Source organism: Pinus tabuliformis, chromosome 4_1 (assembly GCF_031772625.1).
Source record: "Pinus tabuliformis cultivar Carrire ecotype Pingquan chromosome 4_1, CPIR1, whole genome shotgun sequence".
Lineage (NCBI taxonomy): Eukaryota > Viridiplantae > Streptophyta > Pinopsida > Pinales > Pinaceae > Pinus > Pinus tabuliformis.
Window position 1 is genome coordinate 531799384 of NC_142303.1, and position 288358 is coordinate 532087741.

Genomic DNA, 288358 nt, shown 5'->3' on the forward strand with positions numbered 1-288358 from the left:
GAGTTCCTATGTTGATCCCCCAGCAGCTTACTGTTCCAGTTGGGGCTCCTCGGGAGCCTAAGTTGACGAGATGGGTTGCGGTAATGGCCCGGCATCCTGATGAGGGCGCGACAGTTGTTCGATTTCCTGATGGTTACTTTCACTGGCTAGAGGGCCAGGTCTTTGCGATTCAGGATTTTCCTTATGCCGGAATGGATTTTCGGAATGATCCGGACATGGTTCTTCCACAGGGAGAACAATGGGATGACAGAGGTACTTCATTTTTCACAAGTTTTTAAATTATCTATTTTTTGTTTTTTATATATATCGTCTCAAACTGACAGTAAAAATGTTCAAATTGCAGATGTAGGCCCACGGTGTCCAGCCAATCTCCGGGCTTTTGAGAGGAGACATCCAGCTGCACCGGCACCGGCCCCACAGGACGCGGCCGCAGAGACACTAGCTGAGTTGGAGCAGGATCTAGAGCGTCTGACGGCAGATATACCGGAGACAACTATAGATGATATTCCTATCAGACTACAATGCTATGTAGTCGCAGTCCCGGGACCTTTTAGGAGATTTCTGTGTAGAGTAGCCCACGCAGTGGTGTCGTATAGAGAGCACCACCAGTGATCGGATGGTCATTTTTGTAGACACATGTGACATTTTGACTTTTTGTACTTATCATTTTTGCCGATCATAAGGTGTTTTAAACCTATGATCGAAGACGATGTATATTTTTTTGACACACTCCTATCTATATATATCATTATTACCGGCTTATTTTGTTTAACATGTGTGATGAAATGTTTATAAATTTACATTTATGATTGTTACAAATGTCTATTTAACATTCGAGACGCCATTGCATCTGCTAATGTGTTTAAAGACCTTGGAATATGTTGATATTCAATGTAATCAAATTCACGTTCCAAGAGATGCACCCTCAAAAACAATCTCAACAACATTGGATTCCTAATGGCATAGACTCTATTAAGCTGTAATACAACGAGTTCAGAATCTAACCTCACTATCAAACTCCGAATCCCAAATGAAATAGATTCAGATAATAATTCAATCACTGCACTGTATTCTGCAATGTTGTTTGTTGTTTGACCGAGGCTCACCCCATGCATAGAAACTAACTCGTCAGAGGGCGAATAGATAACCCAAGCTGCGGAAGAGATATTTCGTGTACTACGACAAGCACCATCAGCAAATCCAATGTACGTTTGGAGAGGCGTCGACATCTGCAATATCAAGAGAAAAACCAAGATAAGCCAGAATAACGACGAAAACACACTCTTTAAATTAAAGCACACTGTCTAAACTAAGCACACAGTCTAAACTAAGCACACATACTAGCTAGAAAGAGAAAACTAACCTAACTAAAATCTCCATACCCATCGTTTAAGCATAATACCTCTTTAGGTAAAGTCCATTTCTGGGTTTACCCAAAGAGTCCCCGTTAAAGTCTACCAGCTCATAGGCCCCTTTTGCTAGCTTTCGCTTGACAATATAGGGCCCATGCCACATGGGAACAAATTTTCCAGCGCCTAACTTATCATTAGCTTGATCATATAACAACACTAGGTCTCCTTCCGAAAAATTTGGAGGGGTCACATTTCGGTCATACTGGGCTTTCATTCGTTTTGCGTGAGTCTCGATTGCTAAAGCAGCTTCACGTCGAGTCTCATCTAATTTAGCTAAGTATAATAGACGCTTCTCCTCTTCGGAAGTAGCTGGGAGTAATTCGATGGCCATTTGCAGTGACGGGATTTCGCATTCAATGGGTAGCACGGCTTCCAAACCATAAACTAGTTGGAAAGGAGTGAACCCTGTTGATGTTTTCACTGAGGTTCGGTATGCCCATAGTGCCGAAAATAACATGTTATACCAATTCGACCGATGAATACCAATGATTCGTTGGATCATGATGACTAGGACTTTGTTGATAGACTCAACCAGACCGTTTGCTTGGGGATAATAAGGAGTAGAACTATCATGACGTAAACCAAGCTGGCCTGTGTTGGCTAGTTGAATTGTTTATGAATTAAACATTCAAGTACCACATTAATTGTCAACCAGGGAAAGTATTTTTATTTCAAAGGCTACTGCGTACTGTATGTACTCAAAATCTAAAAGCATCGAAAAGCTATGTCATTACAGTACTTGTTAAGATGAAAGCAATTAATTAAAACTACGAATCTGGAAAGCGGAGTAATGGACACTCTGTTGGCAGAGGATCAGGACCCTATCCTCCAGATGGGGACATTCAGCACCTGCCCCTGTAATCAGATTTACTAATGCACACTGCACTCTCATTCACCGGTGAGAAACAAACTCAAGTGATTAATGAAACAGAGTACTAGCAAAACAAAGAATACCAGAGGTAATGCTATCAAATCCAAACAGAGTACCAGAAAGAAACTACTGCACACTTACACACTTGACAAGAAAGTAAATGGGTGAATCTTGTGAGGAAGGTGGGCCCAGTCCCTCTCACAAGATTCCCCAGGAAAACGAAGACGGGATTAAGTGCTCAAAACAGTTTTATATTCATCTGCCAAAAAGATTAAATACAATAGAGTTCAGACTTGCTGATGTTCTCAGAATCTCGCTTACAGACTGACCATAGACACCGACTAATCCCTTTTTCATGTAGATGTCTCCTCTTTATAGAGGAGACATCTATTACAATAAAGTATTACAGCCTATTCAGTTAACCCATCTTGTCAAAAATAAGCAATTCAGAGTGCTGTTACAACAGTATGATAATACATTCTTTTCTTGAGCTTTAGCTGTTACACAGCGGGTAACTGACTTTGACCGTCTTCTCGGGATCTTCATATTCCTTCGCCATTTCCCCATGCTGTTCATGCTGACTGTGTTCTTCTTTCTTTAGACTTCCGCTTGATTATGCCACGTCAAGATTCTTTAGATAGCTGCCATCTGTTGTTCGTGGCTGTTACAAAATAGCTTGCTTTAGGTAATTGCTGTTGCTGACTGTAGCAACTACGGAGTTGCTGCTTCTGGTGTTGCAGCAACTGCGTAGTTGCTGTTTTTGGTGTTACAACAACTATACATTATAACTCCTGCAAGCTTAAGACAATTATTTGACAATTTAGTCAGCGTTTCCAAGGATAAGTATAAAGATATTCACGAATATGAAATAAACAATTAAACATAGATATGCGGAAGGTTACTTCATACCTTGGGGTCAATATGTCATTATAAAATAAAAGCTTTCAACTTATGACTGCAAAAGGGTAATAATACGGCAAAAGATAAGGTCAAAAATAGGTCAATTGTGAGTCCCAACAGTCTGTAAGTTCTGTCATCATAATGTTTCGAAAATGGCACCCATGGTCAGTGATTATTGCTTGTGGGACACCAAACCTAGCTATAATGTGATTGAATACGAAAATTGTTGCTGTCTTGCCGTCTACCTCGAATGTAGGCATCGCCTCGGCCCACTTAGTAAAATAATCAACCGCAAGGATGATATACGCATGCCCCCCGGCCGAGTGAGGGTTGCAAGTAATAAAGTCGATACCCCATTTGGCGAAAGGACCAACGGAAATTATAGGGTGGAGAGGAGCAGGTGGCGCGCGCATCTTTCGATCAAAAACCTGACAGTTGTGGCATTTTCAGACCGTAATAATACAGTCTTTAAATAAGGACGGCCAAAAATAACCAGCGCGCAATATCTTTTGGGCAGTGGCATACCCAGACATATGACCGCCACACGCTCCAGAGTGAAAGTCATTCAAAACCCTCTCAGCTTCCTCATGAGTTAAGCAACGTCAAAAAATCAAGTCTGCCCCACGACGATAAAGAGTATCTCCAATGATTTTGTATTGTTGGGACTGGAACCGAATTTTCCGACGCTCCGACTTTGAGATTTCGGGCCGAAAGGATTGGGTCTGGAGATAGACGATTATATCCCCATACCACGGATCTAAAGAACTGATAAGAAACAAAGATTCGTCCACAATGGGCTCCTCTGCCACAGTCTCTGCATCAGCACGTGGGAAATCACACATCAACTCGGCAAAAACTAAGGATTTCTTAGACTTGGACTTCTCGAACTCCAAATCGAACTCCTGCAGGATAATGATCCATTTGGAGTACTTGCCCCCTAGCAATTCTTTAGTCAAAATATAGATCATAGGGTTGCAATCCAAAATCACTGTAGTTTTGTGGAGAAGAATGTAGTGACGAAAACGCTGGACAACTTGAACGGCTGCTAGTGCCAACTTTTCCACATGTGAGTATTTTAACTCGGTTGGATTTAAGGTCCGACTAAGATAATATATCATGTGTTCCGTTCCGAATTCATCTTCCTGAACTAAGACCATTCCAATGGTGGAGTGGGAGGCGGCGAGATACAAGAAGTAATCCTGGTTGTAGTTGGGAGGATGCAGCAACGGTGCATGGGTCAATGCGTGCTTAAGTGCATCAAAAGATTTCTGAGCTATCTCATCCCAAGAGAATTGAGCATTTTGTTTTAACAACCAGGTGAAACCCTTTGTAACCTCGGCATAGTTAGGAATGAATCGACGTAAAAAGTTCGCTTTCCCTTGCAAACTTTGGAGTTGGCGCAAACTCGAAGGAGGAGGCAATTTGATGATAGCTTCTACCTTCGAGGGATCGACGCGGATACCGGCTTTTGAAACGACAAATCCTAGCAATCGTCCCACTTCTATGCAGAAGACACATTTGTGTGGGTTCAACCGAATTCGATAATGCCGACACCTCATAAAAATTGCTCGTAAGTGAACAAGGTGATCAGCTCGACGTAAAGAGTGAGCAGGCAAATCATCGAGGTACGGTTGTACAATGTGCTTGATGTCGTGAAACGCGTAAGACATTTCCCGTTGGAAAGTGGCTCCGGCATTCTTAAGTCCAAAAGGTAATTTGCAATAAGCAAACGTCCCCCAAGGACAAATGAAAGCCGTTTTTGGTTGATCGGCAGGTAGAATATTGATTTGGTTGTAACCGGAAAAACCGTCCATAAAGGAAAATATTTCACTGCCGGCACAATCATCAATTATTTGATCGATATAGGGCGTAGGATAGTTGTCTTTTGGACAAGCACGATTTATATCCCTATAGTCGATGCATATTCTTATTGTTCCTTGTTTCTTGTTAACCGAAACAATATTCGAAACCCAATCCGTTAATGGGATCGGATAAATGAAACCTGCTTTCAACAGCTTCTCGACTTCTGCTTTAATCGCCGCCGCTTTCCTAGGGTGTATCTGACGCAGACGTTGCCGAACGGGTTTAGCGTCTGGGTAAGTCTTAATCTCATGAACAACAATGGAGGGATCAATTCCTGGCATCTCCTCATAAGACCAGGCAAACACGTCGTGGAACTCTTGGAATAGGGCCTTGTAGTTTTGAATTTTGTCATCTGTACACGAGGCACCTATATGAATGTTCTCAATAGTTCCGGTTTTGACTGAAATGTCAATGGCAATAGTTTGAGAAATGTTTGCCAAATTCAACTCTGAATCAGGATGTTTCATGGGATTCTGAGCGTCCTTGACATATTCAGCGGTAAAAATGGATGAAAAATCATTTTCAAAGTCATCGCCCTCAGGTAAAAACGAAGATCTGTGATGGAGATCTTCCCATGGTAGATCGTCTACACTTAGGATTTCGCGAAGTTTTTCGTCAGATGACACAACTTCAGGAAACGCTATCCGTTCCGAGGTTGATGTGAAAAGTGATTCTTCACCGACCACATTCATTTGGTCAATTTGGGTTGAACTCGAGTCGGAAAAAGACTGCACGGCTTCATAAGCAATTTCATATGGACTCAAAGGCATAGCATCACCGAATGAGTCTATCTCAGATTCAGATGGGACAATCCAAGGATCATCGTAAATAATAGTGTCTAAAGTAATCATATGAATGAAAGCAAATGAAGGGTCTGCGTTGAGTGGAGGAAAGGGAAAAGTTCCCAGTAAACCGGAATCTTTAACTAATCCTACACCAACATCCTTGTAAGGGATAGTCGTTTTACCGACATGCTGGATACTCTCTGAAGAGGCTGGGTCGGATGAAAAGTAAGCCAGCTGGTCTATGGTCACGATCTTGCCATTGTGTGGAAACTTTATAACTCTGAAGACCGATGACACGACCGCTGTCATAGCGTAAGACCAACTGCGACCCAAAAGAAGGTTGTAGTCTAGAGGGGCATCAACCACTTCCACATCTAGACTAACGGTTTTTCCTTCAACCCGTATAGGAAAATCCTGTAGAATGCCAAATGGATGGAACCCACGGCCATCAAAGGCCTTAAGAATCGTCGGGGATTGGTTCAATGCAGGAGAACCAAGCGATCTACAACACTGAATTGACATAATACACGTAGAAGCTCCTTCATCAATTACAGTCCAATGAATAGGCCTGTTTTTGACTATCACTGGTATCTGGAAAGCCATTTGATGAGGGAGACGTGGTGTACTATTTTCTAGATTAAAGATTATCAGGTTCGGGTCCTGAATATCAACAGCTCCTATAGCTGACAAAAGTAATTTTCGTTGTGCTGGACATGATTGCAGCACTTCCAAAGCCGACATTGCTGAGGGTGAAACAGCTAAGTCCTAAACAATGTTATAATTCTGAGTTGCTCTCGCATGTGGATTGAAAGCAGACTTTCGAAGTATACCCTTGGCAGGCGGTTTGATTACTAAGTCCGGGTTAGGTTTCTCGATCTGTAGTGGATCGGAACCGGGAGCTGAGGTTGATGGATTAGAATGAGAAGATTCTGCTTCTTTACCATCAACAGGACTCTTACTACCATAATCTTGTGATCGAGTCGCAATCCGTACATGAGACATCATCAATATGGGTTCTTCACTGGCACTCGAGGAAGAACCTATCATTTTACTCTCCTGCTTTGGAAATGGATCTTTCAAAACAGTAGGAGTTGGGGAACCTTTGACGATTTTCACAACCTCCGCCCGATGGGGGCAATCTCTTGTGAAATGATCTTCTTCACAAATTAAACAAGGATATCGAGGTTTGCGCTTCTCGTCGTTAGATTCCGACTTCTCTTTTTTCTCCTTTGGAGCCTTATCTTCTTTCTCTTTCTTCTTACCTTTCTTCTTACCACCGTTTTTTGATTTAGCCGTAGATGACTCTACAGCGTGAACGTCGGCGGTGATTTCAGGAGAAGATTCTCCTATCGGGGAGTTTGGTAAAGTTATTATTGGAGAAGAATTCTTTGAGGATTTCTTCTTACTTTTAGTATTTACCGTACCAATCATGCCATCAGCAGCATGAGACCCCGAAGGAGCAGCAGCGATTTGATTCGACTTAGGAAGATCTGGGATCTTCTCGTGCAACGTACCCGACTGAGTGTAAACTAAGTCAAGGTACTGGGCTTGAGCAATGACTTTCTCCTTAGTAACTACTCCAGCCTTAGCTACGTCTTCAGTAATCTTCGGTAACAATGATTTTACAAACCATTCAGCTAAGATTTGGTCCGGGATAAAAACTTTCACTAAACGTCTTCGACGTCGCCATTCATGAATATGATCGGAAATATAAGTGGACGTCGATTGTTTTAATGAAGTTAATAGCTCAGTACCGTTATCGTATCTGACCAGCAACTGAAAATGAGTAAGGAACGAGGTAGCTAACTGGCTGAAATTATAAAAAGAGGACCGTGGCAACTCAATGTACCACTTGGCCGCGAGACCAATGAGCGTACGCTGGAAAAGACGTAAATGGATCGAATCATCCGAGATAGAATTTGAAGCACACCAGAGGTGGTAAGTCATCACATGATTTGATGGATCCTCGCCAGACTTACCTTCAAACTTAGGTATATCACTGGGCAACTTATTTGGCATTGGCGGCCAGAACGGAAGATAATTGATCGGATCGTTCGTTAGGCGCGTCAAGTCTGGTAAATCCAAAGTTGCGATAAACGGCAATTGCCGGTTAGGATCTCTAAAACTCTGGGTCACAATACCAGTTCCAGGAGGAGGATATCCGGGATAACTAGGAATAGGAATCGCATTCGGGATATTATATCCTCCTGGAAAACCAGGATTAACCGGACCGTACTGGGGCTGTTGAGGTTGTTGATAAGTATACCCAGGATACGGTTGATACTGGTAAACCAGTTGTTGGACAGCGGGGCCGAGTTGATATTGTCCCTGGTACTGTTGGTACGTAAATTGAGGTTGACTTGTTACAACAGTACTTAAACCAGGCTGCCCTACAGGCATCTGAACTGTGGTTTGAATCATAGATCCAGACAACGGTAAAGATGTTTGAGGGGTGGTTGCAGAGACAGTAGAAACCGGAGCTGTCGATACTCCAGAAGTAAGTGCGGTAGACTGGACATATGGTGTGGTAGTTGCAGCAGTCGTTTGAGATGGAGTACTAGGTGCAATTGGCGACTGAGTAACTACCGAAGTTACAGAAGTTTGAATAGATGACTGGACAGGTTGTGGTTGCTGGGGTGTACCAGAAACTACAGGTTGTCCAGTTTGAGATAACAACTGTATACTTGGCTGCATCACCTGCTGACCTTGTGATGGATCCCACACTATCATTCCGGGGTATTGACCCGTAATAGGTTGAGGATACTGAGATCCGTAACCAGGTTGAGGGTAGGATTGATAATTGACAGGCACATTTCCTATACTTTGAACGTAAGTTTGACCTTGAGGTGGTAGAAAACCTTGAGTCGAGTACTGACCCTGGGGTTGATACCCTTGAGGTAAGTACTGATACTGGGGTTGACCTTGACTCGAGTACTGACCTTGGGGTTGATACCCTTGAGGTAAGTACTGATACTGGGGTTGACCTTGGGGTACATATTGAGGTTGGGGTTGACCTTGAGGAATGTATTGTATTACAGGTATATACTGTCCTTGAGGTTGCCCCCCAGACACAATTTGTGTACCCTGAGGTTGCCCCCCAGGCGTTACTTGAGGTTGCCCCCCAGGTGGTAACTGCCCACCTTGAGGTTGAGAACTAGGAGTTGAACCTGACATCATGTAGATGTCTCCTACACCCAACGGCTTATTACCATTGTTTCCAGCTAATAACCCATGTTCAATGGGTTGAGGAGATGCTCCTGCAAAAGTACCAGCAAGTGACTGATACCCAGTAGGAACAGAAGGACCGCCATACAAAAATGATTCAGGTGATTGAGAGAACATGGACGACTGACCAGACATATTTACAGGAGTATATATACCTCTAGGTGGAAAAGGAGTACGAGGTGGAGAAAAACCTGTACCTGAGTTGTCTAAATAATTAGTTAATGAAAGATACCAAGTAGTACTTCTAGGAGGACTGTAAAAGATAGATTCACGCTCTCTTAGATCAATGGTAGGTTGATCTTCAAGAACAGGGCCTACTTCTTCTTCTGGAGCAAGTTCTTCAATAGCTATCAAACCAGAAGGAAGATTTTCGGTTATGACTCTTTCTACCCTAGGTGAATCAGGAACACTAGAAGTTGGAGTAACAGGTTCAGATATTTCAGGTTCTTCGCCTACGTCACTAGTAGATGAAAAACTACCAGCAAGCTCAGAAACTGCAACAGCTTCAGGATTATAACTTGTCTCTAGACTTTGGTAATCTTGATGGACTACCAAGGAAGACTCTCCTTCTTCAGGTGAACCTACTCTACTGCCACTAGGAGGAGTTACAAGGACTTTCAAACCTTCGTAATGACTCAGAACCTCTTCGGGAGGTTCACCCCGAATTCTACGGGATGTCCTCAACAATTCGGCTATGGAAACAATCTCAGGAGACTGGCCCCGAAGTCTACAGGACTGTCTCGGTAATTCTGCCACAGTTAAAGATTTTTAACTACTTCACACGCAAACAAAGTAAAATCTCAAAGCAAACTGCCTAAAGTCTCTAAAGAACCAAACAAATTTGAAGCACACACCTAAAGAATCTATGGCGTCAAACCAAGCACAAACAGTAGCCTTCCGGACCGAAAGCGCTAGTTGGAGATGAAACCCAACATCACCGGATTCAGTACAGAAGTTGCGGGTGGAACAGTTACCCCGGCAACCTGCTTAATGAATAGACCGGCACAAGTTCCTCCACTTTAACCGTCTCGAGTGAAGTGAACCCCCCGGAAAATCCAAGTGAGTCTAGCCGACGTCTGCTCCAGGTACAGTGGGATCTTCCCTCCACCGTCACCTCGGTAGAATCCTAAAGATTATGGTCACTAAGGTTACCAACAGCAACAAGTACACCTGGGGGAACAGTCTACACTCCGACAGCACGCAAGGGCAGAGTATCAAGCTCAATCCCCTTACCGACTCCTTGACAATAATCCAAGGTTTACCGACAAGTGACCCCTGGCTCCTCGACAATGGTTAATCTGAGGTTTACCGTTTGTAATACGTGCATGTCTGGCGTCGTTCCCAACGAGGGAGATCCCCTCACTGGTTCGGACACGAGCTCGTGCTTCTCCTTTAAGAGGAGCTTTCCTAGAGTATAAATGAAACAGCTGGATTTAATCTATCACAAGATAAGCTACCTATTTGGTTTTGTTGTCTTGGAGAGTTTATTACTCTCCTACTCCAAGACACTAGCCTGATCTATATTGGTGTTTCAGAGCCCTAGTAAATAAAAAGTTACTAAGTTGATTTTACTTTAAGCGTTAATTTTATGGCTTCCTTAAGACAAAAGGTAGTGGAGATGAAACTGGTGGTGTGTAGACTCGACTCGCAACCACTACAAAGATGCACCTAAGATGATTTACACTACTTTTCTTTTTCAATGAATCTCTTAGCTAAGAGAGTTGAGAGAATGCAAATTTTATAGAAAACAACTTCCTTAACAAAGACAATCAAAGAAACAATTCTCTTTTATCTTTTCAAAACATGCAGTCATGACCACTAATTATTCAAGAAATTTCCTTTTCTTCAAAAGACAACAAATGCTACCAAAGCAAACTTGATTCCAAAAGAATTTTGTATTTTTTCCTATATTAATCAAGCATATAAAACTATTTACCAAAAATCAAATTTAACAAATCTAAGGCAATCAACTCAAAATCACTAATAAGCAAATTAAAGGCAAATTTACCTAAAAGTAAAAAATAATGAGGACAAAAGCCTACAAGGATAATTCCCGGATGTTTTACTTAGTCAAAATGCAACTAAGGATCAGTCCATGCAGAATCATAAACTGATCGAAAAACAAAATCGAAATCTTTTTGTTCTTTTTCACAAAAATGAAATTCAAAGCTTTAATTAACAAACTTTTCGAGATTTTCAAAGAGAAGATACAAAGGTAGATCTCTCACAAGGGTGATCTCTACGATAGGTCCGACTCCTAAGAGGGATGAACAAAACCAGGGAGATCCAAAGTTTGACAACCTCTAATGCCAAAGTCACTACAGGACCAGTTAAAAATCAAACCCTAAGGCAAAAACTCTATGAATTCCACCAAAAACTCTCGACACTAACGGAACAAGTTCAGGTGAAGATCTCTGACAGTAAACCAATGGATCTGGGTAGGAAAAACAAATTTAAAGCAAAATCTAAAGAGCAAAAAAGCAAAAATTTGAAATTTTCTCAATCTTGACAGGGTACGCAGGCAACCTGTTAAGACAGGTGCGGGTACGCTCTGTGCACATAGTAACAGTGCGTACAAGTACGCACTGTGCTGAACTCAGAGTCTGCATACTTCAAGCAAAACTAAGAAAAATGGAAATCTAAATCAACCCTAAGCTAACCTACCCAAACACACAGTTAAACAACCAAAAATCAGAAAACAAGCAATGTTTCTCAGATCAAAATATGAAATCAAAAAGAACTCAAACAAATCCATGGTGTCCCCAGTGGAGTCGCCATTTTATCACACGGAATCAGTCGACGGTGCGGACACAACTGACCTTCCTAGAAGTCTAAGACTTTCTAATGACAAACAAGACAAACGAGAGCAATCCTTCTTTAAATATACATTACAATATGAGAAATCAAGTGTTTAGCTCTTACCTCTAACCCAACGCTGTTGTCGTAGCCCAGCTTCGTTGATCCGGATGAGCTCCTCCTTCTCTTTGAAACCTGCATTCACCAATAGTCAAACAATTAAATAGCACCTGATTATGACATAAAATAAATCATATTTAACATATAGACCAAGGAGTATATGAAACAACTCATAAATGACAAATTGTTGAGAAGAATGGACTAATTTGTATTAAAGGTAACAAAAGGAACCATTACAACCTGAGCCTTGGTGTTGTGCAAGCTCCTCCCAGGGTCCACAAGAGTCCTCCTTTACTCTGATCAGCTCACCCACCTCCCAATGGAAACAAGTAAAGATGGTAATCTCTCCTCACAAGCTCTCACAAGGAAGTCCTAATTCCAGCAGCATCTACCCTTAGGAATGTTCAGCTTTCAACCTCCCTCCCTCTGGCCCAATGCCTGTATTTATAGTGCTCTAAAGGAAGTTAATTAGCTCCACCATGGATGGGATAAGCCCCTATTTCAATGGGATAGGCTCCCCTCTTCATGGGATAAGTTCCTCTTTCTTTGGGTACATGAACCATCTGGAGGCGCTTCATACACGTCAAACAAGCTTCTAGAATGCTCTAGAAATGACCACAAGTAACTTTTTTAAGATGAAACTCGCGCCTTTTGAACTTTACAGGGGTACGCACCCACCCCTTTACATACAGAGCGTACAAGTACGCAGGTATTGTGAACTTGGGTTGCGTACACGCAGGTAAGGCTAAGAGAAATTGCGTACCAGAGATAATTGTCTTTAAATGACTTTTCTCTTCTTTTTGGAGTTTGACATGCAGAGCAGAGGCATGAGACTTGCCAAGGAGGATAGTATGACAGTGGATGGAGCCATACTAACTGCAAATAGTCATGGTGACATTTTTTAGTGTAACACTTCCTCTATCCTTCTATTCCATCATTATTCCTTCGAATTCTATTACATTATGATCTCTCAACTACTTAGAGCCTTGTTCTATTTATACAATCCCATGGTCCTCGGACCATGGGTAAATCTCTAAAGTTGACATTACATTACAAAATTGAGGGCAGAAAACCCTATGACTCATTTTCAACTTCATGCTCCGTGCCCAAAAAATGCAGATTCTTTACATCAGATTTACACCTTTTAGCCAAAATCTAGGCTTTTAGCCCCAAAACTTCCCTTGGGGGATCCCGCACCCAACAAACCCCCAATACAAACATCGTGACTTGCCCTCGATTCACTCTATTGGTGCGGAGATCTTCATGCAGAGACCTACCAGCTCTGCCTGGACTACTGCAAGATTGGCAACGCACTGAGTAGTTGCCTGTTGTACTTCTTGGAAGCGTTGTTCAAAGACTGTTGTAGCTGAACTGCTGCCCTGCACCTATTCCTGCGTTCCCTGCATCTGCGTGAGCTTGAATTCAATCGAGGCTATAATGGCGAACACCTCATCGATCCATGGTTGTACAAATTCCTTCAATATAACTTCCTTATGTCAGGTAGCGTATATCTGCTCCTTGAGCGCTTTTGCCTACTACGTCTGTGCGAGCCTTTGTGTAAGGGCCACCATCTGCGTAGTCCCTTTTATTTCATCGTACTATTGCTGCAGCTCGCACACCTCTGTTTCTAAGTGCTGTATGTTCGGGTCCTCCTACAGAGTGGTGAGGACCTCGAACGACTCTTCAAACAGTTTGGTGTAGTCCTTCACTGCACTGCTGATCTCCACTATTCCTGTTGTAATGGCACTGGCATGCTGTTCCTTCACCTCAGGCAGAGTTGAAGGCTGTACCTTCAATTTCAACTCAGCTATTTGAAGGTTCAGCTCTAGCTGAACCTTAGCCATTTCTTCCTTCGCCTCACACACCCTTGCTGCTAGTCTCCGGATGCACATCTCCGCTGGTTCCTCGGCTAGGATGGCAAACTCAGGGACCATCTGGCATGCTTCCTCAACCACCTGAACTAGCTATCTACTTTGCGTCATGACATCATCATGCTGCAGGCTCAATTGTTCAATATTAATCCTTTTCTCACTCATCACCTCGAGCGCGCGTCCCTCCCTGGCCCACAGTTCTGTAGTCACTCCATCCTGTAGAACATAGAGCATCTTCCAAGGGAGTGCAACCATGTTTTTTCCATCTCCATTCAACGCATTGACCATAGGCCTGTCAGCCTTTTTTCTATAACCAATGCTTCCTCTGGCAGCACTATAGTGTTGGTCATGTGGGCACACAACATTTCCTCGTCCACGACCGTGCCTATTGCGAGGCTGGTCAATAGGGTACTAGCCTGAGGAGTGGGCACCTGAAACTCCTATATATGTGTCCAGAGGGCCCCCAACACTATCTGGTTTTCCTCCATGAACTGCTGGAGGGCCTCCACGGGGACTTCCTGCGCTGTCTCCCTTATTTCATGGAGATCCCCCTTAGTGAGGGTGATCGGGTCGAAAGAAGTCTTAGAGGCTTTCGACTTCTTCCGTGGCCCCACCTGCTCTCTCGAGCATTATGGCTTTAGCTGTGTGGATGTTATCTGTGGGTCTGCACCACCTTCCTCTGTGTCTGTCTCCTATTCAGGCGAAGGTGACTTCTGGGCCTCGCGCTCCTTCTCTGCTTCCTTTTGTTGTTCTTCTGCTGCCTTCACAACATCCCACGCCTCCTACATCTTTGTTGTTGCTGCTTCATTCCTTCTATTCTCTGCCAATTGTGCCATCCACAGTTTTTCCTCCTCCTTCCTCTGTGTAACAGACTTCTTTGATTCCACCACAGAGCTGGCGGGAGTGTGGCACTCCAACGACCAGGATTCAAGCACGGTGAATATGAAATCGTCTGTGGCTAGGTAAGGTAGTTCATTCCATTTCTTTGCAGGGTCCTTGCGCACCCTGATGTACACGTGATGAAAGTTTGCCTTGAACTTTGCGAAGCTTTGCAGACTGTTATAGACGGTGGGCGATAACCGTGGCTTGTGGTTAATCCCCATTTTGATGTTCATCTCCATGAACACCCAGAATATCTTGCTATCTCGAATCCTCTGCACATCTTTAGTTTCCCACAACGAAGCCTACTTTCCTTCCTCTAGATGATCCTTCGAAATCGTGGGGAACTGGCTATCCTTAGGCAATTCCCAAGCCACTAGCACTATGGACATAAAAAGGCATGCATAGTGGAAAGTCTTCCCTTGTTCTTGTGCCTCGCGACAATTTTCTAGGAATTCTTGGCACAAGTAATCCTCTCAGATAATCTGGACCCCCTCTGTGCACTACGTGGCAAGTGTAACCACTAGCGTAGGTACCTCATCCACGTGGCACTTCTGCATAACTTTCCTAGCTAATATCTGCATCGCGACTTTGACCGCAGTGTTATTGATACTGGAGATCACGTACCCTCTCTTTTTCTTCTCCAGCTTGAACTTTCTCTTCATGGCCTCCACGATGGCCAAATCATCACTTTTACCCGTGGATATGTTCACTGGATCCTCCCCTTTGCAAGCGAGCCGGGTAATTCTGTGAATTAGGTGGTCCATGATGGGGATGGGCTCCTCCAGCCACAAACACCCATCATGCACTAGACAGAGTAGCTGCTTGATGACAAAGATAGTCACTGGGGCACAATGGTAATGCGGCACCCAGAGTAGGTTTAACAACCCTGCTTTCTCTACTCCTCGCAACCACTTGTGCGGCTCCAATTCTATGACTCCCACCGCTGTATTTTTCTTTGGCCACATTAGCTGCACGGTTTCCAAATGTGGGAATTTATTGTGGTCTCCGAGATCCAAATCTTCAAATTTTAGAACCGGCACCCGTCCCAGGTGCACTCCATCAAAAATGGTATCATCGGGTAGCAGCGGAGTTTGCAGAGAGCTCTTGCTCTAATCTAGGTCCTTGGGCACCCTTGCTTTCCCCTTCTATGGAGGAACATATGCGCGCAACCTAGTTAGAGGGTCCTCACCCTGGGTTTCTTCCTCCATTTCTTCGTCCTCCTCCTCTTCCACCAGGATTTCTTCGAAGTCTTCTTCCTCCTCATCAGCTTACAAATTGATCGCCTTCCCTTTTTCTTCCATGGTAAGTTTAGTTCTCAGCGGGTTTCTAGGGACACGTGCATCGGTACCATAGGCTTCTTATCTTTCTTGGGTCTCAGTGTGCACTGTGATTTAGGGATTTCTGCAACTATCCCTATGCTTTCTGGGGCTTCTCCTACTATCCTCTTCAGCGGTCATCTCTCTGATATCCATGACTTCTTCAAATGCTGCCATATTGTTGTTCCACAAATCTCTCAATGGCTCAGGTAAGTGCTTAAATAATGCCTTTGACTTCAAAAGATCGAACAAATTGGGGTTCATGAATCTCTTGGTGCACAATAGCTCAATTCTCAGATGGCCAAGTCTTGTTTGCTGGGAAGCCCTTTGCAATCTATAGCACCTTTTGAATTTGAATTCGACTGTTCCCCCCAAATCTGGTCCATTAATGCTACCTTGGCAGCAAATTTTCCCAAATCTAGCCCATAAAGTTCACCTTAAATGCCTATTGCCCGCTCCATTTGGTCTCAAACCAAACATCACATCATGAATAGTGACTATAATAGTCACTTTCCAGCCAACCCGTGCGGCAACGCAACTACCCTTGCGCTATCGCGGACCCTGTGATATCTCGCTACTGCATACACTCTTGACATCGTGCATCTCTCAGGCATAGTAGTTTATAGTACCACGCCTCCTTTCAGCTGCCTGGAGCACTAAGACTATGCTTCCTATGGCTAGTCAGATGGTCAGGCCACCTGTATACAGCTTCATCCGACTACCGTTTACTTTTCCTGGGAAGATTTCGCCACTTAACTTCACCAACTGCACTGCACCACCATCTGTGATTTCCTTAATAACATATGGTCCCATCCCATGCAACAAACTGAGAAACTCTCGGTGGCGGTCCCTAAGTCTGTCAATGTAATCGATCTCATCCTGTTCTATTACTACGGTCTTTCTATCAGGAAAGTCCTTCTTTATTCCTTCCTCAAGATTCTTGACTTCCACTTCCGCCATGGTGTTTTTCTCCCTCAACCGAACTTTTTCATTCATGAGTTCTTGGAGCCTAAGATCACCCTACTGGATCTTTTCATCGAGTCCCAACCATTTTTCTTCAAGCTCTTCCAATGGGGTGAGCCTTTCTTCCAAGGCTCTGCGGTTTGTTACCCCTATGAGAGCCACTATGCATGGACTAGACATGATAGACTCCATAGGTATTACGGCTTCTACTCCATTGACCAACTGAAAAGGCGGTTGTCTGGGTACGTGCAGGACCCAACCACTTTATTGCGCATTGCATACCTTGTTCAATGTGTTTCACACCTTATCAAATGCTTCCACGTGGATAACCTTCTGTGCGGTTGTTATTCCCACACACCGTCTATCCAACCTTAAGAGCCAACTACACATTTGTCCCCCCAACACATGCTTATTGACCATACCTCTCAGTGCGGAGTTCATGCGCATCCGCATAGGTTGTTTTCCATATGCCTGTATCCACTTGGCTAGATGTGCATGCGAATCACCGCGTCCATCATACTTCTCTGTTAGTCACATCTTAGGCTTCCCAAAATGTGTGCGCATCATTCTCCTGCATTCGCGCCAATCATCAAAGCTCCCTTTGTGCATACCCCACCACCTCGCGGGCGTAGCGCGTAGTACCCAATTCAAAGCCTGGAAGCGTTGCTTTTCTGACACTTCTCTTTCAAATATATCCAAGAAGGTATCTACCTCACTTATCGAGGTCATAAGTAGGCAGGTCTCTTACTTCTATCGATACACAACACAACCACCTTGTCATCATATTACAATTCAGTGTAGTCACCTCATGTAACCGATTCTGCCATCGCTCCGTTTCCTCATCCGAATCTGAAGTATAGGAGCTCTTGCTCTCCCATGCAAGTCGCCCATCCGTAGTGGGATTCACTCAGTCCTGGTTTCTCGCTATTATCTTATAGATGCAATCAAAATCATCATTTCTTTCATAGTCATGTACCAACTCTGTATAGCGCGATTCTTCAGTAGGGTCCAGAGGTATAACTACTTTTAGTGACTTCTTCTCAAAAATCATCTTGCGCTTATTCAGATTAATCACCCCGTCCATGTCAGTGGCCCAATCAATTCCTAAGAGTGTGGGGTAGGGATTGTTGTCATCAACAATCTCTATTACTTCAAAGTTTTCTAGTGCACTCGCTCCCTCAATAACCACAGTGATTCCCTGCAATCGCTCCATGGGTATTATTTTCTGCTGGTTCGCCATTTGCAACTGAATAAGAGACCACTACAACATAGGCCTCTCCATGCAGCATTGATTTTCGGGAACTGCTCTTTCAAATCTACCTAAGAAGGTATCTACCTCACTTATCCCATGATAAGTAGGTAGGTCTCTTACTTCCATCGATACGCAATGCAACGACCTTATCATCATAATACAATTCAGTGTAGTCACCTCATGTAACCGATTTTTCCATCGCTCCATTTCCTCATCAGAATCTGAAGTATAGGAGCTCTCGCGCTCCCATGCAAGACTCCCATCTGTAGTGGGATTCACCTAGTCCTCATTTCATGCTGTTATCTTATAGATGCAATCCAAATCATCATCACTTTCATAGTCACGTACCAGCTCTATATAGCGCGATCCTTCAGCAGGGTCCAGAGGTATAACTATGTGTAGTGACTTCTTCTAAAAAATCATCTTGCGCTTATTCAGATTAATCACACTGTTCATGTCAGTGGCCCAATTAATTCCTAAGAGCGTGGGGTAGGGATTGTTGTCATCAACAATCTCTGTTACTTCAAAGTCTGCTAGCGCGCTCGCTCCGTCAATATCCACAGTTGATTCCTAGCAATCACCCCATGGGTATTATTTTCTGCTAGTTCGCCATTCGCAGCTGAATAGGAGACCATTGTAGCATAGGCCTCCCCATGTGCTCCCATGTCTGCTTCGGTAGAACATTCATGTCCAATCCTAGATCCAGAATTACTTGGTCCATCTCATATTCTCCAATCTGCGCGGTTAACCTCATTTCTCTTCCTGTCCTTGTATTATGCTTTCCAATCTTCTGAACTATGCACAGTTCTCTTGGCGCGGTCCCAGCGCATTTGTTAATGAGTTCTTGTAATCATTTTATAGCCTTACTGTCGCGCAGTAACTTCATGCATGTTTCCAAGAACATCGTAAGCATAGATGGGTCCATCTCCGACTCCGGTCTATCTTTGCTTCCTGAAGTGGAGGCATCAGCGAAGCTCTTCTTAGCTTCCATGAAAGTTTCCCAAGTGCGCTCCAAATCAAACTCCGCTTCTTTCGCCGGAGCTTCGCGAAGCCAAGTACTATATTTGGGTTGTTTTCTTTGTCATCTCTCATTGTGATTCCACTTCAGAGCATAATTTTCACATTTGGATCTTCCTAGCGCGGCTCAGACCTCATCATCTGCAGGTTCTAAGTTGGGGGAGGTGGTAGCACTCCTTTGTCACGTATCCTAGCTATCAGTGTAGGACAATCTTGTGTCTCATGATCAAACAAGGTGCAATATAAACACGATAGCCACATCGGATTCCTACAATCGCGGGCATAATTTCCTATCCCTCTACAATTGTAGCATATCAACTAACCGTGACCTCTTCCAGGTCCTCCTCCACCTCGGCCTCGTCCGCGTCCCTGAAACCCAGTTCACACCACTCCTGCGTTCTAGTCTAGGGGTCGCGATTCGGCCTGAACTCTGTTGGTGGGAGTTTTATCCATCATCAACTCATATCTCCGACAAGTGTGCTCATTGTGTCCCACTGACCTACAAAAGTTATAGAACAATTGCTGTGAATTTTGTGTATACTTTTGTAACAAATGACAGTTGTCTGTAGCGTGTTTTCCACCTATTTAGCAAATCGCGCACCTCAAGGCAAGTGCCATGCTAGGTCCTGCTTGTGCTTCCAACATTAACGGAATCGGTCCTCCTCCCACGAGGTAATTTTTGAACACCGGGCAGTGCCTTATCATGACCCTGACCCTTGCATTTTATGCACCACACCTCTTCGCGCACTTCAAGTCGAGCTGTTCTATCTTGTTTCAGACTCTACATCTCCAGGCATAAATTTTTCCACTGCGCATGGATATGTTGAACTCATAAGTTAGGATCCTGCATTAGGGTCTCATGAAGCCTCATCGTGATCTCTAAGGCCTCTGCTTGAGTCGTTAACTTCTGTTGTGATAGCGTGCTCCTTAAATGTGGCGTTAGCGATGCTACAAACCATTCGCGATGTTGTCCATCCATCAGATTCATATTAGCTTCGCGAATCGTACACTTCAACCTTTGATCCAACTCCCAAGGAGTCTCGCCTGGTAGCATCGTGATTTCTTTGAATCCAATGATCGATTGTGCTTCAGACTTTGGCCTGCTAAATTCTCTGTTTAGCACTGCTTGGATATCCGTGATTCCTGCATTTGGATTATCATTGGAGTGCTTAATATACCAAGTTAGCGCGTGGTCCTGTAGGGTGCTAACCAATGTCACTTTCTTTATATTTTCATTTGTAACTCCCTGTGCTTCCCATATGGCTCTTACCACGAACCAAAATTGGTCTGGATCCTCATTTCCCAATCCCTTGAACATAGGCAACTTTATCGTGCTTGCCATATTGACTCGCGGTGGTGGCAAAGGTGGTACGAGTGAAGATGGAGGTGAAGGCGATGAAGCTAGTGGTGGTGTGGGTGGGGGTGGTATTCGCGGAATTCTTTGCCTTATTAGATGGATCACACTTCGTGGTGAGACCTTCGTGAGTTCTTCCTCATCCCCTCGCGGAGGTGAAATCAAGGGGCTAGTTTCTGGTCCCTTATTTCCTTTGTTCTTGTAATTTTTTCCACTTCGCGTAGCCCCGAACATCAAGGTAATTGCATAACCCTCTTTTCACACAATAACATTTTAATCCAAGTATTCAGAGACTTTACGTACTTACCTCGCGGTCCCTTGAGAAAGTGTCGCTCTGCCTCGCTGTAGCTAATTGAAGTGTCAACTGCGAACTCAGTAATGAATCCTCCTATAATTTGATCGAGCCAGTGATCAACAGTGCACGCGATCTTATCCTCTGATGCTTCCAACCTTCACACTAACTCTGGGGTCCACACAATAGGATTGTCAAGTTTCCACCTTCCTTGGCTATCTGCTAGCTTCATGATCCACTCATACAGCTCAGTAGGAAAATATGCGAAGAAGATTTCACAGATCTATGTGTACAGGTAGCAGTCCAACCACTCTTCTTTTGTCAGTCATGGGTTCATGTTCTCCTGCATCGCAAACTCGTAAACCCTCCTATCCAACCAACCTTCAATTTCCTTCTTAGTTGGATTCCAATGATACGACATTAGACATCTCTATGTAGATTCCGGTCCCGACAACGGAACCATTTGTTGGCTTGAGGGAGCCTGACCCAGGTTCAAAGTTAATTAGCCAAAAAAATCCCAACACTACTGGCCCTTTTTGCATCAGCCTGTGGTGTGCGGACTGAAGTCTCACCTGAAGGAATATGGGGGGATGCTGGAACCAAGTTTCCACACCATGGAGATGTCTGAGGGGTCAATTTAATCCAACTGTGCCTACCTTCGCACAGGTCGCTTCGCGCACTGTCCTGACCTTTGAGACCTTCGCGATCTGTTAGGATCGCCTCTCATGCAGCCCTAACCAGTGGCTGAGATGCTTTTGCGCTGCTAGGGCAGTGATCTGTGTTATTTCCCCAAGTTTCACCATGTATCTTACTTATCTTCTTACAATTTTTAGTTAACTTCGCGTAAATAGATACCTTATCTCACATTTACTTAATCGACACAATCAGATATGTTCGCACACCATATAGAAAATAGAAATGCAATTTATAACCAATATATTCAATACAAAAAGTAGGAAATAAATACACATAATTTATGTAAAACTTCTCTTTATTAATTCTTCAACAGTTACAGACTCGACTCGCCATACGCACTCAGCTGCAGGGGTCAGTTGTGGACTACTAGGCCTTTGTGCACTTAGCTGCAGAGCCTTCTCCTACTCTATGACCCAAAGACTTGACTCTCTGCTTAGATCTTCCACTATCCTTCTGTTCCATCATCATTCCTTCTAATTCTATTATATTATGATCTCTCAACTATTTAGAACCTCGCTCTATTTATACAATCCCATGGTCTGCGGACCATGGGTAGATGTCTAAAGCCAACATTACATTACAAAATTGAGGGCGGACAACCCTATGACTCATTTACAACTTCATGCTCCATGCCCACAAAATGTGGAGTCTTTACATCGGATTTACACTTTTTAGCCAAAATCTGGGCTTTTAGCCCCAAAACTTCCCTTCGGGGATCCTGCATCTAACACTTGCAGTGTTTGACTTTTGGCAAGGATCATTACAGGAGAGATTGTCCATAGCATCAGGGTGGAAGACCTCAAACATATAGTTCTCAAGAGGCACAAATAGTTGCAGATGTTGGATAGAGCATTCCTTAGACTTATGAGAAATTGGATAATAGGAAATCTGATCATTAAACATCTATTATCAAGATGAAGGTAAGATTTGTGATCAAGTTGTTTTTATTTTTATTGATCCTAGATCAAATTATAGTTATGTTAGCCCTAACCTGGTGGATAAGTGTGGCTTGAATAAATAAGTGCATGAAAAATATAGGTTGTGGCACTTGGTTATAGGGACCAAGAAGAGAGTTCATTATTGGGTGAGAACTTGTGTATTTGAGTTGAATGGTATGCCTACATCAACACATCTGAGTGCACTTCCCTTGGGATCAGACAACATGCTTTTGGGCATGGATTGATTGTACCTTCATAGGTCTAAAGTGGACCGATATGATAAGGCTATTGAGTGCTTAGACGATGATGGAGAGAGGAGAATAATATAGGGAAAGAAGAAGCCTACATCAGTGAGAATGGTTAAAACTATGAAGGAAAATCACATTAGTAGGAATGATGTGTATTCTTTGCAGTTCATATTTCTAGTGAAAAAGGAAAGGATGTTGAGAATGATGAAGTTCTGAAGAGGCATCTGGTTTTGCAGCAGTTTCAGGATGTGTTTCCTACATAGATTTCAGAGTTGTCTCCTCATTGGGAAGTGGAATTTTCTATTGAGTTGATTCTGGGAGCAGCACCAGCATCAAAGACGCTATACAGGATGATCACTCCAATGTTTGTGGAATTGAAGTTGCAGCTTAAGAAAATACCTGATAAAGGATACATAATTCTAATTGTGTTTCCTTGGGGTGCACCAATGTTGTTTGTAAAAAGGAAGGATGGTACTTTTAGGTTGTAAATTTATTATAGGTAGTTGAACAAGGTGACGATCAAGAATAGATATCCTTTGTCATGGATTCATGATTATTTTTTTTATCTGTTGAAGGGAGTAGCAGTGTTCTCGCCGATTGAATTGAGATAAAGATATCATCATGTATGATTCAAATAAGAGGACATCTACAAAACCACATTGTGTACGAAGTATGGGCATTATGAGTTTATAGTAGTTCCTTTTGGTCTTCCTAATGCTCTAGCTACTTTCATGTGTTTTATGAATAATGTGTTGTGTCCTTATCTAGATAAGTTTGTGATAGTATTCAGTGATGACATATTGACATATTCTAAGAATGAGGAAGAGCATGCAGAACACCTAGCAACATTGTTAAAATTGTTGAGAGAGAATCAGTTGTATGCCAAGCTTAGTTAGTGTAGTTTCTTTCAGAAAAAAGTTCATTACTTACGACATGTTGTTTCTAAGGAAGGTATAACAGTCAACCAGGAAATTATTAGAGCTATCATTGAGTGGAAAACTCCTAGGAATGTGGATAAGGTCAAATCATTCATGGGACTAGCAGGGTATTACAGGCAGATCATTAGGAATGTCTCATGAACTTCCTATCCCATTACATCCTGGTAGAGAAAGGGAAAGAATTTTGAATGGACTGAAGAGTGTGAAACTAGTTTTGAGCAGTTGAAGAATTTGCTTACAAATGATCTGGTCTTGAAGATTGTAGATCCAGATAAAGAGTTTGTGGTATGTATAGATGCTTGTAAGAGAGGACTTGTTGGAGTCTAATACATGAAGGACACATAGTATGTTATGAGTCAAGGAAGTTGAATGAGCACGACTGGAACTATGTGACTCATGATCTTGAGCTGGCAGCTATCATTCATGCATTGAAGATGTGGAGACACTATCTTCTTGGAAGGAGGTTTATATTTATGAGTGATCATAGTGGATTGAGGTACTTGTTTAACCAACCTAATCTAAATTCCATAGAATCTAGATGGTTGGATACTCTCAATGAGTTTAATTTCGAGATCAGATATATCAAGGGAAAGGAGAAGGTTGCAAATGCTCTTAGTAGAAGAGTGTCGATGAATCACATTGTAGTAGTGAGTTCTTATGGGACATATTTACAGGAACGGATCTTGCATACATGACAACATGATGATAGGTATCAGCAATTGAGGCACAATTTACAACAGTAGGGTATGGGTGATCAGGATGTGGATTATAATCTCAAGAAAAATGTCTTGGTTAGATTTAGTAATAGGATCTATGTACCAGATGATAATGAGGTCAAGAAGCTTACCTTGAGGGAGTTTCATGTCAAACCATATTTAGGTCACCAAGGATATCAGAAGACTCTGACAGTAGTTAAGAATTTCTATCATTGGCTGAACTTGAAGAAGAGGTGGTTAAGTTTGTTGAAAAATGATTAAACTGAAAGCAAGAAAATGCAGTGTAAGCATCCAGTTGGTTTATTGTAGTTAATTTTGAGTCCAGAGTGGAAATGAGATGTCATATCCATGGATTTAATTACTGGTTTTCCAAGGACATCTAAACAACATGATTCCATCATGGTTGTGGCTGATAGGGTAAGTGAGGTAGATCATTTCATTGCAATTAAGTCTATGAATTCAGCTATTGATGTAGCTTAGATTTGCATCAGGGAGATAGTGAGATTACATGGTGTTCCTAAGAATATTATATTAGATAAAGATGCCAAGTTCAATTCCATATTTTGGAAGGAGATGTTTTCAAGTTTGGGGAGAAATTTTCCTTTTATTACAACTTATCATCTGCAGACAAATGGACAGATAGAGAGGCATAACATGATTCTTGAGGATGTACGTTATGCATCAGCAAAGGAAGTGGGAAGAGTATCTCCCACTAGTATATTTTGCATATAAGTACAAGTATCAGGAGTCCTTGAAGATGAGTCCATTTAAGGATCTTTACGGGCAGAGCTATAATAATCCTATTAGTTGGAGTGATCTAGTGAATAGAGTATTGATTAGACCAAATATGTTGGCAGAGATGGAACATGAAATGTAAGTTATCAAAAGGAACCTAAAGGTAGCACAGGACATGAAGAACATATATGAAGATCAACGCAAGGTATTTAAGGAGTTTCAGGTAGGGGAAAAAGCATACTTGCTCATCAAGCCCAAGAAGAGATCCTTGAGGGTTAGGTCATGTGCCAAGATGACACCTTAGTATTGCGGGCATTTTGAGATCCTTGAGAGGATTGGACTAGTGACCTATAGACTAGCACCATATCCGACAATGAAAGTACATGATGTTTTCCATGTTTCACTACTTAAGAAGTATGTCCAGGATGTTGATCATGTGATTCAATGGTCTATATTATAGGTGGAACCAGAGGTAGAATTTGAGCTAGAACTACAATGCATATTACAGCGGAAACAACTCATGCTCTAGAACAAAGAAATCGAGCAAGTTAAAGTGAAGCAGAAGAACTTTGGGCTCAATGAAGCTACATGGGATATGGTTGATCAAATGAGGGCTTTATATCATTCATTATTTTTTGGTTCAAGCAAATCAGGTTTTTGTATATATATGGATGTTGTTGTAGATTCCGCAATGAGCTATGTTATAAAGCTCCAATAAGCAGTATGATTTTCATGTCTGATATGTCAGTCATTGTTTACAATTGTTGTTCATTGTAAAAACAACATCAAGCTGTGTTATAAAGCTCCATGGGTAGTATGTTTTATTTCCAATGGTTTTCTAGTCATAGGTTTCATTGAATACCAAGGATGGTATTCCCCGGGGGGGGGGTTGTAACAACCTCTAGTTGATTTTACATGTTAATAAAATAAGACCAAGGTCATGGGACACGTATTCCAAGATGAATGTTGGGAAACACATAGTGATGCATATTGCTAGTGATTAATAATGGCTATGGAAATTGGCAAAGGCAGTGGAAAAAGAAAAGTAGCAATAATTGGAATTTTATTTATGAAATAAAGGAAAATAGGAGAGAATGAAGGTGAAGAGACACAAATTTTCATGAGAGGGAAATTGGACGAAAAATGAAGGAAAATGAAGAAAATAGAGGCCTCAATGATAAAAAGGCTTATGAGGATTAGTTCACAACTTTTATTGGTTTACCCTTTGTCAGTTAAGTTATGGAGCTCTCGGTCTGCAGGGGTTTGGTCTCGTGGTCAGCAAACGGTCTACTAAGTCGTTCGTGCCGCTGTGTAGGTCACGGGTTCAAGTCTCATCTTACCCTAAGGGGCCGTTCCTTGCAGGCTGGGTGGTTCCTCCTAGCTTTTATAGTGGCAGCCGGTGGGATTCGACCCCGTGTAACGTGAGTACGATACCACCGCCGTTGTCGATTCAGCTAGATATATATAAAAAAAAAAAGTTATGGAGCTCTCTTATATTCTTGCATTCTCTCATACTCTTGCACACTTAGAGAATTCTTGGAGCACTCTAGCATTCACTTGGATTTTGAGAAAGAAGACAAAGGAAAGCAGGAAAGAGAAAAGGAACACGTGGTTCAACAACTACAACTAGATTACTTTGTAGGTAACAGGTTGCATGTGTCATTTCCTTACTAATATATGAATGCATGATATATGCATGTGATTTTCTGGTTATGTTTTGTCATTGGCATGGGGATTTTCCTGGATTAACAGTGGTTTTAGCCTTGCCTTTCCATTTCCTAGATATCCATGATGTTGTGGGTTTTTTCCACTTGATTGTTTTCTAGTTGGTGCTCATGTTCCTTATGGTTGTGGATTGGATCAAATGCTATAAAACCCCTGGAACAACTTGGTTTGTGTTACCAGTACTAGATCTTAGGTTGGGACAAACGCTCTAGAGCCCTTAGTGGGTTGAGTTACTAATCCCTGGAGCTAGGTTGGACAAATTCTCTGGAGCCCTGGAAGGCTATGGGTTTAATTATTGCTTCCTGCATCCCTAGGCAATGTGGGTAGAGACCGATCTAGTTGGTGTTAATGATGTCTGATCGTAGAGGTGAAATCACTATGGTTGAGGGTTGAGGTGGTTTGGCCTCTACAAGCTCTGGTTTGGTCGTGTATTCTTTTATTCCATGAGATCACACATTCATGCTTGAAATATGGTATGAGGATGATTGGCTGAAAGAAATATTTGGTTCAACACAATCTATGGTCGGGTGGTACTTGGAAATCCCTGACTTGGTTGGTATTTTCATATATTGATAAGATTTATTCTCCTACTCTGATTCATGTACACTTGCAATGATTGTATTTTTTATATTATAGCTGAGTTTCCATGATTCCTATGTTGGTTCTATGATGTGTAACATCTGTGGCTCTTGTCGTGAATTATTTAGTTATTAATTGGTTGATGAATGCATGGACTAATAACTGTTGTTGCAACTATGTGGAGAGGGAATAGAGCCTTCTTGATGATTCTTTAGTGATCTTGTTAAATTTGTGAAAAGAAATGTATTTATAACCTACAGGTAATATGTACACAAAGTGTTTGTATAAATGAGTAATTTGGACCTCCAACTTCCTAGGGTCGTAACTTTGGCATACTATCTCGGTTTGACTATAATAATACCTTGTTTCAAATATCTCCACAAGTAGGTTGAGAAAAAAATATGTGAAACAGATTTTGACACTTTTCTAGTCTCTCCATTTTCCTTGAAAATGTTTTTAGGCCCTTAAAACGACCTCGAAAGTTTAGAACCTGAAAATTTTCCAAAAATATAAAGTTTTGTTAAATTTAAGGAAACAAAACTGAAAATAAATAGTGTTGGGTCAAGTTAGATTGATAACCATGTGATCATGTGTCTCTGGGTGTTTGCAGTCAGTTTTGGACATGTGGATGTCGTTTTCCATAAGTGCATCTTGGAAATCGGGTCTCACATAGTAACTCTCATCCCATGTTTACCTTGGTGAGTAGGTTAAAGTGGGTAAATATGGGGTGACGAGGTTACATCAACCTTTCATTATCTAATTTGAACCTTGAAATATTAACCTTCAATCTTCTCATAGTATCCATCCAATCAGGAGAGTTTTGCCTTCCCCCTTGGCCAACTGATATCTCTTCTTTATTTACACTTACTTCTTCATGCCCATGCTATGATTGATTGGAATTGTACCATTCTTGTCCTCATTTATTTATCTTTTGTTGCTTGTGACGTGTTTTCATTCACATGCAATTATTATATAAATGATAAAATAATTAAATCACAATAAATCGTGCCATAAACTTTCTTTGACATAGCTATTATAGTAAGGTCAGTTGTAACAAACCACCCTGTTAGCACCAATACACATGCATGCATCCTTAGAAAAATATATCTGTCAACACAAATTGTTAATTTCACAATTATTAAAACATGTCAATCACCAATGCAACCAAACAATTATAGACTCACTTTTAAAACCTAAATATTTGTCTTATTACTCTCCTAAAAATAAATCATGAGCTCATCCAGTCCAAGTGCTAAACCTTGATGCTTTGATACCACTTCTAAACACACCCCTCCTAACACCAATACCCAACCAAGGTTAGAAGGAGGTGGATATTTTGTTGATCTATCTCCCAAGGTATAGTCATGGGAATGAAATTTAAAATGTTCAACTTTTCAACTTTTATGAAACTTCAAATGGACAAAATCGTTGCATTCATCTCATCAAGATGATTCCAATGGTATAAATTTCATCTCAATATGACTTATGGATCAAAACTTACAACCCTTTCAAGATGGACCAATTCCACCACACCACATCATCATGATCTCCATGTGGCAACCCCACCGAGACCTATGTGGTAGGTGATGAGTATATGTTAGAAATTGTAGCAATAAAGGCTAAATTTGACTTGTGCCTTAATCAAATCCAGTAATTCGATTTTCCACATCAGCAGGATGAATTGGATGGCAATTAGCTAGAGTGACATGGTCTTATCTACTAGTTAACTTAGTAAATTCAAGTTATGGGCTTGGAGTAGATTTGTGCATGTAGTGATTGCTAAAATTTAGCAATCTAGTTCAATTAGTTTTAGTTGAACTGATTTAACTAAGCTCAAGCCTTTAGTTGATTTAGTTGAGTAGTATAATTTTTGTTAACTCAGTGATCTCTCAGTTAAACTAGTCAATCAACTAAAAATAACCCAGAAATGCATGGAATTAGAATTGTCTCACTCAAGTGGAGTAAAATGAAAATTGTGATTGTCAATTGTATATTAGTTGAGTGTATAGGATCAGGAGTTAAGCAGGTGAATCATTCCTTGGGAATTTCGCAATAAAATAGGAGGATATTCCTATCTTTTAGGAGATAATTTCCTAAAGAATTGCATAAGGAAAAAAGAGGATGTTTGGGCCTTGAATTGTCTAAGTGTTGGCCAGAGAAGGAAAGTCAGCAGGAGAATACGTTTACAGTGCAGGATGTGCTTCAAGATCGAAGCAAGATATTGTAATAGTTTCTCATTGTCATCTGATTAATGAAAAGTAGTGGAGGGGATCTTCCCAATTACATTCCCCTATAAAACCCTTGTTTTGTTTTGGTTTTGATGGTTGCATGTCATTGAATGTGTTTCTAAGTTATGATTTCCATTATGAATAATTGTAGAGGAAATTTGTAATCTCTTTTTTTTAGTTTGAATTCATCAGTAGTAGAAAATTTCTATTAATTTCTACATGGGATCAAAGAAAAAATCACACTAGAAACTAATCAATAGATCTCCTTCAAAGATTTTGATTTGTAGATTCAGTGAAGCAGATTTTCTTCTGTGAATGAAAATGTCTTTCAACAGGTTGAGATTGGAGTATGCCTTGGAGGGAACCTCGAATTCAATAGCTTGGAATGTGTTGTGCTATTCAACAACCCCCCCATTTGATTGGTTTAATAATTAACATTCTATTAACAAATGGGGACCCTTTATAAAAACCCTCCAAGAAAAAAATTATCACTTAGAAACTTTCTTTTAAACTTTTAGGAATAAATCAAGATATCAAGTCGAAACCCTTTAAGACTAGAAATTCTCACCTTTTCCTATACCGCTGGAATGAGTGTGTTAGAAAGATAATTAAAAAACAAAATCCGAAAATTGCGATAGAATGAATCACCACATTTAACTTAGACATCATTATACTTTTCATTCAAAACTAAGACTTAAGGCATTTCCTATAAAATGAAGCGCTTATTGCAATCGCATATCGACGTTCACAAAGGATGCAACTCACAAAAGCATGTCGAAATATGCGAAAAGTGATACTGCGATAGAAAGAGTCAAACTTATCGCATCGCGTCAATTTACTTAAAAGCCCAATCTATGAACTACACAAGCTTCTGAAGTGTGGTAAAGCCTGGACCCGATAAAAGCAAATGTTATAAATTGTAAGTTAAATCCGCCACAAAGTGAAAAACACTTTATGAAGTAATTACTCCTTCAGGCAAACTACGCTCTAAATGATAAGGAATATGTTGCTTATCTCGCATCTCGCATCCCGCAAAATATTAAAATTTTTTAGGAAAGCGCACAACCAAAATTTGTGATAGTGCGATTTGTGATATTGCGATAATCTTATCGCAACTGCAAAATCAGCATTCTCACGGTTCAAGCTTTCCACCTTAAAGTTTTTCCTTTCCGTTTGTGATGCATTAGTTTAATGAGTAATAAAGGCAATGATAAGAAGCCTTAGTGGCTATTTAATAATGTTAATGGCATTTATGTTAAAGATTGGCTTGACGTGATATGATATCTTTTCATCTACGTTTTGAATAAAAGCTCCTATCTTGTCACCTTTTTGAGGTTAACTGTATCATTTATTCTCACTGTCATTCTCACTTGTGTTTATCCGATAACTTTTGTTTTGCTCCATTTCAGGAAACTTCCACAGATAACATCGTTAGAAACAATGGGAAAGAAGGGAAAGACTACTGCATCTGAGAAATCAGAAATGGTGCCTCTTTTCTATGATACCACATGCAGCAAGGACGAAGGAACTTCAATGTGAGAGGCCATGTATAACTTGTTAGAAGAAGAACAACCCAGGCCACTGGTAACGAAGGCCACGACAGATGCTTAGGGGTCATTTGACACCTCCTATTTCCAAACAACGTGTTCGTTCCTACACTGCATAGATGCGAGATGAAAGATAATCACATACACAGATATGGTCAAAGGGGTAACTGACGAGGTAGACATCACAGACAGGAACCTTCAATAATCACAGAGGTCTTTCTCAGCAGATAGCCTACGACTAATGTACCAGTTACCAGAGCTGCAAAAGCTCTACAACAAACAGTTCCTTGATCAATTCGCCACAGAAAATGTGGACCCGTCAGACGTCACTCAAACTTGGAAATCAAGCGAAGGTAAGCTCAAATGGGATAAAACTAGTATGTACTCAATGATATCCATTTCTTCCACTCATAGTTTCGCAGCAACAATGATATATAGGTTATTTGGTAGACCCGATAGCACCAAGTTTTCCATGGAATGGCTCCCGTTAATAGATGCAGCAGTGAATGCAACAATAATGAACTGGGCTGGAATTTTATCAGACAATTTGGCTAAGGCCATTATAGATAATAGAAGAAAATAAGTTATTATTTAATGATTTTCCCCCCTTTTCTCATGAGTGCTTTTTTTATGGATGCAATCTATTTTTGTTCTCAATTTCCCAATATGGGATGGAAGTGGACTGTACAGAACCCGCTTCCCATCCATATATACCATAAAATTTTGTGGGAATCTCAATTCCACCCCCATTTTTATAAAATATGTCAAGGGGTTATGCTACCCATTCATAGAGAAGTGTACGACAGAACCGCCCCTAGGTTTTCTAAAGAGGCCGAAGTAGATATCTTTCCAGTAGCCAGATGGTTTGGGGAAGAAACATTCACCTACATCAGAGTTTTTGGGAGCATTTCTTCACCACATGTCCTCCCATATTATGTCCCTGAAAAACTAATGGCCAGAGAAATAACCTATCAAATAGCAGGGGAAGGCGGATTAAGAAAAGGACTGAAAGAGCAGAAGAAGGCCAGTTGAGCTACATTCCCATTACAATGTGGTCCTTTTTCACTACACGATTATGGACATGCATTAAAAGAAGAAAAGATTATTAAGTCTCTGAAATTAGCTACAGTTTCGAGAAGGCAGTATGACCGAAATGGAATTGTTAAGGAATTTACTACTATGGTAAAAGTAAAATAGTTCACCCATGAAGAGGATGCCTTTTATGACCTCTTCATATAGGCAGAAACATTTTCAAAATTTTTTCATATGGCATCACTACTTTTGACCTTGGAAGATGCTAAGTATTTTCATGTATATAGCAAAAGGAGATTATTAAAGGTCCCATTGGACCTATTGCAGATTGAACCAATAAGGGAGCCAACTCCCAGCGTAAGCTTGGAGGGTAGCTCCAAAGAAAACTCTGAAGAAGAAACCCAAGAGAGATCTACTCATGAGTCAGAGCACTCAGAGCAAAATTTTAAAAATGGGGGAGGAAACAAAAATAAAGAGTCTGAAAAAGACACAGCTGGAACTACAGAGCAGACGGGCGAGCAAGCCTTAGCAAAGAAACAAGCAGAAGTTGCCTCTACTTCAACTCAGTTAGGAAAAACTTCAATTATTGACCTAGTAAAATAATGGGAATAGTTCAAGAAAAAGCTCCACACAGATACAAACCCTAAGCAAACATTTGGAATGCAAACTCCCAAGCAAACCCAGCAAAAGTCAAATCCAAAAACAATAGGGAAGGAGCTACAAGCACTCAGGATGTTGAGATCATTCCTGCTACTCCTACTTCAAAAATTGTTTTAAGAATTGAGGAAATACCTCCATTAGATGTATTTTATAGTCCTACACACAAAGTTGTATTCAAAGGAAGAAAATAAAACTGGATGCTGTGGCTGTTATGAATCCAGAAAATGAACCGATGGAAATCTTACGGAAGGACTCACCTATCGAACCATCTGAGAATCTCACAAAGATGTCGCAATTCATAGGAGCCTATGCCACAACAACTATTGATAAGGAGACAGAGGTATAAATGATGCTCAAGGAAAAGGAATAGAGATTTATGTTGCTAGAATAACAATTAGCCCAAGAAAAATCTAATAAGCAAGCATAATTACAAGTAGCCCAGCTCCAAAAGGAATTCGAACAGATGAGAATACAACACCAAGCCAGCTTAGCAGAAAAGGATTCACATATACAAGCCATGATAGATAAATTTAAATATAATCCACAAATCGATGAATTCATCAAGGAAGCACTCAGCCTTAATTCCCTACTAATGCAGCAAAAGGAAGTATTTTGCCAAAAAATCTCACAAATAAATCCTTATTGCAAGACCAATGATAAATTAACAAACCAAGTTATTGATATGAGCTTTGAGTACGACAAAATCCACAAAAGGATTTCTGAATTTATCACCTGGAAAGAATCAGAGGATGGAAGAAAGGATGATCTACCAAAGCTAGAAGAGTCTCATAAAGATATTATGTTCACAGATTGGGATTCTCGGTTGAAATAGGTGGAAAGGGAAACAACGATAGCAGGGAAAACATCAAACAACATAATAGAAGCCATTATTGAAAATATTCATGGTGCCAATCTTGTCAAGGAATGTGTACCAAGATTTCTTCCGAATGTCAAACAGCTACAGCAGTAGTGGAAACATGCAGTGAAGGAAAAGGAGGAGGCAATCAAACAGTTAAATAGGTTGAATTGGGAATCATACTGGAAGTTTTTAGTGAAACCACACAGCCAGTGGATGACTTCGAGGTGTTTAACCACCTCTACACAAAAGATGGTGACAACACTGATAGATGCCATATTTGTTGGGCAGTTAAAATCTGCAATCAGCCAACTGCTTCAGCTCAAGCCCATGACTAATATTTTCGACCTTAGAGATCAAGTTTAAAAGAGTTAATCATTAATTTATTTTTCTTTAGTTTTATTTTTGCATATTCTAAGGAAGTTTGTTTGAAACCTCCTTAGCTATTTTTGTAATAATCTATTTTAAGACATATAGTTTAGTATTTAAACCCTTCTCATGCATTTAGAGAGGGGTCCAATTTTTTTTATCAAAAATACTTTTCAAAACATTGCACTTTTGTACTTTTGAGGAGGTTTTGATGAAATTAATGGAACAGGATCTTAAATATCTAGCACACTCTAGTGAAATGCACTTTTGTACTCTTAGAATGTGTTGGATTAATTGAAATTGGGTCAATATTTCTGAAGCACATGAGCATGACTTATCATATATGGTACTTTTATCTTATGATCATGTTTTATTTATGTATTAAGTTATACTTCTTGTTTTAGTTGTTTTATGTATGAAAGTCCGAATTATAGTTTTAGCATTATTGCACTTCTATATAATGTTAGCTCTGATTTAGTTTTGAATACGTGAACGATTTTATATGCGATATATTTTCTCAATCATTTTGTCTAACTATTTATCCAAAATGATTATTTTTAAACGATTTAATTTCTTGTTGCAGTTGAATGATCTTTATTACCAATTGTTGTAAGACATCATTGTAGATCTCATATTGTATTTGATTCCCAGGTATACTTATAGTTAAATAGTGTTAAATTAGGATATATGCATGTGTTTAGTATTTATAATAGATTACACTTAGCTTAATCATCTCCTGTTACATCATATATCATCCCACCGACACTATCAAATCTTTTCTAGGAAACTAGCCCCATTATCCCCAGCCGGAGCCACTATACCAAATAGAAAAGGAGTTGCTTTCAAGGTTCGGACCAGGTGGTTTTCCCCCATGTTTTCACAATGATTTTGAAGGCTTAAATAGAATGACATGATGGAATTTGTACTTGATGATAATAGATTGTTGGAGTATACCAAAACTGACATTCCAAAACCAACAGAATTGGATGCACCACAATTACCCTAGTGGAAGAAGGATACCGCAAAATCTAGCAGGATCATCCTGGAGGGTGTGAGTGACCACATTGTCTCGAATTTACATGGCAATGAAACTCCATTTTCTATGTGGAATACCCTCATTGATCTATTCAAAAATAACAGTGATGCCAAGAAATTGGCGTTGAGGGACAAACTCAGAAACATTCAATTGCAGAAAAATGAAACCATTCCACATTAACTCTCCATATTTACTTAGGTTTGAGATGAACTTGAAGAAGTAGGAGAAAATGTTTCTTCAAAACTTGTTAGCCTAACTCTCCTAGGCCTTCTAAAGTCTTGGCACAATTACTAGGACATTGTAAATGGAAGGGAAATTACAAAATTGGGAGAGACTTTGGTCCGATTTGGTGCAAAAATAAATTCAGAGAAACACTAGAGATGGAGTAAGATCCAAAGCGAAGGAGGAATAAAATTTTTCCTTGCTTGGGAAGGGCAAGAAAGCTAAGGTAAGGAAGGCCCAAATAAAGATAGATCTCAGCCATAACAATGGCAATATGAAGGACCTAAGCAAGATAAAATGTTTTCACTACCACAAATATGGGTACTATGAAACAAAGTGTCCACAAAAGAAGTATAACAAGAAGCCTACAGGAGGAGCATAAGGTGAAGCACTTTCCTCACAATTCGAATTAGACTTCACCCTAATTGCATGCATGACCAACATTGTAATGGGGAGTGTGTGGTATCAAGATTCAGGTGCCTCGTTCCATATGACATGATGCAAATAATTATTCAGTAGCCTAGAGGAGAAGAATCTCCAAATGCAAATAGAACTTGGGGATGTTGGGAGGTATAGTACCAAAGGAATAAGAACTATAACCTTTAAGATGGATTCTGGCTCCCATATTCATCTAAAAGATGTTATGTATGTACCTGCACTGAAGAAGAACTTGATCTTTGTAGTTGTATTGGAGGATATATACTATGATGTTGTTTTCAGTAAGGGGAAAGCCTTTCTGAGACATGTAGCTACTGGGCATGTGAAATAGATTGGAGTTAGAGTGAAAAATATATACAAAATTGAGGTGGAAGCTTGTGTTGCACTAATTATCAAGGTAGAGAAGGTGTGGAGTCGATATGTTGGAGAACTCGAGCATAGATGCACAAGAGACTTACATGATGGGGCCTTAAAAATCCCGCAACAGATTACCACCGGTGTCCCGAAATGTACCCTTGACCAAGATGATGTCTGGAAGGGATGCACATGTGGGAAATATGTTAAATCCACCTTCCAGGGACAAGATATCAAAACAAGAGACATCTTGGAGTGAGTCCACTATGATGTATGTGGACCATTTTCTACAACCTCTATAGAAAAACACACATATTATGTGATTTTTGTTGATGACTTTTCTAGAAAATTTTGGATCTTCTTCATGCGAAAGAAGGACGAAGTTTTCTCAAAATTTGTTGAATTCAAAACATTGATTGAAAAGGAGACTAGTCGAAAATTGAAACCTAAGAAGTGACAACGGAGGAGAATTTGTTTCTAACATCTTTAAAGAATTTTGTGCCAAGGAGGGTATTAGAAGAGAACTGATAGCACCACATAATCGACAACAAAATGGGGTGGCTGAAAGAAAGAAAATAAGCATAGAGGGAGAAGCGAGAGCCAAGTTTCATGATCAAGGGCTTCCATTACATCTATGGGGAGAGGCATGAAACACTGCAGTTTATTTGTATAATACAAGCCCTCACAAAATACTTGGCATGATCACACCCAAAGAATATTTCTTTGGGAGGAAGCTAGATGTATCTCGTTTTTGAATTTTTTGAGCTACTATGTATTGTCATGTCTCCAAGGATAGTAGTAAGAAACATGAGCCTATAGCTGAGGTGGGATTTTTTGCAGGATACACAAAGACACTACATAATTACTGGGTGTATTTTCCCTCACTCAAGGTGACAATAGTGAAGGAGAGATGTTAAATTAGATGGGGAGAAGGCTATGATATGCTCTCTAGAGTGAGAGATGAGTATCCCATTGGAGGAGGGTATTCTAGTTCCAAAGAAGGAGCCTCAGACAAAGCTTCAGGATGTTGTGGATTAGCCACAAATGCAGGATAAAATAGGAAGTCGAGTGGAGGCACCAGAATATTCCAGAGAGGGGAGGAAGAGAACCAAAGAAGCTAACATATCGGTGTAAGATGCATGGGAACATGTGGGAGCTCCTTCATCTCAACACAGGAAGAGGAGGTCACCAAACATGTACACTGGGTATATGGCTCTCGTGATATAACTAAGTGAATCAAAGCCTTCTTCATTTGAGGAAGAAGTTTCTCAACTAGTGTGGGTTGACGCCATGGCAGCCGATGGGAGAATCGAGAAGTACAAGGCCAAATTTGTGGACAAAGGCTTCTCACTAGTAGAGGGAGTGGACTATGAAGAAACATTTTTCCCCAATGGCAATATATTCCTCAATAAGATCCATTATAGAATTAGTTGTACAAATGGGGTGGAAGACACAACAGATGGATGTGAAAATCGCCTTCCTCAATGGTGTTGTTGAGGAAAGATTTTACATAGATCATCCAGAGGGATTCGAGACATATGACAGGGAGACACATGTGTGAAGACTCAGGAGAGAGTTGTATGGTATCAAAGAGGCACCCCGAGCATGGTAAACTCAGATCGACACATATCTAAGTGGATTGGGCTTCACAAAAAGTGAAGCAGAGACCAATCTCTATCACATCATGGTATATGGAAAGTTTCGTGTCTTGGTATTATATGTTGATGACTTAATACTTACAGGCGATGAGCAATTTATCCACTCTTGCAAAGAGGACCTTGCAAGATAATTTGAGATGAAAGACATGGACCTGATGCATTACTTCCTTGGGATGAAAGTATGGTAAGGTGATGATGAGATGTTTGTGAGTCAAGGGAAGTATTTCTCTGAAATACTTCTAAGTTTTCACATGGAGAACTGTAAGCCTATGGACACAACTCTAGCTAAAAAATGGAGGAAGGAGAGTGTTTCTTTAGGAAAGGAAGTATATGCTACCATCTACAGACAACTTGTGGGATCCTTGATGTATCTAGTGAACACAAGGCCCAACATATGCTATGCAGTTAATCAGTTGAGTCAAGCCATGGTGAAGCCTACCAAGTTGTATTGGAAGGCCAAAAAACATATGTTGAGGTACCTTAGAGGCACAAACGATTATGGGTTATGGTACAGGAGGACAGAGGGAGTGAAGCTCCAAGGCTTCACTGATGTAGATTGGGTAGGGAGTCCATCAGACAAAAAAAGTACTCCATGTGCTATGTTCAGGGTTGGGTTTGTAGTTATTTCCTAGTATAGAAGGAAACATAGGTTTGTGGCACTCAACTTAGCAGAGGTTGAATACATGGTTACAATTCAAGCAGCATGTGAGGCCATATGGATGAGGAAAATACTTGTGGGTTTTTTCAGTCAGGAAATGGATCCGACAATGATTTATTATGATAATCAGAGTTGTATTAAACTCTCTGAGAATCTATTATTTCTTGATAGGTCCAAGCACATTGATATCAGGTACCATCACTTGTGGGATTATCTACAGAGGAGAATTGTGATGTTATAGTACATTCCAACATGGTTGCAATATGAATATATATTGAAAAATGCATTGTTATGAGGTAAAATCGAATTCCACAGGTGAAATATAGGGGTGGTGCAAAATCCCTTTCTTGCTAAGAGGGAGTGTTAGAAATTTTGTATCAAGAAAGGCTAGATTTTAGTTGTGCATTAGTCAAATTTAGTAATTTGATTTTTCACATAAGTAGGATGACTTGGATGGAAGTTAGATAGAGTGACATGGCCTTCTCTACTAGTTAACTCAGTAAATTTAAGTTATATGATTGGAGTAGATTTGTGCATGTAGTGATTGTTAAAATTTAGAAATCTAGTTCAGTTACTTTAGGTGAATCCAGTTAACCGAGCTCAAGTCTTTAGTTGAGTTGATTGAACCCAGTTAATTGAGCTCAAGTCTTTAATTAAGTCATTTGAAGGTCAGTTGAGCAGTAGAACAGTTTTTAATTCAATGATCTCTTAGTTAAACTAGTCAGACAATTAAAAACAATTGTGACATGCATGGAATTCAAATTGCCTAGCTAGAGTGGAGGAAAAGGTACATTGTAATTATCAATTGTATACTAGTTGTGTGTATAGGCCTGGTAGTTAAGCAGGTGAATCATTCCTTGGGAATTGTGAAAGAAAATAGGATGAAATTCATATCTTTTAGGAGCTTATTTCCTAAAGGATTGTGCAAGGAAATAGGAGGAAGTTGGGGCCTTGAATTGGCTAAGTGTTGGTCAAAGTAGGAAAGTCAGTAGGAGAACAGGTTTATAGTGCAAGTTGTGCTTCAAGATTGAAACAGGAAAATGTATTAGTTTCTCATTCTCATCTAATTAATGAAAAGCAGCGGAGGGGTTTTTTCCAATTGTGTTCCCCTGCAAAATCATTGTGTTCTTATGGTTTTGATGGTTGCATGTCATTGCATGTGTTTCTAAATTGTGATTTCCATTCCACAGAATCGTAGAGGAAATTTGTAATCTCTTGTTTTTAGTTCAAATTCATAAGTTGTAGCAAATTTCTATTAATTCTTATAGTTTGTACCCCAACGTGACAGACCCATGTGGCACCTAGTGCATGACCATCGTGGACAGGTCCACATGGCAGACACATATGCCAAGGGAAGTCACGGTCGACCCCCCTTCCCTGGAGACTCATTTTAATTTTAAATAGTCAGGCCCAACCCGTGACCTCTGACCTAGGTTAGGTTCGACTTGACTTCACCTGACTCTATAACATAATGGGTCCAGGTTTGTTTGACCCTCGACCTGGACAACCTCTCGACCTTGGTCGACCTCCCAACCTTGGTTTACCTCTGACATCCAGGTCGTAGAGAGATAATTCAGCCCTCAATAGGTCGAGGAAATTTTCGTAGGAGGTTCGACCATTTTATCCAACTAACCAACCCCCAACCTAGATGATTTGCTAAGAAATGTTTTAAATTTAACTTGTTTTTTCAACAATTTCGAGTGCTTTAACAAAGTGGTAACTTTTCTAAATTTACAAGCTTCTTACACACCACTTCCAACACGTAATAACAAACATTTTCATAAGAAATTTATGACTCAACTTGAAGAAAATCAATCATAAGCATAATAACAATTCAACAACACTTTCAAGTTCATTTTCTTCACAAAACTAAAGAGAGTTGTAGCAACTCATTAACGAAGTAGAAAATTTTCTCTCTTTGGTTCATCAGCCTTAGTAGATGAGTAAATAAGTAACCAAGGCTCAACTTCTCATTCTTGCTTAATTAAAATACAAAATGAAACTACAAGGTATGGCCTCAAGGCTCCTTCCCTTCAATCATGAATGCACTAATTAGCATGCAACAAGTTTGCTAAAACTTATATAATAATTTAAACATGCAATCAACATAGGATTACCAATCATTCCACACTATCAATTAACATTGTTGAGTCTTCACTTCAACTAGTGAATTTCAACACCATCATAATGAAATAATCCCTACATCCAAGATGTTAGTGTAAGACCATGCATCTCATGCAATCATGCTTTCACATCTTCATGTAGCTTGTAATCAGCAATTCACACATAGTAAACATGCACAGTGTTGGTAAGATCTTGTAATAAACAAAATCATGTCACTTCAATATGAAAAAAAATACATGTTAGTTATTACTTAAACATATCCATTACAACCACATGTTTTTCTAGTACCTTTAAAATAGTGACAAACAACACATTGGTCAATCATATAGACATTGAAATCATAAGCCATGACATCAATAACAACAGTTCAGACCAACAATGGAAATTGAGATATATATATATATATTCCTTATTTCATGAGAACATGAGAAATAATTATCTCAAAAGCTAATGGAAAACTGAGTCCGGGACTATGACTATCCACCTAACCATAGACAAATGTAGCTAAGTCTCAATTGTAACTATCACCCTCGAGCCAGATTCCAGAGGTTGATCAATATTTTGCTTCAGGGATTAAACACAACCATTAGTTGAACTAGGGACTCTATAGATTCATCCACCTCCACCCACCAACTCAATTGGAATAAAAAAAATACATAGGGAATTTAGAGACTAGTTGTCTCCACCCTTCAGAACTCACACTGTGGTACCACCCAAAACAGGGATTCCATAATGCACAATAAAATCAAGATACAACAAGGAAACATCCAGAAATTCTCCAGGAATTTTCCAAGACTAATTCCTCCACCCAATCCCTCAAGGATTTTCTTAGAAACACCATCTCGAGTCTTCTGGCTAATGGGGACTCAAGAGGCAATTGATTCCTCACTTGGTGAGATCTTCCTTCTCCCTTGTCAACCAAAAACATCATCCCTTTTGTTATTCAATCTTCTTCCTGACATTCAATTTTATCTTATCCATTGTTTCTCGTGCTCTCCTCCCCCCTCCCCCTCTTCTCTTTCCTTTGCGTTTTTTCTCTCTCTTTTGCCCAAATCCTCCCAACAATTCGACTTCCTCTTCTTCTGGTGCATTATCCCTTAGTTGTTCAAAATCTCAATTATGTTACCTTCTTTCCAGCAATTCAATTTCTCTTTCTCTTGCCTCCTCTTAGCAATAACTCCTACCAGCAATATCTTGTCAAACAATGCAAAATGTGCCACTTGTCCAATTATTCCCTAGGTTGTTTAAATGTGTGTGTGTGTGTGTTTCTTTAACAGTAGTGACTAGCCAACATTTCTTTCTAGATGGCAACTTGTCATTCTTCATTTTAAATTTCCCATACCATTAGTATTATCTCTATCAAGCAATCAACCCATCCCTCTCGAATCCTCGTCCCATTACTCAACCCATTATATTGTTTTATCAAAATATTTACATTTCTTACATAAATGTAACTACTTGGGGTTGTCACATATACAAGCCTCACATTTCTTTGAATTCTTTGGAATGGTGGGTAGACCAAAAACTCTAGTTTTCTTCAAATGCAAAGATTATTATAATTAATGCATCTAAATCTATCATTCCACAAAACATTGGAAGATATTATACCTTCATCATGGTTAGAGAATATGAAAAATTATATCCACATGTTGATGTCCCCTTTATCTTCAATAGTTTCTCATATTCCCATCCTATCATAATGACCTTGTTGATGGAATATCTCCTATTTTTACTTTTCGATAAAAATAAGTGAATTGAATGGCCTTGTTTTCAAATATGCACAAAAGATATCAAGTTTATTCACAACTCAAGAAGATACAGAACATCATGTAGAAGAAAATCCAAGAATCCAAGAAATTAAATCTTGATTGTGCTAGTTCCCAAAGGGTTGAGACTGGAATCATATACAATTATTTCTATACCATCTACATTTCCATTCAATTATTCAAAGAAATCTTTTCAAAATTTCACTTGTTGAATTGCACTAGTTTCAAACAACCATTTATCTCTCTTGAAAGAAAATGTAGTATTAGATCAATCATTATTTACTCCAATATTGCAATCTGCAACAATAGACTAAGAAAAATTAAGAGCTTTGCCTTCTATTTTGTTTTTTCTTGCCCTTGATATTTTCCAAGTGATATTTCATATCTTTGCCTCATGTCCATTCTTCCAACAATGGACATAGTAAAGATGATTGTGACTAGCAAGCCCCCCCATGGCACCCCTAAAATTATGCCTCCATGTCCTCTTTTATTGTCTTCTCTTATAAAAGAATCATGTGAATGATCCTTCCCTTTCTAAGCAAGGAAAATGGTCTATCCAATTGGTTGAGTTGTATTCTTCTTTCTAGAAGATTTCTCTTGTCCTGAGTAGTGGCACCTTCCAATGTTTCCAATTTTATTATTCCCATCACCATTACTAGAACATTTGCTCCTAGAAGTGGCACTAGAAATGTGTTCTTGGATTTGTAGAAATTGACTAATGCTACAACAATTTTTGATCCATGCCTAAGGATGACTTGAATGAATTTATAGAAGAAAGTGTTGGTGTGCAACTCATCGAGTTGTCTAATTTCATGTAGCCATTTCTAAACATGTCATCTACTTGTGGACTAAGATGTTGAAGCTGTAATGGTGGATAGTGAATTTTTTGATGTAACTACTAGTGCCAGTTAGTGTCACAAATTGAACAAGAAAATTTCAATTAATCATTGGAGCCCCATCAGTTAATCCAATGAGATGTGTATTCCATTGAGAGTAATAATGTGACTAAGTCTCAAATTCTCTACTTCTATCCATAAGATTTGAATCCTATCAACAGTCATGGGTTTGAATTACCTTCTCAGTTTCTTCATAACCACAGGTGCAAGACATGAGTTTCAAAACCCATAATAAGCTAAATTCAAACACTATCCTAAACAAAAATCCAATGAATCATTATATTGTATGTATAAATTTTAGGTTCTCAAATCCACGAGTTGATACTCAGTGGTGATACCTTATCATCGGTTTATTTGGAGTCCAAACATTCAACATTGATAACCAAAATGGAGGAGTTGATAGAGATGGTTGTTTGGTCAATTTAGTGTGTTCTAAATTGCTGATTAAAATGTCAATCTGGGATTCGTAAACTGACGAAGTGAAGTGTACTATATGTACAAGATAACCATTTTCTTAGTCTTTTGTCGTTTTTGAGTTTTTTAGTTTGTTTTTGGATTTATCTTTTAAGGATTCCCTAGTGTGTGATGGCGAAAATGAAAGTTAAGTATGGATGGTAATGGTGATTTCTACAGTGATTTTCCAAACTTAAAAGTGTTCAAAAAGAAAGCTCTAAACTAACTGTAATGAAATCAATTCTTAAGAGGAAGTAAATGTATCAAACAGTGAACTAATGACAATGGCCCAGTATCCTTACTGCTGTATGAAAAAGAAAGTAAAAACTGAATTTAAAGCAACTCAAAGACTGAAAGCAAAGCAACTAAATCGCACTACTTCAACCCCTGTTCTGATCCTTTACCCTTCAACTCAATCTGCCTTATGGGAAGCAATCATGAACAAGTTGAGCAATATGATATCTAAATTGCAGGAAATTAAATTGCATAAAGGAAACTAATCACACTACTTCAACCCCTGTTCTGATCCTTTACCCTTCAACTCAATCTGCCTTATGGGAAGCAATCATGAACAAGCTGAGCAATATGATATTTAAATTGCAGGAAAGCAAACTAAATCATACTACAATAAGTAATATTCTGATTCCTTACTAATAGAGTCACTTTGACTATAGAAAGGAAACCATAAACAAATGAGTAATATGATGTCTAAGTAGTAGAAAAATAAATAAGCAAAACACAATTTGAAAAATGATAGTGCTGGAATTAAACTTCAGAAAATGAAAATCAGCAGGAAGGACAAGATGATCTCATGTCAGTAGTTATCAAAAAAAATATGTAAATCTGCTTGGGCTACCTACAACAAAACCTGTAAAAGAAGCACTGATCAGCTAACAGTTAGAAAAGAAACATAAAGGAAATATAGACAGCAATGATCATCAGAACAGCACACTATATATACAAGCAATGATTAAAAAAAATAGTAAATGAAAGCAAGTAAGAAACTATACAAAGCTCTGGTGTATAGGGGCCCTCTGCAACCTCGGTCAGTCAATCACTTAGTCACAAATCCGATTCAGAAAAACTGTCTTCTCATGTATTTAAAGCAAAGTGAAATGCAGTACAGTGGGTGACAACAGTCAAAATTACAATACAAAAGCTAATCCCTTCAGCGTATATCAATGCGTTATTTATAAGAAAAAGATGCTGCAACTAATTCCTAGATTTATGCTGCTAAGAGACACGTAAATCTCCTTGAGCCGAGATCTAGTGTGATGGTCATGAATTCATGGAGTGGTGGCTGCTTGGTTCAGTTCACGGGCTGCTCTCCAGGTGTGCCAATACCTCCGAAAACTAAGGATCGTGCCACGCAAACCTTCACGTGGGCAAAACAGAGCCGTGCCACCGCGAAATTCTTCATTTGGCCCTTCCTTTGACCATCATTGACCGCGACTGTTTATGAATGATTTGGCTGATCTGAGGGGACACACCCCATGTACACGTCACGTGCAGCTTACCCATGTGGCTGGTTTCTCCATTAGACACCTGTAGCATAGCCTTTAACAAAATGGCTGCGGAAACTTGGGCTGGCTGCGGAAAGTGACAAGTTTCCGCAGCTGCTTGAACAAAAATATAAATCAAACAACAGTCATAAACATAGTTAGGAAACCATTCCATAAGCTCTTTTTAAACTATTATGCAACGATTTGACAGCTTGGTGGACGAAGTAAATGGAAAAAGAAGGCTGAAAGGGTATATAGGGAAGTGCAGGTTTGGGACTCAACATACCCCCACTGTGAAGGTGTTGCATGTCCTCATGCAACCAAAATTTAGTCACCCCTTTCTAATCCATATGTTTTGATGCTTCTGCTAGGACATCTAGCCCTCTTTTCTTCTTCTTTGGTGCTACCACCATTCTTGGTTTCCTTATTAGACACCTGAACTTGAGATTAATCAATGCTCTTCTCAACTTTTTGCACTTTTTCTTCACCTTCTTGTTTTTCTTTTGCCATAGCCCTAAATGGAGCATAGTGTTATCATGAATAATCTTATCTACCTTTCTCTGCTCTTTGAGTGCTTCATTTTCCTGCTTGATATGCCTATTTAGGACTTCTAATTCAAATACCTCCTATTTCAAGGACTGAACTTGTGCATCTAGTGGCAGAGTGGTACTTGGACCTGCAGCTGATTTTTCTAATGATTCCAGGTAGTCATATACTTCCTGTTGATTGGGGTCTACTTCAGGTGTTTTTCTTGGACTGAGTTCAAAATCTGGTGGAGGAGGAGGACTGCTCTCCAACTCTAGCCGTGAAGGGCTTTCATCATGTGTAGGACTGATTTCAATGCTTGGTTAAGGATGAGGTGGACTACGACCAGATGGTGTTTTATCAGGTGTCTCTCCACCTAAGTCAATGAAGTGGGGCCGTTTTATTTGTATTTTACTCCCTTTTCCTCTTAACCTTGTGCTTCTCCTTAAGTATGGTGGACTAGTACTCTTTTCTTGTATTCTCTGTTTTCCTTTTGCCTTTTTCTTTGCTATAGCAGCAGCCTGAAGATGTACTAATGTTTCTGACAGTGGTTGATAATCCTCCTCTATGGATTGCTCAAGGGATGGGTAGACTTCTTGGATGGTTCTTTTGCCTTTTTCTTTCTTCTGTTTCTTGTCTTTAGCTCTATCTTCTTCTTCTTTTTGGCCAGTTTCTTGAGTCTCTATAGTAGGGGAGTCTTGGACTGTAGTGCTCTTTTCTCTCCTCCTACTTTTTCTTGGTGTCCTCGGTGTGCTACTTTCAGAGGCCTCAGATGGCTCTTGGAAGTAGTTTCTTATCAAGAATTTCTCCCATGTATCTTTGTTTTTCCTTAAGTGGTCTTCAATAAGAATTTTTATAAGTCCATGATGGTATAGATGAGGGTCTATATTGCCTATGTGTTTTTGGACTGTAATGATCATCTTCTTCAAACTCAAGAGCAAGAAATAAGGAAAATTAAGAGTCTCATTTTCTAAGAAATTCATCACCAGTCTAGCATGGTACATATACATCGAACCGAAGCGTCCTTCACAGGTGACAAATTTTTGGATAACTAATAGTAGGCTAGCCCATTCTTCCTTTAATGCATGAACAGGGATTCCTTTAGTAAACACGGTGGTGTCCATACCTGGGTTTCTTAGCATGATTCTCCATGCCTTTTCATCCACACTTTTATTTTTGAACCATCTCTCACCCTCCTGAGGTAAGCCTGTAGCAGCTGCTACCGTTGTTTCGGTCACTGTAAGCTTCAAATCTCCAATCTCCACTTTCTGACCATCAAATGACCGTGCAAAAGCCTTGGTTACTTCTTTGTTATAGCCTTTAAACCTTTGAATGAACCGTAACCACTTAGCTTTCTTCAGTAAATCCTTGGCCTGAGGGTAACCTTCTAGATATTTTGGTCCTTCTGGCTCTGCCTTGAGTAGTTTTCCCATTTCTTTCCCTGTTTCAAATTTCAGCTGAGGATACAATTGCTTATGAGGATTTTAACAGAGGACAGTAGCTCGGTTGCAGGGTTTATGGTAAAAGGTAATGGCTACAATCGATAGCAGGGGACGGGAATGCTTCGGATTACAGGCGGAACAGAGGATAGACAGTGGTGAACGGGTTTACAAACTGAAGTGCGTGTATATGAAAGGAAGGTCTTAAATCAAATGGTAAGTGACCGGTAGTGGAGGCGAGATGTTTTTGAATTAACGGCTGCATACGGGAGATCACATGTTTTTAATAGATAGCTGCGGAAAATACGGTGAAGAAGAGTCGTAAGGAGATTGGTCACATCTCATGAGCGCAGGTGGCAAATGAAAGTGCAGTTAACTTGAGTTTAAACCCGAAAAACCCATCATGAGACCGTTAAGAAATGAATGCTTGGTGTATGGAGTAATGTCGTGGGATAGGAGTGGTAATGGAGCTATCATATCGAATCATTTCACATAGTAGAACTTTTCATGGTTTGATAACTATGCATAATCATGACTTTAATTGCTATTTGATAAAAAAAATTGCTCGTACCTTTGGAAACTTTGTCATTTCTTGCCCGAAGCTTTTAACCAACTGTTCTTTCTTGATGTCTTGGAGATGCTCCATGTCTTCATGGTATTTGCTCACTTACACCTGCATTTTCATGATTTTTGTACTAACATTTTGACTCTGTATTTGAAAAACAGAGTGGTGGTGGCTGCGGAAATCGTTTCTGGCTGCGGAAACTGTTTCTGGCTGCGGAAACTGCTTCCAGCTGCTAAAACTGGGACAACACCCACTTAGCTGAACAAATGTGGTTAGAAAAGAACTAACTGAGTGAAAGTAGTTCTGAAAGGAACTTTTATTGATGAAATGAGTGGAATGGAATGAAAATGAAGCGGAGTGAAGTGAAGAGAAAATGTGAATGAGATGGAGGTGAAGTGAAATGGCAAATGAGGTGGAGTGAAGATGGAAAGAGAAGGAGAGGAGATTTTTTCTTTTTTGGAAAATATAGAGTGTCAAGTGTCCTTGATTTTCACTCCATATTTTCTGTATAAGACTGCCAATCTATGATTGGTTTTCAGGCTTATACAATTTTTTATTATTATTATTTTTAACTGAAAGAATAAAAGGCTAGGTTGGTGGGGAAGAAGGATTCTTCTCCACCAGCCTTATTGCAGAATTATCTTGGAACATCTTGACAAATTCTTCTTTTGAGAGTGGCTTATGATAAATTTTCAATCGGTGGCCATTCACAAGAAAAGAAATCTGAAATTCATCAATTGTCTTGACTCTTACTGCTCCATTATTAAAGACTTTGTCAATTTCATATGGCCCAAGCCAATGGGTCTGAAATTTACCTTTAAAGTCTTTGAACTTGGAATCAAACAGTAATGCCCAATCGCCCTCTTGAAACTTTCTCTCTTTGATGTATCTGTCATGCCATTTAGCTCTTTGATGTTGAACTAGATCAGTCTTTAAAATTTCTTCTTGTCTGATCTCATCTAGCTCATTCAGCTGCTCCATTCTGTGTTTTTGGGCTTCTGATAGATTCATCCCCAACTGGACTGCCATCTTGAAAGTCTTGACTTGAAACTCAATGGGGAGCAGGACTTCTTTCCCATAAACAAGTTCATAGGGAGAATGTCCTGTTGTATTCCTCCATGTAGTTCTGTAGGCCCATAAGGCTTCAGGAAGCCTTTCTGCCCAGTCTTTTCTGTGTAGATGAACAGTTTTGGTGATGATGCTTTCAAGAACTTTGTTTGTAGACTCCACCTGGCCATTTGCTTGCGGATGGTAAGGAGTAGATTTTTTGTGCTTGATTTTGTATTCTTCCATCAGCTTCTCCATCAAGTTAGATGTGAATTGACTTCCCTGATCTGTCACAATTTCTCTTGGGACACCAAAACGAGCAAAAATATCCTCAAAAAGAAATTGAACAACTGAATTTTCAGTGGCAAAAGGCAATGCTTTAGCTTCTACCCATTTAGTGACATAATCAGTGCATACCAATATATACTTTTTCTATTTAGATGGTGGATTAATAGGTCCAATTAAATCTAAAGCCCATTTTTCAAAGGGTTCAATGAGTACCTGTGGTTGTAATGGCATTTCATTTGAAAGAGTCGGTCTCCCAACTCTTTGGCAGTAGTCACACCTTCTGACATATTGGTTTGCATCTTTGAAAAGGGAAGGCCAATAATATCCTAAAGAAAGGATTTTATAGGCCGTCCTTTTGTCAGCAAAGTGTCCACCGCATGGTTCATCATGACATGCCTTGAGGATGTCAGGCATTTCATCTTCCCGAACACATCTTCTGATCACACAATCTAGCCCCGTTTTAAACAATTCATTAGAAATCCATGAATAACTTGAACTCTCCTGAATAATTTTTCTTTTTTCACCAGGAAATAGATGTGGAGGTAGCTTTCCTATAGCCAAATAGTTAGCAATATCTGCATACCAAGGAGTCTTAGTAGTTATTGCAAATAAATACTCATCTGGAAACTTATCCTCTACAGGAGAATCTTCATTAGTATTTTGGATTCTAGACAAGAAATCAGCTACTGTATTTTGTTTCCTTGGTCTATCCAACACAATAATATTGAATTCTTGTAAAAGTAAGAGCCATCTTGTAACTCTGCCATTAGTAACAGGTTTATTCATGAGATATCTAATTGCAGAATGATCAGTATGGACAAAAGTTTCATAGCCAGTTATATAGTGTCTAAACTTATTGATTGCATGAACAACAGCTAAGAACTCTTTCTCAGTCACAGTATAGTTTAACTCAGTGGGAGTCAAATTTTTACTGGTGTAGTAAATGGCATAAGGAACTAAATCCTTTTGTCCCAACACAGCTCCTAGAGTTGTATCTGAAGCATCTGTGGAAATATGGAAAGGAAGTTTCCAATTTGGCCCTCTCAAAATGGGTGCTTCAGATATTCTTGTTTTCAAAGTTTCAAATGCAGATTGACAATCAGGATCCCATTTGAATTCACAGTCTTTTGTAAGTAATTTGAAGAGTGGAGATGCTATTTTGGTGAAGTTTTCAATAAATCTTCTATAGTATCCACTAAATCCAAGAAAAATTCTAACATCTTTTTGACAATTTGGAATAGGAAACTTGGAGATGACTTCAACTTTTGATCTATCAACTTTAATCCCATCCCCTGAAATATGATGTCCTAAAACAATCCCTTCAGTAAACATCATAAAGCATTTTTCATGACTTAATGATAGGTTTGTTTCTTTACATCTTATAAGGACTTTTTCCAAATTCTCTAATGCCTCTTCAAACGAATTACCATAAACTGTAAAATCATCCATATAAACCTCTACACAATCATGGATTAGATCGGAAAAGATTCCTAGTACTGCCCTTTGAAATGTTGTGGGTGCATTACATAATCCAAAAGGAAGTACTCGGTAAGCAAAAGTTCCCCATGGACAGGTAAATGTGGTCTTGTCCTGATCTTCAGGTGCTACCTTAATCTGATTATAGCCACTAAAACCATCCAAAAATGAAAATACTTTTTGCCTGCTAAAGTATCTAATACCTGATCGATAAAGGGTAAAGGAAAGTGATCCTTCAAAGTTGCTTTGTTCAATTCCTTGTAATCAATGCATACCCTCCATTTACCATTCTTTTTAGGTACTATAACCAAAGGAGAAACCCATCGGCTATCTGAAATTGGATAAATGAAGTTTACATTAAGTAGCTTTTGGAGCTCTTCTTTCACTATCTCCCTAAGGTTTGGATTCATCCTTCTCTGAGGTTGTCTGATCGATCTACTGTTTTCCTCAATGTAGATGTGATGAATGCAAGTCTTAGGGTCAATACCTTTCATATCAGTATATTCTCATGCAAATGCAGTAGAATGTTTTTGCAAGATTTTGGTTAGTTCTTCCTGTTGTGATCTTTCCAAATTTTTGTTGATATTCAATGTTTTTCCTGGAAAGATCTCAATGGCGGAAGTACCAAACTCTTCCATAGAGAAAAGAGACATTTGTCTAGATGATAAATACTCAATGTCAGAATCTAACTGAAATTGTGTGTGGTCATATTCTGAAGATGTTTCAAAGTTTTCTAATGTGTTCAGAATTTGACTATCTTCACTAACTTCAGAAATGGTAAAGACAGGTTGTATAGTATCTTCATCATCAATCCACTCATTATCTCCTATTTCTGTAATTGCTTTTGCTGGAGGATACAAATTGAATTTCTTTTTCGAATTACCATTAGAAATATACATATCCCCAGACCTACAACTGATGAAAGCATCGGCTGTGGCTAGCTAAGGTCTTCCTAAGATGAGAGGGTGTCCTCCTAAATTACTCTTGGGGGTTAAAATCATAAAATCTACTGGATATTCCCAAGATTATAAGGAGACTGAAATGTCTTCTAATACACTATCTGGTTTAATAGTTGATCGATCTGCAAGTTGCAGTAAAGTAGGTGTAAAGAGAAGATTAGGAAGTTTCAGTTGTTCCATAGTCTGTCTACTCATAATGTTGATAGCAACCCCTAAATCAATCAAAGTATTTGGAATTTCTACCCCATTGATATGTGTTTTGACAATTGGACTACTGGGATCTACATACTTCTGCATAGTAATTTTTCCCATCACGATGTCTACAATTTTCCCTACCAGGTGGATTCTTCTTGTGTCTCTAGGTTTCCTTCCTGGTCTTTTAAGACTCAACTCCTTTATTTTTTTTGCTAGAATAGGAATCTCTCTAATGGCTTGTAACAAGGGAATCTTGATACAGACATTCTTCAATTCATCTAGAAAATCATAGTCAGGCAACAAGAATTTTTTTTCCACCCCTTTGTCAATTTGTAATCTTTCAGGAAAAGGAGGTGTGGATGAAGATGTAGGTTGCTCAACTATAGGAGTTGTGGGGGTTAGCTCTTTTTCTTTGTGAGTGTTTGGGTTTTGAAGAGATGCTTCAGAACCCTTATTGGCTTCAAGAGAATCTTCCTCAGAAATGCTTTGATTTTGGGCATCTATAGAAGGTTTATCTAAAACTCTACCAGATCTGAGTTGTACATCATTGAGAGGAACAATCATATAGGTAGGAAATTGTTAACCTTCTACCATGTAAGCATTTTGAGGGTTTTTATTATTGGGGTTTGGCAATGGCTGAGAAGGAAGTTGATTTGACTTCTGTTGGAATGGAAGCAAGAGTTGAGAATTTGGGTTCTGTTGAGACAGTTGTTGTTGTTGAAATGGCAATGATAGTTGTGGGTTTTGATTTGGAAGTTGTGGAGCTTGTTGGTTTTGAAAAGATGGAGGATATTGATAAAATTGAGCAAATCTCCCATAAGGATTTTGCATGCCTTGTACCCATGATTGAAAAGGATTTTGAGGTTGGGACCAAGGTTGTTGCCAAGGATTCCAATTTGGTGGGGTTTGAAAGTTCATAAAGTTATTAAACCCTTGGTTTTGTTGCCCCTGCCAAGGTCTCCTTGCAACAAAACAGAGAGACTCAATTGTATTTGGATCTTCTTGGAAGGCAGCTTTGAGCCCAGGAATTGAAGGACAATCCTTGGTCTCATGATTCTCTGAACAAATCGCACATGTTTCTACAACTTTTGCATCCAAGGGACATTCCCTGAGAGCATGTTTTTTTCTACATTTTGGGCAAAAGATGGCTAAAGCTTCAGCTTCTACTTTCTGCTTATTGTGGATCTTAAGGGTATCTAGTTGCTCACTAAGACTCCCTAAGATATCAGTTTTGAATTCATCAAGCATATTGCCAATCTCAGCCCTACTTACTGATCCAGTTGCAGATTTGTTTGCTCTGATGAGAGAAGGATCTCTAGGCCCTTTTCCAGTTTTAGATTTTCCTCTTGAGAGATGGACACACAGCTCTGCTATATCATGAAGTGGAAGTTGAGATATGTCTCCTTTTCCCATCATGTTCAAAATATCTATCCATTCATCTCTAATGGCTTTTAATAGAAGGGCTTTCAAGGTTTCCTCATCTAAGTTACTCATTTTTGCTCTTTTCAGATTGTATTGGAATCTTTCAAGTAAATCCTCCAAGTTTTCATCTTCTCTTTGTACCATTTTAAATACTTCATCCTTGTGGTTGGTAAGCATACAATAGTCCATGTATCTATCCAAAAATGTTTGTTTCATATCATTCCAAGTCCTAATGGATTGAGTGAGTAATCCCATAAACCATTTCAAAGCAGCTCCTTTCAATGTTGAAGGAAACAGTTTGAGTTTTTGAGAGTCTTCCAGATAATCATAGGTTCGACACACGACCTCAAACTCAAATAGAAATGTTTCAGGATCTTCATTTCTTAACCCATGAAAGTTTGGGAGGACAGATGGTGAAATATTTTTCATTGTTGCTCGAGAATCCTCATCGACTATAGGAAATCCAAATGAGTTATCTCCATCCCTATTTCCCCCATTGTTATCTCTACCTCCTCCATTATTTCCTCCTCCCCCTCCTCTACCTCTACCTCTACCAAATCCGTCAACTCCCTCTTCTGTCATGGTAGTTTTCTCAGAGATTTCAGAGTCCTTTGGTTCCTCTACTAATGGCGAATGAGGAGGAATTTATCCCTCTTCTTCCTCAGTTGATTCTACTTCTTCAATTACAATGTGTCTCCCTGTAGAAGGAAAGAAAGGATCTTTTCCTAATTCAGATTCGATGAATGGTGAGGAAGAGTCTCCTAACTCAACTACTGCCTCTTGAATTCCAGGAATCCTAGGGCTAGGAGTGTAGGTTGGAGATGATGGAGGTGTCTCTTGTCTATTCCTTGAAGTAGATGGAGTTGTGAAAATCGAACTCTTGGCTCTAGCTAAAAACCTTCCCCTAGAATCTCTTTCTCTATGCATATCATTTTTATTTTTCTTCAAGTTAGGCTAATAATTCTCTTTCTGATCTTCCAGGTCACTCTAGGTGAAAGAAGAGAGCATACTCAAGAAACTATTAAACCAATAACTTTCTCTTTTTTGATCCTCCAGATCACGCTAAGTGCAAGAGGAGAGCATACTTTGAGAGGTTATCAATTTTCCTTGAATTTTTTTTTTTTTGAAGAAATTGGCTACCTAGTTTCACTTCCCCGGCAACGGCGCCAAAATGTTTGGTCAATTTAGTGTGTTCTAAATTGCTGATTAAAATGTCAATCCGGGATTCGTAAACTGACGAAGTGAAGTGTACTATATGTACAAGATAACCATTTTCTTAGTCTTTTGTCGTTTTTGAGTTTTTTAGTTTGTTTTTGGATTTATCTTTTATGGATTCCCTAGTGTGTGATGGCAAAAATGAAAGTTAAGTATGGATGGTAATGGTGATTTATACAGTGATTTTCAAAACTTAAAAGTGTTCAAAAAGAAAGCTCTAAACTAACTGTAATGAAATCAATTCTTAAGAGGAAGTAAATGTATCAAACAGTGAACTAATGACAATGGCCCAGTATCCTTACTGCTGTATGAAAAAGAAAGTAAAAACTGAACTTAAAGCAACTCAAAGACTGAAAGCAAAGCAACTAAATCACACTACTTCAACCCCTGTTCTGATCCTTTACCCTTCAACTCAATCTGCCTTATGGGAAGCAATCATGAACAAGTTGAGAAATATGATATCTAAATTGCAGGAAATTAAATTGCATAAAGGAAACTAATCACACTACTTCAACCTCTGTTCTGATCCTTTACCCTTCAACTCAATCTGCCTTATGGGAAGCAATCATGAACAAGCTGAGCAATATGATATTTACATTGCAGGAAAGCAAACTAAATCATACTACAATAAGTAATATTCTGATTCCTTACTAATAGAGTCACTTTGACTATAGAAAGGAAACCATAAACAAATGAGTAATATGATGTCTAAGTAGCAGAAAAATAAATAAGCAAAACACAATTTGAAAAATGACAGTGTTGGAATTAAACTTCAGAAAATGAAAATCAGCAGGAAGGACAAGATGATCTCATGTCATTAGTTATCAAAAAAAATATGTAAATCTACCCGGGCTACCTACAAAAAAACCTGTAAAAGAAGCACTGATCAGCTAACAGTTAGAAAAGAAACATAAAGGAAATATAGACAACAATGATCATCAGAACAGCACACTATATATACAAGCAATGATTAAAAAAAAACAGTAAATGAAAGCAAGTAAGAAACTATACAAAGCTCTGGTGTATAGGGGCCCTCTGCAACCTCGGTCAGTCAATCACTTAGTCACAAATCCGATTCAGAAAAATTGTCTTCTCATGTATTTAAAGCAAAGTGAAATGCAGTAAAGTGGGTGACAACAGTCAAAATTACAATACAAAAGCTAATCCCTTCAGCGTATATCAACGCGTTATTTATAAGAAAAAGATGCTGCAACTAATTCCTAGATTTATGCTGCTAAGAGACACGTAAATCTCCTTGAGCTGAGATCTAGCGTGATGGTCATGAATTCATGGAGTGGTGGTTGCTTGGTTCAGTGCACGGGCTGCTCTCCAGGTGTGCCAATACCTCCAAAAACTAAGGATCGTGCCACGCAAACCTTCACGTGGGCAAAACAAAGCTGTGCCACCGCAAAATTCTTCATTTGGCCCTTCCTTTGACCATTGTTGACCGCGACTGTTTATGAATGATTTGGCTGATCTGAGGGGACACACCCCATGTACACGTCACGTGCAACTTACCCATGTGGCTGGTTTCTCCATTGGACACCTGTAGCATAGCCTCTAACAAAATGGCTGTGGAAACTTGGGCTGGCTGCGGAAAGTGACAAGTTTTCGCAGCTGCTTGAACAAAAATCTAAATCAAACAACAGTCATAAACATAGTTAGGAAACCATTCTATAAGCTCTTTTTAAACTATTATGCAACGATTTGACAGCTTGGTGGATGAAGTAAATGGAAAAAGAAGGCTGAAAGGGTATATAGGGAAGTGCAGATTTGGGACTCAACAATGGTGTAGGCCATGGACACCAAGGAGTGTATGGATGATGTGGAGGAGAAGCCATGTAGGGCTGCAAATGAAAAATAATAATCAAGATTCTTGGGAGCTCAAGCACACAACTTTCGAGGTCAATGTCCCAAGGTCTCTTGGATGGAGAGAATGGAAAAAATTTACAATGAGAGAAGAGTAAGTGTAAGAGAATAAATACAAGAGAGACATAGGAGTGTTTCTACACATGGGATTGACACCAAACACTAGAGATACAAAAAGAAATTTCTATACATATACTGGCACTGAATCATGAAGTTAGAATAATGAGTAGAGCTATCATACCATTAATAGGAATAGGAACAATCTAATAGTGAGATATTTTTAGTTAACTCAAAACATGCATATATACAAGAGAAATAAACTACTTACTTCACATTCTATGAGAAACTATCGATCTACCAAAAAAAATTCATTTCACGTACCTCTCAATTATATATAATAATAATAACCCTAAAAATTTGTGTTTAACCGAAGCATTGGGAATGACTTACAAATCCTTTACTAAATTCTTATTACTAATTTATTTTGTATTTAAAATCATTTAAAAGATATTGAACATTCCTTCCCCTTATATATTTCCACTGCCACATTTTAATTGATTAAAACATTAAATATGAATTATATAATTAATCAAACTAACAACCATTGAATTGGATCCCATTTAATAATGACTCATTATTCAAGTTAAAATGAACTGAACAATGAGCATGCTGGTGAATTCCACTTAGTAGTGACTCAGCTAAGTTGAGATTAAAACCTCAAAACGTGGAATATAAGTTATTGGAGTGCTTATGCCATTTTTAAGAAAGAGTATTTAGACTATTCAACCCCTTTTTACATTTTAAACAAGATTACATAGACCATGCACCTGTTAACACCTCAATCCATTCATGGCCTAATTCTTCAGGACTAGACCTTCTACACATGTGTGAATGACTTGATTGAACCCTAAAGATTGAATGTAAGGTTGTTTGGGGTTCAACCATTCATTCGAGTAGAAACAACACGACTGACTCTAAACAATGAGGAGTCAATAGAATCCTCACCAAAAATTTTAATTAACATTGACCCTGACTAGTAAGGAATTAGAGGACTCCTTGCCAAAAATTTTAATTTTTCATTTAACCTGTCACAGCTAAGAATCCCTACACACAAATTACAATACATTCATATACATAAATTAATCTCCCATTTAAAAACAATAAAGTAACTGAGTCATATTCTACTCATTGTTGTAGATGGTATTGGAAGGCCCCTAAACTCCAATCTCTAGCTATAGGCCCATGAATAATCACATTCTTCTGCTATATCTGGGTATACAAGATCCTTGCGGAAGATTCTCGCTGCTCTTCAAACTCTTTCCTAAATCATATTTCCTAAGTCCTTCGAATTTTAATGAACTCAACCTCATGAAAGACTTCAACAACTAGTCATTTGGATCTTGTACATTCGCTTATGAATGTTGGGTGTGTGTTATATTCTTTCCATGACTAGTCGCACACACATGGTTTTGGGCATACCTACCTATGGTTTTGTGCATGTGCTTTTCACATGGTTTTGGGCATGATGGTTTTTTTCCCATGGTATTTTGTAGATCCAGTCCAGGGAACTATAGTTATGTTCTAATTCAGGCTTAATGGATTGGGGTTCATGAATTCTTCAACATGTATATATATGTATTATAACATTGAAAGGAACATAATGAAAAATCTATCTGGTAGTCCCGGTTTCAAGATCCAGGGGAAAATCTCTATGTATTTTCTTTATATTCTCGTCATTGTTTATTTTATGTTTTTAGAATTCTTCTATAGGTAATTTATGTACATGGTTAAAACCTACATTTGGTATCAGATTTGTTTCAGCTTCAAGGGGACGCCTTTGTTGATGAGGGGCTTTTCTTGGGCCTATGGTAGACCCTGTTCAATGGGAGATCCATGGGATTGATTCTTGTGGTGAAAGAAGATGGCTAGTGGAAATATAGAGATCGGGAAATTTAATGATCTGAGTTTTTATTTTTGGAAACTCAAGATGGAGGATTTTCTAGTGGATAAAGATTAGTGGATTTCGGTAGATCCAGGTACTAAACCAACGACAATGTCAGATGAAGACTAGGTGAAGTTGGATTAGAAAGAAAAGATCACAATATGGTTGTGTTATCTCAGATTCAATATTGTTGAATGTATCAGGGGAAGCTACGACGAATGCTTTTTGGGACAAGTCAGGGACTTTGTACCAATCTAAGTATCTTCTGAACAAATTGTTCCTATGGAAAAAGTTGTATAGCCTGAGAATGGAGTATGGAGACTTAGTGCTAGAGCATGTGAACGCCTTTAATACTGTGGTAAGCTAGTTTTTATCCGTTGATATTAAAATTTTAGATAAAGATAAGTGCATCATTTTTTGTGTTCTCTACCCGATTCGTGGGATATTATTACAACTACCTTGAAGTTGATGAAATAGTCTCATCCTTGTTATTAGAGGAGATGAGATGGAAAAATATCGAGGGCCAAAATGAAGATAACCTGTCTATATGAGGATGGTCCTAGAACAAAAACAAAAATAATTCCTTGAGTGGGACATCTAAATCAAGAGGGAGATCTAAATCTCTAGGAAAAACTATAAAGGAGTGATGGAAATGAAGAAAGGAAGGGTGCTTTAAAAAGGACTGTAGATTTAAAGCTCTTGAGAAAGGAAAGGGATTTGATGATGCTCCTTCTACAGAGGCAAAAACCACCTCAGATGAAGGTGGGGATGTATAATTGACTTCTTCTTCAACAACACATGTAGACCATGAGGCATGGTTGATTGAATTAGCTGCATCCTTTCACTTTACTCCTCATAGGGAGTGGTTATGTGAGTATGTGAAATATGATGTTGGTGATGTCTTCTTAGGGGATGAAAGGAAGGCTATAATCATCGGACGCATAAAAGTCACACCGAAGTTGCAAGGTGGAAGGATTAGAACAACTCTGGGTATTCTGCATATTATTGCATTGGTTAGAAATCTAACATCTGTAAGAAAGATTGATGATATAGGTGTAAAAATAGTGTTTGAGAAAGATACCTGCAATACGGTTTGAGGAGAACTGGTATTGATGTGGGGAGTTTAGAGTGAAATTTTGTAAAAGCTTCTAGGTAGTATTGTTATTGATGGATGCAACATTTTTGTAGTTCCTGAAAGAGGAGCAAAAAATCTAGTGGTCTCTGGAGAAAAGACAATGCTATGGCATCAAAGGCTTGGACATATTGCAAAGAAGGGCCTTTGAATACTTCATGGTAATGGTATGGTAGAAGGTATGACTAACTTCTCTTTGGATTTTGATTTTTGTGAACATTGTGTATATGGGAAGCAGAATCGGGTGAGTTTCCCCTCTGGTGCTAAGAGGGCGAAAGGGATATTAGAGCTTGTACATAGTGATGTGTTGGGACCTATGTCGGTTCCATCACTGGGTAGTTTTGTGTACTATGTATAATTTATGTATGACTTCTCAAGGAATACATGTATATATTTCCTTAGGAAGAAATATGAAGTCTTTAACAGGTTTAAAGAATTTAAGGCTGTGGTGGAAAACCAGACAAAGAAAAAGATAAAGGTGTTGAAGACAAATAATGGTGGAGAGTTCTGCAAGAAGGAATTTGAAGAGTTCTATAAGAAGTGTGTTATAGCATGGAAGAAGACTACTCCATACACACCTCATAAAAATGAAGTTTCCGAAAGAATGAACAAGATGTTGGGGGAAAAGACAAGATGCATGCTCAATGGTGTCGGGTTAGGTCAGGAATTCTAGGCAGACATGGTGGAGACTGCATGTTATCTAGTTAATAGATCACCTTCATCAACATTGGAGGATAAGACTCCACATGAGGTATGTACTGGTGAGAAACCCTCTCTTTCACATCTGAGGGTATTTAGTTGTGATGCATATGTACATGTTCCAAAGGAGAATAGAATCAAGTAGGATAGTAAATATCAAAGGTGCATCTTTATTTTGTATAAGGATGATTTAAAAGGTTTAATCTTTGGAACCCAGAAATAAGGAAGGTTGTGTACAACCGAGATGTGGGGTTTAGAGAGGTGAAAGATGTTATTAAACATGAAGTCCTACCAAAGGAACATGAGAAGATAGAGTTTGAGCTAAAGGAGGAAGAATCAAACTCTACAGTAGAACAAGAATCAGAAGATGAAGAGCCACAAACTCTAGTCGTGAGAAGATCAGTTCGAGAAAGAAGGAAGCTAGAAAGGTATATTCCATCTTATTTCTATTCAAATTTTTCTTTATCTATTACTGATGATGATCCTAGAACTATTAGGGAGGTAGTAGATTCAGAAGATGGAAAACTTTGGAAATAGGCCATGGGTGATGAAATGGCATCTTTGGACTAAAATGAGGCTTGGTATCTGGTGGGGTTGTCAGTTGGAAGGAAAACCATTGGAAGAAAATGGGTGTTTAAGAAGAAGATGAATGCAGAAGGAAAGGTGGAGAAATATAAAGTTCGATTGGTAGCAAAAGGTTATTCCCATGTGTTGGGAATTGATTTTGATGATATTGTTTCTCCTTTTTCCAAGGTAGCTTCTATTAGATTACTTTTATCTGTTGTTGTTGATTTTGATTTTGAGGTAGAATATATGGATGTGAAGACAAAATTTCTTCATGGGGATCTAGAAGAAGAGATATACATGAAGCAACTTGAAGGCTTTATGGTGAAGGGAAAGAAATAACTGGTATGTAGGTTAAAAAAGTCTTTGTATGGGTTAAAACAAACACCAAGGATGTGGTATCAGAAATTTGATACATATATATAGGGACTTGGCTTAACCAAAAGAAAAGAGGATTACTGTGTATTTTAAATTAATTCATAACCATGTAAAATATTTGGTCTTGTATGTGGATGATATGTTGCTGATTGGAAATGAAAAAGAAATTATCCAAGATTTGAAGACCCAATTGTCCTCCAAATTTGACATGAAGGATCCTAGTGCTGCAAACTATATTTTGGGCATGAAAATTAAATGAGATTGGGCAAAGAGGAGGCTCTAGTTAAACCAGAGGAAGTATGTCGATACTATAATACAGAGGTTTAATATGCAAGACAGTAAACTGATGAAGGTTCATCTTCCTGTACCTATAAATTTATTTGTTGAACAATGTCCTAAGACACAAGAATAGGAAGAGTATATGTCCCATGTTCCATGCGTAAATTTAGTTGGTAGCCTAATGTATGAAGTGGTATGTACTAGACCATACATTGCACATTCAGTGGGAGTATTGAGCAGGTTTCTGTCAAAATGAGAGAAGGAGCATTGGACAATAGTGAAGCAGGTTTTCAAGTATTTGTGTGGCACTGGTGATTATGGTTTGTGCTACCAAGAAAGACCAGGATTGGATAGAGTTTTGGACATCTGTGGCTTTGTTGATGCAGATTGGGCTGGAGATCTGGATCGGAGAAGATCTACAAGTGGGTATGTGTTTAACCTATTTGGAGGTGTAGTTAGTTGGATGAGAAAGAGATAGTCTGTCATGGCACTTTCAACTACAGAGGCATAATACATGACAACTACTCATGAAAGAAAGGAAGTAGTTTGGTTGTATAGATTGTGTTCAAGTATGGGGTTAGTACAACGAGCTATAAGGATAGAATGTGATAGCCAAAGTGAAATTTTCTTGGCAAAGAACCCTGCTTATCATTCAAAGACAAAGCACATTGATGTTCAATATCACTTTGTGAGGGATATGCTAGAGGGAAAATAGGTGTTGCTGGTAAAGGTGGACACTTTGAAGAATGTTGCAGTTGCATTAACAGAGTATGTGAGCACTGAGAAGTTTTCTTGGTGTAGAGAAAAACGAGTGTTGCAGGAATGGAATAATGACTAAGATCTCATGTGACACCTTGCGTGGAAAATAAAATAACAAGTGGGAGAATGTTGGGTGTGTGTTATATCATTTCCATGAATAATCGTATGAACATTGTTTTGGGTAGACCTACCTATAGTTTTGTGCATGGGTTTTGCACATGGTCTTGGGCATGATGGTTTTTTGCCCATGGTATTTTATAGATCCAGTCAAGGGAACTACGGTTATGTTCTAATCCAGGGTTAATGGATTGAGGTTTGTGAATGCTTTGACACACACACACACACACACACACATTGTAACATTGAAAGGAACATAATGAAAAATTAATCTGGTAGTGCCAGTTTTGGGATCTAGGGGAAAATCTTTGTGTATTTGTTTTATATTCTCGTCATTGTTTATTTTCTATTTTTAGAATTCATCTGCAGGTAATTTACATACAAGGTTAAAACCTACAATGAATCTCCATGAAAGTTTAGAAGGGCTCCTTCTCCTGCATCATTCATGCACCTTTACATTCAATGGAGCAATTAACTCAGAAATTGACAAAAATATATGTATATTTTTATTAATTATTGAATGATGATTACAAATGTGGGAGGCACTTGGCTTAAATATTGCCTTGGGTGCCTCTTGGTGAATGGGTATGATCTTTGGTCATGCACTCTTTCTAATTAATTAATAATTATAGAATTGATTAGTTTTTATATAACATTTCCTTCCTCTTGAAAATATGTTTTGTCGTCAAAGCATACATAACGATGGGTGTTGTTGACAAAACACTTTTGTCCCCAAGAAGCTTCTTCTTCTGGTAAGTCCTTCCACTTGATTAGGTATTCTTTGATTACTCATGATCACAGCTCTTTCTCCCTGGTGGAGATAATATCTTCTAGTTCTAGAATGACCCTTCGTCATCTAAAGTCGGAAGTGTTGTTTTGGTTGATTGATATTTTCCAAGTGCCTTTTTAAGGCAGGATACATGCAAAACGTTGTGAACATGGATTTTATCAGGAAGGCTTAAACTGTATGCTACTTGGCTGATCTTTTTGTTGATATGGTACGTCCATAAAACCTTGGTGCTAATTTGTTTTTTCCCTTTTATTTTAAGGAAAACTGCTTGTAAGGCCGAAGTTTAACAAATACCCATTCTCCAAATTCAAATTGTCTCTCTGTTCTGTTTCAGTCATCTTGCTCCTTCATATGGTTTCTAGCATTATTTAGATTTTCTTTTAGAGTTTGGAGGACTTTTTTGGTTTCTTCTAACTGGTCGTTAACAACTAGAAGTTTCGTTTTGATGATAGAAAATTCCTTCCATTTCGGAGGTTCGTAACTGTACAGAGCTTGAAATGGATTCATTGTCGCTGAAGTGTGGCAAATATAATTGTACCACCATTCATCGAGATGTAACCACTGAGCCCACTTATTTTGTTTGTCTGTGGCATAACAAAGCAGGTATGTTTCTAAACACTTATTGACAACCTTTGTTTGGCCATCTGTTTCAGGATGGTTGGCTGAACTCATGTTGAGGTAGGTTCCGATATGTTTGAAAAATTCCTTCCAAAAATTACCCTTGAATTTGGCATCTCTATCGCTCATAATGACCTTGGGAAATCCATGTAATTTGTAAACATTTTTGCAAAATATCTCAGCGATTCGCTTTGTTGAGTTTGATTTCCTCATTCCAATAAAGTGAGCATACTTGGTGAGACTGTCAACTACTACAAGAATTTTATCCTTACCATTAGAGATAGGTAAACCTTTGATAAAGTTCATTGATATTTCCTCCCATTTTTGATTCAGGATATTTAAAGGATGAAGTAATCCATGTGTTATAATATTTTCATTTTTATTCCTTTGTCATTTATCACATTTTGCTACATATTTTTTAATATCATTATTCATTCCCTTCCAAAAAAATGACTGGCGTGCATTATAGTACGTTTTAAAGAATCCTACATGTCCGCCTGGTAGTGAATCGTGCAACTATTTGAGAATCTTGGCTTTAAATTATCAATTTTAACTCAAATAAATTCTTCCCTTGTACCATACAATATCGTTTTTCCATTCAAATTTTGAGCTCTGAGGAAGGTTATTGATTATATCACTTTTTTATGGATATTTTTTCATATTCACTTCAAATCTCATTCATCTATTCAGGAACAACAACTTAAATTGCAAGTAATGACTGTTCTTCATCTTTCCTAGACAAAGCATCCAATACTATGTTATATTTCCCTGTCTTATGCAATATATTAATGTCAAAGGTAGCGATTTTTCCAATCCATTTTTGTTGTTTTGTAGATAACATTTTCTACTGAAGGATATGTTGAATACTATTATGATCTGTTCGTATTAAGAACTACTTCCCAAGAGATATTGTCTCCACTTTGCTAACGCGTGCATAATAGCAAGCGTTTCCTTGTGGTGTGTAGACTTTAGACGTTCTTGCTTATTGAGCTTCCTAATTTCAAACGTGATTGGGTGACCCTCCTGCATTAGTATTGCTGCTATGACAAAACCTAAAGCATCACACTCAATTACAATTGAAGTTTGGAATTCCTTCAAGTCTTCAAAACACTTTTCTTCTTCATCATTCCATCGAAATGAGTTATTCTTTAGAAAGTCTGTTAGGCGTGCAGTTATATGGGCATAGTTTTTAATAAATCTTCGATAATACCTGGTCAATCCTAAGAATCCTCTTAGCTTGGAGATATAATTGGTTTGGGTCATTCCTTTAGAGTCTTGATTTTATTAGGATCTACTTTTACTCCTTCCTTCGATATTATATGTCCGAGATACTCTACTTCTTCTTTACCAAAAGTGCATTTGGACTTCTTGGCATAGAAATGATGCTCTTCTAATACAGTAAGAACTTGCTCCAAATGTTGTAGGTGCTCCTCCCATGTTTTACTATAAATTAGAATGTCATCAAAGAACACTAACACAAAGATCCTTAGATATGGATAGAACTCGTTCATAGTAGCTTGAAATGTTGTTGGTGCATTGGTTAAACCAAAAGGCATTACTTTAAACTTGTAATGACCTTCACATGTTCGAAACATATTTTTCGCTATGTCTTCCAACCTTCTTCTGATTTGGTAATACCTTGACCTTAAGTCTAGTTTTGAGAAGTATTTAGCTCCATGTAGTTCATCTAACATTTCATTGATAAAAGGGATTGGAAACTTGTTTTTAATTTTTATTTTGTTTAGTCCTCGATAATCGATGCATAATATGAACAATCCATCTTTATTTTGAACTAATATAACTGGATTAGCATATAGACTTCTACTTTTTGTGATAATGCTACATTTTAAAAGATCCTGGACTAATCTTTCAATTTCAATTTTTTGATGATGTGGATATTGATACAGTTTGATGTTGATGGGATTTTCTCTTGATTTGACTTCAATTGTATGCTCCATTTCTCTTTTAGGAAGCACCTTCATTGGCAGGACTTGAAACACATTTTCTTGCTTTTAAATTAGTTCTTGAACTTCAGGTGAATTTTCGTTAATCATATTTGAAGTTAGCATTTACAATCAATGACACTGCACTAAATAAGTTGATTCTCCCTTCCGAATCATTTTCATCATCTAGGATGATGATACAATTTTATTCTCATGGGCCTGGAACCCATATAACTTGAATTTTTGCCCTTCCCATTTAGATTTTTATAAATTAATTTTGATGCTTGGCATAGTAGGTTCCTAGGGTTTGTAGCCATTGGATACCTAGGACCACATCAACTCCTCCTAATGGTACAAAGTAGAATGGAGACTCTAGATTATACTCCTGAATATGTAATTTGACTTTATGGCATTTCCCTACCTTTTCAATTTTCTTACCGTCAGCTACCATAACATTCATGTTGGGCATACAAAACTTGAAAATGTTGAGCCTTTTTGCCATTGTTGAGTCTAAAAAGTTGTGGGTACTATCAGTATCAATTAGAATAATTACATTTCTTTTTCTCTTATATGACCTTTTAACTTTAGTGTGTGGAGCTGCGATATACCTGCCATTGCCGATAATGACACTTGCATAATATTCTCGTTATCTGTTTCTGGTGAAAAATGTGGAGAATCTTCGATATGTTCTGAGTCTTGCCTATCTTAATCATTAGTTTCTTCAAACTTATATAGGTTCTTAGTTTATTTTCCCTTAGAACATCTATATTTAGGGTCCCATTTTTTGCCACAATGTTTGCACTTTCCTTCTTTCATTCTTTGCATTTCCAAGTTAGTTTTTTCTCCTTCACAAAGATGTGGTGGAACATATTTTGTATTATCCATGTCCACAGTTTGGGGAAATATTTGTCTCGAACATACTCTTTCAACTTTTGGCCACTGCATATTTTCATGCTTATTTTCAACAACTTATGCCTTTTGACTTGCTGCTTCTATAGAAGTGATGTCATGAAGCTCAAGCTCAGCTTAGAGATGGGGTTTAATTCTTGTGATGTATGACTGAAGGAGATGATTTTATGATAGTCCTGGTACTTGTGTACCTAAAGTTTCCCATTCTTGAGTATATTCGTCCACATGTCCTTTTTGTTGCAGTCTGGTGATTGTTGAGAATAACTCTTCTTCCTTGACACCTTGGAACCTCTTAAAGAATGCATTTTTTACTTTTTCCCAACTGATAGAAAGTGTCATATTTTTACACCACATATACCAATTATATGCTTCACCTTCCATTTGCATGGATGCATGCCTGATCTTTTCATCATCATTGTCAATATTGTAAATCTCAAAATATTCTTCCACTTTATTGAACCATGCAACACTGTGCTTCTCATTACCGTCAAATTTGGGAGCTCAAGTTTTTCTCTTCATTGATATGTAGAAACTGACCAAGTGAAGAAGGGGCACTGATTCACAAGCTACATATTTGAGTATTGATTCCAAAGCTGCATATTTTGAAAATTCGTTTTACTATTTTGTTGATGGGGATGTATGATGCTTTTGGAGACTTAGGGTTCTCATGTGATTCTGATGAGTTTGATTTATCCGAAGAATTGAGATGTTGAGTAGCTTCATTATTCTAGGGTATTTGATCTGGTGTAATATTCAACTTGTCACAAATACATGTCAACATCACCATTGCTTGATTATGATTTAGATCCACCTTATTTGAAAGGATTGCATGATCCTTTTTAAATTTGTTATGGTTCTGCTCGAGTTGACTCTCTATTCTCTTTGTTGTATCTTGGAGCTCCTTGATTTCATTGGAATGTCTAGTAACCTTATTCTCAAGATCAATCAATTTTTTACTAAAATCAGCCATTGACATTGACGAAGACATTGATCGGGTATATAATTTCTTCACCTAAACTCTTTTTTTTATTAACTATGTAGTAATGTTTTTTAATATATATATATATATATATAGATATATATATATATATATATATATATATATATATATATATATATATATATATATATATATATATATATATATATATATAGTTATTAAATATTAATAAATTATATAGTTATAAATAATATAATTAATATTAAAACGATATAACATTAATATAACTATAGTGTACCTTGTTATTTTTTTTTTAAATTTTGAATCGGCCAAAATAGTTATAGTCGGGCAAGCGGTTGAGCCATGAGAGGGCAGTTTTTGGTGTGTACGAGGGTGGGTCACAACAATTGAACTGGACACGGAAGACAATGAATGAGACAACACGGCTAGAATGGTTGATGTTCAACTGGACAAAGAATGTATGAGCAATGGATGGAAGCGGCAGATTGGAAATGGTGTGTGCAGAAATGATGGCTTCGAGGGTAGAAGGAAACAAGGGTGTGTTTAGTCAAGATCGAATAGGGAACTGGTAGTGGTGGATGTGGACTTGCAGTGAATGCATAAGGTGGTGAAACACGACAGGCGGAAGGTGGGTAGTTGGAGAACCGTGAGCTGTGCAACAATGCGCCTAGGAGTGACTCGCTCTGATCCCAAATGGAGAAAAAACTCAAAATTTGACATAAATATATGTATATTTTTATTAATTATTGAATGATGATTACAAATGTGGGAGGCCCTAGCTTAAACACTGCCTTGGGTGCCTCTTGGTGAATGGATATGATCTTTTATCATGCCCTCTATCTAATTAATTAATAATTACAGACTTGATTAGTTTTTATATAACATTCAAAATTCAAAATAAATTAGAATATTCTCAATTAATTAGAGCGTCAAATTTTTGTTGCTTGTCAAATTGAAGACCTTAAATTCTCCAAATTGAAAGGCTTCACGATGAACTTGGCCTGCTTGTTGGGCATGATAAGATGGGATGTTGCCAGTAGGGGCCTCCCAACTCCTAACAAGTTAGCCTCATTAAATACACCTCTTGATGTGAAGAGCTCTCCATTTGAAATAATTGGGTGCCCACTTTAAGAGTAGGTTTCTTTCGATTTTGTGATCTTCACAAGATAACAAAAAACAAACACAATACAATTGTTGTAACTGCAACAACATTCATGCTGACTCTTTCTTGAAATGAATAAATTTTATGTTTGTTACCATAGCATGGTGGAAAACTTACTGACCTGCCACACAACCCAATATTTTCTATGAATGCAGTGGAATGAATATTTTTGAAAACTCTGTCATTAGGAACTTCTCCTGAAAGCTTGTTGAAGGACAAATTCAAGTGGCAGAGCATTTTGAGCTTTTCTAATGATATGGGTATTCCACCTGAAAAATTCTTGAAGGAGAAATACACATCTTCAAGATTTTGAAGTTCACTTAGTGATACTGGCATGGGACCTTCAAGAGTGTTGCAGGAGAGATTCAAGTAATGTAACATTTTGCATCTTCCTAGTGAAATTGGAATTTCACTAGTTAAAATATTGGCATAAATATATATAGCTTTCACCATAGTCATCTTACATAGTATAGAAGGCAGAGGCCCCTATAATAAATTGTTTGAAAGGTTCATATACAAAGATAAATTTTCAAAACTTGCAACCTCTGAAGGTATGGCCCACTGAGATTGTTTTACGACAGGTATAACTATGCTAAGTTCACACAATTACCTAGGCTTGCAGGTATATTACCTAATAGATGGTTGTGATTGAGATTTAAATATCTTAGTTGTTGAAGGCTGCCAAGAGAACTAGGGATTCTTCTGGAGAGATTATTTCCTTGAAGATCTAGGAGGCCTAAACTTTGGATTTTCCCAATTTCTTTGGGGATGCCTCCTTGTAAATGGTTGGATCCAAGATATAACCCCTCCATCTTTTGAAGCCTACCAAGTGATGGAGGGATTATGCTTGTAAAATAATTCTCATTTAAATGCAGAAATGTTAAACTAGTTAGGTTTCCAATCTATGGAGGTATTTATCCTGCCAATTCATTTCGACCCAAGTATATGACATCCATTTTATTAGAGAGGTGGCCGATAGAAAGGGGAAAATTTCCCATGAGATGATTATAGAATAAAGTTATTGTTTGCAGTGTTGAATAATTGGTCAAAGCAGTAAGAATGGGAAATCTCATGGTGCTGCCACTAACCAAAATTTGATTTTTGTGTAAGTAAAGGTACTGGAGCTATGTCAACTTACAAAAATCCATTGGCACTACTCCGTTGAGTTGTTTTCTCCCAAGTTCGATCACTCGAAGCTTGTGCATTTGGTGAGGGAAGTGAGAATGATTCCTCTTAATTGATTACCAAACGGATATAGTTTTGTCAATTGGGTTTTCTTGCTACATAAATTATTTGGAATGTGCCCAGTTAATTGGTTGTCAGCTAATGTCAATTTTTGAGGGCTTGTACAGTTTGAGAAGGAAGAAAGAATCTTCCTTGTGAGAAGGTTATTCCAAGATTGATGACTCCGACTAGACTTCGCATACCTAATTCACAAGGAAAGAGACTGTGAAGATTGTTAGAACGTAATATTCAAATTGAAGTAGTACAAGGAGGATATGTTTCCTAGGAAGGCAGGAATTGTACCCATCAAATGGTTAGATCCTAAGTGAATGTATTGTAATTTGGGGAGAACACAGAGTTGGGATCGAATGATTCCTCTCAAATTATTGGAGGGCATCGACAAGTTTTGTAAACTTCGGAAGCCACCAAGGGTGGGAGGAATAGAACCTTCAAGGTGATTCCAAGACAGGAGAAGCATCTTTAAGCGAAACAAACTTCCCAATTGATAGGGGATGTGACCATAAAAACTGATATTGCGAAGGTTGAGTATTCTAAGAAATGAGAGATTGGTAAGAATAGGAGAGACTTACACACCTTGTAAGCCCATGCTCCACATGTTGAGGGAAGCCAATCATTGTGTGCGAGGATTGCATATGACATCTTTCCACTCGCAGAATGAAGAATTTAGTTTCCAACTAGTGCGAAGTGACTGGGAGGGAAAATAGGTAGTGATTGTAGAGGCGAATCCGAGCAAAGCTTCTTGATTAGGATGCCCATGATGAGATACTTTGGGTGTCAAACACCCAAAAGGATGACTAAGAGGATAAAATAGTAGAAGAGTAGAGGATGTAGTCTGATAATACACATGTAACGAGAAGGAACAAAACACTTATCCATCAACAGTTGTGATAGAATGGTTCATGCAAAAACAACAATGATTGTAGGTTAGAAAATCATAAGCATTGGGTGGAGTTTCTTAAAGTTTCTTCATCTATTTATCGGTGAAACAGAATAAAATTATGTTGCTCGCCTACTCCCCTACTTCTGCACTTTTCGATGAGTATTGACCAAGGTCAGTGAGTCAGGTAGAGGATAGAAGAGAGAGGTGTAGGTTGAGCTCAAGCTTGAGTAGAGCCTAGTGTATTCATCCAGATTCTTTGATTAATGCAATATAGATAGTAAGGGGTTTTGAGCAGTTGTTTTCCCCTAGATAAATCTTTATTTATGTGTGATGAATCTTGATGCATGTTAATGATTTGTGTTCTCGATTGTGAATTTACTTCCGCATATTACTAGAGTAGCTTCTAGTCTTGTGATTTAGAAAAAATCATGAGTAGTTTAGAATCTACATATTAATTTATACATTCCACACAAAGCTCTTAGCACAAGATTCAACAATAGTTTAATTTGACATGAAATGTTCTATGTAATTTTAAAGAAGGGGTGTGATTTTGGAAATTGTGATAGTCTTAAAGATATTGTTTGTAGTATTAGTGTGGAGAAGTTGATTGTGCAAAGAAATGTATTTTCTCCTCACTCCCACACAACCATTCACTCATGTTGTGCATTCAGATTTTAATAATTTGAATATATAGTTTAAAGTTGGATTGAGTTACAATTACGTTTTTTAATAATTCGAATACATAGTTTTCTATTACTATTGTGTTGTTATCATTTATATCTTCATAATTAACTCCATACAACTAATTAATTAATAGATATTAGTTGTTCTTTATGCTTTCATTTATATTTTTATGGTTAATGCTTTGTTTAGATATTTTTTCTTTCATTTTCATTGTGCGGAGACACTACTAAAATGGTTGAAATCGAAATAACCAATTTAAAAAGTCGAATGGATGAAGAGTGTGCATTGGGACTAAAAAGGGGCGTAGCATTAGAAGTGTGCAAAGCATTGTTTGTGCAAAGTTTTCCGCACGTGGAAAGATCCCCACAAGCAAAGCTCCACACAAGAGGGAGTTTATCGATCACTTTATGAAAAGAAGAAAGCATTATAGCAATAGAATTAATAGTTAAAATTAAATGCACAATAGTCTATTAATAGTTAAATGTAATAGCTATTGTAGTGCAAAGTTTAACTCATTAATTATTAACTACTAGAGAAAGTGTGAACATTTTTATTTAATAATAATGTTTGTGCTTTTTTGTACATAAAAGTTTTCCATATAAAATTACTATGAGAAGTAGAAAGAATTAATTTAATAACTATAATCAAATGCACAATAGTCTATTAATAGTCAAGTTAATAATATTAAATCTAATAGTTATTGCAGTGTGGAGTTTAACTCAATAATTGTTAATTATTAACAATAAAAAATTTAATAATTATCTTTTTTTGTTTCATTTTCATTGTGTGGAGGCACTGCTAAAACGGTTGAAATCGAAATAACAAATTTAAAAAGCCAAACAAGTCAAGCATAGGGATCTCTCTATATAGTGAAAGCTTTCAGCACAAAGCTCTTTACACAAGCTTCAAAAATAGTTTAATTGAACATGAAATGTTCTATGAAATTTTGGAGGGGTTTGCTTTTGGCAATTGTGATAGTCTTAGAGATATTATTTGCACTAATAGTGCACTAAAGTTGAAGTTGATTGTGTGAAGAAATGTGTTTTCTCCTCACTCCTGCACAACCATTCACTCATATTGTGCAATTAAGTTTTTAATAATTTGAATATATAGTTTAAAGCTAGATTGAGTTACAATTACTTATTTTAATAATTTGAATATATAGTTTTATTTATATTTTCAAAATTTAAAAATAATTACATTCTTAATAATTTGAATATATAGCTTTATTCATGTTTTCGAAATTAAAATCCATCATAAAGGAATTATTTTTAACATAAGCATAGGCATAATAAAGGATAAAATATTGGGGGAAAGGTTTATTAAGTTATAATTACATTTTTAATAATTTGTATATATAACTTTATTTTTGTTTTCGAAATTAAAAAATAATTACCTTTTTAATAATTTGAACATATCGTTTTATTTATGTTTTCGAAATTAAAAACCATAAAATAAGATTAATAATTTAAATATATAGTTTAAAGCTCGATTGAGTTGCAATTAAGTTTTTAATAATTTGATTATATAGTTTTATTTATCTTTTTGAAATTAAAAAATAACTATGTTTTTTATAGTTTGAATATATAGATTTATTCATGTTTTCGAAATTAAAAAATATCATAAAGTTTCTCGCTTGCACACAATAGCCGAAGTTTTTTGCACAAAAGTATTAGTAGTTTTCTTGGTAATGATATATTCATTTTCCAATAATAAAATAAAACAAAAACAAAATTAATAAAATAATATTACAGCTTATTGTGTGGAACTTAGCTCATTTTGCAGAGCTCTCCTATTGAAATGTGTGGGGTAGTGGGCTATAAGTCTCACATTTATGAGTATAATGTTATCAATAATCACATATATGTTTTCCAATAATAAAATAAAATAAAAAGCTCCACATAGTACAACTAATGGTTTATATGAATAGGACATTTTGTGCGAAGTGTGAATGTTTTTGTTAATAGTAGTAATATTTGTGTTTTCGTTGTGCAAAAATGTGAACATTTTAGTAAAATAATTATTGAAAGCAAAAAACATTAATGCGAGAGAATTACTAGCTATAATTAAATGCACAATAGTATATTAATAGTCAAGTTAATAATAGTTAAATGTAATAGCTATTGCAATGCAGAGTTTAACTCATTCATTATTAACTATTAATAAAAAAGTTAATAACTATACTATTATAATAGTTGTCCATGCAAAAACATTAATGTGAGAGAATTCCTAGCTACAAGTAAATGCACAATAGTCTATTAATAGTCAGGTTAGTTTAACTCATTAATTATTAACTATTAATTAAAAAGTTAATAACTATACTATTATAATGGTTAAGAGCATGTGTTTCCTCCTAAGAGGTCACAAGCTCAAAACCAGAGGGGGGTAGAGTATGTATGCCTTCATAGACTTAGTAGTCAAATGGCTACGCGGAGGTGGGTCCCTTGTCCCGCAAACAAGGTCATACACCAATTTGGTGTCTGGCTTGGCTGTGACCTTAAAATTGGATAATAACAATAATAATAATAGTTGTCCATGCAAAATAATTATCAAAAGAAAGCATTAATGACACATAATTAATAGCTATAATCAAATGTACAATAGTTTAATTGCACTGCGGAGTTTAACTCGTTAATTATTAACTATTAAGGAAAATAGTTAATCACTATAGTATTATAAGTTATTAGGTTTCCTTGTAATAACTATAATATTATAAAAATGTGATAATTTAAGGAAACTATTGTTGTTTCATTATTACAATTATTAATAGTTATAGTTCATTTTGCTATTACTATTGTGCTACTATCATTCACAAATTCATAATTAACTCTAAACAACTAATTAATTAATAACTATTAATTATTATTTATGCTTTCATTTATATTTTTATTATTAATGCTTTTGTAGAGATTTTTATTTTCATTTTCATTGTGTTACACGCTGCAAGAATGGTGGAGATCGAAATAATCAATTTAAGAATCCGAATGGCTAGAGAGTGTGTGTTGGCATTGAAAAGGTGCATAAAATTAACAATGTGTGGAACATTTCTTATGCAAATCTTTTCCGACACGAAAAGCTCTGCAGAAGAGTCACAATTTTAGCAAAAGAAAAATCATTAATATAGGAGAATTAATAGTTATAATTAAATGGAAAATAGTTGATTAATAATCAAGTTAATAATAGTTAAATGTAATAGCTATTGTAGTGAGGAGTTTAACTTATTAATTAATAACTATTAATGAAAATGTGAATATTTTGTGTTTTTGTTGTGCAAAAAAGTTATCCATGTAAAATAATTATTAAAAGCAGAAAGAATTAATACGATAGAATTAATATCTATAATTAAATGCAAAATAATCTCTTAATAGTCAAGTTAATAATTTCAAATGTAATAGCCATTGCAGTCTGAAGTTTAATAGCTATAATTAATTTCACAATATTTCATTAATAGTCAAGTTAATAATTCGCCGATAGACCTATATATATGAACTTTAGATGGAAAGAGGTTTGTTGACTTCTTTTTTTTTTAAATTGAGGGCCTAGATTGATTTTTAAGGGAATATGCTCTGTTATCACTCAGATTTTCCTAGAAGTTGTAAAAAGAGGAAAGGGGTCCGAGGTAACCACAAACCAACTTTTAGATACAGAATCTAGCCAATCTGTATCCAGAGAGGGCTCTCTCTTTAAGGTTTAGCTTTGTTTTGAAAAGGTTTTAGGCTAGTTATGAAAGCTTTGGGATTTTGGTTGAATTTGGTGGTGAAATTCAATAGCAGAGGGGTACAACTGAGTATTTTAGGCCATTGGGCTAATGGAGTCAACAGAGAATGGCTAAACTGGATTTGGTTTCACAGTAAAGGATGGTTTCACAAGGCAAGATAGCTAAAATAGGGAGCAAATGATAACTTGATAGGATGGAATGGGCTCAAAGGGGGAAGAAGGGCAATTAAGAATCCTTCCACATGTTTTGAGAAGAGGGAACTTGGATGATCACTAATAAAAGCAATTAAGGATTTTTACCAAATGATCAATAATGAGTAAACTAGGAAATAGGAGCAATTAAGAATTCACTGTTCATGCTAGTTTAGAAGAAAACATCAAGAATACTAACGATTGAAAACAGATTGCACTGAAGCACTTTCTAAATTAAGCATTTTCATTTGATATTCAGACATGAAACATAATTGAAATATATAAACAAGAGAACAATAAAACATGAGTTATAAATACTTATTTGTCTGATGTATTGCACATGAATCCTGAGAAAAGTCCTTTGTATTAATTCTTCATCCAGCCAGCCATGCAAAATTTGTCCAACAACACTTTATTCCAAAATAATCAACTTTACAGCAATGTCTAAGAATCCACCCCCAATACTCCGAATGAGGGTGTATTTATACAAAAACTTTACAATAAAATATCTCATAACAAAGTGAGATATAATCTGAGATGACTAACTAGAAGTTAGATGAATATAGGGCCAGATGGTCTCGTAGGTAGTAGATAGAAGCAAACTGATGGTTTGTTGTCCCTACTCTTGAGAATGTGCTAGAGTCAGGTCCTATAATTTGGCATCTCGCTGTCTTTGATGTAATTCTATGTTGGTTGCCCTATTTTTCATCTTCTTACTGATACACTTTACCTGCATCTGATACTCTTTTCCTGTTTGATCTATGTTTATCCTCTTTCACCACCATTGACTATAGTAAATAACCAAAATTTACCTTTTACTAAGGATAAATTACAAAATTTCTAGCATTAGTTCCCACCATTTTGGCTGTGGTATTTTGGTTTTGTGAAGTTTTGTGAGAGTCTCATCAGTCTCGGTATACCTGAAAAAGGTAGGCTATATTGGAAACAAGTGCTTTATTTCATGTTCTACATAGAACAGGTTCTCTAGGCTGTCATAGAGAACTCTGCCTGTAGGGAGTGCTTTTATTCCTGATGCACTTGTTGATGAACTTGCTTGATTTCCTGCATATTGATTCAATTTATCCACATAGTCTATATGCCTCATTAATTTGTCATTAATCACTAAAGGACTAGGTAGCCCCTTGCTCTGCAAAATGGAAAATTTCTCCATAAAAGCATTAATCTCTGCCTGCATGTCATGGCATCTTCTTTCTAAATTTTGCATCAAAGTTCTTTTGGTTAATACCCTTTTGATTTCTAAAATGGTCCCTGTTCTGTCTTCAATGCCAAGTTCTTCAAGCTGGTACTTATTCTTACTATTCAAAAAATTTATGAGCCTGTTGGCTTCCTCAGGCATTCTTCCTAATTCTTCTCTTGTCCTTTGAATTTCCTCTTGGGCTGCCTTTACCAAATCAATCTGCTAAAAAATTATTTGGATTGATGGCCAAACATCATTTATTGACTGAGTGATGTTGGCCCAAAGAATTTTCTTAATATCTGCCAGAGGCTTGTCAAATGTAAGGTCTTTTTCTAATGATTTTACCTTATTCTCTAACCCTTTAATTTCCCTTGTCTTTTCTACAACATTTATCTTTGAAAGATCATAGCTTCGTTCCAAGTTGGCATACCATTCTTTTACCTTTTTTAGCTCTAAAACTTGCAGTTTCATGTCCTCCATTAATTTTATCAGTGCCTCTGTGCTCAAACTTGTAGTACTTTCCTGTGTTGTTCCTATTGTTGTTGTACCTATGACCACCTCAGCTGTAACTGCTGGAATGTTTGGTGCCAGAGCCGTTCCAAGGGTTGAAGGAACTGCAGTTGAGACTACTCGTATCACATTAGGAGGCTGAGACGTTGACTCTCCCTGATTGTCCTTTAATGAATTTTCTAGTTCTTTCTCTGTCTCATTCAGTCATTGATTAAGTTTTAAGAGTAAATCCATCAGCTCTTCTTCAAATTTTTGCTTTATAACCTCAGCAGTCTGTGGATGCCTTGAAGGAGGTAGCTTTAACTGCTTCCTCAAAGCAGCAATATCTTCATCTTTCTTTTTTATTAAAGCTTCAGTAGCCTTCACATATTTTCGAACATGGCCCAATCCAATCACTAACTATTCCAAAGATTTAATCCTGTTATCTTTAGCCTACGAGGAGGCTCTCTCCAACTATAATTAGGTTGCTGTATTATCCAAAGAATTTTGTAGTCTGTGGGCCATCATAGCCTTACTAGTCAATGTAGAATAGATCATTTCTCCTATTTGTTTGTGCAGCTCAATTTGGTCCAAAGGATGAATGTCCTTTGCCATGACCTCAAAATTGGTCCTGAGATAGTCTGATTCTGATTGAGGTTGTTGCACTTCAGGTTTGAAATAACTCATTATCATTTTACCTTCTTTGATGTCATAGGCTGACATCAATCTGTTTTGATTAGAGGGAGCCATTTTCAAATATTGATTGTAAACTTGAAGTCTCAATGGATCATTTCTAGCTTTTATTTCTATAAATGTTTTCTTGATATCTGAAGTATCCTTTCCTGGTGGTTTGAAAGATGATACCTCTGCACTTTGTTGCCTCTCTAGCTCCTGTCTCTGTGAGCTAGTGGATGTTCCTCCCACTGGAAAAGTTTGCTGGCTATCTACTCCTTCTCTCCTCTGACTATCAGTAGTCTCTTCAACAAATTCTTCTTCTGAAAGGGGATTTAGCCTTTGCCTTTTGGCACCTAGCTGTCTTGAAGGTCCACTGGCAGGGGTAGTTGTTTCCCTGTCTCTCTTTTTGTTTCTTTCTTCATTTAGAGGAGTTTACAAAATTGGAGGTTCTCCCACATTGCCTTGAGTGGGGGGAGTGTGCATTTGGGCCTGTTGCTTGGAAGTTTCATGTTGTTTTGACATTGTAGATTGCTCTGTGGCTTGAATGCTGGTCTCTAGTTCCTTGCCTTTGGATGTTCCTGTGGCTGGTGTGCTAGTTTCCTATGAATGTTGCTGAGAGGTTCCAGCTGTAGAGGCACCAATTCTTGACCTTTGAACCTGCCCAAAAGAATCCAGGTTAAGTTTTTTCTCAAGATCTCTCATAACATTCTCAATATTGACCTGTTCACTATCATTTTCTACTAGGGTCCCTTCCCTCCATTCATCCATATTTGCAAATTGTTCAATCTCTGGGATCCTATGGTGAATGTATGGTGACAATCTGTTCTTCATTCTTCTATCATAGATGAAGCTGTTAGGGTCATATGGTATCCACCCAAAGCTCTTGTGTAACTTAAGATGATCTTCTAGAATTCTCTCTGCTTCTCTCCATGCTTCCCTATCGTTGCAGACAAAAGGGCCTAACTGATTTTTGATTCTGAGTTGAGATTTCTTTTTGGCTTTATGAAAATGGACCAAGTCTGAATGTATCATTTTTCTAAAATATTCCAATGCAAACAGTCTCATTGGAATGTATTTTGGTAACTTGAAAGGGCAGAGCTCACACCCATATATCCTGATTTCTGTATGGTTCTTATATAGGTACCAATCACCTATTTTGTACTGCTTGGAGAGCTGTAAGATTCTCTTAATGTCACCACTGATCCTAGGAGGGGAAATTCCTGTCAATAAAGTGGTTGCTGGATGAACAAATAGATCAATGAACTCATTGTAGGAGTAAGGGGAATCAGAGGAATAATGGAAGATGGGACTCCAAAAGATAACAGATTGTAGAAATTTTGAATAATTTAACACATATTCACAGAGATTATCCTGATCATATAATTATAAGCGGAACATGTATAATACATAATCTCCTCTACGTTGATTATCAATTTACAGAAGCAGAAACATTCACAGGCACACATAGAAGCATCAATCAAACTCATTAACACAGTATGTATCCCAGGGAAAGCATCTCGCTAAAAACCCCACACTATCTGTATATTATATTGATTGAATCATGTAACATTACAAAGTACAATGCTTATCACAAGCAATCCAGTACCAGCTCCACCTGTTACACACAATACAGCTCAGATCTGATCTCCAAATCTATTCCACTGCTTGTCTGCCTCTCCAGCTCAATACCTGCTCAAGAACTTGATGAGAATGGATTACCAAACTCATATTTGACCTGCAAATAATCACTCACACTCTGTTGGACGTGAGCACAGGCTACAATTCTTGATATTGGCCAATTCATTGGCATACTCAATCCCTCTGATTGTGCAAATCATCATGCACAGCTATAGTCACAACTGATAGCAATCTGATCCTTTAACACCTGTCCCTGCTAAACTGAACATGCACTGACATGCAACTGAGTTAACTGATGTATTCTATAGTTGCATTATGAGTTAAAAACTTGTGACTTAATTAATAACTAATTCACCCAACTCATCTCTAGTCTATTGATCAGTTAGACTAAATACAACTAGTTTAACAAGGCTAAACTGAACACAACTCCATCAACTGCACCTCCAGTCCACTAAACTCAACTCACTTGAGTTCTAACTGAAGTCCTGCATGCAAATATTAGTCATCCCATAGGTAACCACGTATTTCCCTCTAGGATCTGCATGTACCACATCCGTAGCTCATCCTGAAGTGCTCTAAGAGAATAAGATCAAGTTTATAGTCCAAATATTATTATGAGACAATAATATTTGACTTTTCTATTTTTGACAGCCAGTTTAAAAATAGACTTTGATCACTCACACTGTGATCACTCACACTGTGGTCACCCACACTGTGGTCACCCACACTTTGATCACTCATACTGTGATCACCCACACTGTGACCATCCACACTGTGATCAAAAATAGAACTTGCGCCATAATTTGCCTGCGGGCCCACTTAGTGAAGGCGACTCTTTTCACTAAGCTCCATCATCTTGTTGCATTATCAACAAGCATTTCTTGTTGCACACTTTTCAACACAGATCTTGGATTTCCTTTGGTGTCAATTTTCTTGACAGGGAAAGGAAAGTTCTCTGACTGATAATACAACATAAGATGATAGATGAAGGTGGTATACTTGAAGACTCCCTCATTGTCCCGTCTTAGGAATTGGTCATGAATCTTATTGGCAATATAGGAGGCATAATCATACTTGATAGTAGGGGGCTGTCCAGGAGTAAAAATTGATAATAACACTAGGGTTACCTCATCAACATATTCACTAGTGTTGAATCCCATAACTAAAGATATCATATCCACTATAATTCTTCCCATATCTGTAATGAAGGTCTACCCATAAGGAGGTGGGCCCTTGGGCTGATGTTTCTGTAACATGAAAGTCTTACAAATGCAATTCAGTTCTGTTTGAGACAATTGAGTGGATTTTTCAAGTAAATATCCCATTGAAATGGGAGTGAGAGCTTGATTGGAGTGAAACTGCAACATTTCATTGATGGATTGAGCAGTTACTGGGAAGAGGATTGTTTGGCTTGGGGACATAACTGCTCTGCGGTTAGGGTCATAATTGGCTTGACATTGATGAATTATATCAGGGAAAAAATGGATTGAGGGGAGAAAATACATGGGAAGGTTGGATTCCCATAGTCCTAGGATGTCAGAGCCATTCAAGTAATTATCTCTACTTTGGCAAAAGACTTTAAGGTGGTTTTTATCAGTAGCTAGGTCTTTTAATTGAAAGTCTTTATCTGCAAGAGGCAGTTAATCTAAATCTTTATGAGGGGCATTCATTGGTGCTACATTCAAAGCCACAGGGGTTTCCATTTCTGGTTCTTGTGAATTCAAAAAAGGAATTTGGGTTTTCTGTGGAAAATAGGCAAAATAACAGGTCTGGAAATTTATATGGTGAAACAAAGACTGAACTTGTAATGAATTTTAGTCTTTCTTCTGTGGAATTATAGTGTAAAACGTGAACTTGCAGGGTTTCGGCGAAATTGGATAAATACCTGTGTTCTGGGAGTGAACAGTGAAATAATAGGTACAGGTAGTAGCTAACAGGTTCTGGGCTGCGTCGAATGCAATTTTCTTAGCCAGGTAGCAGTCGGAAACCTTGGACAATTGACTTCGACGTTCTTTGCATGGGAGCACAGGTTTGCAGTACAGAACAATGAAAATGACGTTCGTTTATTTTATTAGCAAAGTCAAGGGTTGGCAGGGGTTTTTGTTTTCGGGCAGATGACATGCGCGGGAAAATATGTTTTGTCGTATGCGGGATAGCGGTAAGTGGTTTGATATCACACTGCTTTTGGGCATGGGCAGTAATTAGCCTCGGACCAGCGATTCCACAGGTTGCTTGACGCGTGGCGGAGGTACTGTGCGGAAACCGCTTAGTGATCATGCGTTAATGCGTGGTCACCAAGGGTCGCGCGATCTTGTTAATAGCTGTTAGATGTGGGAGGTGCAATGGGACAGCTGACAGGAGGCGTGCTGCGGTGAGGTTTAACAGTAGCGGGCCCAACACAATTAAGAATTAATTAATCGTATCAGGGTTGTTGTGAATGGACGGGGAGGTTATTAATTAACCGTGAGGGTTAATTAATCCCTTTTCACACAGTGGGAGGATTAGGCTATTAACTAGTTACGGGTTAACTAGTTAATCCTGGTTAACCTGCGTTTATGATTATAATTAACCAAAGGGGTGGGATATATAGTAATTTGGGGATTTTAATATATTTAAATAATATAGGAAAAGGGTAATATTGTGGGGGAGTTATATATTAAATAGGTTAATAGTTAATATGACTATGAGGTGTAAAAGAGCCAAGTAAAAAACATTAAAGTTGTGCATTTAACTTAGGCTTAAGTGGAAAGAAGGGATTTTTATGTGATATTGTGCATTTTTCCTAAATAAAATAAGATTTTACTTAGGAGAAGACTTATGAAAATGAATGAATGATTTATGAATGGTTTTCAGCACTTAGTCTTAGAAATTATTGGGCCGAGGGTCCGGTCCCTCCAGAAGTCAGAGAAATGCTCTGAGCCCCTCCAATTTAGCAAATTCCTTAGTTCTTAGGGGAAATTAGTGAATAATTAGGGAAAATGAGAAGGGGAGTTAATTATTCTGACTTTTCTTTGCTTGAGATACTTTCAATGTAGTGTATGCCTTGGCCTTGTGATGAAAGTGAAAGATTAACACATTTAGAGACATTATTCATCACATGTGATTCTGCAACATCAATTTCCTACCCTACCTACTTTAACCTAGCATTTTTTCTTCTTTATTGGGGTGCACTTAAACTGGAAAACCCTCTTCAACTTTTCTTTTAAATAATGATATCTATCTAAATCTACACTTATTACATCCAAGGGCTCAGATTAAATTGTTGAGCTCCTTTTATTCACTCTACCTATCTACTTATCTGCCAAGATTACATTGTTTGGTCAGATATTTATTCTCTATTTCTACAACATCAAATTGAAAAATGGACCAGTCAAGTTTAAACAGTTTGACTATTCATGAATTGTGGCATAAATGACAAGCTGCACACAATTATTTATTACATAAATGAAAAAGTAGTGGCATTTAGACTTGCACACTTTCTTGGTCTATTTTTGTTTGGGCTTCATTTTCTTTCATTTTTTGACCATCTTTTATTATTTTTACCCTTTGATTTTTCTTTTAGGGTATACCCTCTTTACATTTTTTAAATTTTTTGATTTTTTTTGAAAATATGGAAAACCTTTACAACAAGAAAAGGTATGAACATATTACACAGTTCATCAAGTCAATCATGACATATGACACCTATTGGTATAGGGGCCTAACAGTGGCTCCACTTGGGGATGGCTTTCCCTGGTGGAAAGTCAAGAACAGTAGATCAGATGGCCTCTGAATGATTGTATTCTGCAATCTTCTTTTTCCTGCTGCTTTATTATATGTATGACAATGGTACTTCTGAAGCTTAGGGCCTTCTCTTCGAGCTTCAACTCCAAAAGTCACTGTCCAATCAAAATTGTGACATTACAAAGGATATAGTATGTACATGTTAATCATCATGAAAAATCCTAATAAGTAGGATCAAAGCAGTGTTTTAACATTCGACCATTGACTGATCCTTCTTCTGCTTCAGTGCCATCCAAGTTTTTTATAAAATATGTGTTGTTTCCTTGTCCAATGAAAAGGCTAACTTGCCTTCTTGATAGTGTCCAACATAGGTGCGTAGATTTCACTAAAATTTCTTATAAATTTTCGGTAAAAACTCGCTAGCCCGTGAAAACTACGTACCTCAAACAGGCTTTTCAGGGATGGATAGTTGACTATTGGTACAATCTTCTCTAGGTCCATCTTCAACTCGTTTTCTGCAATCACGAAACCCAGATAAACCAATTCTTTTTGCAGAAAAGTACACTTTTTTAGATTTATCAGCAGCTTATTCTGCTGCAATTTTTCCAGCACTTTTTAAACATGTCAAAAGTGTTCCTCCTTCGTCTTGCTGAAAATTAATATGTCGTTCAAGTACACTATTACAAACTTCCCAATGTATTCTTTCATCATTTCATTCATTAATCGCATAAAGGTACTGGGTGCATTGCTTAGTCTGAATGGCATTACCAGCCACTCATATAGTCCCTCATTAGTCTTGAAGGTTGTCTTCCACTCATCCCCTTCTCGAATTCGAATCTGATGATACCCACTCTTTAAATCAATCTTTGAAAAATATGTTGCCCCGCTCAGTCAATCCATCATGTCGTCCATCTGTGGCAGTGGAAATTTGTACCAGATGGTAATCTTGTTGATGACCCTCGAATCTGTTCACATTCACCATTCTCCTCCTTTCTTGGGAGCGAGAACTGTTGGAACTGCACAAGGGCTCAAACTTTCCCTTATCAGCCCTTTGTCTAGCAATTCCTACACCTGCTTTTTGATCTCCTGATTGTCTTTAGGGCTCATCTGATATGCTGCCTTATTCAGAAAACTTGCTCCGGGTATAAATTCAATATGATGACTTATACTTCTTTTAGGGGGCAGTTTATCTGGAAAGTCATCCACCACTATATCGCTAAACTCTTGCAACATCTGTTGAATTTCTGTGGGAAAATATGACACCTCTATGTGTAGCAGCACCGTCTTTTCTCTTCTTACAACAGCATAGCTCACTTCATTGTCTTCAATCTATTTCAAAAACTGCTTTCCGCCCATTAACAACACTCTTGTCTCACTTGTTTCTGCTGTCTCTTCCTCCTTGATGGGCACAAGTGTGTGCTTGATCCCATCTTTGACAAACTTATAATAGTTTGTCTTCCCGTCATGTACCACCTTCCTGTCATACTACCATGGCTTGCCTAGCAGTATGTGACATACATCCATCAGCATTATGTCACAAATGACTTTATCCTTATATCTGCCGATATGAAACTCCACTTCGCATTGCTCATCTACCAACAACTGATGGCCTTTTTGTAGCCATGATACCTTGTAAGGAGTGGGGTGCTTCAACTGCTTCAACCCCAACTTTTCCACCATCTCCGTGGCTACCAGGTTGTTTGTACTCCCACTATCGATAATCAGCTTACAGCACTTACTGTGTGACTTACAAACTGTCCGAAACAAAGCTTTCCGCTGAGTTTGTTCAGCTGTTTCTTTGGCTGGTTTCAGCAACACCTTGTTCAAAACTAAGGCTTCCCCTATTTCCGACACATTTTCTGCTTCTTGGGGAGGTGCCTCTACTTCTTCTGGCTATGTGACATACGCACCCCTTTGTCCAGCTTGTTCCACCTCAGGACACTCAAAAGATCTGTGCCCCCACTTGTGGCACCTGTAACATTGATAACTAGCTCCTCTGCCTTGGCCATTTCCCCTGCCTCGCTGATATGGCCTACCACCTCTCATGCTGTCACCTCTTTCTACTGTTCCAGAAGCTTTGGAACTGCTGCCTTCTTCATTACTGCTAGTAGTCCATCCCCTCCCATAAGACTATCCTCTTCCCCTGCTGGTTCCCTATCCTCTCTTGGCATTTTTTTTTCTGGTGATCTTCTCCTCTGCTTTCATAGCACTCTGATATGCTTCTTCGATGTTTTTCGGGGAAAGAATGCTGGTTTCATCTAATATTTCTAACCTTAAGCCATTTACATACCTAGCTGTTTTCTTCGGGGTGTCCTCTGTATAACCTGCTCTTAAATTTACCCGGTAGAATTATTCAGTGTACTCCCTTACTGTCATCCCTTTCTGCTTCAGATTCTGCACTTGCTGATGTAGTGCAATTTGGTAATCCTTAGGCAGAAATCTGCCTTTCAACTTGGCCACCATTCTTGACAATTTCTTGATTGGCAACTTGTTCAATCTCCTTCTCTCTGTTTGGACACTGTCCCACCACAGGGCTGCATGTCCCTTCAACTTTGTCGCAACGAACTTGACTCTATTGTCTTCACTGACCTCTTCACACTCAAAATATTTATCTAGTTCGCTAATCCAGTCCAATAGAACCTCTGTGGACAAGCTACTATCATAATTTGGGATTTCTGGTTTACGCTTATTGCTCGCCAATGGGACCGACCTCAACAGTCTCATTTCTAGCCCTTCTTCATCCAATCCATCTGTTGTTACTATGGATTCTTCTTCACTGTCATCTCCTACCTCTGGATCCCTTCTCCTTCCTGCTTCAACTGCCTCCAAACGGGCAGTAAGGATCCTGATCTCCTTTCTCAATCCTTCCTCTGCTATCCTCCGAGCACCTCTTCCACGACCTCGTCTTCCTACCTCCATTTCTCTAGCCAATTCTAAGTCCTTCTCCGATACCACTATGATGGGACCAGCCCACAATTTCCACACGCTGAGAATTAACAATAATGTGATTGCTTAATCCACAAACATATAATTAAACAATGATTAGGATCTAACTCTGGTGATTAGAGGTTAATCGTTGTTAGGGTCCCACCTTAACCCCCTTATTTATGTAGTAGGATCGAATCATAGTTATAGTTAAGTAAAGAGTCAATAAAGCCCATAATAATAATTGTAAGTGGTTAACCCACATTTAATGACAGGACCATAGTTAGTTGCAAATGGGCCATGGTATTAGATAGATGGTATTAATAAGAACCATGGTATTGCTCCATGGTATTGCATGTATGAGTCATATATAAAGGATAGAGACTCCCTGCGAGGAGCATCGTGTCTTATTTTGTAATCGAGCTCTGCTCTATTGGAGGTTGCCCCCTTGAAGAGGCAAGTGAACATTGCTTTCTGACTAATAAAATACTCGCTGTTGTTTCTCACTATTCTATGTTTTGGGTATATTTCTTCGCATATTCGATATTCTGGTATCGTCTTGCAGGTTAAGAGCATAACAAGTGGTATCAGAGCACTTTCCAGGGTCGGTGGGATCTCCATTTCTTAGCAAAATTTTTTTTTGGCTAGAGATGTGTTCCGGCGTCTTTAAACCACGGGATCTGTCGTTGAGCACATAAACCTGCGGATTTGGGGAGGCATGCATGCAGGAAATACAAGTGGTGGTCACACTTGTTGGACTCCCTTGTAACCCCTGTGGGTACCCCTTCAAGTAGTAGCGCATTAGACAGAACCGCGCACGGACTGTCTTCCAAGTACCCTCTGGGTATATCGGAAGCCCCCTAGCTCCTTTGAAACCTTGCCATAGATAAACTGTCGGCCATCTTGCTGCTACAGTACACCAAGAACAGCACTCGAAGAGATTACTCGCCCGTACAATAGGGTAGTCGGGTTGTACGACTAAGGGTATGATTGATCCTCCTTAGTTAGAGCCCTGAAACATTGGGCCGAGTACTACTGTCAGACCCTTATGTATATTGCGATCTATAGCACCTGACACTCCTCGAGACCATAGTTCCCTTTTCTATCTCTGGATCATGCATAATCTTTGCCAGATCAGATCTCGCAAGTGGGGTTTGCAACAGCAGCAGAAATCAGTCCCGTAGTTTAGATTTAACAGAACAACCATTCAGATCTATTAGATCCATCAGATCCGCAGCAGCAATCTGTTCCGCCACTCACAGCTTTGCGATCAGCCATTCAAATCTCTCAGATCCACTAGATCAGCCATCCAGATCTGAGTAGTTGTGTGGGGTTCCTATACGGGGGCGTGATTTTCGCAGGACTTTTGGAAGCATTGACATTTTGGGGATTCGGCTACTGCAGTATTCTAAGCAAGGAGTAAAACTCCGGTAGGAGTTTTCAAAAAAAAAAAGAAGTCAGTTTGAGACCCCCCAGGGTGCTTATTGGTGATCTAGCCCATAAGAATTAGGACGACAAGCTGAGCAAGGTGGTACCATTCAATTGTTTGTGCCAAAAAAATTCGCGCAGTCCCAAATTTCAAGTACATCGAATCGATGCATGGTAGAAATTAGAGCTCAAGCTATGGCCAATGAGAAGATCGAAAAACTTGAACAATCCTTGAAAGACCTCCAAGATCAGCTGACGACACTAACTAACACACTCTCTAAGGGCAAGGCGGAAGCCTGCGAGGAGGCGTATATTGGCAATGAACACAGTGAGGGTGAGTCTAGCCACTCTCTTCACCTTTGGGGCACCCACCAATAATCCCATCTACGACCTCCCAAGCTGGATATACATAAATTTGAGGGTTCTCACTCGACATCATGGGTAGCACAAATGGAACAATATTTCAATCTGAATTACATCTTAGATAATGAGACTCACCTTATGGTGGGGAGCATGTACTTGGACAATGAAAGATGGCAATGGTGGCAATGGCATCAACGTTGCAATGGAAGGTTTTTGACTTGGGATGCCTTCAAAAAAGCTCTTATAGAGCGCTTTGACCATGAATCTACTTTTTTGGGTCGTCTCACTAAGCTCCGACAGACTGGCACAGTGGATGAATATATTACATCCTTTGAAGCTTTAGCTTTCTGCACTACGGGTCTCCAAGATATGTTCTACACGGAATGTTTTATCAGCGGTCTTAAAGAGGCCATACAAGCCCACATCCGACTGCACCACCCTCCCACATGGTCGGAGGCTTGCAAGGTAGCTCGTAACGTGGAATGTGCGTTAGCGGCCAAGTCCACTTGCCCAAATTTCACCGCCAAGGGTCACCCCCCACAGGCTCACAGCACAACTCAAACACTTAAGGTTCAAAAGGTGTCACCTGCAGAAATGGCGGAAAGAAGAAAGCAGGAATTATGTTACTACTGTGATGAAAAATACTCCCCAGGTTATAAATGCAAGGAGACCAAATTCTTTCAAATTGATGCCATTGATTATAGCTCATCAGAGGAAGCCCCACCACTTGAGGAACCTAAGGAGGAAGAAGAGGAAAACCAGAAGGACAATGTCCCTGATGAACCAGTTATTTCGTTGCATGCTTTGGTAGGGATTTCTTCACCTCAAACTCTCAAAATCAGAGGTTTTATTAAGCATCACCCAGTAGTAGTCTTGATTGATAGTGGAAGTACACATAATTTTATCCATCAAAGAGTCGCGGAAGCAGTGCATTGTTTTGTACGAGCAGTTTCTAACTTCCAAGTCCAAATTGCGGATGGGGGAACAATGAAATGTGAAGGCCACTGTGAAAATGTCAAACTTCAAATGGGGGATTATCAGTTGAAGACCCACATGTTTGCCATACACATGGGAGGGTGCGACATTGTCCTCGGTGCTGAATGGCTTCGCACACTTGGGCCAATCACAATGGATTTCTAGGAGTTATATATGAGCTTTAAGCAGAACAACTCCACACATACCCTCTGCGAACTCCAGGCGGGAGCTCCCTCTATCATCAGCTCACATAAGATGGAAAAATTGTTAAAAAAGGGCCATCATGGAGTTATAGCTCAATTTAATGCCATCTAGGCCGTCGAACCCAATTCTCTGCTGATTCATCCGAAGATGCAATAGATTTTAAATAACCATCTGCCAGTCTTTGACAAGCCTCATGAGCTTCCACCCTCGAGAGGGGAACATGATCATAGCATCACCTTGGTCCCAGGGGCCCAACCACCAAATGTTCGCCCATACAGATATCCATTCACCCAAAAGAATGAAATAGAAAAAATAATCAAGGAACTTTTGGAAGCAGGCGTCATTCGTCCCAGCATTAATCCTTATTCATCACCGGTGGTCATGGTGCTCAATAAAGATGGGGAATGGCGTATGTGTCCAAACTTCAGGGCCCTCAATAAGTTGACAGTAAAAGATAAATTTCCCATCCCAGTTGTTGATTATTTGCTGGATGAACTCAATGGGGCTTAATTCTTCACTAAGCTAGATCTTCGCTCAGGCTACCACCAAATTCGCATGAAATAAGTCGACATTCCAAAGACTGCCTTCAAAACTCATGAAGGCCATTATGAGTTCCTGGTCATGCCATTCGGTCTTTGTAATGCCCCATCTACTTTTCAGAGCCTTATGAACCACCTCCTCAAACCATATCTCAGAAAATTTGTCCTTGTTTTCTTCGATGACATCCTCATCTTCAGTTGCACTTGGGCTGCACATCTTCAGCATGTAGATCTGCTCTTGCAACTGCTCCACAAGCATAAATTATTTGTTAAGATGTCTAAGTGTTCTTTTGGCATGGAAGAAGTTGAGTATTTGGGCCACATTGTGGGGCGTGAAGGTGTCAATGTGGACCCCAAAAAATCCAGGCAATGCAGGATTGGCCTCAACCTAAGACCTTAAAGAGCCTGAGAGGATTTTTGGGTCTCACAGGCTACTATCGCAAATTTTTCCGCAATTATGGTCGCATTGCACAGCCCCTCACTCAACTCCTCAAGAAAAATTCATTCTTCTGGAATGATGAAGCACAACAGGCCTTTACAGCTCTCAAAAATGCCATGTGTTCCACTCCAGTCTTAGCACTACCCGACTTCACCAAATCTTTTGTCATTGAATGTGATGCTTCGGGTACGGGTATTGGGGCGGTCTTAATGCAGGAAGGTCGACCCTTGGCCTTCACAAGCCAACAACTAAGTGGGAAGAATCTGGGAAAATCTACCTATGAGAAGGAAATGATGGCCATCTTACATGCAGTAGATACCTGGCGACCTTACTTATTGGGGCGACGTTTCCAAATCCGCACAGACCATCACAGTCTTAAATATTTTTTGGAGCAATGCCTATCCTCCCCACAACAAAATAAATGGCTCGCCAAAATGCTGGGATATGATTATGAGATCATTTACAAGAAAGGGCACGAAAATATTGTAGCAGATGCATTATCTCGCCAATTTGAGGAGGAAAGTACCCTGCTCGCAATTTCCCTTCCCATTCCAGAATGGATTGAAGAGGCTCGCAGGGAATGGTTTTCACATCCCTGGCTCTCCCAACTCATTACTCAATTGTAGGCGGATCCAAATTCCACCAAGGGCTACTCGTGGCAGGATGAGATTCTTCGCTACAAGGACAGAGTCGTAATATCACCAACATCCACCCTCAAAAGCCGCATTTTGGCAGAGTTGCACTCATCCCCCACTGCAGGACATTCAGGCTTTTAGAAGACGTATGCTCGCACTAGAAGATCATTTTTTAGATAGGCATGAAAAAGGACATCCTTACGTTTGTAGCGGAATGCGATGTCTGTTAGCGCCACAAAGGGGAGATAGTCAAAGCACCAGGCACATTACAACCATTGCCCATCCCAGCATCAATATGGACGGAGGTTTCTATGGATTTCATTACAGGTCTTCCAAAGTCAGGAAACAAGTCAGTCATCATGGTGGTTGTGGACCGACTTTCTAAGTATGCTCATTTTTGTGCCCTACCCCACTCTTTTACACCGACTTTGGTTGCTCAATCTTTCATGGATCAGATCTTCAAATTGCATGGCATGCCCACTTCTATTGTGTCTGATCGTGACCCGATCTTCACCAGTAATTTTTGGCAGGAACTCTTTAGGCTACAAGGTACCCAACTAAAACTCAGTACTTCCTATCATCCATAAACGGATGGTCAAACTGAAGCAGTCAACAAATGTCTAGAAACCTACCTTAGGTGTTTCACTTCAGAAAAGCAACATCTTTGGGTACAGTGGTTACCTCTAACTGAATGGTGGTATAACACCAACTATCATGCCACCACCAAAGTGACTCCCTATGAAGCAGTTTATGGTCAACTCCCTCCTTCCCCTACTTCTTATATCAAGGGGTGCTCAAAGGTACAAGCAGTGGATCAACTCCTACAAAACCGCACAACCATGCTCGCCCATCTTAGAGAGAATCTTCATCAAGCTCAAAACTGCATGAAGCAACAGGCAGATTAGCATTGCTCAGAGCGCCAATTTCAAGAAGGGGATCAGGCATTTTTGAGGTTGCAACCATATAAGCAAACATCACTCAAAGACAAGGGTTGTCAGAAACTATCTCCAAAATTCTACGAACCGTATCGAGTACTTCAGCGCATTAGAGAAGTGGCCTACAAGCTAGCTTTGCCACCCACTGCAAAAATCCATCCAGTTTTCCATGTCTCATGCCTCAAGAAAGTGATTGGGAACAATCGCAGAATTCAAAGCAGTCTACCTAAATTGGATGAAGAAGGGTCAATCTGGCTCCAACCTGAACAAGTCCTAGACACACGAGAATGGCACCTGCGTGGCCGCATGATCAAGGAAGTCCTCGTCAAGTGGAAAGACACCTCTCCGGAAGATGCAACCTGGGAACCAGCCACTATTCTTCAGCAGTTTCCGCAGCTTCAGCCTTGAGGACAAGGCTATTCTTAAGGGGGAGGGCATGTTAGGGTCCCACCCTAACCCCCTTATTTATGTAGTAGGATCGAGTCATAGTTATAGTTAAGTAAAGAGTCAATAAATCCCATATTAATAATTGTAATTGGTTAACCTGCATTTAATTATGGGACCACAGTTAGTTGCAAATGGGCCATGGTATTAGATAGATGGTATTAATAAGAACCATGGTATTTCTCCATTGTATTGCATGTATGAGTCATATATAAAGGATAGAGACTCCCTGCGAGGAGCATCGTGTCTTATTTTGTAATCGAGCTCTGCTCTATTGGAGGTTGCCCCCTCGAAGAGGTAAGTGAACATTGCTTTCTGACTAATAAAATACTTGTTGTTGTTTCTCACTATTCTATGTTCTGGGTATATTTCTTCGCATATTCGGTATTATGGTATCATCTTGCAGGTTAAGAGCATAACAATCATGAGATGGTTTTGGATTTATGTTGGTTGTCATTTATGTTAGAATTTATTACTGTAGAGCTGGTAGTACGCACCTCGGTTACCATTTCCCTCTCTTTGCTCTATGCCAAAACCTTGGTTACCATGTCATTTTTCATTTTTACACTTGCAATTCTACTGCGCTGAGGGTTTGGTCTGGAAGTGGTTTTCTGTGTTGTATATGGACAGAAATGAGCCACAAGCTTTGCCTGCGCCGGCTATGGGTTGTGATACTTGCTGGTGTGGCTTTGTCACTCATTCTAGTGACTTGTTTTCTCGGTTCTTTGGCACAGAGTGACGGTTTGCTCGTTCGTGTAAGAAAATGACCACTGTATTTGTCTTGTTTGGTCTCTCAACTGGTATTTGTTCTACTGTTCTCTTGTTTTATTATGGTTCTGTTTGCTAAATTTGGTTAATGGCTTCGCATGCTTCAGGTTGCAGTCACGGTGGCCTCCTTCTGCTCACAATGTCTCTTCAAGTAAGCTTTCTATCCATGTTTTATTTCTTCCCTTGTCTTTTTCCAGTTCTAACAATGATTGCTCCTCGGTCTCAAGTTGTCATCGTGGACTGTGGCTCATTGGCTTGCATTCTTTCCGCGCGGATAAACCTCCAGGTAAATGCTTTTCTCACTGTGTATAAAGTTCATTACCCTTCGTTTGTTTTCCTCTGCTTACAGTTGGCCTGACAGGATTGCCCTGTTTTGGTCTCGCAGGTCGGGGGTTTGCTCCTGGATGTGGTTGGTGTGAGTGCCTCGGCTCTTACCCGGTAGGCTCTGCCACTGTCATCAACTCGTGTCTAAGATTAGGGTCTGTCAGTTTTTGTTGGACTGAGTTCCCAATACTTGTTCGTTTATGCCCCTCTGTCATCGCTATGTGACCTGGGTTAACTTGATACAACCCTTGTTTATATTTCGCTCTTTTGTAACTGTAAATTTGTATTGAAGGGTGGCCGTCCCAAAACCCTCGTCTAGGGTTTTGCTGGTTCGTTGGTTTTGTTTTCTTTTCACTCTGTCTGGTGGGTTAACCCTGGACTGTTATATGTAAACAAATGTATGCCTTTTTCATTGGAATGAAAAGAAAATTACGATGGATTGAGTTTATACTTGTTACCTCTGTCTAGGTTTGATTACTTAGCATTCAGGTTCTCATTCTTGCTTGGACTGTTTGTAATGCACTTGACTCTTCCAGCTGTGGGCTTTATTTGTTGATTGCCAACCTTCGTGTTGGAAACTCACGTGCAATTCTTGTTGTCTACGTTCTATTCTTTAGGAGAGAAAGAAAATGAAAGTATACGCATGCACCATATCTGCTATTCTGGTTTATTTAATGATTAGGGAAGAAAAATATAGATAAATGTTACAAGACTGTTACAGATGGATGGATTCAAAAATGAAAGAAAATTTCTCTATCTTCTATTATTGTACTCGTATGCTGAACCCTCAGAATGATTTACAATTTTTGTATTTGTACTTGTTTTTCCACAGTTATCTGAACTGTGCGTAGTTACTTTTCAGTTGTTTATTCTATTAGTTACATAACTGTTGGTTCATTCAGTTCTTCTTGCATTGCAAGATTTTTACATTTTGACATGATTGTCTTTTTCTTTTCTAAAATGAAAGAAACAGTTAGAAGACCATTATTCACTAAAAGACAAACAATTGTGACAGTGACCCTAACTAACTGTACTGTTCCCTAACTAATCATGAAATTAAAAAAAAACAACAAGTCCCTACATTCTATTTTGAATAATTAAATACAAAGAAACCAAACACTGATAAACTTTCCACCTTGCTGGAGACCAACACCCGGTCATGGTGCCCTTAGCTGGATGCTCCTGCATCACTTGAGATTATTCCAATTCTAATTAGTTCCTCCATGTTGTGATTATTTCAATTTTAATAAGTTACTCATTATTATTTATAACATTCATTTATATATAAGAAAATTTTATTTAGCAAAATGGTCCATTACTTTTAATAAATTTTAAAAATTATATTTGTGCCATGTGGCTCCCCATCCACCAATTTCCTAGGGATTTGAGATTATACCAATTCTAATAAGTTCTTCCATGTTGAGATTATTCCAATTCTAATAAGTTCCTCATTATTTTTTATAACATTCTTTATATATAAACAAATTTTATTTAACAAAATGGTCCATTACTTTTACTAAATTAAAAAAATTATATTCATGCCATGTGGCTCCCCACCCACCAATTTCCTAGGGATTTGAGATTATTCCAATTCTAATAAGTTTCTCATTATTATTTATAACATTCATTTATATAAAAGTAAATTTTATTCAGCAAAATAGTCCATTACTTTTAATAAATTAAAAAAAAAAATATTTGTGCCACGCGGCTCCCCACTTAGCAATTTCGTAGGGATTTGAGAGTATTCCAATTCTAATAAGTTCCTTCATGTTGATATTATTCCAATTCTAATAAGTTTATCATTATTATTTATAACATTTATTTATATATAAGAAAAGAATATTTAGAAAAATGGTCCATTACTTTTAATAAAATAAAAAATTAGATTGGCTGCCCCCCACCCACCAATTTCCTAGGGATTTGAAATCATCCCAAGTCTAATAAGTTTATCATTATTGTTTATAACATTCATTTATATATAAGAAAATTTTATTTATCAAAATGTTCTATTACTTTTAATAAATTTGAAAAATTATATTCATGCCATGTGGCTCCCCACCCACCAATTTCCTATGGATTTGAGATTATTCCAATTCTAATAAGTTCCTCCATGAAAAGTTCCTCATTATTATTTATAACATTCATTTGTATATAAGAAAATATATAACAAGGTATTTTCCCATGTCTTCACTATGGTGCAAATAAATTCCATCCACTCTTGTGTTAAGATGTCCCTCAATGTGTTCGAAAATCATATCGTCTACTCCAATATTCTTCTCACACTGGAGGAATGTGGGCTACAAGTTGTGAATGTTACGTCTTCTTCGATTAATAACAAAGTTTTTCATACCATATATAACAATTTATTTTCCTATAATAGTGGCAACAACTTATGTCCCTATCTACTTTACCAATATCTAAACATACATATATTTGTATGTTGCCATAGGTGTCTGATAGTGGCAAATTTAATGTGGGAAACCTGTATGAGAACTTTGGGCCTTTGCTATTGGATCGTGAGGCCTACTTACGTGCCCTTGAATATTGAGAGGAATATGTGTCACTGCACAAATGATGAGTACAAGGTTTGACCAACTTATGCCACGAATCTCCACGAGATCAATTATGAGCCTTCTATAAATTTAGTAACTGAGTGTGGTTTAGATGTTAAATATTTGGAGTTCTCTATGGAAGATTTCTTTACTTTTAAAATAAAAATGTATAAAAGTAGCTCAGTTATGAATTTGGTTTGTCGTAGGTTTTTAGTGTATGATTAGTGTAGAATTAGGTAAAGTAACATGAATGAATTTGTGCTCTAAAATTAATTAGAAATCATTCAATAACAAATTTTCAAATTGCAAGTTGATCTTATTAGTTTTTTTTTTTAAAGACCAGTATTAATCTATTTAATCACAAATCTAAGAAGTGTTTAGAGTGATAATTTATTCTTGTGTAAAAAAATTTAAAATGCAAAATTTGAAAAAAAAAATGTTTGCATCTCAAAGATAAAATTGACAGAAAAATATAGCTCAAACATAAAAGAATAACATTACTCGAAATGCCTAAAAATGCTTTAACCATGGAAATTTATTTCTTTTCATTGTTATTAGTTGACATTGAAATATTTTACTTAATATGGCATTGAAATATTTTACTTATGAAGTACATTGTTTATAATAATAAGTTCCATGATAAGTTCTCCATGATTAATAAGTTATGAAATTTATAAACTGCGGTTGATGTTTTGAAATGTATTTTTATTTTTAAAATTTGAAATGCATTATCTTGTAAATTGATTATAAGTAAAATAGATGAAGTAAAAATATAAAATTGGATATTTTTTTTAATTATGTTGAAATATGTCATAAATAAAAAAATTGTGAATTTATAGATTTAAAATTCCATCAATAATGTTTCACATGTTATATTTTTTTAAAATTTAATATATTCAAATGAGATTATAGTAAATGAATTTATGAATTTACGAATTCTTATTTCGTGTCATTTTATTTTATATGAATTTAGTTTTGAAAAAATCATTATCTATTATTCATTTGTTTTTAAGATTTTGCACTATAGTTTGAATTTTTTTCATTAAGAAAACTATAAAATGATAATTTATAGGGTTTATTAATCTAAGGCTTCATATTCCTAGGGTATAATATTATTCATAGGGATTATAATATTAATCTTTAGGTTTAATATAAATCCATTGGGTTTATAATCATGCTCAACCATGGTCCAACGTCACATTGCGATAAAGATTTTCTCAATAAATCAACGAATGTCACATTGTGACAAGCATTGTGTCAATATGAAAATAAACCATGGTCAACCATGTTCCAACATTGCATTGTGACAAAGGTTGTCTCAGCCAAGGTCAACCATGGTCACATTGTGACAAAGACTGTCTCTTGGTCCATTGTCACATTGTCACAACCATGGTCAACAATGGTCCAACGTCACATTATGACACAGATTGCCTCAATATGGAGATCAACCATGGTCAACGACGGTTAGCCATTTTCCAACGCCGCATTGTGACAAACGTTGTCTCAATATGAAAACCAATCATGGTCAACCATATTCCAACATTGCATTGTGACAAATATTTATCTCAGGGCTTATAATATTTATCTTAGGGTATATATTCTTTCGGTTTATAACATTTATCTCTTAGGTTTAATATTATTCAATTGAGTTTATAATCCTCTAGGTTTATTATTCCCTTGGGTTTATAATATCAATCTCTTTAGGGTTTATATACCTTGCATTTATAATATTAATCCCTTGGGTTTAATATTATTCTCTTGGTTTTATAATACCTTTGGGTTCAATTATGGTCAACCATGGTCACATTGTGACAAAGACATCATTGGTCCAACGTCACATTGTCACAACCATGGTCATCCATGATCAACCATGGTCCGACGTCACATTGTAACAAAGATTGTCTCAATATGGAGATCAACTATGGTCAAAGATGGCTAGGCATTGTCCAACATCACATTGTGACAAATGTTGTTTGAATATGAAAATTTATCATGGTCAACTATATTCCAACATTGCATTATGAAAAATATTTATCGTAGGGTTTATAATATTTATCTTAGGGTTTATATTCCTCGGGTTTATTATTCCCTTGGTTTTATAATATTTATCTTAGGGTTTCTATACCTTGGGTTGATAATATTAATCCATTCGATTTAATATTATTCCGTTGGGTTTATATTATCAATCTGTTGAGTTTTTAATGCCTTGAGTTTTTAGTATTAATCCCTTGGGTTTATAATATCAGTCGCTTTAGGGTTTATATACCTTACATTTATATATTAATCCCTTGGGCTTAATATTATTCCATTGAATTTATAATACCTTTGGGTTTTAGAATTAATCGTTTAGGTTTACAATCATGGTCATCCATGGTCAATGATGGTGCAATGTCACAATGCTCCAAATATTGCCTCAATATGAAAATCAACCATGATAAACCATGGTCAACCGTGGTCTAACGTCAGATTGTGACAAACATCATCTCGGTATGAAAATCAATGATGGTAAATCAAGGTCAACCATGTTTATTTTAGGGTTTATTTGTCTCAATATGAAAACCAATCATGGTCAACCATATTCCAACGTCGCATTGTGACAAATATTTACCTTAGGGTTTATAATATTTACCTTAGGGTTTATATTCCTTGGGTTTATAATATTTATCCCTTGGGTTTAATATTATTCCCTTGGTTTTATAATCCCTTGGGTTTAATATTATTCCCTTGCGTTCATATTATCAATCCGTTGGGTTTTTAGTCCCTTGGGTTTTTAGTATTAATCCCTTGGGTTTATTATTCCTTTGGGTCTATAATATCAATCCTTTTAGGGCTTATATACCTTGTATTTATAATATTAATCCATTGGGTTTAATAATATCCCTTGGGTTTATAATACCTTTGGGGTTCAATCATGGTCAACCATAGTCAATAACCATGGTCACATTATGATAAATATTATCCCTTGGTCCAACGTCACATTGTCACAACGATGGTCATCCATGGTCAACCATGGTCCAACATCATATTGTGACAAAGATTGTATCAATATGGAGATAAACCATTTTCAATGATAGTCAACCATTGTCCAATGTCCCATTGTGACAAACGTTGTCTCAATATGAAAATCAACCATGGTCAACCATATTGCAATGTCACATTGTGACAAATATTTATTGTAGGTTTTATATTGCATGGGTTTATAATATTTATCCCTTGGGTTTAATATTATTCCCTTGAGCTTATAATTCGTTGGGTTTATAATATTTATCTCAGGGTTTATATACCTTGGGTTTATAATATTAATCCATTGAGTTTAATATTATCCCTTTAGGTTTATATTAACAATATGTTGGGTTATTAATCCCTCAGTGTTTTAGTATTAATCCCTTGGGTTTAATATTATTCCCTTGGGTTTATTATTCCCTTTGGTTTATAATAGTAATCCCTTGGGTTTATTTGGTTCATATTCCTAGGTTATAATATTATTCATAGTGTTTATAATATCCTAGGTTTTAATATAAATCACTTGGGTTTACAATCATGGTAATCCATGGTCAACCATGGTCTAATGTCACATTGTGACAAACATTATCTCAGTATGAAAATCAATGATGGTAAATCATGGTCAACCATGTTTATTTTAGGCTTTATAATATTTATCTTAGGGTTTTTATACCTTGGGTTTATAATATTTATCCTTTGGGTTTAACATTATTCCCTTGCAACAAGCCACTGTAGATATTGGAGACAGAGAGAGATAGGGTCTAACATTTATAGCTATATCAACAGTGAATTCAATAGATGGTTTGCAGATTTCATCTCTTTTTCTTTTCAACGTTATGCAAAAACGAAAGACAGTGCAAGAAGGGATTGGTTGGAAAATGTGAATGATCATGATCATTATCTTGTTGATTTGAATTAGTGCAAATTTTGTCATCGGTCTCGATGTGTTTTGGAAAAGCCTAGCGTTCAATAATTGTGTTATGGTAGAGTGTTTAAAATTGAATTTCGTATCAACCACATTTAAATTGTTGTTTGATTTTTATTAAATGTTTATTTCATAATTACTTCATTGTTATTTATTAAATGATTATTAATATAATTTATTAAATGATTATTAATATAATTGTTGTTATTATCTTTATTTATTATTATTACTATTATTAATGTTTAATATAATATTAATTATTATTAATATGCTTCTTATATTTATATTAATATTATTAATATAATTTATTAAATGATTATTAATATAATTGTTGTTATTATCTTTATGTATTATTATTACTATTATTATTATTATTTAATATAATAGCAATAATATAATAGTAATTATTATTAATATGGTTCTTATATTTCTATTAATATTATTGATAATAACATTAATAACATTGATTCTTAATATTATTAATAATTGATATATGTGTTTGATATGGGCCTATCGTCATTTATCAACCACATTTATTAATGTGTTTGTGCTAGTAGTTAAATGTAATATCTATTGTAGTGCAGAGTTTAACTCATTAATTATTAACTATTAATGGAAGTGTGAACATTTGTGTTTAATAGTGACATTTGTGTTTTCATTGTGCAGAAAAGTTGTCCATATAAAATAATTATCGAAAGAAGAAAACATTAATGTGATAGAATTAATAGCTATAGTAGTGTGGATTTTAACCCGTTAATTATTTTATTTTTTCCTGAATAAAGACTAATTCTATTAAGATAAGAAAAGTATAGTACAATCAAGCTTGCATACAAGCAAAGCAAAGAAGCAAGGGAGCTGGAGGTGATAGGCTATCCACCTCGCTCCTTAGAGACAGTCAAGGAAAGGGCCATAGAAAACACTAGAATACAAAAAGATAGAACTAAGCAGAGAAAGCTACCCCGAGGGGTTAGTTCCTGCAATACGACATTTTTTGCCTTTTTTCTTGCTCACTTTGATCTACCCCAGTGGAGTTTGGTGGAGCCGTAACAAGTTGTAGACTATTCTGCACTGATAGCGGAATATCTTTATCAGAATCTGAGGATGAAGATAAATGAGAACGTTTCTGAGAAATCTAAGGGTCAGAGGGAACCGCCGGACCGACAGAGGGAGCGCCCATCGGAATCTCATCATTCTGCATATCAGCTTCAGTTTCCTCATCATTATGCACATCTGCTTCAGATTCCTCCTCATCTGAACTAGAGAAATATAAATCGTCCAAAGGACGGGGAGGCTCAAAAGGATTCCAGCTCTTGGATTTGGGCTTGCGATTTAGATTCTTCTTTTTATCGATGAACTGGGAACATGTACTCTGGAGGTGCCCTGTTTGATGACAATGGCGGCAGCGGAAGGCTGTGTTCTCGTAATCCAATGGCTAAGTCCAGTGGAAATCTCCAAACTTGAGATTAATCTGGTCCGACAGTCCTTTGCTGATATCTATTTCTGCACACAGTTTGTCGTAGGTGTAGAGAACATTTACCTTTCTTGAGGTATCTGTAGCCAGGTAGCATCCTAAAGTATTTCCAATGGCTAAGAAGACAGAGAAATGCCATAAATGAGCCGGAAGATTCGGGAGCCTGACCCAAATGGGAAGCTTGGAGATGACAGCTGTAGAAGGGTCGAAGTCTGGAAACCAAGGGGTGAGAAAAAGCCCAGCAGAACCCCAGAACCAAGGGCCTCCCGTTAAGACCTTCTGGTAGTCTTCATTTAAGTCAAAAACCACCAAGAAGAATCCTTTTGAACATAAGAAGATCTTGCATTTTTTAGTCCAAGACGAATGGACCCATTGGTAAAGATCTGTTGTGCGAGGCCAAAGCCCATTAAATCTGCATATGAGTGCTGATTCTGCAAGTATCTGGTAACGATTTTCAATCTCAAGATGAGAGAAATTGATGGAGGGAATTTCCTCTGATTACCAGAAACGGCTTTGGAGCGCCATTTGGCTGGGCTGCCTTCGAAGAGAACTGACGTTGGGCAGCGTCTTTGCGAGCTACATCTTTGTAAGAGAAAGAAGGGGCAGAGGAGGTCTGCCCAAAGGAACCAACTCTTAAACGGAAAGAAGCCCCAATAGAAGCGTCCTTATGAATGCTATAAAAGGAGAGAGGAAGGGGATTCATAAGTTGCTTACCCTTACATAGCAATCTGAGGTAAGAGGAGGGGATCCCCAGCCGGCATTCGAGATTTTGCAAAAGGTTCTGCATGAGATCTATTGCGCGAACCCATTGCATCCCCGTCTTGCCTAAGAGTTTGACTTGGATCTGAAATGCCTGTGATTCTTCAGACAAATCTGGCTGTTTCAGGAGAGGAACCTCTGCAAGCATATCTGGCGAGAACGAAGAGCAGATTCGCTGCTTGCTAATTGCAGAGATGAGATCTGGAGCAATCCGGTCACGGAAATGGGATGAGGAGGAGACAGAGCTCTATGGCTGAATCCTTGGCCTGCTGCTTTGGAATTTAAAATCAGCCCTGTTTGTTGCAGGAGAAAAGGGGCGGAGCGAATTCTTAGCATCGCTCTCATTTTCTTGAGCTGCGGGAGAGACGTCTGTTCGCCGAATTACCAGATCTGGGACGTTTGCAGAGCAGGTTTTTGATCTTTCAACTGCTTCTTCTGGAACTTCTTGAAGGTTTTCCTCTTCAATTTCTTCAACAACGTCACCGGCAGAAGGAAGCCCTGGGTGATTTTCCTTGAAAATCGAAGAAAGCCACTTAATGACGCCCTGAGTGATTAAACGGGAGGCCGAATCGACGATCCTCGAGAACCAGGTATTGCCGCTCCTTCTGTTATCAGCGGCGGTCGTTGCCGCCCTGACAGCGGTAGGTGCATGGCGTCTAGTCTGTGGGCAGTCATATGGGGTGTTGTTCCTGCAGCCCAAGCGGGAGGTGCAAAGCTTGCTGCCTACGCCACCGCCTTTGTATGGCCGTCGATCCTCCTCCTTCGCCATATGACCCTGAGACCTGTAGTCAGTTGGTTCCTTTCCGGGGTTCGAATTTCAAAGGACGAAGTACTCTAACCCGTTAATTATTAACTATTAATAAAAAATTTAATAGCTATAGTATTATAAAGTTGTCCATGTAAAATAATTATCAAAAGAAAGCATTAATGATGTAGAATTAATAGCTATAATTAAATGCACAATAGTCTATTAATAATCAAGTTAATAATAGTTAAAAGTAATAGCTATTACAGTGCAGAATTTAACTCATTAATTATTACTTGTAATAGATATAATATTATATGTTAGAAATTGAGAGAGAGTGATTACACATAACACAAACAACACTTAGATTTCTTTATTGATCAGAATAGTTACAAATATATAAGACATAAATCATTGACCTCAACACATCTAGATCACGACTACAACTCATACATAGAAAACAAAAATTTCTAGATTGACGCTTGAGAACTCACAATAACAATTCACGACAACACATGGAAGCATTACTTCCCATATTATAAAAATATAATAGTTTCAAGAAAACTATGGTTGTTGTTTAACTATTACAATTATTAATAGTTATAGTTCATTTTGCTATTACTATTATGTTGCTATCATTTATAGCTTCATGATTAACTCCATACAACTAATTAATTAATAGTTATTAGTTATTCTGGATGCTTTCATTTATATTTTTATTGTTAATGCTTTGTGCGAAGATGTTTTCTTTTATTTTCATTGCGCGAAGGCACTGCTAAAATAGTTGAAATCGAAATAACCAATTTAAAAAGTTGAACACGTCAAGCATAGGCATCTCTCTATACAATGAAAGATGTTCGCACAAATCTCCACATGAGCTTCATGAATAGTTTAATTAACATTAAAGGTTCTATGAATTTTTTAGTGAGAGGTATGTTTTTGGCAATTGCGCTAGTCTTAGAGATATTGTTTGCAGTAGTAGTGCAGGGAAGTTGATTGTGTGGAGAAATGTGTTTTCTCCTCATTCCCACAAAACCATTCACGCATGTTGTGCAATTAAGTTTTTAATAATTTGAATATAGTTTAAAGATGGACTAAGTTAAAATTATGTTTTTTAATGATTTGAATATATAGTTTTATTTATGTTTTCAAAATTAAAGAACAATTACGTTCTTAATAGTTTGAATATATAGTTTTATTCATATTTTCGAAATTAAAAAACATCATAATAGAATGATTTTTCATGTCAAGTATAGGCATAATAAAATATAAGGTAGGGTTTACAGCATAGTGTAGAGAATTCTCTACACTTCCGCACAACCATTCACTCATTGTGCAATTAAGTTTTTAATAATTTGAATATACAGTTTAAAGTTGGATTGAGTTGCAATTTCATTTTTAATAATTTAAATATATAGTTTTATTTCTATTTTCAAAATTAAAATATATATATATATATATATATTACATTTTTAATAATTTGAATAGATAGTTTTATTTATGTTTTCAAAAAAAAAAAAAAAAAAAGAAATGGTTTTTAATAGTTTGAATATATAGTTTTATTCATGTTTTTGAAATTTAAAAACATTTTAAAGGAACGATTTGAACATGATTGTGTTAAGAAATGTGTTTTCTCTGAACTTACGCGTAACCATTCACTTGTGCAATTAATTTTTTAATAATTTAAATATGTAGTTTAAATCTAGATTGAGTTACATTTACATTTTTAATCATTTGAATATATAATTTTTAATTGTAATGTGCAGGAAGCCAATGTGTGGAATCTTTGTGTTCCAAGTTAATAGCTTTCTCGAAGCTTTAAAGTGTTAATATGTCTTCGCACAAACTCAGGAGTTTGGAGAATGCTATTGTTGGTATTGTGCGGGATGCTGAAGTTGTCCAAAACTAGTTTGTGCAAAGAATTGTAATGTGCAGGAAGTCAATGTGCATATCTTTGCTCTTCGACAACATGTTGAGCTTTGCCCCCCCAAAACCCTCTCCACGCCGCACCCCCTCCCACATAAGGGACCTGCAACATTGGGAAGAGTAGTAGCAACGTCAGGAATAACAGGGTTAGGCATAATAATGTTAGTGTCACAACACTCACCGATGGGCTAGTCACTAAGAAAATTAGTTTTTTTAATTTTATTTTATTTAAAAATGAATTGTTAGAGACTAATAAATACCCAAAATGAAATATTCTCTACAAGGGGAATTATGTCCCATGAAAGCTCGCTACATGAATTGAGAATTAGAAATAAAATTTCTAAAAAATTACAGAATTATTTTTTAATTTATACAAAAATAGAAATATGCACATTTTCATGAAACTTTGGTTAAAAGTGCAAAAAAAATAACAAATTATGCAGATTCAATGTGCTTTGACATGATGAGAATGCCATAATCCCTGAATAACTAATAACTCCAAAATATTTTTTTAAAGTGTCCAAGCTCAATTAAAAAATACATTACTAATTTCTTTATATATTTAAACTAATTTAAAATAATTGTAACATTAATTAAGAGTTTTATTAACCATGAACTTATATCCGTTATTTAGTTATTCCATCCACTTACATTTTGGAACAATTAAATTGATTATACGGATTATTCAATGAGTCAAACCAACAACCTTGGAAGTGGATCGCATTTAACGATTATTCATTTAACTTACCATGAAAGTAACGACTCAATTAAGTTGAGCTTAAAGCTCCAAAACGTGTAATAAAAGTTATGAGTGCTTATGTCATTTTTAAGAAAGAGTCATTAAAGTATTTAACCCCTTTTTTTAAACATTTCAAACAAGATTACACCCAAATCCATTCATGGCCCAGCTCTTTAGGACTGGAACCTTAAGACATATGCGAATGACTTGATTGAGTCCTAAAAACTGAACGGAAGGTTGTTTGGGGTTCAACCACTCATCAGAGTAGAATCCTCACCAAAAATTTCAGGTAACATTGACTCACCAATGAGGAATCAGAGAAGAATTCCCACCAAAAATTTCAACTAACATTGACCCAGACCAGTGAGGAATCAGAGAAGAATCAGAGTTAAATCCTCACCAAAAATTTCAATGTTTCATTTCACTTGTCACAGCTAAGAAAGAACACCCCATACAAAAATTACATGACATTCATACACACAAATTGCAACACACTCCTATTTTTAGCAGATAAAGTATTTGATTCACATTCTATTCATTGTTGCAGAGGACACTGGAAGACCCCTAAACTCCAATCTCTGGCTACAGACCCACGAATAAGCACAGTTTTCTGCTGTATCTGCATCTCCATGATCCTTGTGGCAGATTCTCGCTGCGCCTCAAACTCTTTCCCAGATCATCTTTCCTAAGCTCTTGGAATTTTAATGAATTCAACCACATGACAGACCTCAATAACTAGTTATCTGGATCCTCAGCATTCGCTCATGAATCTCCATGAGAGGTAAGAAGGGCTCCTGCTCTTGCATCATTCATGTAGGCCTTCACATTGAACATTGAAAACAAATTAGAGCAATTACAATTAATGAGAGCGTCATATTTTTGCTGCTTGTCGAATTGAAGACCCTCGATTCTCCAAATTGGAAAGCTTCACGATGACCCTGTCCTGCTTGCTGGGCATGATAAGCTGGGCTGCTGCCAGCAGGGACCTCCCAACTCCTAACAAGTTGGCCTCATTAAATACACCTCTTTCTGTGAAGAGCTCTCCACCTGAAATACTTGGGTGCCCACTTTAAGAATATGTTTCTTGCGATTTTGTGATCTCCGCAAGATAACAAAAAACAAAGACAATACAAGAATCGCTGTAACTGCAAGAACAGGCATGATAACTCTTTCTTGAAGTGAACGACTTTTATGCTTGCTAGCAGAGCATGGTGGCAAACATACCCAGATCCCACACAGGCCAAGATTTCCTATGAACGCAGTGGAACCAAGCTTTTTGAAAACTCCGCCTTTAGGGACTTCTCCTGATAGATTGTTGAAAGAGAAATTCAAGTGGCGAAACATTTTGAGATTTTCTATTGATGTGGGTATTCCACCTGCCAAAGAGTTGGAGGAGAAATCTGCATCCTCAAGATTCTGAAGTTCACCGAGTGATATTGGAATAGGACCTTCAAGAGTGTTGCAGGAGAGATTCAAGTAATGTAATACTTTGCAACTTCCAACTAAACTTGGAATTTCACCAGTTAACATATTTGCAGAAAAATCTATAGCTTGAACCATAGACATCTTACTTAGCTCCAAAGGCAAAGGCCCCTGTAGTAAATTGTTTGAAAGGTTGACATACAAAGCTAAATTTGCAAGACCTAGAACCTCTGAAGGTATGCGCCCACTGAGCCTGTTGTACGATAGGTCTAGCTGTGCTAAGTTCACACAATTACCTAGGCTTGCAGGTATATTACCTGATAAATGGTTGTGATTGAGATACAAATATCTTAGCTGTTGAAGGCTGCCAAGAGAACTAGGGATTCTTCCCGAGAGATTATTTCCGTGAAGATCTAGGAGGCCTAAGCTTTGAATTCCCCCAATTTCTGTGGGAATGCTTCCTTGTAAATGGTTAGATCCAAGATATAACCTCTCCAACTTTTGAAGCCTACCAAGTGAAGGAGGGATTACCCCTGTAAAAGAATTCCCGCTTAAATGCAGAAATGTTAAACTTGTTAGGTTTCCAATCTGTGGAGGTATTTCTCCAGCCAATTCATTGCCACCCAAGTATATGACATCCATTTTTGTGGAGAGGTGGCCGATAGAAAGGGGCAAACGTCCCATGAGACGATTATAGGATAACGCTATTGTTTGCAGGGTGGAACAGTTAGTCAGAGCAGTAAGAATGGGCAAGCTCGTGGTGCTGCCACTAACCAATTGATTATTGTGTAAGTAAAGGTACTGGAGCTGTGTCAACTTACCCAATTCCATTGGCACTACTCCGCTGAGTTGGTTTCTCCCCAGTTCGATCACTTGAAGCTTCATGCAATTGGAGAGGGAAGCGGGAATGTTGCCACTCAACTGATTACCAAACAGATATAGTCCCGTTAATTGGGTGTTCTTGCTACAGAAATCAGCTGGAATGTGACCAGTTAATTGGTTGTCAGCTAATGTCAATTCTCTAAGGCTTGTACAGTTTGAGAAGGAAGAAGGAATCTTCCCTGTCAGACGGTTATTCCATAGATTGATGACTCCAACTAGACTTAGCAGACCTAATTCGCGAGGAACGAGACCCTGAAGATTGTTAGTATTCAAATTGATGTAGTCCAAAGAAGAAATGTTTCCCAAGCAGGCAGGAATTGTACCCATCAAATGGTTAGATCCTAAGTGAATGTATTGTAAGTTGGGGAGAACACACAGTTGGGACGGAATGATTCCTCTCAAATTGTTGGAGGACATCGACAAGTTTTGTAAACTTCGGCATCCACCAAGAGTGGGAGGAATAGAACCTTCAACGTGATTCCAAGACAGGAGAAGCATCTTTAAGCGAAACAGACTTCCCAATTGATAGGGAATGTGGCCATAAAAACTGTTATTGCGAAGGTCGAGTATTCTGAGAAAGGAGAGATTGGCAAGAAGAGGAGAGAGTGTACCTTGTAAGCCCATGCTCCGCACGTTGAGGGAAACCACTCGCTGTGTGCGCGGATTGCATATGACACCTGTCCACTCGCACACTGAAACATTTGGTTTCCAAGAAGTGCGGAGCGACTGGGAGGGAAAATAGGTAGTGACTGCAGACGAGAATTCGAGCAGAGCCTCTTGATCAGCATGCCCATGAGGTGTGGAAAACCCAAAAGGAATTGCTAAGAGAATCGAACAGAAGCGTAAAAGAGAAGGAACAGAGCATATCTCCATCTACAGTTGCGATGGAATGGTTTGCGCAAATATCACAATGATTATAGGTCAGAAAATCATAATCGTTTGTTGCAGTTTCATCATCTATTTATTGGAGAAATAGAATCAAACTTTAATAAATCGGGAGTTGTCTATAATGCGACTTTTTGGAGATTTCGGTGACAGAATCCGGCAGAAGAAATTGAGATTAAATCATGATTTGTTGCAGTTAAAATGGTTTTTTAACTGCATATTTGGATTCAGCGCCCTGAAAAACCCCTGTGACGCTTTGATTGTGCAGAAACTAGCTATCAAACTTGCGATTCCAATAAATTGCGGCCGAATTTTCATCGGAAAAACCGGCCGGAAAGACTTTCAAAAAGTCGGGTTATAGACAACTGCAATAAATCGATTCATTATGCTGCTCGCTACTCGCCTATATGACACACAACCGCTGACGTAATGTGTATGACCTCAGCGTCCCACGACCCATAAATGGCCAACTACGCATGTTGTCCGTGTAGGCCGCTCCCCGCAATTTTCGAGGCATACTTGGATTTTTGTCAATTAAACACCCTTTGTTTAGATAATCTTCGGCAAAATCACATAATCAATCTTTTGTCGACGCGTTTCGAACCAACCAGTGTGGTTCATCGTCAGGACAAGTTGAAGACCAATCTGGCTAAGCTGGCTAAAATAGAGTGTGCAGAGATCCCAACGGCTATAATGCCAACAGCTAATTTTGACCAAAGGTCTTAGTCAAACCACTAATTATATTTTTAATATTGCTAAAACCTATAATCTATTTTTATTAGCTTATATACTAAGAGGGTTTCTTTGTTTTTTTGTAAACACCCTTTTTTAATAAAATTTTCCCAAGTCTATCTCCGCCGCCTTGACTTTAATTCTAATAAAGTTTTTTTCTTCTTCTTCCAAAGATTTCTGTATAAAACTCCTTTCCAAAAGCCAATCTATCATGACTTTACTTCCAAAGAATTAAACACCCGCTACGGATGGAATTTAATGACGAATTACTAAGCATTGTAATATAATAATAAACATGTATGATAAGTGAATATTAATAAATATCAAAATATTTATGTTATAATATAAAATTTTATATTATAAGTCTCAAGGTTTAATTTAGTTGATCGAGTTTTCATTATTAAGTATCTCGCAAGTTGGGAAGTTACGGGGTCAAATTTCCTCGACACTTTTAGGGTTAGGCCTGACTTGTTTGACTGGTAGGTAGATTTCTTTGGGTTGATCTGCCATGGATTTTTCCCATGGATGTAATGACCACCGAGTGTCCGTGAACCACCCTTAAAAAAGAGAGATTTCATATTATTCATATTTACAAAAATCAATACAATATATATATATATATATAAACAAGATTCCTAATTATTGGGATTTATCTTTTTATATTTTTTCAAGTCTTGAAGATGAACTCGGCTAGTGGTTCTAAAATATTGACTTAAACTCTTAAATATGTGGATCTTCCTCCATTGATTAGGAAATAAATTGCTAAAAGGAAAATGACATGCAAACCTTGATTATTTGCAATAAAGGAAGACACACGTCTACACCATTTGCAATGGAATGAAAACACACTTGCACTCCTCTATGTTATCTTGCAAGGAAAGGAAAACACAATGTTAAAGTAAATTGTAAACCCTAATTTGTAGAAAAAGCAGATTTCTAAAGAAAAGCAATCAAAGAATCTATAAGGTCTTTCGACCTTGAAGTTCCATTATCATAGTTCTAGGAGTGTTGTAATATATCAAAGAAGACAAATCGTAAGTTTATTACAAATTTGAGTGAGTTTGAGAGGTCGGTTACAAACTTCTACATGAATCGATGTTTTGCTACAGGAGGGAGTCCAACGACTAGGTAACTAAGAAAAATGTGAGTTGAAGGAGAAAAGAAGGTACAAAGGAGTTGGAAAATGATAAAATAAACATGCTCAAAGCATCAAGGCATATTGCTGCAAGTTTGACCTAGGAAAGCTCAAATATGTAGGTTTCCTATAGCTGTAAAACAAGTTACAATGTAGGAAACCCTAACATTGAACAATGGAGAACAATTTAATAGCAACAAAGGGGATTGAAATAAGTGCAAAGTGAAAATTATGTTTAACTAATGTAACTACCACAAATATCATAGCCAAATGCTCAAACAACCTACAAGAAAAAACTATTCATGAAAAATTTCTATTTAACCATGCATGAATGATGTAAACAGAATTAACTTTCAGAAATACTTTGCAAAAGTAAACATATGCATAACAAAATTAATACAGGAGGGATTCAGAGCCCTTGGGGTGGGTCTTAACTGAAGGAAGTTGAGAACCCTTACAAGAAATCCAAACTAGGAGTTGAAATGAGATATCACTTACATTGACTAACAAGTTGCTTGTACAAGCTAGGATTACAAAAATTGCTTGAAAACCCTAATATAGACTTTTCTCCAATTCTCACGTACTTCTTTACGTTACTCCACTAGGTTACTTAAGCTTTTTATTTACACAAATGAGTAGGGGGAAACCTCCTCAAGGGTAGGAATGCATTTCCTTCCAAAAATCCATAAAAAAGGGATCTTTCTTCCTGGGTCACATTGCAATTGTAGGAAGGGGAAATAAAATCCCTCATCCAGTTGAGTTGAGACTCTCCTATAGTAGGGAATAAGTACCACAAATATCTTTAGTTGTATCTCCTTGAGATTTGTGCAAAATATCTTCAAAATCCTGCACAATAATCATTTTAGGCACATAAAGTATGAAAAACCTCATTCATTCTCTTAAGAACTCATTAAACTAGGAAAGTGTGTATAAAGTGTAAAAATCTGTGCCTAGGAGTGGTTAGATAAGCCTTATGTTTTTCCTATTTGGAGGCCCGTCATACCCCCCTACTAGAATGGTTGCTCACCCTTTGAGAAACTTACTCTTGTTCTCTCCTATGGTCTTTCTCATTCATCTCTCTGAAAAGTTTCTTGACATCCCAAGCTGAGTTGGAGGTGGTTGTTTGTGTTGGGGGAAAACATGATTTATATTTTATGAGTTTCCTTTCCTTGAATTTATCACTTTTATCATGATCACAAAGCATGATAGATATTATTTAAATTTAATTATTATAAATTTCAAATATATAACTAAAAGTTGGGTGTTGAATTTATATATACTGTAACAACTCCAATTGCTTGCACCCATGTATGCAATGTAAATATTTTTATAAATATTGGCTGAGTTATGGGACACATATTCCAAAGGAGGGTAATTGCTTGGGATTTTAATTGCTATGAAAACTAAGGAGGTTGGTAGCTATGCATTCTAAATGAGTTGGAGCATGTCATTAATATGAAGTTGGACAAGAGGAGAAGGACCATGTTTCCTTGGAGAAAAATAAAAGAAAGAGAGGGTAAAAAAATAAAATGAGGATGACATTGTTATTGCGGAGCTATGAACAGAACATGTAAGCAAAGAGTGGGTCGTTGGATTGCATTTAACAAACTGGGAAAAGATAGGGAGACATGGAACAATTGTCATCAGTTGACAAGATTGTGTTGGCAAGGTCACTATCTAAAGGTTTTCATGGAAAATAAAATTCAAACCTTTGGCGAAACAATAGAGAAGGAGAAAGAACATAGTCAAACAATGGGGATTAAACTCCTAAGTTGAGAGGAAAAAATGCAGGCTCAAGAAACTTGGAACGGAAAAAAAATGCACGCGGAGCAAAGACAGAGGGGTAAAGAGATAACTTTTGGTTGGAAAGAAGTTAGAGAGGAAATCACTTCTAGGTGGGGAAGGAATTTCATTACGAGTCCCCAATGGCCAAAGGGTAGATATGGTGATTCTGGAAAAATCCCAAAGGGTTCGAGTAGAGGAATTATTCCTGGGAAAATTCTTGGATGATTTTTGGATGGATTCATTGTTGTATGTTTGATTATGCTATGGTTTTGGAGTCCCCATGTTGGGTGGAACCATGGTGTTGAGTTTTGAAGGTTGGAGACATTGAGTCTCTAGATTCCATGTGTATTTTGTCGCTTGCAACTTAGTCAGAGGGTAGAGGTGGAAGATCTCCAAAGCCCTTGGATCAATTGAACGTTGTGTTTCAACCCTTGAGCAAAATACCCCTCAGTCTTTGGAATATGGCTCATAGGTGATAGATGCAAGTGAGAACTAGATGCAAATATCTATATTTGGGTGGAGATTCATTGTCCTAGATTTACTTTCCCAAAATTTATAAGATAAGTGTTCCTCATGCATTTTCTATGCTAATGAATGTGTGTTACATTCTGGTTTGAAATGGTGCAAATAAATACATGAGACATGACTGCATTAGTGTTGTTTACATGATTGATTATTATGTTGTGTTAATGTTAAAGGCGTTGGGATTGTATGTAAGAATGATAGTTAAGTCATAGTAATATTTAGAATGGGAAATATTTTGATTGCAATGTGGTGATTATGTGGATTACAAGCTTGCACTAGCATTGTTGTGCTGCAATATAGTAATAGTGAGGATTTCTTCCTCTTTACCTTGCTGGCCTGTTATTTTACATGAGGGTCTTCTTCAAGTTCTCAGTGATGCTCACCCTAGTGTTAGGCCTACGCATCCACTTTATCAAGGGCTCGGTCCAAGATATCTACATTTTGTGTTGTGTAAGGTACGACCTCATGAGCATGAATGACTTAATTTTATGCCCCTACACTTCCTGAACAATTGCATCTCTATCATGCATGCATTAATGTTGAAACTCTCAAGGCTAGGAAACATATCTTATGTGTTGTCTCAGTGTTGATATAGAGAGCGTTAATATCTACTATAGATGCTCGCACAACTCCTCGTGCCTACGCTCATGACTCAAAGATGAGATTTCGGTATTCTGAAGATTCTGCAGAGTGTTCAGTAGTGTTCGGCATAGTGACAGTAGTATCCAACAATTGTCTACAATCAGTGACAACACACTTTAGTCCTCAGAATCAGGGTTTTATTTTCAAGCATGATTAGATCTATTTCACGGATATCATAGTTGTTTTTTTGCGTACATAAAGTTATGGATCATTGTACTCTCTTTTGTTGAATCATTTAATGACGATCTAAGAAGAAGAATATTTGTAAGGGTTTTCCCCATAGTGGGCTTTTCCTTGGTCTCAGACCAATCCTGGTGTCTCTATGTGTGCGCATGTTTTTCTTCTATTCTTCCTTTATGTTTCGCTGCATTGATGATGATGATGTTGTTATTTCTATATAATTTCATATGTTGATGGATAATGGTGTAGATCTGAATAATGTAATGATGGTATGGGGAAAACTTAATGTATTAATGATGAAATGAAATTATCAAAGAAAAGAACAATGTAGCCCTATGAAAAATTAACATGGTATCAGACCTGAGCTGAAGAAAATCCATGGAGATCGCCCGAAGACCTAGTTGTACAATTGAAGGCAACATTGGTATATGGACCATGGACATTGATGGCTCTTGAATATTGTTTCAAGAGGGAGAGGATCACCTCTCATTAAAGATAATTATTTCTTGACTTATGATGCCTCTTACTTGTGGCTAGATTTATAGATATGATGATTATGTTTATTAATTATACTTCTTGCATATGTATTTGAGTATATGGATGTTTCTCACCTCCTTGATGAGATGTGATAAGTGGATCCCTCTTGAGGATCATTTGAGATGCAAGAAGGATGGCTAGATCTGGAAAGAGGTAAAGAGGTACTTGATGAAAATGTGACAAGCACTACAAGCTGCCTATAAAAAGGTGCACAGGTATTTGAATACCACAAGGTATGCATGGTATGTTGTATTTCAGCTATAACATTGGATGGCTCGGTAAGCCCTAAGGTATGATGAGAATGTCTCTTTATTTGATAGCTCATACATGCATATGAATGTGACTTGGATCTATGTTTCCTATGACGAAATGATTCACCTAGTGTTGAACATTTTGATCTTCTTAAATTCTATGAGGCTATCTAATGTTGATACATTGATACACTTGATGATTGGCTAACATCCATCTGTTAGACATCTTGATCCTATAAAGAAGGCTAGCACCTTGGCTCTAGTAGATGATACTCTTGATACTTGTCATGCATGGGTCACATTTGATTTCACATAGAAGGATAACTCATTGACTCCTATACATGGGTTTGTTGATAATGCTTGTGATAAGCATGATGAAAGAATATGGAAAGAGAGATTGACACTCTCGTTGTTTTGATGAAGTTTTATTGAATGACCTTACTTGATTTTATTGATAATGAAGAGAATGGTAACCTTGATGTTATAGGTATAAGTGTAAGATTAATATCTAGATCTCTTACTAACTATGGTCATGTCTTGATGTGATGAGTAACTATGGCATATCTGATTGCCCTAAATTGATGGAGTAACTTGATAGAAAGTGTTATTGTGTTAATAATCTCTGATATATGATGTTGCATATATATTTTGCTTTGAGTCTAACCTTTGATGAAATATTGATGTCATGATGTTGATTGCCATGATAAATATATGTTTATGATCTAACAAATCTATTGTTTCTTGGCTCTAGCAAAGACAGGCCGATGACATGAATAAAGATGAATGAAGTAGATTCCAAGTTAAAGGGAGAATCTCTTCTCAAACTATTGTTTTCATTATGTACTGTTGAAATGTGATTTTATGTGCATCTGACATTATTGATCTGCAACAAAATCTCATATCTGAAGCTTGTACATAAATTAGGGTTTTTTCTCCGGACGTAGTCATAGAACTAGGAAATCTCATCCCTAGACGCATTCATGCTAAGGCTTAGAGAGAATTCGTGTAGTTAAAGGCACTCCCATGCTAACCCGAAGGGAGCATCCAAGGGTTTGACTACAATTGATCACCATCTGAAGCTTTTTGAAGTTTTCTGAATTCTGAATCAAGATGTTTCTAACATATTCTGCCACTGTAATATGATTTCCTAAGTTGGGTTAAATCGCTGATTTGAAGTATCTTGCATGAAATAAGTTGTTCACCTGGAAGATGTCCGTGCCACATATGTGTTTAATATAATAGTAAGATATACAAGTAGGAAAATATTGTATGTCTACCATAACATGAACATACATACTAAACTTGTGTTTGCGGGTGACCGAGACATAAATATAGATATGTCACTATGATTGTGCTACAAGAGTTTGGCATGATTTGGCTGATTGATATATATGAACAATGCTTCATCATGATGGTTGACAATAAATTTGAATTGATGATGGAGAGATGCTTTGACTATAGATCTCTCTACGAAAGCGAATTTTGACTTGACCTCATGACTAATGATCTGATTTGACAATTGTTGATTTTCCCTGATGTTTATGCTATGTGGGTATAATTACTTATGTGGGTATTCGAAAAAAAATGATTTTGTATTAGCCTCCTCGTTCCTAGCAAAATGGTTGAAGTATTGATAGTTGTGATTCAGCATGAACGTGGAACCTGCATTACTTGTCCTTGGTGTATGAATTTGCATCTAGTGACAGAAATGACTTATGTTATGATTATGACCTGATAAACTTTGGTTGATATTGCATAACTGATTACAAATTGTTGACATGATGAAGTCATGATTTGATATGAGCTCCACCTGTCTCCTGGTTGAAAGAATTGATACTGTGATATTGATGACTTTGATAATATTTTTGATCTGACCTCTGAGCTTTAATAAGTTGACTCTGTGGATGTGATGGTACAACATTGATTTATGTAAGGTTGATTATGCTGGCTTAGTAAGGCATTATTCTTGAGAGCATTATATGAAGAAAGCTCCCCAATCCAGATATGTCTATATTTGAAATTTATCTGATGAAGTCAGGATGATGAGTTCTAAGGTATGGCTTTGATTTTTATTACGGTTTTGGTTTTATATCCTAGAGGTCTACTCTTGACAAGTGATGAGACAATGATGATCTAAATCAGAAGGAGATAGCTTCTGAAGATTGAAATGATATATCATGGTGTTGATGGTGCTGGATCCGCCAACATCAGGGGATCACCCCTGTATGAAGTCCCAACTAGACCTCACGCCGTTTGGTGTGGGAGTCGCATCCGGTACGATGGCCTGATTGCCATTATCTTAAGGATTTACCTCAACTCTTGCTTGTCAGCACAGGAGAGTGGTTTGCTTTGTCTTTGAGAAGTGAGGTTTGCATGCCTGGTGAGTGTAAGTGTCACTTGTGTCAATGGTTCTTTCATTGTTAAGGGAGAGGGTGAGATTGAGTTCAAAGTCAATTGGGAGCAGTCCCAACACTGCTAGGAACACACAACACAACAGGACATACACATCTTCCGGCGGAGTAGTCCACACGGATGCGGCAGTCACAACACACAAGGGAAGATAACACGTATAACACTCAGCGATTAATCCACACGAGTGCAATGGTATTTTACAACAAGTTTCATGTGAAAGGTTTGTCTGGTGTCCGAGAGAGTAGTCAACATGGGCGAGACAACGTTAACAACATATACAACACATTTCCATTAATAGATTATGCATTACAACACGTGAAATAGTTCAAATGTAGAACACATGTTAAAGAAACATGCATCACAAGTGTTAAATATTAGTCTTACAACAATTACAATACATGTGTGAAAATGTGCTGGCTTGCTAGCAGGCTTCTGAATTAAGTGAAAGTTCCAAGACACATCGTTACACCATATATCACTAACCCCGTGTGAGAGGCATTGGAGTCACTGCTTACTCCTCAAAGGAAAGATTACAGACTCTCTTGGCTATGTGGGAGGAGCTGAGGTGAAAATTCCCTTGCATGTACAAATGAGGGGGTATTTATAGCCAAGGGTGAAACTAACCCTTGTGGTCATTCAACTACCCTCATGACTGTTTGAATTCCATGACTTTTCGACTTTACATGACTCTTTGTACAACAAGTGGGTCTCTTGGACTTCCACGTTACATTTCATTGATTTGACAACATGGCCCACAGTGGATATGCGGACAACATGACTCATGGCACAACTCAACATGATAGTGCTGGTGCATTTGTGTTGCTGCTGGAGTGCATGTCGAGTTGCAGTGTTGTTGGGTGATGGATGTCTTCATGGTGTATCACAGCTTCACCTCTGTATGGCAAAGTGCACGAAGTCTTTGATGGTCGTTGGTTCACTTGATGTTTCTTTGGCACGTTGCTCCTTGCTTGTATCTTTGAAAGCTTGATAGGCTCATGTGTTCTATGAGGCTATCTAATGTTGATACATTGATATACTTGATGATTGGCTAACATCCATATGTCAGACATCTTGATCCTATAAATAAGGCTAGCACCTTGGCTCTAGTAGATGATACTCTTGATACTTGTCATGCATGGGTCATGTTTGATTTCACAGAGAAGGATAACTCATTGACTCCTATACATGGGTTTGTTGATAATTCTTGTGATAAGAATGATGAAAGCATATGGAAAGAGAGATTGCCACTCTCGTTGTTTTGATGAAGTTTTATTGAATGACCTTACTTTATTTTATTGATAATGAAGAGAATGGTAACCTTGATGTTATAGGTATAAGTGTAAGATTAATATCTAGATCTCTTACTAACTATGGTCATGTCTTGACCCTAACTTGATGGAGTGACTTGATAGAAAGTGTTATTGTGTTCATAATCTTTGAGATATGATGTTGCATCTATATTCTGCTTTGAGTCTAACCTTTGATGAAATATTGATGCCATGGTGCTGATAGCCATGATAAATATATGTTTATGATCTAACAGATCTGTTGTTGCTTGACTCTAGCAAAGATAGGCTGATGACATGAATAAAGATGAATGAAGTAGATTCCCAGTCAAAGGGAGAATCTCTTCTCAAACTACTATTTTCATCATGTAATGTTGAAATGTCATTTATGTTCATATGACATTATTGATCTGCAACAAAATCTCATATCTGAAGCTTGTACATAAATTAGGTTTTTTTCTCCAGATGCAGTCATAGAACTAGGAAATCTCATCCCTAGACGCATTTATGACAAGGCTTAGAGAGAATCCAGGTAGTTAAAGGCACTCCCATGCTAACTCGAAGGGAGCGTCCAAGGATTTGAATACAATTGACCATCATCTAATGCTTTTTGAATTTTTATGAACTCTGAATCAAGATGTTTTTGATGTATTCTACCACTGTAATCTGATTTCTGAAGTTAGGTTAAATCACTGATCTGAAGTAGATTGCATGAAATTAGTTGTTCACCTGGAAGATGTGAGTGCCACAGATGTGTTTCATATAATAGTAAGATATACAAGTAGGAAAATCTTGTATGTCTGCCATAACATGAACATATAGACTAAACTTGTGTTTGTAGGTGACCGAGACATACCTATAGATATGTCACTGTGATTGTGTTACAAGAGTTTGGCATGATTTGGCTGATTGATATATATGAACAATGCTTCTTCATGATAGTTGACAATAACTTTGAATTGATGATGGAGAGATGCTTTGACTATAGATGTCTCTACGAAAGCGAATTATGACTTGACCTCATGACTAATGATCTGATTTGATGATTGTTGATTTTCCCTGATGTCTATGCTATGTGGGTATAATTACTTATGTGGGTATTTGAAAAAAATTGATTTTGTTTTGGCCTCCTCGTTCCTAGCACAATGGTTGAAGTATTGGTAGTTGTGATTCAGCATGAACGTAGAACCTTCAATACTCATCCTTGGTGTATGAATTTGCATCTAGTGACATAAATGACTTATGTTAAGATTATGACTTGATAAACTTTAGATTGATATTGCATAACTGATTAAAAATTGTTGACCTCACGAGGTCATGATTTGATATGAGCTCCACCTGTCTCCTGGTTGAAAGAATTGATACTTTGATATTGATGACTTTGATAATAGTTTTGATCAGACTTCTGAGCTTTAATAAGCTGACTCTGTGGATGTGATGGTACAACATTGATTTATGTAAGGTTGATTATGCTGGCTTAGTAAGGCATTATTCTTGAGAGCATTGTATGAAGAAATCTCCCTAATCCAGATATGTCTATATTTGAAAGTTATTTGATGAAGTCAGGATGATGAGTTCCAAGGTATGGCTTTGAATTTTATTATGGTTTGGTTTTATATCCTGACGATCTACTCTTGACAAGTGATGAGCCTATGATGATCTAAATTAGAAGGAGATAGCTTCTGAAGATTGAAATGATATATCATGGCGTTGACGGTGCTAGATCTGCCAACATCAAGGGATCACCCTGGTACAAGGTCCCAACTATACCTCACACCATTTGGTGTGGGAGTCCCATCCGATACAATGGCCTGATTGCCATTATCTTAAAGATTTTCCTCAACTCTTGCTTGTCATCACAGGAGAGTGGTTTCCTTTGTCTTCGAGAAGTGAGGTTCACGTGCCTAGTCACTGTAAGTGTCACTTGTGTCAATGGTTCTTTCACTGTCAAGGGAGAGGGTGAGAGTGAGTTCCAAGTTGATTTGGAGCAGTCCCAGCACTGCTAGGAACACACAACACAACAAGACATACACAACTTCCAGCGGAGTAGTCCACACGGACACGGTAGTCACAACACACAAGGGAAGATAACATGTATAACACTCAACGTATTAGTCCACATGAGTGGAACGGTAGTTTACAACAAGTTTCATGTGAAAGGTCTGTCTGGTGTCTGGGAGAATAGTTTACATGGGAAAGACAACATTAACAACATATACAACACATTTCCATTAACAGATTATGCATTATAACACATGAAATAGTTAAAATGTAGAACATAGGTTAAAGAAACATGCATCAAGTGTTAAATATTAGTCTTACAACAATTACAATACATGTGTGAAAACGTGCTGGCCTGCTAATAGGCTTTTGAATTAAGCGAAAGTTCCAAGACACATCGTTACACCATACATCACTAACCCTATGTGAGAGGCGTTGGAGTCACTACTTACTCAAAGGAAATATTACAGACTCTCTTGGCTATGTTGGAGGAGATGAGGTGAAAACTCCCTTGCATGTACAAATGAGGGGGTATTTATAGCCAAGGGTGAAACTAACCCTTGTGGTCATTCAACTACCCTCATGACTATTTGACTTCCATGACTTTTCGACTTTACATGACTCTTTGTACAACAAGTGGGTCTCTTGGACTTCCATGTTACATTTCATTGATTTGACAACATGGCCCATAGTGGATATGTGGACAACATGACTCATGACATGACTCAACATGACAGTGCTGGTACATTCGTGTTGTTGTTGGAGTGAATGTCGTGTTGTAGCGTTGCTGGGTGATGGATTTCTTCATGGTGTATCATAGCTTCACCTTCGTATGTCAAAGTGCACAGAGTCTTTGATGGTCGTTGGTTCACTTGGCGTTGCTTTGGCACGTTGCGCCTTGCTTGTATGTTTGAAGGCTTGACAAGCTCATATGTTCAGGAAAGGTGCATGTTCGTCCGTTCATCCGTCCGTGAGCACATCTTGCATGTTTGCTTGTCCGTCCATCCGCGAACACATCTTTGCATGATCATCCATTCGCGAGGACATCTCTTCACATGCATCATTCATTCGCCCATTGGTGAACCTATCCTTCTACATGTGTTCCCTTTGTTAATCCCATTCGTTGTCGTGCCACATTTGTTGGTGTACCTATACCTGCATTCACTCATGACGAGATGACATCAAATCCAAAAACCTCCTAGTCTACCAAGACACATGATCATTTCGGATGTAGGTTACAGGGAGAGGTAGCAAGGTCGCGAGGCAGGATGATGGCTCTAAGCACTGCTGATGAAAACTATGCAAGGGTCACTAGGTGATGGAGATGGGCAATCCAAGTTGACAATGACTGTCCGTGAGGTCTAGTTCGGCCGGAAAGAAAAACTGCACAAATTTTGGGAGGGACAATCTAGGCTGTAGGAAGGCAAGGTAGACAGAATATGTGCATTTCTCAAAATGAGCAGGAAGCTGGGGCTGGAAGGCAAAATTTGTGCAATTTTTTGGGGAACAGTTCGGGCTGCATGGACGATCAGCAGGCATAAATTGCGCAGTTTGTTTGGAGGAACTGGCCCGAAGCTTGGCAACCAAAACTGTGCAATTTTTGGAGGGAACTCGCAGTTGGATGCTGGGTCATTGGTAGCAGAAATGGCACAATTCCCAAGGGGAATTGGTAGTTAGCTGTCGGGATCTTGGTAGCAGAAGCTGTACAATTCCTGGAAGGAGCTGTGAGTCTGCTACTAGGAGATGCTCGCGAGAGAAACTTTACTAAGGCTAGGAGGCTGGCCTGCTGATCATCTCTACACAATTTCTAAGATGAGTAGACTGCTGGGCAGTAGAAGGCCTGCTCATGAAAACTACACAATTTCCTGGATGAATAGCCGGTTGACTGTCAGGAGGACTCACTGAGAAAACTGCGTAATTTTCTGAGGGAGACAGGGACAAGCACTACATGTCTGTCCGGCCTGTCTGTACAATTTCCTCAGTCAGCAAAGTGGTCAAGGTCAGCAGCCTCTACACAGTTTTTGAGGGGAGTTAGTCCCGAGGTGGTTGTTGGGTCCGACTCTCCAGGTGGCCAGCATGAAGGTTGAGTGAAATGCTTGTGAGTAGCGCAGCTTGAGAAAACCTACCTGCTACTTTTGTGCTATTCTGGGTGGCAATCGATTGAGTCGATGGCGGGGTGATGGTCCGATTGTGAGAGGGAAGTCTGGTCGTCAGAAATTTAGCAAAATGACTAAGTGTGTGAATGAGTGAAAGATGCAAATGTGATCTTGCAAACACACACCAACATGACTTGACGACGAGAGGACTCAAACCAAACTGACACACATGGTCAACATGACTGATTGACAATGCAAGTGACATGTGCAACACTCATGATTGATCGTTGATCGACCATGACGATGCTTGTGTGATAGTGGATGTGACTTTGTGTGTGAGTGAGACAGATGATTTTATGGCGAACACAACAAGTACACACGAAGCGAGGGATTTGGGCATAACCAGAACATGGTCGCAAGCATGACTTTGACATCAACATGCAAGACTTGGTGAATGAACAAGTAAGGCAAATGTTGATATTCAGACGAGTTCATGGAGTGAACCTGAGTGTGTACTGTCATCAAGTGAAACTCTTAAGGGAGGTTGTTATAGACATTTTTGGGCACTGCAACCCCAATCATAAATGTCCATAAACCAAGGGCTCCTAAGTCCCTAAAAGTGTTGTTCCAACCCCTAAAAGAACAAGGTCAGCTGATTACATCATCTCCCAGAAGTTCTCCATGAAAAACTACTCAGAACTGGTCAAAACTGGACCATCTCACCTGCTCCATGGTCAAAGTGCGCTGCATCCCACCTAAATGCACACGGGAGGTGCGATGCATACTGAAAATCCCTTCTATGGGGTGCGATGGGCGAGAGTGGACAAATGGTAGAGTCAATTTGTGAGGTGGAGGATAATGGAATCTTCCAGAAACTTCTCCTGTGACACTTGCCTCTCTGCATTCGCCCAGGGATGAGTAAGAGATCATCCATCTCCAAGTGGAATCAAGAACTATCAGAGAGAGGACACTAATCAAATCTCAAAAGCTGACTCATCTCTCTACAATCATCTATATATGGATCCCTCATACCAGAGATCCAGGGGCTGGAATTTTGTATCTTGTAAGGAAGTGCTGCTGGTTTCTTGGTGTAACATCATAGTGTTGGGTGATCTAAGCTTTTCATGAGGTGAAGAAGGGCTTTCTTGCTGAGAGGATGACGTTGGGTCAGAACAATGGGTTGTAATCTTCTTTGCTATTCTTGATATTAATAAAGCTATTCAAGTTTTCCTCCACATTCTTGTATGATTGATGATATATGCTTTTGTGTGGTCAATATATATCTGGTCCTATATTGTTTATGATAGTAGATCTCTGTTCTTGGATAGTGTTATGCTGCTTTGATTCCACAGGTTCTCTTTGAAGCTGGGTAGACGAGGAAGCGAGTGGCAAAGATCTATCAGAAGGGAGTGGAATCAAGCAAGGAACTAAGCGCAAGACAGAGGTTGGTCTCGTTTTTCCCCTCTTATCTACTTCTCATAAAGGAAAACGAAAGCAGTTTTAGTTTGTTTGTTTCTAAGATAGCTACCAGTCTTAGTGGGACTAGCAGCTCTGCATAGACACTAGATTTCCCGATAACAAAATGGCGACTCCGCTGGGGAGTGAATAGATTGTTTGTTTGTCTATACTTGTTTGCTTTATAAACTTACATACGGAGCTTGAAGTCAAGCCAGCTAGCCTTCGAACTGCATTTGCTATGCAAGTGCAAAGTAGATCAATGCTGCTTCAGTGTATCTCCGGGTTTTGTTTATGAACTGAACAATCAATCTACAAACTCTCTAATTGCCCTTGTGGTGGCTCTAGTAACCTCCTTAGATCTACCCCTGTGATTTATTTACTGATTATCACTTGCTCGACCTAAATCCCTGAACTGTGCTTGTTACACAAAAATCTGTCACCTTGACTATTTGCAGTCAGTATAGGTTCATCATTAACCATACTGTCTTCCTTGGCAAGTCTCATACCTCAGCTCCTCATGTCAAGCTTTGAAAATGAGAGAAAGACATTAAAAATAAATGAAGCTCTGGTTCCGCACTTTCTCTCACTATTACCTGCGGTCCCGCACCCTTTGTTCGTGTTACCTGCGGACTTGCCCGCTCTGTATGTAAAGGTGTGGGTGCGGACCCCTGTGAAAGTCAAAAGGCGCAAGTTTTATCTTAAAAAACTCACTTTGGGTTAATTCTAGAGGATTCTATAAGGAATTTTGACGTGGATTGTTTGCTCTGGGGTGGTTCATGCATCCCAAAAGAGAAGGAGCTAATCCCTTGATGAGAGGAGCTATCCCTTTGAAGAAGGAGCTTATCCCTTTGAAGGAGGACCTAGTAACTTCCCTCCATTGCACTATAAATACAGGCATTGGGCTGGTTGCTAAGGAGGTTAGAAGCTGAACATTCCTAAGGGTAAATGCTGGTGAAATTAAGACTCCCTAATTAAGCTTGAGAGGAGAGATCACATACCTTTTTGGCTTCATTGGGAAGTGAGTGAGCTTGTCAAAGTAGAGGAAACTTCTTGTTGGACCCTGGGAGGAACTTGTACAGCATCAAGGCACAGGTTGTAAAGTTCTTCTTCATTTAAGTTAATACAATTAAGCTAATTTTTCTCAACAAATTGTTATATGTGATTTGTTTCATAAATTCTTTGATCATTATGATGGATATGCTTTATTATATTGGATTTTCAGGTGCTATCTAATTTGTTTGCTTGTTTGTGTATGCAGGTTTTACATCAAGGAGGTCATTTGGATCAAAGGAGCTTGGCCACCACAAACTCGCATTGGATCTAAGGTAAGCCTAAACACTTGTTTGCCTCTATTTTAAATTGCATATTTAGCGAAAGATAGGGTTTGATTGATGCGTTTGTCACTAGATATCTTTTAGATACTAGGGAGGTCGATCTTGTCCGCAAGATTGACTCATTCCGTGTGACAAAATGGCGACTCCACTGGGGACTGATTTGTTTGATTTTTCCTTGTTTTGTACTTTGACCTGAGAAATTGTACTTTTTGTTTCTAGTTTTTGACTTGATGATTGTGGGATTGGGTAGATTTACTTGATTTTGAATTAGTTTTTATTTTTCATAGTTTTGGGAGAGGAACGCACCCTCTGAGTTAAGCACAGTGTGGACTTGTACGCACTTTTGCTTTGTGCACAGAGCGGGACCGCACCTGTGTAAACAGGCTGCCCGCGTACCCTGTCAAAGTTTTGAGAAATTTTAAATTTTCTCCTTTTTGATCAGTTTAGAATTTGTTTATAGATTTTTACCCACTGCCCAGACCTGCTTGTACCCTGTCAAAAGCTTTCCTTGGTTTAATTTCATTAGTGTTAGGGTTTTAGGTGAAATTCGTTGAAATTTTGTGCTTAGGCTTGATTTTCATCCTGGTCTTGTAGTAGCTCTGAGTTTAGAAGCTGTAGAAACCTCTGATCACTTTGGTCTTTACCAGTCTTCTTATGAGTTTGACCATTTGCAAAATCTACCTTTGTTGAGGAACCTACCTTTGTGTTTTCTCTTTACGAAATTTTGATAAGCTTGTGTTCAAAGTGTGAATTTCATTTTTAGGAAAGGAAACAAAAGATCATTGTTTTTTGACTAGTTTGTGATTCTGGACAAATTATTCCTTAGCTGAATTGTAGCTAAGTAAAACATCCTGGAATTACATCTCGTAAGCTTTTACTTCATTAGGGTTTTTACTTCAATAGTTTTTCTTAGATTTTATAGATCTCGAAATTAGCTTTGTTAATGGTTTTGAGTGCTTTAGAAAGATATAAAAAATAAAACAATATCTTTTGAAGAAAAGTTTGTTTTGTAGCATTTGAGTTTTGGATAAGAAAAAGGAACTTTTTGTGAAAATAACTAGTGGTCTCGTTTTGAGTGCTTTGAAAAAGACAAAATTTTTTCCTTTGATTTCATTGTTAAGAAAGATTTGTGTTTACAAGTTTTGCATTCTCAAACTCTCTCTTAGCTAGAAGTTCATTGAAAAGAAAGGATTGCTTTTTCATCTTAAGTGCATATTTTTTAGTGATTTCGAGTCGAGTCTTTACACCACGAGTTTCATCTCCGCCACCTCTTGACTTTAAAGAAAAACCAATAAAATTAACGCTTAAAGTAAAATCAACTTAGTAATCTTTTATTTCTTAGGGCTCTTTATCACCAACTAGCTTAGGCTAGTGTCTTGGAATAGGTTTTAGTTAACACTCCAAGACAGTAAAACAAACAAGTAGCTTATCTTGTGGTAGGATTAAATCCAATTGTTACATTTATGCTCTGGGAAAGCTCCTCTTAAAGGAGAAGCACGAGATCGTGTCCGAACCAGTGAGGGGATCAATCCTCCTTCATTGGGAATGACGCCAGATATTCACGTATTAAAAATGGTAAACCTCGGATTAACCATTGTTGAGGAGCCTGGGGTCACTTGTTGGTAAACCTTGGATTATGTCAAGGAGCCTTCAAGGGGATTGAGCTTGTTACTCTGCCCTTGCGTGCGTATTGGATCGTAGACTGTTCCCCCAGGTATATTTGTTGCCGTTGGTAACCATAGTGACTATAATCTATAGGATTCTTCCTAAGGTGACGGTGGAGGGAAGATCCCACTGTACCTGGAGCAGACGTCGGCTAGACTCACTTGGATTTTCTGGGGGGTTCTCTTCACTCGAGACGGTTTAGTGGAGGAACTTGTGCCAGTCTATTCATTAAGCAGGTTGTCGGGGTAACTGTTCCAACCGCCATTTCTGTATTGAACTCTGCGACGTTGGATTTCATCACCAACTAGTGTTTTCAGTACGGAAAGTTACTGTTTGTGTGTGGTTTGACTCCTTAGATTCTTTAGGCGTGTGCATCAAAATTGTTTGGTTCTTTAGAGACTTTAGGTGGTTTTCTTTGAGATTTTACTTTGTTTGCGTGTGAAGTAGTTAAAATTTTTAATCGTGGCTGAATTACCGAGGAAGTCCCGTAGACTTTGGGGCCAACCTCCTGAGTTTTCACCAAGTCAACCGAGCCCTAGTAACTCCTAGAGACAGTAGAGTTGGGTCACCTGAAGAAGGAGAGTCTTCTTTGGTGGTACATCCTGATTATCAAGCTTTAGTAGCATATTATAATCCACAGTCGGTGTCTGTTTCCGAAATTACTGGTAGCTTTTCATCTACTAGTGATATAGGTGAGGAACCTGAAATATCTGAACCTGAAAGTGAATTTGCTGCTACTCCGACATCGGGGTTTACCTCTCCAACTTCTAGTGGTCCTAGTTCACCCAGGGTAGAAAGAATTATTACCCAAAATCTTCCTTCTGGACTAATAGCTATTGAAGAACTTGCTACTCCGGAAGAAGAAGTAGGCATTTCTATTCCTGACAATAAACCTGTTATCGAACTTAGGGAGCGTGAATCAATCTTTTACAGTCTGCCTAGGAGCAGTACTTGGTATCTTTCATTGACTAACTTTTTGGAAAACCTAGGTCTAAGTTTTTATCACCTTGTATTCCTTATCACCCAACACCTAGAGGTTACTATCCTCCATTAAATATGTCGAACCAGTCGTCCATGTTTTCTCAATCTCCAGAAACCTTTTTGTACGGCGGTATTTCTGTTCCCTCTGGGTATCAGTCACTTTCTGGTACTTTTGTGGGAGCATCTCCTCAACCTATCGAACATGGGTTATTAACTGGAAACAATGGAACTAAACCGTTGAGTGTAGATGATATTCTCATGATGTCAGGTACTATCCCTAATCCTCAACCTCAAGGTGTCCAGTTACCACCTGGGGGGTAGCCTCAAAGTCCTCAAGTATCACCTGGGGGGCAACCTCAAGGTACCCAATTTGCACCTGGGGGGCAACCTCAAGGACGGTACATACCTACGGGACAGTACGCTCCTCAAGGTCAACCCCAGACTCAATATGTACCTCAAGGTCAACCCCAGTATCAATTTGTACCTCAAGGTCAACCCCAGTATCAGTACGTGCCTCAGGGTTATCAGCCCCAAGGTCAGTACCCAACCTAAGGTTACCAACCACCTTCCGGTCAGTCATTTGTTAAAGGAACTGGAAATGTACCAATGAATTATCAACCCTACCCTCAACCCGATTATGGTCCTCCATACCCTCAACCTGTTATGGGTCCGTACCCCGGAATGAACTTAGTGTGGGATCCATCTCGAAATCAACAGGTATTGCAACCAAATGTGCAGTTGTCATCTCAAACTGGACAACCCTTAGTTTCTGGTTCACCCCAACAACCCGTCCAGTCTACTATTCAAACTTCTGGACCTTCTGTAGTTTCTCAGCCTGGGCCTAGTACGCCTCGTACTCCGCCTCAAACAGCTGCTGCAAATGCTGCAACATCTGTTCAATCTACCCCACCTACTTCTAGAGTATCGACAGCTCCGGTTTCTACTATTCCTGTATCAATCCCTCAGGCATCTTTACCCCAGTCTGGATCTACAATTCAAACTTCGGTTCAAATGCCTATAGGGCAACCTGGACCAAGTACGGTTGTCACAAGCCAACCTCAATTTACTTATGAACCGTACCAGGGACAGTACCAATTCGGTCTAGCTGTGCAGCAGCCAGTCTATCAGTATCAACCGTACCCTGGGTATACATATCAAAAACCTCAACAACCCCAGTATGGTCCGGTTAATCCTGGTTTTCCAGGAGGATATAATATCCCTAATGCGATTCCCATTCCTAGTTATCCTGGATATCCTCCTCCTGGGGCTGGTCTAATGACCCAGAGTTTTAGGGACCCTAATCGTCAGTTACCGTTTATCGCAACTTTGGATTTACCTGACTTGTCGCGCCTTACGAATGATCCAATTAATTATCTTCCGTTTTGGCCGCCAATGCCGAATAAGTTGCCTAGTGATATTCCCAAGTTCGAAGGTAAACCAGGAGAGGACTCGTCAAATCATGTGATGACCTATCACCTCTAGTGTGCCTCTAATTCCATTTTTGATGATTCAATCCGTTTAAGGCCTTTTCAGCGCATTCTAATTGGTCTTGCCACCAAGTGGTACATTGAGTTACCACGAGCTACTTTTTATAATTTTAGTCAGTTAGCTACCTCGTTTTTAACTCATTTTCAGTTGCCGATCAGGTATGATAATGGCACGGAGTTATTAACTTCATTAAAACAGTCGACGTCCACTTATATTTAAGATCACATTCACGAATGGCGACGTCGACGACGTTTAGTGAAAGTTTTTATTCCGGATCAAATCTTAGCTGAATGGTTTGTCAAATCATTACTATCGAAGATTACTGAAGACGTAGCTAAAGCTGAAGTAGTTACTGAGGAGCAAGTAATTGCTCAAGCACAGTACCTTGACTTAGTTTATACTTAGTCAGGTACGTTACACAAAAAAATCCCTGATCTTCCCAAGCAAAATCAAATCGTTGCAGCTCCTTCAGGGTCTCATGCCGCTGATGGTATGATTGGTACAGTTAATACCAAAAGTAAGAAGAAGTCTTCCAAGAATTCTTCTCCTATCATAATCTTGCCAGGTTCCCCGATAGGAGATTCTTCCATGGAAATTTCCGCCGATATTCATGTTGTAGAGTCATCTACAGCCAAATCAAAATCCAGTGGAAAAAAGAAAGGGAAGAAGAAAAATAAAGCAGAAAAAAATCCAAAAGAGAAACCAGAAAAAGTGGAATCAACTGATGAGAAATGCAAACCTCATTATCCTTGTCTCATTTGTGAAGAAGAACATTTTACAAGAGACTGCCCTCATTGTGCAGAGGTTGCGAAAATTGTCAAAGGTTCCCAAACTCCTGCTGTTTTGAAGGATCCTTTTCCAAGTCAAGACAACAAGATGATAGGTTCTTCCTTGAATGCCTCCGAGGAACCCATAATGATGATGTCCCATGTTAGGATTGCGCCTCAATCGCAAGATTATGGAAGTAAAAGTCCTATTGATGGTAAAGAAGCAGAATCTTCTCATTCCAACCCATCAACCTCAGCTCCCGGTTCCGATCCACTACAGATCGAGAAACCTAACCCAGACTTAGTAATCAAACTGCCCGCCAAGGGTATACTTCGAAAGTCAGCTTTCAATCCACATGCGAGAGCGGCTTAGAACTATAACATTGTTGAAGATTTAGCTGTTTCACCTTCAGCAATGTCGGCTTTGGAAGTGCTGCAATCATGCCGAGCACAGCGTAAATTACTATTGTCGGCTATAGGAGCTGTTGACATTCAGGACTCGAACCTAATAATTTTCGATCTAGAAAATAGTACACCTCGTTTACCTCATCAACTAGCTTTCCAGATTCCAGTGATAGTCAAAAACAGACCTGTTCATAGGACTGTGATTGATGAGGGAGCCTCAACGTGTATTATGTCAATTCAGTGTTGGAGATCACTTGGTTCTCCTACGCTAAACCAATCCCCAACGATTCTAAAGGCTTTTGATGGCCATGGGTTCCATCCTTTTGGCATTCTACAGGATTTGCCTATAGGGGTTGAAGGAAAAACTGTTAATCTAGATGTGGAGGTGGTTGATGCCCCTCTAGATTACAACCTTCTCTTGGGTTGTAGTTGGTCTTACGCTATGACAACTGTCGTTTCATCAGTCTTCTGGCTTATAAAGTTCCCTCATAATGGAAAGATCATGACCATAGACCAGCTAACTTACTTTTCATCCGACCCAGCCTCTTTTGAAAGTATTCAGCATGTCGGTAAAACGACTATCCTATATAAGGATGTTGGAGTAGGACTAGTTAAAGATGCCGGTTTACTGGGCACTTTTCCTTTTCCTCCTATCAACACATCGTCTTCATTTGCAACCATTCATATGATTTCGTCAGACACCATTGTTTATGATGATCCTTGGATCATCCCTTCTGAATCTAAGATCGACTCATTTGGTGATGTTATGCCTTTGAGTCCATATGAAATTGCGTATCAGGCCATGCAGTCGCTTTTCGACCCATCTTCAACCAAAATTGACTCAATGAATGTGGTCCATGAGGAATCACTTTTCACATCAAACTCGGATTCAACAACGTTTTCTAAACTTGTTCAAACTGATGAGCAAATTCGTGAAATTCTATGTGTTGATGACTTACCATGGGAAGATCTCCATCATAGATCTTCGTTCTTACCCGAGAGTGATCGTTTTGAAAATGATTTTTCATCAATTTTTACGACTGAATATGTCAAGGAAGCTCAGAATCCCATGAAAAATCCTGATTCAGAGATAAATTTGGGAAACATTTCTCGAACTGTTCCTATTGACATTTCAGTTAAGCCCAGAATTGTTGAGAACATTCATATAGGTGCCTCTTGTACGAATGATGAATTTCAAACATATAAGGCCCTATTTCAAGAATTCCACGACGTGTTTGCCTGGTCATATGAGGAAATTCCAGGAATTGACCCCGCAATTTTTGTTCATGAGATCAAAACTTACCCGGAAGCTAAACCCGTCCGGCAACGTTTGCATCAGATCCACCCACAAAAAGCTGCTGCTATTGAAGCAGAAGTTGAAAAATTACTCAAAGCAGGTTTCATTTATCCGATTCTGTTAACGGATTGGGTATCGAATATTGTTCCTGTTAATAAAAAGCAAGGGACAATAAGAATATGTATTGATTATAGGGACATTAATCGAGCCTGTCCAAAGGACAATTACCCAACACCCTATATCGATCAAATCATTGATGTTGTGCCGGCAGCGAAATATTTTCCTTCATGGATGGTTTTTCCGGATACAATCAAATCAATATTCTACCTGCTGATCAACCAAAAACGGCCTTCATTTGTCCATGGGGGACATTTGCTTACTGCAAATTGCCTTTTGGGCTCAAGAACGCCGGGGCAACTTTTCAAAGGGCCATGTCTTATGCTTTTCATGACATCAATCACATTGTGCAACCCTATCTCGATGATTTGCCTGCTCATTCACTACATCGAGCTGATCATCTCATCCATCTACGAGCAATATTTATGAGGTGTAGGCATTATCGAATTAGGTTGAATTCACACAAGTGTGTTTTCTGTATAGAAACGGGTCGGTTACTGGGGTTTGCTGTTTCGAAAGCTGACATTTGCGTCGATCCTTCGAAGGTTGAAGCTATTGTCAAATTGCCTCCTCCTTCGAGTCTTCGCCAACTCCAAAGTTTGCAGGGGAAAGCAAACTTTTTACGTCGATTCATTCCTAACTACACCGAGGTCACCAAGGGTTTTACCTGGTTGTTGAAACATAATACTCCTTTCTATTGGGATGAGATAGTTGAGAAATCTTTTGATGCACTAAAACACGCGTTGACCCATGCACCGTTGTTGCATCCTCCCAACTACAACCAGGACTACTTCTTATATCTCGCCGCTTCCCATTCCACCATTGGAATGGTGTTAGTTCAGGAAGATGAATTCGATAATGAACATGTGATATATTACCTTAGTCAAACTTTAAATCCTACTGAGCTAAAATACTCACATGTGGAGAAATTGGCATTGGCAGCTGTTCAAGCTATCCAACGTTTTCGTCATTACATTTTACTACGTAAAACTACAGTAATTTCTGATTGCAACCCTATGATCTATATTTTAACCAAGCAATTTCTAGGGGGCAAGTACTCCAAATGGATTGTGATCCTGCAGGAGTTCGACTTGGAATTCAAAAAGTCTAAGTCGAAGAAATCTTTAGTTTTTGCGGAGTTAATGTTTGACTTCCCGCATGCTGACACAGAAACTGTGGCGGAGGAGCCCATTGCAGACGAATCCTTGTTTCTAATCAACACTTTAGATCCATGGTATGGGGATATCATCGTTTATCTCCAAACCCAATCCTTTCAGCTGGAGATTTCAAAGTCAGAACGTCGCAAAATACGATTCCAGTCCCAACAATTCAGGATTATTGGAGATACTCTTTATCGCCGTGGGGTGGACTCTATTTTTCGACGCTGCTTAACTCATGAGGAAGCTGAAAGGGTTCTAAATGACTGCCACTCTGGAGCGTGTGGCGGTCATATGTCTGGGTATGCCACAGCCCAAAAGATATTGCGCGCTGGCTACTTCTGGCCGTCTATGTTTAAAGATTGTATTAACGCGGTTCGAAAATGCCACAACTACCAAATTTTTGATCGAAAGATGCGCGCTCCACCTGCTCCTCTCCACTTTATAATTTCCGTTGGTCCTTTTTCCAAATGGGGTATCGATTTTATTACATGTAACCCTCACTCGGCCGGGAGGCATGCGTATATCGTCCTTGCGGTAGATTATTTTACCAAGTGGGCCGAGGCGATGCCTACATTTGAGGCAGACGACCAAACAGCTGCGATTTTCGTGTTCAATCATATAATTGCTAGGTTTGGTGTCCCACAAGCGATTATCACTGATCATGGGCATCATTTTCGAAACGTTATGATGACCGAACTTACAGGCCAGCTTGCCTTTCGTCACGATAGTTCAACTCCTTATTATCCACAAGCCAATGGCCTGGTTGAAGCCATCAACAAAGTTCTAGTTATCATGATCTAACGAATCATTGGGATTCATCGGTCGAATTGGCATAACATGCTATTTTCAGCACTTTGGGCGTATCGAACCTCAGTAAAAACGTCAACAGGGTTCACTCCTTTCCAACTAGTTTATGGTTTGGAAGCTATCTTACCCATTGAGTGCGAAATCCCGTCATTGCAAATGGCCATCGAGTTACTTCCACCTACTTCCGAAGAGGAAAGACATTTTTTATACTTGGCTCAACTAGATGAGAATCGACGCGATGCTGCATTAGCAATCGAAACTCATACAAAACTTTCTAAAGCTCAGTATGATCGAAATGTGACCCCTTGAAATTTTTTGGAAGGAGACCTAGTCTTATTGTACGATCAAGCAAATGATAAATTAGGCGCTGGAAAATTCGTGCCTATGTGGCATGGTCCCTATGTTGTCAAGCGAAAGCTAGCAAAAGGGGCCTATGATTTGGTAGACTTTGATGGGGACTCTTTAAGTAAACCCAGAAATGGTCTTTACCTGAAGAGGTATTATGCTTAAGGAATGGGTATGGAGATCTTTAGATAGGTTAGTTTTCTTTCTAGCTAGTGTGTTTTAGATTAAAAAGTGTGCTTAGCTTAGAGAGTGTTTTTCATTATTCCTGCTTATCCTGGTTTTACTTGTGATATTGCAGATGTCGACGCCTCTCCAAACATACATTGGTTTCACTGATGGTGCTTGTCGTAGTACACGAAACATTTCTTCCGCAGCTTGGGTTATTTATTCGCCCTTTGACGAGTTGGTATCTATGCATGGGGTAAGCCTCGGTCAAACAACGAACAACATTGCAGAATATAGTGTAGTGATTGAGTTATTATTTGAGTCCATCTCATTTGGGATTCGGAGTTTGATTGTGAGGTTAGATTCTGAACTCGTTGTATTACAGCTTAATAGAATATATGCCATTAGAAATCTAGTGTTATTAAGATTGTTTTTGAGAGTGCGTCTCTTGGAACGTGAATTTGATTATATTGAATATTATCATATTCCAAGATCTTTAAATACATTAGCAGATGCAATTGCTTCTCGAATGTTAAGTAGACATTTGCAATAATCATACATGTAAATTTAAAAACATTCCATAACATGTTTAACGAGATAAGCCGGTAATAGTGATATAGCATAATATAGGAGTGTGTCAAAATATACATCGTCCTCGATCATAGGTTGAAAAACACCTTATGATCGGCAAAAATGATAGTCCAAAAAGCAAAAATGAGATATGTGTCTACAATAGGTGATCATCCTATCACTGGTGATGATCTCGATAAGAAACCACTGCACGGGCCACTCTACAAAGGAACCTCCTAAAAGGTCCTGGGACCCCGATCACATAGCGCTGCATCCGACGAGGAATGTCATCTATGGTGGTCTCTAAAATATCCGCTGTCAGTCGCTCTAGATGACTCTCCAACTCGGCCAAAGTCTCTGTGGCTTCGTCCTGTGGGGCTGGTGCCGCTACAGCTGGTTGTTTCCTCTCGTAAGGCTGGAGAGCGGCTGGTCGCCGTGGGCCCACATCTGCATTTGAAACTTTTACTGTCAGTTTTGGGACGAAATATAAAAACAAAAAAAAAAATTAAGTTAGGAAAAATGTTGAAAATGATTTCACCTGAGTCATCCCATTGCTCTCCTGGTGGAAGAGCCATGTCTGGATCACCATGAAAATCTACCCCAGGATAGGGAAAGTCCTGAATAGAAAAAACCTGGTCTTCCAACCATTGGAAATACTCAGGTTTGAATCGAACGAACTCTGTCCCCTCGTCAGGATGACGGGCCATAACTGCAACCCATCGCATCAGTTTGGGCTCTCGAGGAAGTCCAGCTCCAACAGTGAGGTGTTGTGGGATCAACATTGGAACCCTCTCCAGACCAAAGCTCACAACTAAAGCCCCATATCCAAAGGTCTTTAGTTGTCCGTTCTTGGCTCTGGTCAGTTGGCCTTTTACATTAGCCAACACAGCATCGCACCAGTTGAAAACGGTGCCTCAAAAGCAGTCAACTGCCATCTACATCTGGGATCCAGTGGCAATGTGTAGTGTAGCACTCTCGCAGAGTCTGGTAACAGTAAACGCGATCACCATGAGTTCAGGACGGGATATGGTTTTGATATCTATCCCTTTGTCTCTGGTCTGAACATTGCAGTACTCTAGCCGAAGGCTATCGACAGACTGGCCACCTGGCCTAGTCCTGAATAGGGTCAAATGTTCACCCCTCTTAGGCAAACCAGTCAAAAAGTATATGTCTGTTGGCTCTATTTCGAGCTTGTGGCCACCAATGAAGAAGCACTGGTCCTGTATGCTCCACCTGTCTACCAGCCACTATAGAAAGTCCACCTGGGTCCTCATGCCAGGTATGGCCCAGAATTTGTATAAGTCGCATGCCTTCAATGCATATCGAAGGTTGGTGATTTATTGCGACAAGATCTACGTCCTCATGCTCCCGTTCTCGCCGATCAAGCATGATGTGTTACCTGCATTCAGTAAAAAGGCGGATCAGAACATGTAAAATTGAAATTTTGGGGTAATTTTTGAGTTAGTTAGGGTTTTAAAACTTTTGTGCGGCGTACGCACCCTCTCTATTAGAGACAGTGCGTGGGCTCGCACCTTTCCTTCACAGAAGGTGCGGGCCCCTGACTTTTTTCCCACTGCGAAAAAGTCGGGGCCCGCGGGTCCCCTGTGTTACGCCTGCGGGCTCCCGCGCGTGGATTTTTCGACTTTAAAAACCCCAAAAAATGAAATGAAACCCTTAAAAAAAATTTGAAATGGATGAAACTAAAGAGTAGGATGATGTGGATTACCTAGAGGAGACGGCGTTCGATTTCGACGGACGGATTTTCCGCAATCTTCACAGGAAGTTTCTGACCAAAAGCCCTCTTTCTCACCTCAACAGTTAAACGGTAAAAATGAATTGGTAAAAGTCCTTTTTATAAGTTTTTTGGATAAATAAATTGTCAATTTGTTTATTTTTCACTATGGAAAGGTATTTTCGAAGCATTTTTATCTATTTTTTAAAACAGGTATGAGTAATGTCTCGGTTTTTGTGCAGAATAACGGATTTTTCAGGTGAAATCGGTCATTTTCGACAAAAAACATTAGAGTCATCTTTAAGCTCTTTTCTGACTCCTAAAATATGAAAAGATTGCCGAGTCTTCTCTTTTTGAGCTCATTAAAACGGAACTAAAAAGACGGTCCTCTTACAACCCTTTTCTGACTGTAAAAACACGAAAAGATTGTCGGATTTTTGTCGTTTCAAATTCGATATTGGTCATAAAACGACGTGTCATTGATCAATTTTTTACTTTTTCGGGTCAGAGGCACTAATGACGAAAAGTACTCCTTGGTCGTAAGATCAAGCGGTTCTCTCAAGTATTATTTTATACTTTTTCGGGCTTGAGAGACACAAACTTACGAGAAAGGACAACCTTGGAGTCTTCTTAAGTTTTTTTAGACTCTCTAAAATTGAAAAACACTGAGTTTCTCCTATACTGGACTCGTTAAAATTTAACAGTAAAGGACCTATTCAATTACAAATAGAAATGGACCACTCCTTCTTAGGGTTTGAATTTAAACTAAGTTGGACTCATCCGAAGGATGAGCTTATAATCAAGCAAATGTTATCCTCCTCAAGCTTGTAAAAAATAAAGAGGTACTTGCCAGAAATGGTGGGGGAAAAGAGAGGAAAACGAGTTTGTTTGTCATACTTTGTAACCACTCTTGAACACGACACTTTTATTCACCTGGGTTGGGAAATCCTTTGCCTAACAGTTGATCAAACCAATTGAAAGTCTTCAGCCGGTTTCTGGGTATTAACTTTGGGTCAATCGTCACCAAACCATCTGCTGTGTCGTTATGTGTTCAAGAGAGTCCTGCAAATAAGCCATTCATCTGCAAAATATATGTCATCCATCTTGACCATCCCTGAGTTAGTCTTTGCAGCTACATTTCTTCAACTTGATCTATGATTTCGTGTTATGGACTCGCCTATGATGGATCGCTTTCTATCGACTTCAGTTCATTATCTAGAAAGATGATCTAGAAATCGTCAGTACCTTGGGATCTGCATGCATCAATGGCAGGTTTCTCACCTTCGATGATAGGTTGCATCAATGACCTTCGATCAAAGGATTCCGTGTCATGTTCGACATCAACACATCTATTCACATCTCATGGATTGTACTGAGTACTTTGAGAGCCATTGACATTAATGGTGGTTTCTCTCACACTTGTTAACAGTTTACATCATTGACTGGTAATCAAGTGGTTTCTACCATGTTCGACTTCAACACATTCATTCGCATGGATAGAATCGTACTATTTCGAGAAGTAGAAATGAAGACCCTAGATCTAGTTTCCACCATCCAGGCTGCGAGGAATTTTGTATTCATTATACTGTAGACTATTCATAAACAGATGGCTGCGTCCATACTGTGTCTACATGCATCTATACTTATGATGTACTACGAGATCATTCCTATATCAGAGTAATAGTTAGTTTCCTAGTTAGTTTTTGATCTGAGTATGGGAATGCCTACCTCAGCGATGATATGATCTCATATATATATTTTGTATTGAATGTTTAGAGGTTCCAACCAGGCTCTCCACAAGATAATCCTCGAAATGATAAAGTACTTCACTCTTCCTAGATGATACAAGAAACCCTTATCTACTACAGACTTTTCACTTTAGGGGGCAATCTGTTACACAAAAATCTATCACCTTGACTATTTGCAGTCAGTATGGGTTCATCATTAACCATACTGTCCTCCTTGGCAAGTCTCATACCTCAGCTCCTCATGTCAAGCTTTGAAAATGAGAGAAAGACATTAAAAATCAATAAAGCTCTGGTTCCGCACTTTCTCTCACTATTACCTGCGGTCCCGCACCCTTTGTTCGTGTTACCTGCGGACCTGCCCGCTCTGTATGTAAAGGTGTGGGTGCGGACCCCTGTGAAAGTCAAAAGGCGCAAGTTTTATCTTAAAAAACTCACTTTGGGTTAATTCTAGAGGATTCTAGAAGGAATTTTGACGTGGATTGTTCGCTCTGAGGTGGTTCATGCATCCCAAAAGAGAAGGAGCTAATCCCTTGATGAGAGGAGCTATCCCTTTGAAGAAGGAGCTTATCCCTTTAAAGGAGGACCTAGTAACTTCCCTCCATTGCACTATAAATATAGGCATTGGGCTGGTTGCTAAGGAGGTTAGAAGCTGAACATTCCTAAGGGTAAATGCTGGTGAAATTAAGACTCCCTAATTAAGCTTGAGAGGAGAGATCACATACCTTTTTGGCTTCATTGGGAAGTGGGTGAGCTTGTCAAAGTAGAGGAAACTTCTTGTTGGACCCTGGGAGGAACTTGTACAGCATCAAGGCATAGGTTGTAAAGTTCTTCTTCATTTAAGTTAATACAATTAAGCTCATTTTTCTCAACAAATTGTTATATGTGATTTGTTTCATAAATTCCTTGATCATTATGATGGATATTCTTTATTATATTGGCTTTTCAGGTGCTATTTAATTTGTTTGCTTGTTTGTGTATGTAGGTTTTACATCAAGGAGGTCATTTGGATCAAAGGAGCTTGGCCACCACAAACTCGCATTGGATCTAAGGTAAGCCTAAACACTTGTTTGCCTCTATTTTAAATTGCATATTTAGGGAAAGATAGGGTTTGATTGATGCGTTTGTCACTAGATATCTTTTAGATACTAGGGAGGTCGATCTTGTCCGCAAGATTGACTCATTCCGTCTGACAGTGCTGCAAACTGTGATCAAGAACTAGATCAAAAGTCTCGCACTGTACCATCGCACCCTCTCTTCAAGGATATCAGTATGCATTGCACTTCCCGTGTGCTGTAGGTGGGATGCATACTGGAATCCCTATGTAACAGGTGCGCTGATCAGAAAAGGCTAATTTTGCCTCCAGACTTTGGTTCTTCTTCACTCTTTTTAGCTCTATTCAGGAGTTTTGCTATCTGTAGTTAGTATACCTCTGTTGGAAACCTCCTTCCTTGCCATTATTTTGCCTCCATTGTGCAAAGAACTGTAATTTTTTTTATGTATTGTGAGCCACTTTCAGTTCTCTTTTACAAAGAAGTAGCGCAATTGAACCGTCGTTTCTTGATTTGGAAGTGTCGCAAGTGTCGTTTTTAGTCATAGAAGAGAATCTGATTGTTCTTGATAGTCGATTACATTGTTACTCTTGTATTTGATTTGAATTAGTAGTTTTTCAAGTGTCAAAAGCAAGTTTTCAATTCCAAATCGTAAAGTTTCACCATTGTCTTCATTTTGTCTTGAAAAGAAGCTTGTTAGTAATGTCGCTTTGAAAAATAATTCATATTTGCGCTTAGCTTTCTTTTTATCATTCACACATTAAGAAGGCTGAAAAAAAATACATGCATGTGCATTTGCATTTAGACTGTTTGTTGGTTTGATTTAGGACAGTGCATATAGTGTGTGCTCTCTGCTCTATGTTGAAAGAATATCATCTCTCTTTCTTTAGTATCTAGGATTTTCATTGCAAAAAGAAGATTAAACGATTGTTTATCATCTTATATCACATTTTAGGAATTGTATATCTACATCACGCAGTGAACCTGAAAGGAAAATTTCTTAAACAAGATCAACTGTTAAATAAATTTAATGAATCTAAAAATGCTTTGGAACCTAACGCACAACATTTAGAAGTCTAGGCTAGAGACGTATTCCGACGTCGTAAAGCTAGGTAACTGTTGTTTTCATTGCTGGTTGGGTGATTCCTCCACTTTGAGACGACAAGTGCCAGTACGGACTTGTGCTCCCATGTACCGTCGAGTATATATTGGGAGACCACGATAGGCTATACCCTTTATCCATAGGAAGCCGTGTTTGCCGCCCTATCGGTTGCAATGCACTGAACACAGCATTCAGGAAGATTGACTGCCGTACCGTAAAAAGTATTCTGTAGTTTTGCGATTGGTTTGGTAATCCCTCTGTCTAGATTTCCAGAGTAGTCTCTTTCGTTCCTTTTCAGAATCCTTAAAGGAAAAGGTCCATCTGAGCACTTTTCACTTCAAGATCATTAAAAATCGAAGGCGACTAGAGTCATCTTTTGTTTTTTCTCGACTCTTAAAAATTGAAAAAACAAGTTGTGTCAAAGCGTCTAAACTTTATTTTAATCGGAATAAACATCACCTTTCCTACGTTGGTCTTAGGTTGAGAAAAATCGAGTCCACCAACCAAGGATTTTCCCTTGGAGGAAATCCTAGTCCTTTCTCCTCTTGGGGAGATGTTGGTGCTCCCCATATGGCCACATTGTCGCTTCCAGGGTTGACAATCGGCCTGCCCGTATGGCTCTTCTCGACCTCTGTCATTCAGAACACCATGATTCCTGAACAATCAAGTAAGCAACTAGACGATACCAAAGCTACCCCCCAACCTTCTACTTCGTCCGATTCTCCCTCTCCTCCTTCCTCTTCGCTTGATGGAGCTGGTTAGGCCCAAAGTCAAGTAACTAAGAAGAAGAAAGAGAAGAAGAAGAAGGAGCCAAGGACGACAGGGGCAACCAGGCATCATCTAGTGAAAATCCACACACTGCACTGTCAAAGCCTAAATCTCCATGTGTCATTTGCAATGGAGATCACTATCATCGAGATTTTCCCCGCATCCCTCAGATCTTAAGGGACTGGTCTCCTCGTTTGCACAATCTAGTGTCAACAACCTCTGACGATCATGTTGAAAGTACACTGTCAACTAGTGAAAGCGAAATGTCAGGACAGAAAGGAAAAGTAAATTCCCTTGTAAACTGTGTGAAGGCGATCACGCCGTCCACCGTTGTCCCTTCCTAGATGAAGCTAAAATAGTTTTGGATGACCATCCGGTTTCACCGTTACGTCTTCCTCCTAGATATAAGAAACTCTTGCCAAGTCCATCACTAGTTGAAAATCTGACTGACACACCATTGTGGTCGGTCGAAGCATCTATCATTGAATATACACCATCTGAATTCACACTAGACGAAAGTCAAAAGGTCGAAGCGGAAGTTGACCCGGTCTTGCCTTCAGAAGGTCCATCTTCAGATGATATAGTCACTGGAGAGAACAAGAACGACACCATTCAAATTCTCTTCGTCAACACAGACTTCGATGAACATGAGGGCAGTCTACCCGTTCCTTTACCGCAGGAAGGAAGTTCGTCAGAGTCATATCCAGCCGTCTATTCGGTCCCACCTCCGAGCAACCTAGTTGTTTCCTTCGATTGGAATCTACTAGGCAGACCCCGTTTACCGGCTAGTGTACCATTTCGAATCATTGCTCAAATATACAGAATGGTCATGGCCGGTACCATCATAGATGAAGGGGCTTCTGTGAGTATCCTTTCCTAAACTGCTTGGAAAGCGCTTGGTTCGCCATCGCTTTTGCCTGAGATGAGAAATCTAACAGGTTTTGACAAAGGAACCAGTCGACCGTTAGGGATCCTTCCCAATGTGCCGATAAAATTGAGAAGGAAAACCGTTCACATGAATGTAATGGTAGTCCAAGTACCCCTGGATTATAATCTACTCCTTGGATGCGACTATATTTATTACATGGGAGCCATTGTCTCCTCGCTCTTTAGAGTAATGTGTTTTCCGCATGAAGGAAGAGTGGTCAAGCTCGTAGACTAGCTTTCATTCCCCGGTTCACAAATAGAAAATAGTCAAATACCATCCCTGAATGGTTTTTTCACGCAAGGAATGTCTCATCAATCCACAGTCTGTCCACCTGATGAGCGCAAGTGATTCGGGAGGACATGACTGAAACCCAGGGGGCATGCACCCTGGTTTGTTTCGGCAGGAAAACTTTGGGTATAGGGTAGGTTTCCGCGAAGGATATATGACTGGTTTATGAGATTAGACTGGAATAAGATTCCTCCATTAAAGTTATGTGAGTGGAGGAAAGTTGCACCGCTCACCTTTGTCTATTTCGGTAGACATCGCCGAGGAAGTGTTTTGTCTGCAGTGCAGATAGAACAATCTTTGGTAACCTGGAAATTTTTCACTATACCTAGGGGCATGCAAACCTTTTGGCATGCAAGCGAAGAGCGACCATTTATTTTTTTAAATTTGTAGGTCCTCTAACCCTTTAAACTCGTAGGATTGGTCGTTTCCTAACTTGCATAAAGAAAGGATGTGGGGCAAAGCTTTGAAAAAATGCCATCTTAGATGAGACATCCTTATTATACGACTGGATCGAGCAGTTTTTATGTGGAGTTCAAGCTCGTTAAAAATTAAACATAAGCAGTGAGCAAATGTTTCCCCCATAGTTTAAGCTCATTCATTAAAAAATGAACCAATTTCCAGTAAATAACCATCGTGAATGCATTATCATCAGCCTTTGAAGCCTTGGTCGTGTTCTCATCATCACCTCCACTCTATATTGGCCGATCATTCACCTCCATTTGATTGTTTACCTTTTTCGAGGAACAGCTGCGAAGAGTGATCCTGTTAGCCATCCTTATGACACTGTTGTGATTGGAAAATTCCAAACCTTACCTAGAATTAGTTGCTACCCGAATTTATCACTCGTTCCTCGAAAAACGAGTCTCCTTTAAGCTCTTTTCATCTGACTCATAAAATATGAAAAGATTGCAGAGTAATTGGCCTCTCCAGCTCGTTAAAGTGACCGGAAGTGCTATCCCTCCTTTTGATTTTAATCTTTTTGGACCTGAGGGATTATTACACAAAAAGATTGAGCGCTTGTTTTGTTCAGCTCATTAAAATTATCGAAAATTCATCCCTTTTGTATTATTTTATACTTTTTCGGACTTAAGGGATTATATGACGAAAAAGGATTGTTGGAATTTTCTTTACGTCCCTTTCAGACTCTCTAAAATTGAAAAGGACCAAGTTATCTTTGTTGTTAAACTCGTTAAAACCGAATAGCGACAAACTTGTCCATACTGACAAGAACGAGTTTCACTATCGCTAGCCTCGTTAAAACATAGTGATGGGTTTGCCCGAAGGGCAAATTATAGAACAAGAATATGTTATCCTCCTCAAGCTTGATAAAAATAAAGAGGTACTGGTCAGCAATGACTGGGGAAAAATTGGGAAGAAAACTTGAAGAAACTTTATTGGTAGCAAGTCGCTCTTGAACATGACACTTTCACTCCGCATTCAAGTCGAGTTGGGTTGTTTTGTTCACTGGTCATATCACCATTGGTCCATCACACCATCCACATTTGGGTTAATGCTACCAATCCATCATGTCAGTGTCGCTGATATGTTCAAGAGAAGTCGCGCAGAGAATTCACCTGTGTCTCATCCACTGCAATACATTTACGCTCCATTCTTTCATGACTACCACCCTGAACCTTATATCATCAGATCGTTTTCACCTCCATTGAAATCATTTGCTCCGTTCCGTGTCATAGATGTGGGATTCATTAAGGCCCTCCTATGATGGATCGCTTCTTGTTGACATCAACTCATTATCCAAGAAGTCGATCTAGGAACAACCCTTTTAGTACTTTGAAGCTTGCATGCCTCAATGTCAAGTTTCTCACTTCCGGCGATAGGTTTACATCAATGGACTTCGACCGAAAGATTTTGCGTGGTGTTCAACACCAAGTCCCTTTTTCACACCACGTGAATTGTACTGTAGTACCTTGAGGGTCATCATCATTATCAGTGATTCCTCTCGCGCCTGTTAACGGCTTACATCATTGGCTGGTAATCAGGCGATGTCTTTCCATGTTCGACTCCAGAACATCTCTCACATGGATCGACTTGTACTTCGAGTGAAGATCGAATGAGATTGAAGACCTCGGATCTAGTTTCATCCGTTTAGGCTGCGATATATATTCAGGAAAATAAAGACATCAAATGTACATCATTACTGCACAGATAATCATCCAATCTAAGGGATGATGGCTCTACCAGAATCATCAGTCTGCACACAGACGATTGTCTGTCTTATGTACATAAAAATGAATTTATAAAGCTGAGCAGGGGAAATGCCCACCTCAGCTAGATCATGAAAATATTATGAAGATAATGTACTGTATTGTATCTTATTACATGTCGCCTTCCATCTCGAGAAAACTTCAGATCCTCATGATAAATCATTTCACTCGACATCAAAAGATTAACGACCTCATGCTTTAGGGGGCAACTGTTATAGACATTTTTGGGCACTGCAAACCCAATCATAAATGTCCATAAACCAAGGGCTCCTAAGTCCCTAAAAGTGTTGTTCCAACCCCTAAAAGAATAAGGTCAACTGATTACATCATCTCCCAGAAGTTCTCCATGAAAAACTACTCAGAACTGGTCAAAACTGGACCATCTCACCTGCTCCATGGTCAAAGTGCGCTACTTCCCACCTAAATGCACACGAGAGGTGTGATGCATACTGAAAAGCCCTTCTATGGGGTGTGATGGGCGAGAGTGGACAAATGGTAGAGTCAATTTGCGAGGTGGAGGATCATGGAATCTTTCAGAAACTTCTCCTGTGACACTTGCCTCTCTGCATTCGCCCAGGGATGAGTAAGAGATCATCCATCTCCAAGTGGAATCAAGAACTATCAGAGAGAGGACACTAATCAAATCTCAGAAGCTTACTCACCTCCCTGCAATCATCTATATATGGATCCCTCATACTAGAGATCCAGGGGCTAGAATTTTGTATCTTGTAAGGAAGTGCTGCTGGTTTCTTGGTGTAACATCATAGTGTTGGGTGATCTAAGCTTTTCATGAGGTGAAGAAGGGCTTTCTTACTGAGAGGATGACGCTGGGTCAAAACAATGGGTTGTAATCCTCTTTGCTATTCTTGATATTAATAAAGCTATTCAAGTTTTCCTCCACATTCTTGTATGATTGATGATATATGCTTTTGTGTGGTCAATATATATCTGGTCCTATATTGTTTATGATAGTAGATCTCTGTTCTTGGATAGTGTTATTCTACTTTGATTCCATAGGTGCTCTTTGAAGCTGGGTAGACGAGGAAGCGAGTGGCAAAGATCTATCAGAAGGGAGTGGAATCAAGCAAGGAACCAAGCGCAAGATAGAGGTTGGTCTCCTTTGTTCCCCTCTTATCTACTTCTCATAAAGGAAAACGAAAGCAGTTTTAGTTTGTTTGTTTCTAACATAGCTACTAGTCTTAATGGGACTAGTAGCTCTGCATAGACACTAGATTTCTTGATAACAGAGGCTCCAAAATTAGGTGCAGGAAAAAATTTTGGAGGGCAGTTGTAGCCGCTACAACACTTGGTGACACATTGGTTGAACTCTAGCTTCTTTGTTTTGGTTCATTGCTAGCACAGGGCCTTGGTCTTTCGGGGAGTATTGAATCGTTGTGTGGGTTACTTTAGCTTCCCCACTTACCCCATGGAAATACATGGTACACCTTTTGCCAACTCCGTCAAACACAATCAAAATTTGAGCTTGATCCCAGTGTTTCGAATTCGGGAAGGGTAGTTTAGCTCGCGTGTTGAATATTTTTAGAGTATAAGTTTTCATCTCTGGTGTTTCTCAGCTGCCAGGAGGCCTGAATAGTACCTCGGCAGAGTCACGCAAGAACACACACATTTCTCCACTGCCAGCGAGCCTGGTTAGTACCCCAGTGGAGTTGCATGCTTCACCTCTCTACGCAGGAAGCCTTTCTCTTCTTTCACCTTTGTATTTTTTAAAGAGGACTGTGCATCAACAATTATTTATTTTTTGGGGAAAAAGAGGGATCCTGACTTATTGAGATCAGAAGAGGTTGTTCCTTCAGAGAAGCATGTAAGACCTCTGACATAGGTTTTCTTGTTTAGATTTTCCCCTCCATTTCTACTAGTTCGACGAGCTTGAAAACATAGAGTAGAAGGCTGAGTACAGGCATGGGGCTTCCCAGTGTGGACATAGGTTCATGGTTGGACCAAAAGTTCCCTTGTAGACGGTTCACATTTTCCATCAAGACTTCATCGGCCGAAGGTTACAACCAAGCACAGAGAAGACAGACACAATACTGGACAAGTGTTGCAGTGTCACAAGTCTCTTCAAATTCCAGTCACATACTCTATTCAAAAGCTAGAACTTAGTAGTTGGTAGCACTTATTTTCAGAAACAAAAATAGTAAGGTATTAAGCAAAGAAAACAAAGTGAAAACAATAGCAAGCAAGCAAAGCAACCAAGTTAGCAAGCAAACAAACATGCAAACCAGAAAGAAAAGACAAGAAAAAAAGAAAACACTACTACTACTCCTACGTTAAACGGTCAGGGTTACGTGAAATGAAATTTCCATAGAAACCATTATAGGCTTACCTAACCTGCAGTCACAAAGATACGGGCTATTAAAATAGATAAAATATAGTGTGCAATAGAAAATAAACAAAGTTAAAAAACTTGCACACGAGAGAGAGGGTATCGCCTGTGGTCGGAAGAATGTGTCACAACCACCCAACACACATGCTTGCCTCTTCTATGACTATTGTTTTTCAATAATCCTCGGAGGCCTCTTATGAGTGTCTGTTGTTCTGCACAAGTTTTCTCAATGAGTTCGAGGAAGGACTGAAGCTTGTTACCTGCAACATGACTTCCCATATAAGATTGTTCCAACCATTCAATGATTGGATCATAAAATTCATGATTGTTGTTTTGAAAGATTCATGATCTTTGAGAAGATGGATTCCTGATTTGAGAGAGGGGATCACGGTGGGAATCTGATACAAATAGATAGATCTGGTCATTCTCACCAGTCGTTTCAAGATAGTGAGGGTCTGCCATATCCATGAGTGTAGGGCGAAGTGCCTCTTTTTCTTGACAGAAGTCAAAGAAGAAAGATTTTACATGGCAAAGATCATCGTGTGCTAAGCAAATATCATTGGATGTATTGTTGGGACAATGATAAACTACATGACAGCCACCCAAGACAGAAGAGAAATCAGACCAGTGGATCGAGATGCCAGATTCCCAGTTTGACATGAAGAGAGAAACCCTTTGAAAAATCATGCAAATGCTCTGAATGAGGTAACCAAGTTTGTTTTGCGCTAGGCATGATAGAATACCCACCTTCAACTGGTGAAAAAGTTTGCAGGCATCATGGTCATCACAGAAATATAGAAAGGATGTCAGCACTATGAATGTGTGAAAATGATTGTGGTGTGGCGAAATGAGAGTAACTTGATTCGTGTGATAGGTTGTGCACTCATCATCACACAGGGAGATTGCTGGTGTGATGAATGGGCATATTTGATGTAAAAAATTTACAAAAAGACCAAGGAGATGATTACGAGAGAGAACATATGATAAGTGTGATTCCAGATAGAGATAGTCTTTGAGATGATCAACTTAACTGTACGATGATTGGATGAGGGACGAACACTCCTAAGCTAAATTGGATGTAAGAGAGGTGCATGAAGATGGACATGTTGTAACAGACTCATGGATTTGATCATTAGTGAAAATTTGAAATTTTGAAATATCATACCCTGAATAGTAAATATTATTTACACGGGGATCCACGTTGAGTGCAATCATGCAGATAAACAGATTGGGTTTGAGAAATGACATCTGATTTCATTTGATGGGCTTACCAGAGTCACGAGGTCTTGACATAACCATTAACGGATGTTGAAGTGCCTCGACTCCCTGGCACATCCCAAAACTTTCCAGAATTGAAAAATTGCATTTGGGGATGTGAACTAGATCATGCATGGCTTTAGGATTGCTATTGTTACTGATTTGAAAACTTCTCTTAGGATGAAAACCATCTTTGTCACAGGCTTCATCAAAATTTTCAGCAAGCTGACTTGATGAGCCATCTTCATGCAACACACAAGATGATGATGAGTGGGAAGAATCCTGTGTGTTGAGACTATTTTCATCATGGAAAACCTCATTTCCTTGTGTCGATGGAGGAGATAACTCAGGATATGAAGAAGCAAGAGAATGTGGAGTGTCTCTAACGCATGTTGATGCGATGTGAATGATAGGACACACAGGCAAGTGAGGTGCAGAGGAGGCTTCAATATGGATGTCTGCCTTGACCGATGCACATTCCAGATCTACGTTAGAGTGTACATGAGATGACAATAGATCATATGATGTGCTTGGGTGTTCATAACAACATACGGAAGTGTGGGAGTGATGACAGCCCATGTCTGGAGGTTGATCGAAAGAATTAATAGTGCATGATGTTTCACCAAGATTCACGGGTTGAGGATCGATCAAGAATGGAAGCTCAATGTTTTGAGAGGAATTGATTGTGTCTTCACCACCCTGATCCTCCACTTGTATGATTAGATTGCCTTGCACATGACTGCAACTTGAGCCAGCATCTTGAGAATCAAGAGAGTGCACTCAACTAGCTTGTGAAATAGATCACTCAAGTGAGTCATGGTGCAAGGAGTCATGGCTTATACGTGATGGAGGATGGAAGAGATATAGATTAGACTCAAGACTTGGGTTAGGAATGGTGATTTCCTCTTGTAGAATGGAGGGATGAGTTTTGGCCATTGGCTTTCCTAACCATTCTGGAATTTCCTCCATTGGGGCAGGAGACAACTTAGCAGATGGATTGGGAACATGTTGTGCAGATTTCTCAGCTTTTCAACCACTGTGAGGGGCGACCGTCTTTGAGACATGAGGTGTCTCATAATTCATAAGAGTTGCGGAAGAAGGGAAATTAGGAAGTTCATCATTTCGGGAAACATGAACCAATCACTTCAGCTCCTGGCTCATGAAGTCAAGGTCAACAAACTGCTCAGGAATTTCATGACATAGGTGAAGGAAGCAGGTAGCAAAGCCCTCAACTGATTCACCGGGCTTCATTCTTAAACGAAAGATTCTTTCATAGACATCTTCATGGTCACACTCATCGAAGGCTTGATGGAGCTCCTTGAGGAAAGTGAGAAGGTAATGGATAGAAGCAGGTGGCAGGGTATGACACCATATATTAGCATGACCTTCAAGGGTGAGGAAGAAAAGTACGCAAACAAGCTCCTCATTATTGATTTCATGAGATTCACAGAAATGAAGAAAATTAGAAATGTGCTCAGTTATGGAAGTTATGTCCTCATCATCAAACTTTAACAAGGACAAGTGATCGAGAATCTCATCGGGGATTGATAACTGATTAAGGGAGAAATGAGAGAAACACCCTGGGAGCATGAATTTTGTATTATTCATGGGTAAGAGATTCAACCTAGATATATGGGCTCAACTTTTCATCTGGCCCTCCTTCTAGCGCCAAAATGTTGATGGTGCTGGATCCGCCAATATCAGGGGATCACCCCAGTATGAATTCCCAACTAGAGCTCACACAATTTGGTGTGGGAGTCCCATCCAGTGCGATGGTCGGGTTGCCATTATCTTAAGGATTGGCCTCAACTCTTGCTTGTCATCACAGGAGAGTGGTTTTCTTTGTCTTCAAGAAGTGAGGTTCGTGTGCTTGGTGAGTGTAAGTGTCAGTTGTGTCAATGGTTCTTTCATTGTCAAGGGAGAGGGTGAGAGTGAGTTCTAGGTTAGTTGGGAGCAGTCCCAACACTGTTAGGAACACACAACACAACAAGACATACACAACTTCCAGCGGATTAGTCCACACAGATGCAATAGTCACAATACACAAGGGAAGATAACATGTATAACAATCAATGGATTAGTCCACATGAGTGCAACAATATTTTACAGTAAGTTTCATGTGAAAGGTCTGTCTGATGTCTGAGAGAGTAGTCTACATGGGAAAGACAACGTTAACAACATATACAACACATTTCCATATTATGCATTACAACATGTGAAATAGTTCAAATGTAGAACACAAGTTAAAGCAACATGCATCACAAGTGTTAAAGATTAGTCTTACAATAGTTACAATACATGTGCGAAAATGTGTTGGCCTGCTAGCAGGCTTCTAAATTAAGAGAAAGTTCTGAGACACATCGTTACACCATACATCACTAACCCCGTGTCAGAGGCGTTGGAGTCACTACTTACTCCTCAAAGGAAATATTATAGACTCTCTTCGCTATGTGGGAGGATCTAAGGTGAAAAGTCCCTAGCATGTACAAATGAGGGGGTATTTATAGCCAAGGGTGAAACTAACCCTTGTGGCTATTCCACTACCCTCATGACTATTTCATTTCCATGCCTTTTTGACTGTACATGACTCTTTGTGCAACAAGTGGGTCTCTTGTTCTTCCACGTTACATTTCATTGATTTTACAACATGGCCCATAGTGGAGATGTGTGCAACATGACTCATGACATGACTTGACATGACAGTGATGGTACATTCATGCTGCTGCTAGAGCGCATGTCGAGAAAAAGTGTTGCTGGGCAATGGATGTCTTCATGGTGTATCACAACTTCACCTCTGTATGGCAAAGTGCACGGAGTCTTTGATGGTCATTAGTTCTCTTGATGTTACTTTGGCATGTTGCTCCTTGCTTGTCTATTGGAAGGCTTGACAGGCTCATCTTTTCACGAAAGGTACATGTTTTTCTGTTCATCTCTCCGTGAGCACATCTTGCATGTTTTCTTGTCTATCAATTTGCGAACACATCTTTGCATGATCAACCATTCGTGAGCACATCCCTTCTTATGCATCGTTCATTCGTCCATTAGTGACCCTATCCTTCTGCATGTGCTCCCTTTGTTCATCCCATTCATCGTCACGCCACGTTTGTTGGTGTACTTGTACCTACAGTCACTCATGATGAGATGACATCAAATCCAAAAACCTCCTAGTCTACCATGACACATAATCATTTCGGATGCAGGTGACCAAGAGAGGCAGCAAGATTGCAAGGCAAGATCATGGCTCTGGGCACTGCTGATGAAAACTGCGTAAGAGTCACTCGGTGATGAATATGGGCAATCCAAGTTGACAGTGACTATTCGAGAGATCTGGATCGGATGGAAGGAAAAACTGCAAAAATTTTGAGAGGGATAGTCTGGGCTGCAAGAAGGCAAGGTAGACAAAATTTGTGCATTTTCTGGAATGAGCAGGTAACAGGGGCTGGAACGCAAAATTTGCAATTTTCTAAGGAACAGGTCGAGTTGCATGGACGATCAACAGGTAGAAATTGTGCATTTTTTTGGAGGAACTAGACAGGAGCCTGGCAACCAAAACTACTCAATTCCTAAAGGGAATTGGCAGCTGGCTGCTAGGTCACTGGCAGTAGAAACTACGCAATTCCTAAGGGGAACTGGCAGTCAGCTGCTGGGAACTTAGAATCAGAAACTACGCAATTCCTAGAGGGAACTATTAGTCTGCTATTGGCGAGAGAAACTACCCCGAGGTTGGGAGGACGACCTACTGATCATCTCTGCACAATTTCTGACCTGAGCGGAATGCTGGGCAGCAGAAGGCCTGCTAATGAAAACTGCACAATTTCCTAGATGAGCAATTAGTCAACTGTTGAGAGGACTGATTGAGAAAATTGTGCAATTTTCTGAGGGAGATAGGGATGGGCACTAGGTGTCTATCTGTCTTGTCTGCAAAATTTCCTTAGTCAGCAGAGCTGGTAAAGGTCAGCTACCTCTACGATATTTTTGAGGGGAGTCATTCCCTTGGTGGCTGCCGTGTCCGAATCTTCGGGTGGCCAACATGAAGGTTGAGTGAAATGCTTGCAAGCAGTGCAACTTGAGAAGAATTGCCTGGAGCTTCTGCGCTGTTCTAGGTGACAATTGATCGAGTCGATGGTAGGGTGATGGTCTGGCTAATAGAGGGAAGTCCGGTCGTCAAAACTTCAGCAAAATGACTAAGTGTGTGAATGAGTGAAAGATGAAAATGTGATATTACAAACACACACCAACATGACTTGACGATGAGACGACTCAAACCAAACTGACACACATGTTCAACATGACTTAACGACGGTGCAAACGATAAGCGCGACACTCGTGATTGATCGTTGATCGACCATGATGACCCTTGTGCAACAATGGATGTGACTCCATGTGTGAGTGCGACAGATGCTTTTATAACGAACACAACAAGTACACACAAAGCGAGGTATTTGGACATAAACAGAACATGGTCACAAGGATGACTTTGACACCAACATGCAAGACTTGGTGAAATGAACAAGCAAGGTGAATGCTAAGACTCACATGAGTTCATGGAGTGAACCCTGTGCTGCAGGTAAATTCTCAGTGCGGACACAAACAATTCCTCTAGCCCGAGAGAGCGGGTATAGCCACAAACAAACAATCTATGGAAAATATCCTTAACCTAGAATCAATTAAGAGGGCCTACCTCTTAGAACGCTATTCCACTTGGTGATGATCCTGCTTCCTCACTCCAGCTATCTTTTGTTTCCTTCCTTCGAATACCTGAAACAAGCAACCAACGACAACAACAAATGTGATATCATACAATATTATATTTAGCCTACTTAATAGGTCAAGGAACATTAACTCATAAATATGTAAAATGAAATTTCATGTAGGAAATCAATCAATAGTTGCATTAATATAAATCAGAAAGAGATTACAATCGGTGCCTTGACGTTGTTGGTCTCCTCTAACGTATCCAGGTTCCCACACTTCTACTAGCACTTCATGGATAACCCCAACAGTGGAAGTTTTAAGGCCTCTTTCCCTCTAGTCTCAAATCAAACCAAAATCACACTATTCTCCCTCAAACACACACTAGAAAGATATAAGCTATAAATGACTTGTTGGTTATTCAAGCTTGCTCCAAAACTCCAACTAGCTTTTTCTTGGGAAAAAGAGAGGTTTATATAGCTTGGATGGATGGGAGATGGTTCCTCTCATGATGGGAGAAGGTCTTATCTCTTGAGGTTGTTCCATCCTAATAGGGGAAAGGAGCCCAAACTGATTTCCTCGGCTCTATTCGGCCCAACCATCTACCAGACTTCAGTTACGAAGCTTATAGACACGGAAGCTTCGGCTCCTTATTTAAAAAACCTTCCAAAAGAGGATCAACGCGACTAGAAAAGGGCTCAGTCGATTCGATCGGTGCGAGGACTAGTTTTAACCTCTATAAATCAGCATGAGGAGAAAATTGGTCAATAGCGTCGGTCTTGTAAACTGGGATAGAAGAAAGATTCTTGGGAAATGGTGTAAAGAGGAATCATTCTGCTCATGGAGAGGGACATACTGGGAGTTTCTTCATGATGGGAAAGCATGTTTAGTACATTTTAGAGGTACTCTAGGATTGTAGATGAGGAGTACAGGGACAGTGACAAAATGTTGTGTAACAAATGCCCCCTAAAGTGTGAAGGCCGAACTAGAGTAATCGGTGAAATGATTTACAAGTGGAAGTGGGGAACCAGAGTTTGTCATCAGAAAACCTGTGAGCAAGCATATATACATATACATCACTGAAAACTCTAAATAATGATGCATTAATCATGGTATGGACGTAGCCACCTAGATAATTATCATGTAAATGGATCCAAGGCATGGACACAACCATGCAATAGAAAGGATCATAATGAAACCAAGGTATGGTCGCAACCATCAAATAATGAGAAGGATCATATATAACAACTCATGGTATGGTCGTAGCCATCCATCTGAAAGAGACATGTATATTAACATGACCATGTAACATCACCTCGTAACCTGGACTTATGTAATCTTATCACAGGGTATTGCACAACAAACAACCCGATCAAATTACAAATCCTAACATGTGAATGAATGCATTGAAGTCGAACATGCTAGGAAGTCGCTTGATTACTAGTCAATGATGTGAACCGTCAAAAAGCGCGAGAGAAACCACCAATAATGATAATGGCTCTCAAGGTACGGGTAGCACAGTTCATGGAATGCAAATAAAGGAACTGATTTCGAACACCCATGAAATCACCCGATTGAAAGCCAATGATGTGAACTTGTTGTAGGTTTTAACCCCGTACAAAAATTCCCTGCATATGAATTCTAAAACACAGAAAATAATCAATGCGAGAGCATAACACATAAAACACATATACACAGAGATTTCCCCTAGATCCCAAAACCGGGACTACCAGTGTTATTTTCCATTATGTTCCTTTCAATGTTATAATACATATTTATACATGCCAAAGCATCCAATACCATGGATCGAAAAACCATCACATCCAATACCATGGACCGAAAACCATCGCGTCCAAAAAAACGTGTGTGAAAATCATGCACAAAACCATAGGTGGGTCCACCCAACCTAACATAGGGTCCAAAACCAAAATTTTCCGGGGCGCTGCTCCAGACCCCATAAAGTGGGGTTACGGGTACACCTCAAACCCCCTGTGACCGCGCCCCCCCCCCCCCCCCCTTTGCTACATAGTTGGTGCAACGAAGGAGCGTTCCCCCCCCTCCCCCCACCTCTAACTTCCCAGTTAACTACATGGGCTAGTTGTGGAAAGAATATAACACGGCCCAACATTCTCCCACTTATTGTTTTCTTTTCACAGGGGGCCACAAGAGAGCTTAGTCATTTTTCCAGCCCTGAAACACCCATTGTCTCTCTACACCAAGAGAACTTCTCAGAGCTCACAAATTTTGTCAATGCATCTGCAGTATTCTTCAAAGTGTCCACCTTTACCAGCAACACCTTTTTGTCTTCTATCATATCCCTCACAAAGTGATACTAAACATCAATGTGCTTTGTCTTTGAATGATATGCGGGGTTCTTTGCCAAGAAAATTTCACTTTGGCTATCATAGTCTATCCTTATAGCTTCCTGTACTAACCCCATACTTGAACACAGTCTCTGCAGCCAAACTGCTTCCTTGCTTGCATGAGTGGCTGCCATGTATTCTGCCTCTGTAGTTGATAGTGCCACTACAGATTGTTTCTTACTCATCCAACTAACTACACCTCCAAATTGGTTAAACACATACCCACTTGTAGATCTTCTCTGATCTAGATCTCCAGCCCAGTCTGCATCAACAAAGCCATGAATATCCAACACTTTGTCCAATCCTGGTATTCCTTGGTAGCACAAAACATAATCACTAGTGCCATGAAAATACCTGAAAACCCGCTTCACTATTGTCCAGTGCTCCTTCCCTAGTTTTGACATAAACCTGTTAAATACTCCCACTGCATGTGCAATGTCTGGTCTAGTACAGACCATTGCATACATCAAGCTACCGACTGCACTTGCATATGGAACACAGGACATGTCCTCTTCCTCTTCTTGTGTCTTGGGACACTGTTCAGCAGATAACCTCACACCTATAGGAATAGGAACCTTCACCAGTTTACTATCCTGCATATTAAACCTCTGCAATATTGTCTCATCATAATTCCTCTGGTTTAACCAAAGCTTCCTCTTTGCCCTATCTCTTTTAATTTCCATGCCCAAAATATAGTTTGTAGCACCAAGATCTTTCATGTAGAATTTGGAGGACAGTTGGGTCTTCAGATCCTGGATAACTTCTTTGTCATTTCCAACCAACAACATATCATCCACATACAAGACCAGATAAATAACATGGTCACAAATTAATTTAAAATACACACAGTGATCTGCTTTTCTTCTGGTGAAGCCAAGTCCCCGTATAAATGTATCAAATTTCTGATACCACATCCTTGGTGACTGTTTTAACTCATACAAAGACTTCTTTAACTTACACACTAGTTCTTTCTTACCCTTCACCACAAAGCCTTTAGGTTGCTTCATGTAGATCTCCTCTTCCAGATCCCTGTGAAGAAATGTTGTCTTCACATCCATTTGTTCTACCTCAAAATCAAAAGCAACAACAATAGATAAAAGTAATCTAATAGAAGTTACTTTGGCAATAGGAGAAAAAAATATCACCAAAATCAATTCTTGGCACCTGGGAATAACCTTTTGCTACCAACCGAGCTTTGTATTTCTCCACATTTCCTTCTGCATTTGTCTTCTTTTTGAACACCCATTTGTTGCTAATGGGTTTCCTTCCAATCAACAACTCCACCAGATCCCAAGCCTCATTTTTGTGAAAAGATGCCATTTCATCAACCATGGCCTCTTTCTAGAGTTTTCCATCCTCTGAATCCACTGCTTCCTTCACAGTTCTGGGATCATCATTAGTAACAGACAAAGCAAAATTTGAACAGAAAGCAGATGGACTATACCTTTCTGGCTGCCTTCTTTCTCGAACTGATCTTCTCACACCCAGAGTTTGTGGCTCTTCATCTTCTGATTCCTCCTCTGCTGTAGAGTCTGATTCTTCCTCCTTAAGCTCAAATTCTATCTTCTCAGGTTCCTTTGGTTGGACTTCATGTTTAATAACATCTTTTACCTCTCTGAACACCACATCTCGGCTATACACAACCTTCCGTGTGACTGGGTTAAAAAGCTTATAACCCTTTAAACCATCCTTATACCCAATAAAGATGCACTTTTCAGATTTACTATCCAACTTGGTTCGTTTCTCCTTTGGAACATGTACATATGCATCACATCCAAATACCCTCAGCTGTGAAAGAGAGGGCTTCTTACCAGTCCATACCTCTTGTGGAGTCTTATCCTCCAACATGATGAAGGTGACCTGTTGACCAGGTAACATGCAGTATCCACCGCTTCTGCCCAGAATTCCTGTCCTAACCCGGCACCACTAAGCATGCTTCTTGCCCTTTCCATCAACGTCTTGTTCATTCTTTCTGCAACTCCATTTTGCTGAGGTGTATATGGAGTAGTCTTTTGCCGTGCTATACCACACTTCTTGCAAAATTCTTCAAATTCCTTACTACAAAACTCTCCACCATTATCTGTCCTCAGCACCTTTATCTTCTTCTCTATCTGGTTTTCCACTAGAGCCTTAAATTCTTTAAACCTGTCAAAGACTTCAGATTTCTTCTTAAGGAAATATATCCATGTATTCCTTGAGAAGCAATCTATAAATGATACATAGTACACAGAATTACCCAGTGATGGAACCTTCACAAGTCCAAACACATCACTGTGCACAAGCTCTAATATATGTTTCGCCCTCTTACCACCAGAGGGGAAACTCACCCGATTTTTCTTTCCGTATACACAATTTTCACAGAAATCAAAATCCAGAGAGCTATTACTCATACCTTCTACCGTACCTTTACCATGAAGTATTCAAAGGCCCTTCTCTCTAATATTTCCAAGCCTTTGATGCCATAGCATGGTGTTTTCTCCAGAGACCACTAGATTTTCTGCTCCACTTTCAAGAACCATGGAATTGTTGCACCCATCAACAATAGTGTTACCTTGCAGCTTGCACAGAGTTCCAATCCGAAATCCCCACATCAATACCAATGCTCCCTGAACCATCTTGCAGGTATCTTTCTCGAACACTGTTTTTACACCTGCATCATCCAGCTTACTAACAGAAATCAGATTTCTAGCTAATGTAGGAATATTCAGAACACCCGGAAGTGTTCTAACCTTTCCACCTTGCAACTTCAACTTTACTTTTCAACGACCAATGATTCTAGCCTTCCTGTCATCCCCCAAGAAGACATCACCACCATCATATTTCTCATATTCACAGAACCACTCTCTATGGGGAGTGAAGTGAAAGGATGCACCTGAGTCAATCAACCATGCCTCATGATCTACATGTGTACTTGAAGAAGCCAAGTACACATCCCCACCTTCATCTGAGGTGGTCTTCGCCTCTGTAGAAGGAGCCTCATCAGATCCCTTTCCTTTGTCAGGAGTTTTAGATTTACAGTCCCTTTTGAAGTGGCCTTCCTTTTCGCATTTCCAGCACACCACCTTTACAGGTTTTCTTGGAGATTTAGATCTCCCTCTAGATTTAGATCTCCCACTCGATGACTTATTTTTGTTTCTGTTCTGGGACCATCCTCGTACAGACAAGGCATCACCATTTTGGTTCTCCATATTTTTCTGTCTCATCTCCTTCGTCAGCAAGGCTGAGACTATTCCATCAAACTGCAAGGCAATTGCATTGCTACCTATTGCAATAACCAGACTATCCCACGAATTTGGTAGAGAATAGAACAAACTGATGCACTTATCTTCATCTGAAATTTTAATATCAACAGATGCTAACTGACTTACCACAGTATTAAATGCGTTCATATGCTTTGTCATCGAGTCTCCATCTTTCATCCTTGGTTATACAGCCTTTTCTTTAGGAACAGTTCATTCACCAGAGACTTAGATTGGTACAAAGTCCGTAACTTGTCCCACAAAGCCTTTGTTGTAGCTTCCCCTGATACATTCAGCAATATTGAATCTGAGACACACAATCATATTGTGCTCTTTGCCTTCCGATCCAACTTCTTCCATTCTTCATCGGACACTCCCATTGGTTTAGTACCCGGATCTACCGCGATCCACTGATCTTTATCCACCAACAGATCCTCCATCTTGAGATTTCCCCTGGATCCCAAAACTGGGACTACCAGCTTGATTTTTCATTATGTTCCTTTCAATGTTATAATACATATTTATACATGCCAAAGCATCCAATACCATGGACCGAAAAACCATCGCATCCAATACCATGGACCAAAAACCATCGCATCCAAAAAAACATGTGCGAAAATCATGCACAAAACCATAGGTGGGTCCACCCACCCTAACATAGGGTCCAAAACAAAAATTTTCCGGGGCACTGCCCCGGACCCCATAAAGTGGGGTTACGGGTACACCTCAAACCCCCTGTGACCCCCCCGCTACAGAATCAGCGCAACGAAGGGGGGTTCTGCCCCCCCTAACCCCCCGGTTAACTACGTGGGCTAGTCGTGGAAAGAATATAACACAACCCAACACTTGTCGTCGAGTACGAAGAAATTTCCATTAGGGCATGCAAGATCTAAGGTACTGGAAGGGAGTCTCTCATCTAGCTTCTTGGATGATGAGCTAAAGTTGAGAGGAAGAAACCATGTCAAAGGAAGGCCATGATGTATCCCACATCATCGACACGAGACAAAGGGATGCAAATGATTTCATATGATACAGAGAATCAGGAGTAAGTGTAACTGTAGAAGGACTGACTCTTGAACATATCAGCGACATGATTCCGGAGTTTGGCAGCTGTTGGATCCATAGGATCGGTGGTCATGATGACGTGGTAGAGATCAAATGGAAGGAAAAAATGAGTGGCCCAACCTAGGAAGGTCAAATGAAAAGGAGGATATCCCAACCCGACACGAAGTAGAAAGTGTCATGTTCAAGAGTGAGTTGCCGACACGACTGATAGAATTTCCAAATTTTCCCCCACAATTTCTCATAGGTACCCCAATTATTTTTTATCGCAAGCTTGAAGGGGATAACATATGCTTGCAATGTAAGTTCATCCTTTGGATGAATCTAACCTAGTAAGTTTAACAAGCCCTAGGAAGGAGAAGATCACCTTTGTCATGGTGACGAATCCAATGTCGTTTAATGTTTTAACAAGTTCGACAAAGGGGTAACTTGATATATTTTTCATGTTCTAGAAAGTTTGAAAAAGACACGGAAAAGAAAACTCCACATGGTCCCTTTTCGTACATTTGTGTCTGTTGAGCCCGAAAAGGTAGAAAACGATACTTGATAGAACTGCTTGACCATTTCAGTCAAGGAGTACCTTTTTCGTAAATAGTGCATCCCAGCCCAAAAAGGGGGTAAACGTATACTAGGTTCATGACATTTTGCAACATTTTACGAGTTCAAAATGACAAGATCTCAACAATATTTTCGTGTTTAAAGAGTCGAAAAAGAGCTTGAAAGCAGACCCCCCCTTTTATTCTCTTTTATGATTCAAAAAGGGAAAAATAATCTGCGATATTTTCATTTGAGTTTTACGAGTTGAGAAAAGAGCTGAAACATGACTCCAGTACCATCATCAACAATCCGTCACCTGTCGCTGCACAAGAAAGGTAAATGCATTATCTAGTTCTGAGGCAAAATAGGTCAAAAAATACTCAAAAACCCTAATATTTCATGAAAAAATGAATAAAATGGGGCAAAAGTAATTATTTTTTTACCATTTACCATTTTACCTTTGTGTGAAGAGCTTCTCACCCACTTATGCCCTAATTTTTCTGAAGCAGATTGTGGGAGAACTGGGAGGTCATTTTCCGATTTGTTAGTTGCAAGTAAGAGCTAAGACCTTAAGCTCCATTTTCATACTGAGTTTTCCTGTTTTTATCCATTTTTTTGGGTTTCATGGGGAGGTTTTGGAAAAACTTTTTCGCCCTCGGTCGACGTGATTTTCGGGCACGAAATTGCGTCAATCGAGGGTTGCTAAGACTTCCAACCATGCCGTCGGTGCCACTATTTTTAAAACATTCATGCTGGCACCATGAGAAAAGGATTTTCATGATTTTTGCTCAATTTGACTGTTTGAACCCAAACTTTTTTGGCCAAAGATGATCATTGACTCGATTATATGGTTTTTAGAGGAATAAGTCGTGAAAAATGGTGGATTGGAAAGAACGCGAGCATGAGGATATTGACACTCAAGCAATATCTGACCCAAATTGCTTGGAGGCTTTGAGGAACTGTGGGATCCTCAAATTCTTTCTTACACTAGGTCTACGGGCTCAACCCGAGTTTCTATGGTACTTGATCAGTCTCTGGGACGTGAACTGGGAAATTTTCATCATTGGTGACCAAGAGTTGGAGTTGGAAACTTCAAACATTTATTTCATCACATGACCGTTCCGGAGAGGGGAACCAGTTAATCTATATGGGTCGAGGCCGATTAGGGCAAGTGTAACCATGCTAGTTGCGGAACATTGCCCAAAAGCTCTCAAATCCAAAAGTGGCAAGATTGAGATTATGACTATTCGGGATCTTGTGTTAAGAGTGTTACTGTTGACCATCAATAGAGTGGCTCAGTCCCAAGTGCCACATTAGACCAAAAAGTCGAAGTTTTAGTACGCTATCGTCTGCATGACACCCAATATCTTTAACTGGGTGGAAGCTATGAAAATCAACATGAAGCACCAGCTATCAAAAGCTAAGGTGGAAAACCTAAAGCAGTTTTGCTTCGGGTTTGTGCTAGTGACTTTCTTCCTGGTGCAGGTTCCACTATTCCAATACCAGGTAACTGAGGTGGATCTATCGATGCCATGAGACCCACAGATGGTTCGTTGGAGTGAGTTGATGACCAGGGTTACCGAGGCCCAACAGATGTCCTATAAGGCTTCCTTTTTCTTGTGGCTATGACGACAACTGATCGTAGTGGAGGATTGGCCTTACAGCGGTACCAACTTCCACAGAGATCCGGATATGCTGCTCCCAAAGGGGGAGGATTTTGATGATGGAGGTAAAAAACAAGAAATTTTAATTTTTTGACGTTTTTTATTGGTTTTGATATATATGTGTTCTTGACTTTTTGATTTTATGAATGCAGATGTTGGACTAGAACACCTTGCTGGGATGTCCCCGATTTCCATGCGCGTTGTTTGATAGTTTGATGTCGGTCCTTATCAGAAGGGAAGTGACAACGAAGAGGAGATTGCATGGAATCTCGAGGGTTTGACCCACGGGATCCCAGAGTATGCCCGGATGGGTGATGTCCCACACCAGTACCAGAGACATACGATGGGGGTGTTAGATTGGATCCGCCGACTGTTGACTTGCGTAGTTCGAGAAGTTACATGCTATCATGAGCATCATTTTGTTTAGTGGATAGGTCTAGCATTCCACATTTTTGAGACCTACGAGCCATGGATATATAAGGTTTGCGATCCATCGATGTATTTTGAACACACATATTATTTTTTGAGGTTTTAATGTATGACAAACATTACCTGCACGCACACACACACACACATATATGATGTACTTCCTTGCTTACTATGGTACAAATGTTTTTTTTTTGAGTTTTTACGTCTTTCACAAATATCTATCTAGCACATAATTAGCTAGTGCATTTTTTAATGTATTCATGTGTCTAAGAAAATGATGACATGTAATGTAATCAAAGTTTATCTCTACCAAACAAATACGCAGATACATTCTTAATATTTGAGGGTTTCTGACGGAATATTTCTCGTTAAGTTGAAGAACAACAAGCTGTGAATTAAGGTTGACAACCAATTCCTGGATGCCAAGAGCGATAGATTCTGACAACAATTCGATAACCACGCTATACTCAGTGATGTTATTAGTTGTTTGACCTAGACATATACCTTGAATATCAATCAAATCACCATGGGGGTCATAAATGGCCCATGTTGCGGATGATAGATTCTGGGTACTACGACAAGCACCATCAACAAAACCGATGTGAGGAGACACCGACATCTGCAAAGTAGACAAAAACATAATAAGCAGGAAAGCTTCTTGCAAAATAACACACCAAACCACACTGTACAAAAATGAATAACACACTATTGTACAAAAGTCACCATGTAAGATGATCTAAGCATAGTACTTTTTGAGAGACTCCATGCTCGGACGTGGGTAATCAATCAAACACAGATGAAAACCAATTTTTACCATTGTCATGATGAGTAAGCATCGAATCAGCGAAATAATGGAGTAGAACTCATATAAGGCTATGTCCGCATGCCCCCTTGGCGAGGGTGGGTTACGAGTTAGAAGATGACAACCCCATTGCAATAATGGGAAATCGGTAAAAACTTAGGGAGGGAGAAAAAACCTGAATCCATGAAGAGATAAAGGTGCCCTTAGTTGAAAGATCTTGATAATGTCAGGAGAAACTGACATGTCAATAGGCAGTGGAGAAGAGAATTCCTCAAGACACATAGAAATGACCACCGGGTCAGAACCAAGCTAGGGGAGTGGGAATACACATCGAGAGATGTTCTCAAAACAGGATGATTAGAGGATACCAAAGGTGAAGCTAAAACAATTTCCACGTAATTAATTTCGGTGGGACTTAATGGCATAACCTCACCCCATGTATCAATAAGATCCGGTGAAGGAATGACCCAAGGATCAGACTTGACCGAAATCATGTTGACAGAGGCAACATGAGGAGGTGGGAGCGGAAATATGCCCATCAAGGCAAAATCTTTGAAAATTCCTACACCCACACTCTCATAAGGAGCACCGGTGTGCTTGACATACAGAACATTTCCATTCGAGGAGGAAGAGGCAAAGAAGGACAATTGGTTGACTGTGACTATCGATTGTGACTATCTTCCCTTGATTGGGAAAATGAATCATGTGGAAGAGGGAGGAGGCTACAACATGCATGGCATGGGTCCAGCTCCATTTGAGTAGAATATTGTAGTTAATATTAGCGTCAACAATCTCTACTTTGGCATGTACCGTCTTACCCTCAAATGTAATGGCAAGGTTGGGAAGGACACTGAATGGTCGTGAATCGCGCCCGTCAAAAGCTTCCAGAGTGTTAGGGGACTGGTTCAGAGTAGGAGAACCAATTGCCTTCCAACAAGTGACAGACATGATGCAGGTAGAAGCACCTTCATCGATGATGGTCCTATGAATGGTTTTCTCATTTATGATTACCTGAATGAGAAAGGAAATTTGATGAGGTAAATGCGGAACATGGTTTTCCAGGTAAAAATAGATGAGATTAGAGTTAGTTGGATCAATACCCACAATAGCCAACAGTAACAATTTCTGCTGAGGACAGCTTTGAAGGACCTTGAAAGAAGACATAGCTGATGGTTCTTGAGCCAAATCTTCAACAATGTTATAATGTTGAGCGGCTCAAGCGTTGGGATTGTACGAGGACTTTTGAAGCACACCTCGAGAAGGTGGTCGAATGGTGGAATCAGGATTAGGTCACTCTATATGGAGAGGACCAGAACTGGATGGGGTGGAAGAAGAAGGGGTACCTTATTTCTCTTTCCCTACTGACAGGGTAGGAGTTTGATAATCTTTTGACCTGGTAGCCATGTTGATCAGGGTACTCATCATGAACACTTGTGAACCTAAGGAAGTAGATGACTGAGGCTGGTCTACCATTTGAGTCTGCTGAGAAAGAAAGGTCTCTTTCAAGACAACTGGGGTTCCTTTGAGCAAACGTCTAACTTTGGACCGTCTGGGACAATCCTTAGTATAGTGATCCTCCTCACAGATGAGGCATGGATACTTGGGTTTCCATTGGGAAACATCACCAACAGATGATCTAGGAGGACTTGGTTTTGGGGAATCGACCTTTCCCTGCCTTTTCCTTTCTTCTTACCTTTGGAGGATTTATCCGTTGTGGTAGACTGGACAGCGTGAACCTTCGAGGTTTTACCAGGGCTGGATGCATTGTGAGAGGAACCATTGGGAGTAGTGTTGGAGACCGACTTCTATTTGGAAGAATATTTTGCAGGGGTCTGAGTCATTGAACCAATTACTCCATCAATAGGAGGGGTAGCGGGAGACTTAGATGTCGTCAGATCAGATGATGGTCTGGGCGCATCGGGTAACACATCATATAATGTGTTGGACTGTGAATAGACAAGGTCTAGATACTGGGCATGCGCGATGGCTTGTTCCTCAGTGACGCATCCACCCATAGCAATGTCCTCAAAAATTTTGTTGACAAATGATTTGTTAAACCACTCAGTCAACAATTGATCAACAATTTCAAACTTAATCAGACGACGCTTATGTCTCCATTCATGGATGTGATCAGAGATGTGAGTCGCAGTGTCTTGCTTGAGCGACATTAACAGATGGGTGCCAGTTTCATAGCGAACTGGCAGCTAGAAATGTGTGAGGAAGGCCATGGCGAGAGTGTTAAAGTCATGATAGGTATTTCGAGGTAGCTCGATATACCATTTGGCTGCAGCCCCTATAAGAGTTCATTGGAAAAGATGAAGACGAATGGAATCATCAACATAGGAATTCGAGGAGCACCAGAGGTGATAAGTCATCACGTGGTCTTGAGGGTCCTCTTTTGCTTTTCCTTCAAAATTTGGACAATCACTTAGAATCTTGGACGACAATGGAGGCCAGTGTGGCAAATGAAGAATCGGGTCATTCATGAGTTTAGACACATTTGGCAATTTCAGCGTAGCCAAGAATGGCAATTGAGTATTGAAAAACATTTGAGGTCTATAAGGGGGCCCAACTAGCGGGGTCCATCCTTGCTGGTAAGTATTTTGTCCCCAAAGTGGAGGATTTTTCCCATAAGGCATTTGATTTTTCCCCCACTATAGGTTACGTTGCCTGTAGGGAGGATTCTAACCCTGAAAGTCTTGAAATTGTCCGGCCAGAGGCTGTTGATAAGCAACATAATGGTTAAAAGGCTATTGAGCCTATTGGCCTTGGACATATGGATTTTGCACTTGATGTCCCTGAGCATAAGGGTTTTGGACCTTCTACCCCTAGACGAATGGGTTTTGGACATGCTGCCCTTGGACGTAAGGATTCTGCACTTGCTGTCCTTGGACATAAGGATTTTGGACTTGTTGTCCTTGGAAAAAAGGAGGTTGAACGTGTTTCCCTTGGACATAAGGATTCTACGCCTGTTGTTGCAGGACTTGACCCTGGCCCTGCCCTTGCAAGGGTTGGCCTTGCAGCTGTAAAGGTTGTTCTTGCAACTACAGAGGTTGACCTTACGAAGGAATAGGTTGGGAGGATTGCGATGCATACTGCATTTGTGGCTGCATGGTCTGCTGCAACTGTTACGAGGGTTGCCCCTGTGGTTGTTGCAGTTGTCCTTGCTGCAGCATGATCTGGCCTTACCGTTGCATGGATGGCCCTTGTTGCAACGAAGGTTGCCCTTGCTACTATAGGAGTTGTCCTTGTTGCTAGAAAGGTACTTGAATAGTTCCTAGAATGAAAGCTTGAAAGTTCCCAAACTGTATCTGGCCATACCCACCAGGCACGACGGATGGACCAGGCTAGACATAAGGTCCAGGTTAAGGGATGTACGATGGATTATCTATTGATTTTGAACCATATGGAACATAAGGAGGTTCGTACTGACCTTGAGCCATATTGGGCTATTGGTACTCGACGTGACTTGACCTAGATGGACCAACATTGGGCTATTGGTACTGGACATTACTTGACCCAGACAAACCAACATTGGGCTATTGGTACTAGACATTACTTGATCGAGCAGGACTAGCAAGATTTTAAATGGCACCCAAAGAGGGTTGGTTCATCCCAACCACGTGAGGTTGTGAGCCACTCACATTAGTTGTGCCAAACATCATAAAAACATTTGGACTCCGCCCCCTAGGCGGTGGAATAGCCTGCCCACTTACTAGAGGGATCGAAGCAATTACAGTGACATGACTCGATATCGCCGGTTGAACCGGATGGGTCACTTGGACTGACAAAACAAGAGGATTGGGAATGGTGGGTTGCACTGGGATTGAAGTAACTTTAGAAATCACTGTCTGTTGGGAGGTCAGGTTCTGAATGAACAAACCTGTAGTAGGCATAGCGCCAGATGCCCAAATAGGGTTGTGATACAATGATGAGGTAGTAGGCGCGCCCAAAATGAACTGAGCTAAACTCACATAATTACATGGTAACTTGGGATAAACACTAGTCGGAATTCTTCCTGTGTAAGGGAAACCTTCTGGAGGGAAAGGATATTCCTGCTCCTCGACTGTGCGCAGAGTGGGAACCTCTGAGTGACCCAGAGAGGAGACAGGGATTTCGCCTTTTAATTCCATGGGTGAAAGAAGGCGATGACAGACTATCGAAGATGTTCGAGGGGATAATTCCAAAGGAATACCTGACTGATCGCACAGACTGTGTGGATGCTTCAGTGATATCACACCAGGATCGAAAAAAGGATTCGGAGTATAAACAACTAGTCCAAGCTGACTTTCATAAGTTAGCAGACTCTCGGGAGTCTAGATACGGTTATATGGATATTTGGGGCTAATGTCATAAAGTGACCCAAAATCTGAAGGGGATGATGAGATGACAAAGGTTGAATACTCAGAACAATTCTAAGATCAACACCTTGGTCCTCAAGCGACTGTGGCAATTCAGGAAAAGGCTCCTTAGACAATCTTTCAGACAGAGGAGAGGAAGAGGAACTAGGAGAACCAGTTGGTTTAGCCACGATGATCTTGTCTCAAATAACCAAAAGAGAGATTGATTTCAAGGGATTTAAAATGTATTTAAATGGATACTCACGATGTGGTCCAAAAAAGATTAACAAGGAAATTATAAGATCATGGGCAACAATTTTTTAAGATGCAAAAACAAACTGGTGCTCTTTCATGTTTTAAGAGTTGAGAAAGATGCAAAGGTGGCTCTATCACTTTTGGTTTGAAACGAGCTCAAAAGGACAAGCGCTCGGGTGATCTTTTATATTTAGGGAGTCGAAAAGATCAAAATGACTACTCAGGATGATCTAAGTAAAACGGATTACCAGGTAACCGTGAATTGCAGAATACCTCCTGACAAACCAAGAAGTATGGGTAGGCAATGTCCTCGAACGTTGTGTTTGGTGTATCACGTTTACAGGGCAGCAGACTTGGCTTCATATGGATAAATGATTAAAACCTAGTGGGGTCTCCCTTTATATACTCAATGGTACAGGGAGCACAACTCCGTACTAGCGCCTTGGGTTAATTGAGTACATTTTAGAGTTTATCTTGAAATTATGTCTCGGCTTTCAGGCCTTATTGATGTAACTCAAAAACACCTATACGCAGCTAAATGAGACAAGACCCTTTCAATTTGATAAATTGCTTACACTAATGAGAGTATAAAACACACTCAAATGCAACAAAACAAGCAATTGAAAGCAAAATGATTTTTCACTATTTCGCCTTTTCAAAACAAAAATGATGAAAAACTCTTTCCAATTCCTAACTTTCCTACCAAATGCACTTCAAGTAGTCCTTTGACTAGTAAAGAGAATTCATTTCTTTTCCAATCCAAGTGATGATGCAACTCTAGCCTTCAATGATGCTATCTAACATAACATATTGATTCAACAAACTAGAATTATGTATTTTTCAATGAAATGACGGAATAAATCTCTAGCAAACACTTCAGTGAAATATTTGCAATACAATTAATCACAAGCAAACAGAAAACACAAAAGAGGATTCCTTTCAAAACTAATGAAGCAAAGATTGAGCAAAAAACAAGATGGGCAATATGATCTATGCCCGAAAAGAGACGCTCAAACACTAAACGAAACTTTTCAAACTTGTTAAATGGAAATCAAAGCAACAAAAGGACTAATCAAATGAAATGCAAGGAGAAAATTTGACTATTAGCTTGACTTTCTGAGCAGGAAAACAAGCGAATGGGTGATGACCTAGATGCCCTAGGGTTATACACCATCCAAGAACTCAAGAAACCAAGTGAAGAAAATGCAAATCAACCAATCATACAAACCAAGCTAAAAGAGATTTCCAACCAGGGAGAACATAATCAAAACAAGCTGAGAGACAGAAATCAGAAGGGAAGGATACATTGGCTATGAGCTAGGGTAAACCCTGATCTTCACTTACAAGAATCAACGTGACTACCTAACTGACAACACGTGCCAAAAGGGGGTCAGCACGACTATTTTTGAGAAACTCGTGTTGATCAGCGCGACCGTTAGAAAATAAATGCGCTGACCGAGGAATCAAAGAAAAAAATAAAAAATTTCAAAGGCTAAGACCAAACTTACCACTGTAAATTTCAGGCTCAGAGTAGTAAACCGGGCAAAGAAGAGAACACTAAAGAGAAATGGTGATACTAGAAAAGTTCACACAAAACCATAAAATGACAATCAATCAAACAGAAGGATTGGCTCCCCAGTGGAGTCGCCAATTTGTGGTGCAGGTAAATTCTCAGTGCGGACACAAACAATTCCTCTAGCCCAAGAGAGCGGGTCTAGCCACAAACAAAAAATCTATGGAAAATCTCCTTAAGCTAGAGTCAATTAAGAGGGCTTACCTCTTAGAACGCTATTTCGCTTGGTGATGATCATGGTTCCTCACTCCAATATCTTCCATTTCCTTCCTTCAAATACCTGAAATAAGCAACCAACAACAACAACAAACGTGATAGCATACAATATTGTATTCAACCTACTTAATAGGTCAAGGAACATTAAGCCATAAATATGTAAAATGACACTTCATGTAGGAAATCAATCAATAGTTGCATTAATATAAATCAGAAAGAGATTACAACCGGTGCCTTGATGTTGTTGGTCTCCTCCGACGTACCTGGGTTCCCACACTTTTGCTAGAACTTCATGGATAGCCCCAAAAATGGAGGTTTTAAGGATGCTTTCCCTCTAGACTCAAACCAAACCAAAATCACACTATTCTCCCTCAAACACACACTAGAAATCTATAAGCTATAAATGACTTGCTGGTTATTCAAACTTGCTCCAAAAATCCAAATAGATTTTGCTTGGGAAAAGAGAGGTTTATATAGCTTGGATGGATGGGAGATGGTTCCTCTCATCATGTGAGAAGGTCTTATCTCTTGAGGTTGTTCCATCCTAATAGGGGAAAGGAGCCCAAACTGATTTCCCTGGCTCTGTCCGGCCCAACCATCTACCAGATTTCCGTTACGAAGATTCTAGACATGGAAGCTTCGGCTCCTTATTTAAAAAACCTTCCAAAAGAGGATTGGTGCTACTGGAAAAGGGCTCAGTGAATCTGATCAGTGCAGGCACTAGTTCTAACCTCTAAAAATCGGCGCAAGGAGAAAACTGGTCAGTAGCATCGGTCTTGTAGACTAGGATAGAAGTAATTTTCTTGGGAAATGGTGTAAAGGGGAATCATTCTTCTCATGAAGAGGGACATACTCGGAGTTTCTTCATGATGGGAAAGCATATCGGGTACATTGTAGAGGTCCTCTAGTGTCATATATGGGGGGTACAGGGACAGTGACAAAATGTTGTTTAAAAACCCAAGTGTGTGTGGTCATCAAATGAAACTCTTAAGGGAGGCTTCAAAATTGGGTGCAGACCAAAATTTTGGAGGGTGGTTGTGGCCACTACAACACTTGGTGACACACTCGTAGAACTCCAGCTTCTCTGTTTTGGTTCATTGCTAGCACAGTGCCTTGGTCTTTCAGGGAGTATTGAATCGATGTGTGGTTTACTTTAGCTTTCCCACTTACCCCATGGACATACATGGTTCACCTTTTTCCAACTCAGTCAAACACAATCAAAATTTGAGCTTGATCATAGTGTTTTGAATCCAGGAAGGGTAGTTGAGCTCGCGAGTTGAAAATTTTTAGAATATAAGTTTTCATCTCTGGTGTTTCTCTATTGCCAACAGGCCTTGACAGTACCCTGGAGGAGTCACGCAAGAACACACACATTGCTCCATTTTCAGGGAGCCTGGTCAGTACCCTGGTGGAGTTGCATGCTTCACCTCTCTGTGCAGGAAGTCTTTCTCTTCTTTCGCCTTTGTATTTTTTAAAGAGGATTGTGCATAGACACTTATTTATTTTTGGGGTGGAAGAGGGATATCGTCTTATTGAGAGCAGAAGTGGTTTTTCCTTAAGAGAAGCATGTAAGACCTATGACATAGGTTTTCTCCTTTAGATTTCCCCTCCTCTGTTTCTACTAGTTGGATGAACTTAAACACATAGAGAAGAAGGTTGAGTACAGGCATGGGGCTTCCTAGTGTGGACACAGGTTCATGGTTGGACCAAAAGTTCCCTTGCAGATGGTCAAGTTACATCCACATACTCTATTCAAAAGCCAGAACATAGTAGTTGTCAACACTTATTTCCGAAAACAAAAATAGTAAGGTATTAAGCAAACCAAACAAACGAAAACAAAAATAGTAAGCAAAGAAAACAAAGTGAAAACAACAGCAAGCAAGCAAAGCAACCAAGTTAGCAAGCAAACAAACATGAAAACTAGAAAGAAAAGACAAGTGAAAAAGAAAACAATACTCCTATGCCTATGTTAAACAATCGGGGTTATGTGAAATGAAATTCCCAGTGAAATGACCATAGGCTTACCTGACCTGCAGTCACAAAAATATGAGCGATTAAAATAGATAAAAAATAGTGGGCAATAGGAAATGAACAAACTTGAAAAAATTGCATACGTGAGAGAGGGTCTTGCATGTGGGTGGAAGAATGTGTCATAGCCACCCACACACACGCTTACCTCTTCCATGACTACCATTTTTGAAAAAACCTTGGAGGCCTCTTGAGAGTGTGTGTTGTTCTGCATGAAGTTTCTCAACGAGTGCGCGGAAGTAATGAAGCTTGTTACCTATAACATGGATTGCCAAATAAGATTGTTCCAACCATTCAATGATTGGATCATAAAATTGGTGATGGTTGTTTTGAAAGATTCATGATCTTTGAGAGGATGGATTCCTGAATCGAGAGAGGGGATCACGGTGGGAATATGATATGAATAGATAGATCTTGTCATTCTCTTCAGTCATGTCAAGACAGTGAGGGCCTGCCATAGCCATCAGTGTAGGCCAAAGTGCCTCACTTGCTTGACATAAGTCTAAGAAGAAAGATGTTACATGGTGAAGATCATAGTGCGCGAAGCGACTGTCATTGGATGTATTGTTGGGACAATGATAAACTACATGACAACCACCCAAGATAGAAGAGAAATCAGACCAATTGATCGAGATGTCGGATTCCCAGTTTGACGTGAACAAAGAAACCTTTTGAACAATCATGCGAACGCTCTGAATGAGGTAACCAAATTCATTTTGCACTAGGCATGATAGAATGCCCACCTGAAACTGGTGAAAAAGTGCACAGGCATCATGGTCATCAAAAAAATGTAGAAAGGATGCCATCACTATAAATGTGTGAAACTGGTTGGGGTGTGGTGAAATGAGAGTAACTTGATTTGCGTGATTGGTTGTGCACTCATCATCACACAGGGAGATTGCTGGTGTGATGAGTGGGCAGATTTGACGTGCAAAATTTGCAAAAAGACCAAGGAGTTGATTACGAGATAGAGATAGTCTTTGAGATGATCAACTTCACTGTCCCATGAATGGGTGAGGGATGGACATTCCCAACCCAAATTGGATGTAAGAGAGGTGCATAAAGACGAACATGTTGTAATGGACTCGTGGATTTCATCATTAGCAAAAATCTGAAATTTTGAAATATCATACCCCGAATAGTAAATATTATTTACATGGGGATCCACATCGAGTGCAACCATGCAGATAGATAGATTGTGCATGAGAAACAAGATTTGATTTGGTTTGGTGGGATTACCAGAGTCGCGAGGTCCTGACATAACCATCAATGAATGTTGAAGTGCCTCGACAACTTGGCATGTCCCAGAACTTTCAAGAATTGAAAAATTTCATTTCGGGAAGTGAACTAGATCATGCATGGCTTGAGGATGGATGTCGTTACTAATTTCAAAACTTCTCTTAGGATGACATGCATCTCAGTCACAGGTTCATCAAAATTTTGAGCAAGATGACTTGACGAGTCATCTTCATGAAAAACACAAGATGATGATGAGTGGGAAGAGTCTTGTGTGTTGACACTATTTTCATCATGGAGAACCTCATTTCCTTGTGCCAATTGAGGATATAACTCAGAAGATGAAAAAGCAAGAGAATGCAGAGTGTCTCCGACACATGTTGATGCAATGTGAACGATAGGACACATAGGCAAGTGAGGTGCAGAGGAAGCTTCAATATGGATGTCTGCTTTGACCAATATGCATTTTAGAGTTGAGTTAGAGTGTACATGAGATGAAAATAGATCATATGATATGCTTGGGCATTCATCACAACATACGAAAGCGTGGGAGTGATGACAGCCCAAGCCTCGAGGTTGATCGAAAGAATTGATTGTGCATGATGTTTCACCAAGATTTGTGGATCGAGGATCGATCAAGAATGGAAGCTCAATGTTTTGAGATGAATTGATTGTGTCTTCATCATCCTGCTCCTCTGCTTGTATGATGAGACTGCCTTGCACATGGCTGGAACTTGAGCCAGCAGCTCGAGAATCAAGAGAGTGCGCTCAGCTAGCTTGTGAAGTAGATTGCTCAAGCGATTCATGGTGCAAGGAGTCATGACTTGTAGGTGAAGGAGGATGGCAGAGATGCATATTAGACTCAAGACTAAGGTTAGGAATAGTGATTTCCTCTTATGGAATGGAGGGATGAATTTTTTCCATAGGAATTCCTAACCATTCTGGAATTTACTCCATTGGGGCGGGGGACAGCTGAGCGGATGTTTTGGGAACATGATGTGTAGATTTCTCGGCTTTGAAACCACTGTGAGGGGGACCCTCTTGAGAGATGAGGTATCTCATGATCTGCAAGAGTTGAGGAAGAAGTGAAATCAAGAAGTTCACTGATTCGGGAGACATGATCCAACAACTTTAGCTTTTGGCTCATGAAGTCAAGGTCCACAAACTGCTTAGGAATTTCATGACATATGTGAAGTAAGCGGGTAGAAAAGTCCTCAACTTATTTTCCAGGATTCATTCTTTAAAAATGAGAGGTTATTTCATAGATATATTGGTGGTCACACTCATCGAAGTCTTGATGGAGCTCCTTGAGGAAAGTTAGAATGGAATGGACAGAAGATGGTAGGTTATGACACCATCGATTAGCAAGACCTTAAAGGGTGACGAAGAAGAGTACATAAACAAGCTCATCACTATCGATTTCATGAGATTCACAGAAATGAAGAAAATTAGAAATGTGCTCGGTTATGGACGTTCTGTCCTCACCATCAAACTTTAACAAGGACAAGTGATCGAGAAGCTCATCGGGCATTGATAACTCATTAATGGAGAAATGAGAGAAACACCCCCAGAGCATGAATTGTGTATTATTCATGGGAAAGAGATTCAACCTAGATGTACAGGCTCAACTTGTCATCTGGCCCTCTTTCTAGCGCCAAAATGTTGACGGTGTTGGATCTGCCAACATCAGGGGATCACCCTAGTATGAATTCCCAACTAGACCTCACACCATTTGGTGTGGGAGTCCCATCTGGTACGATGGCCCGGTTGCCATTATCTTAAGTATTTTCCTCAACTCTTTCTTGTCATCACATGAGAGTGGTTTGCTTTGTCTTCGAGAAGTGAGGTCCGCATGCCTCATGAGTGTAAGTGTCACTTGTGTCAATGATTCCTTCACTTTCAAGGGAGAGGGTGAGAGTGAGTTCTAGGTCGATTGGGAGCAGTCCCAACATGGCTAGGAACACACAACACAACAGGACATACATAGCTTCCGGTGGAGTAGTCCACACGGATGCAGCAGTCACAACACACAATCGAAGATAACACGTATAACCCTCAACAAATTAGTCCACACGAGTGCAATGGTAGTTTACAACAAGTTTCATGTGAAAGGTCTGTCTGGTGTCTAGGAGAGTAGTCTACATGGGTGAGACAACATTAACAACATACACATAAAATTTCCATTAACAGATTATGCATTACAACACGTGAAATAGTTAAAATGTAGAACACAGGTTAAAGAAACATACATCGCAAGTGTTAAAGATTAGTCTTACAACATTTACAATACATGTGTGAAAATGTGTTGTCCTGCTAGCAGGCTTTCGAATTAAGTGAAAGTTCCAAGGCACATTGTTACACCATACATCACTAACCCCGTGTGAGAGGTATTGGAATCACTACTTACTCCTCAAAGGAAATATTATAGACTCTCTTGGCTATGTGGGAGGAGCTGAGGTGAAAATTCCCTTGGATGTACAAATGAGGGGGTGTTTATAGCCAAGGGTGAAACTAACCCTTGTCACTATTCGACTACCCTCATGATTGTTTGATTTCCATGACTTTTTGACTATACATGACTCTTTGTACAACAAGTGGGTCTCTTGAACTTCCACGTTATGTTTCATTGATTTGAAAACATAGCCCACATTAGAAATGTGGATAAAATGACTCATGAAATGACTCAACATGACAGTGATGGTACATTCGTGCTGCTACTGGAGTGCATGTCGAGCTGCAGTGATGCTGGGTGATGGATGTCTTCATGATGTATCAAAACTTCACCTCCATATGGAAAAGTGCACGAAGTCTTCGATGGTTGTTGGTTCACTTGATGTTGCTTTCGTATGTTGCTCCTTGCTTGTATGTTTGAAGGCTTGAGAGGATCATCTTTTTGCCAAAGGTGCAAGCTCGTCTGTTTGTCCGTTTGTCCGTCTGTGAGCACATCTTGCATTTTTGCTCATTCGTCCATCTGCAAACACATATTTGCATGATCATCCATTCGTGAGCACATCTATTCGCATGCATCATTCGTTCATCCATTGGTGAACCTTTCCTTCTACATGTGCTCCCTTTGTTCATCCCATTCGTCATCACGCCACGTTTGTTGGTGTAATTGTACCTACAGTCACTCATGATGAGATGACATCAAATCCAAAAACATCCTAGTCTACCATGAAAAATGATCATTTCGGATGCAAGTGACAGAGAGAGGTAGCAAGGCTGTGAGGCAGGATGATGGCTCTGGGCACTGCTGATGAAAACTGTGCAAGAGTCACTTGGTGATGAAGATGGGCAATCCAAGTTGACAGTGACTGTCTGCGAAGTCTAGCTTGACTAGAAGGTAAAAATGCGCAAATTTTGGGAGGGATAGTCTGGGCTACAAGAAGGAAAGGGGGACAGAATCTAGGAATTTTCTGGAACGAGCAGGCAACAGGGACCGAAACGTCAAATTTGTGCAATTTTCTGGGGAATAGGTCGGGCTACATGGACAATCAACAATAAAAAATTACGCAGTTTTTTGGAGGAACTGAACGGGAGCCTGGAAGCCAAAACTGTGCAATTCCTGAAGGGAACTGGTAGCTGGCTACTAGGTCACCAACAATAGAAACTACGCAATTCCGAAGGGGAACTTGTAGTCAGCTGCTGGGAGCTTGGAAGTAGAAACTGCGCAATTCCTGGAGGGAATTGTTAATTTGCTGTTGGGAGCTGTTGGCGAGAGAAAATGCACTGAGGCTAGGAGGAAGGACTACTGATCATCTCTATGCAATTTTTGAATTGAGAAGATTGTTGGGCAGTAGAAGGCCTACTCATGAAAACTGCGTAATATCCTAGAGAAGCAGCCAGTCGATTGTCGGGAGGACTAACTAAGAAAACTGCGCAATTTTCTGAGGGAGACAGGGAAGGGCACTAGGTGTCTGTCCAGCCTGTCTTCACAATTTCCTTAGTTAGAAGAGTGGGCAAGGTCAGTAGCCTCTACACAATTTTTGAGGGTAGTTAGTCCCTGGGTGGTTGCCAGGTCCGACTCTCCGGGTGGCCAGCATGAAGGTTGAGTGAAATGCTTGCGAGCAGCGCAGCTTGAGAAGACTTGCCTGGTGCTTTTGTGTTGTTCTGGGAGATAATCAATCAAGTCGATGGCGGGGTGATGGTCTGGCTTTCAGAGAGAAGTCCGGTTGTCAAAACTTCAGCAAAATGACTAAGTGTGTGAACATGTGAAATATGAAAATGTGATCTTACAAAGACTTGACGACGAGACGACTCAAACCAAACCAACACACATGGTGTACATGACTGACCGATAGTGTAAGAAACAAGCCCAACACTCATGATTGATCTTTGATCGACCATGATGATGCTTGTGCGATAGTGGATGTGACTCCTTGTGTGAGTGCGACAGATGCTTTTATAGCGAACACAACAAGTACACACGAAGCGAGGGCTTTGGGCATAAGAAGAACATGGTTGTAAGCATGCCTTTGACATCAACATGTAAGACTTGGTGAAATGAGCAAGCAAGGTGAATTCTAAGACTCACATGAGTTCATGGAGTGAACCCGAGTGTGTGCAGTCATCAAGTGAAACTCTCAAGGGAGGCTCCGAAATTGGGTGTAGGCAAAAATTTTGGAGGGTGGTTGTAGCTGCTACAGTAGTTGGTGACACACTGGTAGAACTCTGTCTTCTCTGTTTTGGTTCATTGCTAGCATAGGCCCTTGGTATTTTAGGGATTATTGAATCGCTATGTGCATTACTTTGGCCTCCCCACTTACCCCATAAACATACATGGTTCACCTTCTGCAAACTCCGTCAAACACAATGAAAATTTGAGCTTGATCACAATGTTTCGAATCCGAGAAGGGTAGTTTAGCTCAGGAGATGAAGATTTTCAGAGTATAAGTTTTCATCTCTAGTGTTGCTCCACTGCCAGTAGGCTTGGACAATACCCCGGCGGAGTCACGCAAGAACACACACTTTGCTCCACTACCAACGAGCTTGGTCAGTACCCCGGTGGAGTTGCATGCTTCCCCTCTGCACAGGAAGCTTTTCTCTTGTTTCACCTTTGTATTTTTTAAAGAGGACTGTGCATCGACACTTATTTATTTTTGGGGTGGAAGAGGGATTCCGACTTATCAAGAGCAGAAGAGGTTATTCCTTCAGAGAAGCATGTAAGACCTATGACATAGGTTTTCTCATTTATATTTTCCCCTCCTTCATTTCTACTAGTTGGATGAGCTTGAACACATAGAGCAGAAGGCTGAGTACAGGGATGGGGTTTCCCAGTGTGGACACATGTTCATGGTTGGACAAAAACTTCCCTTGTAGACAGTTCGTATTTTCCATCAAGACTTCATCAACCAAAGTTTACAACCAAGCATAGACAAGACGGACACAAGAATGGCCAAGTGTTGTAGTGTCACAAGTCTCTTCAAATTCCAATCACATACTCTATTCAAAATCCAGAATGTAGTAGTTGGCAACACTTATTTCTATAAACAAAAATAGTAAGGTATTAAGAAAACCAAACAAACAAAAACAAAAATAGTAAGCAAAGAAAACAAAGTGAAAACAACAACAAGCAAGCGAAGAAACCAAGTTAGCAAGCAAACAAACATGCAAACTAGAAAGCAAAGACAAGGTAAAAAGTAAACACTACGCCTACTCCTATGTTAAATGGTCGAGTTTATGTGAAATGAAATTTCCAGTGAAACCACCATAGGCGTACCTGACCTATAGTCACAAAGATACGAGCCATTAAAACAGATAAAAAATAGTGTGTAACAGAAAATGAACAAACTTGAAAAAATTGCACACGAGAGAGAGGGTCTATCCTGTGGGCGGAAGAATCTACCACAACCACCCAACACACACGCTTACCTCTTTCGTGACTACTGCTTTTCAACAAACCTTAGAGGCCTTTTGCAAGTGTGTGTTTTTCTGCACGAAGTTTCTCAGTGAGTGCAAGGAAGGACTGAAGCTTGTTACCTGCAACATGACTCGCCAAATAATATTGTTCCTTCCATTCAACGATTGGATCATAAAATTCGCAATGGTTGTTTTGAAAGATTCATGATCTTTGAGAATATGGATTCTTGATTCGAGAGAGCGGATCACGGTGGGAAGTTGATACAAATAGATAGATCTGGTCATTCTCATCAGTCATGTCAAGATAGTGAGGGTCTGCCATAGCCATTAGTGTAGGCCAAATTGCCTCGCTTGATAGAAGGCTAAGAAGAAAGATGTTACATGGTGAAGATCATAGTGCGCGAAGCGACTGTCATTGGATGTATTGTTGGGTTAATGATAAACTTCATGACATCCACATGAGATAGAAGAGAAATCAGACTAGTCGATCGAGATGCTGGATTCACAATTTGACATGAACGAAGAAACCTTTTGAATAATCGTGCGAACGCTCTAAATGAGGGAACCAAGTTTGTTTTGCACTAAGAATGATAGAACACCCACCTGTAACTGGTGAAAAAGTGCACAGGCATCATGGTCATCACAAAAATGTAGAAAGGATGCCAGCGCTGTGAATGTGTGAAACTAGTTGGGGTGTGGCAAAATGAGAGTAACTTGATTCGCGCGATAGGATGTGCGCTTGTCATCACACTGGGAGATCACTGGTGTGATGAGTGGGCAAATTTGATGTGCAAAATTTGCAAAAAGATGAAGGAGCTGATTACGAGAGAGAACATATGATAAGTATGATTTCGGATAGAGATAGTCTTTGAGATGATCAACTTCATTGTCCCATGATTGGATGAGGGATGGACACTCCCAACCCAAATTAGATGTTAGAGAGCTGCATGAAGACAGACATGTTGTAATGGGCTCGTGGATTTGATCCTCAAAGAAAATCTGAAATTTTGAAATATCATACCCCGAATAGTAAATATTCTTTACATGGGGATCCACATCGAGTGCAACCATGCATATAGATGGAGTGTGCATGAGAAACGAGATCTGATTTGGTTTGATGGGCATACTAGAGTCGCAAGGTGCTGACATAACCATCAACAGATGTTGAAGTCCCTCGACTCCTTGGCACGTCCCGAACCTTTCCAGAATTGAAAAATTGCATTTAGGGATGTGAACCAGATCATGCATGGCTTGTGGATGGCTGTTGTTACTGGTTTCAAAACTTCTCTTAGGATGACAACCATCTCTGTGACAGGCTTCATCAAAATTTTCAGCAAGCTGACTTGACGAGCCGTCTTCATGCAACACAGAAGATGATGACGAGTGGGAAGAGACTTGTGTGTTGAGACTATTTTTATCATGGAAAACCTCATTTCCTTGTGTCAATCGAGGAGACAACTCAAAAGATGAAGAAGCAAGAGAATGCAGAGTGTCTCTGACACATGTTGATGCAATGTGAATGATAAGACACACAGGAAAGTGAGGTGCAGAGGAAGCTTCAGTATGGATGTCTTCTTTGACCGATGCGCATTCAATATCTAAGTTAGATTGTACATCAGATGAAAATAGATCATATGATGTGCTTGGGAGTTCATCACAACATAAAAAAGCATGGGAGTGATAAAAGCCCAAGCCTAGAGGTTGATTGAAAGAATTGATTGTGCATGATGTTTCACCAAGATTCGTGGATCGAGGATCGATCAAGAATGGAAGCTCAATGTTTTGAGAGGAATTGATTGTGTCTTCATTGTCCTACTCCTCCGCTTGTATGATGATACTACCTTGCACATGACTAAAACTTGAGCCAACAACTCAAGAATCAAGAGAGTGTAGTCATCTAGCTTGTGAAGTAGATCACTCAAGCGAGTCATGGTTCAAGGAGTCCTGGCTTGTAGGTGATGGAGGATGGTAGAGATGCAGATTAGACTCAAGAATTGGGTTAGGAATGATGATTTCCTCTTGTGGAATGGAGGGATGAGATTTCTCCATAGGCTTTCCTAACCATTCTGGAATTTCCTCCGTTGGGGCGGGAGACAACTGAGCAGATGGATTGGGAACATGTTGCACATATTTCTCAGCTTTGTAATAGCTGTGCGGGGGGACCCTCTTCAAGACATGAGGTGTCTCATGATCCGAAAGAGTTGAGGAAGAAGGGAAATCAGGAAGTTCACCGTTTCGGGAGACATGAACCAAGCGTTTCAGCTCTTGGCTCATGAAGTCAAGGTCCACAAACTGCTCAGGAATTTTGTGACATAGGTGAAGGAAGCGGGTAGCAAATTCCTCAACTAATTTTCTAGGCTTCATTCTTAAACGAGAGATTCTTTCATAGACATCTTGGTGGTCACACTCATCGAATCCTTGATGGAGCTCCTTGAGGAAAGTGAGAAGGGAATGGATGGAATTAGGTGGCAGGGTATGACACCATTGATTAGCATGACCTTCAAGGGTGAGGAAGAAGAGTATGCAAACAAGCTCATCGATATCGATTTCATGAGATTCACAGAAATGAAGAAAATCAGAAATGTGCTCGGCTATGGACGTTTTGTCCTCACCCTCAAACTTTAACAAGAACAAGTGATCGAGAAGATCATCAGGGATTGATAACTGATTACGGGAGAAACGAGAGAAACACCCCAGGAGCACGAATTGTGTATTATTCTTTGGTAAGAGATTCAACCGAGATGTACGGGCTCAGCTTGTCATCTCTCCCTCCTTTTAGTGCCAAAATGTTGACAGTGTTGGATCTGCCAACATCAGGGGATCACCCCGGTATGAAGTCCCAACTAGACCTCACACCATTTGGTGTGGGAGTCTCGTCCGGTACAATGGCCTGGTTTCCATTATCTTAAGGATTTTCTTGAAGCAATGTTGCATTAATCTTTATCGGGATAATATCGGCGCGAGGAAAAAATTGGAAAAAATCGTAATTATCAGGAAAAAAAATGGAAATAATCGGGAAATAATCGTTTGGTACAAAAATATTCATTTTTTTTTATTTTTTTTAATATCTAAACCATCTACAACATAAAATAAATACATTGACACATAAATATGATAAAAGAACTAATATATAAGATGTTTAATATCATTTCTAGTGCTAAAATCACACATAACAATGAATCATGTCCTGAATAGTAAATCTTGACTCCTAAGTCTCAGCTCAGCCTCAAAATATCAACAAAAATATAATAATGTATCTCATGAGTCATAATGTCATATACAATAAAATGATCAAAATAACTAAAGTCTAATACTATTGATTTCCTCTGCCCCTCTTGCGAGAAAATGCCACAATGTTCCCAAGTTTCCCTCTAGATGTAGATGCTAGTGGTGGTGGAGTTGGCAGTGGAGTTTGTTGTGCTCTAGAAGCTAAAGAACTAGAAGTAGGAGCTATAGGAGGTAGAACATGTCCTCTACTGGTGGAAGCAATGTTTCATTAATCGTTATTGGGATAATATCAGTGCGAGGAAAAAATCAGAAAAAATCTTAATTATCCGGAAAAAATCGGAAATAATTGGGAAAAAATTGTTTGGTACAAAAATATTCATTGTTTTTCAATTTTTTTAATATCTAAACCATCTACAACATAAAATAAATACATTGACACATAAATATGATAAAATAACTAATATATAAGATGTTTAATATCATTTCTAGTGCTAAAATCACACATAACAGTGAATCATGTCCTGAATAGTAAGTCCTAACTCCTGAGTCCCAACTCAGCCTCAAAATATCAACAAAAATATAATAATGTATTTCATGAGTCATAATTTCATATACAATAAAATGAACAAAATAAATAAAGTCTAATATTATTGATTTCCTCTGCTCCTCTTGCGAGAAAATGCCACAGCTTTCCCTTTCTCTCTAGATGTAGATGCTGGTGCTGGTGGGGTTGGCAGTGGAGTCTACTTTGCTCTAGAAGCTGAAGAACTAGAAGTAGGAGCTATAGGAGGTAGATCACATCCTCTACTGGTGGCAGGGGTAGCCCAGGCAGGTGGTTTCACCTCGTCCTCCTGTTCCTCCTCCTCCTCCTCCTGCTCCTGCTCCTGCTCCTCCTCCCCCTCCACTACATCCTGCACTAACCAATCATCAGCAAACTCCATGAGAGGCCTCTCAGCCTCAACCCTCCATGCAGCAGTAGTGTCAATCCCATCCAATGAGATGGCCTCCATATCAGGTGTCCTCTCAAGTTTCCTCACCCACAATCAAAGATTGTAGTAGACGTAGACCATGTCATTAAGTCTTTGGGACTCCAACCTGTACAAAGATCATGAAATAATAATTAATAATTAAAAAAAAAAATATTGTTTAATGAATTCAAAAATTTATTTGGAAATTTTAAATATTTTAAATGTTTAAGTGTTACCATGTTGCGCTTCTTGTTGTGTATTTTTTCAAATACACTCCAATTGCGCTCACATCTTAAGGAGCTACATGTTTGGCTGAGGATGCGAATGGAAAGATTTTGCAGAAGGGGTACCCTGCCACCATACATTCTCCACCATGCATCTACAACAAAATTACAAATAAAATTTTAAATAAACATAAGAAAAAAATGGAATTTAAAGAGACAATGAAATTTGAAACAAAGTTACAAACTAAAAAATACCTGGCATTTTAATCGTCCTATCAATGACAGCCATGTCAAAGCCAAATGTGCCACCTGCCATCCTATATGTCTCAATCTCTTTAGAGATCTCTATACGTTCTGTTGGAGATCGCACCATCTTCTGGACACAGGACAAGAATCCATCCATGATCTCAACATCAAATACAAACCCACATGCGTAAGAAAATATGGGGTTTAGGAAAAGCCCAACAGCATGAATGGGACGATGGAGTGTGTTGTTCCATCGTTCATCAATCACTCCCCATAGGAGGAGTTGTCTCTGAAACCCATCATCTCCCTTATCATCATAGTAGGCCCGAATGGCTTCTTTGGCCCTGTCCATGGCCTCATACAAATAGCCCATTGCGGGCTTCTCACCATCAACTAACCGAAGAACCTTTACCAAAGGTTCAGTAATGGCGCACACCTCCTGCACTCCCGCCTAGAAGTCTTCCTGGTATGAAACTAGTCTGCATACGACCTCTCCCTCTAGTTTGCGGCTCATTGGCAAAGCACGCCACTCCTCTGAAAGAAACATTCTCTTCACATCCCACATAGAATTCAAGAGGGATTGAAGAGATATGAAACTGGTGGCAAACCGTGTAATGGCGGGGCGCACTAACTCTTTCTTGTTGGTGAATCTTCTCATCAAGCTAAGAGCAGATGTATGGTTATATATAAATTTTGTAATGCTTTTGGATGACTCAACAATATATTTGACAAAGGGAATTTTCTCTATGCCCTCCAACATCAAATCAATACAGTGTGTAGCAAAAGGTGTCCAAAATAAAGTAGGATGCCTGTCCATAAGCATCCTGCTAGTAGCAACATAATTTGCAGCATTGTTCGTTATGACTTGGACAACATTTTCTGCACCCACCTCCAAAATAAACACATCTAGAAAATCACATAAAGTTATTGCATCTTTGATTTGTGAAGATGCATCAACAAATTTGATAAACGTAGTCCCCTTGGGACAACTAACCAAGAAGTTTATAAGGGTTCTCCCCTTTTGGTCAGTCCAACCATCTGACATAACAGTGCATCCTGTTTGTGCCCATGATGCCCTAAAATCCTCCAATCTTTGGGTGCAGTCAAGCTTTTCATTTTGAAGAATCCGACTTCTGAAATCATGATAAGAAGGGATTTTGTACCTTGGGCCAACAGTTGCAATAGCATCAATAGCAGGTTGGAAAAATGGATTATTCGTTACAATTGTGAAAGGAATATCACTCCAAAGGAGAAATTTTGCCAGCAACTTGTCAGCTTGTTCTTTCTCAGTTCTTTTTAGCATTGAACTGATAGATGGCTGTGAACTAGGTGTGGTTCGAGGAACAAAAAATGATGTGGCAACTACCAGATTGGTTGATGCTGCAGTAGAACTAGTGCCACTTGCTTCAACTGACTTTTTTAGTTGCCTCTTCACTTCTTCTTTGGCCTCTCTATTCTGGTCTAAAGCTTCCAATGCTTTCATGGCTCTTTGGATGAGTTCAGGATTTGTATTTTTGCAAGGCCCTACATCAAATCCAGGTATTTTTGCAAGGTGATACTTCAATCTGTACACCCCCCGGACATATGGTGCCCACACAACTTGCAAGTCAAGTTTAGTCTATCATTCAGACCATTAGGTTCACCATATTCCCAGAAAGGATCCAATTTCCTTGGCATGTTTGATTTTGAACTTTGAAGTTGAAAACTTGAATGGTGTTTCGGTGAAGTTGTGAACCTATGGGAAAATAAGGATTACAATTTAGTATTTACAAGTTACAAACTTACAATTTAGTATTTTAATTTTTACATTGTACAAAAACTAAAAAAAATTACATACAATTTAAGAAACCCCATTCCAAACCCAACCAAAAAAACTAAAAAAACAATACATTGGAAAAATGTCAAAAACCCCATTCCAAACCCAACCAAAAAAACTAAAAAAAAATTACATTGGACAAATGTCAAAAACCCCATTCCAAACCCAACCAAAAACATTGAAAAAAAACAAAAACAAAGTTTCAAAACAATGAAAACAAAAAAAAAATTGGTGCCCATACCGTTTTTATGGAGATAATCGGTCTCCTCCTTAGCACACTCTTTGATTTTCTCCTCCACGCAGTTGATTTAGCTCCAAAATGGCAAAATCTCCAAGCCTCTCCAACACTCCAAGTCTCCACAGCCCTCCGCGCGCTCTGTTGTCCAAATGAAATAAAAGAAATTCGTGTTTTTTCTTATAAAACTGCGCTGCCCCGACCCTCCACGATAAATTCCGAAAAAATCGTGTATAAAAAAAAAATGCAAGTACTACTCATGATATTCTCGTTTTCATGAAAAAATCGCGCAAAAATGATAAAATTGTGATAATATCACGATTTTAACAACACTGGCTTGAAGCTCTTGATTTCCAGCACAGGCGTGTGGTGTTCTTTGTCTTCAAGAAGTGAGGTTCGCATGCTTGGTGAGTTTAAGTGTCACTTGTGTCAATGGTTATTTCACTGTCGAGGGAGAGGGTGAGAGTGAGTTCCAGGTCGATTGGGAGTAGTCCCAACACTAATAGGAACACACAACACAATAGGACATATAGAGCTTTCGGTGGAGTATTCCACACAGATGCAGCAATCACAACACACAAGGGAAGATAACACGTATAACACTCAACGGATTATTCCACATGAGTGCAATGGTAGTTTACAAGAAATTTGATGTGAAAGTTCTGTCTGGTGTCTGGGAGAGTAGTCTACACTAGTGAGATAACATTAACATCATATAAAACACATTTCCATTAACAAATTATGCATTACAACATGTGAAATCGTTCAAATGTAGAACACATGTTAAAGCAACATGCATCAGTGCATCTATTATAGAATTTGAATGCGGGAATTTATCCTCTAAGAAGGGAAATATTGAATGGATCGACCAGAAACTCGATCTAGTTCTTTCTCATGTTCTCCTTTACCTAGTAAATCGAGTTGGCCGAGCGAACCCATGGCTGTTTATCGCTCACTCATGAGGAAGAAATACCACATTGCCGGCGACACTTTCTCTTTTCTCCGCGTCCGTTCCACATGCGCTTCACGCGCCTCCCTTATTCAGTAACTAACCCTATTATATATGTTAACACACTCCTCCAGGAGGGCTGGCTTATCAGAAAGTGTTAAATATTAGTCTTACAACAATTATAATACATGGGTGAAAACGTGCTGGCCTTCTAGTAGGCTTTTGAATTAAGCAAAAGTTCCAAGACACATTGTTACACCACACATCACTAACCCTGTGTGAGAGGCATTGGACTCACTACTTACTCCTTAAAGGAAAGATTATAGACTCTCTTGGCTATTTGGGAGGAGCTGAGGTGAAAAGTCCCTTGCATGTACAAATGAGGGATTATTTATAGCCAAGGGTGAAACTAACCCTTGTGGATGTTCGACTACCCTCATGACTGTTTAACTTCCATGACTTTTCCACTTTACATGACACTTTGTACAACAAGTGGGTCTCTTGGACTTCAACGTTACATTTCATTGATTTGACAACATGGCCCACAATAGAGTTGTGGACAACATGACTCATGACATGACTCGACATGACAGTGTTGGTACATTCGTATTGCTGCTGGAGTGCATGTTGAGCCGCAGTGTTGCTGGGTGATGGATGTCTTCAATATGTATCACAACTTCAACTCTGTATGGAAAAGTGTGCGGAGTCTTCAGTGGTCACTGGTTTGCTTGATGTTTCTTTGGCACATTTCTCCTTGCTTGTATGTTGGAAGGCTTGACAAGCTTATCTATTCGTGAAAGGTGCATGTTTGTCCATTCGTTCATCCATGAGCACATATTTCATGTTTGCTTGTTCGTCCATCTGCGAACACATATTTGCATGATCATTTGTTCATGAGCACATCTCTTTGCATGCATTGTTCATTCTTCCAATGGTGAATCTGTCCTTCTACATGTGCTCCCTTGTTCATCCCATTCATCGTCGTGCCATGTTTGTTGGTGTACCTGTACCTGCATTCACTCATGACGAGATGACATCAAATCCAAAAACCTCCTAGTCTACCATGACACATGATCATTTCGGATGCAGGTGACCGGGAGAGGCAGCAAGGTTGTGAGGCAGGGTGATGGCTCCGGGTAATGTTGATGAAAACTATGCAAGAGTCACTGGGTGATGAAGATGGATAGTCCAAGTTGATAGTGAGTGTTGGTGAGGTTTGGTTCAGCTGGATGGAAAAATTGCACAAATTTTGGGAGGGATAGTTTGGGCTGCAAGAAGGCAAGGCAAACAAAATCTGCACATTTTCCAGAATGAGTAGGTAGTAGGGGCTAGAAGGAAACATTTGTGCAATTTTTTGGGGAAGATTCTGAGCTGCATGGATGATCAGCAGGCAGAAATTGCGCGGTTTTTTGGAGGAACTGGCTGGGAGCCTGTAGCTAAAACTATGCAATTCCTGGAGGGAACTAGAAGCTAGTTGCTAGGATATTTCACTGAGGTTGGGAGGCTGGTCTACTGATCATATCTGCACAATTTCAGCACTGAGCAGACTGCTGGGCAGCAGAAGGCCTACTCATGAAAATTGAGCAATTTCTTGGATGATCAGTCGATCGACTGTCAGGAGGACTGATTGAGAAAACTGCACAATTTTCTTAGGGAGATAGGGACGGGCACTAGGTGTCTATCTGACCTGTCTGCACAATTTCCTCAGTTAGCATAGTGGGCAAGGTTAGCAGCCTCTACATAATTTTTGAGGGGAGTCAGTCCCAGGGTGTCTGTCAGGTCCGACTCTCCGGGTGGCCAGCATGAAGGTTGAGTTAAATGCTTGCGAGCAACGCAGCTTGAGAAAGCTTGCCTGGTGCTTCTGCACTGTTTTGGGTGACAATCGATCGAGTTGATGGTAGGGTGATGGTTTGGATGTTAGAGGGAAGTCTGGTCATCAGAACTTCAGCAAAATGACTAAGTTTGTGAACGAGTGAAATATGTAAATGTGATCTTACAAACACACACCAACACGACTTGACGACGAGATGACTCAAACCAAACTGACACACATGTTCAACATGGCTAACCGACGGTGCAAGCGACAAGCACGACACTCTTGATTGATCGTTGATCGAATGTGAAGACACTTGTGCAGCAGTGGATGTGACTTCGTGTGTGAGTGCGACAGATGATTTAATAGCGAACACAACAGGTACACACAAAGCGAGGGCTTTGGGCATAACCAAAACATGGTCGCAAGCATGAATTTGAAATCAACATGCAAGACTTAGTGAAAATAACAAGCAAGGTGAATGCTAAGGCTCACATGAGTTCATGGATTTAACCCAAGTGTGTGCATTCATCAAGTGAAAATCTCAAGGGAGTATTCGAAATTGGGTGCAGGACAAAATTTTGGAGGGTGGTTGTAGTCGCTACAACACTTGGCATCACACTAGTAGAACTCCAGCTTCTCTGTTTTGGTTCATTGCTAGCACAGGGCCTTAGTCTTTCAGGGAGTATTGAATCATTGTGTGGGTTACTTTAGCTTCCCCACTTACCCCATGGACATACATGCAAGAACACACACATTTCTCCACTGCCAACGAGCCTTGTCAGCGAGCCTTATCACCTCTCTGCGCAAAAATCCTTTCTCTTCTTTCACTTTTGTATTTTTTAAAGAGGATTGTGCATCAACACTTATTTATTTTTGGGGCGGAAGAGGGATCCCAACTCATTGCGAGCATAAGAGGTTGTTTGTTCAATATAATACCTTTGACATAGGGTTTCTCATTTATATTTTCCCCTCCTTCACTTCTACTGGTTTGATGAGCTTGAACACATAGAGCAAAAGGCTGAGTATAGGCAGGGGGTTTCCTAGTGTGGACACAGGTTCATGGTTGGACCAAAACTTCCCTTGTACACGGTTCACATTTTCCATCAAGACTTGATCGGTCGAAGGTTACAACCAAGCACAGGGAAGATGGACACTAGACTGGCCAAGTGCTGCAGTGTCACAAGTCTCTTCAAATTTCAGCCACATACTCTATTCAAAAGCTAGAATGTAGTAGTTGGCAACACTTATTTCCGGAAACAAAAATAGTAAGGTATTAAGCAAACCAAACAAACGGAAAAAAAAATAGGAAGCAAAGAAAACAAAGTGAAAACAACAACAAGCAAGAAAAGAAACCAAGTTAGCAAGAAAACAAACATGCAAACTAGAAAGAAAAAATAAGCAAAAAAGCAAACATTACTCCTGCTCCTACATTAAATCGTCGGTGTTACATGAAACAAAATTTCTAGTGAAACCACTGTAGGCATACCCGACCTGTAGTCACAAAGATATGAGCGATTAAAACAGATAAAAAATAGTGTCCACCAAAAAATGAACAAACTTGAAAAACTTGCACACGAGAGACAGGGTCTTGCCTGTGAGCAGAAGAATGTGTCACAACCACCCAACACACACGCTTATCTCTTAAATGACTACCATTTTTCAACGAACCTCAGAGGCCTCTTGTGAGTGTGTGTTGTTCTGAACGGAGTTTCTTAGCGAGTGTGAGGAAGGACTGAAGCTTGTTACCTGCAACATGACTCACCAAGTAAGATTGTTCCACCCATTCAGCAATTGGATCATAAAATTCGTGATGGATATTTTTAAAGATTCGTGATCTTTGAGAAGATGGATTCCTGATTTGAAAGAGGGGCTCACAGTGGGAATATGTTACGGATAGATAGATCTAGTCATTCTCATCAGTCATGTGAAGACAGTGAGGGCCTACCATAGCCATCAATGTAGGTCGAAGTGCCTCACTTGCTTGACAGAAGTCTAAGAAGAAAGATGTTACATGGTGAACCTCATAGTGCGCGAAGTGACTGTCATTGGATTTATTGTTGGGATAATGATAAACTGCATGACAACCACCCAAGATAGAAGAGATATCAGACTAGTCAGTCAAGATTCCGATTCCCATTTTGACATGAACAAAGAAACCTTTTGAACAATCGTGCAAATGCTCTGAATGAGGGAAAAAAGTTTCTTGTGCGCTAGGCATGATAGAACACCCACCTGCAACTGGTGAAAAAGTGTGCAGGCATCATGGTCATCACAGAAATGTAGAAAGGATGCTAAAGCTGTGAATGTGTGAAACCGGTTGGGGTGTGGTGAAATGAGAGAAACTTGATTCGCGCGATAGGTTGTGCGCTCGTCATCACACAGGGAGATTGCTGGTGTGATGAGTGGGTAGATTTAATGTGAAGAATTTGCAAAATGACCAAGGAAATGATTATGAGAGAGAACATATGATAAGTGTGATTCTAGATCGAGATAGTGTTTGAGATGATCAACTTCACTGTCCCATGATTGGATGGGTGACAGACACTCCCAACCCGAATTGGATGTAAGAGAGGTGCATCAAGATGGTCATGTTGTAATGGGCTTGTGGATTTGATCATTAGCAAAAATCTGAAATTTTGAAATATCTACCCTGAATAGTAAATATTATCTACACGGGGATCTACGTCGAGTGCAACCTTTCTGTCACACGGAATGAGTCAATCTTGCGGACAAGATCGACCTCCCTAGTATCTAAAGATATCTAGTGACAAATGCACCAATCAAACCCTATCTTTCCCTAAATATGCAATTTAAAATAAAGGCAAACAAGTGTTTAGGCTTACCTTAGATCCAATGCGAGTTTGTGGTAGCCAAGCTCCTTTGATCCAAATGAGCTCCTTGATGCAAAACCTGCATGCACAAACAAGCAAACAAATTAAATAGCACCTGAAAAGCCAATATAATAAAGCATATCCATCATAATGATCAAGGAATTTATGAAACAAATCACATATAACAATTTGTTGAGAAAAATGAGCTTAATTGTATTAACTTAAATCAAGAAGAACTTTACAACCTGTGCCTTGATGCTGTACAAGTTCCTCCCAGGGTACAACAAGAAGTTTCCTCTACTTTGACAAGCTCACTCACTTCCCAATGAAGCCAAAAAGGTATGTAATCTCTCCTCTCAAGATTAATTAGGGAGTCTTAATTTCACCAGCATTTACCCTTAGGAATGTTCAGCTTTTAACCTCTCTAGCAACTAGCCCAATGCCTGTATTTATAGTGCAATGGAGGGAAGTTACTAGGTCCTCCTTCAAAGGGATAAGCTCCTTCTTCAAAGGGATAGCTCCTCTCATCAAGGGATTAGCTCCTTCTCTTTTGGGATGCATGAAGCACCTTAGAGCGAACAATCCATGTCAAAATTCCTTCTAGAATCCTCTAGAATTAACCCAAAGTGAGTTTTTTAGGATAAAACTTGCGCCTTTTGACTTTCACAGGGGTCTGCACCCACACCTTTACATACAGAGCGGACAGGTCCACAGGTAACACGAACAAAGGGTGCGGGACCGCAGGTAATAGTGAGAGAAAGTGCAGAACCAGAGCTTTATTGATTTTTAATGTCTTTCTCTCATTTTCAAAGCTTGACATGAGGAGCTGAGGTATGAGACTTGCCAAGGAGGACAGTATGGTTAATGATGAACCCATACTGACTGCAAATAGTCAAGGTGATAGATTTTTGTGTAACAGATTGCCCCCTAAAGTGCGAAGTCTGTAGTAGATAAGGGTTTCTTGTATCATCTAGGAAGAGTGAAGTACTTTATCATTTCGAGGATTATCTTGTGGAGAGCCCGGTTGGAACCTGTAAACATTCAATACAAAATATATATATGAGATCATATCATCGCTGAGGTAGGCATTCCCATACTTAGATCAAAAACTAACTAGGAAACTAACTATTACTCTGATATAGGAATGATCTTGTAGTACATCATAAGTATAGACACATGTAGACACAGTATGGACGCAGCCATCTGTTTATGAATAGTTTACAGTATAATGAATACAAAATTCCTCGTAGCCTGGATGGTGGAAACTAGATCCAGGGTCTTCATTTCTACTTCCCGCAATAGTATGACTCTATCCATGCGAATGAATGTGTTAAAGTCAAACATGGTAGAAACCACTTGATTACCAGTCAATGATGTAAACTATTAACAAGTATGAGAGAAACCACCATTAATGTCAATGGCTCTCAAAGTACTCAGTACAATCCATGAGATGTGAATAGATGTGTTGATGTCGAACATGACACGGAATCCTTTGATTGAAGGTCATTGATGCAACCTATTGTCGAAGGCGAGAAACCTGCCATTGATGCATGCAGATCCCAAGGTACTGACGATTTCTAGATCATCTTTCTAGATAATGAGCTGAAGTCGATAGAAAGTGATCCGTCATAGGCGAGCCCATAACACAAAATCATAGATCAAGTTGAAGAAATGTAGCTGCAAAGACTAACTCAGGGATGGTCAAGATGGATGACAGATATTTTGCAGGTGAATGGCTTATTTGTAGGACTCCCTTGAACACATAACGACACAACAGATGGTTTGGTGACAATTGACCCAAAGTTAATACCCAGAAACCGGCTGAAGACTTTCAATTGGTTTAATCAACTGTTAGGCAAGGGATTTCCCAACCCAGGTGAATAAAAGTGTCATGTTCAAGAGTGGTTACAAAGTATAACAAACAAACTCATTTTTCTCTCTTTTCCCCCACCATTTCTGGCAAGTACATCTTTATTTTTTACAAGCTTGAGGAGGATAACATTTTCTTGATTATAAGCTCATCCTTCGGATGAGTCCAACTTAGTTTAAATTTGAACCCTAAGAAGGAGTGGTCCGTTCCTGTTTGTAATTGAACAGGTCCTTTACTGTTGAGTTTTAACGAGTCCAGTATAGGAGAAACTCGGCGTTTTTTCAATTTTAGAGAGTCTGAAAAAACTTAAGAAGACTCCAGGGTTGTCCTTTTCATAAGTTTGTGTCTCTCAAGCCTGAAAAAGTATAAAATAATACTTAAGAGAACCGCTTGATCTTACGACCAAGGAGTACTTTTCGTAATTAGTGCCTCTGACCCGAAAAAGTAAAAAAGCGATCAATGACACGTCGTTTTATGACCAATATCGAATTTGAAACGACAAAAATCCGGCAATCTTTTCGTGTTTTTACGGTCAGAAAAGGGCTGTAAGAGGACCGTCTTTTTAGTTCCGTTTTAACGAGCTTAAAAAGAGAAAACTCGGCAATCTTTTCATGTTTTAGGAGTCATAAAAGAGCTTAAAGGTGACTCTAATGTTTTTCGTCGAAAATGATCGATTTCACCTGAAAAATCCATTATTCTGCACAAAAACCGAGACATTACTCATACCTGTTTTAAAAATAGATAAAAACGCTTTGAAAATACCTTTCCATAGTGAAAAATAAACAAATTGACAATTCATTTATCCAAAAAACTTATAAAAAGGACTTTTACCAATTCATTTTTACCGTTTAACTGTTGAGGTCAGAAAAAGGGCTTTTGGTCAAAAACTTCCTGTGAAGATTGTGGAAAATCCATCCATCGAAATCGAACGCCGTCTCCTCCAAGTAATCCACATCATCCTACTCTTCAATTTCATCTGTTTCAAATCGTTTTTTAGGGTTTCATTTCATTTTTTGGGAGTTTTTAGGTCGAAAAATGCGCGCGCGGGGGCCCGCGGGCGTAACACAGGGGACCCGCGGGCCCCGACTTTTTCGCAGTGGGAAAAAAGTCAGGGGCCTGCACCTTCTGTGAAGGAAAGGTGCGGGCCCATGCACTGTCTCTAACAGAGAGGGTGCGTACGCCGCGCAAAAGTTTTTAAAACCTAATAAACTCAAAAATTACCCTAAAATTTTTATTTTACATGTTCTGATCCGCCTTTTCACTGAATGCAGGTAACAGATCATGCTTGATTGGCGAGAACGGGAGCATGAGGATGTAGATCTTGCCGCAATAAATCACTAACCTTCGATTGATGCATTTAAGGCATGCAGCTTATACAAATTCTGGGCCATACCTGGCATGAGGGCCCAGGTGGACTTTTTACAGTGGCTGGTAGACAGATGGAGCATACAGGACTAGTGGTTCTTCATTGGTGGCCACCAGCTCGAAATAGAGCCGGTAGACATATACTTTTTGACTGGTTTTCCTAAGAGAGGTGAACATTTGACCCTATTCATGACTAGGCCAGGTGGCCAGTTTGTCGATAGCCTCCGGCTAGAGTACTGCAATGTTTAGACCAGAGACAAAGGGATGGATATAAAAACCATATCCCGTCCTGAACTCATGGTGATCGCGTTTACTATTACCAGACTCTGCGGGAGTGCCACACTACACATTGCCACTAGATCCCAGATGCGGATGGCAGTTGACTGCTTTCGAGGCACCATTTTCAACTGGTGCGATGCTGTGTTGGCTAATGTAAAAGGCCAACTGACCAGAGCCAAGAACGGACAACTAAAGACCTTTGGATATGGGGCTTTAGTTGTGAGCTTTGGTCTGGAGAGGGTTCTAATGTTGATCCCACAACACCTCACTGTTGGAGCCGGACTTCCTCGAGAGCCCAAACTGATGCGATGGGTTGCAGTTATGGCCCGTCATCCTGATGAGGGGACAAAGGTCGTTCGATTCAAACCTGAGTATTTCCAATGGTTGGAAGACCAGGTTTTTTCTATTCAGGACTTTCCTTACGCTGGGGTAGATTTTCGCGGTGACCCAGACATGGCTCTTCCACCAGGAGAGCAATGGGATGACTCAGGTAAAATCGTTTTCAACATTTTTCCTAATTTAATATTTTTTTGTTTTTATATTTCGTCTCAAAACTGACAGTAAAAGTTTCAAATGCAGATGTGGGCCCACGGCAACCAGCCGCTCTCCGGCCTTACAAGAGGAAACAACCAGCTGTAGTGGCACTAGCCCCACAGGACGAAGCCACAGAGACTTTGGCCGAGTTGGAGAGTCATCTAGAGCGCTTGACAGGAGACATACCAGAGACCAGCATAGATGACATTCCCGTCGACTTCAGTGCTATGTGATTGGGGTCCCAGGACCTTTTAGGAGGTTTCTTTGTAAGGTGGCCCGTGCAGTGGTTTCTTATCGAGATCATCACCAGTGATAGGATGATCGCCTATTGTAGACACATATCTCATTTTTGCTTTTTGGACTATCATTTTTGCCGATCATAAGGTGTTTTTCAACCTATGATCGAGGACGATGTATATTTTGACACACTCCTATATTATGCTATATCACTATTACCGGCTTATCTCGTTAAACATGTTATGGAATGTTTTTAAATTTACATGTATGATTATTGCAAATGTCTACTTAACATTCGAGAAGCAATTGCATCTGTTAATGTATTTAAAGATCATGGAATATGTTGATATTCAATATAATCAAATTCATGTTCCAAGAGACGCACTCTCAAAAACAATCTCAATAACACTGGATTTCTAATGGCATATACTCTATTAAGCTGTAATACAATGAGTTCAGAATCTAACCTCACTATCAAACTCCGAATCCCAAATGAGATGGACTCAGATAATAACTCAATCACTGCACTGTATTCTGCAATGTTGTTCGTTGTTTGACCGAGGCTTACCCCATGCATAGATACCAACTCGTCAGAGGGCGAATAAATAACCCAAGCTGCGGAAGAAATGTTCTGTGTACTACGACAAGCACCATCAGCGAAACCAATGTATGTTTGGAGAGGCGTCGACATCTGCAATATCACAAGTAAAACCAGGATAAGCAGGAATAATGAAAAACACTCTCTAAGCTAAGCACACTTTTTAATCTAAAACACACCAGCTAGAAAGAAAACTAACCTATCTAAAGATCTCCACACCCATTTCTTTAAGCATAATACCTCTTTAGGCAAAGACCATTTCTGGGTTTACCTAAAGAGTCCCCATCAAAGTCTACCAAATCATAGGCCCCTTTTGCTAGCTTTCGCTTGACAACATAGGGACTATGCAACATAGGCATGAATTTTCCAGCGCCTAATTTATCATTTTCTTGATCATACAGTAAGAGTAGGCCTCCTTCTGAAAAATTTTGAGGGGTCACATTTCGATCATACTGAGCTTTCATACGTTTTGCATGAGTTTCGATTGCTAATGCAACATGGCGTCGATTCTCATCTAGTTGAGCCAAGTATAACAAACGTATTTCCTCATCGGAAGTGGCTGGAAGTAACTCGATGGCCATTTGCAATGACGGGATTTCGCACTCAATGGGTAACACAGCTTCCAAACCATAAACTAGTTGGAAAAGAGTGAACCCTGTTGACGGTTTTACTGAGGTTCGATATGCCCAAAGCACTGAAAATAGCATGTTATGCCAATTCGACCGATGAATCCCAATGATTTGTCGGATCATGATAACTAGAACTTTGTTGATGGCTTCAACCAGGCCATTAGCTTGTGGATAATAAGGAGTTGAACTATCGTGACGCAAGCCAAGCTGGCCTGTAAGTTCAGTCATCATAACGTTTCAAAAATGACGCCCATGATCAGTGATAATCGCTTGTGGGACACCAAACCTAGCAATTATATGATTGAACATGAAAATCGTAGCTGTTTTTCCGTCTACCTCAAATGTAGGCATCGCCTCGGCCCACTTGGTAAAATAATCTACTGCAAGGATGATATACGCATGCCCCCCGGCCGAGTGAGGGTTATGTTAGCTACCTATACCAATAGGTTTCATATTTCATGATTGACTATGAAAGGACCAAATATGCTCTGCTTTGATGACTCAAAGATCACATATTCCCAAGAGAATCCAATCTGTGCTCATAGCTTGGTATGGACTTAAAATTTTGATGGATGGTCCAACAGTCTAATCTGGATCATTCCATGGTTTAAATTTTTCAGTTATAGATTAGAGAAAGAAGTCTGTCCAAACTGTTTAATCTTGGCAGACAAGTAGTTCAGGTAGAGAAGAAAAGGCTCCCAACAGCTTAATCTGGGACCTTGGAAGAAATAAGGGTAGAAGTAGATAGAAAAACAAAAGAAAAGCCAAAGAAAAGAAAAGACAAGTAAGGGTTTGCAAGTCCAAGTGCACCCTCCAAGAAGAAATAAAAAAAATGCTAGGCAAGTAGCTGGGTAAGTAGTTGGGGTTGCAGAAAGGTTATCTTTACCATTGCAGATGTGTTAACTATGTTTACCAAAGCAAAGTCAATCAATTGACAAGGTGTTCTTCTTCATCAAGTTGCAGCAGAAAGCATGACTAACCTCCCTCCTTCCCCTTTCCATTTTCTTTACTAACATTCCCTCATCACTTGAGATTCATGGAAGAATTATGGTTTCATGGTGGTTCTTAATCTTTTTAGAAGCCACATTTCTTGTCTAAAACTCTTTTCATTTTGATCTACTCCCTAAACTAAGTAAGTTTCAAATAAACTTAGTGTTTTCTCCCTTCATTCACCCCCCATCCATATTAACTCTAACTGTACTATATAAATCCCCTATATCACCTTTCCCCTACTAATATTAACACCATGGTGTATAAACCCCAAATTTTGTATAAATACCCCTCCCCTTGGCATTATAGCCATATGTTCTCTAAAAAGGAATCAAAGTGACATCTGGTCACTTGGATGAACCTATACCTCATCTCTCCCCCTTGCTTCAAGTCATTCCACTCATTAAACCATCATTTGCAAAGGAAAACCCTATACAAGCCCCTTTTTTACCCATAACCCCTTTGAAATCATGAAAAATCCAAAAAAACCCACTTCCGCCGCTTAAACCAAAGTCTCGGCGCATATATTTGTTTTTTCGAAATACATTGAAAACCTTACTAAAACACTATACCCCGATGATCCTCCGCCTAAGCGCGCATCCCGACAATAAATATTAAATAATGCCGCGCCTTTGCCATATCCACTGTGCATGTCATCAACCCGACAGCCGTCCGATCGGAGCTTGAACATCCAACGGCTCTTATCGCATCGGAGCGGCTCCGACGTCCGCCGTTTACCCGCCATATCTGCCGATCACATCACTGCCCCAACAGCCGTTGGATCGGGCCCTCCAGATTTGACGGTCATCGTTGATATCGGAGTGGGTCTCACATCCGACGGATATCGTCCGATATCCGTAAAAAGGTTACGTCACTCGGCATCCACGCGTCCCCGCCACAGCCCGTCGGAGGTACGTCTGACAGATACCTCCCCCGTACCATAAGTGGTGCGATATGAAACCGTTGGCTATTTCCGGTTTCGGTTATCCCGCCTATACTACCTCACCTCCACATCATCCCACGTCACTGCCACCATGCCGTCACGTCAGCCGTTGCACCCGACCGTATGCCGATCTGTCCTGCCACTTCACCATCCCCGTGGACCAATCAGAGCCCGCCACCTCACCTATGACGTCAGCCGGCCCTGACCCCACCTATGACATCATGCTGACGTCAGCAGAAAAAACGCACCAAAGTCCAAAAAACCAATATTATGGTGAAATTTTGTGTCTTTTCCCATTTTTTCACAATAGACTTTGTTGCGCCTGCATGCGATTTTCACGTCCAATGTCCGCCAACCTGCAGAATCTGACCAGGAGACCTCCAGAGCACCAATCCTGCCCGCATATACGACCTCTGCTCACTGTTTGCCAGGTATTTCTCGTCATCTTTCCTCCGTACGCCTGGAATTGTCTATAAATCACTCAGAAAGATTAAAGGACGCTAAAACTCATAAATTCACCGGCGAGTTCCCCCTGCAGAGCCTCGATTGTCAACTACAAGGTCGAAAAACACTAGCTGAGCCTTAATTCCCGAGTTCCTATCAAAAAACTGTAAACTGCTCGCGCAATCGTGAGACAGTGGGTTAGTCCATTAAAAACCTGCCACGAGAGACAGAGTGAGGCCAAGCATTGGTCTTATTTACACTCTAAACAGTATTTCAATTGCTGTTTATTAGAACCACTCTCTGTTCCTTATAAATTCACCTCCCTGGTAAAGAGACATTCCTCTGCACTGTCCTGCTCAATTAAAACCACTTTGCACTCAATTCAAAATCCTCTTTTACAATGGAGACACCTGTAGTACTAAATGTTCAGCCTCTGAATGCCCCTCAAAGGAACTTGAAATGGCAAGCCTTGGCAGATATGGATTACCAAATTACAGAAGAAATGTTTATGAGCAGCAAATTCCACATTCATCTGTTGAATGAGTTGAAAGCCAAGCATGAAAATGGGACAGATATATTGGGCATATGGGACTCTTTCCTCCCTATTTTCAAGCTCCCTCAGGTCAACCAGTTCCCTGAACTAATCCACCTGTGTGCTGAAAATTATGATGTTTCTCAGAGGGCTGTTGTTGACCCATCTGGTTTAGTACTTTTCTATGTTACCCCTCAAACTATCAGAGACATGCTTTGTTTCAAGCCTCAGAAGAAGTTGGTCCCTTTGTCACTAGTGAACCTGATAAAACAAGGGGCTAAACTAACAGATGCTCAAATTATCAAACTTAATCAATTATACATTAACTCTGACATTTTGATGTACCCTCCAATTGGTCATGTATATCTCAATGGGCTGGGCAGAGACCTTGCAGATATGATTAGTCCCATCTTGGGATATAATTCAATTGAGCATATTGATATAACTGTGCTGGCAATGATGTTTATGTTTGCTCCTGGCAAGTCACCAATCTGCTATGACTATGCCACCTACATATCAGACAAGATTCATGAGCAATTGATGAATTTGGCGAGAGATAGGGTATTCAGATATACTTCCTACATCTATCATTTGATCTTATACCATCAACATGAGAGATTTCATTTTTCAATCAAAAGAATGGATGCCCAGGGCAATCCTAGATCAGTGGTCTATTGGTCCTCTGTCTTCCACTCTACACCTGATTCTCCATACACTTACTGTGAATTTATTGATCAATTCATCCATCCAGCTATGACAATGCTAACGAGCTCGCCTCCTCCAAGACTCACCGATGACATGCAGAGAATTCTTCAGCTGTCTAAATCTTACAGCATTGGGGATTGGTACTTATACCAACACCACACTGTCATCAGGATGTATGGGTGTGATTTGCCTCCATTCAGATTACCTAAGTATGTGCCTATGAGGCTATTTGCCCTCGAGTATTTTAGGCAATTTGGCCGGGTTGATGTGCTTCACTTTTCAGGAAAAGGCAAAAAAGCACAGTTGAAGGTGAAAAGCCAACTTGGCCATTTTATCTATAACGAGAGGGAGCAAGGATGGAGGGAAGCAGATAGAATGCTTGAGTCCCTTGGCCTTCAAACAAGTTTCCCATGGACACCCTATGACCCTAATCATTTTATAACAATGAGGAGGCTCAAATATAAGTTGTCTGCCTATGATCATCATAGTATTCCTCACATTGAAAAATATGCTAACCAAGACAAATGGAGGAGAGGGACCTTAGAAGAGCCTGTATCACAAGAAGAGCTAAATCAGAGGGCAGTAAGGAATCTAAGGAAGATGGCTGACCTTGAACTTTGTTCACAGGTGAGCGCACTTCCAAGCACACAAGCCGGAGCAGCTTCATCTTCCTCAACTGCTAAACAGCAAACCACCAAGGCCACTGAAAATATATCCGGCAAAGGCAAAGAAAAGGAAATGGAGACAGAGCAACCACATCAAGAGAAGGAGCAGTCACCTCCAGTGACTCAGCAGCAGGCAGATAAAGAAAGGCAGCAGCAGGCAGAGCAACAACAGCAACAAGAATTGCATCAAGAAGAAGGGCAACATGACGGACAACAGCCCTTACAGCAGGAAAGAGTAGTTGATACTCCAACTTCCACTGAGCAACAGGCTCAGAACATAGTGCCTCCTAGGCCAGAAGTCACCACTGATGCCTCGGTCCTCCAAACTCCACAGAAGGAGGACTTAAGCAGAAAAAGGGATAGAGAAACTCCTTTGACTTCATCTATCAACCAGGGAGAGAAAAGACAAAGATTGAATGACTTTTCGGAGGATGACATAGCAATAAGACAAGCATTGGGCATGGGCCCACCCAGCAGAGAAGCTTCAGCAAGTTCCTTCCAACAGGAACAAGAGAGAACAATGGGGGGAGAAGTCAGCTCCTCCGGCCAGCAGAAAGAAGGTGGACTCAGTATCAAACAGCAATTTATAGACATCAAAAGGAGGAGTGATCCTATCAAGATACAGCTGTACAATCATCTGTTAAACATGGCTCCCACCAATCAGCAAAGACTCATGTCTGCCTTTGATGTAAGTGAAGGCAAAATGATCATGAGTCATTTCATGCCCACAGCACTGCATCCCCAATCTGCCTCAGATTACCTCAGGACCAACCTGGAGGTCCTGGCCAAAGACATACACCCAATGGATAAAATTGAACTGCACAAACAGACTGGTGAGATGGTGTATGCCTCCTTGGCAGACAAAACATTAGAAAATTACAAGCTAGAGAGCAGCCTTAATGCCACAACCTCTCAGCTGGAATTGGAGAGGGCATCATCCCAGGCAAAGGACAACAGAATAAGGTCCTTGGAAGACATAATCATTGAAATTGGGCATGATCCCAAAGATATTACAGGAATACAGGAAATTTTGAAGTTGAGAGATGCTGACATGGCTGCCTTGAGGAAGAAAATCAAACTCCCAGCTACCATCCACCCTCAGACAGATGAGGTATCCCAACAAAGGCATGAGCAGGATACCACAGCCTTGTTGATTTCCATTTATAAGCAGCTTATGCAAGCTCAAGAGAAATTGGGAGAATCAGAGGCTACACAAGCAGCCCTGCAAGCAGCATTAAAACAAAGAGAAGAGGCTCAGATCTCTCAGCCTCCTCAGATCATCAATCTTGAGGAAACTGCTCCTATCACTGCTCCTCCTCCTCAACAGACTGAACAGACAGCAACATCTACTTCAGCAGCGCCAACAACTACAGAGCAGGCCCAAAGCCTGGATATGCAAAAGTTGAAGAATGAAATCCAAATCCTGGAAGCTCAAATGACAGAGTTAAATGAGACCAGGGAAAAGTTGGCCAAGGTAAATGAAAGACATGATAAGTCAAAGAGAGAAGTGGCAGAAAAGGGCAGGGAAATCAAAGCCCTTAAAGACAAGATCAAAGAGCTGGAAAATGAGCTCAAACTAGACAAAATTGTAGCTGAAATTAGAGCAATGCTATGGTCCAATATTGGCCAATCAATTACCAATCAATGGCAATATATTGAGACAATCCATGAGCAATTAGAGCTCATCCCAAAGGCACAGAAGGAGGTTCACAGATCAAGAGCTTTATTGAGCAATATGCCTGAAGTGTCCACCAGAATGATCAACGTACTTAACCATAAAACAAGTTCTCAGTTAGCTACCATGGGAATTACAAACAGAACTGAGACTATCCAAATGATCAGGAGGGTTCTTAATCTGAGAAATCTGGTGCAGACATTGGAAAGAAGAACCCAGGATATGCAAACTGAGGTGAACAGGTTCATGGAAAGATTTCAGGTATTACAGAACAGAGGACTCCCTAGCTTACTGAACAGCGGAGGGAAATTGTTCACCCATGAACAGTATGCCAAAAGAGTGAATGCTTTTGCTTCAAATCAGGTCAATGAAAAGCCCAGCACTTCAGATGATACAGGGCCTATTACAGGACAAATTTTCTATAGTAAGATAGAAAATCTATTTTTTATAATGAATGAAATCACGCACTTGTTTGATGTGGCCCCAAATTTTTATAAATATACAGAAGCAGAGGAGACAATGGATGCAATTCTCAGGCATCAACTCCCTACACAAGACTGGTGGACAAATGCAATACAGAAAATCTTGTAAACAACGGGCCATCCACCAAATTTTGTTCTTAAAATATGAATTGTTATGTAAAGCACAGTTCAACAAAATCAGCATGCAGCATAGATTAAAGCTGAGCCAACTCATCAGATGTATCGGCCAACAAAGCAGAAATAGAAAACTATAGGTGGCAGTGCCGAGAAAATACAGCGCAGCAAATATAAAGACACATTTATCAGCATTAAAGCAAAGCGTTGCAACCGACTCAGTGACCTCCAAAGGTCAAATAATTCTCTGACAGACTTAAAGAGCATTTATGTTGCATTCAAAGCTGTAATAACTTCTTTTCTACTTTCTGAACGAAGTAATGAAGATATTTCTCTCTCAGATGACTCAATGCCTGAGATATTTTGTATAAGCATTCTTATAAAGTCCCCTTCGCATGAGATTGGAAGGTTGTTGTTGATTTCTCCTGAAGAAGTTCTTATGCTGTAATCCTTTTAGAAGTTAATAAAGAAAGTGATGGAATTTCTCGGATCTCGGAAGTGTTGAATGCGTACTGGTGTCTGTTGGAAACTGCTGGATTCCTGTGTATTTCACCATACAATAAGTCTCTGTAACTCTCTCTGTTATGTATTTTGTTTGTCAAAATCCACATGTTATCTCACTTTAAATGTTTAGCAACAAGGAAAAAGAATAACTTTCAGGATTTATTCAATGAATAGCCTGAGTTCAATCTGTGTTGTTAATGAATGTTTTCTTCAGATGCAATCTTGATAAGTGTAATTCTTAACTGCTGCACTTTCAGAATACATCTTTCACAGTGGCCTTTGTCACAGGAATTCAAGTTTGCTCCTGTGCAGCGTGTTTCACTTTCACCTCACCAGCTTAACAGAAAATTCTTAATTGCTTTCTGTTGGTTGACATACATCATCATTTAAGCTAAATTTGTTTGTCTGAAATACAATATTGGCCCTGCAGTTTGAGCACCATCAATCCTTCATTTCTAAGCACTTCACAACTCCAGACTCCATTGCCCAATGATATTTTACTCTCTAAACATTATATCATAAGACCTGAAAGAAATCCTTCAACCAAAACATAAACCAAAACCTGAGCATAATAGCTAGCCTAAAACACCATCACAACAGAGACAAATCATAAAGAGAAAGCCCTCTCTGATTACAGTTTGGCTAGAAACTGTGATCCAAAGATTGGTTAGTGGTTACCCCGGCCATATTCAATGAATACCCTGAGTTCAATCTGTGTTGTTAATGAATGTTTTCTTCAGATGCAATCTTGATAAGTGTAATTCTTAACTGCTGCACTTTCAGAATACATCTTTCACAGTGGCCTTTGTCACAGGAATTCAAGTTTGCTCCTGTGCAGCGTGTTTCACTTTCACCTCACCAGCTTAACAGAAAATTCTTAATTGCTTTCTGTTGGTTGACATACATCATCATTTAAGCTAAATTTGTTTGTCTGAAATACAATATTGGCCCTGCAGTTTGAGCACCATCAATCCTTCATTTCTAAGCACTTCACAACTCCAGACTCCATTGCCCAATGATATTTTACTCTCTAAATACTATATCATAAGACCTGAAAGAAATCCTTCAACCAAAACATAAACCAAAACCTGAGCATAATAGCTAGCCTAAAACACCATCACAACAGAGACAAATCATAAAGAGAGAGCCCTCTCTGATTACAATTTGGCTAGAAACTGTGATCCAAAGATTGGTTAGTGGTTACCCCGGCCGTATTCCCTTGGGAGTCATAGGGAACAACCTGGGTGTTAACAGGTTACATGTAATAAAATCAATACCACATTTGGCAAAAGGACCAATGGCAATAATAGGGTGGAGAGGAGCAGGTGGAGCGCGCATCTTTCGATAAAAAATTTCGCAGTTGTGGCATTTTCGGACCGCGTTAATACAATCTTTAAACATAGACGGCCAGAAGTAGCTAGCATGCAATATATTTTGGGCTGTGGCATACCCAGACATATGACCGCCACACGCTCCAGAGTGGCAGTCATTTAGAACCCTTTCAGCTTCCTTGTGAATTAAGCAACGTCGAAAAACAGAGTCCGCCCCACGGCAATAAAGAGTATCTCCAATAATCCTGAATTGTTGGGACTGGAATCGTATTTTGCGACGTTCTGACTTTGAAATTTCTGGCCGAAAGGATTGGGTTTGGAGATAAACGATGATATCCCCATACCACGGATCTAAAGTGCTGATTAGAAATAAGGATTCGTCCGCAATGGGCTCCTCCACCACAGTTTTTGTGTCAGCACGCGGGAAGTCAGATATTAACTCCGCAAAAACTAAAGATTTCTTCGACTTGGACTTTTCGAATTCCAAGTCGAACTCCTGCAGGATCACAATCCATTTGGAGTACTTGCCCCCTAGCAATTTCTTGGTTAAAATATAGATCATAAGGTTGCAATCAAAAATTACTGTAGTTTTACGTAATAAAATGTAATGATGAAAACGTTGGACAACTTGAACAGCTGCCAATGCCAATTTCTCCACATGTGAGTATTTTAGCTCAGTTGGATTTAAAGTTCGACTAAGGTAATATATCACATGTTCATTATCGAATTCATCTTCCTGGACTAACAGCATTCCAATGGTGGAATGGGAAGCGGTGAGATATAAGAAGTAGTCCTGGTTGTAGATGGGAGGATGCAACAACGGTGCATGGGTCAACGCGTGTTTTAGTGCATCAAAAGATTTCTCAGCTATCTCGTCCCAAAAGAATGGAATATTCTGTTTCAACAACCGGGTAAAACCCTTGGTGACCTCGGTGTAGTTAGGAATGAATCGACGTAAAAAGTTTGCTTTCCCCTACAAACTTTGGAGTTGGCGAAGACTCGAAGGAGGAGGCAATTTGACCACAGCTTCAACATTCGAAGGATCGACGCGAATGCCGGCTTTCGAAACAACAAATCCCAGTAACCGACCCATTTCTATACAGAAAACACACTTGCGTGGATTCAACCTAATCCGATAATGCCTACACCTCATAAAGATTGCTCTTATATGGATGAGATGATCAGCTCGATGTAATGAATGAGCAGGTAAATCATCGAGATAGGGTTGCACAATGTGCTTGATGTCATGAAAAGCATAAGACATGGCCCTTTGAAAATTTTCTCTAGCGTTCTTGAGCCCAAAAGGTAATTTGCAATAAGCAAATGTCCCCCATGGACAAATGAAGGCCGTTTTTGGTTGATCAACAGGTAGAATATTGATTTGATTGTATCTGGAAAAACCATCTATGAAGGAAAATATTTCGCTGCCGGCACAATCATCAATGATTTGATCGATATAGGGAGTTGGGTAATTGTCCTTTGGACAGGCTCGATTAATGTCCCTATAATCAATACATATTCGTATTGTCCCTTGCTTTTTATTAACAGGAACAATATTTGATACACAATCCGTTAACGGAATCAGATAAATGAAACCTGCTTTGAGTAATTTTTCAACTTCTGCTTTAATAGCAGTAGCTTTTCGTGGGTGGATCTGACGCAAACGTTGCCGGACGGGTTTAGCGTCCGGGTAAGTTTTGATCTCATGAACAACAATTGCGGGGTCAATTCCTGGCATTTCCTCATATGACCAGGCAAACACGTCGCAGAATTCTTGAAATAGGGCCTTATATGTTTGAAATTCATCATGCGTACAAGAGGCACCTATATGAATGTTCTCAACAATTCCGGGCTTAACAGAAATGTCAATAGAAATAGTTCGAGAAATGTTTCCCAAATTTATCTCTGAATCATGATTTTTCATGGGATTCTGAGCTTCCTTGACATATTCAGTCATAAAAATTGATGAAAAATCATTTTCAAAATGATCACTCTCGGGTAAGAACAAAGATCTATGATGGAGATCTTCCCATGGTAATTCATTGACACATAGGATTTCACGAATTTTCTCATCAGTTTGAACAAGTTCAGAAAACGTTATTAAATTCGAGTTTGATGTGAAAAGTGATTTCTCATGGACCACATTCATTGAGTCAATTTTGGTTGAAGATTGGTCGGAAAGCGACTGCACGGCCTGATACGCAATTTCATATGGACTCAAAGGCATAACATCACCAAATGAGTCAATCTCAGATTCAGAAGGTATGATCCAAGGATCATCATAAACAATAGTGTCTGACGAAATCATATGAATGGTTGCAAATGAAGACGATGCTTGCTAGGAGGAAAAGGAAAAGTGCCTAGTAAACCGGCATCTTTAACTAGTCTTACTCCAACATCCTTATATGGGATAGTCGTTTTACCGACATGTTGAATACTTTCAGAAGAGGCTGGGTCGGATGAAAAGTAAGTCAGCTAGTCTATTGTTACGATCTTTCCATTATGAGGGAACTTTATAAGCCGAAAGACCGATGAAACGACAGCTATCATAGCGTAAGACCAACTACAACCCAAGAGAATGTTGTAATCTAGAGGGGCATCAACCACCTCCACATCTAGATTAACAATTTTTCCTTCAACCCCTATAGGCAAATCTTGTAGAATGCCAAAAGGATGGAACCCACGGCCATCAAAGGCCTTTAGAATCGTCGGGGATTGGTTTAGCGTAGGAGAGCCAAGTGATCTCCAACACTGAATCGAAATAATACACGTTGAGGCTCCCTCATCAATCACAGTCCTATGAACAGGTCTGTTTTTTACTATCACTGGAATCTGGAAAGCTAGTTGATGAGGTAAATGAGGTGTACTATTTTCTAGATCGAAAATTATTAGGTTCGAGTCCTGAACCTCAATAGCTCCTATAGCCGACAATAGTAATTTACGCTGTGCTGTGCATGATTGCAGCACTTCCAAAGCCGACATTGCTGAAGGTGAAACAGCTAAATCTTCAACAATGTTATAGTGCTGAGCCACTCTCGCATGTGGATTGAAAGATGACTTCCGAAGTATATCCTTGGCGGGCGGTTTGATTACTAAGTTTGGGTTAGGTTTCTCGATCTATAGTGCCTCGGAACCGGGAGCTGAGGTTGATGGGTTGGAATGAGAAGATTCTGCTTCTTTACCATCAACAGGACTTTTACTTCCATAATCTTGCGATCGAGTCACAATCCTAACATGGGACATCATCATTATGGGTTCCTTTGAGGCATTTGAGGAAGAACCTATCATCTTACTGTCTTGACTTGGAAAAGGATCCTTCAAAACAGCAGGAGTTTGGGAACGTTTGACAATTTTTGCAACCTCTGCACGATGAGGGCAGTTTCTTATAAAATGTTATTCTTCACAAATGAGACAAGGATAACGAGGTTTGCGTTTCTCATCAGTTGATTCTGCTTTTTCTGGTTTCTCTTTCGAATTTTTGCCTGTTTTATTTTTCTTCTTCCCTTTCTTCTTACCACCGGATTTTGATTTGGTTGTAGATGACTCTACAACATGAATATCGGCGGAAATTTCCGCGGAAGAATCTCCTGTCGGGGAATCTGGCAAGGTTATGATAGGAGAAGAATTCTTGGAAGACTTCTTCTTACTTTTGGTATTAACCGTACCAATCATACCATCAGCGGCATGAGACCCTGAAGGAGCTGCAGCGATTTGATTTTGCTTGGGAAGATCGGGGATTTTTTCGTGTAACGTACCTGACTGAGTATAAACTAAGTCAAGGTACTGTGCTTGAGCAATTACTTGCTCCTCAGTAACTACTCTGGCTTTAGCTACGTCTTCAGTAATCTTCGGTTGTAATGATTTGACAAACCATTCAGCTAAGATTTGATCCGGAATAAAAACTTTTACTAAACGTTGTCGACGTCTCCATTCGTGAATGTGATCTGAAATATAAGTGGACGTCGACTGTTTCATAAATTGCTTACAGGTTTTTTCCATTAACATAAAAATTCTGCCAGCCTATATGGAATCTCTCTTTAACATTATCATACCTGACTGGCAACTGAAAATGAGTTAGAAACGAGGTAGCTAACTGGCTAAAATTATAAAATGAGGCTCGTGGTAACTCAATGTACCACTTGGCTGCAAGACCAATTAGAGTGCACTGAAAAAGCCTTAAACGGATTGAATCATCTGAAATGGAATTAGAGGCACACCAGAGGTGATAGGTCATCACATGATTTGAAGGGTCCTCACCTGGTTTACCTTCGAACTTGGGAATATCACTAGGCAACTTATTCGGCATTGGCGGCCAAAACGGAAGATAGTTAATTGGATCGTTGGTAAGGCGCGACAAGTCAAGTAAATCCAAAGTTGCGATAAACAGTAACTGACGATTAGGGTCCCTAAAACTTTGGGTCATTAGACCAGCCCCAGGAGGAGGATATCTAGGATAACTAGGAATGGGAATCGCATTAGGGATATTATATCCTCCCGGAAAACCAGGATTAACCGGACCATACTGGGGTTGTTGAGGTTGATGATATGTATACCCAGGGTACAGTTGATACTGATAGACTGGCTGCTGCACAGCTGGACTGAATTGGTACTGCACCTGGTACGGTTGATAAGTAAATTGAGGTTGGCTTGTGACAATCGTACTTGGACCAGGTTGTCCTACAGGCATTTGAACCGAAGTTTGAATTGAAGATCCAGACTGGGGTAAAGACGCCTAAGGGATTGATACAGGAACAGCAGAAAATGGAGCTGTCGATACTCCAGAAGTAGGTGGGGTAGATTGAACAGATGTTGCAGTAGTTGCAGCAGCCATTTGAGGCGGAGTACGAGGCGTACTAGGCCCAGGCTGAGAAACTACAGAAGGTGCAGAAGTTTGAATAGTAGATTGGACGGGTTGCTGGAGTGAATCAGAAACTAAGGGTTGTCCAGTTTGAGATGACAACTGCACATTCAGTTGCAATACCTGTTGATTTCGAGATGGATCCCACACTAAGTTCATTCTGAGGTACAGACCCATAACAGGTTGAGGGTATGCAGGACCATAACCAGGTTGAGGGTAGGGTTGATAATTCAACGGTACATTTCCAGTTCCTTGAACAAATGACTGATTGGAAGGTGGTTGGTAACCTTGGGTTGGGTACTGACCTTGGGGCTGATAACCCCGAGGCACGTACTGATACTGGGGTTGACCTTGAGGTACAAATTGAGGCTGGGGTTGACCTTGAGGTACATATTGAGTCTGGGGTTGACCTTGAGGAGCGTATTATCCCGTAGGTATGTATTGTCCTTGAGGTTGTCCCCCAGGCGCAAATTGGGTACCTTGAGGTTGCCCCCGAGGTGATACTTGAGGATTTTTTAGGCTGCGCCCCAGGTGGTAACTGGCCACCTTGAGGTTGAGGATTAGGAATAGTACCTGACATCATGAGAATATCTTCTACACTCAACGGTTTAGTTCCATTGTTTCCAGTTAATAACCCATGTTCGATAGGTTGAGGAGATGCTGCCGCAAAAGTACCAGAAAGTGACTGATACCCAGAGGGAATAGAAGGACCCTCGTACAAAAAGGTTTCCGGAGATTGAGAAAACATGGACGACTGGTTCGACATATTTAATGGAGGATAGTAACCTCTAGGTGTTGGGTGATAAGGAATACGAGGTGGTGAAAAACTTAGACTTGGGTTTTCCAAAAAGTTAGTCAATGAAAGATACCAAGTACTGCTCCTAGGCGGACTGTAAAAGATTGATTCACGCTCCCTAAGTTCGATAACAGGTTGATTGTCAGGGATAGAAATGCCTACTTCTTCTTCCGGAGTAGAAAGTTCTTCAATAGCTATTAGTCCACAAGGAAGATTTTGGGTAATAATTCTTTCTACCCTGGGTGAACCAGGACCACTAGAAGTTGGAGAGGTAAACCCCGATGTCAGAGTAGCAGCAAATTCACTTTCAGGTTCAGATATTTCAGGTTCCTCACCTATATCACTAGTAGATGAAAAGCTACCAGTAATTTCAGAAACAGACACCGATTGTGGATTATAATCTGCTATTAAAGCTTGATAATCAGGATGTACCACCAAAGAAGACTCTCCTTCTTCAGGTGACCCAACTCTACTGTCTCTAGGAGTTACTAGGGCTCGTAGCCCTTCAGGTTGGCTTGGTGAAAACTCAGGAGGTTGGCCCCGAAGTCTACGGGACTTCCTCGGTAATTCAGCCACGATTAAAAATTTTAACTACTTCACACGCAAACAAAGTAAAATCTCAAAGAAAACCACCTAAAGTCTCTAAAGAACCAAACAATTTTGATGCACACGCCTAGAGAATCTAAGGAGTCAAACCACACACAAACAGTAACTTTCCGTACTGAAAACACTAGTTGGTGATGAAATCCAACGTCGCAGAATCCAATACAGAAATGGCGGTTGGAACAGTTACCCCGGCAACCTGCTTAATGAATAGACTCGCACAAGTTCCTCCACTAAACCGTCTCGAGTGAAGAGAACCCCCCAGAAAATCCAAGTGAGTCTAGCCGACGTCTGCTCTAGGTACAGTGGGATCTTTCCTCTACTGTCACCTTAGGAAGAATCCTATAGATTATAGCCACTATGGTTACCAACGACAACAAATATACCTGGGGGAACAGTCTACGATCCGATACGCACACAAGGGCAGAGTAACAAGCTCAATCTCCTTGAAGGCTCCTTGAAATAATCCAAGGTTTACCAACAAGTGACCCCAGGCTCCTCGACAATGGTTAATCCGAGGTTTACCATTTTTAATACGTGAATATCTGGCGTCGTTCCCAATGAAGGAGGATTGATCCCCTCATTGGTTTGGACACGATCTCGTGCTTCTCCTTTAAGAGGAGCTTTCCCAGAGCATAAATGTAACAATTGGATTTAATCCTACCGCAAGATAAGCTACTTGTTTTTTTTTCTGTCTTGGAGTGTTAACTAAAACCTATTCCAAGACTCTAGCCTAAACTAGTTGGTGATAAAGAACCCTAAGAAATAAAAGATTACTAAGTTGATTTTACTTTAAGCGTTAATTTTATTGGTTTTTCTTTAAAGTCAAGAGGTGGCGGAGATGAAACTTGTGGTGTAAAGACTCGACCCGAAATCACTAAAAAATATGCACTTAAGATGAAAAAGCAATCCTTTCTTTTCAATGAACTTCTAGCTAAGAGAGAGTTTGAGAATGCAAAACTTGTAAACACAAATTTTCCTTAACAATGAAATCAAAGGAAAAGATTTTGTCTTTTTCAAAGCACTCAAAACGAGACCACTAGTTATTTTCACAAAAATTTCCTTTCTCTTATCCAAAACTCAAATGCTACAAAACAAACTTTTCTTCAAAAGAGATTTTATTTTTATTTTTATATCTTTCTAAAGCACTCAAAATCATTAACAAAGCTAATTTCGAGATCTATAAAATCTAAGAAAAACTATTGAAGTAAAAACCCTAATGAAGTAAAAGCTTACGAGATGTAATTCCAGGATGTTTTACTTAGCTACAATCCAGCTAAGGACTAATTTGTCCAGAATCACAAACTAGTCAAAAAACAATGATCTCTTGTTTCCTTTCCTAAAAATGAAATTCACACTTTGAACACAAGCTTATCGAAATTTCGTAAAGAGAAAACACAAAGGTAGGTTCCTCAACAAAGGTAGATTTTGCAAATGGTCAAACTCATAAGAAGACTGGTAAAGACCAAAGTGATCAGAGGTTTCTACAGCTTCTAAGCTCAGAGCTACTACAAGACCAGGATGAAAATCAAGCCTAAGCACAAAATTTCAATGAATTTCACCTAAAACCCTAACACTAATGAAATCAAACCAAGGAAATCTTTTGACAGGGTACAAGCAGGTCTGGGCAGTGGGTAAAAACCTATAAACAAATTCTAAACTGATAAAAATGAGAAAATTTAAAATTTCTCAAAATTTTGACAGGGTACATAGGCAGCCTGTTTACACAGGTGCGGTCCCACTCTGTGCACAAAGCAAAAGTGTGTACAAGTCCGCACTGTGCTTAACTCAGAGGGTACGTTCCTCTCCCAAAACTATGAAAAATAAAAACTAATTCAAAATCAAGTAAATCTACCCAATCCCACAATCATCAAGTAAAAAACTAGAAACAAAAAATATAGTTTCTCAGGTCAAAGTACAAAACAAGGAAAAATCAAACAAATCAGTTCCCCAGCGGAGTCACCATTTTGTCACATGGAATGAGTCAATCTTGCGGACAAGATCGACCTCCCTAGTATCTAAACATATCTAGTGACAAACGCACCAATCAAACCCTATCTTTCCCTAAATATGTAATTTAAAATAGAGGCAAACAAGTGTTTAGGCTTACCTTAGATGTAATGCAAGTTTGTGGTAGCCAAGCTCCTTTGATCCAAATGAGCTCCTTGATGTAAAACCTGCATACACAAACAAGCAAACAAATTAAATAGCACCTGAAAAGCCAATATAATAAAGCATATCCATCATAATGATCAAGGAATTTATGAAACAAATCACATATAACAATTTGTTGAGAAAAATGAGCTTAATTGTATTAACTTAAATCAAGAAGAACTTTACAACCTGTGCCTTGATGCTGTACAAGTTCCTCCCAGGGTCCAGCAATAAGTTTCCTCTACTTTGACAAGCTCACTCACTTCCCAATGAAGCCAAAAAGGTATGTAATCTCTCCTCTCAAGCTTAATTAGGGAGTCTTAATTTCACCAGCATTTACCGTTAGGAATGTTCAGCTTCTAACCTCTCTAGCAACCAACCCAATTCCTGTATTTATAGTGCAATGGAGGGAAGTTACTAGGTCCTCCTTCAAAGGGATAAGCTCCTTCTTCAAAGGGATAGCTCCTCTCATCAAGGGATTAGCTCCTTCTCTTTTGGGATGCATGTGTTATCACTTAGGTTGTCCTTAAGCTCCTTAAAGGATACGGCCGAGGTAACCACAAACCAATCTTTGGACTGCAGGTTCTAGCCCACCTGAAATCAGAGAGGTCTCTCTTTCCGATTTAGCTTTGTTTATGTAGTTTTTAGGCTAGTTATTGAGTTCAGGGGTTTTGTCTGTAATTTGGTGGGATGGATGAAGCTTTCAAGTAGAGAGGCACAACATAGTGTAAAGGTTTCAAACCATTGGGCATGGAGTCAAAGAGTAAGACTGCTGGTGCGTTTTCTTGGTCACAAGAGAAACATGGAGCAGGATGACTGCATATGAGACAATCTTTCAAGCTAAAAGGATGGAGTGAAAGCTAAGGAATGAGAGGCACCAAAGAATCTCTCAAACAGGTTTAGCAGAGGGAAGATGAATGAGCTCTGCCTAGGAGCAATTAAGAATTCCTAGTTAACAGTCATTCACATGTGAAATAGGTGAAACATGAGCCATAAAGGAATTCATATTCATGCCTAAATCAAGAGGAAAACATTAAGAAACCACAGAAACTGAGCATAGAGTGCAGCTAAGCAAATTCTAAACCAATCCTTTGTTCTGTGACTTGAGCATATATGAAATAGAAATAACAAAGATCAGGAACACTTATTGATTCATACAGCAGCACAAGGATTCCACATTCACTTCTTCAAAACCATTAAACACAGAGCAGACAGTGATTCCTCCAAGCTTTTCAGCAATCTTTGATTATAGAAAATATTCAGGTATACAGTGCGAGTCTCTCATGAGTACATTAACCAACCAACCCTTTTAACAATGCAGAGGGTGGTATATATACAAAAATTGGATACAAAAATATCTAGATGAGAAGTTAATAGCCCATAACTTCTTTACCAACTCCTAAGGAGCGGTTGATGAGAAAATAAATGCTGAAATAAATACAAATGTAACAGCTGTTCTATTCTGCTAGTGAACTTTGACTTTTGAGTTCACTTGAGTCGGTTGGGGCCGTGCTCTCAAAATCCGCGCTCTTAAGTTTGCCGTTTCAGCGCTTTTGCTTTGTGACCGCTTCAACCTGTTCTGCATGCTCCTTTACTGTTCCGACCAGTGCTTTTGTGCCTCATCCTGTGCTTGCTGCTGACCTGTAGCTGACCGAGATTTTGAAATAAACAAAAAGGGGCAAAAACTGAAATCACCTGGGCAAAACGGCTAGCATTGCCTGCCACCAATCCTCGGTAGGTAACTGATGCTATTGTATTTTGACAAGTGTTTCATCGGCCTCTGTATACTTGTAATAGTTGGGGAGGCATTTCAAACAGGTGGTTGACTTCGTGCTCCATGTAAAACAAGTTTTCCAGCTTATCATAAAGAGTTTGTCCTGAAGGTGGCCCTGCCTCTGCTGTAGAACTTGATGCAGCAGTAAGCTGATTTGTGACGTAATTATTAAGCCTAGTCGCATATAGGTCACGTGTCAACAATTTTCCAGCGCTGGTCAGTAGGCTGGGCAATCCTCTAGCCTGTAGTGCTGCAAGCTTTATTTCAAAATTGTCTACATCTCTTTGTATTTCCCGACATCTTGCTTCCAGAGTTTGCCCAAAGCTTCTCAATGTGAGCACCCTCTTTACTGTTAATATGGCCTCTTTTCGGTTCATGATATGCAGTGCCGCTAGCTCTTCCTTGGTCTGATGATTTAGAAAATTGATCATTCTGTTGGCCTACTCAGGCCTATTTCCCAATGCTGCCTTGGCCCTCTGAGTTTCAAACTGAGCATGGCCAAGTAGTTCTACCTGTTCATACATTGCCTAGATTGACCTCCATTGGCTGGTAATTGACTGATTAATTTTGGCCCACAGAATTTTCTTTATTTCAGCCATGGTTTTGTCCAAAGCCAGCTCTTTCTCCAAGGTTTTAACTTTTTCCTTCAGGGCCTTAATTTCCCTTGTCTGCTCAGCCACTGTCATTTTGGACTTGTCATACTTTTCTTCTAGTTTGGCCAACTTTTCTTTGGCCTCCTTTATCTCTGTTGCTTGTAGCTTTAGCTCATTGACAGCTTTTGTCAATTCATCCATACTCATGCCAGACTCAGGAACTGCTATTGTTGCTGCTGTAGCATCTGTAGCTGTTGCAGTTGTTGGAATAATTGGAGGGGTTACCACTGCTTGTGTAGTTGGAATAGCAGCAACAGTTGGAGCTATATGAGGTGGCTGGGAGGCCGACTCTCCTTGCTTGCCCTATAGCGCTCTCTCCAACTCCCCTTCCAAATCAATTACTCTTTGGTTCAATTTCATCATCAAATCCAAATTATCCTCAGCTTCTTTCTCTTTCTGCAATTCTCCCGTCTGTGGGTGCTCAGTAGGAAGCAGTCTCATTCTCTTTTTCAATGCAGCAATGTCATCATCTTTCTTTTTCATAAGGGCCCTCACACCCTTAGGATCCTTAGGATCATGACCTAAGTCCACAATGATGTCCTCCAACGTTTTAATTCTATTGTCTTTGGCTGTGGAGGACAGTCTTTCGAAATCCAACTGAGTGTTAGTATTCTTCAATGATTCCTTCATCTCATGGGCCAATGTGGCCTTCTCTGGAAGGGTGGCATAGAGCATTTCCGCTGTCTGCTTATGTAGCTCTATTTGATCCATGGGGTGAATTTCCTTGGCCAGGACCTCTAACCTTGTCTTAACAAAGTCTGCAGCTGATTGTGGCTGCTGAACCTTGGGCTTGAAGTGGTTGAGAATCATCTTTTCTTGCTTGATATCATATGCTACCATTAACCTTTCCTGCTTGGCAGGTGTTGCCTTTAGGAATTGCTCATACAATTGCACTCTTAGCAGCTCATTTTGAGCTTTGATTTCTTTGAAGCTGGCCTTGACACTAGCTGGTTTCTTGCCTTTTTGTGTGGAGGAAGACACCTCCATGCTGTGTTGTCTGTCTTGCTCTTGCTGAAAAGAGCTTGTATGTGTGTGCTGACTTACCTCCCTTCTCGGGCTCTCTTTGACCTCTTCACTGACCTCCTCCTCAATTGGAGAGCCACCTCTTTGCCTTTTAGATTCAGGCTGCTGCACAGACCCACGAGCAGGTGTGGAGTCTTGTCGGTCTCATTTTATGCCTCTTTCTTCATTGGCCGGAGTTTGCAAAGGTGGCACTTGTAGTACCTCTGTTTGTTGAGGAGGGACTTGTACTTGAGTTTCTTCCATTGAGGTGACCGGCTGTTCAGTGACCATTTGCTCTGTCTCCATTGGCTCTTTACCCTTAGCTATACCTGTTGTTGATGTAGATGCTCCTTGGGCAGATTGTGAAGCTGCAGTTGTAGATGTGCCCTCTTCCACTTGGTATGGCAGCTTGAGAGTTACTTGGTCAGTAGAATCCAAGTCAAGACTTTTTTCAAGATCATTAGCAGTTTGCTCCAAAATTTCCTCCTGAGTGAATTCTTCAACTAAAGTGCCATGTGCCCATGCATCTTGATTAGCATATTTTTCAATGTGTGGGTTTTTGCAGTGATCATAGGGTGTCAATCTGTATTTGACTCTTCTGGCACTAATAAAGCCAAGTGGGTCATAAGGGACCCACCAGAAACTCCTTTTCAACTTAAATTGATCTTTGAGTATCAGGTCAGCATCTTGCCAACCTTCCTTCTTATTCATGACAAAGGGGCCTAGGTGATCTTTAAATTTCAGTTGAGCCTTCTTTTGGGTGCTGTGAAAATGAGTAAGATCTGAATTTATAAGTTGCCTGTAGTACTCCAAGACAAACAGCCTCATAGGCACATATCTTGTGAGCCTATAAGGGCAAAGCTCACAGCCATAGATTTTGATCACAATGTGGTCCTGATATAGGTACCAATCACCTACTTTTGTAACTCTTAGAAAGCTGTAATAACTTCTGCATCTCATAAGTTATTCTGGGAGGAGGGGCTTTCATTAAAAGGCAGGAGACCGGATACACAAACTGGTCAATGAACTCACCGTAAGAGTAAGGAGAATGCTGGACTTGATGGAACACTGATGACCAGAAGATAACAGATCTTCTTTCTCCCTTTGAATCCAATTTCTTGATGGGGCACTGGAAGCTTTCAGATTGATAATACATGAACAAATGATAGATGTACGAGGAATATTTAAAAACTCCCTACCTATCTAGCGTTGTGAGCTAGTCATGAATTTTATTTGCTATGAACTCGGCATAATTGTACCTGATGGCAGGAAGCTGTCCTTGGCTGAATGAAGACAATAGAACCAGCACTATCTCATCCACCTGCTCACTTGTTTTGTAGCCCAACACATAGGATATCATGTATACCAGTAACTTGCCCACCTTATTGAAATGGTCATATGGGAATGGAGGTGGCTCCTTAGGTTGGCAATCTACCCTCATGAATGTCTTAGCAATTTTTTCAATCTTGGGGACAAGGAGCCAAGAGGCTTCTTCCAACAATTGCTTCATAGAGAAGGGAAAAAGTAGCTTAGTCTGCTTGAAGTTCAACATCTGGTTGATGGAGTCAGCAGTGATGTAAAAAAGTATGCACCCAGATGAAGATTTAACAGCCCTCTGACTTGGCTCATAGTTTGCAGCACATAGGTGTATAATCTCAGGAAAAATGTTGACAGAGGGGAGGAAATAATGTGGCAAATTGGACTCCCATATGCCATACATATCAGATTTGTTTATGAAACTGTTTCTCAACTGGCAGTAAGTATGCAAATGATTTCTTTTTCCAACGAGGTCTTGAATAAGATAGTCTGTATCAGCCAAGGCCACTGACTCAAGTTCTTTACTTGGTGGATTTATGGGAGTGACGTTCAGAGCAGATGGAGTGGCCATTATGCAACTTTTGAATGCTTGAGCTGAAAGGAGGAGTAATGCAACAAATGGCTAACAAATCTGCTCGCAATAACAAGTAGGAGTAGGTGAAACTGAACTCAACGCAACAGTAGCTGTGAGAGAACAACTTTGCGGAGTTTCGGGTCAACTTCCCTTCTCTTAGTGAATTCTCTGGAGCTAGAGACTGTGAGGAAAAATGCAAAGGGGCAGAGGACAATTATAGCTTCAGAGGACTGATTTAAACAGAGGAATAGGGTAAAATAGGGCAATGTTGGGCTACTACGAGATTCTTCCTGGACGGTGAGCTCTGAACAGAACTTGCCAGTGAAATTGTAAATGGGCACTAGGTTTCCGAGGCTTTTTTCTAAAGTGAAGGGTTTCCAGCGGGTTTAATGGAGTCTCAGGCGTAGCAGAGTTGCAAATTTGGGAATTTTGCAGGCTTACAGTATATGCAGTGGATAAAATGAAGAACATGAGCGAAAAAAGGGGAGGATATGACAAATACCTGGTTCAAACAGTGCTGAGAGTGGACGAGTTGGAGCGAAGGTAGGCTATGAAGTCGAATTTGCAGGCCGCAACAGAGCAATTGGATGCTTTAAGCTTTGGGAATAAGAAAATGAATAAAACAGGGAACTGGAGCCTTCAAATAAACCAATAAAAGTGAAGTGAAACGGTTGTTTGCACGCTTCTTTAAGCAAAATTTTGACATTTTGGTGCTTTTGGCACTTTTTCGGGATGACGTCAGCATGACATCATCGGCAGGTCTGGAGTACGGATAGATGACGTGGCAACTGATGGGGTGGTGATGTGGCACAGCAGTGGAGGCGAGGAGGTGACGTCACAGGGGAAGATGTGGCGCTGATGTCATGCAGGCGAGGGCGGTAAGCGGTTTCGGGCGCACCGCTTTTGCATAGAGGCGGTTTTGGAGGAGGGGGCTCCACCACACCCTGGAGGGCGACGTGTGGCAGGAGTACGAGAGGGAAACCGCTGAACTCTCGGACGCTAACCCTCGGGCTATTGGCGCGTGATAAGACCCGCCCACCATAGATCTTGGGCGGGCCAGATCTAACGGCTGGCGGGGCGGAGAAGGAGATGGAAGGTTAGGGACGGGGCCCGCGCGCTATTTTATTTAATTTTTCATGCGGCCGGTGGGTTAAACCTTGATAAAGTGGGCTTTTTGGGTGTTATACGGCGCGGGTTTGGGTTAAGCGCGGGGAATGATAATTTTAATGTTTAATAAAGCATTTTTAAACATTAACTTTGGGAAATGACTGTGAAGGGGAATAAATGGCCATCAGTTCAACCAGAGGTTAACTGATTCCAAGGGAAAAATGAGGAAGGGTTAAATATAAGTCCCAGATGGACTTAATATTTCCCCAGATTTTAGAACATATGGCTATAGTGCCAAGGGGTGGGGATATTCATTATTTTTGAGATTTTATATAATTTTTTGTAGTAAATGGGATAAGGGAAACAGTTAGGGAGCTAGATAGTAGAATTAGGAGTTAATGTGGGTTCATGAGGTGAAAGTAGAGTAGAAGGCTAAGTTTCAAAAGTAAAACTTAGACATAGGGGTAAATGAGAGTGAGAAGTGATTTTAGACAAGAGATGTGGCTTCTTTTTATTGAAGAAAGCCAACATTTACCTTGATGTTTCACAGAAATGAAGTAAGACTAGGACTTATTGGGCAGATCCCAAGGTCCTTTAGGGGTGTTAGTAAGAGGCTTTAGGGGGAGTGAAAGGGAAGTTAGACGTGCTTCCAAAATTCTGCCATCCAAACACTGCTTTCGTACCTCTGCCACTGATGAGATGAGCATTCTTTGTCCAGACCAAAACTGAAGTTAATCAGTGTTCTGCAACCCCGGGCTACCTACCCAGCTTGATACACCTAGCATTTTTTGTTACTTCAGGAAGGGTGCACTTAGACTTGCAAACCCTGATTGCCTTTTCTTTTAAACTGCCTTCCTATCTAAAATCTAGCCTTATTTCTTCCAAGGGCCCAGATTAAGTTGTTGGGCTCCTTCATTTCTCTACCTAGCTACCAATCTGCCAAGCTTAAACTGTTTGGACAGATATTAAGTCTCTATCTTCTAAGACAAGCAAATTTAAACCTAGGGAAACCAAGCTTAGGCTGTTTGGCTTTCCTTTAACTGAGAATTCTTTCAAAAATGGAACTTTTACAGCATGAAAAAGATGAACATTTTTGGCACTTCCACTGTCAATCATGAAATATGAAACCTGTTGCAACAGGAGGCTAACAGTGGCTCCACTTGGGGATGGCTTTTCCTTGTGAAAAGTCAAGAATAGCAGGTCAGACTGCCTTGGTTTTCACTTGTTTCTGTACTCTGAAAACTTTCCCTTTGCTGGTTGCTTTATTTATGAACATGACAGCATTCTTGAGGAGCTTTGGGCCTTCTCTTCAGGCTTCAACTACAGCAAGCTACTGTCCAAAAAAAAAACTAAAATCCTACCTACCTACCCTAATCAGCACCTGTTTGCTGGTTAGGTAAAATGAAACAACCAGTGCAACCACTTGAGCACTTGTAGAAAGGAACAAACTGTTTGACTGATAATTGGTGAAATGAGACACATCATTCGGTCATGTGCTCCCACAGTCAAAATTGTGACATATAAAGGCCACTGCTGATATACTTGGTCCTCATAGAGAAAACATGTTACAAATCTTGAGTTTAGAAAGGCCTCCATGTAATCAGCTATAGGATCAATAAAATTCTCATGTGGGATAAATTCTTGTGGGCCTTCTTTATCTGATGAAACAACTATATCCTCAGTAACAAACTCTGCAATCAATACTTCAGTCTTTGTCTTGACAGCAAGATTATCCTCAATCTGTAAGTCAGAAGGTGGTACAATTTCCTCATGACTTGGAGAAGGAAGATTTTGGAAAAATTATTTAGGGTCAGGAAAATCAAACGACTGAATTTGAGAATTCACAAGTTCAATCTCATTTTCATGTTCTTCCACAAGTAAGTCAAGAAAACACATTTTGATTTGAGGCTATTGTATTGCTTTGACTTTTAACAACATCAATCTAAAAAAATTTTCATCAAGTTCATATTCTGATAATAACTTCCTGAATTCATTTATAGCTTGTTCAATTGCAGGATCTTCCACACATCCAGTCATTCTGTCTCACTGTTAACAGTTTGAAATGGGATTACTTGACTGTAGTGGTGCTCTGAAACTTGAACCTTTAGGATCTTTATACAAAAATATTCTGATATTCCCTTTTCAGGTTCGTTCCTCCAGTGGAGTCTTGTTTGAAAATAAAGTGGAGTCGCCAGGTGGATGATCCAACTTTGGAGTATCTGATCTCTGTCCACCTTCACAAATCAGAACTAAACTTGTAAAATGGTTCTGAAGGAAACAAAAGACCTCCTCTAGAAATCAAAAAAGAAACTTTTGAAGGTCTGGTTCTTTCTTAGTGGAGCTTTCCAACTTGATTTGTAAATTTATCTGAGGAAGTCCCTAGCGGAGTTGCCATTATGTTATCACTCAAGTTGTCCTTAAGCTCCTTAAAGGATACGGCCGAGGTAACCACAAACCAATCTTTGGACTGCAGGTTCTAGCCCACCTGTAATCAGAGAGGGCTCTCTCTTTCCGATTTAGCTTTGTTTATGTAGTTTTTAGGCTAGTTATTGAGTTCAGGGGTTTTGTCTGTACTTTGGTGGGATGGATGAAGCTTTCAAGTAGAGAGGCACAGCATAGTGTAAAGGTTTCAAACCATTGGGCATGGAGTCAAAGAGTAAGACTACTGGTGCGTTTTCTTGGTCACAAGAGAAACATGGAGCAGGATGACTGCATATGAAAAAATCTTTCAAGCTAAAAGGATGGAGTGAAAGCTAAGGAATGAGAGGCACCAAAGAATCTCTCAAACAGGTTTAGCAGAGGGAAGATGAATGAGCTCTGCCTAGGAGCAATTAAGAATTCCTAGTTAACAGTCATTCACATGTGAAATAGGTGAAACATGAGCCATAAAGGAATTCATATTCATGCCTAAATCAAGAGGAAAACATTAAGAAACCACAAAAACTGAGCATAGAGTGCAGCTAAACAAATTCTAAACCAATCCTTTGTTCTGTGACTTGAGCATATATGAAATAGAAATAATAGAGATCAAGAACACTTATTGATTCATACAGCAGCACAAGGATTCCACATTCACTTCTTCAAAACCATTAAACACAGAGCAGACAGTGATTCCTCCAAGCTTTTCGGCAATCTTTGATTATAGAAAATATTCAGGTATACAGTGCGAGTCTCTCATGAGTACATTAACCAACCAACCCTTTTAACAATGCAGAGGGTGGTATATATACAAAAATATCTACATGAGAAGTTAATAGCCCATAACTTCTTTACCAACTCCTAAGGAGTGGTTGATGAGAAAATAAATGCTAAAATAAATGCAAATGTAACAGCTGTTCTATTCTGCCAGTGAACTTTGACTTTTGAGTTCACTTGAGTCGGCTGGGGCCGTGCTCTCAAAATCCGCGCTCTTAAGTTTACCGTCTCAGTGCTTTTGCTTTGTGACTGCTTCAACCTGTTCTGCATGCTCCTTGACTGTTCCGACCGGTGCTTTCGTGCCTCATCCTATGCTTGCTGCTGACCTGTAGCTGACCGAGATTTTGAAATAAACAAAAAGGGGCAAAAACTGAAATCACCTGGGCAAAACGGCCAGCATTGCCTGCCACCAATCCTCGGGAGGTAACTGATGCTGTTGTATTTTTACAAGTGTTTCATCGGCTTCTGTATACTTGTAATAGTTGGGCGGCATTTCAAACAGGTGGTTGACTTCGTGCTCCATGTAAAACAAGTTTTCCAGCTTATCATAAAGAGTTTGTCCTGAAGGTGGCCCTGCCTCTGCTGTAGAACTTGATGCAGCAGTAAGCTGATTTGTGATGTAATTATTAAGCCTAGTCGCATATAGGTCACGTGTTAACAATTTTCCAGCGCTGGTCAGTAGGCTGGGCAATCCTAGCCTGTAGTGCTGCAAGCTTTATTTCAAAATTGTCTACATCTCTTTGTATTTCCCGACATCTTGCTTCCAGAGTTTGCCCAAAGCTTCTCAATGTGAGCACCCTCTTTACTGTTAATATGGCCTCTGTTCGGTTCATGATATGCAGTGCCGCCAACTCTTCCTTGGTTTGATGATTTAGAAAATTGATCATTCTATTGGCCTGCTCAGGCCTATTTCCCAATGCTACCTTGGCCCTCTGAGTTTCAAACTGAGCATGGCCAAGTAGTTCTACCTGTTCTTACATTGCCTGGATTGACCGCCATTGGCCGGTAATTGACTAATTAATTTTGTCCCACAGAATTTTCTTTATTTCAGCCATGGTTTTGTCCAAAGCCAGCTCTTTCTCCAAGGTTTTAACTTTGTCCTTCAGGGCCTTAATTTCCCTTGTCTGCTCAGCCACTGTCATTTTGGACTTGTCATACTTTTCTTCTAGTTTGGCTAGCTTTTCTTTGGCCTCCTTTATCTCTGTTGCTTGTAGCTTTATCTCATTGACAGCTTTTGTCAATTCATCCATACTCATGCCAGACTCAGGAATTGCTGTTGTTGCCGCTGTAGCATCTGTAGCTGTTACAGTTGTTGGAATAATTGGAGGGTTTACCGCTGCTTGTGTAGTTGGAATAGCAGCAACAGTTGGAGCTGTATGAGGTGGCTGGGAGGCTGACTCTCCCTGCTTGCCTTGTAGCACTCTCTCCAACTCCCCTTCCAAATCAATTACTCTTTGGTTCAATTTCATCATCAAATCCAAATTATCCTCAGCTTCTTTCTCTTTCTGCAATTCTCCCGTCTGTGGGTGCTCAGTAGGAAGCAACCTCAATCTCTTTTTCAATGCAGCAATGTCATCATCTTTCTTTTTCATAAGGGCCCTCACACCCTTAGGATCCTTAGGATCATGTCCTAAGTCCACAATGATGTCCTCCAACGTTTTAATTCTATTGTCTTTGGCTGTGGAGGACAGTCTTTCGAAATCCAGCTGAGTGTTAGTATTCTTCAATGATTCCTTCATCTCATGGCCAATGTGGCCTTCTCTGCAAGGGTGGCATAGAGCATTTCCACTGTCTGCTTATGTAACTCTATTTGATCCATGGGGTGAATGTCCTTGGCCAGGACCTCTAACCTTGTCTTAACAAAGTCTGCAGCTGATTGTGGTTGCTGAACCTTGGGCTTGAAGTGGCTGAGAATCATCTTTTCTTGCTTGATATCATATGCTGCCATTAACCTTTCCTGCTTGGTAGGTGTTTCCTTTATATATTGCTCATACAATTTCACTCTTAGCAGCTCATTTTGAGCTTTGATTTCTTTGAAGCTGGCCTTGACGCTAGCTGGTTTCTTGCCTTTTTGTGCGGAGGAAGACACCTCCATGCCATGCTGTCTGCCTTGCTCTTGCTGAAAAGAGCTTGTAGGTGTGTGCTGACTTACCTCCCTTCTCGGGCTCTCTATGACCTCTTCACTGACCTCCTCCTCAATTGGAGAGTCTCCTCTTTGCCTTTTAGATTCAGGCTGCTGCACAGACCCACTAGCAGGTGTGGAGTCTTGTCGGTCTCGTTTTCTGCCTCTTTCTTCATTGGCCGGAGTTTGCAAAGGTGGCACTTGTAGTACCTCTGTTTGTTGAGGAGGGACTTGTACTTGAGTTTCTTCCATTGAGGTGACCGGCGGTTCAGTGACCATTTGCTATGTCTCCATTGGCTCTTTATCCTTAGCTGTACCTGTTGTTGATGTAGATGCTCCTTGGGCAGCTTGTGAAGCTGCAGCTGTAGATGTGCCCTCTTCCACTTGGTATGGCAGCTTGAGAGTTACCTGGTCAGCAGAATCCAAGTCAAGAGTTTTTTCAAGATCTTTAGCAGTTTGCTCCAAAATTTCCTCCTAAGTGAATTCTTCAACTAAAGTGCCATGTGCCCATGCATCTTGATTAGAATATTTTTCAATGTGTGGGTTTTTGCAGTGATCATAGGGTGTCAATCTGTATTTGACTCTTATGGCACTAATAAAGCCAAGTGGGTCATAAGGGACCCACAAGAAACTCCTTTTCAACTTAAATTGATCTTTGAGTATCAGGTCAGCATCTTGCCAACCTTCCTTCTTATTCATGACAAGGGGGCCTAGGTGATCTTTAAATTTCAGTTGAGCCTTCTTTTTGGTGCTGTGAAAATGTGTAAGATCTGAATTTATAAGTTTCCTGTAGTACTCCAAGGCAAACAACCTCATAGGCGCATATCTTGGGAGCCTATAAGGGCAAAGCTCACAGCCATAGATTCTGATCACAGTGTGGTCCTGATATAGGTACCAATCACCTACTTTGTAACTCTTAGAAAGCTGCAATAACTTCTGCATCTCATAAGTTATTCTGGGAGGAGGGGCTTTCATTAAAAGGTAGGAGACCGGATACACAAATTGGTCAACGAACTCACCGTAAGAGTAAGGAGAATGCTGGACTTGATGGAATACTGATGACCAGAAGATAACAGATCTTCTTTCTCCCTTTGAATCCAATTTCTTGATGGGGCACTAGAAGCTTTCAGATTGATAATACATGAACAAATGATAGATGTACGAGGAATATTTAAAAACTCCCTGCCTATCTAGCGTTGTGAGCTGGTCATGAATTTTATTTGCTATGAACTCGGCATAATTGTACCTGATGGCAGGAAGCTGTCCTTGGCTGAATGAAGACAATAGAACTAGCACTGTCTCATCCACCTGCTCACTTGTTTTGTAGCCCAACACATAGGATATCATGTCTACCAGTAACTTGCCCACGTCATTGAAATGGTCATATGCGAATGGAGGTGGCTCCTTAGGTTGGCAATCTGCCCTCATGAATGTCTTAGCAATTTTTTCAATCTTGGGGCCAAGGAGCCAAGAGGCTTCTTCCAACAATTGCTTCATAGAGAAGGGCAAAAGCAGCTTAGTCTGCTTGAAGTTCAACATCTGGTTGATGGAGTCAGCAGTGATGTAAAAAAGTATGCACCCAGATGAAGATTTAATAGCCCTCTGACGTGGCTCATAGTTTGCAGCACATAGGTGTATAATCTCAGGAAAAAAGTTGACAAAGGGAAGGAAATAATGTGGCAAATTGGACTCCCATATGCCATACATATCAGATTTGTTTATGAAACTGTTTCTCAACTGGTAGAAAGTATGCAAATGATTTCTTTTTCCAACTAGGTCTTGAATAAGATAGTCTGTATCAGCCAAGGCCATTGACTCAAGTTCTTTACTTGGTGGATTTATGGGAGTGACGTTCAGAGCAGATGGAGTGGCCATTATGCAACTTTTGAATGCTTGAGCTGAAAGGAGTAATGCAACAAATGGCTAACAAATCTGCTCGCAATAACAAGCAGGAGTAGGTGGAACTGAACTCAACGCAACAGTAGCTGTGAGAGAACAACTTTGCGGAGTTTCTGGTCAACTTCCCTTCTCTTAGTGAATTCTCTGGAGCTAGAGACTGTGAGGAACAATGCAAAGGGGCATAGGACAATTATAGCTTCAGAGGACTGATTTAAACAAAGGAATAGGGTAAAACAGGGCAATGCTGGGCTACTACGAGATTCTTCCTGGAGGCCGAGCTCTGAACGGAACTTGCTAGTGAAATTGTAAATGGGCACTAGGTTTCTGAGGCTTTTTTCTGAAGTGAAGGGTTTCCAGCGGGTTTAATGGAGTCTCAGGCGTAGCAGAGTTGCAAATTTGGGAATTTTGCAGGCTTACAGTATATGCAGTGGATAAAATGAAGAACACGAGCGAAGAAAGGGGAGGATATGACAAATACCTGGTTCAAACAGCGCCGAGAGTGGACGAGCCGGAGCGAAGGTAGGCTATGAAGTCGAATTTGCAGGCCGCAGTAGCTCAACTGGATGCTTTAAGTTTTGGGAATGTGAAAATGAATAAAACAGGGAACTAGAGCCTTCAAATGAACCAATAAAAGTGAAGTGCAACGGTCGTTTGCGTGCTTCTTTAAGCAAAATTTTGACATTTTGGTGCTTTTGGCGCTTTTTCGGGATGACGTCAGCATGACATCATCGGCGCGTCTGGGGTACGGATAGATGACGTGGCAGCTGACGGGGTGGTGACATGGCACAACAGTGGAGGCAAGGAGGTGACGTCATAGGGGAAGATGTGGTGCTGATGTCATGAGGGCGAGGGCGGTAAGCGGTTTCGGGCTCATCACTTTTGCATAGAGGCGGTTTTGGAGGAGGGGGCTCCGCCACACCCGGGAGGGCGACGCATGGCGGGAGTACGATAGGGAAACCGGCGAACTCCCAGACACTAACCCTCGGGCTGTTGGCGCGTGATAAGACCCGCCCACCGTAGATCTTGGGCGGGCCAGATCTAATGGCTGGTGGGGCGGAGAAGGAGATGGAAGGTTAGGGACGGGGCCCGCGCGCTATTTTATTTAATTTTTCATGTGGCCGGTGGGATTTTTGGGTGTTATACGGCGTGGGTTTGGGTTAAGCGCAAGGAATGATAATTTTAATGTTTAATAAAGAATTTTTAAACATTAACTTTGGGAAATGACTGCGAAGGGGAATAAATGGCCATCAGTTCAACCAGAGGTTAACTGATTCCAAGGGAAAAACGAGGAAGGGTTAAATATAAGTCCCAGATGGACTTAGTATTTCCCCAGATTTTAGAACATATGGCTATAGTGCCAAGGGGTGGGGATATTCATTATTTTTGGGATTTCATATAATTTTTGTAGTAAATGGGATAAGGGAAATAGTTAGGGAGCTAGATAGTAGAATTAGGAGTTAATGTGGGTTCATGAGGTGAAATTAGAGTAGAAGGCTAAGTTTCAAAAGTAAAACTTAGACATAGGGGTAAATGAGAGTGAGAAGTGATTTTAGACAAGAAATGTGGCTTCTTTTTATTGATGAAAGCCAACATTTACCTTGATGTTTCACAGAAAGGAAGTAAGACTAGGACTTATTGGGTAGATCCCAAGGTCCTTTAGGGGTGTTAGTAAGAGGCTTTAGGGGGAGTGAAAGGGAAGTTAGACATGCTTCCAGAATTCTACCATCCAAACACTACTTTGGTACCTCTGCCACTGATGAGATGAGCATTCTTTGTCCAGACCAAAACTGAAGTTAATCAGTGTTCTGCAACCCCAAGCTACCTACCCAGCTTGATACACCTAGCATTTTTTGTTACTTTAAGAAGGGTGCACTTAGACTTGCAAACCCTGATTGCCTTTTCTTTTAAACTGCCTTCCTATCTAAAATCTAGCCGTATTTCTTCCAAGGGCCCAGATTAAGCTGTTGGGCTCCTTCATTTCTCTACCTAGCTACTAATCTGCCAAGCTTAAACTGTTTGGACAGATATTAAGTCTCTATCTTTTAAGACAAGCAAATTTAAACCTAGGGAAACCAAGCTTAGGCTGTTTGGCTTTCCTTTAACTGAGAATTCTTTCAGAAATGGAACTTTTACAGCATGAAAAAGATGAACATTTTTGTCACTTCCACTGTCAATCATGAAATATGAAACCTGTTGCAACAGGAGGCTAACAGTGGCTCCATTTGGGGATGGCTTTTCCTTGTGAAAAGTCAAGAACAGCAGGTCAGACTGCCTTGGTTTTCACTTGTTTCTGTACTCTGAAAACTTTCCCTTTGCTGGCTGCTTTATTTATGAACATGACAACATACTTGAGGAGCTTAGGGCCTTCTCTTCGGGCTTCAACTATAGCAAGCTGCTGTCCAAAAAAAAAACTGAAATCCTACCTACCTACCCTAATCAGCACTTGTTTGCTGGTTAGGTAAAATGAAACAACCAGTGCAACCACTTGAGCACTTGTAGAAAGGAACAAACTATTTGACTGATAATTGGTGAAATGAGACACATCATTCGGTCATGTGCTCCCACAGTCAAAATTGTGACATATAAAGGCCACTGCTGATATACTTGGTCCTCATAGAGAAAACATGTTACAAATCTTGAGTTTAGAAAGGCCTCCATGTAATCAGCTATAGGATCAATAAAAGTCTCATGTGGGATAAATTCTTGTGGGCCTTCTTGATCTGATGAAACAACTATATCCTCAGTAACAAACTCTGCAATCATTACTTCAGTCTTTGTCTTGACAGCAAGATTATCCTCAATCTGTAAGTCAGAAGGTGGTACAATTTCCTCATGACTTGGAGAAGGAAGATTTTGGAAAAATTCTTTAGGGTCAGGAAAATCAAATGACTGAATTTGAGAATTCACAAGTTCAATCTCATTTTCATGTTCTTCCACAAGTAAGTCAAGCAAACACATTTTGATTTGAGGCTGTTGTATTGCTTTGACTTTTAACAACACCAATCTAAAAGAAATTTCATCAAGTTCATATTCTGATAATAACTTCCTGAATTCATTTACAGCTTTTTCAATTGCAGGATCTTCCACACATCCAGTCATTCTGTCTCACTGTTAACAATTTTAAACGAGATTACTTGACTGTAGTGGTGCTCTGAAACTTAAACCTTTAGGATCTTTATACAAAAATATTCCGATATTCCCTTTTCAGGTTCGTTCCTCCAATGGAGTCTTGTTTGAAAATAAAGTGGAGTTGCTAGGTGGATGATCCAACTTTGGAGTATCTGATCTTTGTCCACCTTCACAGATCAAAACTAAACTTGTAAAATGGTTCTGAAGGAAACAAAAGACCTCCTCTAGAAATCAAAAAAGAAACTTTTGAAGGTCTAGTTCTTTCTGAGCGGAGCTTTCCAACTTGATTTGTAAATTTATCTGAGGAAGTCCCCACCGGAGTCGCCATTATTTTATCACTCAGGTTGTCCTTAAGCTCCTTAAAGGATACGGCCGAGGTAACCACAAACCAATATTTGGACTGCAGGTTCTAGCCCACCTGCAATTAGAGAGGGCTCTCTCTTTCTGATTTAGCTTTGTTTATGTAGTTTTTAGGCTAGTTATTGAGTTCAGGGGTTTTGTCTGTAATTTGGTGGGATGGATGAAGCTTTCAAGTAGAGAGGCACAGCATAGTGTAAAGGTTTCAAACCCTTGGGCATGGAGTCAAAGAGTAAGACTACTGGTTCGTTTTCTTGGTCACAAGAGAAACATGGAGCAGGATGACTGAATATGAAACAATCTTTCAAGCTAAAAGGATGGAGTGAAAGCTAAGGAATGAGAGGCACCAAAGAATCTCTCAAACAGGTTTAGCAGAGGGAAGATGAATGAGCTCTTCCTAGGAGCAATTAAGAATTCCTAGTTAACAGTCATTCACATGTGAAATAGGTGAAACATGAGCCATAAAGGAATTCATATTCATGCCTAAATCAAGAGGAAAACATTAAGAAACCACAGAAACTGAGCATAGAGTGCAGCTAAGAAAATTCTAAACCAATCCTTTGTTTTGTGACTTGAGCATATATGAAATAGAAATAATAGAGATCAGGAACACTTATTGATTCATACAGCAATGCAAGGATTCCACATTCACTTCTTCAAAACCATTAAACACAGAGCAGAGAGTCATTCCTCCAAGCTTTTCAGCAATATTTGATTATAGAAAATATTCAGGTATACAGTGCGAGTCTCTCATGAGTACATTAACCAACCAACCCTTTTAACAATGCAGAGGGTGGTATATATACAAAAATTGGATACAAAAATATCTAGATGAGAAGTTAATAGCCCATAACTTCTTTACCAACTCCTAAGGAGTGGTTGATGAGAAAATAAATGATGAAATAAATACAAATGTAACAGATGTTCTATTTTGCCAGTGAACTTTGACTTTTGAGTTCACTTGAGTCGGCTGGGGCCATGCTCTCAAAATCTACGCTCTTAAGTTTGCCGTCTCCGCGCTTTTGCTTTGTGACTGCTTCAACCTGTTTTGCGTGCTCCTTGACTGTTCCGACCGGTGCTTTCGTGCCTCATCCTGTGCTTGCTGCTGACCTGTAGCTCACCGAGATTTTGAAATAAACAAAAAGGGGCAAAAACTGAAATCACCTGGGCAAAACAGCCAGCATTGCCTGCCACCAATCCTCGGGAGGTAACTGATGCTGTTGTATTTTGACAAGTGTTTCATTGGCCTCTGTATACTTGTAATAGTTGGGTGGCATTTAAGATAGGTGGTTGACTTCGTGCTCCATGTAAAACAAGTTTTCCAACTTATCATAAAGAGTTTGTCCTGAAGGTGGCCCTGCCTCTGCTGTAGAACTTGATGCAGCAGTAAGCTGATTTGTGACGTAATTATTAAGCCTAGTCGCATATAGGTCATGTGTCAACAATTTTCCAGCGCTGCTCAGTAGGTTGGGAAATCCTCTAGCCTGTAGTGCTGCAAGCTTCATTTCAAAATTGTCTACATCTCTTTGTATTTCCCGACATCTTGCTTCCAGAGTTTGCACAAAGCTTCTCAATGTGAGCACCCTCTTTACTATTAATATGGCCTATGTTCGGTTCATGATATGTAGTGCCACCAGCTCTTCCTTGGTCTAATGATTTAGAAAATTGATCATTCTGTTGGCCTGCTCAGGCCTATTTCCCAATGCTTCCTTGGCCCTCTGAGTTTCAAACTGAGCATGGCCAAGTAGTTCTACCTGTTCATACATTGCCTGAATTAACCTCCATTGGCTGGTAATTGACTGATTAATTTTGGCCCACAGAATTTTCTTTATTTTAGCCATGGTTTTGTCCAAAGCCAGCTCTTTCTCCAAGGTTTTAAATTTGTCCTTCAGGGCCTTAATTTCCCTTGTATGCTCAGCCACTGTCATTTTGGACTTGTCATACTTTTCTTCTAGTTTGGCCAGCTTTTCTTTGGCCTCCTTTATCTCTGTTGCTTTTGGCTTTAGCTCATTGACAGCTTTTGTCAATTCATCCATATTCTTGATTTTAGACTTCTGCGATCTGTGTTCTGTGTGGTTGTATCTTCCGGATTCATCGCATCTGTTTCGAAACGTCGATGCACTTAAAAACAGATGCGATGAATCATCCATATTCATGCCATACTCAGGAACTGTTGTTGTTGCCGCTGTAGCATCTGTAGCTGTTGCAGTTGTTGGAATAATTGGAGGGGTTACCGCTGCTTGTCTAGTTGGAATAGCAGCAAAAGTTGGAGCTGTATGAGGTGGCTGGGAGGCCGACTCTCCCTGCTTGCCCTGTAGCACTCTCTCCAACTCCCCTTCCAAATCAATTACTCTTTGGTTCAATTTCATGATCAAATCCAAATTATCCTCAGCTTCTTTCTCTTTCTGCAATTCTCCCGTCTGTGGGTGCTCAGTAGGAAGCAGCCTCAATCTCTTTTTCAATGCAGCAATGTCATCATCTTTCTTTTTCATAAGGGCCCTCACACCCTTAGGATCCTTAGGATCATGTCCTAAGTCCACAATGATGTCCTCCAACGTTTTAATTCTATTGTCTTTGGCTGTGGAGGACAATCTTTCGAAATCCAGCTGAGTGCTAGTATTCTTCAATGATTCCTTCATCTCATGGGCCAATGTGGCCTTCTCTGCAAGGGTGGCATAGAGCATTTCCACTGTCTGCTTATGTAGCTCTATTTGATCCATGGGGTGAATGTCCTTGGCCAGGACCTCTAACCTTGTCTTAACAAAGTCTGCAGCTGATTGTGGCTGCTGAACCTTAGGCTTGAAGTGGCTGAGAATCATCTTTTCTTGCTTGATATCATATGCTGCCATTAACCTTTCTTGCTTGGCAGGTGTTGCCTTTAGGAATTGCTCATACAATTGCACTCTTAGCAGCTCATTTTGAGCTTTGATTTCTTTGAAGCTGGCCTTGACCCTAGCTGGTTTCTTTCCTTTTTCTGTGGAGGAAGAGACCTCCATGTTGTGCTATCTATCTTGCTCTTGCTGAAAAGAGCTGGTAGGTGTGTGCTGAATTACCTCCCTTCTCGGGCTCTCTATGACCTCTTCACTGACCTCCTCCTCAATTGGAGAGTCACCTCTTTGCCTTTTAGATTCAGGCTACTGCACAGACCCACTAGCAGGTGTGGAATCTTGTCGGTCTCATTTTTTGCCTCTTTCTTCATTGGCCAGAGTTTGCAAAGGTGGCACTTGTAGTACCTCTGTTTGTTGAGGAGGGACTTGTACTTGAGTTTCTTCCATTGAGGTGACCGGCGGTTCAGTGACCATTTGCTCTGTCTCCATTGGCTCTTTACCCTTAGCTGTACCTGTTGTTGATGTAGATGCTCCTTGGGCAACTTGTGAAGCTGCAGCTGTAGATGTGCCCTCTTCCACTTGGTATGGCAGCTTGAGAGTTACCTGGTCAGCAGAATCCAAGTCAAGAGTTTTTTCAAGATCTTTAGCAGTTTGCTCCAAAATTTCCTCCTAAGTGAATTCTTCAACTAAAGTGCCATGTGCCCATGCATCTTGATTAGCATATTTTTCAATGTGTGGGTTTTTGCAGTGATCATAGGGTGTCAATCTGTATTTGACTCTTCTGGCACTAATAAAGCCAAGTGGGTCATAAGGGACCCACCAGAAACTCCTTTTCAACTTAAATTGATCTTTGAGTATCAGGTCAGCATCTTGCCAACCTTCCTTCTTATTCATGACAAAGGGGCCTAGGTGATCTTTAAATTTCAGTTGAGCCTTCTTTTTGGTGCTGTGAAAATGAGTAAGATCTGAATTTATAAGTTGCTTGTAGTACTCCAAGGCAAACAACCTCATAAGCACATATCTCGGGAGCCTGTAAGGGCAAAGCTCACAGCCATAGATTCTGATCACAGTGTGGTCCTGATATAGGTACCAATCACCTACTTTGTAACTCTTAGAAAGCTGTAATAACTTCTACATCTCATAAGTTATTCTGGGAGGAGGGGCTTTCATTAAAAGGTAGGAGACCGGATACACAAACTGGTCAATGAACTCACCGTAAGAGTAAGGAGAATGCTGGACTTGATGGAATATGGGTGACCAGAAGATAACGGATCTTCTTTCTCCCTTTGAATCCAATTTCTTGATGGGGCACTGGAAGCTCTCAGATTGATAATACATGAACAAATGATAGATGTACGAGGAATATTTAAAAACTCCCTGCCTATCTAGCGTTGTGAGCTGGTCATGAATTTTATTTGCTATGAACTCAGCATAATTGTACCTGATGGCAGGAGGCTGTCCTTGGCTGAATGAAGACAATAGAACTAGCACTGTCTCATCCACCTACTCACTTGTTTTGTAGCCCAACACATAGGATATCATGTCTACCAGTAACTTGCCCACGTCATTGAAATGGTCATATGCGAATGGAGGTGGCTCCTTAGGTTGGCAATCTGCTCTCATGAATGCCTTAGCAATTTTTTCAATCTTGGGGCCAAGGAGCCAGGAGGCTTCTTCCAACAATTGCTTCATAGAGAAGGGCAAAAGCAGCTTAGTCTGCTTGAAGTTCAACATCTGGTTGATGGAGTCAGCAGTAATGTAAAAAAGTATGCACCACGATGAAGATTTAACAGCCCTCTGACTTGGCTCGTAGTTTGCAGCACATAGGTGACTAATCTCAGGAAAAATGTTGACAGAGGGGAGGAAATAATGTGGCAAATTGGACTCCCATATGCCATACATATCAGATTTGTTTATGAAACTGTTTCTCAACTGGCAGTAAGTATGCAAATGATTTCTTTTTCCAACTAGGTCTTGAATAAGATAGTTTGTATCAGCCAAGGCCATTGACTCAAGTTCTTTACTTGGTGGATTTATGGGAGTGACGTTCAGAGCAGATGGAGTGGCCATTATGCAACTTTTGAATGCTTGAGCTGAAAGGAGGAGTAATGCAACAAATGGCTAACAAATCTGCTCGATTTAACAAGCAGGAGTAGGTGGAACTGAACTCAACGCAACAGTAGCTGTGAGAGAACAACTTTGCGGAGTTTTGGGTCAACTTCCCTTCTCTTAGTGAATTCTCTGGAGCTAGAGACTGTGAGGAACAATGCAAAGGGGCAGAGGAGAATTATAGCTTCAGAGGACTGATTTAAAAAGAGGAATAGGGTAAAACAGGGCAATGCTGGGCTACTGCGAGATTCTTCCCGGAGGCCGAGCTCTGAACGGAACTTGCCAGTGAAATTGTAAATGGGCACTAGGTTTCTGAGGCTTTTTTCTAAAGTGAAGGGTTTCCAGCAGGTTTAATGGAGTCTCAGGCGTAGCAGAGTTGCAAATTTGGGAATTTTGTAGGCTTACAGTATATGCAGTGGATAAAATGAAGAACACGAGCGAAAAAAGGGGAGGATATGACAAATACCTGGTTCAAACAGCGCCGAGAGTGGATGAGCCGGAGCGAAGGTAGGCTATGAAGTCGAATTTGCAGGCCGCAGCAGCTCAACTGGATGCTTTAAGCTTTGGGAATGTGAAAATGAATAAAACAGGGAACTGGAGCCTTCAAATGAGCCAATAAAAGTGAAGTGCAACGGTCGTTTGCGCGCTTCTTTAAGCAAAATTTTGACATTTTGGTGCTTTTGGCGCTTTTTCGGGATGACGTCATCGGCGGGTCTGGGGTACGGATAGATGACGTGGCAGCTGATGAGGTGGTGACGTGGCACAACAGTGGAGGTGAGGAGGTGACGTCACAGGGGAAGATGTGGTGCTGATGTCATGCGGGCGAGGGCGGTAAGCGATTTCGAGCGCATCGATTTTGCATAGAGGCGGTTTTGGAGGAGGGGGCTCCGCCACACCCGGGAGGGCGACGCGTGGCAGGAGTACGACAGGGAAACCGCCGAACACCCAGATGCTAACCCTCAGGCTGTTGGGGCGTGATAAGACCTGCCCACCGTAGATCTTGGGCGGGCCAGATCTAATGGCTGGCATGGCGGAGAAGGAGATGGAAGGTTAGGGACGGGGCCCACGCGCTATTTTATTTAATTTTTCATGCGGCGGGTGGGTTAAACCTTGATAAATGGGCTTTTTGGGTGTTATACGGCGTGGGTTTGGGTTAAGCGCAGGGAATGATAATTTTAATGTTTAATAAAGCATTTTTAAACATTAACTTTGGGAAATGAATGTGAAGGGGAATAAATGGCCATCAGTTCAACCAGAGGTTAACTAATTCCAAAGGAAAAACGAGGAAGGGTTAAATATAAGTCCCAGATGGACTTAATATTTCCCCAGATTTTAGAACATATGGCTATAGTGCCAAGGGGTGGGGATATTCATTATTTTTGGGATTTTATATAATTTTTGTAGTAAATGGGATAGGGGAAACAGTTAGGGAGCTAGATAGTAGAATTAGGAGTTAATGTGGGTTCATGAGGTGAAAGTAGAGCTGAAGGCTAAGTTTCAAAAGTAAAACTTAGACATAGGGGTAAATGAGAGTGAGAAGTGATTTTAGACAAGAAATGTGGCTTCTTTTTATTGATGAAAGCCAACATTTACCTTGATGTTTCACAGAAATGAAGTAAGACTAGGACTTATTGGGTAGATCCCAAGGTCCTTTAGGGGTGTTAGTAAGAGGCTTTAGGGGGAGTGAAAGGGAAGTTAGACATGCTTCCAGAATTCTGCCATCCACACACTGCTTTGGTACCTCTGCCACTGATGAGATGAGCATTCTTTATCCAGACCAAAACTGAAGTTAATCAGTGTTCTGTAACCCCAGGCTACCTACCCAGCTTGATACACCTAGCATTTTTTGTTACTTCAGGAAGGGTGCACTTAGACTTGCAAACCCTGATTGCCTTTTCTTTTAAACTGCCTTCCTATCTAAAATCTAGCCTTATTTCTTCTAAGGGCCCAGATTAAGCTGTTGGGCTCCTTCATTTCTCTACCTAGCTACTAATCTGCCAAGCTTAAACTATTTGGACAGATATTAAGTCTCTATCTTCTAAGACAAGCAAATTTAAACCTAGGGAAACCAAGCTTAGGCTGTTTGGCTTTCCTTTAACTGAGAATTCTTTCAAAAATGGAACTTTTACAGCATGAAAAAGATGAACATTTTTGGCACTTCCACTGTCAATCATGAAATATGAAACCTGTTGCAACAGGAGGCTAACACCATGAACCACCTCAGAGCAAACAATCCACGTCAAAATTCCTTCTAGAATCCTCTAGAATTAACCCAAAGTGAGTTTTTTAAGATAAAACTTGCACCTTTTGACTTTCACAGGGGTCCGCACCCACACCTTTACATACAGAGCGGGCAGGTCCGCAGGTAACACGAACAAAGGGTGCGGGACCGTAGGTAATAGTGAGAGAAAGTGCGGAACCAGAGCTTTATTGATTTTTAATGTCTTTCTCTCATTTTCAAAGCTTGACATGAGGAATTGAGGTATGAGACTTGCCAAGGAGGACAGTATGGTTAATGATGAACCCATACTGACTTCAAATTGTCAAGGTGACAGATTTTTGTGTAACACATGCAGATAGATGGATTGTGCATAAGAAACGAGATTTGATTTTGTTTGGTGGGATTACCAGAGTCGCGAGGTCCTGACATAACCATCAACGGACATTAAAGTGCCTCGACTCCCTGGCACATCCCGAAACTTTCGAGAATTGAAAAATTGCATTTGGGGATGTGAACCAGATCATGCATGGCTTGAGGATGGCTATTGTTATTGATTTCAAAACTTCTCTTATGATGACAACCATCTCTATCACATGCTTCATAAAAAATTTTAGCAAGCTGACTTGACGAGCCGTGTTCATGCAACACAGAAGATGATGACGAGTGGGAAGAGTCTTTTGTGTTGAGACTATTTTCATCATGGAAAACATCATTTCCTTGTGTCGATTGAGGAGATAACTCAAAATATGAAGAAGTAAGAGAATGTGGAGTGTCTCCAATGCATGTTGATGCGATGTGAATGATAGGACACACAGGAAAGTGAGGTGCAGAGGAAACTTCAATATGTATGTCTGCTTCGACTGATGCGCATTCCAGATCTGAGTTAGAGTGTGCATGAGATGACAATAGATCATATGATGTGCTTGGGCATTCATCACAACATACAGAAGCATGGGAGTGATGACAACCCAATACTTGAGATTGATTGAAAAAATTTATTGTGCATGATGTTTCACTAAGAGTCACGGATCGAGGATCAAGAAAGAATGGAAGCTCAATGTTTTGAGAGGAATTGATTTTGTCTTCAATGTCCTACTCCTCTGCTTGTATGATGAGACTACCTTGCACATGACTGCAACTTGAGCCAGCAGCTCGAGAATCAAGAGAGTGCATGCAACTAGCTTGTGAAGTAGTTCGCTCAAGCGAGTCATAGTGCAAGGAGTCATGGCTTGTAGGTGATGGAGGATGTCAAATATGCAGATTAGTCTCAAGACTTAGGTTAGGAACGGTGATTTCCTCTTGTGGAATGGTGGGATGAGTTTTCTCCATAAGCTTTCCTAACCATTCTGGAATTTCCTACGTTGGGGCAGGAGACAACTGAGCAGATGGATTGGGAACATATGCGCAAATTTCTCAGCTTTGAAACCGCTGCGAGGGGGGACCCTCTTCGAGACATGAGGTGTCTCATGATCCGCAAGAGTTGAGGAAGAAGGGAAATAAGGAAGTTCACCGTTTCGGGAGACATGAACCAAGTGCTTCAACTCTTGGTTCATGAATTCAAGGTCCACAAACTTCACAGGAATTTCGTGACATAGGTGAAGGAAGCGGGTAGCAAAGTCCTCAACAGATTCACCAGGCTTCATTCTTAAAGGAGATATTTCATAGACATCTTCGTGGTCACACTCATCAAATCCTTGATGCGGCTCCTTGAGGAAAGTGAGAAGGGAATGGACGGAAGCAGGTGGCAGGGTATGACACCATCGATTAACATGACCTTCAAGGGTGAGGAAGAAGAGTACACAAACAATCTCATCACTATCGATTTCATGAGATTCATAGAAATAAAGAAACTAAAAAATGTGCTCGGTTACGGACGTTCTGTCCTCACCATCAAACTTTAACAAGGACAAGTGATCGATAAGCTCACTGGGGATTGATAACTGATTAAGGGAGAAATGAGAGAAACACCCTAGGAGCACGAATTATGTATTACTCATGGGTTAGAGATTTAACCCAGATGTACGGGCTCAACTTGTCATATGGCCCTCCTTCTAGCACCAAAATGTTGAGGGTACTGGATCTGCCAACATCTGGGGATCACCCTAGTATGAAGTCCCAACTAGACCTCACACCGTTTGGTGTGGGAGTCCCATCTGGTATGGTGGCCCGGTTTCCATTATCTGAAGGATTTTCCTCAACTCTTGCTTTTCATCACAAGAGAGTGGTTTTCTTCATCTTTGAGAGGTGAGGTTCACGTGCCTGGTGAGTGTAAGTGTCACTTGTGTCAATTGTTCTTTCACTATCGAGGGAGAGGGTGAGAGTGAGTTCCAGGTCGATTGGGAGCAGCCCCAACACTGCTAGGAACACACAACACAATAAGAAATACACAATTTCTAGTGGAGTAGTCCACACGGATGCAACAGTCACAACACACAAGGGAAGATAACACGTATAACACTCAACGGATTAGTCCACATGAGTGCAATGGTAGTTTACAACAAGTTTCATGTGAAAGGTCTGTCTAGTGTCCGGGAGAGTAGTCTACACAAGCGAGACAGTGTTAACAACATATACAACACATTTCCATTAACAGCTTATGCATTACAACACGTGAAATAGTTCAAATGTAGAACAAAGGTTAAAGCAACATGCATCACAAGTGTTAAAGATTAGTCTTACAACAATTACAATACATGTGTGAAAATGTGCTCACCTACTAGAAGGCTTCTGAATTAAGCGAAAATTCCAAGACACATCATTACACCATAAATCACTAACCCCATGTGAGAGGTGTTGGAGTCACTACTTACTCCTCAAAGGAAAGATTACAGACTCTCTTGGCTATGTGGGAGGAGCTGAGGTGAAAATTCCCTTGCATGTACAAATGAGGGGCTATTTATAGCCAAGGGTGAAACTAACCTTTGTGGTTGTTAGACTACCCTCATGACTGTTTGATTTCCATGACTTTTTGACTGTACATGACTCTTTGTACAACAAGTGGGTCTCTTGGACTTCCACATTACATTTCATTGATTTGACAACATAGCCCACAGTGGAGGTGTGGACAACATGACTCATGACATGACTCGACATGATAGTGATGGTACATTTGTGCTGTTACTGGAGTGCATGTCGAGCTGCAGTGCTGCTGGGTGATGGATGTCTTCATGGTGTATCACAGCTTCACCTCCGTATGGAAAAGTGCATGGAGTCTTCAATGGTCATTGATTCACTTGATGTTGCTTTGGCACATTGCTCCTTGCTTGTATGTTGGAAGGCTTGACAGGGTCATCTTTTCACGAAAGGTGCATGTTAGTTCGTTTGTCCGTCTGTGAGAAGATCTTACATGTTTTCTCGTCTGTCCATTTGCAAAAACATCTTTGCATGATTATCCATTCACGAGCACATCTCTTCACATGCATCATTCGTTCATCCATTGGTGAACATGTCCTTCTGCATGTGCTCCCTTTGTTCATCCCATTCATTGTCGCACCACATTTGTTGGTGTAATTGTACCTGCAGTCACTCATGACAAGACGACATCAAATCCAAAAAGCTCCTAGTCTACCATGACAAATGATCATTTCATATGTAGGTGACCAAGACGGGCAGTAACGCTGCGAGGCAAGATGATGGCTCTGGGCACTATTGATGAAAACTATACAAGAGTCACTTGGTGATGAAGATGGGCAATCCAAGTCGAAAGTGATTGTCCGTGAGGTCTGGCTCAGTTGGAAGGTAAAACTGCACAAATTTTGGGAGGGACATTCTGGGTTGCAGGAAGGTGAGGTAAACAGAATCTGGGAATTTTCTAGAATGAGTAGGTAGCCGAGGTTGGAATGCAAAATTTGCTCAATTTTATGGGGAACAAGTTGGGCTGCATGGACGATCAACAAGAAGAAATTGCGCAATTTTTTAGAGGAACTGGCCGGGAGCCTAGTAGCCAAAACTGTTCAATTCCTTAAGGGAACTGGCAGCTAGCTGTTGGGTCACCAGTAGCAGAAACTGTACAATTCTGAAGGGGAACTAACAGTCAGCTGCTGGGAGCTTGGAAGCTAAAACTGCGTAATTCCTAGAGGGAACTGGTAGTCTGCTATTAGGAGCTGCTAGCGAGAGAAATTGCACTGAGGCAGGGAGGAAAACCTGCTAATCATCTTTGCGCAATTTCTGAACTGAGCGGACTGTTGGGCAATAGAAGACTTTCTCATGAAAACTGCACAATTTCCTGGATGAGTAGCTAGTCAACTATCAGGAGGACTGACAGAGAAAACTGCGCAATTTTTTGAGGGAGACAGGGATGGGAACTAGGTGTCTGTCTGGCTTGTCTGCATAATTTCCTCAATCAGAAAAGCAGGCAAGGTCAGTAGCCTCTACGCAATTTTTGAGGGGAGTCAATCCCTGGGTGGCTTTCGGGTCCAACTCTTCGATGACCAGCATGAAAGTTGAGTGAAATTCTTGCAAGCAGCGCAGCTTGAGAAGACTTGCCTAGTGCTTCTGCATTGTTCTGGGTGAGAATCGATCGAGTCGATGGTGGGGTGATGTTCCAGATGTCAGAGGGAAGTCTGATCATCAGAACTTCAGCAAAATGACTAAGTGTGTAAATGAGTGAAAGATGAAAATGTGAACTTACAAACACACACCAATAAGACTTGACGATGAGACAACTCAAACCAAACCGACACACATGTTGTACATGACTGTCCGACAGTGCAAGCGACAAGTGCGACACTCGTGATTGATTGTTGATCGACCATGACGATGCTTGTGTGACAGTGGATGTGACTTCATGTGTGAGTGTGACAGATGCTTTTATAGCAAAAAAAACAAGCACACACGAAGTGAGGGCTTTGGGCATAACCAGAACATGGTTGTAAGCATGACTTTGACATCAACATGCAAGACTTGGTGAAATGAACAAGCAAGATGAATGCTATGACTCATACGAGTTCATGGAGTGAACTTGAGTGTGTGGGGTCATCAAGCGAAACTCTCAAGGGAGGCTCCAAAATTGGGCGCAGGCCAAAATTTTGGAGGGTGGTTGTAGCCACTACAACACTTGGTGACACGCTGGTAGAACTCCAGCTTCTCTGTTTTGGTTCATTGCTAACACAGGGCCTTGGTCTTTGAGGGAGTATTGAATTTCTATTTGGGTTACTTTGGCTTCCCCACTTACCCCATGGACATACATGGTTCACCCTTTTCCAACTCTGTCAAACATAATGAAAAATTGAGCTTGATCACAATGTTTCGAATTTGGGAAGGGTAGTATAGCTTGGGAATTGAAGATTTTCAGAGTATAAGTTTTCATCTCTGGTGTTGCTTCACTGCCAGTGGGCTTGGATAGTACCTTGGTGGAGTCATGCAAGAACACACACATTGCTCCACTTCCAGTGAGCTTGGTCAGTACCCCGGTGGAGTTGCATGCTTCACCTCTCTGCATAGGAAGCCTTTCTCTTCTTTTTCCTTTGTATTTTTTAAGGAGGACTATGCATCGACACTTATCTATTTTTGCGGTGGAAGAGGGATACTGACTTATTGAGAGAAGAAAAGGTTGTTCCTTTAGAGAAGCATGTAAGACTTATAACATAGGTTTTCTCGTTTAGATTTTCCCCTCCTCCGTTTCTACTAGTTGGATGAGCTTGAACACATAGAGAAGAAGGCTGAGTACAGGCATGGGGCTCCCAATGTGGACACAAGTTCATGGTTGGACCAAAAATTCCATTGCAGACGGTTCATATTTTCCATCAAGACTTCATGAGCCGAAGGTTACAACCAAGCACAAATAAGATGGACACAAGACTGGCCAAGTGTTGCAATGTCACAAGTCTCTTCAAATTTCAGCCACATACTCTATTCAAAAGCTAGAAAGTAGTAGTTGGCAGCACCTATTTCTGGAAACAAAATAGTAAGGTATTAAGAAAAACAAACAAATGAAAACAAAAATAGTAAGAAAAGCAAACAAAGTGAAAACAACAGCAAGCAAGCAAAGCAACCAAGTAAGCAAGCAAACAAACATGCAAACCACAAAGCAAAGACAAGTTAAAAAGCAAACACTACTCCTACTCCTATGTTAAATGGTCAAGTTTACGTGAAATGAAATTTTCAGTGAAACCACTATAGGCGTACCCGACCTGCAGTCAGAAAGATACAAGCCATTAAAATAGATAAAAAATAGTGTGCAACATAAAATGAACAAACTTGAAAAACTTGCACACGAGAGAGAGGGTCTCGCCTATGGGTGGAAGAATGTGTCACAACCACCCAACACACACACTTACCTCTTCCGTGACTACCATTTTTCAACAAACCTTAGAGACCTATTGTGAGTGTATGTTGTTCTACACAAAATTTCTCAGCGAGTGCGAGGAAGGATTGAAGCTTGTTACCTACAACATGACTCACTAAATAATATTGTACCAACCATTCAACGATTGGATCATAAAATTCGTGATGGTTGTTTTGAAATATTTGTGATCTTTGAGAAGATGGATTCCTGATTCAAGAGAGGGGATCACAATGGGAATTTGATACGGATAGATAGATCTGGTCATTCTCATCAGTCATGTCCAGACAACGAGGGCCTGCCATAGCCATCAGTGTAGGCTAAAGTGCCTCACTTGCTTGATAGAAGTCTAAGAAGAAATATGTTACATGGTGAAGATCATAGTGTGCGAAGCGACTGTCATTGGATGTATTGTTGGGAAAATGATAAACTGCATGACAACCACCCAAGATAGAAGAGAAATCAGACCAGTCGATCGAGATGCCCGATTCCTAATTTGACATGAACAAAGAAACATTTTGAATAATTGTGCGAATGCTCTGAATTAGGGAACCAAGTTCGTTTTGTGCTAGGAATGATATAACACCCACCTGCAACTGGTGAAAAAGTGCGCAGGCATCATGGTCATCACAGAAATGTAGAAAGGATTCCAGCACTATGAATGTGTGAAACCAGTTGGGGTTTGGAAAAATGAGAGTAACTTGATTCACACGATAGGTTGTGCGCTCATCATCACACAGGGAGATTGATGGTGTGATGAGTGGGCAAATTTGATGTGAAAAATTTTCAAAAAGACGAAGGAGTTGATTACGAGAGAGAACATATGATAAGTGTGATTCCAGATAGAGATAGCCTTTGAGACAATCAACTTAATTGTCCCATGATTGGATGAGGGACGGACACTCCCAACCCAAATTGGATGTCAGAGAGGTGCATGAAGATAGACATGTTGTAATGGACTCGTGGATTTGATCATCAGTGAAAATTTGAAATTTTGAAATATCATACCCTGAATAGTAAATATTCCTTACATGGGGATCCACATCGAATGCAACCATGCATATAGATGGAGTGTGCATGAGAAACGAGATCTAAGGATTGACAAGCTTACTAGAGTCACGAGGTCCTAACATAACCATCAACGGATGTTGAAGTGCCTCGACTCCCTGGCACGTCCCGAAACTTTCCAGAATTGAAAAATTGCATATGGGGATGTGAACCAGATCATGCATGGCTTGAGGATGGCTGTTGTTATTGATTTCAAAACTTCTCTTAGGATGACAACCATCTCTATTACAGGCTTCATCAAAATTTCTAGCAAGCTAACTTGACGAGTCGTCTTCATGCAACACACAAGTTGATGATGAGTGGGAAGAGTCCTATGTGTTGAGCCTAGTTTCATCATGGACAACCTCATTGCCTTGTGTCGATCGAGGAGATAACTTAGAAGATGAAGAAGCAAGAGAATGCAAAGTGTCTCTGACACATGTTGATGTGATGTGAATGATAGGACACACAGGCAAGTGAGGTGCATAGGAAGCTTCAATATGGATGTATTCTTTGACCGGTGCGCATTCCAGATCTGAGTTATAGTGTACATGAGATGAAAATAGATCATATGATGTGCTTGGGAGTTCATCACAAAATAAGGAAGCATGGGAGTGATCACAACCCAAGACTGGAGGTTGATCGAAATAATTGATTGTGCATGATGTTTCACCAAGATTCGCGAATCAAGGATCGATCAAGAATGGAAGCTCAATTTTTTGAGAGGAATTGATTGCGTCTTCACTGTCCTGCTCCTCCACTTGTATGATGAGATTGCCTTGCACATGACTACAACTTGAGCCAGCAGCTCAGGAATCAAGAGAGTGTGGTCATATAGCTTGTGAATTAGATCGCTCAAGCGAGTCATGGTGCAAGGAGTCCTGGATTGTAGGTGATGGAGGATGGCAGAGATGTAGATTAGACTCAGGACTTGGGTTAGGAACGATGATTTCCTCTTGTGGAATGGAGGGATGATTTTTTGCCATAGGCTTTCCTAACCATTTTGGAATTTCCTTCGTTGGGGTGGGAGACAACTGAGGAGATGGATTGGGAACATGTTGCGCATATTTCTCAGCTTTGCAACCGTTGCGCGGGGGGACCCTCATCGAGAGATGAGGTGTCTCATGATCCACAAGAGTTGAGGAAGAAGAGAAATCAGGAAGTTCACTGTTTCAGGAGACATGAACCAAGCACTTCAACTCTTGGCTCATGAAGTCAAGGTCCACAAACTACTCAGGAATTTCGTGACATAGGTGATGGAAGCAGGTAGCAAAGTCCTCAACTGATTTTCCAGGCTTCATTCTTAAATGAGAGGTTCTTTCATATACATCTTGGTGATCACACTCGTCGAAGGCTTGATTAAGCCCCTTGAGGAAGGTGAGAAGGGAATGGATGGAAGCAGGTGGCAGGGTATGACACCATCAATTAGCACGACCTTCAAGGGTGAGGAAGAAGAGTACACAAACAAGCTCATTGCTATAAATTTCACGAGATTCATAGAAATGAAGAAAATCAGAAATGTGCTCAGTTATGGACGTTCTGTCCTCAACGTCAAACTTTAACAAGAACAAGTGATCTAGAAGCTCATCAGGGATTGATAACTGATTAAGGAAGAAATGATAGAAACACCCCAGGAGCATGAATTGTGTATTATTCATGGGTAACAGATTCAACCAAGATGTGTGGGCTCAGCTTGTCATCTCGCCCCCCTTTTAGCGCCAAAATGTTAACGGTGCTGGATTCGCCAACATTAGGGGATCACCTCGGTATGAAGTCCCAACTAGAGCTCACACCATTTGGTGTGGGAATCCCATCCGGTACGACGGCCCGATTGCCATTATCTTAAGGATTTGCCTCAAGATCTTGCTTTTCAGCATAGGAGAGTGGTTTTCTTTGTCTTCTAGAATTGAGGTTCGCATGCCTAGTGAGTGCAAGTGTTCACTTATGTCAATGGTTCTTTCATTTTCGAGAGAGAGGGTGAGAGTGAGTTCCATGTCGATTGGGAGCAGGCCCAACACTGTTAGGAACACATAACACAATAGGACATGCACAGCTTCTGGCGGAGTATTCCACACGGATGTGGTAGTCACAACGCACAAGGGAAGATAATGCATATAATATCAGCGAATTAGTCCTCACGAGTGCAACGGTATTTTACAACAAGTTTCATGTGAAAGGTCCATCTGGTGTCCGGGAGAGTAGTCTACATGGGTGAGACAACATTAACATCATATACAACACATTTCCATTAACATATTATACATTACAACACTTGAAATAGTTCAAATGTAGAACACATGTTAAAGCAACATGCATCACAAGTGTTAAAGATTAGTCTTACAATAATTAAAATACATGGATGAAAACGTGCTGCCCTGCTAGCAGGCTTGTGAATTAAGTGAAAGTTGTAAGACACATCGTTACACCATACATCACTAACCCCGTGTGAGTGGCATTGGACTCACTACTTACTCCTCAAAGGAAATATTACAGAATCTCTTGGATATATGGGAGGAGCTGAGGTGAAAAGTCCCTTACTTGTACAAATGAGGGAGTATTTATAGCCAAGAGTGAAACTAACCCTTGTGGTTGTTCGACTACCCTCATGACTGTTTGACTTCCATGAATTTTTGACTTTACATGACTCTTTGTACACCAAGTGGGTCTCTTGGACTTCCACATTACATTTCATTGATTTGACAACATGGCCCACAGTGGAGATGTGGACAACATGACTCATGACATGACTTGACATGAACGTGCTGGTACATTCGTGTTGCTGCTGGAGTGCATGTTGAGCTGCAATGCTGTTGGGTGATGGATGCCTTCATGTTGTATCACAACTTCACCTCCATATGGCAAAGTGCGCGGAGTCTTCGGTGGTCGCTGGTTCGCTTGATGTTTCTTTGGCACATTTCTCCTTGATTTTATGTTGGAAGGCATGACAAGCTTATCTATTCGCAAAAGGTGCATGTTCATCCATTCATCCGTTTGTAAGCATATATTACATGTTTGCTCGTCTGTCTGTCTGTGAACACATATTTGCATGATCATTCATTTGCGAGAACATCTCTTCGTATGCATCGTTCATTCGTCCATTTGTGAACCTGTCCTTCTACATGTGCTCCCTTTGTTCATCCCATTCGGCAACACGCCACATTTGTTCATGTACCAGTACCTACAGTCACTCTTGACGAGACAACATCAAATCCAAAAACCTCCTAGTCTACCATGACACATGATCATTTCAGATGCAGGTGACCAGGAGAGGCAGCAAGGTTGCGAGGCAGGGTGATGGCTCAGGGTACTGCTGATGAAAACTGCACAGGAGTCACTAGGTGATGAAGATGGGCAATCCAAGTCGACAGTGACTGTCGATGAGGTCTGGCTCGACTGGAAGGAAAAACTGCTCAAATTTTTTGAGGGATAGTCCAGGCTGCAGGAAGGCAAGGCAGACAAAATCTATGCATTTTCTGGAACGAGCAGGTAGCAGGAAGTGGAATGAAAAATTTGTGCAATTTTATGTGGAACAGTCTGGGCTACATGGATGATGAGTAGGTAGAAATTGTGCAGTTTTTTGGAGGAACTGGCCGTGAGCCTGGCAGCCAAAACTACACAATTCCTGGAGGGAATTAGTAGTTGGTTTTTGGGTCACTAGCATCAGAAACTGTGCAATTCCCAAGGGAAACTGGGAGTCAACCGTCAGGAGCTTGGTAACAAAAAATGCACAATTCCTCGAGGGAACTGTTAGTCTATTGCTGGGAGCTGTTGATGAGAGAAACTATACTGAGGCTAGGAGGCTGGCCTGCTGATCATCTCTGTGAAATTTCTGGGTTGAGCAGACTGCTGGGCAACAGAAGGCCTGCTCATGAAAACTACACAATTTCCTAGATGAGTAGTCGGTCGACTGTTGGGAGGGCTGATTGAGAAAACTCTGCAATTTTCTAAGGGAGACAGGAACAGGCACTAGGTGTCTGTCCATCTTCTCTACACAATTTCCTAAGTCAGCGGTGCGGGCAAGGTTAGAAGCCTCTACGCAATTTTTGAGGGGAGTCAGTCTGAGGGTGTCTATCGGGACTGACTCTCTAGGTGGCCAGCATGAAGGTTGAGTGAAATGCTTGCGAGAAAGGTAGCTTGAGATGTCTTTCCTGGTGCTTTTGCATTGTTCTGGGTGACAATCGATTGATTCAATGGAAGGGTGATGGTCCGGCTATCAGAGGGAAGTCCGGTCATCAGAACTTCAACAAAATGACTAAGTTTGTGAACGAGTGAAATATGCAAATGTGATCTTACAAACACACACCAAGACGACTTGATGATGAGACGACTCAAACCAAACTGACACACATGTTCAACATGACTAACTGACGGTGCAAGTGACAAGCACGACACTCATGATTGATCATTGATTGACCATGACGACACTTGTGCGACAGTGGATGTGACTCCTTGTGTGAGTGAGACAAATGCTTTTATAGCAAACAAAACAAGTACACACGAAGTGAGGGCTTTGGGCATAACCAGAACATGGTCGTAAGCATGACTTTGACATAAACATGCAAGAGTTGGTGAAATGAACAAGCAAGGTGAATGCTAAGACTCACATGAGTTCATGGAGTGAACCCGAGTGTGTGCAGTCATCAAGTGAAACTCTTAAGGGAGGCTTTGAAATTGGGTGCAAGCCAAAATTTTGGAGGGTGGTTGTAGCTGCTACAACACTTGGCGTCACACTGCTAGAACTCCAGCTTCTCTATTTTGGTTCATTTCTAACACAGGGCCTCAGTCTTTCAGGGAGTATTGAATCGTTGTGTGGGTTACTTCAGCTTCTCCACTTACCCCATGGACATACATGGTTCACCTTTTGCCAACTCAGTCAAACACAATCAAAATTTCATCTTGATCATAGTGTTTCGAATCCGAGAAGGGTAGTTTAGCTCACGAGTTGAAGATTTTCAGAGTATAAGTTTTCATCTCTGGTGTTGCTCTGCTACTAGTAGGCCTGGATAGTACCCCAACGGAGTCATGTAAGAACACACACATTTCTCCATTGCCAGGAGCCTGGTCAGTACCCTGGTGGAGTTGCATGCTTCACCTCTCTATGCAGAAAGCCTTTCTCTTCTTTCTCTTTTGTGTTTTTTAAAGAGGATAGTGGATCAGAACTTATTTATTTTTGGGGCGGAAGCGGGATCCTCACTTATTGAAAGCAGAAGAGGTTATTCCTTCAATATAAGACCTTTGACATAGGTTTTCTCATTTATATTTTCCGCTCCTCTGTTTCTACTAGTTTGACAAGCTTGAACACATAAAGCAGAAGGCTAAGTATAGGCATGGGGCTTCCCAGAGTGGACGCAGGTTCATTGTTGGACCAAAACATCCCTTGCAAATGGTTCGTATTTTCCATCAAGACTTGATTGGTCGAAGGTTACAACCCAACATAGAGAAGAGGGACACAAGACTAGCGAAGTGCTACAGTGTCACAAGTCTCTTGAAATTTCAGCCACATACTCTATTCAAAATCCAGAACGTAGTAGTTGGCAACACTTATTTCTGGAAACAAAAACAGTAAGGTATTAAACAAACCAAACAAACGAAAAAAAAATAGTAAGAAAAGAAAACAAAGTGAAAAAAACAGCAAGCAAGCAAAGCAACCAAGTTAGCAAGCAAACAAACATGCAAACCAGAAAGAAAAAATAAGTGAAAAAACAAACACTACTGCTACTCCTACATTAAACGGTAAGGGTTACGTGAAATGAAATTTCTAGTGAAACCACTGTAGGCATACCTGACCTACAATCAAAAAGATACGAGTGATTAAAACAGATAAAAAATAGTGTGCAACGAAAAATGAACAAACTTGAAAAACTTGCACATGAGAGAGAGGGTATCGCTTGTGGGCGGAAGAATGTGTCACAACCACCCAACACACACGCTTATCTCTTCCATGGCTACCATTTTTCAACAAACCTTGGAGGCCTCTTGAGAGTGTGTGTTGTTCTGCATGGAGTTTCTCAGCGAGTGCGAGGAAGGACTAAAGCTTGTTACCTACAACATGACTCACCAAGTAAGATTTTCCAACCATTCAGCGATTAGATCATAAAATTCGTGATGAATATTTTGAAAGATTCGTGATATTTAACAAGATGGATTCCTGATTTGAAAGAGGGCATCACGGTGGGAATCTGATACAGATAGAGAGATCTGGTCATTCTCATCAGTCATGTGAAGACAGTGAGGGCCTGCCATAGCCATTAGTGTAGGCCAAAGTGCCTCACTTGCTTGACAGAAGTCTAAGAACAAAGATGTTACATGGTGAAGATCATAGTGTGCGAAGCGACTGTCACTGGATTTATTGTTGGGATAATGATAAACTGCATGACAGCCACCCAAGATAGAAGAGAAATCAGACCAATCGGTTGAGATTTCAGATTCCCAGTTTGACATGAACAAAGAAACCTTTTGAACAATCGTACAAACACTCTGAATGAGGGAAGCAAGTTTCTTGTGCGCTAGGCATGATAGAACACCCACCTGCAACTAGTGAAAAAGTGTGCAGGCATCATGGTCATCACAGAAATGTAGAAAGGATGCTAGCACTGTGAATGTGTGAAACTGGTTGGGGTGTGGCGAAATGAGAGTAACTTGATTCACGCGATAGGTTGTGCACTCGTCATCACATAGGGAGATTGCTGGTGTGATGAGTGGGCAGATTTGATGTGCAAAATTTGCAAAAATACCAAGGAACTGATTATGAGAGAGAATATATGATAAGTGTGATTCCGAATAGAGATAGTCTTTGAGATGATCAACTTCATTGTCCCATGATTGGATGAGGGATGGACACTCCCAACCTGAATTGGATGTAAGAGAGGTGCATGAAGGCGGTCATGTTGTAATGAAATCGTGGATTTGATCATTAGCGAAAATCTGAAATTTCGAAATATCATACCCTGAATAGTAAATATTATTTACACGGGGATCCATGTCGAGTGCAACCATGCATATAGATGGATTGTGCATGAGAAATGAGATTTGATTTGGTTTGATGGGATTACTAGAATCATGAGGCCTTGACATAACCATTAATGGACATTAAACTGCCTCAACTCCTTGGCATGTCCCGAAACTTTCCAAAATTGAAAAATTGCAATTGGATATGTGAACTAGATCATGCATGGCTTGAGGATGGCTATTGTTACTGATTTCAAAACTTCTCTTATGATGACAACCATCTCTGTCACAGGCTTCATCAAAATTTTCGGCAAGCTGACTTGACAAGCCCTCTTCATGCAACACACAAGATGATGACGAGTGGGAAGAGTCTTGTGTGTTGAGACTATTTTCATCATGGACAACCTCATTTCCTTGTGTCAATCGAGGAGATAACTCAGAAGATAAATAAGCAAGAGGATGCGGAGTGTCTCCAACGCATATTGATGCAATGTGAATGATAGGACACACAGGCAAGTGAGGTTCAGAGGAAGCTTCAATATGAATGTCTGCTTTGACCGGTGCACATTCCAGATATGAGTTAGAGTGTACATGAGATGAAAATAGATCATATGATGTGGTTGGGCATTCATCACAACATACGTAAGCGTGGGAGTGATGACAACCCAAGACTTGAGGTTGATCAAAATAATTGATTTTGCATGATGTTTCACCAAGATTCACCGATTGAGAATCGATAAAGAATGGAAGCTCAATGTTTTGAGAGGAATTGATTGTGTCTCCAATGTCCTACTCCTCTGCTTGTATGATGAGACTACCTTGCACATGACTGCAACTTGAGCTAGCAACTTTTGAATCAAGAGAGTGCACACAACTAGCTTGTGAAGTAGATCGCTCAAGCGAGTCATAGTGCAAGGAGTCACGGCTTGTAGGTGATGGAGGATGGCAAAGATGTAGATTAGACTCAAGACTTGGGTTAGGAATGGTGATTTACTCTTGTAGGATGGAGAGATAAGTTTTCACCATAGGCTTTTCTAACCATTCTAGAATTTCCTCCGTTGGGGTGGGAGACAACTGAGCAAATGGATTGGGAACATGCTGCGCAGATTTCTCAGCTTTGCAACCGTTGCATGGGTGGAACCTCTTCAAGACATGAGGTGTCTCATGATCTACAAGAGCTAAGGAAGAAGGAAAATTAGGAAGTTCACCATTTCGGGAGACATGAACCAAGCGCTTCAGCTCTTGGTTCATGAATTCAAGGTCCACAAACTTCTCAAGAATTTCGGGACATAAGTGAAGGAAGTGGGTACCAAAGTCCCCAACTAATTCACCAAGCTTCATTCTTAAAGGAGAGATTCTTTCATAGACATCTTCATGGTCACACTCATCTAAGGCTTGATGGAGCTCCTTGAGGAAAGTGAGAAGGGAATGGATGGAAGCAGGTGGCAGGGTATGACACCATCGATTAGCACGACCTTCAAGGGTGAAGAAGAAGAGTACACAAACAAGCACATCACTATCGATTCCATGAGATTCACATAAATAAAGAAAATCAGAAATGTGCTCAGTTACGGATATTCTGTCCTCACTGTTGCACTTTAACAAGGACAAGTGATCGAGAAGCTCATCAAAGATTGATAACCGATTAGGGGAGAAATGAGAGAAACACCTTATTAGGATTCCAAGAAACTCTCCTAGGTTGTAGCTCAGAGATGCCTGGTAACATATAAATTCAACTTATTGTTGCAAATGGATGAATGGAAGGAATGATGCTTGTGCAACCCAGATAACCACTTATACCTTGCCTAACTCTAGACATGCATGAACACCCTCAGACTACAAGGCTTTAGACCACCAACTACTCACAGTTTAAGATTGGGTGAATATGGAGAATACTGACCACACTAGCAGATGCACAAGACCATGTGATGGCCGACTGCAGTGAGTAAAGAAGTCTACAAATCTAATCTACCAATGCACAGACAGGATGACAGCTCTCTGGCACTAGATCAAGAGAAACCTGAATAACTTATGCAATGATACATGCAAGATTTTAACACAGAGCTAGGATGACAGCTACTCTAATGCTAAACATCAAGAGTTCAAGCATACACCATATCAGGCACAACTTAGAAGAGAAGATAAATGGAAAGTGAGCAATTAACAGCAAAAGAAGCTTGTATTAGCTAAAAATGAAGACGAGATGTTGTAAGTGTCAAAATATTTACAGTCTCTCGAGGTTGAAACTTACATCAAAATAGCAACCATCAACCCTGATTACATCTTGTTTCTGGGTATATATAGAGTTTCATTACAAAGGCACTTGGCCATTCTAGGTATAGAGGGGTCATAATTGACCACCAACTGCATTTAACTGCCTGATGGAGTCTCTGAGTGCGCTTACTTGTCTCTGTGAGTGAATTTGATTTCCTCGGGTGCTCTGCTGTCCTCTCAGGTAGTTGGAGTGTCCTTATCCACAAAGTTCCATAACTACTAAATGTAGCTGCATGGTCATGCTCTGTCCTTTTCCTTCTCGGGCATACTGTCTATTGAATGTGGTTGTTGAGGAGCAAATGCAACTAGTACTGGCAGGTCAGTCACCTTCGTCCTTTGGGTATACGGAAATGGTCGAGGGGCGTGGACTGCATGGCGAATGTATGAGCTGGATGGAGGAGCAGGACTGGCGGTTGGATCAGGAGGATAGACGGCAGAGATGAGTCGACGGGGATATTAGAAGAAGTGGGAGCAGAACGATCATGAGCCATTGGATCTCAGGCAGGCAGATCCAACGATAATCAGGTGATGAAGGCACGCGGTGGTTAACGAGCAAAAATGGAGGTTTAAGCAGTAAGCGGTTTCGATCACACCGCTTTAGGGCATAAGGCGGTAAAAAGATGAATCCACGTGATTCCACTCGGCGCATGACGCGTGGCGGTGGAGGAGAGACGAAACCACTCTCCATCGCGTGTTATCGTTCTAGCAGTTTGTGGGCATGGGGAGAGTGATTGCCGTTGGATCGGGCATGCGGCAATTAACGACTATGATTAAAGGTGCCGATGGGTTATGGAAGCACGGGGTCATGTGGATACTAATTTACGGGGGTTTAAGATTTGCGCTCAGAGCTTGAGGAAACAAGGGTTTATTCCAGGTTTTAGAGGAAAAACAGAGGCAGCAGAGGTGGAAGGGAGTAAACGGGATAAAGGATAAGCAAGCAGGTGACCACTGTAGGCTTTCTTTTGAGCATAATCCATCTAACCGAGCTTATCCCTGCCCTCCAAAAACCATAGTTATATAGTAGGGCTAACACTGGCTCCTTCTGGGGATGAGATCCTCCCTGTGAAGTCTCAAGAACTGCAGACCATTGCCTTTCCTATCAAAACCAGATGAGCAAAATTTCCTAGTGTTCCATTGGGCATGGAGTCTAATTGAGCCTACATTAAAACTGATTAAAACAACATATTTACAACTTTAAGGCCTGAAGACCTTAAACAACATAAATTTTCAAAAAATGCCCATTAACTAGACCATCAAAAACTGTCTTTCTTTCCATACTTTGCAGTATGAAAGTATTGTTCCCTTGGATCTGAGTGATGATAAAAGGTCCCGTCCATAGAGCATCAAACTTCCCATGGTTGCCTTTCTTCTCTTTCAGTGCATCCCACTTAAGAACCAAGTCTCCAACCTGAAAATTATCTACTTTTGCCTCCCTGTCAAAGGCTTTCTTGATTCTCTTTTGATTTGCTGCAGACCTTTCAACCAGCTGTTCTCTGATTTGGTGTACCTCTGCTAAATCAGTGATCCTTTTTTCCATTTCATCTTCCTCATTCTGCTCTCCTTGCAAGAACTTTGCCATAGGGAGGGTTAACTGAATTGGGAATACAACCTCAGTGCCATATACCATCTTGAATGGAGAATTCCCTGTGGATTTCTTGATGGTTAGTCTGTCAGCCCACAGTGCATACTTGAGCTTAGAATCCCAATTCTTTTTGTTGTCTTCTAACAGCTTTTTAGTTATCCTTATCAGGCTCTTGTTGGAAGATTCTACTAGACCATTGCCTTGAGGGTAGTAAGAGGTGGAATGAACTAGCTTAATGGCCATTGGATCACACATGTCCACCAATTCTTTTGCCCTGAAGGCTGCTGCATTGTCTGCAACTAGTTTATGTGGACAACCAAATCTGGTGAAGATATTCTCTGTTAAGAACTTCACAACCACATCGTGATTAGCCTTTCTGGTCGAGATGGCCTCAATCCATTTAGTGAAGTAATCAGTGGCTACTAAGATCCATCTATGCTGGCCACTGGAATATGGATTGATTTCTCCAATGAAATCCAAGCCCCACTACTGAAAAGGGCCACTAGCATGTATGGGTTTTAAGGGCAGAGACTTCAAGACATCAGCAAACAATTCAGGCCAATAATACCCAGCCCTGAGGATCTTGTGGGCTGTAGTTTTCCAATATTGATGTCCTCCACATATGCTGGAATGAAACTGCTGCATAACCTCCATGGATTGTTTTTTGTCTAGACACCTCAAAAGAATTCTAGAGGGGTCCCTCCAGTAGAGCAGGTTGTGATGGACACAATATTTGGCTGCCCTAAGCTTAAGGGTTCTGGCTTGATTTGAACTTAGGCCTGGAGGCAATTCTAGCTTCAGTAAGAATTGAGCTATTGTAGAATACCATCCACAAGAGGTGAAATTTTCTGCCAATGACTGATTTAGCCCTAGTTCAACTGTTTCCTTTTCTGTCTGACCATCTTCTGAAATTGTGCCTATGAGATTCATGTCCAGCATTCTACAATTTTCTTCAGCCATTAATCTAGCAAGGCCCTGAACTCTGACTAGCTTGGTGAGCTTCAGCTCTATGTTGAATTCAATCAGTTTTGCAATCCATTTAGCCCTTCTTCCATCAACATCTGGCTGCGTCAGGACATCTTTCACTGAAGCAGAGGGCACGTATGCAATTACCTTGGAATGCAGAATGTAAATTCTGAAAGCTTTCATGTATTTGATAAGAGCATATGCTTGTTTTTCAATGATATCATACCTCAGCTCAGCATCCCTTAAGGTTTTGCTGAAAAATTCCACTAGATGCTCCGAACCTTCCTCATCTTCTTGCAATAAAACTACTGCAAGGGTGTCATCAGAGGCAAACGAAAATATACGGAATTCCTTGCTATAATATGGGCTGATCAAAGTAGGAGCTTCCATAATGGCCCTTTTGATGGATTCAAAAGATCTTCTTGCTACATCAGTCCATTTTATTTCTGACCCCTTTTTCAACATGGAGGTGATGTGTTTTACAAGTTATGCAAAATTAGGAATAAACCTCCTTACAGAATTTATCTTGCCCAGAAAGGATTGGATATCCTTCTTTGACCTCGAGACAGATAAGGTCTGTATTGCTCTCACTCTTTCTGGGTCAATTCTGACACCTGCAGCAGAAACAATGTGTCCTAACAACTTGCCTTCTTCTAAAGCAAACTGTGACTTTTTAGGATTGACTGAAATCCCAAACCTTCTACACTTCAGGAACACTTTCTTCAAATGCTGCAAATGGTCTTGATGGTTGCTGGAGTACACTGTTATACCATCTAGGTAGATAAGGACAAACTTATCCTTCTCTCCTACAAATGCTATATCCATAGCTCTTTGAAAGGTGGTTCCAGCATTCATCAGCCCAAAAGGAATCTTGGAATACATAAAAGTGCTCCAAGGAGTGGTGAATGCAGTCTTCTCTTAGTCATCTGGATGTACAACAACCTGGTTATACCCTGAAAATCCATCCAGGAAAGACATCACTTTGGCTCGTGAGACCTTTTGTAGCAAATGCTCCTTCTTGGGTAGAGGATAATTATCTTTCTTAGAGCATTTGTTTAAGTTTTTGAAATCAACGCAGAGTCTGATTTCTCCAATTTTCTTCCTCACCACAACCAAATTGGCTACCCAATTTGAATATCTAAGAGGGACTATGATTTTGGCAGCCAATAATTTCTTGATTTCTTTTTCAATCAGAGGAAGGAGCAAAGGGTTTATGGGTATTGGCTTTTGCTTGAAAGGGATGGTGTCTTTTTCTAGGGGAATCTTATGCTGGATGACCTTCTTGTCATAAGTTTTTAGGTCACTATACTCCCAGGCAAAAACATCAACAAATTGCTTCATTAAATTGTAGTACTCAACACTTTGGGCAGCAGATAGATGGGTGGACAGATTTATATACCTTGGATGCTCTGGACTCCCTATGTTATGCTTACAGATTGCAAACTGATCTTATTTTTGGGCAGCCTTATAAGGCACATCATTCTGGTCAAAAAGCCTTTCTAAGGAAACTAGGTCTTTAGGTATCTGATTGCTGGGCAACTGGACAATGCTACCTTTGCCAATTTTGTTTCTAAGCTGGGGCTGGGGACTTTCTTCGAAGGTTTCATCCTCTTGATCAATTTGCATTTCAAACAATTCATTGATGACTTGCAGAAACCTATTCACTTCATCATCATCTTCAAAAACCTTCCAATGTTGGACATTATCAGGCAAGGATGGTCTATATTTCATCTGAACTTCATAAACTAGTCTGGGAGGCATGGGAGGAATAAACATGCTAGCAGACACAGCAAGGGAATCAGCAAGCTGATTTTTGACTCTAGGGATGTATGAGATACAAAAATTATCAAAAGAGTCTTTGAGTCTCCATACCTCATCTCTATATGCTTTCAGCCTTGGGTGCTTTGCTTGGAACGTTTTGTTCACTTGCTGAATGATGAGATCAGCATCTCCAAACACCTCTATGTTTCTGATTCCCCTGTCTTTAGCCATGTTAAGGCCCAATATTAGAGCCTCATACTCTGCTATATTGTTGGTAACTTGAAAAGTCAGCTTAAAAGACAGATGTGTGCTTTCTTGTTTTGGAGATATCAACACCAACCCTGCTCCTGCAGTCTCCCTTGAACATGCTCCATCAAAGAACATCTCCCAAACTTGACTTCCTTGCTCTCCCACGGCCTGGACTATTGGCTTCTTAAGTTGTAATGAGGCCTTCTGGGATTCTTCTATTTGGAGAATACATGCTCCAAATTTAGTATCAACAGCATATATGGGATGATTAGAAGGGTTCTTCTCATCACTGATGATGTATGCCAGCTGTGCTTCTCTGTACAATCTCCTGCTCTCCCCTCCAAAAACTAGGACAGTGGCATAAGATAAGTCATTTTGTAATGTTCCACCCAGCCTCTTAATCCATCCTCTGGATAGCAGCATGCCAAACTTAGGAGGGACATCTGCTACCACAATGTCCATCATCATGCTCTTCATGGGCAGCTGAGTTAGGGTGATAGCCAAGTCTTTGATTAATCCTAGGCATTTTACCTTTCTTGAATCAAATGAGAATAAATCATGATATGGTCTGGTGATATCAAGGCCTAACTCTTCCATGACAACTTTGGGCATCAGATTGTGGCTGGCCCTTGTGTCCAGCAGGCAATTATGGAGGGTTTTGTCATGAATGGTCAAGGAGACATAGAATGATGGGGAGCTATTGTCGGAGGATTCAACCATTGGGCTAAGCACAACTGCAGGTTTGTCATCTTCATAGTCATAGGATGCTTCTGAGGCTTTTAGCTCAAGGGCATCAAGGATAGGCTTTCTAAAAACTTCACTCTTTGCAAGCTCTATCAGAGGCACAGATATTTTTAACTTCTGGACTTCTGATTCAAAGCTAAAAGGGGAAGGGGACTTGTCAGGACCTCTTACCTCTTGAGCTGGTGCTTTGAGGATGGTTGGGTCAGCTGCTGATCTTTTCTGTTTGATGTTCTGATGTTCTGTGGGGGCAGCCACTCTCTGGGCAGGATTCTCCTTGACATTGCTTGTTCTTGACCTCAGATTATATCTTTGTTGTTCATCAGTCTACAAAATAGCTTCTCTATCCCACTCTTGATTGGTTTGGTCCTGGAGTAATGATTCTTCATAGGCAGCCAATGTCAAAAAGGCAGCACTGCCTTTATCTTCCATACAATGAATGTCATTCTCTTCTTCAAACTGCTCCTCCTCCATGACTGCATTTTGAAAAGGAGCCTTAACCTTTTGTTCTTCACCGGCATCTTTACCCCTCTAAATGATCTGCAATTGTTCATTTTCTCTTTTGAATGGATTTGGATTTCTTGGAGCAAATGTGTTTGGAAGCCTTGCCTTTCCAGAGGTCTGCTCAACCTTTAACTTAGATATTTCAGCAGCTGTTGAGGGCCCCGGAATCGGGTCGACAACAAGGGGGATACCCGCCCAGTCAGGAACCTGGTTGGCGGCTCCGTATCCGTTTGGTGTAGCGGGTCCTCTGGGGATGACGGGACCAGCTTCCCGATGTAAAGGGTGTGCGTGAGTGTGTGTTGATTTTGATTATGTTGATTCTTGTAACATCCTAAAACTAACTTTAAATCTAACTTATTCTTTAACTGCAAGCTGTTAGAATCAAAATAAAGATAACTTATATAACCTACGCTAGCCCGGGATGAATCCTTTCCATCATGTGATCTAAAAAGATTTCATATGATAACTGGTAATGAAGATTATTCAGCAAGCATATGAATATAAACCATTTGAAATAAACTATTCTGCATAAGAAGTTATACAGGACGGTTGTGGACTGCATATCACATGATAAATCATTCATATATCAGACATAAACGGATGATTCCATCATACAAAAGTGCCAAATGGTAACCATAAATTTATATCATGACATGCAAATAATATCAGCTGTATATTACTTTAAGCAAACCAGCAGAAACTCATCAAAAGATAAAAGTACCATTTATGATTCATTCCTACTCGTAACTTCAAGCAATATTGATCTACTTCTATTTACTCAAAATTCCCACTAAGAGTACAGAAATGCAACATCAGTAGCAAACATAAAAGATGCAAATAAATATAAATCCGATCCTTCCATTCATCAAACCCTCCTCTGAGGTGCAGAAGTGCATGTTCTGAGGAAAAGTTCTTGACAAATTTCTGGACCCTTCTCCAATGCAATGAGAAGGGTTAAAATACTACTATCGAATCCTAATAATAGTATTATTACAAAATTTAGGATACGGCTCTCAAATGACCATCCTTTTTCTAATTCAGTAAAACAAAAGGAAAAACAACTTTCTAAATTTGAAATTACTTCTTAATTTGGTCCTTGAAATTGCAGTTATCAAGCATGGGCTTAAGAAGAGTCGGTTGGCCGACTTCCGTGCTTAGTTGGGCTGCGAAAACAACGTCCATAAGAGCTGGCGCTACTTTCTCGGCCGCGTTCATGATGCACCTTACCATCATGCATTGGCTGTGAGGCTTAACTAAGTAAGTCCAGTAACTTTCCCAGTTTAACCTAGCCAATGCCTGAATTGTCTTCCCGTTTTCCTGTGCTTTCTGCTTCCATTCTGCTTCCAGCTGTGACGCACTTTGTAAGTATCCCGGGGTGGACTCTGAAATCAAATTAGCTCTGTGCAAATTTTCATTTACACAATCGATAAGTATGGTCGCCTGTGTTGCCGCTGACTCTGCTGCCTGCTCCACCTGTGTAATTTGCTCGTCCCATTTGTTGAAGAGCAAGTCTTTGTGATTTTCATTAATCTTAGGCGCCCCTGCTTTCTTCCCTTCCTCGTCATTTTGCCAAGCCAGATATTCTGTTACTCTTTTGTTGGCCTGGTCATATTCATTCCGTAGTTCCACTACCTGGCTGGTGATCTTGTCGCTCAGCTCACAAAAATACCTCCACTGTGATATTCTACGTACCATGTCTTCCTGTTGCTGTGACAGTTGGTCGTTCAAGCCAACGGACTCTGAAATAAATTCTTTCAGCTTGGGTTCATCCTTGTGTACTTCTTGCGCCGTCTGCAGTTGCTTTTCCTTTTCTTCAATATTTCTTTGGTGGCTCAGCTGCATCTGGCGAAAGTCTTCTTGTAGTTTTTCAAGCTGTTTGGAAGCTTCAGCGTTTATATTGGCTTGTTGCAACTGTTGTTGCAGCAGTTGTATTTGACTCTCACGTTCTTTTAGAAGTTGCTGAACTTCAGAAGCCTTGTCGATGGTCGCAGAAGCATATGCTCCTGCAATTTGAGACAACTTGGTGAGGTTTTCGGTTGGATTGCTATTCGGATCTTTCCACAAGACATCCAGCTGTTCGGCATCTTGAGCTAGTGCATCCGCAAGCTTTCTTTTCTTCCTTTGTCTCCTTACAACTGCCTTGTGCTGTGGGCTGTAGAATACGTCTAGTGGAGGGATCTCTTCTACGCTAAGTAGAAGTTCTGAGGATGGAGCGATAGGGAGATGCTCCACCTCTGTGGTGCTACTGACTATGGTTGAGAGGACCTCTTGCACCACCTGCGTGTTGTCCACAAGTGTTTTCGGGACCTGACTTTCAAGATTAATCATTTCATTGAAGGTCTCCCATTCTTTATCTAATTCTACTGTAACAAGAGGTGCTTCGGTGACGGGGGGAGGAACTTCTCTTGATGACGAGGCGGCAACTTGCTGCTGAGCCATCGAACTTGACTGAGCTGTGTCCTTGATTGTTTCTTCGTTTCTTTCTTCTTTATGGACAGACTCTTCAAGGTCTAGAGATATTTCTTGCACGGTGCTAGAATCAGATTTGGAGGCACTGGAGTGTTCGCTGAGGCTGACGCTTGGAGTTGGTTCTCTGGCAGCTATCCGCAGTCCTTCCAGTGGAATGCTAGCCAGCCTCCTTTCTCTATACAATGTGAATCTCCGGAAGTCTTCCGGGGACAGCCTCGATTGTGCTTCCTGCAAAACTTCTTGGAGCGAGTTCTTTCCCTGGAAAAGATCGTCAAACAGATCTTTCTGTCCAGAGAACACACTTATCCTGACGCTAATTGTAAATTCCTGGGCAACTTTATTTGGGTCGAATGGCCTTGGTGGGAGTTTAAATAGTTGGAGACACGTCACATTCTCCACCTCACCAAAAGCGTGCCCTACATCGAATAAAGAGAAGACCCCACACGTGACTGGGAATTGAGGCCAAATGGCCTTCTTTTTGTTCTTTAGGTCCTTAGTTAAACCACCTTCAGAACAAGTCTGATAAGCGATTTCTCGGGCCAACAATTTATCTGGGATATATAAGGGTAGGACATGCGGGGGTACTGTGCTTCCAAAAACTCGGATATAGGTAAACCATTCCTCCCCAAACCATCTCGCGATGGAGGTGATATCATTCTGTGCCTCGGGAGAGCATCTTGGGGGATCTTTATTGTATACTATCCTATGTATGGGTAATATAAGTCCATGGCAAATCTGGTAAAAATGGGGGGCGAACTAGGAATCCCACAGAATTTTATGATAGACATGAATAGGCAATGGGTCCTGGGTAGTCCATTGCCAACCCATGGTAGGAAATTTGGATACAAGACAGATAGAATCCATTATATATGCAGACAAATAAAAAGGCGGATAGACTCTTTGGGAGTGGGATCTTTTGGAACGGTAGTGGAGGACCGCTGTAAACAAAGTGTCAGAAAGGATTTTTGCCCAATCCACTATCTCAGAGTTAGTTGCAGCATCGATCAGGGGTAGCCATTCGGCTGAAAATTTATTGATATCTGGCTTACCGAATATCCTACAGAGCATAGCTGCAGCAAAACAATATGGAGAAGTAAGAGAACCAGTACTATACATACCGTTCTTATCTTTCTTTAATGGCTCATCTCTTTTTGACCACTCCTTAGTGGTATCGGATAAGTCGGGATTTTCTGCTACGAACTTCGAAACGAATTCTGCGTTGTAGGTCACTTGCGGCTCAGGTAAATGATACATGAGCCTTAGGTCTTGAGTTGCAAACGCTGCTACAATCCCATGCCCCTGAGTTCTAAACTGTCTCTGGTGCAACTCCGCATCATCTAGTATCCATTTGATCATGTCTGTGTATGGCAGGATCTTCGGCCTTGCTGCAATTCTGTGTAGGAAAGAACACGCTAGGTCTTCCATGGATGCTTCTGAAGAACGTAATGCATCCGGGACAACGGGAGTTACTTTGATTATTCTCGGATTTTCTTCCTCCAATATCCTATACATGCCCTCCCAGGTTGAAATGCCTGCATCCTTATTGCATGCAGTATCTGTGTAGAGGGGCGCCATCTCTCTGGTCTTTTCCCTTGCCTCTGAGCTCTGAGCTTTGCTCTTCTTCCCCATCTCGCTTAGCGTTTCTATTCGGTTTTGCCTTCGAGCTTTGCTCCTGCAAGTTAAGAGCGAAATGGAAAGATCGATTAGAAAGGTGATGGGAAGGTGTTAAATGCAAGAGATAGATTAGATACGCCACCTTACGTGAAGTAAAATCCACATTAAGGCACGCGTCTTCATGCCACTTAATAACTGACAACTAATTCATTACTAACATTGAATGCGCATAATTTCCAAGTCAGGTAATGGTAAGTGGATTTTCAATGGGTGGCGTGCCCGAAAGCGTCGTATTGAGGTGCTTTTATGACTTGCCAACGCATCCTCGCATATCACGCGATCGCAAACGGCAGTGATCGCAACATCGCAGGTCGTCATATCGCAGATCGCAACAATTCAATGCTTGCCAAAGTACTTCGCCATAGTTTCTGCGATGTGCGATCGCGCGATCGCACGATCGCAGGTCGGCGGGTTTACAAGTTTTTCTTTATGGAGGCTAGTGCATTGCGATGCGATGTTGTTCATCAACGCTGAGGCGATGCGCATATTGGCGTTTTTTATCTTTTTCGTGATGCACTTTTAGGGATTTGCTTTTATGAACATAGGTTTAGGCTTAAATCGTCCAAGGACCTTTTTCTATGTTTTATGCTTGTAATTTCAAAAAGAAGTTTTTTGTTTTTTGAAAATTAACTAAGGGTCCCCTATTCTATCTATCATCATGACTGATATTAGGTTGAATTAGGGGGGGTTGTTGCTGGCCACAACAATTGGCGATTCACTTGGGAGAACCAGTTATCTCTGCTCTTTTTCTATTGACGTTCTCGGACTTTTCTTTTAAAAATTTCCTCAGGGAATTTGAACTTTATTATAAAAAGATAACAATCAAACAATACTTCAAGGCATCGATGATGTTTTGTTTTATCCCCATCTTATTTCAATTACTTGCATTCCCAGGTTGTTTTCCGAGTTTAGATCAGTTACTACTTGGTCTTGTTAAGACATAGAAATAAAGAGTTCTCTTATGTATCAACCACTTTTTTAAGAATGCCCTTTTGTCGCAGGTAGAGCCACTGTTGCCAGCAGGCGTCCATAGCCTCGACAGGGTTACCTATTATCCAGGAATGATCCTTTATCCAGCTTTGGGGTTTTTAACAACTTTTTCAAAAGAAATATACCTTTGCTGATGCTTTTTCTTTTTTTAATTCTCTAAAGAACAATGTCTTGGTTTGGTGGCCAAAATTATGACACAGTCATTCACTCGATTTATACTCTTGCTGAACAAGCTGGCTCGTGATGAGACCCCTTGTCTTTTGATCGCAACGATCTTGAGTCGTTGCCCTGTTTTGGTAGACAGTTTTGGTAAAGTCAGCAAGTTATAACATCTGTGATTATGATAAGTCGGCTCGTGATGAAACCTCTTATTCTTTGAGATATAGCATCTTTCTGGGTCATTTCTCTGAACGTTGCATTATCCTTTAGCAGGGAGGAAGTCAAATTCTCTTTCCTTAAGAAAGTTCTGGACGACAATGATAAGGTTGCTTTTGATAATGGCTGTTTTCACAGAGAATCTTTATTCTAATACTGATACCTTTCATTACGCTGATCTAAAACGAATTCCTCACTGAGATAACTTTCTTTAAAAATTTTCTGGGTTTGAACTTTAACATCATCTCTGGGTCAAAGATCTATTGATAATAAAGGTCAGACTCCCACAGGATTAGCTGTTCATAAGAACCGAAATTCAAAATCTTTAACAGAGACAAGGTTTCTTCAGTAACCGTCAAATACTGTTTATCCAAAACAAACCTTATTTTGGATAGGCAATTGTTATCTAGGGTCATGTAGAGAATACAACTGACTTTGCCTATCTTTATTGGAAGCAAACTAATATCCTGTCTAAACTACCACTACTCCTACTCTAATTATGTACAGGAAATAGCTAAGAAAAATGGTATTTCCAATGGAACCAACGATTCATTTTTATTCCTGGCCGCATAAATCGCCAGAGCATAAAAAAAATGAATTGAATTCCCCTTGGGTAGAACCTGTTGTTTAGGGGATAAGGAACCGCGAATCTAGTTGGAATCTTGTCCGATTTTATCTTTTTATGATAGGTTTCTTCCAACTGAATACCTATTGGATCACAAAAATTGGGATGAATTTCTTTTGTAAATGGGTGATCTTTCAATAGTAAGGAAAACAAGCCGAACCGTGAAATAGGTTCTTCAATTTCAATGGCTTGTAACCCGTTAATTGTTGATTCTGAATTTTCAGCGATCTTGCTTGAAATGAAAGTTTTTTTACATAAATCGCCAAAATCTAATCTATCAAAATTTTGGAATTTTAAAAAGAAGTCCGATTTTGTACAAAAGGAATGTAAGCGAAAAAGAAAAGATTGGGTAATTGTATATACAGTGGCGTCACACGTCTGGGAGTTACTTGTAATTTTCTGCTTTTCACAAGAACTGGCCGGGTTCTGCGAATTAGGAATTAAATCACGATTGTGATCAGGGATGGAGACCTCCTCTGGATATGAATCATAGATAGGAGCATCGTTGGGGATAGTAAAATCATTCAAATGGGATTTTGCTTCGAGATAAGGGTTAGATGGGATAGCTTCTGATTTGAGATGTTTCTTACGATCTGACCCTAATTGAGTTACTTGTGATAATTCAACATTATCACAGCTATCACAGCAATTATCTTGAAAGACTTTACCATTTTCCCTATGTTCCTCTTTTTCATTATGTGTTTTTAGGCAAGGAAGATGAGGCAGCTCTTGTTTAGTATAAATCGTAGGCTGTGATATATCGGTCTCTTTATTTTGGAAACCCAACGATGTCTTGTTTGAATAATCTTCTGATGGAATAGACTTGATATTATGAGGAAGAAGATCGTTACTACTAAAAACATCAGGGTAAAGAGAAAAGTGTGGATCTGGAAAAATGCATTTAAAAACATTAAATAAATCTTGTTCATCAGATCCACAATAAGTATCAGGCCTTAGATCATACCTTTTTTCGTCGATACTTTTCGAAAGAGAAACGGTGGATGGATCTAACCTTGGCATCAGTATTTGATTTGAAAAAATACCGTTTGACTTTATTTCAAAGTCGTCTTCTGGTGTCAAGGTGCTTTCTTCTTTAGTACTTTCGCCTTCTTCCTTTGATGTCAGAGCATGCAAAACTCCTAGGCTAAATTCTGTTTGTTCAGGTACAGGAGGTAGGGAAACCTCATCATAATCCGAAGACTCTTCATCCGTGAGCTCATCCTCAAGATCATATTGTAGGCACTTAAGATGGAATCGCATATTGAAATCCCTTACGGGTTCGTTTTCATTACGCAAATAGTCGATTTCATCATATACCTAGTCATATTCATAGCAATCAAATTCCAAGATAAAAATCCTAACGAATTGGTCCCAGCTGTGAACTGATGCAACTGGGAAGGTTCTGCACCATCTTCTAGCTTCCGCTATGAATGTAAGAGTAAAAATCCTGCACAAAACGCCTTCGTCAATTTTTTGAATATCAGAACTCAAAACTCTTTGAATGAATTGCAGGGCGTGATGAAATGCAAAAGAATTATCCTTACCATTCAATTTTACCTGAGACAATAGCCTTACCACATCTGGTGGAGTGTTGGAAGAGGCAGGAACATGGATGCAACTCCAAATAGGAATTTTGTGAGCAGCCATCCTGTTTCAAGATTTATGATTAAAACATTCCAATCAGACAATGTGCTCAGGCCCTCCTTCTAGCGCCAAATATGTTGAGGGCCCCGGAATCGGGTCGACAACAAGGGGGATACCCGCCCAGTCAGGAACCTGGTTGGCGGCTCCGTATCCGTTTGGTGTAGCGGGTCCTCTGGGGATGACGGGACCAGCTTCCCGATGTAAAGGGTGTGCGTGAGTGTGTGTTGATTTTGATTATGTTGATTCTTGTAACATCCTAAAACTAACTTTAAATCTAACTTATTCTTTAACTGCAAGCTGTTAGAATCAAAATAAAGATAACTTATATAACCTACGCTAGCCCGGGATGAATCCTTTCCATCATGTGATCTAAAAAGATTTCATATGATAACTGGTAATGAAGATTATTCAGCAAGCATATGAATATAAACCATTTGAAATAAACTATTCTGCATAAGAAGTTATACAGGACAGTTGTGGACTGCATATCACATCATAAATCATTCATATATCAGACATAAACGGATGATTCCACCGTACAAAAGTGCCAAATGGTAACCATAAATCTATATCATGACATGCAAATAATATCAGCTGTATATTACTTTAAGCAAACCAGCAGAAACTCATCAAAAGATAAAAGTACCATTTATGATTCATTCCTACTCGTAACTTCAAGCAATATTGATCTACTTCTATTTACTCAAAATTCCCACTAAGAGTACAGAAATGCAACATCAGTAGCAGACATAAAAGATGCAAATAAATATAAATCCAATCCTTCCATTCATCAAACCCTCCTCTGAGGTGCAGAAGTGCATGTTCTGAGGAAAAGTTCTTCACAAATTTCTGGACCCTTCTCCAATGCAATGAGAAGGGTTAAAATACTACTATCTAATCCTAATAATAGTATTATTACAAAATTTAGGATACGGCTCTCAAATGACCGTCCTTTTTCTAATTCAGTAAAACAAAAAGAAAAACAACTTTCTAAATTTGAAATTACTTCTTAATTTGGTCCTTGAAATTGCAGTTATCAAGCATGGGCTTAAGAAGAGTCGGTTGGCCGACTTCCGTGCTTAGTTGGGCCGCGAAAACAGCGTCCATAAGAGCTGGCGCTACTTTCTCGGCTGCGTTCATGATGCACCTTACCATCATGCATTGGCTGTGAGGCTTAACTAAGTAAGTCCAGTAACTTTCCCAGTTTAACCTAGCCAATGCCTGAATTGTCTTCCCGTTTTCCTGTGCTTTCTGCTTCCATTCTGCTTCCAGCTGTGACGCACTTGGTAAGTATCCCGGGGTGGACTCTGAAATCAAATTAGCTCTGTGCAAATTTTCATTTACACAATCGATAAGTATGGTCGCCTGTGTTGCCGCTGACTCTGCTGCCTGCTCCGCCTGTGTAATTTGCTCGTCCCATTTGTTGAAGAGCAAGTCTTTGTGATTTTCATTAATCTTAGGCGCCCCTGCTTTCTTCCCTTCCTCGTCATTTTGCCAAGCCAGATATTCTGTTACTCTTTTGTTGGCCTGGTCATAGTCATTCCGTAGTTCCACTACCTGGCTGGTGATCTTGTCGCTCAGCTCACAAAAATACCTCCACTGTGATATTCTACGTACCATGTCTTCCTGTTGCTGTGACAGTTGGTCGTTCAAGCCAATGGACTCTGAAATAAATTCTGTCAGCTTGGGTTCATCCTTGTGTATTTCTTGCGCCGTCTGCAGTTGCTTTTCTTTTTCTTCAATATTTCTTTGGTGGCTCAGCTGCATCTGGCGAAAGTCTTCTTGTAGTTTTTCAAGCTGTTTGGAAGCTTCAGCGTTTATATTGGCTTGTTGCAACTGTTGTTGCAGCAGTTGTATTTGACTCTCACGTTCTTTTAGAAGTTGCTGAACTTCAGAAGCCTTGTCGATGGTCGCAGAAGCATATGCTCCTGCAATTTGAGACAACTTGGTGAGGTTTTCGGTTGGATTGCTATTCGGATCTTTCCACAAGACATCCAGCTGTTCGGCATCTTGAGCTAGTGCATCCGCAAGCTTTCTTTTCTTCCTTTGTCTCCTTACAACTGCCTTGTGCTGTGGGCTGTAGAATACGTCCAGTGGAGGGATCTCTTCTACGCTAAGTAGAAGTTCTGAGGATGGAGCGATAGGAAGATGCTCCACCTCTGTGGTGCTACTGACTATGGTTGAGAGGACCTCTTGCACCACCTGCGTGTTGTCCACAGGTGTTTTCGGGACCTGACCTTCAAGATTAATCATTTCATTGAAGGTCTCCCATTCTTTATCTAATTCTACTGTAACAAGAGGTGCTTCGGTGACGGGGGGAGGAACTTCTCTTGATGACGAGGCGGCAACTTGCTGCTGAGCCATCGAACTTGACTGAGCTGTGTCCTTGATTGTTTCTTCGTTTCTTTCTTCTTTATGGACAGACTCTTCAAGGTCTAGAGATATTTCTTGCACGGCGCTGGAATCAGATTTGGAGGCACTAGAGTGTTTGCTGAGGCTGACGCTTGGAGTTGGTTCTCTGGCAGCTATCTGCAGTCCTTCCAGTGGAATGCTAGCCAGCCTCCTTTCTCTATACAATGTGAATCTCCAGAAGTCTTCCGGGGACAGCCTCGATTGTGCTTCCTGTAAAACTTCTTGGAGCAAGTTCTTTCCCTGGAAAAGATCGTCAAACAGATCTTTCTGTCCAGAGAACACACTTATCCTGACGCTAATTGTAAATTCCTGGGCAACTTTATTTGGGTCGAATGGCCTTGGTGGGAGTTTAAATAGTTGGAGACACGTCACATTCTCCACCTCACCAAAAGCGTGCCCTACATCGAATAAAGAGAAGACCCCACACGTGACTGGGAATTGAGGCCAAATGGCCTTCTTTTTGTTCTTTAGGTCCTTAGTTAAACCACCTTCAGAACAAGTCTGATAAGCGATTTCTCGGGCCAACAATTTATCTGGGATATATAAGGGTAGGACATGCAGGGGTACTGTGCTTCCAAAAACTCAGATATAGGTAAACCATTCCTCCCCAAACCATCTTACGATGGAGGTGATATCATTATGTGCGTCGGGAGAGCATCTTGGGGGATCTTTATTGTATACTATCCTATGTATGGGTAATATAAGTCCATGGCAAATCTGGTAAAAATGGGGGGCGAACTGGGAATCCCACAGAATTTTATGATAGACATGAATAGGCAATGGGTCCTGGGTAGTCCATTGCCAACCCATGGTAGGAAATTTGGATACAAGACAGATAGAATCCATTATATATGCAGACAAATAAAAAGGCGGATAGACTCTTTGGGAGTGGGATCTTTTGGAACGGTAGTGGAGGACCGCTGTAAACAAAGTGTCAGAAAGGATTTTGGCCCAATCCACTATCTCAGAGTTAGTTGCAGCATCGATCAGGGGTAGCCATTCGGCTGAAAATTTATTGATATCTGGCTTACCGAATATCCTACAGAGCATAGCTGCAGCAAAACAATATGGAGAAGTAAGAGAACCAGTACTATACATACCGTTCTTATCTTTCTTTAATGGCTCATCTCTTTTTGACCACTCCTTAGTGGTATCGGATAAGTCGGGATTTTCTGCTACGAACTTCGCAACGAATTCTGCGTTGTAGGTCACTTGCGGCTCAGGTAAATGATACATGAGCCTTAGGTCTTGAGTTGCAAACGCTGCTATAATCCCATGCCCCTGAGTTCTGAACTGTCTCTGGTGCAACTCCGCATCATCTAGTATCCATTTGATCATGTCTGTGTATGGCAGGATCTTCGGCCTTGCTGCAATTCTGTGTAGGAAAGAACACGCTAGGTCTTCCAGGGATGCTTCTGAAGAACGTAATGCATCCGGGACAGCAGGAGTTACTTTGATTATTCTCGGATTTTCTTCCTCCAATATCCTATACATGCCCTCCCAGGTTGAAATGCCTGCATCCTTATTGCATGCAGTATCTGTGTAGAGGGGCGCCATCTCTCTGGTCTTTTCCCTTGCCTCTGAGCTCTGAGCTTTGCTCTTCTTCCCCATCTCGCTTAGCGTTTCTATTCGGTTTTTCCTTCGAGCTTTGCTCCTGCAAGTTAAGAGCGAAATGGAAAGATCGATTAGAAAGGTGATGGGAAGGTGTTAAATGCAAGAGATAGATTAGATACGCCACCTTACGTGAAGTAAAATCCGCATTAAGGCACGCGTCTTCATGCCACTTAATAACTGACAACTAATTCATTACTAACATTGAATGCGCATAATTTCCAAGTCAGGTAATGGTAAGTGGATTTTCTTTGGGTGGCGTGCCCGAAAGCGTCGTATTGAGGTGCTTTTATGACTTGCCAACGCATCCTCGCATATCGCGCGATCGCAAACGGCAGTGATCGCAACATCGCAGGTCGTCATATCGCAGATCACAACAATTCAATGCTTGCCAAAGTACTTCGCCATAGTTTCTGCGATGTGCGATCGCGCGATCGCACGATCGCAGGTCGGCGGGTTTACAAGTTTTTCTTTATGGAGGCTAGTGCATTGCGATGCGATGTTGTTCATCAACGCTGAGGCGATGCGCATATTGGCGTTTTTTATCTTTTTCGTGATGCACTTTTAGAGATTTGCTTTTATGAACATAGGTTTAGGCTTAAATCGTCCAAGGACCTTTTTCTATGTTTTATGCTTGTAATTTCAAAAAGAAGTTTTTTGTTTTTTGAAAATTAACTAAGTGTCCCCTATTCTATCTATCATCATGACTGATATTAGGTTGAATTAGGGGGGGTTGTTGCTGGCCACAACAGCAGCCAATGACTCTATCATTTTAGTCATTTTGTCTAACTTAGGTTCTGAAGATGAAGCAGAGGAAGAAGAAGCCTCACCTCTCTACCTCCTCCTATCAGCATGACTTTTGAGTTTCTCTGCAGCCGTGATATTAGATTCCACCTCTAAAGCTACATCTTGCATTTCAGCTAGAGTGGCACATCTTCTTTCTCTCAAAAGCAAGAAGAAATCAGAGTCAAAAGCATTGGCATAGGTGAGTTTGGCAGAGGTGGGGGCAGGCTTTACTTTAGCTGGTATCTTACTATACATATGATTGAATATTTTATTAAAATTAGACAATGGTTCCCCATTTTCCCTCTTCAGGTTACCAAACTTAGTATGGTAATACAACAGGTCTTTCTTATCTCCCCAATTCTTTAAAAATACATCGTCTAATGCTTCAATGTCTGCTATGGACCTAGGGGCCAGTTCTTTGAACCACTTTCTAGCATCTCCATCAAGGCTTTGGACAAATACTCTCATCCACACATCATCCTCACTGATATCAAGGTTATCAGCATAACTATAAAAAGACTCAATGTGTTCTTCAACAGTTACTCCCTCTGTTCCAGTGAACTTAGGCATGTACCTCTGATATTCTCCTACAGGCATGGCATTCAAAGCGACAGGCAGGACCAGGGGTCCATAACTAGCAGTTATGATTTTTTCCATCTTAGTAGGTGCTTGCTGGCCTGCCATGACTGGGGTAGGTGGAAGGATACTGGCAGTCTGAGTGGTAGGGAGCAGTGAAATAGATGACAGAGACAAAGGAATATGATGGACTATATGGGAGACTTTCTTTGGACCGAGATCCAAAGGGGAACTAAATGATCAAGGAGCTTTATGAATCTCTGAGGGTATTTCTTCGCTGATAATGCTAGGCTCTACATATTCAAACTGTATATTCTCAGCTATAGGCCCCTCTTACAGAGACACATAAGATTTTTTAGGCTTACCTGATCCTGATGCTGCTTTCTGTGATGATTTCCTTTACTTGACAATCTTCTCAGGGTTAGGCATTGGGTCAACTGGTGATTTCTGAGGATTTCTCTGAGTATGCCTCACAAACTGAGCCAAAACTATAATGTGTAGTCGACAAAGGTTGGTCCTCTAGTAGAGTCGCCAGATAGATGATTACAACCAGAAATGTGTCCAGACTTTGTCCATCATCAAAGCTGGAACTGTGTCGTTCTCCCAGGGAAGCTGAGCTTCAATCTCCTCTCCCCAGCAACGGTGCCAATTATGTTAGGATTCCAAGAAACTCTCCTAGGTTGTATCTTAGATATGCCTGGTAACATATAAATTCAACTTATTGTTGCAAATGGATGAATGGAAGGAATGATGCTTGTCCAAGCCAGATAACCACTTCTACTTTGCTTAACTCCAGACATGCATGAACACCCTCAGACTACAAAGATTTAGACCACCAACTACTCATAGTTTAAGATTGGGTGAATATGGAGAATACTGACCACACCAGCAGATGCACAAGACCATGTGATGGCCAGCTGCAACAAGTAATGAAGTCTGCAAATCTAATCTACGAATGCATAGACAAGATGACAGCTCTTTGGCACTAGATGAAGAGAAATCTGAATAACTTATGCAATGATACATGTAAGATTTTAACACAGAGCTAGGATGACAGCTACTCTAAAGCTAAACATCAAGAGTTCAAGCATACAGCATATCAGGCACATCTTAGAAGAGAAGATAAATGGAAAATGAGAAATTAACAGCAAAAGAAGCTTATATTAGCTGAAAATGAAGACGAGACGCTGCAAGTGTCAAAATAGTTACAGCATTCGGAAGTTGAACCTTACATCAAAACAACAACCATCAATCTTGATTACATCTTGTTTCTGGGTATATATAGAGTTTCATTACAAAGGCATTTGGCCATTCTAGGTATAGAGGGGTCATAATTGACCACCAACTGCATTTAACTGCCTGATGGAGTCTCTGAGTGCGCTTACTTGTCTCTGTGAGTGAATTTGATCTCCTCGGGTGCTCTGCTGTCCTCTTAGGTAGCTGGAGTGTCCTTATCCACGAAGTCCCATAACTACTAAATGCAACTACATGCTCATGCTCTGTCCTTTTCCTTCTCAGTCGTACTGTCTGTTGAATATGGTTGTTGAGGAGCAAATGCAACTAGTATTGGCAGGTCGGTCACCTTCGTCCTTTGGGTATACGGAAATGGTTTAGGGGCGTGGACTGCATGGTGAATGTACGAGCTAGATGGAGGAGTGGGACTGGCCGTTGGATTGGGAGGATAGACGACGGAGATGAGTCGATAGGGATATCGGAAGAAGCAGGAGCGGAAAGATCGTGAGCCATTGGATCTCAGGCGGGCAGATCCAATGGTAATCGAGCGATGAAGGCGCACGGTGGTTATCGGGTAGGAACGGAGGATTAAGCGGTAAGCGGTTTCGATTGCACCGCTTTAGAGCATAAGGCGGTAAAAGGATGGACACGCGCGATTCCACTCGGCGCATGACGCGTGGCGGCGGAGGAGAGAGGAAACCACTCTCCATTGTGTGTTATCATTCTAGTGGTTTGTGGGCGCGGGGAGAGCGACTGCCATTGGATCGAGCATGCGGAAATCGACGGTTGTGATTAAAGGTGACCATGGGTTATGGAAGCGCAGGGTCATGTGGATACGGATTTACAAGGGTTTAAGCTCTGAGCTTCGAGCTGAGGAAACAAGGGTTTATGCTGGGTTTTAGAGGAAAAACAGAGGCAGCGAAGGTGGAAGGGAGTAAACGGGATAAAGGATAAGAAGGCAGGTGACCATTGTAGGCTTTCTTTTGAGCATAATCCATCTAACCAAGCTTATCCCTACCCTCCAAAAACCATAGTTATATAGAAGGGCTAACACACCCCAGGAGCACGTATTATGTTTTACTCATGGGTAAGAGATTCAACCTAGATGTACGGGCTCAGCTTGTCATCTCGACCTCCTTCTAGCACCAAAATGTTGACGGCACTGGATTTGCAAACATCAGGGGATCACCGCAGTATGAAGTCTCAACTAGACCTCACACCGTTTGGTGTGGGAGTCCCATCTGATACGATGGCCGGGTTTCCATTATCTTAATGATTTTCCTCAACTCTTGCTTGTCATCACAGGAGAACGGTTTTCTTTGTCTTTGAGAAGTGAGGTTCATGTGCTTGGTGAGTGTAAGTGTCACTTGTTTCAATCATTATTTCACTATCGAGGGAGAGGGTGAGAGTGAGTTCCAGGTCGATTGGGAGCAGTCCCAACACTGCTAGGAACACACAACACAACAAGACATAAAAATATTCCAGCGGAGTAGTCCACACGGATGCGACAGTCAAAACACACAAGGGAAGATAACATGTATAACACTCAGTGGATTAGTCCACACGAGTGCAACAGTAGTTTACAACAAGTTTCATGTGAAAGGTTTGTCTGGTGCCCGGGAGAGTAGTCTACATGGGCGAGACAGTGTTAACAACATATACAACACATTTCCATTAACAGATTATGCATTACAACACGTGAAATAGTTCAAATGTAGAATACAGGTTAAAGAAACATGCATCACAAGTATTAAATATTAGTCTTACAATAGTTACAATACATGTGTGAAAATAGGCTGGCTTGCTAGGAGGCTTCTAAATTAAGCGAATGTTCCAAGACACATCATTACACCATACATCAATAACCCAATGTGATAGGAATTGGAGTCACTACTTACTCCTCAAAGGAAATATTACAGACTCTCTTTGCTATGTGGGAGGAGTTGAGGTGAAATGTCCCTTGCATGTACAAATGAGGGGGTATTTATAGCCAAGGGTGAAACTAACCCTTGTGGTTGTTTGACAACCCTCATGACTATTTAAATTCCATGACTTTTGGACTTTACATGATTCTTTGTACAACAAGTGGGTCTCTTAGACTTCCACATTACATTTCATTTATTTGACAACATGGCCCACAGTGGAGATGTGGAAAACCTGACTCATGACATGAATCAACATGACACTGTTGATACATTCGTGTTGCTGTTGGAGTGCATGTTGAGCTGTAGTGCTGCTGGGTGATGGATGTCTTCATGGTGTATCACAAATTCACCTCCATATGGAAAAGTGCGCGGAGTCTTCGATGGTTGTTGTTTCGCTTGATGTTGCTTTAGCACATTGCTCCTTTCTTGTATGTTGGAAGGCTTGACAGGCTCATCTGTTTGTGAAAGGTGCATTTTCATCCATTCGTCTATTCGTGAGCACATCTTTCATGTTTGCTCGTTTGTTCATTTGCGAAAATGTCTTTGCATGACCATCTGTTGGCGAGCACATCTCTTTGCATGCATCATTTGTTCATCCATTCGTGAACCTGTCCTTCTACATGTGCTCCCTTTCTTCATCCCATTCGTCGTCACGCCACATTTGTTGGTGCACCTGTACCTACAGTCACTCATGACAAGATGACATCAAAGCCAAAAACCTCCTAGTCTACCATGACACATGATCATTTCGGATGTAGGTCATTGAGAGAGGCAGCAAGGTTGTGAGGGAAGATGATGGCTCCGGGCACTACTGATGAAAATTGTGAAAGAGTCACTGGGTGATGAAGATGGGCAATCCAACTCGATAGAGATTGTCTGCAAGGTCTGGCTCGGCTGGAAAGAAAAACTGCGCAAATTTTGGGAGGGACAGTCTAGGCTGCAGGAAGGCAAGGCAGACAGAATCTGCACATTTTTTGTAACAAGCAGGCAACAAGGGCTGGAAGGAAAAATTTGCACAAATTTTTGGGGAACAGGTCAGGTTGCATGGATGATCAGCACCCAGAAATTGCGCAGTTTTTTGGAGGAATTCGCTGGGAGCCTGGTAGCCAAAACTGCGCAATTCTTGGAGGGAATTAACTGCTGGCTGCTGGTTCATTGGAAGTGAAAACTTAACAATTCCCAAGGGGAACTGATAGTTAGTTGTCGGGTGCTTGGTAGTAGAAATTGTACAATTCTTGGAGGGAACTGTCAGTCTACTGCTCGGAGCTGCTGGTGAGAGAAACTGCACTGAAGCTGGGAGGTCGGTTGTTGATCATCTCTGCGCAATTTCTAAGCTGAGCTGACTGTTGGGCAACAGAAGGTCTGCTCATGAAAACTGCACAATTTCCTGGATGAGCAGTCGATCGACTGTTGGGAGGACTGACTGAGAAAACTTCACAATTTTCTGAGGGAGATAGGGAGAGGCACTAGGTGTCTATCCGTCTTGTTTGCACAATTTCCTCAGTCAGTAAAGTGAGCAAGGTCAGCAGCCTCTGCGCAATTTTTGAGGGGAGTCAGTCTCGGGGTGGCTACCGAGTTCGACTCTCTAGGTGGCCAGCATGAAGGTTGAGTGAAATGCTTGTGAGTAGCACAACCTGAGAAGACTTATTTGGTGCTTTTGCATTGTTCTGGGTGACAATCAATCGAGTCGATGGCGGGCTGATGGTCCAGCTGTTAGAGGGAATTCTAGTCGTCATAACTTCAGCAAAACGACTAAGTGTGTGAACGAGTGAAAGATGCAAATGTGATCTTACAAACACACACCAACATGACTTGACGATGAGACAACTCAAACCAAACAACACACATGTTCAACATGACTGATCGACGGTGCAAGCGACAAGGGTGACACTCATTATTGATCGTTGGTCGACCGTGATGGCGCTTGTGCGATTGTGGATGTGACTCCATGTGTGAGTGCGACAGATTCTTTTATAGTGAACACAACAAGTACACATGGAGCGAGGGATTTGGGCATAACCAAAACATGGTCACAAGCATGATTTTGACATCAACATGCAAGACTTGGTGAAATGAACAAGTAAGGAAAATGCTAAGACTCACACAAGTTCATGGAGTGAACCCGAATGTGTGCATTCATCAAGTGAAACTCTCAAGGGAGGCTCCAATATTGGGTGCAGGCCAAACATTTTTAGGGTGGTTGTAGCCGCTACAATGCATGGCATTGATTTCTAGAATTTGGGGAAAAAATCCATATTGCAAAGCTATTGGAAAAATATTTTTTAATAATGAAAATGCAAATCCTTGGATACTTTGATTTGAAGTTCGAGATGTTTTTGAACTTGACATGGCATTCGACAATTGATTAAAGCATTGATGTTCCATTTTGAACATCCATCTATATATGTATGATGTGCATAGAACCTGAATAAATTCATGGTTGAGTTGGTTCATTCACATAGAGTTTCCACCAAGCATCCTTTGAAATATCCGCATGAGATATTCTATATTTGAGGATGAGATATTTCTCCTATGATATGTGAATGCATGGATGTATTGTTGATATTTGAGATTATTGTTGTTAAGCACATTTGGATGTTGCTTTAGTATGAGATCTACCATGATATCTTAGATGAGAGGTCCATAGCATGACCAAGGTTGAACATGATGTTGCTAGCATGGCTAGTTGTGAGGCAGGATGAAGAAGCTCCTTAGAGAGCTGTCTGAGCATGATATGGTTATGACATGGATACATTGTGAGATTTGATTGGTAGAAAATCCCATATTTATAGTTTTGACCGAGATACTCTCATATATTGAGACAGTGCACCTTTTCAAAATAAGCTCAGGCTTGTGGTTGGCACCTCCTTGAGAGGGAGGATGATTATGGTATCATTTTGTGATTTATATGGTTATTTATGTTCTAGCATGATATTTGATTTAATGTCTTATATGAATAGGAAATAGCTACTATTGAGACAAGAAGATACCATATTTGAGTATGATGAGAGTAGCGATAATTGAGAACACTGAGCCAACTCTTCCTCCCTGTATGAGCTTCCAGGGTGAGGAATTGAGGTAGAAGGGATCCTGGGGTTGAGGGAAATCTGAACAATAGGGTGTTACCCCTATCTATTACCCATAGGGTTGGAGAATTTTGGTCCCCTATCTTCATAGGCTTAGAGAATGCTGCTCTCCTGCAGAGTATACCCCAGTTAGCATCATACCCACAAGCAGGTTTTCTTGTCGAGAATACCACTCCTCGTTTGGCCGACGATTTGAGAGCGTACTTGGGGTGTACAACCCAATTCAATTATGCTGCAGGTATTCTACCACAGGACTATTTAGGATCATCGATGGGAAGATCAGTGGGCAATATGATGGTTTGAGATAACCCTATGTGATTCCAGGTTGAGATTGAGATCCATGGTGAGATCCCAGGGTTGAGATGTGCTCCCCTGTGTGTTTGGATATCCTATTTCTCGATATGGGGTTGTAGATGTATAGCTCCCCCATGAGATTCAGAGTCGATATGTGCTCCCGGATGTGATTCCAGGTTGAGATGTGCTCCTTGATGATATGCTCTTCGATGACAAATGATGATGATATTCAGGTAGCAGCCTACTGGCAAAGATTCCAGGTAGCATCCTGATGGATAAAGGGTGGCAGCTTAAGCTCTCCTTCGCTAACAAATTCTTCTTCTTCTAGATTTGATAATGTTCAACATATGAGTAGGAACAATCAAGAGATAAGTAGGAATAAGAAAAGGATAGATTGAGATGTATAATGATGATTTGTGATGATGAGACACTTGAGATGGACATGGCATGATGACTATATGAAAAAATATGATCCGTGATGACACATGATGACACTTGAATATTCCATAATGGCATATTAATCGATGGATAAATATCGATAGGTGGAAGCTAGAGTCAAGTAATAGAGCGTGGATTTCTAGATTGAAATAGGGGTCTTTTAATCACTGTAATATAGCCAAAGGCAAGACTCTGTAACCATTCATTTATAATGAATAATTGATGCTGGGTGTGTGTTTATATAATGATGCTATGCAAACTCGTTCCATTTCTGATTATTGTATTCAGGACAGAGTTGAATATTTCTTTGTTTGTATGATTTATGATATAAAACTCAGAGTTCAATGGAACCGCAGCCTTTAGTATTATTAATTGTGTTGAAGCTCGCTTAAATCCCAGTCGTTGATCTAAGTTCCAACCAATGGTGTGAAATCCCACCGATCATTGGATCATCCCGTATCGCATCGCAATATTTGTTTACAAAGGGGTGGACTACAGGCCTTAAGAAACTGCAACGTGTGATCGCCGAAATATCGCATCGCAATAAAGCATTTGTGTGTGATCGGAGCTTAGGCTGTAAGACAGTGTGAGGTGCGATTGTGATCCATCGCATCGCAATCTTTCATTTGGAAAGGAAGTGTCCCTGGAGCATTAGGAAACCGCGATATGTGATAAGCAGTGGGACCATTGAATATATCACATCGGAACATTCTATATGTGTGTGCTGAGACCTAAGCACTTGGCCATATTGATATCCAATTGCGATATAATCTAGACTATTAGATTGAAGGTGAGATGATCTACAGAAAATCGCAAGCGATTCTATTAGAAAAGGGAAATACCAGTGTTCGGGCTTTTACAAAGGAAAGCTGATCAGAGCGGAAAAGGTTGGACTATAAAGGGAATAGAAACGTGGGGCCGATTGTTTGAGATTTCTTTGAAACAATTGATTCTTGCATCATTTTTGGTATCAGAGCACAGAGAGATTAAAGTTGATTACAGTAAACATGTCGCCAAGGAGAGGAGCTGGCATTGGTTGAGGAAGACCGGAAGCAAATGCAGTTCTATTGGAGGAGATCTGAAGTCTGCGTACGAGGATGGAAACAATTGAGACTGCTCAGAGAAGAACAACTAATGAAGGGGATGATAGTGCTAAAGAAGAATCTTCTGAGGAGGAAGAAGAAGAGGAGGAAAATGAAACTATCAGAGTTGTTAAGATGTTGGCGAAAGTAGGAGGAAAACCAAAGGTGGAAATTCCTACATATGAAGGGAGTCTCAATGCAGAAGAGCTAATGGATTGGATTAGGTCATTAGACAAATATTTTGACTATGAAGAGGAAGTTGACAACAAGAATAAGGTGAAATTTGTAGTTACCAGATTGAAGGGTCATGCAGCTATTTGGTGGGATGAGCTACAGACATCCAGAACGAGGAAAGGAAAGTCCAAGATCAAGCAATGGGACAAAATGGTAAGTAAGATGAAAGCCAAATTTATGCCTAAAGATTATCAATTAAATATTTTTAAACAGTTGCAGAATTTAAGGCAAAAAGGAATGTCTATTAAAGAGTACAGAAAATATTTTATAGATTAAGTATTATAGCAGGACATGTAGAAGATGACATGGAGAAGGTAGCCAGATATATCAGTGGCTTAAGATATGACATACAAGACGAGATTAGCTTGTTAAATCTGAAGACTATTGAGGATGCCTATCAAGAGAGTTTGAAGGAAGAGGAGAAGATGTTGAGAAAACAAAATCAGAGGAATAGAGGAAGAAGCTTAGTAAGAGGTAGAGGAACTACCAGACCAAGGGGACAACAACATCAACATGAAGCAGGAAATTCAAGTAGTAGACCACCATAAAGAGGGGATTTTAATAGAGGAAGATTTGTGCCCAGAGGAAGAGGTCGAGGAAGAGATATTCGGTGCTACACATGTGGAGAATGGGGACATGTGTCATGGGACTATCCTCATAATAAACCAGCAAGTCAGAGGAATGTGAATGTGGCTGAGGCAAAGCCAGAAACACCTCAACTTATGGAGAAGGAAGAACCCCCTAAAGTAGGAGAATCCTTGTTGTTGAGAAGGACATTGCTTAAGACAGAGAAAGAGATTGAAGAACCAGTGCAGAGGAAGAATTTATTCAGAACTACCTATAAATCAAAAGGTAAGTGTTGTAAAGTAATAATTGACAGTGGAAGCATTGATAACCTTGTTTCTACAGAGATGGTGGACAAGCTTGGATTAGCAAAGACAATGCACCCTACTCCTTACAAAGTGTCATGGTTGCAGAAGGGACATCAGATTATTGTGATAGAACAATGCAAGGTTGAAATACAGATTGGTATGTATAAGGATGTAATATTATGCGATGTAATGCCAATGGATGTATGCCATGTATTGTTGGGAAGACTGTGGCAGTTTGATTGGAAAGCTATTCATGATGGGAGGAGAAACACTTATACTCTGGAGAAAGATGGAAATAAATATACATTTCTGCCATTGAAGGATGACACTAACAAAGAAGCACCTGGAAATAGTGTTATGCTGGTGAGCAGAAAGGAGCTGTTACAAGAGGTTGGAAAAGGTGAAGAAATGCATTTTGTTGTCATAGGGAGACTGAAGGTAATTTTAACTTCCACAAACTTAGATGATTTACCTGAAGAAATCAAAACTCTGTTAAATGATTTTGCTGATATTATTGTGGATGAGTTTCCAAATGCATTGCCACCGATCAGGAGTATTAGTCATCATATTGATCTAATACCAAGAGCGAGTTTGCCAAATAAAGTAGCGTACAGATTAACTCCTCAAGGGAATGCAGAAGTTGGAAGACAAGTGCAAGAACTGATGGATAAGGGACTAATCAGAGAGAGTCTTAGTCCATGTGTTGTACCAACAGTACTCAGTCCAAAGAAAGGAGGTGAATGGTGTATGTGCACAGATTCCAGAGCCATAAACAAGATCACAATCAGGGATAGATTTCCTTTGCCACATGTTATCACCCTAATTTTTTTTTTTTTTAAACTTTGGAAAGTTTGCCTTGTTTCTAGACATGGTCTTATAATAAGTTTTGAGTCATTGCATGCTTAAAGGGAGTGATAGGATTAGAGTCTCAATAGTGTCATTCTAATTTACAAACCCTTCTTCTAGTCATGGTGTTAAAGGGTCTCTAGGTCATTTCATGCTTAAAGGGTTAGGTCATAGGGTTAGAAGTCTTTAAGGTCATATTTCATTTCCAAACAAAGTTGGACAACCTTATTCCATGTCTTAGAAGTATCACCTTGTGTTTAGAAGTCATATCTCAAATAATTTTGAAAAAATTTGAAATTAGCTACGAATCCATGTTTTCATAGCACATACAGTGTAAAAAGCCTGTTTTGTGCTACCAAATCACTGAAATAGCCTTTTTCAACAGAAAAAACTCTGTTTTCTATTTTAAGTAGTACACTTCCAAGGGGTTTATTGAGAAACTGAAAGCATATTTTGGAAAACTGAAAGTAGTTCTTCTTCCTAACATACCTATCTACAAAAACCTCTTTCAGTTTCTTCAAATTCATTATGAGCTGGGAGAAGTTGATGAATCAACATGCGCAGTAGTTTCGTAGCGCGCTATGAAACTGCTATAGGTGCAGTTTTGGTGTTTTGATCACTCTTCAAAGGAAAGAATTGGCTATTTTTGGAGAATGATGTTTTTGGAGAGTGTGAGGAGGTCACATGTGAATGTTTAAAGCTCAAGTAAGGGAAAAACTCAAAGAATAAAGGAGATATGTAAAAAACAAAGTTTTGTGCTACAAAAACAACAGTTTATTTCGTAACACATCCAGATTGACCTTCTTCATGCACCTTCAAGGAGTTTTATTTTTGCACAAGTGTAAGAGAAAGGTTCCAAGGATGATAGAATACATGTCACATGTCTTAAAGGGTCACTTTGCTAGCAGAAGTTTTTGAAGACGAGCATAAGGATGAAACCCTTAAAAGGAGGAGCTCTGTCTCCTTGTTTTTAGCAGTCAACTTCCAAGGGGATTCCTGAGTGATTGAGAACTCATTTCTGAAAATTGGAAGATCTTTTTGTTGCTAACATACTAAAATACAAAAACCTCTTTCGGTTTCTTCAAATTTAGTATGAGGTGGGAGAAATTGATGCTTTAACTTGCGCTACGAAACTGCTTAGAGGAACTCTGTTTTCTAGTTTTAGCAGTCTTTTTAAAGATCAGTTTCTAGCCACATGCAAATTTTTTTTGGAATTATGAAGGAGGTTTCTCTTCATACAATCCCATTATACAATAACCTATCTCATGTTTTTCATAAGTGTCACCCGTTGGGAGATACAAGGCTTTCTTTAAAGTCATAATTGTAGGAAACAGGTTCCTAGTTTTCAGGACAGATAAGGGATGAGTCAACAGAATCTAACAACAAGGTTAAAGGCTTCATCAAATTCGAATTCATGGAGTTATAGGTGTCAAAGAGAATGTTTAATTCCTAGATAAGGTTGTTTTATCATAATAAGGAGTTGTACTCCTAATTGTATTAGGACTCTAAGACAGTCAGTTAACTGTTACTTGTAATTAATAGTCTGTTTTATGGTTAGAATAGGTGTCAATCATAGAAATTCGAATTCTCTTGATGAAGGATGAGGGAATCCTTATTGTAAAATATATATATGAAGCAAGAGGTTGAATTAGGAGGGGGTTGGAAAATGTTATAGAAAAAGACTACTTTTGTAAATGTTGTGCAGGGACTGATATATACAGAAGCAGTTTGACTTTTCTGAAGCTGAGATTCTTAGTGTACTTCAGTGAGCTTTATCTTTTATCTTTGATATGTTTTACTTCCATAGTCTTAATGCTTATTACTCAGAATTCATGGAGGAACATGCTCTGACTTCCTTTAAGTGTTAAACTATGGTGAATTGAGTTCTTGGGTCCTATCTTTGGATGTTTTTCTTCAATGTTTTAATACTTATTACTCAGAATTCATGGTTACTCATGCTCTAACTTCCTTTAAGTATTAAACTCTGATGAATCACTTTAAATACTTTCCTTTTGAATACCTTGATGTATCATTACTCAGAATTCATGCCCACATGCTCTGACTCCTATGAACTTCAAGTTATTGAGACTTTCCTGAATGTGTGACTCTTTCATTAAAGTATATACAAGCCTCAATTTTATAAGAAGAGCTATTTGTTATCCTTATCTCTGTCACTAACTCCATAGCCCAATGGTAGCAAGTCTCCATCTTTCAACCTATAAACATATAAAATCACAAACCATAGAGTTAGCCATCTATCTATATCTTTAATCAACATCATTAACCTTTGAGAGAACCCTCTCAGGCTGAGGAGGCTAAGCCTCAACTAAAAGATTGGTTTGAAATAGTTACACTGAGATTGACTTGATGAGCAGCCTATCAGGGGCCTATTTTGGTGATAAAACCATGCATGGATGATTTAATGGATTGTTTGAGTGGATCAAAATATTTTACTAAAATAGATTTGAAGAGTGGATATCATCAAATAAGAATTCGAGAAGGAGATGAGTGGAAGACTGCATTTAAAACAAACAGTGGGTTGTATGAGTGGTTAGTGATGCCTTTTGGACTCACTAATGCACCTAGCATGTTCATGAGATTGATGAATGAAGTCTTGAAGGAATATGCAGGCAAGTTTGTGATTGTTTATCTTGATGATATTCTAGTTTTTAGTAAAAGTAAGGAAGAACATCTAGAGCATCTTAAATTGGTTTTAAGAACTCTGCAGAAAGAGAAACTACTGATAAATCTGAAGAAATGTAGTTTCATGAAGGAAGAATTAATTTACTTGGGATTTGTAGTTTCTAAAGAAGGATTGAAAATGGATCCAGAGAAAGTCCAAGCAATTTGGAACTGGCCTATTCCCAGAAATATATTTGAGGTAAGAAGCTTTCATGGTCTTGCAAGTTTTTACAGAAAGTTTATCAGAGGTTTTAGTCAGATTTGTGCACCAATTCTTGAAACAATTAAGGAGACCAATTAGCCATTCAAGTGGACAGAAGTAGCAGACATGAATTTTAAATTGTTGAAGAGGAAAATCACAGAGGAACCAATTTTAGCTTTGCCTGATTTTGAAAAAGTATTTCAAGTTGAAATAGATGCTAGTAGAGTTGTAGTTGGCGCAGTTCTGAGTCAGGAACAAAGACCAATAGCGTACTTCAGTGAGAAATTGAATGAAGCAAAGAAGAAGTATTCTTCTTACGATAAAGATTTTTACACTATTGTACAAGCCTTGAAAAAATGGAGACATTATTTGCTGCCAAAGGAATTCATATTGTATTCGGACAATCATGCATTACAGTTCATAAATAACCAGCCGAAATTGAACCAAAAACATGCCAAGTGGGTAGAATTTTTGCAAAGCTTTAATTTTGTGATAAAGCACACAAGTGGTAAGTTGAATAAAGTCGCTGATGCATTGAGCAAGGTAAGTTTTATTGTGCAAAAATTCCAAGTTGGTGTTGTAGGATTTGAAGAAATGATTGAAATGTATAAAGATGATGCAGATTTCAAAGATATCTATACATCAGTTCAAAATCCAATAGTGCATAATAGAATTCAATGGTTAGATTATCTCATCCAAGGAGGCTTATTGTTTAAAGACAACAGGTTGTGTATTCCCAAATGTTCTATAAGGGAAAATATAATAAAGGAGAAACATAGTGGAGGATTATCTGGTCATTTTGGACAAGATAAAACCTTTGCTCAGGTGAATGCTTTTTATTATTGGAAAAAAATGCAAATTGATGTTAAGACATTTGTTGAGAAGTGCAGGATATGTCAGCATGCTAAGGGGAGAAGTCATAATACAGTATTGTATCAGCCATTGCCAATACCAGACTGACTGTGGGATGCAGTTAGCATGGATTTTGTTTTGGGATTACCTAAAACTCAAAGAGGGAATGATTCCATTTATGTTGTGGTAGATAGATTTTCCAAGATGGCACATTTCATTGCCTGTAAGAAGACTAGTGATGCAATACATATAGCTAATCTATTTTTTTCAGAAATTGTAACATTGCATGGATTGCCTATAAGTATTGTTTCTCATAGGGATACAAAGTTTGTAGGACATTTCTAGACAACTCTTTGGAAGAAACTAGGAGCTAACCTCAATTTCAGTTCAGCATACCACCCTCAAACAGATGGACAGACCGAAGTAGTAAACATGAGCTTGGGAAACAAATTGAGAAGTTTAGTGTATTAAAATCCTAAACAGTGGGATTTAGCACTAGCTCAGGCTGAATTTGCTTATAATGACACTCCAAATCGAAGTACTGGAATGAGTCCATTTTAGATTGTTTTTGGAATGAATCCAAGAGGTGTGTATGAGCTCAGAAATTTGGGTAAACAGGAGACAAGAAGTGCAAAAGCTGAAGAGTTTGCAGAACAGATGTAAAGACTTCAAGAAGATGTCAAAGGAAAATTGCAGGAAAGCAGTGGTAAATACAAACAAAGAGTCGATATGAAAAGAAGAGAGAAATAATTCCAAGTGGGGGATTTAGTGATGGTATATTTAAGAAAAGAAATATTTCCTGCTAAAAATTACAATAAACTAAAGATGAAAAAGATAGGACTGTATAAAATTGTAAGAAAGTTTTTAGCTAATGCATATGAAATTGAATTGCCAGAAGGAATTGGAATATCACCTATTTTCAATATTGCAGATTTGTATCCATACAAAGGGACAGAGACAGAGCTACAAGAAGAAACTATAGAAGATGAAGTTCAAACCTTGAATTGGGAAGAACAAATGCCAAAGGCCGTTAAGAAAGAAGTTGAAGTTGTTTTGGAGAAAAGAGTATCCAAAAGAACCAGAGGACAGATTTATTTTCAATATCTAGTCAAATGGAAAGGACAGCCAGTGGAGGATGCTAGTTGGTTGACTACAGCAGAGTTGCAGAAGTATGGAGTAAGCCCTGAAAGTCTGAAGTATGATTCTTTTATTCCTCGAGAGTTTGATGCAGGAGGTTCTGGACTTAGCCAGCAATGTGAAAGTCTGTTTACATGTTGTGGCTAAAAAAGTTGAATTTCATTGACCTGAGTGGTCAAAAGTCAGTTTTTACCGAGAGGGTTGGATCTCTCAAGAAATGAGTTGTATTTCATTATTGTAATAAGTAAAAATTGTCTTATTTTAGATTCAAAGATAAGTTGTTAGCATAGGTGTGTGATAGAGCTTGAAAATAGAGATTGACTATTAGAATGTTTAAAAATAGAGATTGAGTTGTTAAGCAGGAGTGGATTGATAAAAACAGGAAAAATGTAATATAGACGGATGGGCAGAGAGAGAGAAAGGACGGAGTGAAGCGAGAGTCAAGTAATAGAGCGTGGATTTCCAGATCAAAACAGAGGTCTTTTAACCACTGTAATAGAGCCAAAGGCAAGACTCTGTAACCATTTATTTATAATGAATAATTGATGTCGTGTGTGTGTTTATATAATGATGTTGTGGAAACTCTGATTTCATTTCTGATTATTTGTATTCAGGACAGAGTCAAATATTTCTCTATTTTTATGATTTATGATATAAAGCTCAGAGTTCAATGGAACTGCAGCCTTCAGTATTATTAATCATGTTGAAGCTTGCTTAAATCCCAACCATTGATCTAAGTTCCAACCAACGACGTGAAATCCCGCCGATCGTTGGATCATCCCATATTGCATCGCAATATTTGTTTACAAAGGGGCAGACCACAGGCCTTAAGGAACTACGATGTGCGATCACCTAAATATCTCGTCGCAATAAAGCATTTGTGTGTGATTGGAGCTCA